Raw genomic sequence first — 276,648 nt, 5'->3', positions numbered from 1 at the left:
CACACACACAGCCCCCCTCACACACCTGCTCGCGCACAGAGCATACATACACATAATTAAACGGCGGTTAGTGGGAGACATGAGCGTTGCTGACCTTCATTAAGATTCCAAACTTTCCGTTTGACTTACACCGAGCAGGTGGGCGGGGCCATGCTGACTGTTGTTGTGTTCTTTTCTCTTTGTGCAGAATTACGGCGGGGGAATGAGACCCCCGCCCAACTCCATGGGGCCAGGAATGCCCGGGATGAACATGTTAGTACATTACGTTTATACCATTTATTTATTGTCGCTGTGGGACGGAAAACTTGTATGTCCGAAAACGTTACTTTTCAGGAAATGGAAAAAGAAACTGAACCTGTGTTCCAATCCATCCATAGTTATTATTTAGTCGCAAGCTCTTTAATAATTTTCATTTGTTAAATATTTATAAAAGATCATAGACATACTTGACTTAACCATTTTCACTGTCACTTAAAGAACAAACATCAAAAATAGCAAAAAAATAGCAGATCTACAAGCTCACAACGCGCTGCATCGCGCCGCGCTGTGAGCTTGTAGACCGGTTATTTTTGCTATTTTTGTGTGACACTCTTATACGATATACAAGGTTTCTGTCCGACAGCAACATTATGTTCTTGAATGTGTCTTTACTCTTTATACATGCATGTTTTAATGGGATTAGGCTTCGCCTTGGATTTGAAGTATTCTCCTCTCTTCACTGACTTGCTCCCAGTGCGTTATCCTGCTTATATGACAGCAGAAATGTTATGTCCCTTTCCAGTCTTCTGTGGTTCTGATTCATTCATAATTATGAACCAGTCTACTTCAAATAATTAGAAGTACATTGTACAGTATGGTGTGCAAATTGGTATTTCTTTAAACTGTCAGTTAATTCATTGATTTATTATTGTACCCCCCCACATGACACGTCATGGCCAATCAAAATTCAGTATCTGCCCTAGGGGTGGTCTGTTATTTTACGGTGCTACAGCATAAATATAAATAAAGCAAATTGTGTGTTCCTGTTGTTGAATTGGGATTTGATTTCTTGTGTGGACCCCAGGAAGAATAGCTGCTGCTTGTGCATTAGCTATTGTGGATCATAAAACAATAAAAATGTAAAATGATCTCAATCAGGAACAAGAGTAACACAAAGTATTCACGAGGTAAATCAGTTTGTCACCTGCATACATCCAAGCACACTAGCACAGTGTTGAATGCTGCCTCATCATCGATGGAGACGTTCAAAACAACTTTCTGTTAATTCCAAATTGATACCAATCTCAATCCCCGCGTCTCCTTGGCTATGAAAGGTAGAGATAACAGACAGAGCAGAGTTACTTTTGTTTTTACGATTGGACTGAACTGGGGGGGGAAAAAGCACTAAGGGATTAATCTTGTATAAGTGACGGATACAAAGTCACTAATGGAATGCCAAGGATGGCTCTGGCAGTGACGACTGCCTGCGGTGATGCATGCACTCCTGCTGCATATTAAACAAAATGTCCTATTGAGTGGTGCAATGTACAGTGAGCTTTCCCGCTCGTAATGTCTGCGTTTGTCGTCCTTTAGGGGTCCTGGTGGAAGAGGTCCTTGGCCTAACCCTAACGCCAACTCAGTAAGTGACATTGGTTTATGACAGCGGTTGCTGCTGTAGTTACATGATGTACAGTAGGATGTTTATGATGGCAAATGTCTCATCTTCAATGTTTCCTCTCCTGTCGATTGCCTTCACAGATAGCTTATTCGTCTTCATCTCCGGGCAACTATGTGGTACGTTTCAGCCGTTCTTTACGATGGGCTCAAAACCATGATAGGCCATTAAATATCATATATATATCGATAGTTAAAACACATAGTAGAGCTCTCACATTCTCACTGTCTTTCTCGTTCCCTTCCTCTCTTTTTCCTCGTTTTCCCCCATCTCCCCTCAGGGGCCTCCGGGGGGAGGCGGGCCACCAGGAACACCCATCATGCCTAGCCCTGGAGGTGAGTTCTATGTTTCAGTTTCCCTGCTGATTGTCACTGTTAAGCACTGTTCACTGGCTGAGAAACATCAGCGCTCATCTTAGTCAGACACATCTCTCTGTGTGACAGACTGACAGTGCACTGAAAGCAGTGCTCTAAAAAAAATGTCTGTATCTATAAAGCGTTGACAAAAGCTGACACGTGCATGTTTAAGTGGCAGTATTTATATGCACAGGTATCGTTTTCTTGTAGCCCTTTTCAACTTAAGGGCATAAAACACTGCAGTTCTGGGTGTGTTTAATGCTTTAATGTTTTTTTTTAGTGTAGTAAAGTGCGTGACGCCATGTCTGTTTCGTAGTAAGCTACTCAATCCCCACATGTGGCCCATATGACAGCTTGATGTACAAGTACACCCCCTAGTATGTCGCAGGGACTTACCCCCAATCCAACTCTTCATACTGAGTGCCAATCAGGGAGGCATTGGGTCCCATTTTCATAGTCTTTGGTATGACCCGGCCGGGGATCAAACGCCGACTTCACAATGTCAGGGTGGACACTCTAACCACGACCACGGCCACTGAGCTGGTCATATCTGTTTAGTCCAAATTGTTAAACATGTTGCAAAAAATCATATCTTGCTTTCATTGACACTGTCTGCCTGAATGTTCTCAGTGGGATATCAGTCAAAAAGAATAAAAAAAACGAGTGAAAATAGCAGATCTACAAGCTTGCCACGCTGCAACCCTGTTGTGAGCATGTAGATTTGCAATATTCACTATTCATTATAGGAAAAGTACACAAGTAGGTGCGTGCGTGTGTGTGTGCATGCGTGTGTGCGTGTGCGTGTGTGTGTGGGTGGGTGGGGGGCGGGGTCGCTGTTTTCGTCAGATGTATGAAGCGTGGGCTCCAAGGTAAAAAAGGTTGGGAACCACTGGTCTAGTTATGGCTATATAAAGGAAAGCAGATGCCTGTCACTATCAGTCTGCAATCAACTGAGTGATTCAGTTGGGCTTTGACCCATCAATCTAATGTCTCTGTGGCGGATTAGCAGAGAACAAAACACTGTGGGCCGACATCCTGTAGATGTTGTGTTTCTGTGGGCCTGTGGAGAGCTTCTTTTTGTGTCCACTATTTATTATTTATATACCTTCCTCTATTGTGATACGTTGCCCGGGCAACGTGGTGCACAAAATGCTGCTGCTCACACGTACAATAGGAGGGAATGCATTTTTCCACAGCACTTGCCAAGACTGCACACAAAGACACACATGTGTGCACGGGCGCGCTCTCGCTCGCTCGCTTGCTCTCACACGCACGCACGCACGCACACGCACACACACACACACACACACACACACACGCACACGCACACGCACGCACACACACACACACACACACACACACACACACACACACACACACACACACACACACACACACACACACACACACACAAGCACATGCACACACAAGCACGCACCACCCACTCAGCAGTGCCCCCCCAACTCCCACCCTCTTGGTCACACACAGCATAAGATAGATTCAGGGCCACTAACACACACCGATCTCTCTACCACTTCACTCTCTTTCTCTCTCTCTCACACACTCACACTCTCTCACACACGCACACGCACACAGACACACACAGCACTCTCTTGTCCTATGATTTTAGGCTGTTAATCTAATTTGTTCTCTATCTACACCTCACAACTTGCATGCCTGCAATGTCATGTCAAGGTCACCTCATCTTTTTGTAGTGTTTTTGGGGGACAGAGATGCCTGACACAGGACACACAGTGTCTTCAGGTCCGTGTGGAGTGCCTCCATTATAGTGTGGCTGGATTGTAACAATAAATGATACGAATGGATTGTTCAGTCAGTGTTAAGGTGGATTGGACCGATATCGTCATCTCCACTGGAGATGAGAATGACAACATGTTTGGATACCTTCTGTGGTTGCTAAGAGAAATTAGTTATAGGTATAGTGTGATTATGAGCTAGAATTATGTTGATTATACTAAAGGGCAACATCTTTCAAGTTCCTCCTGTGAAGTTCAGTTCATTAGTGTGTGTGTTCTTGTTCAGGGGTCTAGGCAGGTCTGTAATACACTACCACCTTAAATGATTACTTTTGAAGTTTTGATAGGATGGAAATACTTGACAGGACAGTGGACAAACATTGGGCCCTGATGTTCCAGCTTATAGATTATGCAGAATCAGGTTTCTTATGCATCTTTGACTGTTGTTGTCTCCTCAGACTCAACGAATTCAAGTGAAAACATCTACACGATGATGAACCCCATCGGCCCTGGCGGTAACAGACCTAATGTAAGTCATGTAAAACTGGTGAATCACTTCAGTGTTTGACCTATTCTGTGTATTCATCTGCTTCTATGGCAGTGTTGATTTCGTCGACTAAAACTATGACGAAGAATGTTCGTCGACTACCTTTTTTCACTGAAGAAAACCGAATAAAAACAAAATAAAAACTAAGTTATGATGACTAAAACTAAGACTAAATATACAGTATTGACAATTTCGTCAACAAATAAAAACTAGACTAAAATGTTAGAGAGAGACTAGTGAGAAGGAGATACAGTAGAACTAAGACAAGTCATTTAGCATTCATCCGAGTGTAAAATCAGCCATTACGGCGCCATCAAGGCACCGCCAAAATACATTTTAGTCGACTAAATCAACTGTAGATTTAGTCGACTATAATCTTATGATATTTAGTCGACTGAAACTAGACAAAAACTAAAACATTTCAGATGACTAAAATATGACTAAAACTAAATGGAATTGTATTCAAAAGACTATGACTAAAACTAAATCAAAACGTGCTGTCAAAATCAACACTATTCTATGGTTTCTTATGGTCTACTTATCAAATGTGACGTTACGTGACACAGAATGGAAAACGAATGAAGAAAAGGTGTTTCAAGCTTTCTCAGATGAATGACGTTTGTAACGTGTTTTTATTTCAGTTCCCGATGGGGCCGGGGCCTGACGGGCCAATGGGTGGAATGGGCTCTATGGAGCAGCACCATATGAACGGATCACTAGGTGAGTTACCAACGACTCATCCTGACCTTATGGCAGATAATGACATTAGTACTGTATGACACAGTGTGACCAGCTGCTGTGTCACATTTTAAGTCTATTCACTGTTGCCTGATATCGTCAGAATGATGGGGTTCTTTAGTTGTGTGACTCTGCCCCCTTGTGGATAACGAGGGGAACGTTCTCTTCCCACCCTCTTATTGATCGGAGCAAAAGCAGATTATGTGGGCAGTGAGCAGTCCCATTGATTCCCTAGACAGGTGAGACATGATCAATGAAGCCAATAGAGTTTGGGCTCATCTGTATCTGAAACAAATAGCTTAATTAACAGCTATTGCCTGTGAGAGGGCAGCCCCCCCCCCCCCCCTCGGTGGGGATACCTTGCTTGGGGTGGGGCAACCCTAATGTCAATAGGTAGTTAGATGCTGGAAGGCTGGTTAATGGTTACCTCATGATAATTATGTTTATGTCAATTTCTCTGTTCACAGGCTCCGGTGACATGGATGGGTTGCCAAAGGTGAGACTCTTGAGTACTTTCTACTGTACATTATACGCATTGGAATTGATGTTTTATTTTTATAAAATCACAGTGATGGAATGTATGAATATTTGAAGTATATTGAATACATAATCTAAATAAATCTCCCAATAGAAAAACACACACACACACACACACACACACACACACACACACACACACACACACACACACACACACACACACACACACACACACACACACACACACAATGGCGCTTTAATTTTGGCATTCGTTGCGAAAATGGATTATGTTATTTGTCTTTATTGATCTCCCAATAACAACGTGAATGGAGGGAGACATTTTGCATTCTTCCTGACGTCGTCTGTCCTCCTGTGTTTCAGAATTCTCCTAACAACATGGCAGGCATGAACAATCCCCCTGGGACTCCGCGTGATGACGGGGAGATGGCAGGCAACTTTTTAAACCCATTCCAAAGTGAAAGTGTGAGTATCACATGGGACGTTGTCCAAACACGGCACGTGGCATGCAACCGTAAGCATGGACGAGAACCACATAGTATGCGTTCTCTGATGCATGGAGAGAATGTCATATAGTGCGCTTCTCCTGATTTTAATTACTTGTTTCTGAATTTCCTTAACATTTTCCCTTTGGCTGGACTATGTGCTCTTGCTTGCCGCTTGTTATCCGACAGAACGCAGAAAGAGAATACTTTCATCCTGATAGTTAGTGACACCACACAGTTGTTCTGGTATGTGGTATGCGCCTCACAAAAGCTGGTATCCCGTACATGGGAAGTTAGCGTAGTCAGTTGTATTGCTTTAATCTGGAACTGTGTAGCATAAGATATATAATATAGTATTGGCTTATCTTTTCTCCCCTCCCTCTTTTTTTTCTCTCTCTTTACAGTATTCACCCAACATGACGATGAGTGTGTGATTTTTTTTATTTTATTTTTATCTTTTATTTTATTTTATTTCCTTTTCATCTTCCCTCACCCTACTCTACCGTTACCCCTCCCTCCCGGTGTGTCTTGCATTACCCCCCAACCCTCCCACTCCCTTCTTCCTAACCCGCCTCCCACCCCCTCCTGGATTGGTGTGCTGCGCACCCCCGCAGCCCCTGGGGATGCCCATGGACAGCAGGACCCCCCTCAAGGCCCCTCATCCCAGTGCCTGCAAAATGGGAGTGAGAGCATGAAACCCAGCTCCCGGGCCACAGGAAGGGTCTCTCCACCCGTTCTCCGTAGCCCTGCCGGGTGTTCCTCCCCAGCCCAGGACAGTAAAGAGATCCTAGCCTGCACCCTGGCCCGTCTCTCTCAACCCCTACAACCTGCCTGTCCAGGAGGCATTCATACCCAACTGAGATGCTGTTCTGCAGCCAGCTACACACCACCACCACCAACAACAACATCAACAACGACGACAACAACAACACTCCACTATATTGTGCTGATCATAGCTTACTATGAGGGTATGCAGGAGGTGACTGATTGGGGTTGAAATCTAGAAACCCTTATTAAAAAAAAAACTCTGCCCCTTTTGTGGGAGAAAAAAAAAAGAAAAAAAGAACCGATTATTTTATTTTAGGGCAAGAATGGCTTTCATTAAATGTCTGTATTTTTTTTGTGTTCATCATGATGCTAATATTATTATAATTGTCATTATGTTATTGTTCTAATAATGTAGTTATGATTTCCTGTAAAGGGCACATCTTATCTCAGCAACAGCATCAACAATGACAGAATAAGCACACAGTTGAAAAAAGAAAATGCACAATGATACTTCTGTTTACATGATTTTAGGTATTTGATGTTTTTTTTTTGTTGTCACAGTCATGCTCCCATCACTTACCTCTGTTCATTTCTCTGAGGAACTTGTAGCTAACGTCTGACAGGTCATGGCTTCAAACGCACAAACTTTCAAACTTGAGGGTGTGGTAGGAATAATTTGTCGCAGTCGTGCAGAAACCTCTTATCTCCATATTCTAACTTTTTGTGTTTTTTCGTAAATGAACGCCCTACTTGATCACACTACAGCGTCACACAGAAGCATCAAAAGTAGCAGATCTACAAGCTCGAATTTGAGCTTGTAGATCTGCTACTGATGCTGTTTTTTTATTCGAATCCTGAAAAGTAACCGTTTTGGACATAATGAGGTTTCCACCCGACAGAGACGAATTGATAGGCCTCACTCAGCGTGATGGTTTGTGCTCAGGTTTTAGCTTGGCTAAAGCTACTCATACAGTTGAAACAATGGATTTCCCTGAGCCTTGCTGTTTGCGGGCACAGTGTCTATTGGTACACAGACATAATCCGTTTCTTAGGTGTATTGTCTTAAAAAGCCCCCCCCCCCCCCCCCCACACACACACACACACACACACACATACACGCACTACTTTTATTGTGTAGGAATGGACTGTTCTAATGGAATTCAGCATTAAGTTCCATTAGGTTTTTAACTTTTCTTTCTTCTGATTGACTTGTTTTTCTTTTGATTTACTCACGATTGCCCTTCTGTTACGCCATTTCTCAGTCAGTATGAATGGAGAGAGAGGGAGAGATTTGTAAATCATCTTTTCTCTTTCAAGGATTTGGTCTTGCCTGTAAATACAACATATTTAGCTTCTATTGTGGTTATTTTGTTATTTGTTATTTACAACTTGTCTGTGAATCTCCCCCGAAAAACTGTCTCCTTCTCCATCACTTCTCCACGATTTCGACCTCACTAAGGACTGGAGGCGGCACAATGTACCCTCCCAGGATGCTGTCTAGTCCCATGCCCGTGTCTCCGAACTGTGAACGTGGAGAGATTCCGGGACCTCTGTTACTCGCATACAGTAACGCCTGCCCTCTCACGTTCAGTTTGGGTCGAACTCACAGATCGTTGTGATCCAGTGTCTTTGCCCTCATGAGACAGGCTACATAATGTTCTCCTTGGAGCTCCCACCACCAGGTCCCACTGAGTCAATGACTGTATGTGCGGGAAATTGGATACAGGGTTTGGGTTGTGGCAGCTCTAGTGATGGGAGAACTGTGACTAAGGGTAAACGGATGATGTCGCCACAAGGGTCTAAAGAAGAGGAACACTTGTTTAGGCTGCATTTGTAATGTATGTATTTCTCTTTGGTTGGACTGAAATGTAAGTCAGACCTTTTTCTTGATTCTTTTTTTTTTTATTATTGTTTTTATTTGAATTTCTACAAATTATATTCACGAGAAACATAATAAAGAAAAGCCCACAGAATCTGCACACAAAGGGGAGAAATAAAAGATACATTTTTGTTTTATATTATTTCATTTGTTCTTTTGGGTATATCATGTATACCCTTGGCCTGAGCAACCCTCTTATCACTGTTTCAAAGCTATGCATTACAGTGTGTCTCAAAAGGTCACTCCAGAGTGCATATTTAACAGTTGTAGCTATTCTAAACAACAATAACAGAAGAATCGTAGAGCCTGATGTGATTGATGTTCTTGTCGGTCGTCTGCTATCAATGTGAACCAGGTTGTGTTCAGAGTTCAGCAGGGACATCTCCAGGGTAGTTCATGGGCTTTAACCACTTTCAACCCTGCATGGCGTCCCTATTTTGGGCAAGTCGATACATTTTCATAAACTTGCTGATCCACAACCTCACAACGTGTCGTGATGCGATTTATTATGAGCTTGTAGATCGGCTACTGGAAAATCTTAAGTGGTGAAGTGGCCTGAAAAGCACCGTCTCCAGTTTTTCCTTCCATGTACTGACACACACCTCCCCTGATTTGTGCCTCGTCCCGCGACCACGTCGCTCACATTGCATCGCTTTTTCTTTTCCCCTTAAAATCAGTTATTTTCAGTGAGCGACTCGTCGTGCGATGAAGTATAAATGATCCACTATTACTCCTCCTCCCGATCTTTCTGCAGCACCCCTCCCTCACTCCTCAGCCCCCCCTATCCTTTTCTTTAATTTCCTTTTTTTTTGTAAATACTGTATAATGCATTTTGATATCATTGACATGTTTTGATATGTCAGTCACTACCAATGAATACAGCTTAAAGTAAATTATAAATAAACTGTCCGTGTTTTTTCATAATGGAGAGACGATGCGCTTACGATTTGGTCCATGTTGGTGAATGCCAAACTTGCATTTAAAATGTATAGAATGCAGTTACTTAATCAGTAGAAACTGTATGCGAAAGATGTATATGGTGGGGGGTGGGGTATAATGCTTGAAACGGGCTAAACTGCCAGCAAATATCTTCTAAGGACAGGAGGAGGTGAATGAGGCTGATGAAATGCTGCTTCATCCTCCTTTTGTCCTTACCTGCTGTGTTATTAGTGAACTATTGGTTCTTGAATAATCATGTGACCGATTGTTCCGAATGCCATCGTCTCCTTAAAAAAAACATGCGACCACATATTACAGTTTTTAATATGAAGGATTTTTATCAATTAAAAAATAAAAACACTTTTAAAAAGGAAAAAATACTTAGAGAACCTCATTTTAAATTAATAATAGATCAAAAAGTAATACTTAAGGGGAAAAACTGTGTCCTTTGCTATTCACTCCTGTAATAGCGTTGTATAGATTGATGCTCTCTCACTGATCCTCGCTCAGTCCTCTGTGTATATCGATTGTTGGCCATCTCTGTACTTCTATTGTGATGTATAATACTGTACCATTAGGGAGATTTGCTGGGTGGGTGGGGAGGTGATGCTGGGGCTGGGGGGATTCAAGGGAAGGGGATGACATTGATTCTCCTGTACTGTTCATGGTCCTTTCTAATGACACGGCAGTATTCAATATGAAGCAGTCTGTCTCTTGGGTTTGCTTTGTATTTTCATGGTAGGATAGTTCAGAATCTTGTCTTAGGGACTTAGGTGTCTTGTGTAGGTAATAAAAATGTCCTTTGTATGTTTCTTTATATTGTAAAGTTTCTTTAGACTGAAAGAAAAAAACAGATAATTTGCTTATCAAAAAAGAAACAATGCATCAATAATAAATGTCATTTGATTTTTCCCTGTTGTTTGAATCTTTTCCTCTGAGCTCTTAATTTTCCAGACAGATACACATATATACATGATGGTAAGTTCAAACTAATTACAAGTATCACCTCTTGACTATAATAGTTCTGCTTATGAACAGTATGTTCTTTGTTCTGACTGGACTCTCACACTCCAACTAATAATACATAGTATATAACAATTTACTTATTTATTTTGTACATTTATGAAATGATCAAAGCTTAAATTACTAGTGTTCATTGAGAAGTTAAATTATTATACCTTCAAGTCAAGTGTTCCAAATAGAAAGACATGACATAAATCATGTTTATGTCATAACATTTTTATGTTAAATTTATAAAAATTACAAAACTGTTACTATCAATTGTTAAAGTTTATAAGAAGATTTTAATAACAAAGTGTGACCTTTCAAATCAAATGACTGACCTTAATAGCATCACATTTTTCATGGCTAGCTGTAGAGTAAAATACTCCAGTGTAAACCAACTCACTTAAACTTACCATGACAGATAAAAACTTGTCCGAGAAGTAAAACTTCAGTAATTCTAATGTGTATACAGTATGTACACACACACGCACGCACGCACGCTCACTCACACACATCACATACACTTGCCACATCACGTAGATATTATGTACTGCCTTATCTTTTTAAAAGTCACCTCTTCAACTCCCACTTCTCTCAGCTCCTCTATCATGCTCTCTCTTTCCCTTTTGGTACCTACTACAGTTAATACCTACTACAGTTAATAATAGTATGTTCCACAGTCTCCTCTTCCTGCCAGAGGTCACATAGACGTTTAGGGTGTTTCCCAGTGATTTAACACTATGTCCCAGTCTTAACCTTGTAATGATGACCTCGCTCTCTTCTTGCTTCCAGTAATGTATCAGAATCAGAATCATCTTTATTATCACATCACAGGTTTACAGGTGTAAAACAGTGGGTGAAATTAGTTTTAGTGCAAGCTCCATCGTTTTTGATTGTTTCCAGAAAGAGACAGAAAATACAAATAATGTTCCATCCGAACATTATGTACATGTAAACTTGTAGATCTGCTATTTGTGCGCAATACATTACATACATTTAATTAGGCTTTAAAAGAACTGAACAGGTATATATTTTTTTGCCAAATCTATGCCAAACTTCCTCTGCTGGCATTGTGGGCTAATAGTCCTGTATGGATTAGAGACACATGACTTCAAGATTTAATGATAGCTTCTGCTAAGGCAGTGCTTTTCAACCTTTAGAATTTCAAGATGCCTGCGTTCGATATGCATTAGAGGCCACAGACCCCCATTCTATAATGTTTTTAATTTCTGGCACCCCAATCTACACACAGTCAAATCCTGTGTTACTGTCACAGACCTGTAAGGTTCCATATGAGCTTGTAAGGTTCCATATGAGCTTGTAGAGCTGCTATTTTTTTTAAATCCTGGCACACAAATATTTTTTGAGACGGGGTCCGCAGCAATAACAAAAACATCATTTTGGGGTCCTTGACATGAAACAGTTTGAGAACCACTGGTGTACATGTTCAAACATACCTGCTGGCAACAGAAACAAAATAGATGTAAGTGCTGTTATTAAAATACAAACTATAAAAATACTAAAATTGCTAAAATGCAGAAAAGTAATGGTCATAAGTTCATGAAGCGTAATTCATAATAATTTCATGATAGCCTATACATAAATATTTGGGTCATAATTGATTTCATGTAAGGTAAAGCATGTTAAAACATGATGTGATTAAACTTTCTGGGGCGGAACAGTTCCCTGTCTGTCAGTATCACACACCGGACCATGATGGATGCATGATTGCATGTCATTACTGACAGGTGGTGCAAATAAACCTGTGGACTAAACTCTGTAAACTTGCAGTTTAATGTGTTATTGCGCTGCGAAAGTTATTAAAGACGTCTGAAACCAAGGACAGTCGGTCAAAAGGACATTCTAAGGACTTTAACAAACCAAAGAACCTCTTTTCCACAACAAGCGGCCAACGAGGTATTCTATTTTTTGATCTCGCTTTGATGTTGCCCTTGTTTGATTGATGGACACACTTAACCTGTGCAGTGCGAATGCCAATGCCCGTTTATAAAGAACCCGAGCTGTGTCATCAATGTTGTGAGAGGAGCTACACAGGAATCCTGCATTGATTCCCAATGCAGGACTGGATTTTTCTCATCTGCATCATTGTGTGGACAAACACAGTTAACACAACTTCAAAATCTATCTCTTCCTTTATGATAAACCCTCTTAACTGAATTCCTTCCATCAAAATGAGATGTCGGAATGGAAGGAGAACCCCGCCTGCATTAAGGCAGTATGGATAACAGTTGTTTTGTCATCAGTCAAACCTCAAGCCAGAAATAAAACTTTTCTAAATCTCAGACAGACATTTTTCTACACTTGATATTGCCAATGTTCAGTTACTGGAATGAAGAGCTTTACATAGCTTATATCTCACAGTAAAGCCAAAGAGAAGAAATTAAAGATGAAGCTTGATATATGATTATCATATAAAATACATTATTTATTACACAAGCTATATCAAACTAACTGTGTAAATCATATTTAATGTAGGCCTATAAAATAACAAGATTAAACATACTTTGTAAGAAATAAAAGTACTCAGTGTACAACATAACACTATTTACAGAACTGTTACAATTTTCACATTACCATTACCAAAGCATACTTTCTGTACAAAATACTGTAACATGACGATACTGTTGAAGTTCATTTAAAACAAAGGATGAAAACATTACTGTCAAATACTACTCCAAGGAAAGGGTGACTGGTTGTCTAAGACTTGGACCCATCTCGCAGTGGTGTCCGATAAGATCTTAACCTAAATATCTAACCCGTGTACTGAAGTAATAATGCATGGCTGTATTTACATATAGAACATCTCCCCCAAAAAAAATAACAAAACTACATTCAATGCGTTGGGAGCTTGTAGATGGGCTTTTTTCACTCAAATTGAAAAAGGGCATAAGTTGTTAATTCACAATATATTTTTGGATGATTGGGTCCCAAGAGTCCCTTCCTAGAAATGTAAATGAGTCAAAAGTACAACATTTCTATTTGAGATGTATTGGAGTGAAAGTAAAGTGCTTGCAAATAAAAACAAGAAACACTCCAAAAATGTACTTGAGTACACTACTCAAGTAAATGTCCATAGTTACTGTCCATCAATGCCAGTGTGGCTCTAAAGTCCTGAAGTTCTGGGATAATTGGAGATTCTGGACAGCGGTGATTGAATGAAGGCGCTTGGCGGACAACCTTCATCGTTTGGCTGGGTCCAGGTCTCTTGGTGGCGATGCAGGCCGAAGATGGTCTCTGTGCATGGAGAAGAAATGACAGCGTTAGTATGAATGTCCAGCCCGACTACAATACGTAAATATCTTGCTAATTACCTTTTCTGCCATACCAGAAAAGGGACACTAGGGTTCACGTTTAAGGGATTTAGCAGTGCAACTGTAGAATACACCTCAATTACTAGATCTGCTACATTACAAGTAACTAAAGGAGTACTAGACAACATTCAGCCAGATGTCACACTTTACAAAACCTCTGTTACATGCTATTTGTTATTTCCCCATCACTTCGATAAGGCAGTGTGATGGCCACATGTGATGGCCACACCAGCTGACACACAAAGTTGGTAAAACATGGTGGACACTTGTCTTTTTTTGGTTTATTAATTTAGTTAATATTTATTTTCAGCAAGCTACATACTACATTCATAAAGGACTACACACAACCGGTTAAAGGACATACTGTTTATTGCAAGTTTGATGATAAAGTTACTGACTGGAGGGTACATCCATTAAGTTCTTTTGTTTGGGTCAAGTTGTTTTATCAGGAGTAATTTAATTGGTATAAGTTTATTTTGTTTTGTTGAGTTATCAGTTCTGAGGAGTGTTGAAGTTTAGATTGCTGGCCATGGAAAGGCCTAGCTGCTTCACAGGTGGTTATAATGAGCTGATTAGTAATTGGACTGCACCATGTCCCCTGTGCATAAGGGGAGGGGCAGGGATTTATTATAAGTTTGAATGTATTACTACACATATGAAAATGTATTGGCATTTCAGTTATATGTAATTTCTTTATTTAATATGAGTTAGTGCTGCAGTGGATTATGTTGTAGCTATTTGTAGTCTGTTTAAATGTTATTATTTGTCTTCCCCTTTGTGTCAAGAGTGGTCTGATCACCCACTATATATTTTCCCCTCATCATGACTCATTTGGTTAGTTCAGTCTTGATGTGAAGTTCAGTCCTGTGTATTGTTTTCATTTGTTTTGGGCCAGAATTAATGTCTTGTCTTATATTTATTGGAAAAAGAAAAGATAAAAAAGACATTTTAAAGAAACTACACACTTGTCCTGGTGTCTCTCTTGCCGACCAACTCTGGTCCCTTACAGGCAGAAAAGGCCTGCAGTCATGTTGTGGGCAATATTGTAACAGGATGGCTGCCTTACAAGAATATATTTAGGGTAAAGTACGTTATCCAATGAAAAGCTTTGTGTTTATTCTTATTTTTATATTGAATATACTCATTTCCATGTCGGTTTACTGTTTCAGGAAGTCAATAACAAGCCAGTGTTTCTGGTAACTGAAGAAGATCTGAAGCGAACTGTGGTGACAGAAATCACAGCTCCTTCTAGAAAGGAAAAGAAAAAAAGAGGCAGAGCGCAGGAAGAAGGCAACAGGTTAGCTAAAACCTGAAGTACAGAAACCCACACACATTGTCACATAGCACAGTATTTCATTAAAAGCAAATTTTAAGTTTATTCTCTTATTTTTCTGTTTTATTTTAATCCATCGGAACCAAATGGACCTATGTGGTTCCATTGGTACACGAGTTACAGACCTGTAAGGGTCCATTTGGAACCCTCTCAAGGAACCCTGAGGGTCCCTGGTACCCCACTTTGAGAACCACATGGTCTTTGTCATATGACAGTGTCATGCCACGTTAAAATAGCTGATGTACAAGCGTACAACATGTTGCTTGTAAGATGTGTGCGTTGTGAGGCTTGTAGATCAGCTATTTCCGGTGTGAGACGCCATCATATAACAGAGCACTGGTGAATTAGGCATTAGTTAATGTGCGTGTCTGTGCGCTGTTGATCCTGTTGGCCAGTGGGACCACTTTGAGGGGGTTCCAGGGGGTCCCCAGCTGAATTATTGTTAGTTAAGACCAAATGGATCCACAGGTCTGTAACTCTGAGTGTACAAATGGAACCAAATGTTCATATCCCATATATGGTTCCATTTGTACACTCACAGTTACAGTCTTAAGAGTCATGGTGGTCCGTGGCCTGATACATACCAAACTGGGGGTCCTTGAAATTAAAAAGTTTGAGCTCTCTTTCACAACTATTTTTTATTGTATTTAAATGTCCTTTCATAATGTGTTTCTATTTCTGTGGCTTGTTATTCCCTGTGGTCCACCTGTGCTGCACCACCAGGGTTCAGAGGACCAACTGGACACGGTCGGACTCCACTGCACTGTGAGTATTCTCTTATCTTTATAACATTTTATTCAAATGTCCTTTTTATAATTGGTTCTTTTTAATGCTCGTAATGTTTTGGGGTAAATCTATTTTTCTTCTAATAGTGACAGAAGATGTGGTGAAGTGGAGGATGGTGAGGAGGAGGAATCCGCTTGCGTCTTCAAGCGCAGAAAGCTGCTGGAGCCGGAGACGGACAACCAACCCTACAGCTCATTTCCTCATGTTTTTTGAAGGTTTCAGAAGGTGTCAGTTTCCAAAGGAATTTATCCCTGAAAAACATGAGGATGAGGAGGGCCAGGTGAATACATTGTAAATATATTCTTGTATTGTTGCCAGGGACACCCACAAGAGAAGATTTGTGTTTGGGCCCTTTGGCCCAACAGGCCCGCTCAGGGTTCCAGCTCTGGTTTTGCACCTACAAGGTTTCCACCCAGCAGTGATGATATGGTGCTCTCTCGTACACAGAGAAACACATCAATGTGGTGTGACCCCTCTCATATACTGATACCAGCAGTCACAGGGCTAACATAATTTCTGTTATGTCACACATTATATTGTTGTTGTTGTTTACCCTGCACATGAACCAATTTGGGTTGGATATACACATCACTTCATCTTTTTTCCAACTCTGTGTCTGTACCAATGAAGATTGAACATACATGCTCTGTGTCTCAGTGGCCAAACAAAGAGAAACCTTATCATGTTATTTGCCTCAATGTTCACCGTTTCTGATGCTGTCAATGCTCTGAATGGGACATTATCACGTTTAGTCAGATGAATGAATGGTCTAGGTGAGATACTGACCTACCCACGTTTAATCAGACTATTGATTGGATCAAGAGATACTGACCTACCGACGGAGGTGTTTTGTATAAAGTATAGTTTTGGACCGTGTCTGAGGCACGCCGTCTCAAGCGAACTGGAGCCATGAGAGGCACCACTGAGCGAGCCAAAGCGAGCGAGTTGCTGTGCCGAACGTTGCGACGTTCGCTTGAGCCGACTCAGCGCCGTCCGAGTTAAGTACCGATAGGCACAGAATCGTAAATCATGTTGTGGGGACAGCTCTGCCCCCGGTTAAGTCAGTATCTCACCAATCAATAGTCTGATTACACGTGGTATAGGTCAGTATCTCACCTACTCAGACCATTCAATCCTCTGATTACACAGGATAATGTCCCATTCAGTGCATTGATAGCATCAGAAGAGACAAAAATAAATAAAAGGGGAGTGGTTTTCTTGTCTGATCAGAAAAGGCTTTATAAAGACAGTGCAGAGAACAGCCTATGCATCTCTCCTTCTGTTACAGAGCAAACAGAGAACAAGGTAAGTCACTAAATATTCTTATAATCTCTCAGTAGGGTGAGAAAATACTTTGACAATACTGCCATCCAAATTAGAGTCATAGCAGTAGCAAATTCACTCTGCATGTATTGATAACGTAAGCATCAGTTTGGTGTAATCTGTGTTGTGTGTGAGATGTGCCAAAATCTTGAGCATTACTTTATTTGATTTAAACAAAGATATCCTGGACTATCATGCTGAAAATTAAATATTAATATTGCAGGTTTGATAAGCAGCTGAGAGATAATAGTTCTGATAATTTATTAGGTGGCACATTGTATTATGGTCTAAAGAACTTAATAACAGTACAATTGTTTATTGCAACACTATATCACAGAGTATGGGGCTCCTAGAATTCACGTTGACTTTTATGTTAGATAATGATATGAGCATACAGGAGACACATAGGCTGTATAGAGCAGTGGTTCTCAACCTTTTCAGGCCGCGACCCCCCAAAATAATCATATCTGAACTGGGGACCCCCCCACCCTTACAAGCACTTGCAATGTAGGAGTTGAGGCATTACATTTTGTTTGACTCGCTTCCACAGATACATATTGTGAAAATAGCAGATCTACAAGCTCACAAGTTTGTGAGCTTGTAGATCTGCTATTTTGTAGATCAAACTTGTCCCGGGTTCAAATACTGCACACAAATAGATACCTCCATAGTAGTTGTGCCCCAGATCTATTTAACGGTCTGGCTGTAAGCCTATATAGGTCAGTGGTTCTCAAAATCATTTCAAGGACCCCCACATTTGTATGTATTTGGTCACGGACCCCATCTAAAAATATGTTGTGCCAGGAATCCCCATACAAGATTTGTGTTGTTTGGAAAACAGCAGATCTACAAGTGTGTAGATCGGCTATTTTCAAATGTAAAGGGTACATGCTATATATACACATTTAGCTGGGGACCGGCTGCAGCCCTCTCAAGGACCCATGGGGGTCCCCGGACCCCACTTTGAAAACCACTGGACTAGATGATGTAATGTCACTAATGCAAAATGTGAGACTGTCCAGACATTTCATATTATTTGTTGACATGGTTTTGTCAAGTCATGTTTGGTCTCTTTTCACAGTCACATCCTCCTCACAGCAACCGCTTAGTTGTAACTTAATGGATACAAAACCTACCGTTTCTGGCAGGGAATATTGAATCTTCCAAAAACATAATAACAGTGATTGCTTGATGACGGCTTGTATCCATTGTTATAACACTTGATGAGACAGTTGTGCATGCAGCCCCACTCCCCAGGTCAGATGCTTATGTTTTACCCATGTAATGAAACAGAGGCTGGCTAGTGATGCTATGTTTTACCCAACCTGGTCTACCTCTGCATTTAAGAAGCAGCTGTGTCTGGTGATCACCGCCTGCTGATCTCAATATGATAGCTTTATTAGTACTACTTTATCTAACACAACAGGATTACTACTATCTTACTGTAATTATTCTACAATAGTAACAATTTTGGATATATGAGGTTTCCACCCGACAGCAATGATATGTTGTGCCCATTGTTTTTTAGGAGATTTGAAGACCTCAGTGCTGATGTCCTGATCTGCCTCTGCAGTTACAACGATTGACTCCACAGGTATGATGTCATTCAACTGTCCTCTAATAGTGTAAACCATTGGTTCGCAAAGTGGGGTCCGGGGACCCCAAGGGGTCCTTGAGGGGGTTCCAGGGGGTCCCCAGCAAAATGTGTGAATATAGCATCACAATAATTTTATAACTTTTATACTTTGGCTATTCAAAAATAGCAGATCTACAAGCTCATGAGCTTGTAGATCTTCTATTTTTGAAAAATCTTGAAGATTGGTGCAAATCTAAATAAATGTATTTATTATTTATTATTATTCTGGGGGTCCCTGGCACAAAGTATTTTCAGATGGGGGTCCGCAGCCAAATATATATCAATGTGGGGGTCCCTGGCATGAAAAAGTTTGAGAAGCACTGGTGTAAACAGACAAAGTGAGAACATTTGAGAAATGTCACCACATTTGATCATTTATCCACTGAAGTGGGCAGGAATAGGATGCCCTCCTGATCACACTATGTGGTCATGTCATTGTAATTGTCAATCGTATGGTCTCAATACTATAGCGAGAATGCTAATTACCGGTAGCCATTACTATGTCTATAATGTAATGCCCGAGGGGAATACATATTAGAGGCATCCCAGGAGTTGAACTTGGGGTTCCCACACACCAAGCAGCTGCACTATCCTTGACTAAAAGACCAGGCCTTCTAGGGAGCAGACCTGCAACTGCACTGTAGTGCTGTCTGCTGCATTGATAATTATTATGTTAGAGACCGATAATCATAACAATGCTTAGATATCTCAGATTGCATGAAATTCACCATAACATTTAATAATATTTATTTTGATTTGTTTATTTATAATTAAAAAGGGGCCATGCACAACATAACTGTTGGGCCAGTGTTAGATATGTACAGTAGCTAATTTGGATATACGGCCCATGGGCAGGGAAGGCATTAAAAACTGTACAAAAATATACAATACTTACGGATGCATTGTTATGCTTATCCAATTATGCACTTATGCACTGCATTGTTATTAACTCTTGCACCACTGCAAAACACATTCTCATCCCATCTTGACAAATATGTTCAAGTGCCGCAGGCATCATTTCCAACGGCACGAGAGTACCCTCTAGCGTTACGAGGAAATAAAGCGTAATATAAAATTCAACATTTTCAACTAAATTATAGTTTAGCTGTGATTAATTATGATAAGTCAAACATGCCTAAAGTCATTTATGATGCGATGTGAGAGTGCGAACTAGCCAACACAAACTCGGTACATCTGGATTGCTGTCCAGCATAAGGTCTGCACCTCTTTAGTGTTTTTAGCCCCACTGTCGTGCCATAGTGTGTCTGCGTAGCTTGGGACTAGGTCATATACAGTAGTATGCCAGGTGTATTTGTGACAGAGTATTCCCCTATGTTATTTTGAAAATGTAAGGTCATTTACAGGGTGGTAAAATTATATTCTGCTGTGAAACAATAGTTTAAATTGGTTATTTTGACAGCCTTTTGACACCGTCCAGTTGGGCTGAACTGGAAGTTCTGTTTTAGCGCTACAGCCACATTTAATCCACTGCCCAAGTGGCTAGAGAGGCTAAAATTAAAATTAGAATTAAAATTAGAATTAAAATTAAAATTAATAATAATAATATGCTGCTGCTGATGATGATGATGATGATGATGATGATGATGATGATGATGATGATGTGCCGATGGATGCTGATTGGGAAATGTTGTTGATGATGTTGTTGAAGTAAGAGACAAATTGATTGTTTGACAGACTGATTGAGATTGAATAGATGTTTTGTGTGTTGTAGACTGGACCAGAGACAACTCCAGGGAGCCACACACAGAAGACTCAACAGCAACATCATCTTGTAGTATTGACGGCACCACTTGACAATAATTTGTCACTAAATCAATCTAAATTCTAATTGACTACGCGGCAGAAAACTGTAAAATGAATGTGCTTGTGTCCATCAAAGATTTTATCTGGGGCCCCAAAACATTGCAAGAATACATGACAGAGATTAGAGAAAAAGTAATAGATCATAAAGGAGCCCCCATCATTTACAACGTTCCTATGAAAGAGGAACAAATACAAATTGATGGCTGTAAGCGTTTTAGTGTTGGTAAAGAGTCTGAAGACTCAGCTAAACCTAATCGCACCATATTGGTTCTTGGAGCAACTGGGGCAGGAAAGACCACCCTCATCAATGGGATGATCAACTACATCCTCGGTGTCAAATGGGAGGATTCATTTCGGTTTGCGTTAATCGATGAGGGTCAAACAAAGTCTCAAGCTGAAAGTCAGACATCTTTAGTCACTGCATACAAAATTAACCACCAAGAGGGATTTCGAATTGATTATTCACTAACAATCGTTGACACACCAGGTTTTGGTGACACTCGGGGAATTGATAGAGACAGGCAGATCTCAGAGCAGCTGACCAAACTTTTCACAGCCAAACACGGTGTCTCTGACGTTGATGCTGTTTGTTTTGTTACCCAGGCTGCTCTTGCACGGCTAACACCGACACAGAAATATGTGTTTGATTCTGTGCTCTCAATCTTTGGCAAAGACATAGCAGAGAACATCAGGGTTTTGGTGACATTTGCAGATGGTCAGGCACCACCAGTCCTGGAGGCAATCAAAGCCTCAGGGGTCCCATGTCCTAAAACAAAGAGAGGAATGCCACTTCATTTCAAATTCAACAATTCTGCATTGTTTGCAGCCAACAAATCCGGTGGTGCAAACAATGTAGGTGCATGCAGTGATGACGATGATGACGAAGATGATGCAGATGGTTCCTTTGATAAAATGTTTTGGGACATGGGTTTCAAAAGCATGAAGAACTTCTTCAAAGCTTTGAACCTAATTAGTACAAAAAGTTTGACTTTAACAAAGGAGGTCCTCGGGGAACGAAAGAAGCTTGAAAACTCGGTCGAAAACATGCAGAAGCAGGTCACACTTGGGTTAGCCAAGCTCGATGAGATAAAACAAACAGCTCAAATACTTGAAACTCACAAAACAGAGATTTCTGCCAATAAGAACTTTGAGTTTGAGGTCACAATCAAAAAGCCAAACCAAATTCAAAAAGATGGATTCAACACCAACTGTCAGCAGTGCAACACAACATGCCACTATCCCTGCGCCTTTCCCAATGATGCAGATAAGATGAACTGTTGTGCAATGGGATCAAAGGGGTACTGCACTGAGTGCCCAAATAAATGCCACTGGACTGTACATTTTAATCAGATGTACGTTTGGGAATACAAAGATGTCAAAGAAAAGCGAACGGTGAAAGAGTTACAAGAAAAGTATCAAACAGCTGCAAAGAAAAAGATGTCTGTTGAGGACATGATCCCTAAATTAAGATCAGAACTTGATGATCTGCAGCTGCAGGTGGTAAATCTTATGGAGAGGTCAGTCAAGTGTTTAAACAGACTGAAAGATATCGCACTGAAGCCCAATCCACTTTCCACTCCAGGGTATATTGACCTGCTCATTGAGGGAGAGAAGGCTGAATGCAAAGAGGGCTACATGGTTCGCATTAAGTCCCTGAAGCAAATGAGAGGAAAGGCAGTGTACATGGCTATGGCAGAAAATGGAGAAACTATTTTTCTAAGTTAGAAAAAGGAGAAACTCTCCTTTTTCAAACAGTTGGTCAAAATTTGACCAACTGTTCAGGACCAGTACATCACTGACTTTGAGGTTGGACTGTCTATATTAATAATAATAAAGAAAACAGACAAAAGTAATTTGTTCGATATTTATATCAAAAAGAATAAAGTGATCAGTGGGTTCTTTAATTCTAACACTCTTGTTTACTACTTAGAAAGTCCCTGTCGTTGTTTTTATGTTGGCAGGACAAAATGAAAAGGAAAACAGATTAGTCCTTACTTGTTCAACTCTAAAACCTATTGCATTTACAGGGCTTTATGAATCTATTACTTTTACGCCTTTGTTTTTAATCATAAACTGTATTCAAAATGTTTAACATGAAAACATGTTTTTTTTTGTTGTTTGTTTTCTTTTTATAGTGATACAGTGTGTACAATATGGTAGTTGTTTGCTTTGCATTTTAACCCAGCATACCAAAGGTTCCTGTTGCTACTCATACGGTTGTCAGACATGATTGAATAAAGTCCTTTTCACCAGAGTTTTCGATTGGTTTTGATGAGCTGAAACTTTCAGTTTGCAGATGAGAGTTATTAAACCAATCCAGATCATAATGAGTAAAATTAGTAAAGACTATGGTGACTATGGTGACCATAATCCTTTGTGTACTGGACTTGGATCATGCTCTGTGCAGTAGAAGTAAATGGCTGCTCAAGTATGTGATGCCATGGGCACTAGATTAAGATTATATTAAGTGATGATTATAATCAGTACAGCACAAATCAGAGGTGTAAATAATTACCATGTTGTGTGATGCCTTATCTGTTCAGAAAAATCTATGTCAACAATCAAATACCTGTTATAACTGTTCTAAAGCTATAATATGATGTGCAAAATGTGTTTACATAATATGAGATTAACAATAAATTGTATTCACAAACAGTTAAAGGTAAATTCAGTGGTTTTCTTTTGTGAATAGTTTGATAGTAATCATTGCCTTTTCACTAACAGGTGTCTCCAGCTCTTTAATGAACATAAAATGCATTTTTCAGGCCAGGATACCAAATATGTCCAATCAGGAGAGAGAACTCATACAGGATACAGAAGAAACAAGTGAAATGAGTAGACACAATTGTAATTAGAACAATATAGCTGCAAGCAGCGATAATACGGGGCCAGTGAGAGAGAGATAGACAGACAGACATGGAAACTGGAGAGAGAGAGAGAGAGTAATGGAAACTGGAGAGAGAGAGAGGGAGAGAGACATGGAAACTGGAGAGAGAGAGAGAGAGAGAGAGAGATGGAAACTGGAGAGAGAGAGAGAGACATGGAAACTGGAGAGAGAGAGAAAGAGAGAGAGGGAGAGAGAGAGAGAGAGAGAGACAGACATGGATACTGGAGAGAGAGAGAAACGGAATAGATTGGAGAGAGAGAGAGAGAGAGAGAGATGGAAACGGAATAGATTGGAGAGAGAGAGAGAGAGAGCCATGGAAACGGAATAGATTGAAGAGAGACATGGAAACGGAATAGATTGATGAGAGAGAGAGAGATGGAAACAGAATGGATTGATTGGACATCTCAACCTATTGCCATTAACAGGAATCGAACTCTCAACCTTCGGACTAATAGGCTGCAACACTACCTATAGTGCTACAGCTTTGTCCAGGCTGAAGTTGTCTGCTGAAGATCATAAACTCTTGCCTTCTGTCATGAACTAAGCCAACACTAAGATCACTCGTTCACAAACCATTTACCAATAGAGAAATTGTATGTCTCCTCGCAACCGAAAACAGTGAAAGCAGCCGATCTACAAGCTCAGAAACACGTTGCTATCTGAAAAGTTTTGAGACCGGCTATTTTCAGAATGAAGTATGTCATAGGCCTACATTGAAAAAACGTACTCTCAAATAAGCATTTCAGCCAGGTTATCTTTACCATATCAAGGTTTGGTACAAAATCCATAATACACAAAAAATATTTACTGGTTTTATGTTTGCAGGGGAGGCATCAGTGCTACATACAGTAGCAGTAGGCCTATATATGTGTGTGTGGTGTCTGAACATAGCGGATCGGTAGAAATGAGAATCCATATCCGGCGGCGGAGAATAAGCCAACGCTCAGAGTCCGAGTTTACATTCTCAACAATTCACTTTTTATTGTCAAAATGGCGAACAAATACAAGGGTCAATGTTGTATTGCGCCCCGTTCTCTGTCTAATGTCAGTGCCTATATACTATACTCAGGGTTCCAGCTCTGGTTTTGCACCTACAAGGTTTCCACCCAGCAGTGATGATATGGTGCTCTCTCGTACACAGAGAAACACATCAATGTGGTGTGACCCCTCTCATATACTGATACTAGCAGTCACAGGGCTAACATAATTTCTGTTATGTCACACATTATATTGTTGTTGTTGTTGTTTACCCTGCACATGAACCAATTTGGGTTAGATATACACATCACTTCATCTTTTTTCCAACTCTGTGTCTGTACCAATGAAGATTGACCATACATGCTCTGTGTCTCAGTGGCCAAACAAAGAGAAACCTTATCATGTTATTTGCCTCAATGTTCAACGTTTCTGATGCTGTCAATGCTCTGAATGGGACATTATCACGTTTAGTCAGATGAATGAATGGTCTAGGTGCGATACTGACCTACCCACGTTTAATCAGACTATTGATTGGATCAAGAGATACTGACCTACCGACGGAGGTGTTTTGTATAAAGTATAGTTTTGGACCGTGTCTGAGGCACGCCGTCTCAAGCGAACTGGAGCCACGAGAGACACCACTGAGCGAGCCAAAGCGAGCGAGTTGCTGTGCCGAACGTTGCGACGTTCGCTTGAGCCGACTCAGCGCCGTCCGAGTTAAGTACCGATAGGCACAGAATCGTAAATCATGTTGTGGGGACAGCTCTGCCCCCGGTTAAGTCAGTATCTCACCAATCAATAGTCTGATTACACGTGGTATAGGTCAGTATCTCACCTACTCAGACCATTCAATCCTCTGATTACACAGGATAATGTCCCATTCAGTGCATTGATAGCATCAGAAGAGACAAAAATAAATAAAAGGGGAGTGGTTTTCTTGTCTGATCAGAAAAGGCTTTATAAAGACAGTGCAGAGAACAGCCTATGCATCTCTCCTTCTGTTACAGAGCAAACAGAGAACAAGGTAAGTCACTAAATATTCTTATAATCTCTCAGTAGGGTGAGAAAATACTTTGACAATACTGCCATCCAAATTAGAGTCATAGCAGTAGCAAATTCACTCTGCATGTATTGATAACGTAAGCATCAGTTTGGTGTAATCTGTGTTGTGTGTGAGATGTGCCAAAATCTTGAGCATTACTTTATTTGATTTAAACAAAGATATCCTGGACTATCATGCTGAAAATTAAATATTAATATTGCAGGTTTGATAAGCAGCTGAGAGATAATAGTTCTGATAATTTATTAGGTGGCACATTGTATTATGGTCTAAAGAACTTAATAACAGTACAATTGTTTATTGCAACACTATATCACAGAGTATGGGGCTCCTAGAATTCACGTTGACTTTTATGTTAGATAATGATATGAGCATACAGGAGACACATAGGCTGTATAGAGCAGTGGTTCTCAACCTTTTCAGGCCGCGACCCCCCAAATAATCATATCTGAACTGGGGACCCCCCACCCTTACAAGCACTTGGAATGTAGGAGTTGAGGCATTACATTTTGTTTGACTCGCTTCCACAGATACATATTGTGAAAATAGCAGATCTACAAGCTCACAAGTTTGTGAGCTTGTAGATCTGCTATTTTGTAGATCAAACTTGTCCCAGGTTCAAATACTGCATACAAATAGATACCTCCATAGTAGTTGTGCCCCAGATCTATTTAACGGTCTGGCTGTAAGCCTATATAGGTCAGTGGTTCTCAAAATCATTTCAAGGACCCCCACATTTGTATGTATTTGGTCACGGACCCCATCTAAAAATATGTTGTGCCAGGAATCCCCATACAAGATTTGTGTTGTTTGGAAAACAGCAGATCTACAAGCGTGTAGATCGGCTATTTTCAAATGTAAAGGGTACATGCTATATATACACATTTAGCTGGGGACCGGCTGCAGCCCTCTCAAGGACCCATGGGGGTCCCCGGACCCCACTTTGAAAACCACTGGACTAGATGATGTAATGTCACTAATGCAAAATGTGAGACTGTCCAGACATTTCATATTATTTGTTGACATGGTTTTGTCAAGTCATGTTTGGTCTCTTTTCACAGTCACATCCTCCTCACAGCAACCGCTTAGTTGTAACTTAATGGATACAAAACCTATCGTTTCTGGCAGGGAATATTGAATCTTCCAAAAACATAATAACAGTGATTGCTTGATGACTGCTTGTATCCATTGTTATAACACTTGATGAGACAGTTGTGCATGCAGCCCCACTCCCCAGGTCAGATGCTTATGTTTTACCCATGTAATGAAACAGTGATGCTATGTTTTACCCAACCTGGTCTACCTCTGCATTTAAGAAGCAGCTGTGTCTGGTGATCACCGCCTGCTGATCTCAATATGATAGCTTTATTAGAACTACTTTATTTAACACAACAGGATTACCACTATCTTACTGTAATTATTCTACAATAGTAACAATTTTGGATATATGAGGTTTCCACCCGACAGCAATGATATGTTGTGCCCATTGTTTTTTAGGAGATTTGAAGACCTCAGTGCTGATGTCCTGATCTGCCTCTGCAGTTACAACGATTGACTCCACAGGTATGATGTCATTCAACTGTCCTCTAATAGTGTAAACAGACAAAGTGAGAACATTTGAGAAATGTCACCACATTTGATCATTTATCCACTGAAGTGGGCAGGAATAGGATGCCCTCCTGATCACACTATGTGGTCATGTCATTGTAATTGTCAATCGTATGGTCTCAATACTATAGCGAGAATGCTAATTACCGGTAGCCATTACTATGTCTATAATGTAATGCCCGAGGGGAATACATATTAGAGGCATCCCAGGAGTTGAACTTGGGGTTCCCACACACCAAGCAGCTGCACTATCCTTGACTAAAAGGCCAGGCCTTCTAGGGAGTAGACCTGCAACTGCACTGTTGCAGTGCTGTAGTGCTGTCTGCTGCATTGATAATTATTATGTTAGAGACCGATAATCATAACAATGCTTAGATATCTCGGATTGCATGAAATTCACCATAACATTTAATAATATTTATTTTGATTGATAGTTTATTTATAATTAAAAAGGGGCCATGCACAACATAACTGTTGGGCCAGTGTTAGATATGTACAGTAGCTAATTTGGATATACGGCCCATGGGCAGGAAGGCATTAAAGTAATTTATGATGCGATGTGAGAGTGCGAACTAGCCAACACAAACTCGGTACATCTGGATTGCTGTCCTCCACTCCTTCCTATCCAGCATAAGGTCTGCACCTCTTTAGTGTTTTTAGCCCCACTGTCGTGCCACAGTGTGTCTGCGTAGCTTGGGACTCGGTCACATACAGTAGTATGCCAGGTGTATTTGTGACAGAGTATTCCCCTATGTTATTTTGCAAGGTAATTTACAGGGTGGTAAAATTATATTCTGCTGTGAAACAATAGTTTAAATTGGTTATTTTGACAGCCTTTTGACACCCTCCAGTTGGGCTGAACTGGAAGTTCTGTTTTAGCGCTACAGCCACATTTAATCCACTGCCCAAGAGGCTTGACACTTCACACTAGAAAAATTAAAATTAAAATTAAAATTAATTATAACAATGGTAATAATAATAACAATAATAATATGCTGCTGCTGATGATGATGATGATGTGCCGATGGATGCTGACTGGGAAATGTTGTTGATGTTGTTGAAGTAAGAGACAAATTGATTGTTTGACAGACTGATTGAGATTGAATAGATGTTTTGTGTGTTGTAGACTGGACCAGAGACAACTCCAGAGAGGCACACACAGAAGACTCAACAGCAACATCATCTTGTAGTATTGACGGCAAGACTTGACAATAATTTGTCACTAAATCAATCTAAATTCTAATTGACTACGCGGCAGAAAACTGTAAAATGAATGTGCTTGTGTCCATCAAAGATTTTATCTGGGGCCCCAAAACATTGCAAGAATACATGACACAGATTAGAGAAAAAGTAATAGATCATAAAGGAGCCCCCATCATTTACAACGTTCCTATGAAAGAGGAACAAATACAAATTGATGGCTGTAAGCGTTTTAGTGTTGGTAAAGAGTCTGAAGACTCAGCTAAACCTAATCGCACCATATTGGTTCTTGGAGCAACTGGGGCAGGAAAGACCACCCTCATCAATGGGATGATCAACTACATCCTCGGTGTCAAATGGGAGGATTCATTTCGGTTTGCGTTAAGCGATGAGGGTCAAACAAAGTCTCAAGCTGAAAGTCAGACATCTTTAGTCACTGCATACAAAATTAACCACCAAGAGGGATTTCAAATTGATTATTCACTAACAATCGTTGACACACCAGGTTTTGGTGACACTCGGGGAATTGATAGAGACAGGCAGATCTCAGAGCAGCTGACCAAACTTTTCACAGCCAAACACGGTGTCTCTGACGTTGATGCTGTTTGTTTTGTTACCCAGGCCGCTCTTGCACGGCTAACACCGACACAGAAATATGTGTTTGATTCTGTGCTTTCAATCTTTGGCAAAGACATAGCAGAGAACATCAGGGTTTTGGTGACATTTGCAGATGGTCAGGCACCACCAGTCCTGGAGGCAATCAAAGCCTCAGGGGTCCCATGTCCTAAAACAAAGAAAGGAATGCCACTTCATTTCAAATTCAACAATTCTGCATTGTTTGCAGCCAACAAATCCGGTGGTGCAAACAATGTAGGTGCATGCAGTGATGACGATGATAGCGAAGATGATGCAGATGGTTCCTTTGATAAAATGTTTTGGGACATGGGTTTCAAAAGCATGAAGAACTTCTTCAAAGCTTTGAACCTAATTAGTACAAAAAGTTTGACTTTAACAAAGGAGGTCCTCGGGGAACGAAAGAAGCTTGAAAACTCGGTTGAAAACATGCAGAAGCAGGTCACACTTGGGTTAGCCAAGGTCGATGAGATAAAACAAACAGCTCAAATACTTGAAACTCACAAAACAGAGATTTCTGCCAATAAGAACTTTGAGTTTGAGGTCACAATCAAAAAGCCAAACCAAATTAAAAAAGATGGATTCAACACCAACTGTCAGCAGTGCAACACAACATGCCACTATCCCTGCGTCTTTCCCAATGATGCAGATAAGATGAACTGTTGTGCAATGGGATCAAATGGGTACTGCACTGAGTGCCCAAATAAATGCCACTGGACTGTACATTTTAATCAGATGTACGTTTGGGAATACAAAGATGTCAAAGAAAAGCGAACGGTGAAAGAGTTACAAGAAAAGTATCAAACAGCTGCAAAGAAAAAGATGTCTGTTGAGGACATGATCCCTAAATTAAGATCAGAACTTGATGATCTGCAGCTGCAGGTGGTAAATCTTATGGAGAGCTCAGTCAAGTGTTTAAACAGACTGAAAGATATCGCACTGAAGCCCAATCCACTTTCCACTCCAGGGTATATTGACCTGCTCATTGAGGGAGAGAAGGCTGAATGCAAAGAGGGCTACATGGTTCGCATTAAGTCCCTGAAGCAAATGAGAGGAAAGGCAGTGTACATGGCTATGGCAGAAAATGGAGAAACTATTTTTCTAAGGTAGAAAAAGGAGAAACTCTCCTTTTTCAAACAGTTGGTCAAAATTTGACCAACTGTTCAGGACCAGTACATCACTGACTTTGAGGTTGGACTGTCTATATTAATAATAATAAAGAAAACAGACAAAAGTAATTTGTTCGATATTTATATCAAAAAGAATAAAGTGATCAGTGGGTTCTTTAATTCTAACACTCTTGTTTACTACTTAGAAAGTCCCTGTCGTTGTTTTTTATGTTGGCAGGACAAAATGAAAAGGAAAACAGATTAGTCCTTACTTGTTCAACTCTAAAACCTATTGCATTTACAGGGCTTTATGAATCTATTACTTTTACGCCTTTGTTTTTAATCATAAACTGTATTCAAAATGTTTAACATGAAAACATGTTTTTTGTTGTTGTTTGTTTTCTTTTTATAGTGATACAGTGTGTACAATATGGTAGTTGTTTGCTTTGCATTGTAACACAGCATACCAAAGGTTCCTGTTGCAACTCATACGGTTGTCAGACATGATTGAATAAAGTCCTTTTCACCAGAGTTTTCGATTGGTTTTGATGAGCTGAAACTTTCAGTTTGCAGATGAGAGTTATTAAACCAATCCAGATCATAATGAGTAAAATTAGTAAAGACTATGGTGACCATAATCCTTTGTGTACTGGACTTGGATCATGCTCTGTGCAGTAGAAGTAAAGGGCTGCTCAAGTATGTGATGCCATGGGCACTAGATTAAGATTATATTAAGTGATGATTAAATCACAAATCAGAGGTGTAAATAATTACCATGTTGTGTGATGCTTTATCTGTTCAGAAAAATCTATGTCAACAATCAAATACCTGTTATAACTGTTCTAAAGCTATAGTATGATGTGCAAACTGTATTTACATAATATGAGATTAACAATAAATTGTATTCACAAACAGTTAAAGGTAAATTCAGTGGTTTTCTTTTGTGAATAGTTTGATAGTAATCATTGCCTTTTCACTAACAGGGTTCTCCCTGTGTCTCCAGCTCTTTAATGAACATAAAATGCATTTTTCAGGCCAGGATACCAAATATGTCCAATCAGCTTAATGTTAGATCCACTGATCCAAGAAAGAAAAAAAAGAACAGCTCTATGGAGATCACTTAAAACTAGAAAGGGAATATATATAATATATATATATAAATATATATATATATACACACACACGATCAAGTTTTTTTTTTCTTTTCTTTTTTCTTATTTGGCTGTTTATTAAGCTTATTGACAGCAGGAGCAGGGATTTTATTTCATTTAAATATAATGTACATTTATCTGAAATCAGCTAGAAGTTAATGTGCTGTATTCTTTTTTTTTTTCAAACACCATTTTTTTTTTTCAAATGGTACAAGTAAAATGTCTGTCATCTAACCCAGATTCAGAGAGAGAGAGAGAGAGAGAGAGAGAGAGAGAGAGAGAGAGAGAGAGAGAGAGAGAGAGATAGAACCACTGGGTTAAAGGTAGGGTAAGTGATTTTCTTTGGTTAAAATAAGTGTTAAATAGCTCTATATTCTGATAGTATTCATTGATAGAGTGTCTGATCAGTAAAAGGAGTCTCCATGTCTCTCCAGCTCTTTATAAAACAGAAAATGCATTTTCGTTTCAGTTTCATTTCCAATGTTATCCAATAAGGATGGAGAACTCAGTCAGGATACAGATTAAACAAGTGAAATTGGAAGTGATGACACTAAGAAATTAGCTGACAAAATGGGAACTGGAACACTATAACAATTAAGCTGATAAATGGGTACTCTCTTCTGATTGGCTGAAATATTGTCACCTACAAAAAAAAATATTTTATGTTTATTAAGGTAAGAAAATCTAGTCTAAAATGAGTCTAAAACCCATCAGCTTGCGTTAAAATAAATTATTTCTGACACCCGCAGGGGTAAAACGGCGAAACTACAGGCCTTTCATATGAACTGTCTCTTCCGTATTGGCGTCACTGTAAAAATCTCAGGCTGGACCCTTGGGCCCTTCATTGACAATTATATCAAGGTTTGGTACAAAATCCATAATACACAAAAAATATTTACTCATAGGTTTTATGTTTGCAGGGGAGGCATCAGTGCTACATACAGTAGCAGTAGGCCTATATATGTGTGATTTCTATTTATGTTGCAACAATGGATGACAGGTATCTGTAAACCTATGAAGCACACGTTTAGATTAATTCTCATTTTAACCACCAGGCGGCAGTGTTCGTTAAGCCACTTTCTTCCACAAGCTGTCTTTGCTTGATATTTATCATCCTTCGTACGACGGTGTCGTGTCCCACGCTGTAAAATAGCAGATCTAAAAGCTCACAACGCGTCGCATAGCAACGTACCGTGAGCTTGCAGATCTGTAATTTGAGAAGACGGACGTCCAGCAACGCGAGATCAAGTGAAGGTCCAATAGAAAACCAGAAGCCTGAAGGTTACCAGGAAGAGAGCTTGTTTGCTGTGTTGCCATGTCCGCTTATTATAAGCGACTTTGGGCTTCCTTTTCTCTAAAGTTGCTTGTGAAGATTGGTAGTTTGCGGGTTGCGTTTTTTTGGACTTGTGTCTAAAGTGTAGTTGTTTATTTAGGCTTGTTTCCAATTTTCTTCTTTATTATTTAAACCAGTAAGTTCTCAAATATTTTCATGAAAATGGTTTGTGCATATAGCAGATCTACAAGCTCACAACGCGTCGCATTGTGACGATCTGTGAGCTTGTAGATCGGCTATTTTAAAAGCGCTCATGTGGCCTGAATTGCTTCTTTTGGGCTTGTTTTCATACATGCAGTTGCTTGTGTCTCTCTCTAAACCTGGCAACACTGCTTGTTTGTAAGCAGAGTAGCAGGTAGTGCTGGAGTGGAACCTTGGAGTTCTTGTCACTTTCTGACCCAAAGCAGCTTCAGCAGATATTTGAATGGTAATTTAGACTCGTTATACAATGTGGGGCGACCTCTTAGTAACGTTATATTGTTGGTCTCATGCTTTAATTGCCAGTAAAATAAATAAGTACAATTAAGTGTGGCTACTGTCTGTTAGCCAGCTAACTCCCCATGGCTAACGTTAGATAGCATTAGCTTTGTTAGCTGTTCGTTGAGACACTGCAATTAAACTTCTTAGTAAAGTTCTAGATAAACCGCAGTAAGCCTGGTTGATAATGAACACGTGTTGTTGAAGTCTAATAGGTTTATGAGGCATTTGACATAATGGTGTTGGTAAAAGGTTGCAGCGAACGTCTGAAGTTGGCTAAGTGGTTGTTTGTGTTTCTTTCTGAATGAATTGGGCTGCTTTAACTTGTACATGAGTCTAGCCTTGGATCAAGACTATCACAGATGTATTTGATCGACTTTTACTTTCGATCATAGATATGCAAATGTCAAAATCGATAAAATACATCTATGATAGTCTTGATCCAAGGCTAGAATCGGGCTGTTTAAACACTTATAGCTAACGGTTTTATATTAGTCCTTTGACTTCATAACAACCTAATAGACTTGCACCTTTGATTCAATATAACCTACTACCTATTTCTATTTCATTTTGTTGCAACCTTATTCTTTTTTTTATATATATAATATGGGGATAACAATCCAGTTTTTTCTACTCTGTACACAATGTTCTATATTTCTTTGTTCTTTCTATGTTCTTTATGTTGTTGATGAATTGAATACATAGCACCTCAATGGCAACAAGTCCACAGGACCTTTTTGGGTTATCCTTTTAGACCAAGTGTATGAATGTACTCGTGCTGTTTGCATTTCTGTTTAATAAAGTATTCAATCAATCCCCATTTAAATCTCCAAACCTCCCATCCCACCCATCACCCACCAAGGCACAGCACAGGAGCAAACGCAGAATCCTCACACAAAACAGAATTAAATCAATGGGGAAAATTTGAATAAAAATAACAAAAAGTGGCACAATATACATTACATAATAACAGTAGTAATCTGTGATGTTGACCATAGTCATATATGTAGACGGGACAGTCCCAGCCTCTCAAAACTACTGCCTACTTATTACGTACATTTTGTCTTCAGATGACGGACAAAGAGGAGGCAGTCGAAGCTGGTGATGATAGCCATGACACTCTAATGTCAGACAAAGAGGAGGCAGTCGAAGCTGGTGATGATAGCCACGACACTCTAATGTCAACCAAGAAGGCCGAAGCAATCTCACTGCTGGACAGCGGGGAGGACTTTGAGATCCTAGATGAAGAAGATATTGACGACGAACCTCCTCCTCTTGAAGATGCTGGCGGTGGGGAAATGAACAAGACAGACGAGTTTGATAAGACAGAAGAAGACCAAGATTCTGAGAGTTCACCCGCAGTGGGCGAGTGGCTTGAAGTACTAGGTATGTGGGTCAAAGGAAGAGACGGTGCTAATGTTAAGCCATCATCTGTTGCCACAAAGTGACTTCTTATATGACGATGTAGTAGGTGGCATGTCTTTTATATTTGAAGTGTTTAATAATTGTTAGTTAACATTGTTTGAATTGTAACGTTACTGCATGTCTGCAGGTAATGACCAGCTGAAGAAGAAGGTCTTGGAGGCTGGCAAAGGCCGTGACAGCCGGCCTCTGAAAGGACAGAATGTCAAGGTGCATCTTAAGTCTTCTCTGACTGATGGGACACTTGTAGAGGAGCAACCCGAGCTCTCTTTCACTCTGGGAGATGGTGATGTAATCCAGGTAAAAAAAAACGAATTTAAATGTCTATGATATCACCATTTATTTTGTTTTTAATCTTTACAGAGAGCACAGATAATGAATAGGAGAGTCTACAACTTCAGATGACTGATGTTAGAAACTAACGCTGTATCGTTGTGATATCAATGTCCCATTACAGTCAGTTGTTTCTTCTTTCAGGCCCTGGATCTCACTGTGCAGCTCATGGAATTGGGAGAGAAGGCCCTCATCCAGGCTGACGCAAAATATTCATATGGCACTTTGGGGAGGTAGGCGGTTTGTTTCAATGTAGCTGTTACTTAGTGGTATATTTTAGTCTGTAATATTATCTGTCACAGTAGTTGACACAGGCAAGTATTTCAGTCAATGTCACTGTCCGCCTAAGTTTGACTAGTGGACACCCCTCATATGCCTTTCGGTAGTAGGCTACTAGCTACTAATGCTGGGAACCCACCAAAAAAAGCGCAGCACACAATATATTGTGCGCGGAGGTGTGTGCATGACTGTCGTCGCCAAACCTGGCCACAGCGGGACGTCTGGTCAATGCGTTTCAATGAACTTTTTTCCGCCCCAAAAACATTGTCCACTGCACGAATGGAGCGTCTGGTGGGTTTCAAGCGCAAGTGGAATGCCAGCTTTATCCCCAACACCTACTGTAGTCTGGTGGACTGTGTGTTCTGCCTCTCCGGTCACTTACTGAGGATGAATCATGTCATTGAGAGAATCAGTTGGTCTGTTGACTTGATAGTTAATCATTTAGGTGACAATATCTTGTTCTTATCATCGCTGTCGGCAGATCAAAGTCCTTGTATCTCCATATTTCAACTTTTTATGTTTATTCATAAAGGAACACTTCATCATACCCCAGTGTCACACAAAAGCATCAAAAATAGCCGACTACAAGCTCACAACGGGTTGCGATGCGACACATTGTGAGCCTGTAGATCTGCTATTTTGGACCAAAACAATTAATTGAAAGGATGTCTGTGTGTTTTATAAATATTGAACCAATGAAAAGTATTAACCCAAGACCTGGAACGCATTGGCTATTCAAAAATAGCAGATCTACAAGATCATAGCGCGGCACCGAGTGCCACGCTATGAGCTTGTAGATCTGCTATTTTTGATTTGATTTTTTTTGTTTTAATTCTTTTTTTAAACTTTTTTAGAAAACAAATTTAACAATCGCCTCAGGTCTTAATGGGTTAACAAGAGCTTGTGACTAAATAACTCTATTGGAAAGCAGATTATTTTTTCCTTACAAGTACGTTTTCGACAGTGACCGTTATATTATAAATATTTAGTTGAATAATGATAAGTCAAGGGCTGTTTTGGTATTTGAATGCTCCAAATCTGAACTGAGGCTTATTTTCAGTATTGATCCTGAGGTTCCCCCCAACGCTGAGCTGTCCATGGAGGTAGAGCTGCTGGAGGCCACGGAGGCTCCAGACTGGGAGCTCCTGACTCCTGCAGAGAGGATCGCCCTCGCCAGCCAGAAGCGGGAACGGGGCAACTACTACTATCAGCGTGCTGATTACGCCTTTGCGGTCAACTCCTATAGCATCGCTCTGCAGATTACGGAATCTAGTTCTAAAGGTGAGCCATTGTGCATGGGGCAGGGGTGTTCCAAGCACAGGGCAATAGGAGAAGCAACTAAAATGGAAGTCCATTGTAAGACCGCCGGATGTTTGGTCACGTTCAGACCTGCACACTCGTCGCCTTTATCTTTTGAATACAAAATATGCCATGATGTTTTTGTTTCTGGTAATACATTTTCAGAGGTTAACATTTTTGGATTTCTATGGTTAGGTTATACCTGTACTTGTTTCTTTTCCCTCCTAAATTTAGAGTAGCCAATTATTTTTCTCCCAGTTTAGTCAGTATGCCAATTTCCACCCCTTTCCACTTCTGTTGTACCCTACTGGCTCACCTGTCAGTGAGGAGCCCCCACGGGGATAACATAGCACCTCCGTCCTACTCCTACCGTTCAATATTTCCCCACGGCCCCAGCCTGTAGGAGTACCTCTCCTACAGGAATAACCTCTGCCACAAAGATCGCCCTCGCCACCTGGCTTCAAGTTCCCTCCCACGAACACAATTGTGTTCCCATACATAGACACTTGGCATGCCGGATATACCGTGGTGTAGTTGAATCCCTAGACTCGGCATTGTTGGTGGGCAGGTACTTAACCTGCTCCCACGAGCGCCCCGTTTAGGATGTACTTATTGCTGTTTGTTCTGTTATGTAGACCTTTATAAAAAAATGTTTTTTATAAAGGTCTACATAACAGAGTTTTGAAAAACAGCTGATAGTGTCATGGCAGCGCAAACATAAAAACTGATAAATAAATCTAGTTGTAATTTACAAAATAAGCACTTTCATATTATTTTCACGTCGGGGCAGCTAACAGTGTTTCAGGATGATTCTCAGAAATCTCAGAAAAAAACTAGTTGAGGTGTGTGTAGATTAAATAGGCTAATTGTAGTTTGCCGCCACGTCAATAAATGGGATATGTTTTACAGAATGTGTCGCTTTTTCCACCCCTTATGAGTGTGCGGGCCTGAATGTTATGTTGTTGTGATCTTTCTTTTAAATTCTGTAATGCTGTTGATGCTGTCTTGTGATCACTAGTTTTTGTGTGTTGTTTCCTGTGTTTTGCAGTGGACATCAGTCCTGAGGAGGAGACAGAGCTAATAGACGTTAAGGTGAAATGTTTAAACAACATGGCTGCCTCTCAGCTGAAGCTGGACCACTATGAAGCAGCACTCAAGTCTTGTGTATCAGCATTAGCTCACCAGCCAGAAAACATAAAAGCACTTTTCCGCATGGGCAAGGTAGCACATTTGTGAATTTATTCTCTCTCTCTTTCTCTCTGTGTGTGTGTGTGTGTGTGTGTGTGTGTGTGTGTGTGTGTGTGTGTGTGTATATATAACTATTGTTAAGGTGTGTGTGTGTGTGTGTGTGTGTGTGTGTGTGTGTGTGTGTGTGTGTGTGTGTGTGTGTGTGTGTGTGTGTGTGTGTGTGTGTGTGTGTGTGTGTGTGTGTATATATATATATATATATATATATATATATATATATATATATATATATATATATGCACACACACACACACACACACACACACACACACACACACACACACACACACACACACACACACACACACACACACACACACACACACACACACACACACACACACACACATCCATCTCTATCTCTTCTCTCTCATACTTTAATTGTGTAATGCAGGGGTCTTCAACAGGGGGTCCGGGACCCCTTGGGGGTCCTCGGAGTTACTACAGGGGGTCCGCCAAATCTTTGTGTGATATGATTTTTTTTTTTTTACCTCAACCACCCTAGCATCGCTTTTTTGAGGAGAACGTAAGCCAAAAATAGCTCACAACGCCTCGCCCTGCGAGGCGTTGTGAGCTTGTAGATCTGCTATTTTTGGCAAAGAGGTGTTTGGTGTAGAGGGAAAAAAGAGCGGACCAAGTAAACAAAAAAAAGTTTCTGAAACACAATTTTATACAATATAGAGGGGGTCCCTACTTCATCTCTCTCTCTCTAAGCTAGGGGTCCTTGGCCTGAAAACGTTGAAGACCCCTGGTGTAATGGGTCATTGTATTAAGAAACGTTATGGTCTCCTCTTTTAGGTATTGGCCTTGCAAGGTGAATGTGCAGAAGCCATTAGGATTCTGCGGAAGGCACTGAAGTTGGAACCAAGTAACAAGGTAAAGCTGCCCTCTTCCACCTCCCACTTCTTTTAGGTAAGCAAAGCAAAGCAAACAGCAATGTGTTGTAGTGCTCGCCCATGTCCAACAGATGGCGCCACATATTGCTGTAAGTCTCAGTGGAGAGTCAGGTGGGATGCCGACTCATCATTTCAGTGGATCTGTTTTCACGTTGCTGCTGTAAATAGGTTTATCTCTTGGTGCCCCACTGTACACACCAGGTCTAATGCCTGGCTCCTGCTCCTACGCTGCTTACATAGGCTGATACAGGAGGTTCTTTGGCTACACAAGGCCATCTGACAGAGCTTCAGTGCGTGGGCTTTTTGGATCAGCTGAATGCCTGAACAGCTTGGTACTCGTGCCCAAAATCCCCCACTTCATTCCTACACCAATCTGTCAAATAGTGTATCGCCATGTGCCTTTTTATACAGTACTCAAAAGTGACTTTGCACTACATGTTGTGTACTACTAATTGATTAGATTGTTTATGTTGATTTGGCTTGAATAGCACAATGTACAATGTTTTTTATTTGTAGGTCTACAAGTTCTCCAAGGATGCATTCTACACTAGTGCAGTCATAGTCACCATTAGAGCTCTCTTTCTCCCCCCTTCTCAAATCATGATCATTGAATGCTGTTCTTTTAACCCATTAAGGCCTGAGGTTCAGATTCTACGAAATGTCTTCTAAAACAGTTTTTTGAAAAAACGTAGTGAGTGGTTCTCAAACATTTTCATGTCAAGGACCCCCAAAATGTACATATATTTGGCCGCGGACCCCCATCTCAAAATATGTTGTTCCAGGGACCCCCAGAAGCAAAGATTTGAGTTACAAATGTTCGCTTTAGAACATAGATTTGCACAAATGTTCTCGATTTTTCAAAAATAGCAGATCTACAAGCTCGTAGCGCGGCACTCGGTGCAGCGCTATGAGCTTGTATATCTGCTATTTTTTAATAGCCAAAAGTGTAAAATAATGCTTTTATCTCAAATCAAAAAATGACACAGATGCAGGTCTTAATGGGTTAATGCGCATCACAGGACAAAAAAAGATACATTTTCAGGACTACCCGACCACGGTTGTCTACTGACGTCTGTTTTCAACTATAGTATTGAGCAGAGGGAGATCAGCTTGAGAGAAGGGCCACATAATAAAATAAAATAAAATGATACTTTCTCCCTGGAGTGGGCCTCCAGTGAATGGTCCCCCACAGGTTGGGGTTCGCTGCTTTAGGGCATGCTTAGACCATATGCTTCTCTGTAATGGACAGTGGCTTGAAATATTTCTGAGCATAATTGTTGGCATTTGTTATTTGCTTCTGGAGTAACTTGCTTTTAGTTTATCCTCTACTGCCTGCCATAGCATGCTACTGATGTGCCTCTTGAATCTCCATAGCCTATTAATATGTGAGCATTTTCCTGTTGGCACTTCTATTTATTATGTTTAATAAAACTATAAAAAGTAGTGTATATGATCACTGATGTGTCTGTTCTCTCTGTGTCTTGCATGTATGTGCATGTGGAACTGAGAGAACAGGGCAGTAGAGCCCTGCACTGATGCACGCTCACTCGCTGACCAGTCTTAACCACTGGCAAAGCACTCTTGAACGTGGACCTGTTGGTAATGGGTAGTCATTGTGTTTTGGTGCTCTGTGCCACACATCGATGCCTCGAAATTAGAACCGCGCTCTGAGGAGACGCATCAACAGCTTTTGACACGTGCACAACACATGACGCCTCCAGTGTGGCTGCACCCATTGTAAACACCCATTGAATTTGCGGGCGACTAACACTTTTAATGTGTCAGGGCCTTAAGAAGAGTTAAGTGACTCGCAGACCTGAACAACATTTTGAAATAATAACATAATTTCCTGAAATAAATAATCGGTCAGCTAAATGTCACGTTCATCCTGTAATTCCATACAGTATCAAACTTTTTTAATTAACAATATTTTGTGAATTATCATGAAGAAAGTATTTGAGATTTGAATTAGAGGAAATGTAGAAAATGTTTTATTGTGCGTTGCCGTTTCATTGTTAAAACTAGAAAAGTGCGCCGCTCACAGATCTCTGCCAGGTTATCTGCCCAGGGCCCGCAAACTTTGGAAGTCAAATGTAGCCGGTCAGAATGGAGTTTGAAAAATCTGAGTCTGACTGATACGTCTTGACCACATGACTCCACAGATAACGTGTATCGATTTGTGTGTGTTTTGGACAAAATCTGTAGGAATAGTAGAAATAGTGCGCTCCTCACGCTCAAGAGTTATAGGCCAAAACGTGAAGTGGCCTGTTATAGCGCCACCATGAAGCCAATTTGTCTCCTTTGGCCTACTGGGAGTGTGCATGCAAAGTTTGATGCTGATTGGTCCAGCAGTGCCGGAGATTTGCTGATCACAGATGGACAAACAAACAGACGATGACAGACTAGTGTAGTGTGGACCTAGATCAAATATCCCAGTGTGATGATGGCTCTCCAATGATGTCAGGTGTTTTTGTAGCATGGATTTTGTCCTGGAGGAAAAATATGAATCACTCACAACAATACTTCTGGATGACTATTCGGTCCTACTAAATATAAAACTATTGTTAAGGTGATAAATTCGTTGTTAGATTTCCTTCCTAAAACTTGATATATGCTTAAGTAGTCATCATTGTCATTATCTCATCACATCTTGTCGTTAAAAGAGACATTAACATCCTGAAACATCAGTTTCAGGACGTTAGTGTATTAGGAAAGACATCCACTGTGAAACCGGGTTAGTCCATATAAGGATGATTGTGCTCGTTCTGTATCAGAATATTCACCAGTATGCTGTCAGTACCTCAATCTTCACCAGAATGGCAGACCCGACCTGTACAGTATTTACCCATATCTTAGTCGTGCAGCATATCACAGCTAGCAAAGCTTTTTTGTCTGTGGTGATGGGTATACATTATATGAAGTCGAACAGAGATATCCACACACCAACTGGCTCTCGATGAAAGCATTTGTATTTGTTGCCATCGACATTACAAGCAAACAGCTCTTCCTCAGACTTCTGATGCATACTGTACAGAGGATTGCCATCTTAAATACCCACTACAAAACCAGAGGACATAAAACCTGTTGCACATTGCCATCAAGTCTGATATGCCATCAATTTTATATTTTACATATACACAGATTCCTATTGTATATGTGGGCTACATACTTTATATACCAACGTAATGTAATAGATATATATATCAATATATATATACTGTAATGGAAATCACAGTACCGGTATATATGCCATGTACCCCTGAAGTTTATACTGAAAATGGACTTAGGCTGAATAGCCATAGGTAGCTGTCTATTTTTAATAAATGTTATTTTCACGCAGGGATAATGCAACACCATATGCAAAAAAGAAAACCAAAATAAAGAACACAAATAAAATATAAAGTTAACGACTGAACCGAGACAATTCATTCATTCACACGTATAGTCTAAAATATAAAATAGCTCATTAAGGGGCCACAGTTACCATTTAAATGCATCCAGAAGAGTTCACATTTTAGGAGCATAGAGTAGAGTTTATATCTTCCCTTCTGTGTGAATGTTTAATTGCATCAATTCCCACACATCTGCGAGTGGAGGTATTGCTTCACCTTGGTGAAGTGTTGTCCAGGTACATGACTAGATATTACGTTTTTAAAGGTCTTGTGGTCTTACCGATGTAAGCCAGTCCACATGGGCATTTAAGGGTGTATACTACATTAACAGTAGAACATGAAATCACACCTTAAATGTTATAATTTTCTTCCCGTGTGGGGGAGATTGAATCAGTTAGTTTTGTATATCAAATGGCATTGTGGGCAATGACCACATGGGTAGAGCTAAGGAAACGTGAAGGTGAAGGAGTAGGGAAGGTCTGCTCTCAAGCTATGTTCAGACCATGGCGTCAGATGCATTGTGATCAGTGCATCTGAAACGTAAGCCGATCCGTCAGATGCGTCCATTTCCCATGTTATCTTTTGAGGCTGTGGCCAGTGCCGACAAAGTACAGTTTTCTTAGACGGGAGGACAGTGGAATTTACGAAAGCAATATGAACACATATGCACATTCCATTTAAAAGCATAATTAAGTAGTAAGAAAATATTGTGATAGCACCTTCACAAATATGAAAACATTGCATTACATGACATTATGAATCGTGTGAATTACATCACTTACTGTATGAATGACAAATTCATATGGTAGAAGGGTGGGATTTGTGACAAAGCACAGAGGTGTTTTGTTTTTTTGGAGCCACATTTGTATATGTGAAACTAGGACGAATAAAACCTGCTTCTTTATTTGGGATACTTTATTAGACTGATTTTCTTTATTGCTGCTCACAATAACAAGGAAAGCTCCTCAGATGGGGGAGGGGGGGGGGGGTATTCCTACCAGTAAAATGTGTAAAGCATTCAGGCCATTCATCAACTGACTTTTTAAATAAAGATGTTTACATTAATTGAAATGCAAGCGCACGTGCCTGCTCGTTTAGTTTATGATCGTCTGCCTTGCGTCCCCCCTCCACTACACCCCTGCGTTTGGACTGTTAGCTCACTGAAAGAAAACTACAAGTGAAATGGCTGCCAAGAGGGGTCAACGCATGGCGCATTTGTCCCATTGGTTGGTCATGGGTCATCATGTTGAACCCGACGTGTTGGACTTCACACTCCGCCTTGTTTTCCCCCATAGAATAGAAGGGGGGAACAGGGAAGCTGTGACGTGGCTGTCTGAGCGGCACGTTACGTATTATACTGTAGGTTAGGGGGGTCTCTTGTACACCACACGAGGGGGCTCAGAAAAACTGTTCATAAATTAGGGTTATTCTCTGTTATTGGATACAGGTGACTACTGAATGGCACAAACCACTCTGTATTATGTTTTCTTTTCTTTCTTTCTTTAAGCATCTAGTAACAAGGCATTCAGTTTATATTTATATTGTCTATGTATGAACATTTTGAGCTCTTTTGTTTGGGTGTTAGAAGTCTTCATTAGAGCTGAAGATCCGTCTTTTTTCATAGCTAATGGATTATTATATTCAGAGTTTCTATCCATAGGCATTTGGTACAGCAAGTCAGTTTTTAGGCTGTTGTTTGTCTGAAAAGTTCATTTGCATCAGACGACAGTTAACTGAAGGTGTTTGTTGTTTGAGTTTATGCGGTTGTGAAACTCATATCAAATATCCACAAGTTGGACTTAGGCGTGCATCTCTTGCTCACGTTCTTATTGTTTCTTATCCATGTAGACTATCCATGCAGAACTATCCAAGCTGGTGAAGAAGCACTCAGAACAGAAGGGAGCGGAGCAGGCCATGTACAAGAAGATGCTGGGTAACCCTACCAGTACCATGAGCGGCACACAGAAACACCAGGCCAAGTCCTCGTGGGTAAGTCAACTATTTCTAATGATAACAGCAGAGAAATGTTTGTAAGCCCACCTTGTAAGGATGCTGTAGTAAATTCTGTGGGACTTTCCTGTCATCAAATCATGCTTTGTTATTTGAATTGTCTGTGTAAAATGGAATAGGTAAACATAGGGTTTGTGAGGTGTAAGAATGAAACACAGAGGGAAGTTCAGGACTTATTAATGATCATCCAACTTATGCATTGTTTTCTATTCCTTTTGTCTCTTTCAATATTTCCCCAGGGTCTCAGCTGGAAGTGGCTATTTGGTGCCACTGCCGTAGCCATCGGTGGTGTTGCATTATCTGTTGTGATTGCTGCCAGAAACTGAAGCAAACCTGTAGCAATTGCCAGCCAACGTCCTTCCAAAAGGAGAGCCTAAACAATGAAATAATTAAAATGTCTGGCAGTGCCTTTGGAACCTGGTTAGAAGGGGAAAACCAATGTTTATTGGTCAGTTGCCTCTTCACTTTGACTGTCCCTAGGTTTCTCTGCTATGTTTGAGAAATATATACAACAACAAATAATAAAGAGGGGGGACTGGGGTAGCGGCAGTTTTATATAATTATTTAGCACTATCAGTACTCTTTCACATTGCCAGACACTAAAGGCTGATTTATACTAGATCGAAAATAGTCGATCTACAAGCTTTTCAATATTTGAGCTTGTAGATCTGCTATTTTCTGCACGTGAAACCGGCACGCAACTAAGTATAAATTAAGCATAATTGTTTGTTTTGCTGTCTTTGGTAGTGATTGTATGATATTGGCTAATTTGAGCACTGGAATGAAAATTAAATAATTGTACATTTATTTACTAATCTCTACATTAGACATATTTTACCCAAAAAGTAACGACTGTGATATTGTCCTATAAGTTATTTTCAAAGCTTGAGGTCATGGAGTTCAATTGAAGATCAGTTGTGACCTGATTTCTTAGAGAATGTGATTTTAGTTTTTAGTAGGGGAGATGAGATATTGATTGGCGTAACCTAGATGCTGTATTGTTTTGAGGTTCTCACACCCTGGTAAGCCACTTGCCCTGTGTCCTAATTCTCTCACCCTCTTTTCATGCACACAGAAGAATTAGGTTTAAGTCTGTGGCTGTATGGTGTAGGTAGAGTGGCCGTTTGGGAGCCGGAGGGGTTCCCGGTTCAATCCCTTACGTATCCTTGAGCAAATGGACTGGAGGTTGCTTCAACACGTACTGGGCAAGCCATACTGTTGGGAACCTGAACAGGTTCTTCTGAGGAACCGGTTCCAACATTGTGGAACTGGTAGCGGTTCCATCACATTTGCATTTGCAGCTAACCATTCCCAGATTTCCGCTGCTCTTTAAAAGTCTGTATGTTCCCTTCATTTGCATCTGTTGGGTGTGTGCAAGTAACTGAGGCAGTGACGTCACCTACAGTGAGTGAGCGGAGAGCAGAGCAGTGTGTGAAACACATGCAGATCTTAGAGCTAGTGTTGAACGAGTATGAAAAGACTAAATAAATCAAAAGTGTTGTTGCACTACAGTAAGGCGAAGACAAGTGCATGAAATGCTAGCCTGCCAGTGCAAAAAAAAAAAAAAAAGTCCTCGGCAGATTATTCTGGCCCCTCTGGGTTATGATTGGATTTCCCTGCCCCCGATGTTGTGGGGCACCAATCAGGGTCCAGTATGCAAATATGGGGCGGGTTTATCACCAGAGGCATTTTTTTTATCTTGGAAATGCAGGTTCCACACAGAGATTCTAGACTAATATCTACGCAGGGATATTAGTCTGGCCCTGCCAGGCTAATGAAATGCAGCGCTAGACAGGCAAAAACATTATCTATGCCTCCTGACCTTCCGGCCTGGCAGAGATAAGGGTAGAGAATCATTCAGGACACAGATTATAATTTTTAATGGAGAGTTTGTTTTCATTCTTCACTTTCAATCTTGTATACCTCACTTTTCATCGATTAAGACCAAATATAGGATAAGCCTTCAACCGCAATCTTTGGTTTATTTATAGATTTTCCATACCTTATATGATTTATCTAATGTTTTGTCTTTTATGTTGTTGCTAATTTATTTCGTTTTTTTATTTTTAATACCCTTTTTATGAGACAAAAGTGAATCGATATGTAGAGATAAAAATGGTACAAGAGTGTAAAGTCACAGACATACTGAATAGTTAGCATACAGAAGATTACGTGGGTTACTCTTGAGTTTCTGACATTCCCTGCCTTTGTTAATTTTGTATTTATCTCAATAAAAGTTTGTCTATTCTGTTATTACCCAAATGTATTCTCTCTCTCTCTCTCTCAACATAAGACCTCTCTTGGCAAACTTTGTGGTGTCCAGACTTAATAATACATTTTTGCAAATCGCAAAGTGCTACAGGGTTTAAAAACGGATAGACATGGTATAAAGTAGATTGAAAAAGAATTAAGGCATAGAGTAAAAGACCTAAGAAAAAAAGGCTAAGCAAAAGGCTTTGTTAAAAAGGTATGTTTTGAGTCCATTTTTAAAAGCATTTTCTCAGGTGCGGTGCCCACTCTACCTGTATAGAACCTGTCATTATGGCATGCCATAAACAATAAGTGGAAGGGTAAATGTAGGTCTGATAATGATGTGTACTTTATATTATTTCAGACCATTTTCCAAAGCATACTTTTATTCTTTACTTTTTCAGGTTTTGGGAACAAATAGCCAATTTCACATTGAGGTGCCCAGACACTCGGGTGACCACTCTTCACTTATATGCCAGTATTGCATTTCACCCATAGACTGGATTTCACCATAATCTTCAAGTACCAGATGTTTTGTTTCTATTGATTTAAATATAGTATATTGCCATTGCAATGTACTGTTGTCAGGTACCTTCTCCACCCTTTGGGATCAACAAGCCATACATTTAAACTCCTGGACTGATGTCATCTAATCCCCTTGGTCCTTGCCACATGGCAATGCAAAATGGGCATGAATTAAATTCCTGCATGTTCTATATGAATGTGTGCTAGTTGACTTTTTTACAGGTATGGAAAAAAACTGACACGTTTGTGTAGGCTACTGACATAAGTGTGTGTGTGTGTGTGTGTGTGTGTGTGTGTGTGTGTGTGTGTGTGTGTGTGTCTCTCTCTCTCTCTCTCTCTCTCTCTCTCTCTCTCTCTCTCTCTCTCTCTCTCTCTCTCTCTCTCTCTCTCTCTCTCTCACACACACACACACACACACACCAACAAACTCCATAAAATGTTCTTTCTTATACATCTCGTTATCTACTCTGGAACATGTTCAAGTGACAATTTGTTTAATAGATTCCCCTCCGTTTTATTTGTTTACAGTTGACATTCCCAAATTACTCTGGGGTTTTGTGTCAGACAGTGACGTTTCGCTGACGTATCGTCCAGTGACCTAATGTTTCCCTCTACGCACCGCTAATGATTCCCCAATGTGTTTTCCTCTGTGAGAGAAAAGTTGATTTTGTGTCATCCAAGTCTAGCCATTCACGAGTCATGTAAATATTGATATGTATAGCCGTCTACTTTGCACGTAATTATACACGGTAAAAAAAAAAGTGTGTAGGCCTACTAGCCTACATTAATATGAACATTAGACCTGGGTGTAAAGTAACTAAGCACATTTACTCAAGTACAATGTTGAGGAATTTAAACTTTACTGGAGTATTTCCAAATTTCAATACTTACTTACTTCTACTCCACCACATCTAAGAGACCAATATTGTGCTTGTTCCACTACAATTATTTGAAAACTTTAGTTACTGTAGATCTTGATTATTAAAACATACAAACCATTTCAGCCATTTGAAAATAGCCGATCTACTAGCTCACATCTGCTGTTTTCAGAAGATTTTTATACATTTGAAAAGTTGTGAAATGGGACATTCTATAGTACATTACACACATACAATACCAATACTTTTGTACTTTTACTCCAGTACATTTTTCATTCCGGACTTTTACAGAGTATTTCTATGCAGTATTGATACTTTTACTTTTTTTTTTACTTTACATTGTTATCCCACGATTTTGTAACCCCATTTTTTACACCCAGTGCGAATGTTTGATACTTTTATTTAAGTAAAAAATGTGAGTACTTTTTCCACCACTGTCAATTAGGCTATACACAGTAAAATAAAATAAAATAAAAACATAAATATATGATTCATGAATCATATGAATGATATGAACACAAATAATTATCAATAAGAAAATGTACAAATCATAATATTGGCTTGTGGAACAGATACTAAAATGTGTCATTAAATGTGGTTTTGTCACACACATGTGGGGCATTTAATGTCGCATGTATCCTTGGTGACTTCACCACGCATTGGCCGTTAATTGAATATTCATTGAAAAGCTCCGGGAGTCCTGCTGCGTTTACAACAGGAGAGACTAGAGTGCGTGCGCTGCGCGTGGTCGGTGGGGAAATGGTAGCAAGATGGCGGCGTTGAAGGAGGAGCAGTGCTATGGACTGTCCTGTGGCAGAGTGAGCAACGGCAACAATGTCTCCGTCTTTCACGTCAAACTCACTGACAGCGCGCTGAAAGCGTTCGAGGGCTACCAGAGCAGCAAGGTAAAATAAAACGGTTGTTTGAATGTAAAAACTGACATGTTTCATCTGTGCGTGTGTGTGTATGTGTGTGTATGGGCTGTCTGTGTGAGATCCGTTCAGGCAGCTGTGTGACAGGCAGAGAGAGTGAGGAGGTCCCCACCAACCAACCAGCCAGCCAGACTGGCTGGCTGCCTTTAGAACCCTTACTCCGTCGCGCGACATAAAATAGCGCATTTTCGACAGAAAAGAGTGTCGACGTGTGTCGCCTCGACACCTTTTCAATGTGTTCGTGTGTAATTTTTTTGTGTCGCGCAGCCCCTTTCAGCAAGCGTCACGACCAAGTAACAGTAATAAATGAAGCCTGAGCAGCTGGCTAGTTTTGGTGGTAGCAGCAGTCTTTGCCATCCACATTTAATAGAGCCAGAGCTTCATAATATATGTGGACTGTTATTATCGTTAAATCACAGCCAGGATCACCCAGACATGACATAATATTCTGGGAATTGTGTAAATAATGTGCTCGTTGAGCAGTAATCTCCCTGCCAGGCGGTTGTAACTGAATAAAATTACCCCTAACGCACTTATAATTGCGTTGAGGTGCGTCCCTTTCAGCTCAACAGTTAGTTTACCACGAAGTTAAGCCAAATGAGTTAACTGAAATTACTAACGATAGAGGGACTAGCGTGTACAAAGTTTACATTTAGCGTTGGTTAACTTCAGTTAGACTATGTACAGATGTTTTCCAGCAAGTTTGCTGAGCTGTCAAAAAATCTTATTAGAGCTAGTTTGCCAATAACTGCCCAAACTAGGTATAACTGTTCATGTTTTCTGAGTCTAACCATCTTCCCGAGTCATACTTAAACATAATATTTGTCCTGCTGTCTTAAAGGAAAGCCTTTCCCAGAACCAGTTAATGAAAGCTTGGTGAAGAATGCTGAAAAGTACCTATTACTATGTTGAAAGATGGCCATCATCCCTGTTCCCAACCCCCTCACAGCGACTTAAAGCACCATAGCTTGGGGCTTAGAGACAGTGCAACTAAAGTGCATTTAACAACTTACAAGATAATCATGATATTTGGCATGTTAGTTGTTAGTCATCACTGGGTTTAAAAGCAAGAGCAAGAATATCCAGGTTTGATTTCTGACATGAATCTGCTGTTGCTGGCTATAAGCTCCTTGTGTTGCTAACTAGCTAGTCTGGTGGCCATCTAACGTTTCAAGTTCTATAAATATTTGACTGAGAAGAACTTGGCAGGCCAAGAGGACAGGGCGTTATCTCCAGCTTCAGTGGCCATGTACTACAGCTGATGAGAAGACAATAATATTGTTGTGAAAGACAAATGTTTGACTTGAAGTTCTTGGTAGAATATTGACAATCACGTATTGAGACACCCAGATGGCAAATTCAGCCAACCCTCCTCAACTCTTTGAAATGTTGTTTGTTATTGCCAAGCTTTTCTAGATTATTGTGACAATTTTCAAAACAATGTGAATTTCTCTAAGCTGCTGGCTCAAAGTGCCTTTTCTCTCTTGAGATACAGTCTTAACCAATGTAATTCAAGTTGTAGTATTCTCATACATCTTGTCCAAATTACAAGCTTGTTTACGATGGGCTAATTTTATTTAACAATTGGTGTTGTGCTTTAGAATCAATTGAAAGAAATCGATCAATTTCTTTGGATGGAGTACAAAGACTTGCACAGCCACATGGATTGGTACTGCAGTTTTGTATCTATAGCTGTAATGATGTATAATGTAATAATGTTATTTAATACTTTATTGTCCAGCCTTATTTTGAAGAATGCATTTATGAGTTGACATAGCCTCAGTGGTTGATGTTTTGTGTCCTTTGATGTGAATTTGTCCACTGTCCTGATGTGAATCTATTAATTTTAAGCAACAACAAAACAAAATATACAATAGGCCTACTTGACTCAGATCACTTGGGGATAGCATAGGCAAAAACTTTAATGTTTCTTATGGTTTATGTAAACGCAAGAGACAGAGGGAAAAAACGTTTTTTGTCTCGTCTATGGTTAAGAGTTGGATTTCTTTGGGATGGACCTCCTGTACAGACTTGCCTTGGTAAGAACTGAAGCTGTGTAACTCACTGTATTGTACTCTAGACCAAGTTTTGGCTGCATTTCTTTCTCTTGTGTGAAATACAAATCATTAGACGTACTTAAGCTCAGTCTTTTGTGTTTCGGGCGATCCATAGTTTCTATATACAGATGAGGGTAGGTTCCTCTTGTAGATGCACTGCGGCGCGACAGCGGAGCTAAACAACACAGCAGAGCTCAAGACCCTGATGCTAGACAGGATGGTTTGGAAGGCAGCGATTCAGGAGTTGGCTAGACCGCACTCTCGCATCGCAAGCTTAGTCTAGCGTATCCGTTATTTTGTGTTTTCAAGGTAGATAGAGACATGGTGAATTGTTTTATCATGATGTGGGTTCGAAATCATACTTAGCATGAACTACCGTAGTAACATTATGTTGGGGGGTCAAGGGTCGTGCCCCTCAGTTGACGCCAAGCAGACAGTAAGTGGGGAATTTAGTAATGCTGTCTTGGACGTATTCACACTTGCATCATTCCTCAGGGGGTAGAGTTTCCTACCTGCTGAGTATGACGTAAGAGCAAAATGGCCGCAACATGAATACGATTGATGGGTAAAGTTGAGACACGGAAAAGATTGAAGTGCAACAAAGTTGATATGCAGTGATTGGTGCTGTAGTTCTGCTACTATCTTTACCCGGGACAAAGGATTCATCAAGGCCTGGCAGAGTGCTGAGTTCACTGTCTAGGTAGCTGAGGTATAGGCTGTTTCCCAACACTATAGCAGTGAGTTATAGAACACTACCACTTTGATAAATGTACAACCTTGCATAGCCCTGCTTGGAAAAAAATGTACGGAGCACATACAGCTAAGTTCTATTCAGCAAGGTCCAGTGTCAAGTCAGATGGGACTTAATTGCTAACACATGGTGGCTTAACAATGTGGCGGAGATTGTTTTTCCCCTGTCCGTCCGTCCTGTCCGTCTGTGTGCGCGTCTTTGAGCAGCTAATCTCTGGCACCGCTGGACCAATCGGTGTTAAACTATAACAAGCCACTCCACGTTTTGCCTATAACTCTTGAACCATAGGTCGTACACAATCATGACGCAACTCCCCATATAGTACCGGCCATTTTTGCCTGACTTTTGCGTTTTCTGGCCTTTTGCGTTTAAAAAGAAAAAACGTTTTTTCTAATACTGTATCACACAAATAGTCTTGTGAGTCGTGTAACAATGACCGTCAGATACGATTTTGATACTTCATAGTACAGTTTCCTGCTTGTAATTGCCTTTGAAAACATCCAGTCAAAACCAAATTGGACTGTTCAGGGGCCTCTACAGAGCACACCTCCAAAACCGCTTTCTGCCCATAGGGGCACCACAAATGTGAGCAGTAAAACCATCTATAGTACAAACTAATTCCTCCCCGCAGCTTCCTCGTGTCCTGAATGGCTGCACCCCACCACTGAGAAAGCCTTGGGTACACGAGTAGGCCTGTGCTCAGAGGAGCGCACTTTTCCAGTTATTTTTATTTTTAAAGAGTATTAGAAAACCCTTTTCATTGTTCAGGCAGGCATTTACAGTCGTGTGTAGCCTGAAATGCTTCGGTGATAGTTGGTACATGAGCTTTTCTGTCTTACAAGCCAACAATGGAATCGAACACCTAATTTTAGTAACAGGATTCGGTCGAGGCGATATTGTTTGATATATCCAGAAATGCTTACAAGTTAAGGTGGTGCCTTTGTGTGTTTGGCATTGTGTTTTCTTCTAATTATATTTTGTAATCGTAGTCCTCCTCAGGTAGTCAGACCTCAGTGAGCCCACTGTTCCCTGTATCAGACTCGACTGCCAACGTCAGCCAGTTCTCTGTTTGCACATCTCAGAGGAAGGACAGAGTGAACTGGAGCCCTGTCCGGGGGATTGGCAGACCGGAGGCTCACTTACTTTTCTCTTTTTTTCCCTTTTTTTTTTACTTACTGGCTCTGACATAAGCAAGGAAATGAGCAAGGCTAGTTGAGCATCATCAGACTCAAGGTTATGTGGAGCGTGGGGAAAAAGGCCTATGATTATGTTTTTGGCTGAGTAAGGATGGATGAGTACATTTGGTCATTGTCCAGTAGTGGGGTTATACTGGCCAAAAGTGTATATCTTTAAGAGAGAGAGAGAGAGAGAGAGAGTGTATAGCATTAGTCTTTTATTGTCAATGTTCATGTTGAGTATAGTAGCTTCAGTAGTACTGTCTGGTTTATGAAAAACTCTCTGAAATGAATGTATTTCTCTATAATAAAATGTTCTTTTTTGTTGAAATACCATTTATTTCAGCTGTTTTTGGGCGGTGCAACCGCCCCTATATGTGAGGTTTGGACATCGACATTCGCTGCACTGTGATTGTCCACCATTGTAGCCCCCCCCCACCCATTGTACCCCCCCAACCCTGCGCTGTGATTGGCCACCATTGTACCCTCCTAACCCTGCACCGTGATTGGCCACCATTGTACACTGGTTGACTCTATTCAGGACTGTGATTGGCTAGTGAAACACATGACACATGTGCATAGCCCTATAAATAGGACTATGCACTTAAAAAAAACACATTTATGTTTTTTGTGAATAATAATTATAAATAGCACCACACACTTCAGAAATATTACCTTTCTTTAAGCCAACTTCCATCACTGTGATGACCACTGTGACCACACCGCACACTTCACACTGGGTGTGATTTTTGTTATTAAATTTGAAATTGTATATTCATATACTGCCCATGCACATGGCAGCCTTGTTTTTGAAGTGGTGTTGAATCTTGTACACTGTAATATACTGGTGGAGTGGTGACAGATTAGTTCTTAGTATCGCCACAGTTGAATAGTAGACACAGCTCTGGCCCTATGTCATGTTCTATCATAGGATGATGTAATGGTCATGTTATTATTGGATTGTGAGTATGGAGTGTGATTTTTACATTCTTGATACAGTATGTATCTCACTGTAGTGGTGGCGCCCATGATGTGCTCAGCCATGAGCTCAGCTCTGTGTAGACTTGTCATTTGAGTAGGCTTACTTTTTCCTAACCAGGTAGGCTTTCGTCTGTCACTGGAATTGTATATTTATATCATGTGCAGAACACTCAACGTTGTGTCGATCTCTCGATCTGCTAACTGAAATAGTCTTCTACTCTCTTCTAAACTGGCACTTTGGGAAAAGTAGGGTTCAATTAACAAAAAAAAGGTCCTGTGTACCATTGCAATCCAGTTATCATTTTCTCAGCTGACTACTAGGCGTTGCTCCATAGGCTGCCCAGAGGAGGTCAGGTTACATGAAGTCCGTTTTGTTGTTACGCTTTGCTGTCAACTCCCCTGCCTCTCTCGGCCCCTATGGGAATGGTATGGGAAGTAATGGAGACTGGTGGGGATTTTGTTGCTTGACGTTGGTCAGCCTGCGTCGGTGCCATGGTTATTTAAGGAATGCTGACTCCTCCGTTTCTCCAGATTGAATGGAGCACAGCAAAGAGATGACCATAACCACCAGCACCAAGTATGACTGCAAATGTCACGGTGCTCCCTCTGTCCTGTGCAGTAGATGTCACATTGGGCCCATGACGACCTGGCATCACTGAGTGCAGAGCAGCATTCCTGAACTGGATTTTCTTTTACCAGTGTCTCATGTTGCTGAACGTCATCGACTTTAGTCCAGAAACGTCGGGAAAATATGGCTTCCTAAAACAAAACTAATTCAAACATAGAATGTGTTATTTCAGTGGCAGAGACACAGGCCAAGCACACTCATCTACCCTACGCTTCAGCAGTACACTTTATGCATTGTGAGAAAGATAACCAACTCTATATAAGATGTTGGTGAGTCTCAAAAATCCTGCCCTTAAGCCTACTACAATATCCCCCAGTCCCAGCTCAGGACAAGGGACGTTTTTTTTGTATTGCTCTCCCTGTCCATCTGTCAAAGATGCCAGCCACCTTGGGAATGTGAATTACTCATCTTCTCAGCATCTGTTCCAGCGTTCTTCTGACAATGCTGTCTCATTTACATTGTCAGTGACACGTGCAGATTGTAAATGTTAAAGTTGGGCCATTACAATCTGGCAAGTGCTGCTTCGAAAGGTAACTAGAAGTTAGTGGCCACGGCAACTTTGTTTCATTGTTATAAGAAAGACAGTCACAGTACAATTCAAGAGCCTACAACTACAGCTGGTATCATTTTAGGTTAAAGCGCTATTATGTCATTTATTTTGTGAATTAAATGATATGTTGTCCAATCTGTATGGTAGAGTATGTTAATACAATATAACTTATACAATCGGGCTGATTGTATTTGGTCTCCCTGCTCTTCTATTGAGATATTTAGATCCTGTGTCCAGGTTGGACATGACCTCTGACACAATCCTGTTCCTGCTTTGACACAAAATTCAATTTCTCCCCAGAGCAAGCAAGCAGGCTCTATTAGGTCAGTGGTAAAAATGTCAGCACTTGCTCAGAGACCTGGGTTCAAATCCAGGCTGTAGGAAAGTTACATAGTGCAGCTTTAAGTTGTTATTTTTGCCTTGCTTTGCTTTATGGCTCCTTTATCTCTCCAGGGCTGCTACCAAGGCCCATCTAGTCATCATTTTCACATACTCATGCTGTGGGGCTCTGCAAGTGGACATTAGTGTGCAAATTATACAGCCTTTGATAACATCCTAGTTCTGATAGTATGGTAGTTAAAATAACAGAAAAGAAAAAAACTACCGGTGATATAATCTTCCCTTCAATAGGTGATAATAGTATTAACTCTCCAATCAGAACAAGCTTATTGCCGGCTTGTTCTGATTGTGGTGTAATTCTACACGGTTTTCCCCCACATATTTCAAATGCATAAGAAAATAACATTTCAAGGACTACTTATACATAGTAAATGCAGTAAAAGTTTGTGAAATGTAAAATGGGGTAAACAAAAACATGTCCGCCTATAATGAAAGGCGTGTGTGCCTTTTTAGGGTACAGAGTTCCCTAAATGAATTATGGATATTGGAATCATTGAGAGACGGAGAAAAAATGATCAGCCTATTGGCCTTCGTATTCTCCAAAATATTGCTTATTGGTATTGTTCCTGCAAAATCTTTTATCAGACACTGCGCTCAGCACCTACGTTTTACCTGATCTGACACCTACGTGTCAGATCAGGCTGGTGTAAAACACATGCACACACAGTCACACACCTGTTGTTGCAAATGTCGAAAGAGCACGGCCCCAGTATAAGTTCAGTCCTTGATAGGCCATGATCTGAAATGCTCTCTCCAACCCTGACATCCTAGACCTAGGTGGAACACCTCCTCACATGACAGTGATACAACAAAGCACCTGACAATTTCACTTCTATGGCCATAGCCATAGGGATTAGGCCCTAACTATTCCTGCTTCGTCTATTACAAGACGGGGTTATCCTACGAAACTGCAACATTTAGGTTATAGTGGAGCCCTTGGGGAGGGTGGCGCAAATAAAAGTGTGTATGCGTGCACAGCTACAATTTACATTCACATTTAGGTGAATGCATTGAGCAGAAGGTAACACTGTGAGTAAACCCCATCTTCTATCAACAAACTCCCACCATTTAACTAGATTGGCACACTTGTCACTGTTGCAATGTAGCATCCTGTCATCTGTGAATGCACATGTTGGTACTTGGTAGCCAATGACTTATGTCTCTCAGAGGTTGATTGTGGTGTAGATTCACTGGGTGGATTTTCCTGACTCTCCCAAACAAATACGTTTTAGCCCTCATACCCTGAGATTCTTAATAACTTATTTATTATGTATACTACTAAAACAAATTTAAGGAGTGTCAATTTACTAAATTATAAATTGTACAACTATGTTCTCGTACATACGCTTTGAAAATATCCTGTACACTAAAGGCCCCCCAGGCACATTGCAGTTTTTGATTCTAATAAAAGACATGAATTAAGTACAGGTTGCAATTTTACTTGATTACCTGGCTACTGTTGCACCATAACGCAGTGGCCCTGACCCTTGGTAGATTTTTCACACATAGTGCATGTAAACAAGTTGTCATGTCTACTCTGCTGTGTAGCAGTTAACTCTCATACTTACAGTATATGACATAATTTAAGTGTATATGTTATTCTTAAAATTGGGAAATGTTATTATAGGCCTAAATATTGCTTCAAGACTATAATCATCCGTACAGTTTTGCCAATTGGCTGCTTTGTCACATCTCTGCCACGTTCCAGCTGGTCCCCATTCTGTGGCTGTGTGTGTGTGTTTGAACGTCCATGGCCTTGTCACCGAGCCATGGTCAGGAGCCGCACTCTGTCCCTAAGGTTAGCAAGCTCTGTGGAACATTCTGGGCTCAGGTCCCAGAGAATAGTGACATGTCAGCAGCCCATTCAAATGAACAGGCTGAGTGTTGCACTATGTTAGCAGGACTGGGTGGGTTGGGGGAAGGGGAGGGCAGAGGGTGGGAGAGCTAAATTCGGTGCTGTGTTTAACATTGCAGCGGTAGACCAGAGAACAGTGCTCCATGAAAGGGCTGGTGTGGCTGGATAGGCTAGGAGAGTTCAGAGTTCATTTCTTAGTAAATCTAGCTGGCCTGACTTTGGTATTGTTTACACAAATTAAAGTATAGTTTGCTGTCTCAGCAATGTTTTTGGAAATGGGTTTGATACGGTGAAGAGAATCCTAAATTGTCTTGTCTCCTCTAATTCATGAACACCCAACATCACGTTAACCAGGGCATAGGGGCAGTGTCTTGATTAGGATCTCATCAGGTTGTGAGGAGCAACAAAGTTGATTTTCAGACAGCCTCAGCTGTAGTGGTTTAAACTGTGCTGTAGTGGTTAAAACTGTGATGTCGACCATGTTTTTATGAATGTTTGTCGTTTCCACATTCCTATGGAACTAGTCAGTCAAATGGGAAACTGCCAAGGTTAGTCTCATTCATTGAGCTTGCTCTATGTCACTCTTCATTTCCCATTACTGTATTCAACTCTGTCTGCCAGATGAAAAACTAGCTAGGTTTGGCTTCTTTCTGAATGTAACCCGCCCATCTCAAACCACCCAGCTTCACACACAGGCAATCTCATACTGTAAATGAGTTTAGTCACAAATACGTTACAAGTACATTTGTAATGATTCCTTTTGACAGAATTACACCAGAAATACCAACCATTAATTTCTTTTCTGTAGTCTGACTAATGACTGGACAGTTTAGAAGTACATGAGTAGCCTCGACAAGTAGTCGCACACATTTGTGTGTAGTGTCAATACTTTGCCTGGGGTCCCTGGGGGTCACAAGGAGATCCTGGCAAAATAAGTGAATACAAGAAATAATTGACTGTCTGTCTCTCAAGCACTAGTCAGTAAAAGAGAATAGGCTATCAACATTGACTGCTACTCTTTAAGATTGAAAATGATTAACATTATTTGGCCTGGCCTCTAGGCCTCCTGTAGTCATCAAGTCAATGTTGTGGTCTGAAAGGAGAATCATTGGTGGGTGTTAACCCATAAAGACCTGAGGCTATTCTTAAAAATGTTTTCTAAATCCTAACAGTTTTCAAGATTTTTCAAAAATAGCAGATCGACAAGCTCATAGCGCGGCACCAGTGCCGCGCTATGAGCTTGTCGATCTGCTATTTTTGAATAGCCAAAGAAATCTAAAGTGACACAGATGCGTTCCAGGTCTTAAGGTAACTCATTCAGTGCTTGTTGTGCAAATACAACTATTTATTTGGGGGCCTGTCTTGGTATTAAAGACCCACTCTTCCCAATATTGTGTTTTTTGTGTGGTTAATGTGTTTTTGAAGCTTACCCATGAAAACCCTGGTGGCTTCTTGCACTCTGCTTATCTATAAAGCATTCATATTAGATTGTTACCACCAAAATCAGGCTCTCAGATCAGCAGTCACTTAAAACTGGTTTCAGTGAGCACTCACTGCTCTCGGTCCGGAGTGCTCACTGAATGCACTCATTGAGTGCAGTGAGTGCAGCCTCTGATTGGCCAACAGGCCAACATGGCTGTCCCACATCGGTCTGTTGTCCAATCAGAGGCTGAGTAAAGACATGCATTTTTGTGCACACCAGGCTCTTATGCTCGTCTTTGATGAGTCTTTGATTGGCGTGTGGCGCATGACATCACACCCCATCTGTTTGTGTGCTCTGCGTCAAACCAGTTGTCAGTGAGTGGTGATGTGAAAACCAAATTTTGGGTTGTAAAAAAACGACAAATCCATATTAATGCTTTCGAGAAATGCAGAGTGCAAAAAAACACCCGGGTTTTCATGGGTAAGCTTTAACCACACAAAAATGTGACACACCACTTATGATCTCCATTTCCTAGCGTAATGGCTATGTGTTTATTTTATTTTATTTTTTTATACTATGTTTTTGCTCCTGTCCGTCCGCATGTGGTGCTATAACAGGCCACTTGTAACTGTAACCTGTAACTCTTGAACCATAGGTCGTACAATCAATGTGTTCTTTTCTCTGGATTCCTTGGATCATGATACAACTCCCGATATATGCACCGGCCATTTGTGCCATACTTGATTTTCAGCCATTTTGTGTGTTTTTCTTTTCAAAACTAACGCGTATCGGTACATTATTTCTGGAGTCATATGGTCATGATGTATCAGTCAGATTTTCCATATTCCATTCCAATTGGCTATGATTGAATTCTAAAGTTTCTGGGCCCTGGGTATGCAACCCGTCCTGGCGAGAGCTGCACTTTCCAAAAAAAAACAACTTTATTTTTCCCCATTTCTTTTTCTTAGCTTACTGCATTCTGCATGGCCCTACTATACAGTGGTTCAGGAGGTAGAGTGGCTGTATTGGAATCACTAGCTTTCTGGTTTGAAAAAGTGTCCTTAAGCAAGACAGTTAACCCCTGACTGATCCCCCATGAGCTGGTTGATGCCTTGCGTAGTTGCCACACAGTGTGTAAATGTGTGTCAATGGGTGAATGTGAAATACTTTACAGGGCTCCAGAGTCCAGAGTCACTTTTTTTAGTGTAACTTTCCTGTTCTACCCCCTAATTTGAACCCGGGTCTCCTACCAGAAATGGGATCGTGTCGAAGGTCATGTCCAACCTAGACAAACAGGATCTAAATGTCTCAATAGAAGAGCAGGGAGACCAAATTCAACCACCCCAATTGTATAAGTTATATTGATTGTATCAACATACTCTACCAAACAGATTGAACAAAATAATTGTATTCACACACACAAAAATACATTATGGAGCGGTTTCATATAGTTACCACCAGCATGTCATTTACTTGCACCCAGATACAATTTACAATTTAGGCATTTAGCGGACACTCTTAATCCAGAGCGATTTACCGCAAGCAAGAAAAACATGAGGTAATACATCAAATGCATAGCAATAGTAATCGAGTATCATAGGTAAACCAAGAACCTATCATCAGTCTGAAAAAAATCAATCTGTACATTGAAACTATATACACTATAGGATGCCAGGTCTACAAATGAACCTGGCATTCAAGACAGACCTGCTAACTGTAAGGTGCACTGGTGCGACTGAATATAATACTGCTATATAAATGCAGTCCATTTACTGTACCTTGTGTTTTATTTATGCTTGATCTACCCTGACCTTTATCATCAGTTTCTTGTTCACGCCTGACTTCCTGGCGCATCAATGAGGAAGAAAAGCTAACGTGACTTCCTCTTTAGCCTTTCACAGTAGTCTAGTATGATCTTTCCCAGCTGTATAGTGCCTAATAAAGCTGGTGCCTCACTGTTAAGTCACTCAGTGAAATATCATCAAAACCATAGCCTTTAGACACCACATCGTTTTGTTTTGACTTGACTTGTGGTGCATTTTGTGAAAGGCCACAGCCACACAGGCTTTTGCAATCACATTGGTTTATAGCAGCTGGCAGATTGTGCTTGGAACATACTGCAGACACATAAACCTTAAATCACTAATGCTAGATATTCATATTCATTTAGTTTAATTGAAAAAGTGACCTAGTTGCTTGGTTCAATATTTCATATTTTATCAGACACGCTCCCTTCCATTGTAACATCAAACTCCATGTTAACTTATTGAAGTTTTGGTGTCTCTGGTTCTGGTGACTGACATTGTCCTTCTAATGCGTGAGGGAGGCTGTGTTTTACTTTTCTCAATTACTTTTTTCCTGCACCAGCATATCATTTACTTACACACACACACACACACACACACACACACACACACACACACACACACACACACACACACACACACACACACACACACACACACACACACACACACACACACACACACACACACACACACACACACACACACACACACACACACACACACACACACACACACACACACACACACACACACACACACACACACACACACACACACACACACACACACACACACACACACACACACACACACACACACACACACACACACACACACACACACACACACACACACACACACACACACACACACACACACACACACACACACACACACACACACACACACACACACACACACACACACACACACACACACACACACACTCTCTATTTTGTTATTGAGAAGCACAGTGTTGTGTTGACTGGATGCATATGGTGATGAGGATGATGTGAATAATATTTAATATTTATCATTTTACTTGGATGATATCTTGTTTCGGTGGATATTTTGACCTATTTACCTGTTTACCACCTGCACAGTATGCAATATGTTAGTGCTGTAGCATCTGTTCTGTGTCAGAAAATGGAATTCCTGATCAAAAATAGAAAGATCCATGCTTTGAGGCCTTTGCTATTCCATGACTGTGTGCAGAGACCACAGAAAGTTGAACGTGTTACAATTGACCGTATTGGTCCGTGGTCCCTCACAAGTTGACCAGACTTGCAGTATGTGAGCCTCATCTGGGGGCTACTAACAGCTAAAAATATTTGAAAAATGTCAGCACTGCGAGTGCCACGTTTTGGGTTGGATGGCTGTGCACCAACACACGCATTTACTGCCCAGTAACTGGCATGCTACTGTGTTTTTATACAGATTCATACAGAGTCTGTGTTCTGTCTTGCTCTGTGTCAGCCTATACAGTAGGTAAATGTGATAACTGGGCTATGCTGGGAAGACAACTTATTGGTTTCTTTGCATTTCTGTCCCATAGCACTATGTAGGGATGATGGGTAAAAGGAAGGCAAGGGTCAGGGATCTGAATGGGGGACCAACCTATCTTAGTCGAGCGATGGAGCTTGGCAGTCTTGGCTTCTACAACCTTCAGGAAAAGAGGCCGCTCCAACAGTATCATGGGAGCTCTAAAATAAAGGAATCGATCTCTGCAGACCTTGAGTTACGCTAATGCGAATTTCAGATATTCTACGTTAGGCTTTCAATATTAAAGAGGTACATGCATGGCAAATTCATCTTGGAGAGTGTGAAGGTTTGCTATGTGACCAAATGTGCTATGATTTACCCTGTGATTTTCCTTCACAGGGGGCCTGCCTCTTGTCTGACTGTTCTTATTTTAACAATATTAAGCGCAGTAAAAGGAGCGTGTCTTCTTTCCCATGAGTAAAAGAGATGCTGGGTGGATTGATTTACCCCATTGTGAAGTCATAAAGTACAGTAATGCACACATAAGCTAAGATGTAAACCTAAAGAAATAATATGCTTTGGTTTTGGTCTCTGCACATATCATAACTGATGCTTGAGCAGGTAAAGTGCTGCTTTTAATGCGTATCTGTTATAGTAGTTTAGCTGAGGGCTAACCAAGGATCTTTTCCATGGCATTTATTCAATCCAAGCAAAGTGTTTAAACATTTTTGTGTAAATAAAATCGTAATGATCTTATTATTCTCTTTCAGGGCCTGTCGTCACAGCCGTTGATTCGATTTACTGGAAACCAAGGGGTAAGGTCATCGTTTTCTGTCTGTCGCCTTCTCTTTGTCACCATAGTGTCATTGATGCAAAGTAGATTAGAAATCATGAGAAATAGTGAGTGAGAAGAAATGCTTTCAATTTGAAAATGTTGTTTTGTAGAGCTATTTCAATTTGCAGTTTTATTCGTAGGGAATCAAAGATTATGGGGCGGATCTAAAATCGTCCAGCATTACCCTCACATCCTCCCCATTACTCATGGGTTAATAACAAGAACATTGTACAACCCACCAACACCAACATCAGGCTCACAGAAGCATAACATATTCGCAGAGGACACTACATAACATTTTTACAAAGATATGGCACCAATATGCCCAGTGAGCAAATTATCTTTTTCCATCAAAAAACATTGTCATTAAAGTTGCACTATATAGTTTTGAGTATCAGTGGACACTTTGGACACAAATAACATGGCAGCCAACGTCTTTGCCTTCATTGCCCAAGATTCTCTGCGTCCCTGCTCAGTCACGCAAATGACGTGACACTCCATCGTTGACTCTTTTGTCTGAATGGGCGTGGCTTTGCAGGTACTCGCAGTGAATGATGCTTTGGTGAGCTCCGTGCCTGTCTGCTCGAGCACTGCGCAGTGAGCGGTCATAAGTTTTGCACAGACACACATGGGTCATGTTTATACATGGTAGATGATAGAAGTTGAGGCAAGTTTGTTTGTTTGTTTCAATGGCGGAGTTGGAATTTCTGAGGACGGGGGGACGGGGGACGGGGGGGGCGAACTCAGACCCCCCCCCTGCCAAAAAACATAACTTGTTAGTGTTACACCCCCTTTAATTTAACTCTTGAGAGTTTACATATGTAACTAAATGGACCCATGTCTTGCGCCCGACGCAAGACACTGGTTACACTGACACATAAAAGTCTTACAATGTTTCAGCATGGCTGCTTACCCTCCATGATAGCACTTGTGTGGGCTTGAAATTGACCATGAAAGGCATTATATGGTAGATTGTTACCATTGAAGATTGTCTATGTAGGCTACTGTATCTTCATGATATGGACTGCACTGTTGAGTCTTTGTTTTCGATAGTTGCCTCCCAAAAACAAATTTAGTTTCACCTGACTGAAGCAAGCGTGTCCGGCTGTGATTGGCCAGTCGACGCTTTATTGTCAGTTCTGCCTTGGTGTGACCAGCGTGATTGAGTAGGAAGGGGCGGTCCCCGTCCTGAATTCAGCCAATCGCAAGCAGGTAGGGGCAGTGCTAGAATTATTAGCAGATCTACAAACTCGCAGCGCACACTGTATGTGTGTATACGACGATACACATTGTATTTGTGACTGACACGGTATGTAATGGGCGCGCGGTCCCCAGGTAAAACAATCGATAAATCTTCACTTGCGTGTTTGATGTTTCTACCTGTGCGACACTAGAGCTCGAATGCCCGGATGAAACTCATAGTCTCCCCTATACATATTAATAGTGTAAAGCCCCTAGTAGGCCTGTCACAATTATTACATAATTGTCTAATCGCAATCATTAGAGATAATCGCAATTATTTTGCATAATCGTCAAAATTTAAAAATGCAGAAATATATTATAGAAAAATATTTCTGCATTTTTAAATGTTTCTCAAAGTATAAAATTATTAAATATGTCATTTCTTTGTATATTTAAGTTATTTGTCAAATAAGTTTTTATCACAAAGCCTTAAAGCCAAACAGAAAGTATGTTTTTATTCATATGTTCCAATGTTCGATGCCAAAAACCGCAATTGTGTGACAATTAATAATTAATCGTCAACTTGAATCTGTAATCGTGACAGCCCTAGCCCCTAGTAGGAACCCCCCTGAGTCTATACCTTTATGGAAAGATGTTTGTTATTCCTTAAAAATTGTACTTTATAATTTTGTGGGACATAATATGCTATATCGTTGTTAAAAAGTTACATAGTGCTGCTTTAATAATTGGGATTACAGTACATTAAGCATAATAATAGTTCAGCCCTAGCATGTGGCTATCATGCACAGTTAATATTCTGGTCTAGGACTGTACCAATATCTCCTCTTACACACTTGATTTGGACCAAAGCTATTGGAGCCAGAGGTGTGATAATGCCACAAAATTAACTGAGCCATTGTGCTGTTGGCTTGATTCTGAGTTCATGGTGACATGAGATATATCTTAACTGTAACACAGCATGTAACTGATCTGTTTCATGGAAGATATTGACTAAATATGCTGCAGAAGTAGGCTTGAGTGTGGGGCAAAGAACTGCAAATCGTCATAATTTGACCTCTGTTCTATCAGGGGAAAGCATTTAAAACTGCTTTTATAGTATATAAATTGGATGTGTGTGTGTGTGTGTGTGTGTGTACTGTGTGTGTGTGTGTGTATGTGTGTGTGTGTATATATATATATATATATGTGTGTGTGTGTGTGTATATGTGTGTGTACACACACACACACACACACACACACACACTCAAGACGTTCTCGCATCTAAATTTAATATGCCCATATATGGAGATATATGTATCTGTCAGTCCTTGTCCCTTTTATGAAGATTGCTGATGTCATCAGTATATGCCCTTATATGACGCGCATATGTGTAGGGTACCTGCCTTAGGCCTGGCAGACCAAGGCTGCAACAGCCTTAGAAGCACTGACTCACAGCTAGTGAGTCCTACTAGTTTTTATCTGCTGCAGCGACCACTGACCGGATTAGATTTCCTCTCGTTCTGGCAGCCATGTCCGTGACTGCAATTACATCTGCACAGATCGGGAAGAGGACACACAGCTCTATTGGCCTGGAGTTCTCCCACCAGACAGAGTGAAGTGCTCACACACACACACACACACGCACACGCACTCAGTAGAGATTCCCTGCTTCTCATGTCCGCCCCCACCCAAACTGGGCACTGCTTTTACACTTCTGTAAGGAGCGCACATCTAAACAATTTATATTGTGTATAGTCTCAGTATACACTGCTGTACACTGGGTGATGCACTCCCAGACACAAGCGCTTTATAGGCAGCAGGTATTCAACCAGCTGGAAGAAAAAGCAAGGGGACGGGGTACAGTAGTTCTAGTTGGTATCTCTGCTTATATTTAAGTATGGCCATTGTTTGCATCAGACAAGCAGAATCGGCTATTTAAACTGCCAACCTAGTCATAAGCTTGATCTAAATATTTGATGGGGGGGGGGGGGGGTAACATTTTAATGAATAATGTATCTAAGATGTATCAAATGAAAAAGCCTCAGAATTAGCTATTTTGTTTGGTGTGGTGATATTTATAAACTTCACCAATGTGACTTAACATTACTCTACCACAAGTGTACAGTAACTAAGAAATTAGTTGGAAAATATATTTTTTACATGCACGCAGGGGCGGAGCTAGGTCTTGCCAGTGCGCATGCTGCAAATCTTTTGGGGTGGTCCCTGCTGTTCTGCCCCCAACAGTTTAATTTCAATTGTTATGAACTCACTCAGATTCAGTCAATTGCTTGTTGATGTCACTGTTCAGATTATGGTGCAGAAGCCATGAATCTCCAATGAAAAGTACAACGATTTCTGACGATAAATTCTCTTACACCTGCTCACCAATATTCTCCACAACTCTCCTCCTGGCCTCCTCAGTCCTCACACAGTTCTCTTCAGTCTCACCAGATAACTATGTACAGAAATACTGTATATCTGGGGTGCCTACTAGTGGCTTAGTCAGAGATTACCGGTCACTTAACTTTTTTGACAGCCAGATATAAATAAATAAATAAATCACCCAGTACCAGATATTTCTTGTTTGATCTTTTCAACTAGTCACAGAATATTTATCTCCAGTATAATCAATCCCCTGAACGTTGATAATCACGGCGGGTTTCACTGTGCTGCCGCAAAAAAAATGAGAGAAAAAGCAATCGCGACCCCCTCGTTCGCTTGTTATAGGCATTTGAAAATATAATGTCTCGCCAAAATGCAGGGGGAAAAAAGGAACTGAAGATATAGCCGTTTCCCCACATACGCTAACCAGGAAGTGGATGGAGCAGTAAATCTTGTGATCACGTGATCTCCTAGATCTCTCTGTCTGAGCCGAAATGGTGGCTCATAGGTTGCAGAACAGCGCCCTCTAGTGTAAAAACACTGAAAACGCCTCACTCGTCAAACTCGTGTTTGGTACTGTGGACCAAGTGCCAACTGACGAGTTTACTCGTCCTTGGCAGTGAAAGAATTAATTACATTTTCCAGCCACGTAGCTCCATCCCAAATATATTTAAATATATTGAATTGTTTGGCCTGCTTACAGCAGGAAATTAGATGCAGATTGGTATATGTATAAAAGTTAACGATGATAGCAGCAGACGGGCGCATATACACGGGTGAAAACTATCTCCGCCCTTGGCCTGGCAAATATTTTTTTTATATTCACATCCAGTTGTGTGTGTGTCAGCAGCTTTCTCTCCCCTTGATGCTGCCATTGTGTATCGAAAACAATGGAGGCAGCAGGTAACCACCTAGTGTGTGTAAACACCCACCGCGAGGTCCCCACTTATCGTCTCACCCCTGATTGCCTGTGCTGTACTGAAGGCCGCATGGGAGAGAAAATCTTCAGACCTTGCAGGAGATTTTTACGGGACCGTACCTATGTTCCCCGGGTCCTATGTTCCCCGCTGTCCTAGGGAGAGCGGGGAACATAGGACCTAACCTAACCCTAACCCTAACCTTAGTGGGGGAACATAGAACCCGGGGAACATAGGGATGACCCCATTTTTACAGTCAACTAAAAGAACAACTTATTTGTTTCATTTATTGCCTTCTCTATAAGAACAGACATGACTCATGAAGTTCAATTGGAATACTACTAATTAGGAACGATGCAAATTGGGAGTACATGCCCCACTCACACCCGGTTATGCAATACCCATTGTACCCGTTTAGCCTTTAATCTTAAAGTGTAGCCTACTTATTATTCTTAACACATTGTGTGCCAGAGGTTTATTAAAATAGGGTACATCTAGTGCCAGCATAGAAGCCCTGTCGAGGACGCGCATGTAAACAAAGCGTCCAGACCGTTTATGACACTCAAATCAATGTGTTAATAAAAATCATTTCCATGAATATAGTGGCATGAATCATTTATTTTATCATCTGAAATTATTCTTTGGTACGATTTAAAAACGTGTAAAGGTATTATGATGATATTTGGACTCCTATCCTATTCTTTATGCAAAATCGATGTGCCAAACCTCGAATGAACACATTGTTTCAGTACATTTGTAGACCATTAGGCTTCTGATTATAACAATATTAAAAGCACCACGCAAACGCTCACTGTCATTGAATGCATAGGTGCTCACCATAGAATTGCCCAAAGGCCCTGACCCAGGAGGCCACCGCTTGGGAAATAGATGGTTACCGGTTCAAACCCTGGTGCATGTCGAAGTGTACTTGACTGAACACTTATACCCTGTAAGCGTGTAGATCTTTTGATAATGTTTCAACATGGAAACAATTATGACGATTTTTTTTCTCACAGTTTTGTTTATTTCAGGATTCAGAAGAGTATACAAATACAAAAATATGCAGATTAAATATGCCAGTATCAAAACTAAACAATTATGACGATTATTCAAAAATAATTGCGACCATCTCAAATAATTGCGACTATATCAAATAATTGCGATTTATGTAATAATTGTGACAGGCCTACCCGCATACACAGACAAAAAGTAGCATTTTGACCAATGCAGTCCGCAACCTTAGTTTGACACCCCTGTCCTGCATGCTGCATGCAGAATCAGCATCTCTGAATGTTGGCAGACATTGTCCTGTGTAAGAAACACAGACATGGCAGAGATCTAAGATCTGTCATTTACTTTCCCTGCATTATCACTCAGCCTGTACAAGTCACTCATACTGCAGTGTAAAACACACACACTCTAAGCTTGGCATTAAAATGAAATTTCTTGTAAGGTTCACTTTTTATGTTGTGCAGGAGAACAACAGTGTATGCATTCCATGCTTTGTTGCACCCGTGTTTCTCCAGACACTCACAAATGCCCTCTTGGCAGCAGCATGCTAAAGCACTGGCAGAGCCAGGACTACGCCTGTTTACTAGTACTACTGTATGTTTACATGTTGTCTGGAGGCATTACTTGTTTGAAACCAGATGTATTGCATGGGAATAATCACATGTAACAAGGAACAGCTTGTTTCACAGGTTTGACTGACTATCCTAATACATTCTGAATACATTTTGAAAGCTAGGCATACTGCTTTTTAGGGACTTTTAGACTTGGAGAACATAATCTTTGGTGTGTGAGACAAGATTAAGGTTTTTGTAAATCCCATTATTAGTGATTCTTAACATATTTACAGTGTGGCCGTGTACAATATGTCCAATCCAAAATCGCTCGTTTCGGCTGGAGCGTCACCGTCACCCAGTTGGACTTGTTGGGAGTTAACGTAGTACCATGGAGGGTGTGTCCCATGGGTTGTGTCCTCCAGGCACACTGATGCATTTTCTGTTGCCATCCCACTGTCTGATAATTTATTTTTGGATAATATCAAGAAAGGTGCAGTGCAGTACACTGCAGTCTTATTTCTTCTGCATAGGGGCGGACTCCACCCATTATGCTTTTTCTTTTTGCACTTTATGTAGACTATATTTAGTACTTATTTTCCCGAAGGGCCCAGATATGACCTTGTGTGATCTGAGAACCGCTCCCAGGTTTATAAACCTGTGTGATTGGCTTGGTCTATAACCTCATAACGGGTTGATTGTTAAAGAAAATACACGCCTTTTAATTAAAAAATGTGTTTTGGCATTTACTGACTAGTTTATTTGATGTGCATCATAGTGGGAATGCACACTGTGTCCCATAAAAAGGGGGTTATCAGCTGTAGAGATCAGATGGTGGAAAAGCTGGTATTCTTACAGGCCGTTTGAAGCGTTGAATAATGCATTACGTTTTATTGACTGAAGCAAGCTGACAGTGGAGGCAAACCTGTTGCTTTTCAGTTCAGTGGAATGCTAAGGAGGGCTGAGGAACCTTCTGAATTACAGAGCTGGATAGCCTAGCGTCACACTCTCCAACATCATATGTTTTTGTCATTCATATTCAATTGTACTGGACAGCTTTCACCTTGCAGCTGAAGAGTGCACAGTGATTCGTGGCCATTATAAATCGCTGATACACAATTCTATCGCCTGGGGGTGAGCCTGGGGATATAAGAGGGGTATATGTCATATATGATAAAGATTTACCATGCACGAGAGTTAGTGAAATTATGGTAACAGGGTTTGTGGACAGGAATGCATGTGTTTTTTTTTAGACTAGAGTTGGACATGCGGCTTGCAGAGATGGAGAGATTCATTTGAGATTTAGAGCTGACCCGTTATTGAGAGAGTTTAATAAAGACCATTATTGGAGTAAATAATCCTCCATCTTTTACGGGGGAGTTACAGCACGGAGGTCAGTGAAATCAATGCCAGCATGGACTATCTTTAAGTGCCAAAGTAAAACGTAACCTCTTGTATTTGAGAATATTATGGGTTTTACACAGATGCCAAAGGTGAAACATTAAACCGATCGACTTAATAATAATGTCTCCTTTATTCAAACAACGGCTCCCTTTTAAAAGTCTGTATCTGACTGTGTTGTGTACTTCACGTCCTGTTTAACATCATCTTATCTTTAATGTCACAATCCACAACTTAACCACTTGTATGGAGCACAGCGCAATGTTCTGGTCAGCAGCAGGCATATGGAGAACCAAGATGTGGAAAAGAAAAAGATTCAATATATTTGTAACATCATCTTCAGTTCTGATAGCAGGTTAAAATTGGCTTTATATCTGCATAGGAAAAATCAATTGGTGCTCTTCCATTCGATGAGTGATATACAGTATGATTCAGTAATATACAGTACGATTCAGTGATATACAGTATGATTCCATTGCCAATCGGAACAAGTCTATACGTAGCATAATGGGACAGCATCCAACCACCACAAGGCAAGCAGCCTTACATCCGACAAACGCATATATATATATATACGTTTTCTTTGCATCCTGTCAAACACAAATATTGCTGTTGGAAGTCATTCAAAAGTTGCATTCAAAGAAAATGGAAAGAATCATGTAATTGTCCTAATGCGGCACACCTCAAAAAAATCTCCCTTTGGTGATCATAGCTAAGCTGCCAAAAATGTTGCATGGTGGGAAAACCCTTACTTAACAGGATAGGCCAACCTGATGATGAATGCTTCTTTCTTTTATATAGTGCTATACATCAGTGTTGATTTTGACAGCAAATTTGTATTGAGTTTTAGTCAGTCTTTTGAATAAAATTATAGTTTTAGTCATATTTTAGTCACCTGAAATGTTTTAATTTTTGTCTAGTTTTAGTCGACTAAATATGATAGGATTATAGTCGACTAAATCTACAGTTGATTTAGTCGACTAAAATGGCCGTGATGGCGTCGTAATGGCTGATTTTACACTTGGTTGCATGCTGAAAATAGCCGATCTACAAGCTCACGCTGCGACGCGTTGTGAGCTTGTAGATCTGCTATTTTCAGAGCGCAACATCCGAGCGCAACCAAACATAAAAAGACTTGTCTTTTAGTTCTACTGGATCTCTCCCCCACTTGACCCTCCCTAACATTTTAGTCTAGTTTTTATTTGTTGACGAAATTGTCAGTATATTTTATTTAGTTGAAGTGAAAAAAAAAGTGAAAAAAGGTAGTCGACGAACATTTTACGTCATAGTTTTAGTCGACGAAAACACTACACAACACTGCTATACATTTTTTCCACTGCATTTGTCTGGTACTGTTCAACCCAAACACTCCCCGCTCGTCAATTCTGTGGTTTTACTAATGAGCTGCTAGTGTTCAAATATTGAGTCTCTCACTCCTTTCTCTCTGTTCTTCTCCCTCTCTTCATGTTTCATTAACTATGGCGTTCACAGAGAGGACTAGAGGAGCTGTGGCGAGGGTCCTAGTCCTCTCCTCCTGGGCTTTGAAAAGAAGCATTGTTTGCAGGATGCCATGCAGAATGAGGGGATGAGGAGGGCTCCAGGCACAGCCAAGCAGGGCTGTGTGTTGGACAGCCTGTTAGAATCCACTTGGAGAATTTGTCGTAATGAGGGTTGTGGATAAGTGGAGCGGGGGCACTGCGGCCTGGCCTCCTTCTGTTTTTTGTTTTGTTTTTTGTCATCTGATTTAACTCTTTAAGACCGGGAACGCATCTGTGCGCTATGAGCTGGTAGATCTGCTATTTTTGAAAAATCATGAAAAGTTGTGCAAATATTTAAAAAAGATTATAATTTTTTTGGCGGACATTTGTAACTCAAATCTTTGCTTCTGGGGTTTCCGGGAACTAAATATTCTACAAATGTTCGCTTTAAAAATATATATAATCCAAGATTTTGACATTCATTTTCACGATTTTTCAAAAATCGTGAAAAAAAAATCACACTCGGTGCCGCGCTATGAGCTTGTATATCTGCTATTTTGGAATAGCCAAAGAAATCTAAAAAAATGACACACAGATGCGTTCCCGGTCTTAATGGGTTAACATCTCTGCTCATAGAAGACTCTTTTTTTTTGTTTGTTTTTTGCTGTGGTTCATTTAGCCTGTTTCTTCCATGTATTAACCTTCACAACAGCTGCAGGAAGGATAAATGTTGCCCTCAAAAAACTTGGATAAATACAGTACTTGTTCAGACAGAGTCAGACACTGTGCCAGTGTGCCACGCACCACGTCCCTGCATCTAACCAAGTGTCACACATTTTTATGTGGGTGTATTTTTGGCCTTTACATAGGGGAGACAGTGGTTTGGTTAACAGTAACACTTTGGCGTGACGTTTCAGCGCAGACAGCCTTGTGGAGTCACAGGACGGAACAGTCTGCTGCTTGGAGGTCCTTGCTCTTGCTCTCTTTGCATTTTCCCAGCAGGACCTTTAGTTGATTTGAAGCCTTGGAGTGTGATCCTGTCTGTTCTACCTTTCAGGATATTAACATGCTCCTAAACAAAATGCCTGCTTTTCTCTTGCTTGATATTCTGAGTTCTGACTGAGTAACTCATTGTTCGCTGTCCATTTTGTGCTGTTTCTATCATGCTACTTTTAGGGCTTTCACCAACTAGTCGACTAGTATAACCACACTAGTCGACCTTGTTGGTACTAGTCGAATAGTTGATTATTATTTTTTTCATTGTTTTAATGCTATGTTAATGGCCCATTATTATTATCTTCCTGCTTTTATTTTTTTTATCAAAATGGAAAAGTATGCCCAATAATAGGCTATTATTGGGCAATAACCCCCTTTTGAGGATCCTTGGAGACGCTGCTGTGCCAGAAGCGCCGCCCTTAAAACGGCATAAAAATAAAGGCAGGAGGATAATAATAATAATAGTAATGGCATAAAAAAATATAATAGGGAAATATCGACTAGTCGACTACCACTGAGTCAAATTAGTCGACCAGTAAAAATCTCTAGTCATGAAAGCCCTAGCTACGCTGCTCTCTGAGCTCAACATGAAAAATAGAAGTTAATGAATATAAAACCTCATCTCTCTCTGCTCATTGCTTGGTAGAACTGTGCTCCATCCGTCATGTTGTGCGAATGGATGAGCTGTCTTGTCACATCTTCCCGTCACATCTTCAAAGTCATACTTTTTCATCATAAAAAACAATGACAAAAATAGGATGGATCATTTTCAGTTGACGCTACATTTTATCCATTAAGCTCCCAGGACTTTTCCCACTGTATTTTTAGCTATAACCAGCTCAGCGCTTGCTGCAGATTGCAAGGAGCTGGCTATGGCAAGTTGATCAAAATCTACAGCAGCAATAATAATGATTCACCATCATGAAAACCGCTCACTAACTAGCAACGTTAGCTGGGTCGATTCAGCTAACATACATGTTCTCTTCAGACTGACTGCACTCTTGTCTATTTGTCTGAATAAGAACAAAGTGACACAGTGAGTGTAGTTGTGAATAAGAACAAGGTGACACGCCACGCTGAGTGATGTCAACAACACTCTAGTCTGGTAAACATGGGCCTGAGCCCACAGACCAGCCCCCCCTCTGACTCTCACCATCCTCTTCAAAGTGAGTCAGTAAAGTCGACTGAGTCACTGCCCTGTGCCTTTGCCTCCGTTGCTTCATCTTCCTGCGAATATATCTGGTTTCTCTCTCTCTCTCTCTCTCTCTCTCTCTCTCGAACAAACAAATGAATAAAACAGGAATACAATTGGCCAGCGTTATTGTGTGCACTTAAACAGCTCTGTAGTGCAACAGAAATGGCAGAGGATGTAGGAATTGCTGCTCGTACATTACAAATGGTCCAGCTGCTGTATCATGATTTGTATTGTCCTCATGTTGGTCTGTACAGTCACACCATCATTTTCCAGTGATGCCTTTTTTACACTACTGTGGCCACTACCATTACTGTTTGTTAACACATCTCAGGCAAGAAGCCTCACATGACCCTAAAGCAGCCTGTTTCCATGTGTGTGCTAGAGCCTGTCCGATGCTAAACACGGATTTGGTTAAAGTTCTTTTTTTAGAACATTTAACTTGTAAGCAAAGTTCTTTTTTTATAAACAACTTGTTATTGAAACACTTAAGCCCCATTCAAACCAAACAGTGAGCTCACAACATGTTTCTACGCCGCGTGTTGTTAGCTTGTAGATCGTCTGTTTTTAAACATTTCACGTACAGTACTAGAGGTTCGGTCCGCTACGCGGCCCTCACACCTACAGTACGTCGCACCGCTAATCCGATATGTCTGAGTCATAGTGACGGGGGGCCTTGTCAGAGTAGTACAAACATCGATGGTTGCGTTTTTTTGGGCTTGTTTCTAAAGTGTAGTTGCTTATTCAGGCTTGTTTCCAAATGTTTTAATTATTATTTAAACCAGTGGTTCTCAAATATTTTCATGAAAAGGTTTTGTGCATTTGTGTTCGGTTGAAAATAGCCGAGCTTGTAGAGCTTTTCAAATAGCCGATGCATATAGGTTTAAAGTGCTCATATGGCCTAAGTTGCTTCTTTTGGGCTTGTTTTCCTAGACCTGGTTGCTTATTTCTCTCACAAAATATGGCAACACTGCCTGTAAAAAATGAGTCCTCATTAACGTCGGCCGACAGTTTGTGCTGAACTGAATGCCAACCTTTACCAACAGACTGCCAGTCTGTTGTAGTCTGAAGTAGCCTGTTTGGTGGACTTAACACTTTTCTCATTGTCAAGCAATGATTTTTAAGCCTGATTTTGAAAATGTCTTTATTTTTTTTACTTTGTCCTTTTTGTGTACTTGCTCGGATGGTGGTGAATCCCCATATCCATTGGAATATAGCCCCTCTTATCTTGTATGTATTTGTAAGTCACGCTAGATGGGAACGCTAGGTCAACTGACTGAAATGTCATGTTGATTCTGAGCTGCATGTGTGTATGACTTCAGCTGAGGCATAGGGCATTATGTTCTACTGGAGCAGAGCGTCTCACATAACGTAGAGCGAGAGGGAGAGAGAGAGCACCAGGGTTTCCAGAAAGGCAGGGGACACTGTGTTTATTTATAGTTGGCCACCTGCAGGCTTCACACGTGTTGGTACCTTGGGTAAACAGAGCTGAGCTGCTAGCAGCCTCTCAGCGTGTCAGTCACTGTGGGCACTGGGCAGGAAAGAGTGGTGTGTCACACAAGGCCAGCCTCTCATCTGGGTTTAGGTTTTGCCTCGCAGGTCATGGTGGAATGAGATAGTCGAGGAGACCTGGGCTCAGGCTCCCAAAAGCATCTCGCCACCAGTAACTTTATCAACCCTTTGTAAACCCAGGTCAGAGTGCTCCACAAGTCTTTGGCTGAGAGAAACATTCTGAATTCAGGTCAGGGAAACCAGAGCAGACAGTAGCCGCCCCCCCTTTAACACTAACAGTCTTTATTCACTGTCGTCTTGAGCTTACTCAGGTCCTGCTTGCCTATTTAGTGATTTTATTTATTTAAGTTGTATTTGTATTCTAATTATCCAAGCTTTTCTGTTTGATGCAGTATCTCATGAGCTAAATATTACACGTGAAGAAGACACTGGCACAGTTTGTTTTCACTGCAGCAAAATGTTAACTCTTTCAGCACAACAGCTTGTCCCACAGTGTGACGGTAGTTTAATTCACAAAATTGACAGCCTATGGTGCTTAACCCATTAAGACCTGGAACTGTGTCATTTTTAGATTTGAGCTAAAAAGCATTATTTTACACTTTGGGCTATTCAAAAATAGCAGATATACAAGCTCATAGCGCGGCACCGAGTGCCGCGCTATGAGCTTGTAGATCTGCTATTTTTGAACATTTGTGTAAATGTGTGCAAATCTTTGAATATATATATATTTTTAAAGCGAACATTTTTAACTAAAATCTTTGCTTCTGGGGGTCCCTGGAACAAAATATTTAGATGGGGGTCTGCGGCCAAATACATATAATTTTGGGGGTCCTTGACATGAAAAAGATTGAGCACCACTGATATAGAAACATACGTTTTTCAGAAAACTGTTGAGATTTAGGAGACATGTAGAATCGGCTTCAGGTCTCAATGGGTTAATAGCACTGAATATGACAGTTGGTAGTTTCCACTCCCTTCATTTTCTTAAGCAACACCTGTAATGTGAGAGACCGGTAATTATGTGGGCTGAATGGGACGTGTATACGATTCTTCTGAATACTTACAGTTCTTCTTTAGCACTCCTGGCTCTCTATAAGGGTAGTGGTGGTGTCAGGGGAGGGCAATCAGAGATGAGCTAGAGCTAGGCTAAAGTAAATAAGATTCTAGCCTCGCTGTATTATGTGGAGTTTCCAGTACTGCTGATGATGCCAGGAAGGAGTGCCCTGGGATTTTTCTGAACTAAACAGTAAACGCTGATAAAAAAAGTTAGCTGTAACATAAATAACAAGGCCTTTACACAGGATGAAACGATAGAAAATGTGAAACACTCGCTGGCAAATCTTTCCCATCAAAACGATATAGTTGATGCCTCATGCATGCGTACAGGTTGATGCCTTCATTTGCATTGTGGAAACTCTGAACAATCAACCTTGTTCCAAATAAAAATGACATCACTTCATTTCGGCGTAATATTTGCATTCTGTGGGAATATACTGACACAAACAGTAATCCAGCCATTTTCTTGTTTGGGACAAATTGGGAGCAAAGTGTTGAACAGGTGTACTAAGTTGCCATCTGCTGCTAGCAGGTTTTAGATCTTAATATTGACATAAATATTGACAAATAAGCCAAAAAGGGAAGCTTAATCATTCAAATGAAAATAGGAGTGGTTGATCTGCTATGAATATCAAGTCAAACTAAAATATTTCAGTGCTTTCACTTGCTATGGGAATGAATGAGCCATGAGTTCTATTGGAGCAATCAGTCAAATTGTTCTTCCAAGCGAACCTCCTACGCAGGTCTAGAAGGTATGGAATGTGTGGAAACGGATTTTAAGAATGTCCAGGTCTTTGAAAAATACAGGAAACTCTGAAATGAATGCTTGGAAAGAATTTTGGAAAATAAATCCCACGTTGCAACTTGAGATTGTTTTCACAGGCCACTAATTATCATCATTATTATTATTTACAGTATTACTAATATCATCAGCCTGCAGTCAAAGGTACAAAAGAGTACAAAAACCTTGAGTTGGTGAGCAGAGCGATGTGTTGGCGACGTGTCTGAATCCCATCTTATACATCTTGTGCTAGGTGTTGTTAGATATAATTTTTTTGCTTATTATTTTCTAGTATGATATAATGTTTATCTCGAGTGGTACTTTTGCCGTTTCCCACAGTAATATGGATGACATTTCGTGAGACTTTTCTTTTTCCATTGGTGAATTCCCACTCTTTTATGTGTTTTGATGTCAGGATGTATCATATTTTTCTCATGTACTGCTTTACTGTTTCTGTGGAGTGCCAGTGCAACTGTATTGAAGTCTTTTCCATTTACTATGATCGTAGAATTTGAGGAGTTGGATAGCAGTGCGTCTAAAAGTTTATGAAAGAAAGCAGAAACGTCAGTATGGGGTCCATTTACCATGCTTCTAGTTTTGGAAGTCCTTGTTGTTAATAGTCAGTTGGCGTTGATGATGACATGTTTATTAAAATTCTACTTTTCCTATTTTCTTAGAATTGGAAGTTAATTAATGTTCTTGATTAAATTGTGGGGTTTCTCATTTCATATTTTCTGATTCTGTAAGTGAGTTTTTGTGTCGGGTATATGTCTGCTTGTAATTTGATTAGGTGGTTTATAATTTTAGTTCTCTTTGCCTGTCAGGCAGACCTTTAATGTTGCAAATGTGATTAAATGTGATTGTCAATATTAGTTGGCAATATTTGGATTACAGTTCAAGATTCGGTGATAGTGAAAACAATTCTCTTGCTAGTCTTAATAGATAGACATACCGTAGACAAACATACAGACAGAGTTTAATATTAAACATTAGGAGAATCTGACATAATGAATGAGAGAGGAAAAGATCAAGACATAGTGATTGTAGAGTCAGCAGTAAATGTAACATTTGTTTGGCAGTAGACAGCAGGGAGTCAATTTAAAGTTCTGTTTTTAATATGGCATATATAGTAATAAGGCATATTTAGCATATGGAGTAGGCTATTATTGTACGTTTTAGGTGTCTGAAGCCAGGTGGTAATATATGGCAGATTATTTGACAACAAGCACTATTATATTTCCTCCTTCCTTCTCATATTCCTCCTCTGTTTTTGTCTCCAACAGAAAATCTCAATACCACGGTCGGAAAGTCCCAATGAGCTGCGAACCTTTACGTTCTACCTGTCGAATGTGGGCAGAGATAACCCCCAGGGCAGCTTCGACTGCATCCAGCAGTACATAACCAGGTGAGGTCACATAAAAAGCATGTGAAGTTGTGAAAGCACATCTCTCGCACACGTGATTACTCGGAGTGAGTCTCCACCTATTTCTTAAGCACTTCTGCAGATGTACACAAACTCTGCACACTCTCCAGTTCCTGTTGATTGTGTCAAGGGTCATGACCTTACTGGCCTTTTGTTTTCTGCGAGTAATGTTGAGACATTGTAGCATATTAAATGTGCTTGCTTACAGAGGAATTGTTGGAATGTAGCCCTCATAGTTAGGGTTTGAGGAGAGACATTCCCGTTGAACAGTCTGGGGACTTTGGCTCCAGCTGTCAGCCAGTAAATGGAGAGGTAGAGCTCGGAAGCTAGAGCACTTTCTGCCCACTTTCTGCCCCACCGGATTCAGATTTTACCATGAGACAAAACGCTGACAAGGTTAAATGGATCAGGCCGCCATCTGTGCTGAAATGGAGGCCTAGGAAGAGAGAGATGTGAGGCAGAGGGGTTGACCTTTGCTTCTGCAAAGGTCAAGTCTCCTGACACACTTGTCCCCAAAATATGTCTAATAAAAGGGTCAGTTGGAGTTCATTCACATCACTGTCTGGACCCTAATCGGCCCCCTAATTCCAATGTAAACCCATGATGACTGCCAGCGCCGTCTCATTCAGTGCCAAACCCTCATCAAAGTGGAGGGGAATCAAAGGGGGTGGAGTGGGGGCAGGAAAGAATGTGATTTGATGCAGCAGTTGATTCGGGATGTGGGAATCCACAGTTGATAAAAAACAATAAAATAGTGGCGTTGCCCTTAGGGTGTTTTTGTCATGGATATCGGCAGGTAGTGGATTATGACAACTTTGAAGTTTGAATTTGCCCAATGCTCATTCCGGGGCTCATTGAGAAAGCAATATCTAAAAAATGAATAAATGAAGAGACAGATTTTGGACTTGGGTCACTCTAACCTTTCTCTAAAACAGTCTGCTATTATCGTTCGGTCTAGTCCACCGTTGCTTCCGTGTCACTCTTTTGCTGTCAACACTGTCCTCTGTATCCTCCCAGTGAGGGCGGCATTCAGCTGGACTGCCTGGCCGGGATCCAGGACAAGATCACAGTGTGTGCTACGGATGACTCCTACCAGAAGGCCAGGCAAAGCATGGCCCAGGCTGAGGAGGAGACACGCAGCAGGGGTGCCATCGTCATCAAACCTGGGGGAAGATATGTAGGTAAGAAGACACAGTGCTGGCGCGGACAGGACCACATAATCATGCGTCAGTCCCTCAGGAAAACCAGACTGCCTCGCACTCATTCACTCGCCCACATACAGTGAATATATGCATGGATGAAAACCAAAAGATGAATGTAATGTCATTCTATTCCATCTTCTACATAGCTGATGATTAGTTTGACTGTGTAAAATGGACGTTAAAAGAAGTTTAGAAACAAAGGGAGACAAGGACGTGGACGAGGACAAGAAGAGAAAAGGAATATCAATAAACGCTAGCTTGTGTGCCACAGCATGAGATTCCCATTCAGACCAGCTCCGATTATCCAACCAGCTTAGATTGTGAACCCAATCTAAACTTGTGCTTTTACACGTGTCTATTTAATGTCAACGGGCATGAAGGGAGATTGAGTGCGCTAATACCAGTTTGGCTGTCTGTACCCAGATGGTCTGTGTATTTCTCCTGGCCTGGCTCCCCCGGTGAGCAGACTCACTGTGGGCCAGACTACTGTAAGTGTTTGGGTTTGGGGCTGCAAAGCATGGGGCCTGCATGGCTCATCTGGAACCAGGACTTTATTAAATATGACTCAAGCATAATATGCTTGAGTCATGTTTATTATTGTCACTGTCGGGCAGAAACCTTGTATCTCCATTTATTTTTTGTGAAAGTGCTTACAGTAGGTTTGTCTGTGGGCGTTATACATTTTGCACCAATGAAAAGTATTTACAAGAGCTTGCGCCTAAATAATTACATTGGCTCCAATAGGAACACGGGTTCATTTGTCCATTTCCTGAGAAGTAACTGTTTTAGACAAGGTTTCCACCCGACAGTGACGATATCATTTGAATGCAGTCACACTGGGTTACACTTGCTCTCAATCCCTTACTCACATATATATATATATATATATATATATATATATACACACACGCACACGCACACACAGCCAACCTCACTGTGTGGTCTGGTCAAGTGGGACAGCTTTAGCCTCTTAAGCCTGATTTATACATAGTCGTATGACATGTACCACCACCGATTGTAGCAGATCTACAAGCTCACAACATCATGTTATAGTCATGACAGAGTATAAATTAGGCATTACTCTTGATTCCTTAAGTCCTTGGATGCCATCTAGAAAACACAAGCAAAACAAAGAACAAACTGACCCTCACCGAGTTAAATGAAAACTATGCATTTTACTTTGTAGTGAAAAATACATGGCTCAGTCCATTTCTCCTGTGGACCCAAAGTGTGTTTGAGTCTCAGTGGGAGGTAATGCACGATTCAGCTGAACGAGGGCTTCAATGCTGTGAGGAGGCGACTACAGTTATGTTTTGAGATCATGTCTGCACCTGTTTAGTCTTATAAGTGGTGTGTTGGCTCTACAAAAAAAAGACACAATCATAGAATAAAAAGAATATAGCAGAGTCCCACACTCATGATGGAGTTTAGGTTTGAACTGGAAGGTTGGTGAGTTGGATTTCATGGTTGTCGAGATCAATCATTGTGTAACAGGCCTATCTAACTCATCTGCAGATTCCACCAGCCCCTACTGGCAATGTTAACAAAACATTAAACATATAACATTACTTAATTTCTGAACACCAGGGAAGAAGGTTCAAATCCGGAAACCGGCCCCCGGCCTCTCAGACATCGCCCCATCGAGGAGGACGTCCCGGCCGGTCATCATCTCCAGCAGCACACTCAAAAAGAGCGGCACGCAACAGAGGCCACTCCGAGAGCGCCTCACACACCTGCTGGCCCTTAAACCATACAGGAAGCCTGAGCTTATCGTCAGACTGCAGAAAGAAGGCCTCCTCTCGCAGTCGGACAAGGACTCCTTGGACAGCCACCTGCAACAGGTGTCATACACACACTCACTCTCTACAGCCTAATTCATACAACCGCGTCACCCACCCCCCAAAAAACTGGTCATCTGTGAGCGAAATATGACATATGACAAAAAAGAAAACTGCCATAACCCCTAACACAGAAGTTCCCCCTTCATCCATCATCCTGAATTTCTTAAAAAGCATATGGGTTGTTTGGTTGGCGTAGGGGTAAAGTTTTTCCAACAACCGTGGAGACTTTTGTTCCAAACACAATTGGACGTGTTCACAGGTGGGAAGTTGGGTGGGAAAGGTAGCTCTGCCACTCTGAATAGGTGAGCCATGGCACGTATATCGGAGGAGACACATGGTTGTATACACCCTCTCCAAGACCGGCAGTAACGGGGACTACATGGAGGAATTGGTATAACGACTAAATTGGGAGAACTTTTTTTTTTTGTTCAAGGTTTTTTTATTTAATATTTTCACATACAGGTCAATAACAAAAGGCATTTTAAAGAAAAGCATTAGGGCTGTGAATCTTCTGCTATCTCACGATTCGATTCCGATTCTTGGGGTCACGATTCCGATTTTTTCAAAACAAACAAACGAACGAACTTTGTGAAAAATAAAATATTTTTTAAAAAAAGGGAAAAAAACTATTTTCTCCGATTCAAAATAGATTTTTTTCCCCGATTCAGCCCAGAACTTGCCACTTCTCAAAAATGTAATTTAAAAAAAATACTAAAAATAAATATATTTTTTTTTCTTTTTTTTTTTTATGATCTTCCAGGTGGCCATCCTGAGTGGGCGAGACAACACCTTCACATTGAAGGACTCTTTGTTTAAGGATATTCAGAAGGACTGGCCGGGCTACACCGAGGGAGACCAGCAGCTTCTCAAGAGAATCCTTGTTCGGTACGTGAGGAGATGGCCTGTGACGCAGACAGGGATGGCATTCCATTCATCACATGTTTTTGTTTATGAGAGATGTTGGTGCAGGGAGATGTTGGATAAGGGTTCTATGAAAAAGGACATGCACATCCAAACCCCCCAAAAAAACTGAAAACAGAAAAAAACACTCCATGCTTCAACACACTCATGATGACTCATGACTCTGATGAAGAGCACAAGGGAACGTGTGGGAACGTTTAGTTTTTTCTTTGGATACGAGTTGGCATTTTCTTGGATTCATTCCTAAATTATTCCCTGGTTTGTTGAGTAACCAATGTTCTTTTAGTTTTAGTTTTTGCTTTTAACATTTAAGTTGATGATACGCATACACAGCGTACCAGCTCAGTGGTCTTGTGGTTAAAGTTTCCGTGGTTGGAAGGTCGGGGGTTGAGTCCCCGGCCAAGTCATACCAAAAACTGTAAAAATTGTAATGCCGCCCTGCTTGGCATTCAGCGTCAAGGTTTGGACTGGGGGCAAGTCCCAGTGTGACATACTAGTGTCATGTCCAGGGGGTGTACTTGCCTCACGCTATGGGAACAGGAGACCTATGGGCCACATCGTTCCAAAGGCTACTTACTTGGCTATGTATACACATTACCAGGTCCACATGAAGCTGTATAGCTTCATGTGGTAAGCTGTATGCACCATAATAATCGATAGATGTTGTTTTGTGTCAAAGCTATTGTCACTGATGATAGTGTTGTATATTGCTGATCTTCTATTCGGGAGAGTGTGGAGTGCAGTGTTGGTTCTGGAATGTGAGTTGTGGCTCCGCCAGCCCGTAATGCTTTTGAAGCAAGATCTTTTTTTTTTTGTAAGGAATGACTTGCATGCACTGAGCAACTTACCCTTTGGAACATCCTATTAAAGGCTCTGTTTTAAGTGGTCATCTCAGGTTATGGTATGTATTTACATGACTGGAACACACCATCCCTGCCATCATGACTTATGTAATACTCGACCGTGGAAACGTAATACTTAGACAGATTTTCTTCCTCTAGTAAATGACTTGTTTCTATCTGGTAGAATGACAGGTGGCTCTGCAGTCCTCATGACGCGTTCTGTTTGCTCCACTGAATGTGGACTAAGTGTTCTCTTTGTTGACAGCATGCACTGCTGGCCTTCCTCCCAGTGGAAAAATCTGGTTTCTCAAGATCTGGGGCAGTAAGGAAACGCCAGCTCCCCTGCTAGCTATATATAGACCAGGCATCAATTCTCAGTGCTTAGTTTGGGTTTACCAAGACAGCTCATAATGTATTGGTTTCTGGAAAAGTTCACATTCTCCATAATAAGCCTAAATGTTTTGGTGTCAAATTACCACCACTTTGCTAACAAAGGGTTTTTGAATTTATCCAGGTGCACGTGTATGTGTGCATGCCAGTGCACTAATGATTGCACACATGCATGCTTCCCATTTGCGTGACTGTGCATTTGCACGTGCACGTTTATGCATGCATCCTATTTTTGATTCGGTTTGATTTCAGTCTCTCTTCTGCACTTTGAGCCTTGCGGTTAGTTGGTTAGTTCTATCAGCTGACTAACATCCATAGCCTCCCAACTACTGACCATCCCCCCCCTCCACCCCTGCCCCCTCCTCCTCTTTTTCTGAGTTTGAGCTGCAGCAGTCAGTCTGCTGCCTGTGATGCAACAGTGTTCTAGCACATGCTGATCCATGTGTGAGATGGCAGTGGTCCAAGGTCCAGCTGTATCTGTGTGCCTGCTGGCATGCCCATTGCTCCCGACTGACGAGCTGATTGGCTGCCTGTCTGTCTGACTGTCGAGCTGCCAGTCTGGTGTTCTTGGTGGCCGTCTTGTTGACTGAACTACTACCTCCCCAAGTCCTACTGCCTGCCAAGGCAAGCAGCCCATCTCTCTATTGAACAGCACACTTGTCTTGCTGTGCCCCAGCTCCTCAACCCCACTGAACGAGGGGTGGGGCATTAGCAAGTCTCACTGTATCCCACTGCCCCCTACTGACAATGCATTAGACATGAGGACCGTGGTGACTCTAAAGACGCCGTAGTCGTCATGTCTAGTTGCCATTTAAGCCATACCAAATAAGTGCGCAAAATGCCCGTGAGCCATGACTTCTCTGATCAAACCGTCCTATTGTCTGGTTATCTGCGGCTTCTTGTTGCAGTACTACAGTGTTTGGTGTACAGAGAGTCCTTTCAGGACTGTAACCTTAAAGACCCATTCCTACTGACGGATCAATTAAACTTGACATGGACTATTTAAACGTACTGAAGTCTTTGCCTTCATTTCTGTGCAGTTATGATGACTAATCCTAATTGTTGGTGATTATATAAAAAGAAATAGCCTACTGCAGCCCACAAGGCTATTTCCCAGTGGGCGGCTGTTGTATTGCAAATCATTTTGGCCTGCTTTCTGTAAGATTCCTTAATCTGTGTTGGCAGAGGTCATATGTGTTCTTTCTGAATGTTCAAAGATTTTATAAGTCGTGTTTATGTGTATCTATTGTATGACAGATTAGTCAGAGTACTCCAGTACATAATCGGTTAAGCTGTGTGCATCATAATGCATCAGAACAACATTTTGAACTGTGGAAAGAACAAAATGTGATGTAAGGTCATGAGCCATGACTAACATGTGCTGCTGATATTACCACGAAATTGTGTGGAGAGAATTCCTCTGATCTCAAAGTCTTGGATGTTCTAGAACAGACTGGTCTGTTGAAGCTGTTAGGGTTATAACTTCTTCGCAATTTGTCAAGCCTTTCCCTGGGAATTCAAGAAGGTTCGTGTTTTCAGGCGAGATGTTCAGTCAATTCCAATTTTACTTTTGTCACTCATGGCTGCTTCACCCTCTCACATTGTTCTTAGATGAAAGCATGATTTACTTGATTTAACAAATCATTTGCCCCGCACAGCCTGTTCAAGGTGGGAATATTATGCTCTTATTCTACCCGCTGTTCTGTAAAAGGTATGGGCATGGAATGGGGGGGCACTATTGTGCAAAGGATTTGACACTCCGTTTTCATCGGGTAACGATCACATGAACTTCATAGATGTATTTAAGATGGTGTCTCTCTGTCGATCTTGTTTAGTCTGATGATTAGAGTACGGGCTCGAAACGTCACTCTTTGTGTGGGACGCCTTAATAAACATCAATTGAGGTAGCTACAGTGTGCAGACCCCCATTTGTGCCTTTTTCGCCTTGTTCCGCCTTTGAGCTGGCAGTGGAGGTAGCCACAGTGCCAAATTGATGTTTACCCATCAGGTGTGACGTCTAAGGTCGAACCAATCCCTGCTTCTATTGAATTTCACCAACCCATTACTCGCACAAATCCACCATTGTAACAATACCACATGCGTTTGCGTGTGAAAGAAAGGGGGATGGAGGGAGAGATCAAGCGAACGAGAGAAAGGGAGAGAGAGCAGTTGTGTGGGTTATTCAACTTCAGCATTTTCTTACTTGGAACAAAACTGGTTCTAATAACATTGTGGATCTCAGACCTAGTGTCTAGTCTATGACGTCAGTCATCTATGATGTAACTATAACAACTTTGGACAAAGTTTCAGCCCAATCCAATGGCTTAGTGGTTTACGAGACCAGCCCCAGACAAACGCATACAGACCCTGTCTCACTTACTGTATATTTGTCCTTATGCCACTAGTAGTAGCTATTGACTTCAAATCGTGGTGTGCGTGTGTATTTTCTCTCTCAGGAAACTGTGTCATCCTCAGAGCACCCCTCCACCAGAGAACCCGGTGAGCCCACCCAAAGAGCTGGCCAGCAGTTCTCCATCTCAGGTGAGCATTGTGGCACCTCTTCTGCTGTACATCATCTGTTCTGTCCCCTGTAAGATCAACCTTGGTAACATGGTCAATGGCCCCGCTCCTCATTCCTATAACTCTCCTCTTCGTCCAACCTTCTTCATTCTTCTCACTCTTGTAATTGTAGTTTTCACCTCGCCCGGAGTGAAATGTGGAATATCCCTTTTCCCTAGACCCCCAGTAATGCCACATAGTGCTGTGTGTGAGTTGGACAACATCGTATTTCAGTTGAAATTGTCACTTTCATTGAGTAACACTTGTCGGCTAGGTTTGTGCAGCAAATTATAATTTAAGATTTTACTATTCCCTCTGCCCTCTTAACACATTCCCTGCCAATTCCCTGCCAAAAACGTAGATCTACGTGTTGCAAATCCAACTTCTGTGACTACTTAAAAAGGTTCGAAAAAACCCTGGCAGCAGCAACAGAAATCTGGTAAATATACCTTGGCAGTACCTGGCAGGGAATGTGTTAATCAACGCTTTCATTCTATATTATTGCTTCTGTGTCTCCTGTTCTCAGGCCAGTCCTAAAAAGAGTTCCCCAGTTTTCAGTCCCATTAGGAAGGAGTGAGTGAGTTGCTCATGTTTATTATTAGCTCCTTCCTCTAAGGGGGTTCTCACCTCAAGCCACCTAATGTCCCTTCCATTCCTTCCTTCCTTCCTTCCCTCAGTCTGTATTTGCAGACACAAACACTGCCCCAGGCTCTTTCCTATAGCTTCATTGGTGTAAAACAAGTGCCACAGATGGCTAGTCGTGCATGTGGACAGTTCATCAGCATAGGTGAATGTTGTCTCCTGGGAGCTCCGGTGCCAAAGCACACTGGTTAAGGAGCTGTACGGGTCACCGGAGCTCCCAAACCCTGGTCCCCTGGAGGAGTTTGAGAGTCTTAAATCATCCTGTTAAGACAGATGGCCAACCACAGTGATTGGTTAGCCGCACCCAAAGTCATTACAATAGGCCGGGTCAAACAGAGCCTGTCTGTAATAGAATCCCTGGTATTGTGCTGAAAGGGCATGTTCATCATAGACTCTGTGCTGAGACTACACATCCTTCTCTCTCTCCTCTCCTCTCCTCTCTCTGACCTGTCTAACTCTTTCCATCTGACAGCTTATACAGTAGTCCCCTGGACCTCTCTTTCCACACTTTAAGGGAGAATGTATACATTTACGTGTACCACACCGTGTCCTCCACATTCCTGCCCCCAAAGTTTGTTTGCTCTGTCTTTGATTTTCTTTCCCTGTCCCAAGACACCTTCAAGGTATAGTATTGAGACTTTTCAAGTTGGTTCCATGGTCGTATAAAAAGAAAATCTCTCTCACTCACTCTAAGCTGAAGCCAGTTCACACTGAACCTGTTTGAGGGTCAGCTTGTAAAACCGCTGTCATTATTTTCCCTCTGCCAGAAACGGCCTGCTGGGGAGTTCATCGACCCTCTTGCCAACAAAAAGCCCAGAATATCGCACCTCGCCAGCAAGGCAGCCGCAGCACCAGTCAATGGCAAGCTCAGCTCTTCCAACGGCAGAGAGGCAGGTGGCGTGCAGGCCGGGTCGACGGCGGCCGCAGCGGGCACGTCCATAGCGGACAGCAGCGCGGTGTCCGGCGCCCCGCAGCTCCCCTTGCCGCTCCCCTTGCAGCTCCCCTTGCAGCTCCCTTTGCTGGACATCCCTCGCCCCTTCGACCCGCTGTCGGACGTCAGCAACGACTCCAACCATAACGGCCGAGACTGCGAGAGCCAGGAGTCGGCCGTGTCCGAGAGACTCGGCCAGCCGCCCTCCGTCCTCTCGGGGCCTGCGCCGCTCGCCGTGCCCGGCCTCGCATCCTCATCCCCCGGACACGCGGGCCTGGATGGATCCCGGGACAAGAGTCTGCCGTCCCTGCACGGCAAGTCCAAGAAGAAATCGAAAAAACACAAAGACAAAGATAAGACCAAGGCGAGGGAGCGGGAGAGAGAGAAGGACAAAGAGAAGGAGAAAGAAAAGGACAGGAAGGGTAGCGAGGAACATGTGCCTGAGCCAAAGCGAACCTGTGAGATTAACTCTAGCCCCGAGGGTCTGAAGAGCAGCAGTATTCCACACAGAAGCACAGGTGAGACACACACACACACTCTACTTCACTTAATGTTATTATAAATCTAACCATGCATTGGACACCGGCTGTCATGACTCCCACTTTATATTGATGTCTGAAATCTTGTATCAGGCAGAGGAATGAATTACTAAAATAAGGACTGGTGTGACTGGACACCAGGTAGTCACCAGTTTGAGCAGTAATGAGTCATGATGATCAACAGTATGTGACTCATTTGTACACTGGAGACCCCTGCTGTTCAACAAAATGCCACCATTTACTCCACTGTTTGGCGTGTAACTCAAAAAGACTGACTCATGCACATCAAATTATTATCAGTGTTGTTATCAGTGTGGTTCAGAGAGTGCATAGAATGCCACTGTGCTACTGATTTTCCTGGTTCATCACTGTTTGCCTCTCTCCATCAAAAAAAAAGTATAAGTCTTTAAAAGAACATACTGGCCCAGCTGAAAATAGTCCTTGCATAAAATAATTATTTATGGCTGAAATCCAAACATACCATAGTATTAACCATGCAATGATGTTTTAGCCTACACTGATTCAAATATTCATGGGGTTCTTTAACGTTTTAATGACTTTGGGAAAGATTTAAACAAATTCAAAAGAGCCATTAATGGGAAAATGGTCTACGAAGGTGTGAAGAGACAATTGTATGTATTGACGCTGGACTATATTGGATAAAAATAAATAAATGCCCATTTCTTATTTCATGACCTTGCTCTTGGTTTCAGAGCTGAATGGATTGTTCAACAACACCAGTGTTCCTTCGTCATCGGCCGAGATGGCAGACTATTTCAAGTAAGCGCTACAACAAAATGTATGAAAAATCCAATGAAGGAAGAGTTTTCCCTCTAAAACAAAATCATTGCAATGACTGGTTCTTCTATCCTTGTCTCCTGCACAGGAAGTACACAGTGATTGGCTCCCCGGAGCAGCGTCAAAGCTACAAAAATGACTTCAACTCTGAGTACAGTGAGTACCGTGGCCTGCATGCACGGATAGAGGGCATCACCCGGCAGTTCACCGTACTGGACACCGAGCTCAAACAGCTCCCACAAGGCACAGACAAGTATAAGGTACGGTATATCCCATTAAATAGGTGCAGTGGGTATTGTATGTCATCCCTATTACAAGTATTGTTTTATAGCTGTTTTCTTGTCAAAGCTTATTGAGTATTACTCAACTACTCAGGCCTTATTGTGGCAGTTATTGTACTTGTATGTTGATATCCTTCACACTTTTATCTTATCTTTTTCAACAGACAATCCACAATCAGATACTCCAAGAGTATCATAAAATAAAAAAGGTAAGGTTCGGACACTTCTTGCTCATATGATCGTTTATAACATCTCTTGAGTCGTACGCAAGTCTGTCTGTTTCTAATGCTGTGTGTTCTTCCTCTCTACTTTGCAGACTAATCCAAACTATAGCCAAGAGAAGAATCGCTGTGAATATCTACACAACAAACTGGCACATATAAAGAAACTTATAGCTGAGTATGATCAACAGCAACTTCAAAACTGGCACTAGTTTAGACTGTTTCCCTGTTCTCTCTGGAAACCAGGCAGAGAAAGGAAAACTCTGGATTCCGCTTGCTCTAAAAAGTACTTATGAAAGATGCCATGAAGGGAGTATTTCCCCTCATTGGGGCCAAAAGCACTAGTGAGGACAAAGCAGACCATATGATCTTTTTTTCTCTCAATCTTTTTTTTTTGTCTTGTCCTTTTTTGGAAGACGAGACTGGCTGGTTTGGCCATGTCTCTCTGTGTAGCTACACTGCATCATGTCCCTCTGTGTAGCTACACTGCATCATGAAAAAGGTCCTGTGTGGCCAGTCCCTTTACCCACCCCTCATTCTTATAAACCCTCATATAGTGCACAGACATCTCACACTGAGTCAACACAGAAACATCCACATTCTTTTGGAGAGCTCCTAATAATCTCTGGCTTTAGTCTGAAAGGAAAGGGACATTGAGATGAGAGTCTGCAGACTGTATGCCAAATGCAAATAGCTTGTTTTGAGTACACAAGAAAAAGGAATTACATGGATGATATAACAATTTTTCCCCCATATATTGAAATGGAACGTTCTGATGCTGAACTTATTTGACTATGGGTTTTTCCTTTCCTTTTTTAATTTATTTTGACATTTGTTAGAGTAATGAGTCTGTTTAGAATTTTACACTCCTCAATATCAGTATGACACAAGCAGTGTCTTGTTTTTTGTCTCTGCGTCTTGTCTTGAACATCAGCCAGTATTTCATTCAAAAGCTGCCTTGGCCATCAAGTTCTACATCTGCTGCAGTTAGTTTGTTCATCGTTTTTTTTCTCCCCCTTTTAATGAGATAACAATATACCTATCGATTGAATGAAGACAACGCAACAAAATGTACACTGTCAGGCACAGGTGTGTGTTTGGCTGTCCTTAAATTATGTGCAGATGTCTTAACAAGGGGGAATGTGTAAGAGCTGCTCTTAGCTCATATGTTTTCATTCAAAATATAGCTTGACAGCAGCTGTGAAACACAGTCCCCTCATTAAGTCTTGACAAGTTGTGATGCTTGTCTATTAAATGGTTACAGCAAGGGTCCTTGGTTTTATCAATTAGGATGTAATGTAGGATTATACCTAGCTTTTGTTGGCCAGCATTACAATCCAGTTTATTTTTTATGTTTTAGTAGCGATAACAAGTATTTTTTTCTGAATATTTAATTGCTGACTCGACTCTTCAGCATCACAGTTAAGGAAATCCTTTAATTGTAAGATGATGCAGACATCATCCAAAAACCTCTTCTCCACTTAAGAATGTGCAAAAAATTGTTTGGGTTAAACCATACATCTGGCGCCTGACAAGTTATCATTGTAACCTTACTTATGTTTTTTATTTTGTTTACAGTGTATATAACGAAAAAAAAACAGATTAAATAATTTGTGTTTTATCTGCTCATCGCCCACATGATAGTCATTAAGACGACTGTTAAGATGAAGCCGCCCTCAATCATTCTCCAGTCTGGAGCGGATGACTCTACCAACAGTCTGTGCCTGCCTGGTGGTCCTACTGCAGGGCTCCCTTTTTTAAGGCCTCTCAGCGAAGGAAAGCTTATCCGTGATGATTTTTGCCTTTTTATCTGTAGAACATGATACCAGACGTTTCATAAGGATGAACAAATCCATTGACCTTGGATCAGCACCTCTCTCTGAGAAGCTTTCCGAAAATGCATTCAGTTTTTAAAAAACAAAGTGTGGGGGGGGAATAACATAGCTGTCACGGAATTTGCTTGAAAAATTACAGAGTTGAGTTTGGTTTAGTCGGCAAATGCATTTCTTACATTGACCTTTTTATGTGAATATGAAAAATCAGCACTTTTCCTGCTAATCTTGCTGTTACCTGGGTTTTTTGTCCAAATGAAACTTTTCTCTTTGTCCATCAGAGTGCATGCTTTATGAATGTGTTATAATGACCAGTATTTGTATCTTTACTTGAAACAACTGCCCAAGGACATACAAATCCAAGCAAAGGCCTAGTCCAACTGAAGTAACATCCATTAAAACATGGCTCTGGCCAGCATGTATACCAAAGTGCATACCAAGTTGGATGAAAGGAAATGCATCGACAAAATGCTCTGTTTAGGCGCTGGCAAAGAAACATAACCTGTTCTCACTGTATTCTCTACTTCTAATTGTTTTTATTTTTGAATGATCAATCCCACGTGAAGCTTCACTCAGACTTTGTTCTGAGAGGTTGAGAGATCATTCAGACTTTGTTCTGAGAGGTGACCGATTACCTTGATTAGACTGAGGTGAGAGATCTCTCACTATAAAATGGGATCTGCTTGACTGGGCCTAGACGTTTAAAATGTCGTCTTAAACCCAATTTGTGCTTCCTTGTATGACTGTGTCCTGTGCTGGAATTGGCCGATCAACAAGCTCGCAGCGTGTCGCGGATGTGATACTTGAGTTTGTAGATTGGCCATTTTCGCCTGCGACACCATATAAAGCAGCATAAATTTGGCATTCGTTTTCACCTTTGTCATCAACTTTCAAAATGCAAACACTACACATGGCCAATGCTCAGAGTTCCAACACCACAATGCTGAATACTACTGGGTCTCTAGACTGATGTTGGATCTGGAAACATGATGTCAAGGCTGGAGGGGAGGGGAGGGGAGGGGATGGGTGGGGAGAAGGGTGGGAGAGAATGTGAATGTTTTGCAACCTGAATCAACTTTCAGCATTGCCTGGTAGCCTGCTGCAACCCTTTAAAAATGAGCTAGTTTTCACTGTTCTTATTGTAAAGTTGTTTTCTATAGACATTCTGATACAATTACTGTATTACAGCTCTGTTGTGGTCAAATATCCATTTTGAATCAAATCTTCATCAGTAAAGGTGGTCAACATTTTGCCCGCATATGGAGCAAATTGTTGGAAAGTATTGATATGCCAGCACAGGAACACCATTGTATGAGTTGATTGTGCCAAATGACCTGTTGTATAGGTTTTCTCTCTGATTATAAACATGCTGCTGTATAAGCAAAGAGGGCTTTGGAGAAGAGTCATCCGTGATGTTGGCGCTAAAACCCAAAGCACGCTTTTTGAAACCATAAGGGACTGGGACTGAAATTGATCTTTATTTCAATAAACTTCTTTAAAATCCTCCTTTGTGAAATTCTGAACCAGTTGTTGCTCTTAATTATTGCATTGAAGTTGAAACGTGATGTTTGACTGTGGTCTCCTTTAATGCTTGGAAATGTTTTTCTGTATAGTACATTATTCATTTGTGGAAGAATTTAACATGTCTGTGTTGTGTATGGATGCTGCTGCCAAGAACACAATATCTACCAAAGCAAGAGTACAAGTCATTACTCAAACTGTTTAAAGTAGACCGTCTTGAATTCCTGTCCAGCAGTGTAGATATCCTGCAATGCTTCTAAATATAAGTCTTTCCCAAGGCAATGTAAAGGACACTATTTTTACCCCTGAGAGCAGAGGCATATTTTTGGGAACAATGTGAACATAATTCATGGACACTTCAATCTCTGAATAGTATACATGCTAATTGTTTCTTGTAGATTTGATTGTCTTGCATGCAGTAAGGTTGGTCTCCTGTAGATGGCAGCATTGCCTTACTGTGCGTAGTATACTTTATTTTGATTAAGTAGTGCAATAGCTTGAACTGAAATATCTTTCAATGCACCCTTGGGTCTTCTGCCTTGCATTGTTGTTTTGGGTAATCCATAATGTCCTCAGGAATCTGTTAAATAATGAGCAAAGGAGGAGGATGTGGGTTCATACTAGCTCTGGTCCATATAGCTAGGTTCAGTATGTAGGCTATACAATTCCTTATTTTGCTCATTTGTCTGGCCTTCCATTATCCAACAGGAATGTGCATTGTTTGTTTGCTGACAGGCCTGTGGCATGGACTGAATTGTGCATCCAAAAAGGGCCTTGGCATAGGAGAGCAGAAGTCCAGCAAGGCGACAGAGAGGACAAGCCTGCAGCAGTCTGACACACCGTGAAAGATCCCAGAATCCACATAGCAACCGTGTTCCAGTTGGCCTGGCCTAGTTGTACAGCCTTGCTATTCTCCTGTTGGCTGCAGTCCCGATGTTGGCCTCAGCTCCACTCAGGGAGCTGGGGGGTGTCAGTGAGTTCACTGTGGCAGCATGCCATCTCCTCCCTCTCCTCAGTCTCCTGGCCCTCCCCTAAACATACAGCAGCATACACACTCTGCTCTGGACATGTTTACTGTCACAGCAGAGATAGAAGGCTCCCCTCCCCTCTGTATTTCCATGGCACGTCTTTCATTTGTCTGGGTTTCTGCATATGGTGGTGGAGAAGGGAATGAAAGTAAATCTAGAATCTCAATAGGGCTGCAGCAGCTATCGATTATTTTCCTAGTGATTATTCGATTGATTACTTTATCGATTAATTGAATAATCGAGAAGGGAGTTTTAAGTATATCAATGAATCAACAAACCTAATGGATTTTTTCATAATCGACTGAATCGATTAGTCTGATTAACCACAACATGCATTATTTTATACTTTGTCATACAATGGTGTCGCTGGAAAATAGCCGGTCTACAAATTCACAATGTGTTATATGTATCACGAGGTATTGTGAGCTTGTAGATTGACTACTTATGCTATTGTTGAATATCGATTATCAATTATTTACAATTGAATTAATTGTTTTGTTTGATTAACTGTTGCACCCCTAAATCTCAATGAGCTTTGGAATTGCAAGGGTCAATAATGATCAGTTAATCTGTTTGTGTGGGTTCATTATATGTGTATTTAATTGGTAGGCTACAGTAAAATGATTAATATTGGAATTGCAACCATATTGCTAATCTCCATCTAGATACATCTCCATATAGTTTATATAACACATTGGAAGACTTGCAGCTTGGTCTCATGGGTTGATGGTGAGAGGGAAACCTCTCACAAGAAAGTTCATAACAGTAATAGTACAAAATTCAAATTCAAAGACATTTATTGTTTTCATATTTAACAAAGATTAGAAAGAACAATATTTTGAAATGACTAACAAGACAGTACAGAGCATATGCCTTTGCCTATGAAATATAACTGAACATCCATAGAGAGGGAAGAGACTGAGGCTTTTATACGCGTGTGTTCATCTTTTGATTTGAAACACAGGGCATCTTTACCTCATTGTTCCCAAACATATGCATTTGACTGTATGAAGGAAGTTATGTTTGTCTCAATCCTTATATTACCTTGTATATTCTGGGCCATTTGGAGCACAACATGGGTGTGCCTTGCACATCTGGGACAACCCATGTTTGTTTTTGCCAAATATGATACAATAACAGAATTATGCTAAATGGACTTAATAGCCAACCCATCCTACATGTACTATGTATAGCAGTTACAGCAAAACTATTTATTTCCTATTAAACTGATTTAAATCACTGACCAAAGTTACCACAAAACGTATAAACCTTGTAAGTAATCAGTTAATGTTATGTGTCTCTAGACATCTATTGGTCTAGACTTGTGTTACACAAGCAAATGAGCTGCAAGTTGCTCCCTTCAAGCTAGATTCCTGGCCTACTTTGTCTTTATAGGCTAAAGAAGTGAACTTCAGCTTTCTATACCTGAAAACAATGCTCTTGGGATCGTTGCTATGCGTGCAATGAGGGAATACTCGAGCGTTTCCTTTGTTTGGGTATCTTGTCTGCTATCTCCTTTGTTTGGGTATCTTGTCTGCTATCTTGTCTGCTATCTTTCTATAAATTTAATTTGTGCTGCTAAACTTTCTTTGTTGTTTTAGCTGACACCCTCTAGTGTCATCTTCAGTCTCCATTATTTCTGTGGGATGTCTTTGAAGTCAGTGATTCTTCAATGACAATGACTATCATGATTGTGTCAGATGATCCAACTGCAGATGCATACACCTCAGCATTCACATTGAAGCTTATTGTTGCAACGTATATAACAATTGCAACTATTTTGAATTTCTTTATTGTTATATCTAACCTGCGGCTTGCTTGACAGAATGTTGCAGGTCAGTTTAAAATTGTCTGCTACTGGTTTACACTTATAGGTTAGGTTACATGTGAAGGTTTGCATAGATTACATGTGAATGCTTTGGATGCATTCAATTTGAGCATAATAAGGAAACCACTTGACCCACTATGGTGACAATATTGTCACCATATCCTTCTCCTTTTAGTTGTTTATGTGTTTGTGTATATCTATATACATACATATGTAAATGTTCTTGTGTGTGTGTGTGTGTGTGTGTGTGTGTGTGTGTGTGTGTGTGTGTGTGTGTGTGTGTGTGTGTGTGTGTGTGTGTGTGTGTGAGAGAGAGAGAGAGAGAGATATATGTATGTGTCATTATGTATGTATATATAGATATACTATATGTGTATGTATGTCTTTCCATAATTAAATGTTGAAATTGTTTCCATTAAGGTTTTTTGTTTCTCATTGCACTTAATAGTTTTTTACACATCATTGGGTCATTTCCTAAATGTCTTCAGTTAAATATTCGAAGTAGGCTACATTATTTATTTAATTAAGAACTAGCAGAGATATGGTGTGTGGAAACGCATATAGAATTTAATTCAATCAAACTAGATTTAACAATGGAGTTATTGTAGATAGCCCGTTAATTGCTACCTCTACATGGCTTTTGATTGATTGATTGATTGATTGATGTACTTTATTTAGTAAGACATGAGAATAGTACATGACAGTACAAATTCGCAATACAAGGTCTACTAAACTGGATAGCTCAGCTAAGCACATAGCTTGTTTAAGATGAGATCCCCATGTACACAAATCATGATGACATATAAGAGACAGACAGATATACACACTACTATACAGAATGTCATACAATCAGTTTACAGGTTACTGGTATGAAGAGTGAAAAATATGTACAAAAGAAGAAAGAGAGAGGGGGTGGGGTAGGTTAGGTTAGGACATGGGGTAGGTTAGGACTTGGACAGGGGCCATTTTGCTCTCACATAAAACGAATAGAATATCTACTCTAAAAACAAAAATATAACTCTGTAATTGGGTGGTGCAATAGAATATTATATAATATTCGTTCAATGTTTCTCCTAAATCTAGTTTACGTATTCATCCACGTAATTATCAGTGGTGGAAAAAGTACGCACATGTTTTAGGCCTACTTAGGGACAGGTCGAATTTACATTTACATAGTAGATCGTCTATTTTCAAATGGCCAGAATGTATATAGGGCTGAAGTGGTTAGTGTATGTTTTGTAATATAATCTAAGTCTACAAAGCAACTAGAAACTTTTCAAATACATGTAGATGATGTAGTGGAGTAAAAGTACAATATTTGGATGCAAGATGTAGTGGAGTAGAAGTAAGTATTGGAAATTGGAAATACACTTTACTAGTAAAGTACAAATACCTCAAAATTGTGCTTAAGTACAGTACTTGAGTAAATGTACTGGTTACTTTCCACCACTGTACATATCTGAATAATAAAGTATTACTACTCCATGGCTCAACTCAGCACACCTGCCCTCCCTCACCAATCTCTGCACCTGTCTTGTCTTCCATTCCACAATCAACTGCTGCCACTATAAAAGCCCAGACACGTCACTCATCGCCAGAGCTTCATTCTGTTGGTAGTCATGCAATGGTTGCCAGTTCCCTGATGTTGTGTGGGAGTTCAGAGTCAGACTGCTTCAGATCATGCTGAATAATTGCTAGCAACGTCTTCAGACTAGGACTCAAGTCTAAGATGATCAGGTCATCAGAGGGTGTATAGTCGTCAGAGTTGTCTCCTCCAAAGAGAATGACACGATCTCCCACCATGCAACAGCACATGCTATTCAGTGTGGACCCAGTGCTTGGGCTCAACCTGCTTCCAGGAGAAGGTCTCTGGGTTGAATTTCCACAGATCATTTCTTTCACCACCATATATGTACAGCTCTCAATTGTAGGTAAAGGCTGAATAATGCCAGCATTCTTGTGGAAAAGTCTGTGTAGAAGGTGTGTTCAGCCAGCAGTTGGTCTCTGTGTCAAACACTCTGATGCCATCCGTCAGCAAATCACAGCCCCCAAATACAAACATCTTTGTTCCGATGATGGTGGCAGAGTGACCTGATGAAGCAGGTGGCGAGTGCCTCCGTCATTAATTAAAGCCTAGACCATTGTGGTGGTGTCCAACTTGTAGATGTCATTAGTGTCTCCATAAACCTCCATTCATCCTCCATGGATAAATATGATCTTCCCCAAGACACAGGCTGAGTGGAACATCCTCCCCTCTGGAACAGTCCCTGACACCTTGCGTTTGAACCATCTGTGGGTGTCCACATCAAATGCATAAAGCACGTTGCAAGGATGCCACCCATCCCAGATGTACATAATATATTCTATCAGCACAGCTGGGTGTCCCTGGCACTTGGAGATAACTCTTTCTCCTCGATGACGTTCTTCTCTTCCAGTTGTCACTGGGGACAACTTCCTCCAGCGTAAAGACACTGTGTTGAAAACATGCACATCCATTGAACATACAGTTCAGCAGAGTTGATAATGTATTCTCAAGGTCACAGACCCTTTCTTATTGGCCGCCAGTAAGGTTCCATTTTGTTTGTTTGTTTAGTTTTTTTTCAAAAAAAAATTTCAAAAGATTTTTCGGGACATAAATCAGAAAACAACTTTCCAGAAACATTCAAATGCTTTCTTTCACAAATAGTGAAAAAAGCCGATCTGCAAGCTCACAACGCATCACATTGGGGATGATTTCACTCCTGTGAGTGAGTCTGTGTGATTCCAGAACAGAGGGAGTTCCGGCACACATACAGGTCATGTACATTAATTAAGTGGTCAGATGGGTAATGTACTTTAAGTACATTTTTATGTCAATACTTTTGTACTTTTACTCAATTATATTTTGAATTCTGGACTTTTACTTGTAACAGAGTATTTCTACATTGCAGTATTGAATTTATTGCTACTTTTACTTAAGTAAAAATGTTGAGTACTTTTTTCCACCACACTGGCACTTAGTTACTTGTTTACGTTGTTTTGCGATAGAATATATATCATATAAAAACATACATATTCGTCCAGTGTTCTCCTGCCGTTCGGCCAATGCTGTCGGACACAGTTTCTGCGGTTGCTAGGCAACCAGCGAACCAATTGCAGTGCGAAAACGAAAACGTCCTTCGGGCCTATGGGATCCAGACTCTACTCCCTGCTAGTGGCCACCCTTGTCATATTTATTCACGCCGGGCAAGATGGCGGTGATATGGCCGAGTTGTTATTACCAGTCGACATGAGCAGGCATTTTTATCCATATATAACATTGAGTCGGACGTATATACTTGACTATATAGTGTACATATTTACTGCATGAACGAGTATCGACGTCGGCGTCGTTTGTTTTGGACGTTTCAAAGGGGTTTTTTGTCCTTTCTTACTAAAAATGTCAAGGTAGCTTCGGTCGCTAACCTCCTTAGTTGGCTAACGGAGACTTAGCTAGCGTAGCTAGGCTATCACCACAGCGAGCCTCCGGCAAAGTGGAGAATGGGAGAAAAGCTCGAGCTCAAGCTCAAGTCTCCGGTTGGAGCCGAACCCGCAGGCTACCCGTGGCCGCTGCCAGTATACGTAAGTGTTTGAAACATAGCAAGTTAAGTGGTGGAGTTTGTCTTGTGTTTTTACCTTTTTGTTACTGTTAGCTCATTGCTGCTAACAGTAGGCTAGCCTAAGACCCATGGCATGTCTGTCTGCCTGCATGGTCGGGCAGGTCATACGGGTCGGGGGATGGTGACAGACATTTGGGGGTCTGTGCGAACTGCGAAGGTGTCTAGATAATTGGTTCTCAAAGTGGATTCCAGCGACTCTCTGGGTTCCTTTTTAGAGGGGGGCTATATGGACCCTTGCAAGTCTGTAACTCTGACAGTATGCAAATAGAACCAAATGGACCCTAACGGGTCCATTTGGTTCCATTTGTACACTGTCAGAGTTAAGGGGAGAGACCTTGAAATGTAAAAGTTTGAGAACCATTGGTCGAGATGTCTTGTCACGATGACTGACTGACTGACCGGGACAATTCAACACAACAAACCCCGTAGCTGGTGCTGTTGCCTGACTGTGGTGGGCTGGACTTTGTAGCTATTGTTTACAGTCTGCAGTCTGTCTGCACGCTGATCGTCCACAAATGCTCGCTGTCATGCAGTCTGAAGGCTCTGTATGAAGATGAAACATCACCGATTGGTATTAACATGACATTTTGTCAACCGAGCATGTTTGTGTTAACTGGAAGAGGAGATCGGGGATGTCCTGTGAGTGTGACACATGGGGATATACCCAGACAGTTTCCCAACCAGGTGGTTGGGTGTTTTTTTTTTTTTCCACAACAGGGTTCTGTTAAGTTGCTGCTGCTGGCCAATGTCTAAATATGGTTTAGACATTTTGTTCTTAAAACAGGTTTAGATTATAACCATGTCATTTAAGTCTGAACCATCACAGGCTACCCACAAATATGCTTTGGAAAGGACCAGCTAGCTACTACGGGAGGATGTAAACAATGAGTGTCTGTTATAAAAATGAGTTTTTATCACTGCACTGGTTGAAAAAAATGTAAAAAGGGAAGTTCATTGAAGACTGTTCTTGTGGTCTTTGTATTTCATCATGAAGTTGGTTCACAGCATGCAAGTTGGATTCACTGAATGAAAACCGTGTTGAGTCCTTGCAATAGAGCATTCCTTGGATGCTTCCTTTTTCCCCCCATTCCCCAGTATCTTTATGATCACAGCAGGCCAGTTGTGTGTGTGGGTAGACTGAACTGTATGCATCCAGTGAGACCCTGCTTTGATGTGGGATTGAAATGCCTAATGCAATTGCAATCATGTACTGTATATTCTGAGGCAGATTGCTTGCTCCTCATTATGTATTGCGTACCATACCGAAGGGGGTAGACAATTTCTGTTACATGCTGTCAACACATGCCAGTGGGTGATTCTTTGTAGTAATATCATCTGAGCGTAACAAAAAGGGAAACAGTTGAAAGGTCTGCGGTTTCTTTGGTGGTACAGTATTTAGTGAGTTTCAGCTTAGACTCGCATTTTTTTGTGATTGTGCCGACACACAGCTGGTGCTGAGAAAATGCATGCAATGTATTTCTCAGAATGTTCAAGTGGGTCTCAACGTACTCTGTGCCTTCTCTAGCATTAGACTGCTGTTTGGCTCCCAATGGAAAACGAAACCTTTTTCTCAGCTAACAGTCAACATTACCGCAGTTGATGCAATCAGCCTCTCTGCTGCTTGTCCTTGGCTGACTGACTGACCCTCCCTTTACACCAGTAGGCTGGAGACAGATAAGAAGAATTGCATCGTGAATCTCCTCCCTCTAGGAAAAGAGGCCCATTACCCATGCAATCTAGAGACCAGACCACTTCCCAATGTTTGGACTGTAGGGAGAGCCATGTTTGGAATTTAATATACCACTGGCCTACATTCTATAGCTATACAGGGACTATACTTGTGCTCAATTAGAACCAGCTGACAGAACTTATTTTGGGAAAGGCATGCATTGGGAGCTCTGCAATATGGAACCTGTTCATGTGCAGTGCTTGCTCCTCCGGGTTTCAAAGGGAAAGACTGCCCAAGCGAAGTCTCCTCACGCTTCTCTCATCTCCTGTCCATATGGCTGGCTCTGCAGGGATTGAAGCCACAGAGGATGTGAGACGCAGTTAACCACATGAACCCTAGTGTCCCTATTCTGGGGGCGAACATTCAGCAAGATCTACAAGCTCCCTGCGCATTGTGACCTGCATTGTCATTGCATGTTGTGAGCTTGTAGATCAGCTATTTTTGGCAAATAGATTTGGTGTAGAGGGAAAACTTTAAAAAATAAATAAGTATAGTGTTCCCGGGGGGATCCCGGTCAACTAAGTATATAGGGTTTAAGTGGTTAAAATCTCTGTTGCTGCATGTTTAACAAATGATAATATGGATCAGTGCCCACATTTAGTATGTCTGGTGGTTTTGTACTATGTTGCGTTCTTGCTGTCATATCTCTGTGTTTTGTTGTTGTCTCCCACTGTTGAACTGCAATGCCCTGCTACAGATCCCACCATGTGCATTCTAGTATTTTCCAGTCCTACGGAGCAGGCAGAGTGCTTATCTCACCCACTGAGTAATAACACACTGTTGTCTGTATGTGGAGAACACACAACACCATGATTGTGTGCAGACTGTAGTGTATGCCTGCTCCGAGTCCTACTTCAAGTCAATATCCAGGACCAAGAACATGTTAAAACAAAGAATGCACACACACACACACACACAAACTTCTGCGCAGCTGCGAATCTAAATCATCTGTAAATGCTTCCATATGAAGAGTAGCTCTTCTGCTGTGCTGTTCTTTGTTCATCTGGTTCTGGGTGTGGGGCACTATCTACGCCTCCATGCTATGCCTTTAAAGACTGTGCTTGATTTAAGTATGGTGTGACACTGGTCTGTCTGTTTTATGTTACCTATTGATTGATATTTACACACCATCGCTGTAGTAAAACATTTCATATCAATCATGTCTTTTGAAGTGTCAGTGCTTTGCGATGGTGTGAAAAACAATTGTTGCATGCACAGGACCGGGTTTAGTACAGTCGTCTGGACTGTGTTTTTAATGTATGTATGTATGTATGTATGTATGTATGTATGTATGTATGTATGTATGTATGTATGTATGTATGTATGTATGTATGTATGTATGTATGTATGTATGTATGTATGTATGTATGTATGTATGTATGTATGTATGTATGTATGTATGTATGTATGTATGTATGTATGTATGTATGTATGTATGTATGTATGTATGTATGTATGTATGTATGTATGTATGTATGTATGTATGTATGTATGTATGTATGTATGTATGTATGTATGTATGTATGTATGTATGTATGTATGTATGTATGTATGTATGTATGTATGTATGTATGTATGTATGTATGTCTGTCTGTCTGTCTGTCTGTCTGTCTGTCTGTCTGTCTGTCTGTCTGTCTGTCTGTCTGTCTGTCTGTCTGTCTGTCTGTCTGTCTGTCTGTCTGTCTGTCTGTCTGTCTGTCTGTCTGTCTGTCTGTCTGTCTGTCTGTCTGTCTGTCTGTCTGTCTGTCTGTCTGTCTGTCTGTCTGTCTGTCTGTCTGTCTGTCTGTCTGTCTGTCTGTCTGTCTGTCTGTCTGTCTGTCTGTCTGTCTGTCTGTCTGTCTGTCTGTCTGTCTGTCTGTCTGTCTGTCTGTCTGTCTGTCTGTCTGTCTGTCTGTCTGTCTGTCTGTCTGTCTGTCTGTCTGTCTGTCTGTCTGTCTGTCTGTCTGTCTGTCTGTCTGTCTGTCTGTCTGTCTGTCTGTCTATTTATTAGCAGCAACAGCCAGTCAAAGCTGGCCAGCCGAGCTTCAGACACCCCGGCCTTAAATATCCAACCTGTGTCATTTATTAGGGATGAAAGAGGGTACACCGTTTAAAGTTTACATGAAATTATTAAATGAAAACATGTATTCTACATAGTATAAATTACAAAAATGTGAGTAATTGTAACTTATGCAATATTGAGCTACTCTATAAAAATGTGACTAATTGTAACATACAATACTTATTGAGCTACTCTAGCTGTGCAACATGCTCGATTTTGTTTTCCAAAGAATCTGCATTTTTCAGACTAGATTTAACACACAATCTTAAAGTGCTTGGTTCTAATATGGGATGCACACTGCTTTTTCTACCACAGCATGATGCAGACATCTGCCACTACTAGTAGTGTGGATTTATTATCCAACCAACCTATGTATCAATTATCCATCGTTGTTGGGCCGCCTTGTGATCTGTAAGATTTTGAACGTAAAAACACTCACTAGAAAAATATAACCTGATGAACTTGACAGCTTTTTTTCTTGCATTTGAAGACTGTGTGCACTGTGCAGGAGATTTTTCTTTCAGTACGTTGGAAAACCCTCGTATGGTTTTCTCCTACGCACCTGTCGCCTTTTGTAGGTGTGCAAAATCTGCTTTTTAAATCTGTAAGATTTAGCATCAAAACAAGTGGCACACTTTGTAACTCGGGTTAAGTTTCACTTTCATTTTTCATGGCTTGGCTTTAATTTATACAAATATGACAGCGCACTATGGTTAATCACTTATAACCGTGGCGCAAACACCCATCCCTAATGTCTTCTCTGTCATGGTGAAACAGATGGGCATGAAGTCAAGGTAGTTCTACATAACCTGTGTGCACTGTGCATGCACAGCACATCTCAACACCACACGTTTGACCGGGGACCTGACCTAAATCTCAACTAGTAAACAGCTGGGACAGTACATGCATTTATTGAACGGTTGTTGTCGCAGCATCTTAGACACACTGATGTAGGGATATAAACGTATACCGTTTTAAGATATGTCACGTTATCAAGCAAAAACTGTTCCGAACCATGAGCTTTTTTTTTATTATTATTGAATTAGGGTTGGGGGATATGGATGAAATCTTTTTTTTTTTATATTTACCAAATTTCTCAAGATCGGTCTATTTACTTTTTCATTTTTCAAAATATTTTGAAAATGACTAAAATTGCACATCTACAAGATTGTAGAACAACTCTTTTTTTTTAAGTCAAAATGTTAGTATAGATAGAATAAGGCTTACGTGATTAAAATAAGGAAAAGCAAGTAACCATAATACGATTGTCGTACCCGTCCCAGACGATATCTGGTCTCATATTATGACATCAATATAATAATATTTTGCCCAGCCCTAAGTTAAATACACACAGACACACACACACACACACACACACACACACACACATGCCAGTTTCCACCTTTTCACATTTAATTAAAAGGGGGGATGAATAGATACTGTCAAATAGCCCTAATGTAGGGCTGTCACAATTACACATTTAAGTTGACAATTAATTGTCATACAAATAATTGCGATTAATGATTTAATTGTTTGTTTTTGGTATTGAATATTGGAACATATGAAACAAAATACAATTTCTGTTTGCCTTTTAGGCTTCGTAATCAAAAATTGCACAGGGCAAATATGACAAGTAACTTAAATATACAAAGAAATGACTGACATATTTAATCATTTTATACTTTCCAAAATATTTAAAAATAGCTATATCTGCGTTGTAAGCTTGTAGATCTGCTATTTCTGCTTTAAAAATAAATAAATAATGACGATTGGTCGATTATGCAAAAATAATTGCGATTAGACAATTATGTAATAATTATGACAGGCCTAAGCATATGCCGTGGTATTTCAGATACCATACTGTGAACTGTCATACCATTACATCCCTTTTCTGACAGCAAAAGTACAAAAGAAACATGACTTTCGAGGAAGATGTTTTTCTATGCTGTCCGATGATGCAACTCAATGATACAAGTTAAGCATGTGCGGGGGTGGGAGGGGGGGGATTTAGTCATTTGTTCATGTGGGCTGGTGTGTGGAGTGCGTAGTGGAGAGGTGTATTAAGTCATTCTCCCAATCGCTGTGTGTCACAGCAGGGAGACGATGACGGCATCAGTCCTGCCCACAGTTCAGGGAGTGGAGAGAGTCTCCTACGCTTTCTGTTTCCGTCTCTCTCACTCACTCACACACTCAGACTGTGTTTATTTTTAGCAGCAGCGCGTCTTTGGTGTTGCTGTGTGGCGTCTCTGTGTGAGAGGCACGAACAAACTCTCCCCACCCCCTCTCAACATCCCGTAGTCTCACCATGAACTGTAACATTCTCACTCTCACACTCTTTAGCATACTCATGCACACACACTCCTACACACGCACCCTCTACTCACAAACACAGCATTTGTTTGCCAACAACTAGCTACTGTACACTACACACAGTCACACCTACCTGTACAGCATTAACCCTTCACACTGTAGTAACTCACTCACTCTGCCAAGAGTCAAACTACAGTTGGACCCGAGTCCTTGAGGTTATTGTAGTTTTTTAATGTATATTAGTATGAGGTTACTGTGTTTTCTATAATGAATTAAATATTAGTGTTATTCTGAAGCATGGTAAAAACCGGAAGAAAATGTGTGTGATATGAAGAGGAGGCTTTGAGCTATGCGCATGTGCGTGCCATGGTGGAGCGTACTGTAGTGGCGGGCGATATTGAGCGGGAAGATGTGAGCTCTTAGCTGTGGTTCCTGTGCCAGGCTTTCAAACAGCTGACAAATACCAGGCTGCTCGCTCGCTCTCTCTCTCTCTCTCTCTCTCTCTCTTCACTTCTCCGTTTCAATTTCTCGCTTTGCTTCTAACCAGTGGTGTAAAGTAACTAAGTACATTTACTCAAGTACTGCACTTAAGTACAATTGTGAGGTACTTTTACTTTATTGGAGTATTGCCGAATTGTCTATACTTTTACTTCTACTCCACTACATCTCAGATGCAAATATTGTACTTTTACTCCACTACAATTATTTGAAAACTTTAGTCTCTAGTTACTTTGCAGATATAAATTATAGGCTATTTGAAAAAAGCCGACAATCTAGACGCCATCGTGACGCGTTGTGAGCGAGTTGTAGATCGGCTATTTTCAAACATTTTAGTACTTTTACTTTTGTTACTTAAAGTACATTTAGATACCAATACTTTTGCACTTTTACTCAAGTACCGGTAATTTTTTTAATTCCAGACTTTTTAGTTGTAACAAACTACTTTACATTGTAGTATCGATACTTTTACTTAAGTAAAACATTTGAGTACTTTTCCCACCACTGCTTCTAACCCTGGTACTCTCTACACATTATTTATCTCTTCCTCATTATTGCTCAAACTTTTCTCGCTTTTCTCCTCGCCTTCTCTCTTGCTTTTCCTTCCCTCAGTGAGAGAGGCTGTCCTTGGCAGTGTGCTGAAGCAGGCGACGGAAAGTGGGTCAGTGGGTCAGCTCAGGCAACAGGCTCAGGCTGGCTCTGCTCTGGGTGTGACCGGAGCCCTGCTGTTTGTCCCAGGGAGTAGCCACCGTTTAGCATCTCCGGCTATAGATTGCTGTCTCTCTCGCATGTAAATGCGAGGGCGAGGCATCTAAAGATTAGCCTCAATAGCCTGACCGATAAAAGAGAAATCTGAGACATCTATGAAACTGTCTAGCTGTTCTAGGATAGTGCTGGTCCTTTGTAGCAGTGGTTCTCAAACCTTTTCATGTCAAGGACCCCCAAAATGTATATGTATTTGGCCGTGGAGTGGACCCCCATCTCAAAATATTTTGTTCCAGGGACCCCCAGAAGCAAAGAATTGAGTTGCAAATGTTCGCTTTAAAAATATATATGTTCAAAGATTTGCAGACATTTTCTCGATTTTTCAAAAATAGCAGATCTACAAGCTCATAGCTTGTATATCTGCTATTCTTGAATAGCGAAAGTGTAAAATAATGCTTTTTAGCTCAAATCTAAAAATGACAGATGCGTCCCAGGTCTTAATGGGTTAATAATAGCCTGACCGATAAAGAGAAATCTGAGACATCTATGAAACTGTCTAGCTGTTCTTCTAGGATAGTGCTGGTCCTTTGTAGCACAGATGGCTTTGCTAAGCAAAGTTCCAGTGACAGAATGTCACATCGTTCTCTCTGCCAGGCCAACAGACCTAACTTTACATCTTTGCCCATGTCCGTCTTCTGTGTACAGCTAATCTTTTCTGTGTAAAGCTAATCTTGGACACCGCTCGACCGATTTGCATGAAACTTGATATGCACACTCCCAGTAGACCAAGGAAGAACCTCCACCTCACATTTTGTTTAATTGGCGTCATAGTGGTGCTATAAAAGACCACTTCAAGATCATGGCTCACCCCATATAGCCTCCACCCATTTCCACTTAACTAACATTTAGCTTTTTTTTTCAAAACACACGTTTTGCTACTAGTACTTCTCCTACAATTCCGTGCAAAAAACATTCAAATTCCTGCTATGACCTTGGGGGGAGGGTTGGGGATTGGGGGAATAAGTTGTCATATATACAATCATATGCTTGTACCTTGTATGTAAAATGGAAAAATAGAAACAAAGTGTTTAGAAAAAAATAAATTCAAATTGGTACACATTAACATTTTTAATTTTCCATTCCGACCGGCCTATTTTACCAAAAAATGCCTCATGATCTATTCCACCTCAGCTTTGTGATGCTGAAGTATCCAACCATCCATTTAATAGTCCACTGCGGAGTCGCGTTGCATGATCTTGCATCATTGTGTTGATATTGGATTCAACAACTTTATTAGACAATCAATGTCTGTGCACCGGTGATTTGATTTAAATGACCTAACTCTTGACACAATGTCACGTTAAAGGGCACAGTTCATGAATGCATGCATTCAGGAAATCATTAACTGAATTAACTGACATGAGCAAGATTACATCAGTTTCAATACGTTTATGTAGTTGTCTCAGCATCTTAGACTCTGATGTAGGGATATAAAGGTATACCGTTTTAACATATGTCACGTTATCTTAAATTGCTCAGCCATATCAATGAACGGGCCTCTGTAGATCTCATACCTCCAAAAGCACTTTTCACATAGGGAGTGCCACAAACGTGAAACGTTGCATCGACTGTCAGCATCCTGCCTGCTGCATCCTGTGATTGACACAGCGCTGGGTAGTCCACCCAGCCTGGCGGAGTTCTGTGTTCCAAGGAGCCCCTTTTTTCTAGTTCATTATACAGTTACTATATAAATCTGGTCAGGTAGATGCTATGTCTACACTAATTGTTGTTATGCCAGAGAATGACAGCTCTTTGGAAATAGCCCCGGGCAGCTTACATAATGTAGGCCTAATAGCCCATTGAGCTTAATCCAGGCTCTCTTAGTGTTCCTGGATGGCCTATACAGCATTAATGTCATTGATAGTGACAGTGTTGTCGAGAAGGGTTGTTGTGTTTCACAGTGAGAAGTTGAATCGAACACAATGCTCAGTGCTGTTTTTGTTATTGCCTGTTACACAAGCCTTGTCAGCTTGCTGTTCTGGACAAATTAATTTAATGGTGACTGGGCGTTACTGGCCTCATCTGATCTTATTATAGATTGTCTGTCTGGATTGTTGGCCTGGCCTGTTGTCACAGGCAGGAGATTTGTATTTTTCTATAAAGATTGTCAGGCTGTTCACTCTTTTGTTAGTGTGCCACCCGGAGAATGTGAAAAAGAAAAATGCAACACTTAGAATGTCAGTTTTCTAATTTTCTGTGTTTGCTGCATATGTCAGATGTTTAAGACTGTGCTCTACAGGCATGAATTCAAGTTGCATATTGGAGAAAAGCTTTCATACATTCAAATGAAGCAAGTCCAAAGCATTGGGGATCTTTTCGCCCTGAAAACGTTATATTCCCATGTGCAAAAAACATGGGCAAAACTTGTGCCAACGTGAGTTACAAGGAATCATTCACAATACATTTTCTTCTGTGCCAATGCCGTAGTTCTAGTTCTTAAACGTCAAATCCCAGATTTGGGGTTTATCGGCTTTGTACACATAAAGTACATGGCAAAGCTGAGGTGCCCATTTTGGTTTGTTAAAATAAATTGTTTGTCTCTCTCTGTTTCTAGGATAAACACCATGATGCTGCTCATGAAATCATCGAGACCATCCGGTATGTGGCTTTCCTTCACTAATCCATGAATTAACTGATCACTCTGGTAGCTTTTGCTGATGCCATCTAGCAGAAATGGCACAGTATCATCATATTATAGACACACCTACAATAACATAGCAGGATGGTTAGACAGTATATTGTGTGTGTGTGTGTGTGTGTGTGTGTGTGTGTGTGTGTGTGTGTGTGTGTGTGTGTGTGTGTGTGTGTGTGTGTGTGTGTGTGTGTGTGTGTGTGTGTGTGTGTGTGTGTGTGTGTGTGAGAGAGTGAGTGAGATCAAGCGTTGCATCTGGATGCTTTTCTAACAGCAGCTTTTATGTTGTAGGTGGGTGTGTGAGGAGATCCCGGACCTCAAGCTGGCGATGGAAAATTACGTACTCATCGACTATGACACCAAGAGGTGAGCCAAGGGTCATCATAAAGTGCAAGTACTGTCCCTTCAGTGGTGGAAATTTCTACTGCAACTGTGGATGTTTGAGCTTGAACTAAAAGCATGCAAAACAGAAGGAATACAATTTTACACATGGGATACTATTGTGCTTTAAAATTAGCTGTCTCAAAATAAAGTACTACACAGCCTACAATGCTAAACAAAATCCACTTATCTGCGAAGATATTGAAGCCCAGAATACATTTTGTGTCAATAATACCATTGTGCTATGTGTTGAACTGTTGTTGCTCTTTTCAGTTCTGGGCCTTCTATAAACATTTGCTTATTATTTCACAGTCGCTTTGAAATAAGTATTGATAGATGTACTGTACAATGTAATACGTTGCCACAGGGATACATTTTGTTCCTACTTTGTGTGTGTTCTCACAGTTTTGAGAGTATGCAGAGACTCTGCGACAAATACAACAGAGCCATTGACAGTATCCACCAACTGGTGAGTCCATTTAACTAATTTTCTGCCAATAACGCATATATGCGTTCTATAGAATCCATCACTTGCCTGCCAATAACGCATATATGCGTTTTTAGAAAAACAAAACAAAAACCAAAGACCAACGAGATATGATTTAGACTCCTATCCACTTCCTTGTTAACTTAAAAATTCTGTATCTCGGCTCCTGAGTACTTTTTTAATTTCAATGAAAAATCTCTGGCAGACAACTGCAAAAAATCTGAAATAACTCTGGCAGGTTAAGTTTGAATGTATCAGTCTCCTTTTAAGGGAGTGCATTGCGAACTTGTGTGTGTCGAGCTAAGTGTGAACAGATTTACTGTACTGTTGGAGGAGGTCAAATCTGCATGTGTCCCAAATGTCTGTCCCATGTTCCAGTGGAAGGGGACCACCCAACCCATGAAGCTGAACAAACGTCCATCCAATGGACTGCTGAGGCACATCCTGCAGCAGGTGTACAACCACTCAGTGACTGACCCTGAAAAGCTCAACAACTATGAACCCTTCTCCCCGGAAGTGTACGGAGAGACCTCCTTCGACTTGGTGGCTCAGATCATTGACGAGATGGAGATGAAGGACGACGACACCTTTGTGGACCTCGGCAGTGGTTCGTTTTTTTGATCACCAGTTTCGCTATAAGTGAACAGTGAGCAGTGCTTTTTAAATTTGGAGCCATCACTTGTAAATGAGTACTGGTCTTCAATAACTAGACTCTCAAGAAGTGAATAACTTGGATGAATTCAGTGCCTTGATGTCTGTCTGTCTCTGTTAGTCCGTCTGTCTCTCTCTCTGTCTTTCTCTCTCTCTCTCCTTGTCCTACAAATCTTTTTTTTTCTTTCTTACAGGAGTGGGGCAGGTAGTGCTGCAGGTTGCTGCAGCAACCAACTGTAAACACTACTATGGTGTGGAGAAAGCAGACATTCCAGCTACCTATGCAGAGGTAAATAAACATCCCTGATAAAGTGAACACAAACGCACTCTAAAATGATCCTTCTTCATATGGGACTGATGTTGAGTATTGTCTCTCTTTCAGTCCATGGATAAAGAGTTTAAGAAGTGGATGAAATGGTATGGGAAGAAGCACGGAGAGTACACGGTAAGTTTGATCTCAGTGTTCGTCTGCTTTAGTAGCGCTTCTGATCTGATAGTCATGTGATGTCACAGCATTCATCAGTTGTCCCCCATTACTCTTACTTGCACTCAGGCAAAGGACATTAAATTAACCACTCAAACTCTTAGTTGACCGAGGTCCCCCATTGCTCTATTCTAGGTATGCTCCTTTTTTCCCTCAACACCACAATTCTTCACCAATCTGCAAGCTCGTTGTGAGCTTGTAGATCTGCTATTTTCGCCCCTGAATAGGGATACTAGGGTTCATGTGGATAAATATTATACTTGGATTTAAATTTAAATCGCTTCTTTTGTAAGACTTTCGAAAGGAAAGTAAGAACGTATTGCTGACTACAGGCCCCCAGAGCAACCATTTTGGTGCTTGACTAATGACCATTCATGAGCCCCTCTAGAGATGTGGGCTAAAATAAAGACATTGTTACACAAAGTGAAATATGGTTTGCTTTGTTTTATTTTCTTCCTTTTGCTTTTTGTTTCCCCATTTTGTCCCCAAGAATTTAGTCATTGTCAATTCCCTCCATGTATATAGTCCCTGTCACAGACAACAACCACATATGTGACTCCACATGTGTATCTGATACGCATGGAGTCGCCAGCTACTTAATTTATGTGCAGGAGTTGCTAGTGCAGTGACAGAGATTGCCCGGCCAAGCCGGGGGCACCATGGAGGGTCCCACAGAGCTCTATACTAGGTTCGCTAGCATTTCTCTCTACACAAAATCGCTTTGCGACACATTGTGAGTTTGTAGATCGGCAAACGTTCGCCCTCAGTATAGGGATGCTAGGGTTCATGTGGTTAATATAGTAGCTGTAGTCTCTCAGCACACAGGTGTTTGTGTACCAGTGTAGCTCACTTGCTCCTAATATTTTTTTCAGCTGGAACGGGGTGACTTTTTGTCTGAAGAATGGAAAGAACGGATAGCCAACACAAGGTAGAGTAACACAGCAAGTCCCACTTACACACTGAAAGACACAGTTGCTTCATGTACTGGAAAACATGGCTATGCAGTGGTGGAAAGCACCTGAGAAACAAAAAAAGGGGGGAATGCAGCTTTGTTGAAAACTTGCATCTTGGCGGTCTGTGTGACTTTCTAGTCACCAGAAACTATTACTAGAAACATTGAAATGTAGCATATCCTTCCCTCTGGACACCACAATGCTAATGATGTCTCTTAATGAAATCCATAGGCTTACAATGTAAGAGCATTTTATCTACATGTATAACTTTTTTTTCCTTCTTGATTTTCACTACCCCATACAAAGTTTGATTACAGTGATCGGATGGAAAGTTGGAAAGGATGGGATCTCAGAAAAACCTTTCTGTAATGAAGCCATCCCTATTTTTCACAGAGCCTATATTCCTTCTTAGAGCTTAAAACTAAGACGTTTTCCCCACAGATTTCTGTTTAAATGTCACCCCCACTTCCAACCTAATTTTTCCCCCTCTTCTCCCCTCTCTGTCCTCCAGTGTTATTTTTGTGAATAACTTTGCCTTCGGTCCAGAGGTGGATCACCAGCTGAAGGAGCGTTTTGCTAACATGAAGGAAGGTTGGTAACTTAACACCAACCAAAAGATTGCTCTTTGTGGGGGACTAGTAATTGATTCCAGTCATTGCCAGAGTGTTATCCTGTTGGTTAGGTTAGCTTGTTGTGGCTTGCACTAGATCCTGATGTTGCTTGCAGAGACCTACTACACCTCCATCTCCTGATTTGCACCTAAGCTGTACACTGTGTTTAATGCCAGTCTTACTGAAGAAACCCCAATTTGTGGGCCATTTAACTCTACTTTAGTGACACACTGATCAAAGTGTGGAACACAACAGTTTTTAACACCAGCAAGACCATTTGCTCTGTGTGTGGGAGACACCCACATGTTGTATTGCTGGTGTTGGGAGTGACGCCTGGACTTATATGAAAGGCTTATTTTTCCAGCTGTTCTTATTAGAGATAAAAACAGAGAGAGTGGCTGATGATAGCTAATACCAGCTGTGTCAACATGGGGCACTTGATCTTTGACCGCAGCAGCCTTGTGACCAACTCGAGTGACCTCGCTGCCCACCCCCCAGTTGCAAAGCCAAAACATGACAGGATGATTAATGGGTCTATTGAATATTGTATCTATAGGAGCATGTTATTGATCATTGTTTGCCTCAGGTATAGTGGCAATCTTCATATCCAGTATACAATGTACAAAATTGACTAAATTATTTTTCTGTCTCTTTTTCAGGAGGGAAAATTGTGTCCTCAAAACCATTTGCACCGCTAAATTTTAGAATAAACATTCGAAACTTGAGCGGTATGTACGCTGGGATAAGTGTTTTCTAAACATCATACCTCAAATCTCAAATCGGTTTACATTTCAGCGTTGTAAAACAATGCCTTTCTTTCTCTCTCTGTCTTTTAGACATTGGCACAATAATGCGTGTGGTGGAGCTGTCTCCACTGAGGGGCTCTGTGTCCTGGACAGGAAAGCCAGTCTCCTACTACCTGCATACCATAGACCGCACCATAGTGAGTACCAGGTCTTCCTCTTCCACAGTTACATTCTGTCTGTTGTCAGTTCTCTTCTCTTCCATTGATGACTCGGATGCTCCACTTGAAGTGGTGTTTCTTTTGATTTTTTTTGGTCAGACAGGGAGATCAAAGAGACTGTGCAACAAAGCAGACAAGTAGTCCGTTCTGTATTTACAATGTAGATTTAAAACCCTTCACATTGGCTTATGCCGTGGATAGACCAGGCAGCTCAGAGGGGCTGTCTGACTAGAACTACTTACACAACAAGATGGCTTATCCCTGGATTCCACCGGGCACGGTTCTAGGACAGTTTCTGACATGCACAAACAAAGCAAAAGGTTTATCAGAATATAATACTCCTGCAGTAGAAGGCAAGTCCAGGATGAACTGAAAAAACTAAACACATCACGGCCGATCTACACAACACTTTTCACAGCAACACGCGCATATACGCACACACACACTTTTAGATCCAGTCCTATTTTAAATCCTGCGTATGCAGGGCTCGCGTATCCTGGTGTAGCCGGTATTGATATCAATTGGTTCTTTCCAAACACGCTGTACATGCGCAGCAAATTCCATGCATACGCACGCTTTGAAAAGTCTGTTGTAGATCGGCCGTCACTGAAACTGTACCGAGACAGAGGCAGAGCTTGCTGTTCCATCATATGGGTGCGGCTATTGAATAGCCCTACCCAACCATGGTAGTATAGGTAAAATAGTAAGTATAAGCGTAGTGATATTACAGTAAAAAATCTTGACTATGTGCAATATTGCTGATAGACCTTCATGTAAAAACGGCAGTAGTATTCTATGAATCCAAAATGCACAGAGCCTAAAAAAAAATCTTTTCTACACTTATGGGCCTAACTTGGTCCAGATCAATATTTTCTGTTACTTCAAGCAGCTCCTCACTCATATTCGAGGCTGAAATACACTACCATTATTACAAAAAGAATAAGGTAAAATAGTAAGAATAATAGGGATTATAATCATCCAATAATTGCTTATTCAGTGTTGGGTAACTACTTCTCTGTTGCAGTAATGTCTTAATTTCAGATGAGTGATAAAAGAGCAACATGCACATGTTTTGAGCCTGTGTAACACTAGCTAGAATATTTAGTTTGAAAAGTTACTGAGAGCCACTGAACATTGAAAATGTAAAAGGAGGCTCTGCATAGCTCTGTTACTTATGACACGTTCCTATCAGAGCTTCTAATAAGCAAATGTTTCTTGTTTTGTGTCCTTTTTCAGCTTGAAAACTATTTTTCTAGTCTCAGAAATCCTAAACTCAGGGTAAGCCATGTTTTTCTTTGCTCACTGTGTTTACCTCATTATAACAGTTTTCACAAACATAATGCGCAACACCTCAAACAGCTAACATTTCACTGAAAAATAAAAGTTAATACAACTGATTTATTAATTTAATGAACTGCAGCTGTCCTTATTCTGTTATGACATGTCTGTGATACATCATACAGTATATGAATTATATATATATATATGAATCTGTGCTGTTTCAGGAGGAGCAAGAGGCAGCTAGACGGCGTATGCAGAAGGACAATAAAAGCAACAGCACCACCCCCACCAAGCCGAAGGAGCAAACCAAGGTGGTGTACACTGCATTACGCTTGTGCCGATTGGTGATCGTATCGTATACTGTATCACCGATTGAAGGGATGATCACTGATTGGATTTTCCTATGCTACTTACTATCTGAACTAGGAAGTAGAAAATCGTTCAACATTTGGAGAGGAGCGCCGCTTATCAGTGTCACTTTTTTTTTTAACCAACCAATAAAAATCATGGAAGAGGAAGGAAAAGATAATCAAACATGGCAGAGGAGAGGCAGATGTGCATCCACACTCTCCTACCCACACTCTCCTACCCTTTCCCATGACAGTGGGATATTCATCCAGTTCGGTTTCTGGCATGCATTTTTACAGCTATTTTATCTGTTATTCCGGTTACGCTATTTGTACTTAAAACGCAGATAATGCAACGATTGAACCAAGATTGGGCATAGAATGCGCAGAATGCTTTGGAAGCATTCTGCGCATTCATTTTTGTATCCCAAAACGTTTCACAGTGTTCCTGGTACTTGTTTTGACTATAGACTACCTGCTGTTAAAGCTGCACTATGTAACTTTCCTCTTCTACCTTGGATTTGAACCCGGTTTCCTGCGCAAGTGCTGACATTTTTGCCATTGAGCTAATAGAGCCTGCCTGCTTGCTCGGGGGATAGATTGAATCTTGACCATCAGGTCAAAATTTGTGTCAGATCCTGTGTCTAGCCCATTAAGACCTGAGGCGATTCTTAAAAAGTTTCCAAATCCTAACAGTTTTTTGGAAAAAAAAAAAAAAAAACACTCGGTGCCGCGCTATGAGCTTGTATATCTGCTATTTTTGAATAGCCAAAGAAATCTTAAGTGACACAGATGCGTTCCAGGTCTTAACGGGCTAGGTGAGACATGACCTTTGATCTAAATGTCTCAATAGAAGAGCAGGTGGACAAAATACAACTACCCCAATTGTATAAGTCATATTGTATTAACATACTCTACCATACAGACAAAATTACATTTTATTAATCTAAAAAAACGTTACATGGTGAGGCTTTAAGCCAGTCGTGTTTACCCGTGTTGCTGTGTACTCCCTTTGACACTTGGTTTCCGTGTGTCTGTGTGTGTGTAAATATGTCTTCACAGCACGAGTCCTGTGTCGAGGAGGTGCGTCCTAGCTTGTTGACAGTGGTGAAGGCCTCTCCTAAACCCCGGAGGGCCAGGCTCCTGTCCAAGGGCCGCAAGCTGAACAACAAGAAGCGCGGTCGGCCGAAGAAGGCTGTCGTGGCCGCCACCGAGAGAAAGAACAAGAAGAACCAGAGCGCTTTGGAGCTGCTGCATGCCAAGACACTGTCTGCAGCGCCCCCTCAGGGTCAGAGGCCGCAAACATGAAAATATACGCACATACATACATACACAAAGTCGTATGTCTGTTTCTCAGGCTACAGCAACAGACATGTTGTTTTTTTGCTGTTGTTTCATCATTCATGCTGTTTGTGTATTTGACTCAAATAGGAATATGTTTGTGTCCTAAAATAGATGCATACCGGTCACCTCAGAGTCCCTTCTACCAGCTACCTCCCAAGGTTCCGCACTATTCTTCTGGTCAGCTACTGATGAGCCCTACTCCCCCTGGCCTGCAACAACTGCTGGGTAAGTTGGACCATCCATCCATGATCCAACTTAATTCTATACTAGCCTACTCGGGCGACACACAAGTCGGGAACGATGAAAGTTGGGAATAGACACCCACTCGTTTGTGCAATACAATACATAACAGACTCATTGGTGCAGCGGCACCAAAGGTGATGCGAAGCTCCCCGAAGCCGGCAGGTTGGGTTAGCCAATCAGGGAAGCCGGTGCCCACACCCCTAAACACACCCAGGGTCAGTCACATGGGACACTGCAACTAAGTTTGAGGCTGTTCGGCTGCCCGAGTTATACCCAGGACAGACAGACAGGCACAGGTTTTGTGAATTAACCCATTAAGACCTGGAACGCATCGGTGTCATTTTTAGATTTGAGCTAAAAAGACATATTTTGCACTTTTGGCTATTCAAAAATAACAGATATACAAGCTCATAGCGAGGCACCGAGTGCCGCACTACGAGCTTGTAGATCTGCTATTTTTGAAAAATCGTGAAAATGTGTGCAAATCTTTGAATATATATTATTTTAAAGCGACCATTTGTAACTCAAAGCTTTGCTTCTGGGGGTCCCTGGAACAAGATATTTTGAGATGGGGGTCCGTGGCCAAATACATGTCATTTTGGGGGTCCTTGAAAAGTTTGAGCAACACTGATATAGAAACATACGTTTTTCCGAAAACTGTTAGGATTTAGAAGACATTTTTAGAATCGGTCTCAGGTCTTAATGGGTTGATGATAGATGGATCGATACATGCTCTCCCCATAAGATAAGGAGAGACTTGGTGGTCTGTGGGTCCATTGTCCTGTCCTTATTACTGGCACTATCATGGTACCTAGCCTATCACTTTCACTGAGCATATCAGCAAGTATGCCAGTCTGTCTGTCTGTCTGTCTAGAGTCTTTCTTTCATCATTCTACCTGGATAGTAATGAGCTGTCATGAAGTGGCAGAATGGAAGAACTGCCGTGGTGAAAGACAATTCTATTCACTCCTGACTCTCCCTCCTCTTCCCTCTGTGTGTTTCCCTTCTCCGTCTCCTTGTATTTCTCTGGCCACAGATAACATCAAGGTTCAGTATCTCCAATTCATGACCTACATGAAGACTCCTCAGTACCGCTCCAGCCTGCAGCAGCTCCTTGAGCAGGAGAAGGTAAATCAGACACATTGTATTCCAGATTCAAAGACTTCCTTTGTCACATGCTTTTACATGCATGTGCAGTGAAATGATGTTGCAGACTCAGTTGGACTGCGCTAACATGTAATGACCAGCATATATAATATAAGGAAGTACAAGTAGTAATAATACGTAATTAAGTGTTGGTGGCAATTAATGATCACGGCTTGCTCCTGTGAGCAGAGTCATTGAGTGTGTCTGCAAAAGAGGTGTCTGTGTGTGTCTTTATTCCTCTGTACACTTAAATGTTAGTTATCCAGTCCTTCTACAATGGCATTTCACCACTTGGTTAGGTGCCTTTGGCGTGCGATGCAAATGCATCAGTTTTTGTTGCACCGTCGAGACTGAATTGGTCACAATGGAGTCTAAACGTCACAGAAATGTACCACAACGGCATATGTAGTTGTGGCGGCAGTGGCTCAGGGGTAGAGTGGCCGGATGGGAACCGTGAGGTTCCCAGTTCGATCCCGGGCTCCCCCAGAGTTAGTGTCGAAGTGTCCTTGAGCTGAAGACACTGAACCCTTAATTGCTCCCGATGAGCAGGTTGGTGCCTTGCATGGTTTCCTCTGCCATCAGTGTATGAATGTGTGTGTGAATGGGTGAATGTAATGCACAATCTATGTAAAGTGCTTTGGATAAAAGCGCTATATAAATGCACCATTTACCACTTACCATTGTGTTGGCAAGCTGATTTTCTTCCTAGATTAAATAGGTTGGCAACCAAATTATATACACAGTGCAAATAGACATCATTATTATGTGGTGAACTATAATGATCCTGAGCTAGGCACACATTGTGCAAAGAGATGGTCCAAAAATACCTTATGTGCTCTGTTGGTGAGCGGGTATTTACAGCTTAAAGACAGTTGACCTGGCAGTTAGGTCACTGTTCAGAGCTCAGACAGCTTCTGTGGTGGCTTTTGGGCAGTGCAGCAAAATTGCATGACTGCAGCAGCACCCAAACAGTCCATTCCTGGGGTGATGGGTGTCCTTCCTTAATCCTTCAACCATAGCTCTTAGGGAGGGGAGAGGATTGTCTGTGTGTATTGTTCGTGACAAGTCCTCAGTGATGTGCAGGCCGAGGTACTTATAACTCCTCACCCTCTCAAATGGTGTCCCATTGAAGGGGGTGTCGGTATTCTGCCGTTGCATACAAAAATCCTCAACCATCTGCTTGTTTTTTACCGATGTTCAAGGAGATACTGTTGTCCTGGCACCACAGCGATGGGTTGCCACCTCCTGCAGAGAGGCTTTCTTTTCACTGCCCACCACCACTGTGTCAATGGCAAACGTGATGGAGATGTTGGGGGTGCCTTCCACACCAGGGGAAGGCACACCCACACTTTACCACCCACACTTTTCCACATGATATAGGTGGACATATATCATTTCTCATTGTGAGACTTAACAAAACCAAGTGCAGTTGAAGTAAACATACAATCATAAAGGTGCAGGCAAGACATGATTTGACAGCTTTGGCTTGAGTGTAATGTTGTGTATCTAACCTCCTCAAATTGTCCACCCACTCCAACCTTCCTGTCCTCTATTCCTGTTTTCCTTGGACCTCTATTCCTGTTTCCTTGGACCTCTCCAGCTGAAACACAGGGAGCTGTCAGGGCAGGCTGAGCAGCTCCACTCAGTGTGTCAGACTCACAAGGACAAGATCAAAGGGCTCTTCCAGACCAAACTGGATGAGGTGAGCACTATGACTTTTACAATCCCCTGCATATCACAACTGTAAAGATGTACAACCGTCAGAGTCATAGAGCATAGTGTTAGTTCTGTCAGGACACAATAGTCAAGCTTACCTATGAGCATCAGCTGATTCCTGGGGGGGGGGGGGGTTGCTGCTCTTCCTGTCATGCCACTAAACATAATAAATACTTGAGTATTGCAAAAAAATGCATGATTTAACATACAATTAACCCGTTTCATTTTAACAGAAGTGGCCCTGACAAAACTCGATTAATATCCAGCGGATTGTAAATTGTTTTGTGTTTCTTTCTGTGTGGCGGTCAGCTGGGAGTGAAGGCCCTGACCATGGAGGACCTGCTACAGGCTCAGACAGAGATCTCGGCCCACAACCGTCAGCTCAAAGAGCAGACCAAACAACTGGAGAGAGACATGGCTGAGCTGCGAGACCACAGCCTGCTGTTGGTGAGACCTCGCAACCCTTTTACTCTGTGATTATGGTTCCACACCCTGCTATTACAGCTCTGTCCCTGTGGTTCTCAGCTCCTTATCGCCATTTTGTACACCTCTGCAGTGTGGGTTGCAAGTACTAGTGAACCCTTCCAAAATGTGGATTCTCTAACTGAGCACACACTGCGGCGATGGGTCAGGTCCTCATTCCCATTCATTAGCACTCTATAGATTCACACGGCGTAGCGTCATCATCAGCCCCTCATAGCTGGGGGCGGAGTCGCAGCTATGAGGAGGTTGTTCTCTTGAAAACCTGTCATTATTAGCAAAAAAGATTTATGTAGACCTACGTGTACCCATGTTATAATGTCATTTTGGTCGTTCTTTTTTTCATTATATTTTTCCATTTTTCTCCCAATCCAGTCATTACGCGAATTCCCAATTCCCCAAAAAAAGAGACGCCTGTCTCCTCCCACATGACGTCGCCGGCGGTCACTTTTCTCCCGCTAGTGAGGAGTTTCACCGGGAGGACGTAAAGCATGCAGAGGAACAGGCTATTCTTCCCAACCTGACCAACCTGTAGGAGTTGCTAATGCAGTGACAAAAATTTGCCCGCCCCACCCGGCGTCTCACCCGCAAACATGGCCAATTGTGTTCGTTGGAACGCCCGGCCAAGCCGGAGGCACCGTGGAGGAATCGAACCCCAGTTTCTTTCTACGGTGGTGGGCCTGAACCATATCCCTGTGCCACCCGGATGCCCCTCCCATAACAGACTGGTGTCTATTAAACCAAAGCATATTGTTGGTATTCGTAATAATCATACGTAACGTTACATTATGCTGGAAGCTGTCATGACTGATAATCTAAGCTGCTAATAAATGAAAATGCCAAAACCGGAGAGACCTAGATTTATTTGCGACAAGCTATCAAAAGTACTGTTTTTGTGGATGTCTGTTTTTACCATCCAGCTAAACATTTGAACAATATTACTTTGTATTGTTTTAGGAAACTACTATACGAGGTAAAACTTTGACCATACTGTACCTTTGATAAAATAGGATATTGGTCTTCTGCTACAGAACCTGAGTTCTGGCATTCGTACCCCAAAAACATTGCCATAAGTGCCATAATGGTGAATGGCCACACAACTGCACTGTGGGCCAACGTATTCAGGCATGTCATTTAACATGTAGGCATGCTGCTCTGTAACAGAGGTCGCATTAGGCCAGCAATTGTCGCTTCTTTTGTGTCAAAAAATACCAAGGACCTCAATGGAAACAATGGAAACAAGACCGCAAGGACTTTTTTGAACTGACCTTTTAGACAAAGTATTTTAAATGTAACTGTGCTGTTTTACAGTTTTGCCTTATAAAATATTCAATCAATCAATCAAAAAAGGCTATAAAACGTAATTGATTCAGGCCAGTATAATTAAAAAAATGATTTGTACTCTGCAATAATATATTCCAATGACAGCTCTCCGGGGCTATGGAAGATTACGATTTCAAACAGCCTGTGAAGTTTTGATTTGAGAATTTTCTTACATTTATCCCAATGTGGCAACAGTGCTTCATTCCTGTGTCAAGTGTGCCAGCTGAGCGGAGATTGTCGTTCCAATACCGGACCGGAGAGTACACGACCCATGCGTATCTTAAGTTGTGCTAAAACTAAGAGACGTTTGATTTCAAGCCAGCAACTGCTCAGTTCCATGAAATGAAGCCTATTATGGGTTGCCTGTTCTTTACAGATATTAGTATGTATGCAGTCATGCACACCAAATGTGTGATTTTTCTTTTTTTAAAGATATTTTTTGGGGCTTTTTCTGCCTTTATTGATAGGATAGTGGGCTGACAGGAAATGGTGAGAGAGATCGGGGGGGGGGGGGGGGGGCAGCAAAGGTCGTCGGGATCGGGAGTCGAACCCGCGACACGCTGTCAAGCTGGATTACCAGCATATGTGATACATACTGTGTACATGATGTATGCGCCTGGACCGTTAGGCCAGCGGGCCTAGCGGTCAATGTGTGATTTTAATGTAATTCATTGGCTTGTGCAAGACAAAGCTGTTATTATAATGTCTTTATTCATTTATTTTCAAATACTATAAGTTAAAATCCAAATATACTATTCTCTAACATGTTAGGCTGTCAGGCTACATAATGAAATGCACCTGCCGGTCGTTTAAGCGTTAAAGATAGAATAATAAAATAAAATGTCCCAAAAAAGTTATCATTGTAGACATTCTGGCCAGTGGTTTAAAATCCTAGTCTGACTTCTGCTCTGTAACTCTCATGGATAATTAACTACGATAGCCTTTCATTGCATTTTGTGTACAAAATAAACAAAGAGCTACGGATGATTCTCTTGACAACTGTAATGCTACAATGCCGCCCTTGCTGTTCTGCTGCGGTCAGAATCCGCAATCCAGCTCTGACCGCCCGCCCGCACGCGAGTGCACAAACGAGCACGAGCGTGAAAATTTCACGGGACCGCACCCGCTCGCCTCACCACCCTTCAACTTCTCCACGTGTCCCAAATAATCGCCCGCCTCTCATTGAAAATGAATTACATAGACAGGCTATGGATTCATGACATTCTTACATGACAAGAGGTATTTGAACAAGGTGGGTGGACGTCACAAATGTAACATGCAGATGTTGCTCTGATCCACAACAAACTTGGCACAAACACTGGTCAGGGGTCTGCCATCGGAATTGCCACACCAGGGGTCACGTGGGGGATGCCACAGACACACCGTTGCTCCAATCTTAACCAAATCTTAACCAAATGCCACAAAAACTGTTTGTGGCAGTGTTATTCACACCAGGGGCCCCCGGCGGCCTCAGGCACACCATTAATCCAATCTGTCAACCTCAATGCTGAGTCTCTGAGAAAAGTCATGTAACTTGTTGAGAGTGTTGTGTTGAAATCGTATTGATTTTGTTTGCAATCAGTGTGCGCACACTGTAAACCCACCCACCCAATAATGTAAATGGGAAAAATCTGCACCGTCACCGGCACGGTGACGGTGCTGGACAACCTAGAGTTGGGACAGTCACTTTTTGACACTTCTCGCTGTGTGTAAGATAGCATTGCGCCATGGCCACACCTCATTTTAATACCAACACGCCCATAGGCAGTAGATGAGCACAAGTTAATCTGTTCTCTGAACAACAACAAAGTAGGCACTGGGTGTAAAAACCACAACTGCGTTGGTCAGAAAATAGCCATGATAATTGTGCTGCACTGTTGTGCCCCGGGCGGAAGATAGGGCCCAGAGTGTTAGCACTTAAACCCATAGTTGTTGCAATTTAAACCCAGCCATTGGAAACGGGAGTTCTAAGCACTAACCTGTTGAACAGATGATTCATCATCTCCCTGAACAGTGCAGTCAGTAACGCAGCCAGTCCTTTCTATAGATAAATCCCCTGAATGTGATAAAAGTGCAGTGATAAGCTATACTATGCTTTCTCATATCTGGACGTGATTGTAGATACACACTATGAGGCCAATTGGATAACAAAGGTGTTGTGTGTATGCGTGTGCTCGTGCGTGTGTGTGTGCGTGTGTGTGTGCTTCAGTTGAAGTCTAGATGTGAGGAGCTGAAACTAGACTGGGGCTCTCTGTGTCTGGAGAGTTTACTGAAGGAGAAACAAGCCCTGCGTAGACAGATCTCTGAGAAACAGAGACACTGCCTGGAGCTACAGGTACATAGTACAACACACACACACACACACACGTGTGTGCGCGCGCGCGCACACTCACACACACACACACACACACACACACACACACACACACACACACACACACACACACACACACACACACACACACACACACACACACACACACACACACACACACACTACATGTCCTTTCTTAAGTCATTTTCATCTGTCCTTGCTGTATTCTCTGTGTCTGGCTGTATACATGAACATCTATAGGAACCAAACCATCTTAACCGGCGCTGTGCTTTTTGAGCTAAACGTTGGTCGTGTGACATCCTCACAGTAAGAAGAACTGACATGGGGAAACATTGTCTCTAGCTTTGGGTCATGACCTCATTGTGATGGAAAAGCTACAGAGAAAAATCAATGAACAGTTAAAAAATCAATTAATCTAAAGCTTAGATCAACGGTCTAATCTAAACCATTTACAAACTATATGTTTCAGGGTCATTTCATGAAACGCCATCAAAATGATTTTGCCAAAGAGAAAGGTGTTGAAATGCCATCACTCAGCTTTGTGTTGTAGGCTCTCTGGTTCTGCTGGCTAACGGCGCCCCCTGGTTTCCATTTCATAGATCAGCATCGTTGAGCTGGAGAAGAGTCAGCGGCAGCAGGAGCTGCTTCAGCTCAAGTCGTATAGCCCGTGTGACGGCTCCCCCTACAGGAAGAACCTAGAGCCACGCCCTTCCATAGACACAGACCCCTCCAAGCTCGGCCTGCCCTCTGCGCCGTCACTCAACGGTCTCGGTGCCGACCTGTCCGTCAACGGCACCGGTTTGGCGTGTTTCGACCGGGCCGGCAGCAAGGGTGAACTCCTTTCCCGGTACCTGCCCATCTCCCCGGACCATGAGATCGTGGCTTCCGTGATCCCCGATGCCCGGCAGAGGCAGCTCGGCTTCGCCCACGCCCTCCCCGACTACACCCGATTCTCCCCGGCCAAGATCGCCTTGCGGCGGCACCTTAACCAGGACCCTGCTACCTGTGTTCCCTTCAGAGGTCTGGGGCTCACCACGCACAGGTCAGTAAAAGCGCTATGAGTCCAGCAAGGATACTGCAGGTCAGATGTCTTCGTTTAAACCATTAAGACCTGAAGCCGATTCTACAAATGTCTTCTAAATCCCAACAGTATTCTAAAAAAAACGTATGTTTCTATATCAGTGGTGCTCAAACTTTTTCATGCCAAGGACCCCCAAAATTATGTGTTTGGCCACCGACCCCCATCTCAAAATGTTTTGTTCCAGGGACCCCCAGAAGTAAAGATTCAAGTTAAAAATGTTCGCTTTAAACAATATGTATTCAAAGATTTGCACACATTTTCTCGATTTTTCAAAAATAGCCGATCTACAAGCTCATAGCGCGGCTATGAAAGTGTAAAATAATGCTTTTTAGCTCAAATGAAAAAGTGACACAGACGCGTTCCAGGTCTTAATGGGTTAAACACTTGAACCCTGTACCCTTGACCGGAGTCCGTCAGGGCTCTATACTAGTGTCTTTCTGTTTTTGCTCCACAATAAATATCTTCGCTGAATATAGCCGTTCTGAGCTTGCAGATCGGCTATTGTCTGCTGAATGCGGATGCTGAGGCTTAAGTGGTTAAATTCAGTCTAGGCTTATTTTGCATGATAAAGCAGGAAAGTACAAAATGTCAAGTGGAACACATTGTGCACGTAAGATAAAACGCCCTAACAGCTTATAATGAAATATCTTTAATTAACAAAACAGGCATAAATGTTTTTTGTTGTTGTGTTTGTTAGGGGGGATGTGGGAGGTGTGTCCTCTCCCCTCGGAGCCAAACAGAACTGTCCCTCTCCAAACTCCTCCGATGTCCAGAACTCCATTCCTAGGAGTTTTGACCGGGTACATATTGAGCGTCTCTACATTTACCTGTGCACTCTTGTACAACTACACACTTTTTTTTACATGCAGACTGACCATGAATTATGATGATTGTTAGAGCTGTTATTTTTCCTTATCAACCATTTATATAGATACTTTTGCATGGCAGAACATCACATCAGTATGTATATAAGTACCGGTAACTTTCATCAAAGGCGACAAGAAAAAACCAGACTCAGGACACAGGCAGCCATTGGATGTAATGAAAGTCTATTATTCAGAGAGAGAGAGTAATGGAAGGTTACAGTATCAGCAGGTTCACGCATCATCGGTCGTCGCCTCTCTCTGCCGTTAAACAGAGAAAGCACTGGACTTTAACAGCGTCCAGTAACATAAACATATGACATCATTGAAGATACATCAAGCGTCCAGCCGTTAGAGGTGTCCTCCTACTATTGGTGGATAGTGATGATTACGTCGTCGTCAGATGAGGATGATGATGGTAGATGATGAAGATGATGAAGATGGTGTGACAGTTTATCTTTGAACAACAGCGTCCACATGTCTCGGACAACATGTTGGCCTCGGGTCTGACCTGTCACTGGTCAGTGATGACTTCAGTGGCGCTGAAGGAATTGTTAGCGCAGAGAACATCGAGATACAGTGTTCTTAAAACAACTGATAGCCACAGAACAGGCCTGTAACTACTTTGACCTTGCATAGACAGAGAAATAGCAGAATAGTACATGACAGAGTTTAAGCCAATATGACAGCATTATATTAATTTGACATTTAAAGCAGGTTTAGGGCACTAGACAAATTATGATCAATCAAAATAACTCCATCAAGCCTACATCTTATCATGATTTGGATAGGGTCAAAGGGCAAGCTGATCAAGTCTTGTACCTTGTGACATTATTCAAACCAAATCAGACACAGACAGGCAAACTTAACATTGTGACAGAGATTTCAATGACTTAAGGGCAAAAATAAATGGTTAGTTATTCAGATAACATACACATTTGTACTTCTTCAAAAGGACTGTATAATTTATTCAGATATTAATTCAAAATTGTACTTCAAAAGGACTGTATATAATGGTTATTTTATTCAATTAGGAAGCAAAACATGGTTATATTTCATGACATTTTAAGACACCACACCAAAAAAGTTTTCCCCTTGCAACTTGCAAATAACTTTATTATAATTCAAAAAAATCTCAGCTAATGTACTGTCCCAACAAACCTTTTCAAAACATGTTTAGATTAATCAATTTTCAGCACCGTTAATGACATTGGCAGCTTAGAGATAGAGTGAGAGACAACTGGCCAGTCTGACAATTTCAAATTGAAATCTGACAAGACACCTACGTGTCCGATCCGATTCTGTGCATGTCCAGGAATAGAAAAGTTACCCTCCTCGTTTTGAAGCTGCGGTCCAGTGCTTTATTTAACAAGTTGACCTGTAGGTCCAAGTATTTGAAACATGGAACGGTACACTCCTGATACCTGTATTTATTACATCATTTTACACTTTATTTAGGGAAAAACTCACGTGGAATGGTCTTAAAACTCAAGAAATACTTCCCGCTTGCATCATGTAGGCATGGGGGCATCAAACATCTATCCAAGACATTGGTTGAAATCTGTAAGATAGATGGAAATCAAATTTACTGTTTGGCATGAGACCTACAGTTGACTATAGTATGAAACAGAGTTTAAAACAAAAAGTTTTAGCCCTGTATGTCACAATTAGCAGGTATTGTGACATTATTGTTGTCCAGGAATTGGATTAATGGAGTGGCTTACATTCTCGTTCTAAAATGAAACAAAGACAAACAAAGCATTAAACATTTAAATCGAATCATTCATCAAACTCCCCTCTATTTGACACCGATATATCTGTAATATAGTGTGTGTCAGAGGATGAATCTGTTGATGAGAAAGGAAAAAAATCAAACTGAAAATCAAAAGAAAAAAATGAAAAAAAAATCATTTTTTTTTTTTAAAGTTATAATTAAAATATTTAAAATTAAAATATAACAATGAAAAATAAGGAATAAACATCTTTGTTCTGAAGAGTATATTAGAGTTAGGTAAAGTTCACCAAAATAAATGGAAATTAAAACTTTCAAAAAGAGCAGATCTACCAGCTCAAAAAAATCTTAAGTTAAAATGATAAAATATTTTCAAAACTTTTTAAAATAATTCAAAATGACTTTATAATAAACTTAATATTATAGTTATTTTTTTCCAATATCGATATTAGAACATATTGAATCGTATTAGGGTTAATTTAACTGAGATGGGTTGAATGAAGTTGAACAATGGAGGCTGTAGGGGCAGTTAGGATTACGAGAACTAACACTTCCTGTAAGGAATTATGGGTAATGTAGTTTTAGAGACCAGAGTGGTAAACTAATTTTAACTGACTGGAGAAGGATTGAAATTTGGACTAAAATTGTTAGAGAACGAGCGAGACAGACACGCATTCAAACATTCGCATGCCTGCATAGCTGAATCGCTCACACACAGAAAAGAGAGAAAGATAAACAGAGAACTTTCACCTTACGCTCTCTCACTCCCTTGCACTCACACACTGGCGGATCCACACAGAGAGAGAGAGAGAGATAGAGAGAACAAAAAAACAATCGTTCATTAATACACACAGACATACCGAACATACATATTTCAGCGACAAACTAAATTTGGAATGAGAAATATTTTACTGACTGGGTTCAGTATTAGGCTACTTATTAGTTTAAATTATATTAAAAATATTTAAAACTTAGAATTTAAAACTTAGGATTTAAAGGCAAAATATATTCACTGGTTCAAAGGAATATAAAATGTATTATTAAGGCATTTAAAACTTATTGTTTAAAGCTCAACATATTAAATGGATGGATGATTTAACCTACAGTGGTCAAAATAAAACCGGTCTGTGTTCAATATATATAACTTTGACTGGTGACAGAAGAAATCAGAGAAAAAAAATATATATATTTAACAAACCATATAAGACAAAACAAACAAACAAAAAAATGTACTGACAAAGTAAGTAAAACACAAACTTCAAACGGACTCGGGCCGATGCAGAAGTTTCTGAATTACAAGGGAGGCAACCTGGCAATGCCGTACGGGAGTATGCAGCTGCCTATTAATGTTTTGTACTCGCGGACTGGGGCCGATGGGTGGTACTAACATAGAAATACAACTGCATACAAATGTGTTACCTGTAGCTAACAGGTAATATGAGGCCAGGGGAAGAGCAACACTGAAGTACCCTTGAACAGCTGATTTGAGACCCGATAAGGCGGACGTTTTATGCCTGTCTATCTAAGGCTAGAACAGTAGACTAGAACATTAACCCACATACAGCCGATAGGCAGTGTGTAAAGGGGTGGCAGGGGTTAATCTTAGGTCAAATATCAGTATAGAAGGAAAAATGAGTACATTATGACAAACCTGAAATATTATATATTCATGTAGGCACCACACAGACAACCCCCTCCCACCTAGTGTAAAACTATTATTAGATAAATCTAATCGAACCGAACACCAATGACGTGATAAAGTGGTAATTCGAGGTACAAAAAAATTAATCCATATGTTTATATATATGGTCACGAATACATCGAAACACCCAAGTTTGGATTGTGGGTTATTTCTAGATGCATTTACATAAATATATATATAAATAAAGACAAATAACTGTAAGTAACAGCTGATAGCCAAACATCAGTGTAAAAAAACGTTGAGGATGGATGTGTCTGGTGGTGATCAATATATACAATGGACAAGCCAGAAAATAAAACAACATAAATAAAGACCACTGTATTCTAAATAAGAGGATAATTTATGAGACATTCAGGGAATGTCCTCCCAGGTGATAAAACATTTTGACTTGACTGACTCCCTGGCGGAGCTGTGTTAAACAGTAATTTAAAAACAGGCTGATAATTTATGAGACAAATCGTTCGGTAAAGACAATAAAATAAAATAAAAGGTATACTCATCAGATCAAGGTTCACAGGGAGAAGTTACGTGGAGATCCCAATCACTGGACCATGGTAAAAAATAAAAAATAAAAAGATATACATACCAAATCAATGGTTCAGGGATCCTGACCCCGATGGCTGGACCGTGTGGAATTTGAGACATGTCGAGAGTCAAGGGGCAAGTCCAAAGGTCCAGCGATCGCGTCCAGGTCCAAGACAAAATAAATAAAATAAAATAAAATGTGATACTGTTCAAAGATAACCTTCATCTGAATAGAAGTGATAAATCGTTACACCCAGGGCTGGTTCGTTTGATACGTATTAAAACAGGGGAAGCCAGGGGAAGAGAGTCTGACCGTACAGTTCCGGTCAATAGCTCAGTTCCCCTCGTCCACCCTGTTTCAACCATATCCGGCATCGATTTGGACCAATTGTTAGAGCTGTTATTTTTCCTTATCAACCATTTATATAGATACTTTTGCATGGCAGAACATCACATCAGTATGTATATAAGTACCGGTAACTTTCATCAAAGGCGACAAGAAAAAAACCAGACTCAGGACACAGGCAGCCATTGGATGTAATGAAAGTCTATTATTCAGAGAGAGAGAGTAATGGAAGGTTACAGTATCAGCAGGTTCACGCATCATCGGTCGTCGCCTCTCTCTGCCGTTAAACAGAGAAAGCACTGGACTTTAACAGCGTCCAGTAACATAAACATATGACATCATTGAAGATACATCAAGCGTCCAGCCGTTAGAGGTGTCCTCCTACTATTGGTGGATAGTGATGATTACGTCGTCGTCAGATGAGGATGATGATGGTAGATGATGAAGATGATGAAGATGGTGTGACAGTTTATCTTTGAACAACAGCGTCCACATGTCTCGGACAACATGTTGGCCTCGGGTCTGACCTGTCACTGGTCAGTGATGACTTCAGTGGCGCTGAAGGAATTGTTAGCGCAGAGAACATCGAGATACAGTGTTCTTAAAACAACTGATAGCCACAGAACAGGCCTGTAACTACTTTGACCTTGCATAGACAGAGAAATAGCAGAATAGTACATGACAGAGTTTAAGCCAATATGACAGCATTATATTAATTTGACATTTAAAGCAGGTTTAGGGCACTAGACAAATTATGATCAATCAAAATAACTCCATCAATGATGATAAATGACATTGACACATAATTTCTCCCTCTCTCTCTCTATGCCTCTTGACACCATCATTTTAGCACTTTTTAACATTGTTTGGAAAAGCGCTATAAATGTTTTTATTGATTATCATTTATTATAGGGTGGTAAGGAGAAGAGTCCATCTGCCCAGGGTGACAACACCATTACAAGCCTACCTATCAGCATACCCCTGAGCACTGTCCACCCCAGTAAGCTACCAGTCAGCATCCCTCTGGCCAGCGTGGTGCTGCCCAGCCGCGCTGAGAGACTGGTGCGTATTCAGCACCTCAAATTACCCAAAGTTTGTATTCTAATAGTGCGTTCACACGGGCAGATTAAAAGATACAAAAATACACCGCATCTTTGTCGATGTGTTGCTTTGTATCTGTGTTGCTCAACGCCGTCGCTGACGTCATCAAACGTGTGGACATCGGAGCTACAGTTGTAGCGTTGTATCTTTGTATCTGGAAGTTGAACATTTGCAGCTTTGCGTCTTTGTCGCTACAGCTACAAATGTCGGATGTATCTTTGTATCTTCATGTCGCTGGTTTCCATTGAAAATGAATGGTAGCATGTATCTTTTAATCTGCCCGTGTGAACGCACCATCACACAGGGGTTCCCAGACATTTTAGCTCAAGACCCAAAAGAGGGGGGACCCAAACTAGTGAAAATAGCCGATCTTGTAGATCGCTTGTAGATCTTCTATTTTCACTACTTAAAAGTTTTTTTTCTTATTCATGTAATATATTAGGTTTTTGTATTTATTTATTATTTTAAATAATTTATAATTATTTTGTACATTTATGAAGTTTTAAATTTATGAAAAATTGTGAATTATTTTTTTTGTTTATTGTGATTACAGAGGAATACACCAAGTCCTGTGTCTCAGACAGGTCAGACCAATGGTAAGTCTTTCCCCAGAACAACCTCACATCACACAAGGATATGCTCAGAGATTTGCCACAGCCCAAGTAGCATTATGTAATTTAACTCTTGCTTATATGTTTTCTCTTTGTTTTATTCTATTCAAATGTTCTTTTATATTTATTTTGCTCTATGTCTTGATGTTTTAATGTTTTATGGAAAGCACATTGAATTGCTTTGTTATAATGTGCTATGCAAAAAAACTCACCTGCCTTGCGTAATAGTTACTGCCTTTTTGTCGGCTCTAGGCTACTCTTCCAGCTATGGGCTGATGAATGGAGGCTCCCACCCTGATGACCACGACGGTGCTTCTTCCTCCCCTCCCCCACACACCAACGGCCCTCTGACGGGACCAATGGGCCGGGGAGGGCCCATGCACAGCCCGCCACTCAGCACCGGCGGCGTGCTCCAGTACGCGGACGGACCCCCAAGGATTCTTCCAGAAGATGGGCAGGACCGGCAAGGATGCGAATCGGATGCCGAGCCACAGGACAGCGAGTCCCGACGGCGCATCTTCTTCTCCTCTTCCTCGTCGTCGTCTTCATCTTCCTCCTCGTCGGGTGGTGCGGCCGGAGCGTCGAGGCTCCACCATCACACCAGCAGCGCCAAACAGGGACACCACAGCAACCACGGAAGCCACCCTCCCCACCACCATCATCATTCGCCCGTCTCGCAGCACACGCACACTCCCACGCACGTGGCCGCAGCGCAGCATTCTTCTCACAACCTCAGCTCTCAGGAGGGACGGAAGCGAGGGAGAAGGAAGCGTGGCTCGGCAGGGAACCTCACAACCGGCGGATCCCCCAAAAGGAGATCTTTCTCTGGGCTGAGCTCCAACGGCCACTCCTCAGGGTCACCACTCAACATCAACTCCATGGTAAGTTGCTCGTTGATGGCATTTTGCTCCGGCAATTGATACATTGTTTTATTAGTGTTTTTACTCATTTTATTGGTGAATGGTGATATCGTTTCGTTGCTGTCGGGCAGAAACCTCTTATCTCCATATTATAACTGTTTTAGTTTTTCATAAATAAATGCCCTACTACTTGATCATACTACAGCGTCACACAAAAGCATCAAAAGTAGCAGATCCACAAGCTTGTAGATCTGCTACCTTTGGACATATGAGGTTTCCACTCGACAGCAATGATTTATAGATGGTGATGTAATTCACAAATTATTATCACAATATTACAATTATCAATAACTTGTTTAAAAAGTAAAGTAGTTTATTGGCAGTGCAGCTGATGGCTTCAGAGGTTTGGCACACAACTGGGAAAAAAGGTTAGATATGGCGGTCATTAATCAAACTTGCAAATCAGCACAATATTGCTGACACACACCCATCAGGATTACCAATTCCATAGCGATGGTTATGGTTCACAATACTTGGTGCTCACCGCTGAAGGGAGATTTTGCATGGTACATGGAGAAACTCTGTGCTACGTAGTCTGAGTGTGCCAGGGTCTTATTATCTTTTGATTGGCAGTTGTGCCTAACTAATCACCCCAAAACATGATTTACGAGACTGTGGCGGCTCGTGTGGGACAACCAAGGCATGGATGCGTGTGTAATGATGACTAATAACAGATTCATGAAAAAATATCACTTTTGACCGCAACAAATAGCTTAAGTAGCGATATGCTTATGGGCTCCACTCTATGCTATGGGGGCTGCAGGGGAAACTGGACGACAGGGGCAATTCTGCAAATAGACCTCATGGTCAGTCATTTGGGATCAATATAAGTAGGGGAAAAAGGCTATATGTTATTTTAGTCCAGACTTGTCCTTTAAGTCGCAGTTTAAGTAATACAAATACTCTGGATCTAACAACCAAGAGTGTCTTCTGGATTCAAATCTTCTAAGCTACACATGTCAGTAATAATACTCAAAGATTCTTCTTGGCATTGGCCCTGCTGAAAGCCCCTGTACTAATGATTACAGTGTGTTTTTCATCCTGCCAGGTGAACAACATCAACCAGCCTCTGGAGATCTCAGCCATCTCCTCCCCGGAGCAGTCAAGCCGCAGCCCCTTTGGGCCTGACTTGGATCAGCCTCCGGTCCTGAAGAGAGAGCGCCCCCTGGAGCTCAATGGCGGTGGACGTTACTCCTCGGCTCCTAGCTCAGACGATGAGGACTCGGGGTATCCTGCCGACAGCTCCAGCTCACGGTAAATACATGCGCGTCCCAGATAGGATGTTCGACCATTTGTATTTTGTCCTGTGGTTCTGCTATATGGTCATTTCACAGTTTATTAGTTGTATGATCGTTTGTTGCTAATAACCGTGGGTTTGTGGGTTTTCCCTTAGAATTGAAAGAAAAATTGCCACTATATCCTTGGAGAGCAGAGACGGACCTGGGAGAATAGGAGACGGTGAGAAACTAAAGTGATGCCTGGCCATTTTTTAAAATTCATTAATATTTTACAATTCGAGCGCAGTGTCTGCTACAGTATGTGACAACTTTCTCTCTCTCTCGCATCCCCCGCCCCCCCTCCCCCCTTTTGTCACCAGGTCGTAAATCAGGTACCAGCAGCGGTAACAGCACCGGCAGTGAGGCCTCCTCTTCGTCCTCTTTATCGTCGAACAGCAAGTGGAAGTCTACCTTTTCACCCATCTCTGACCTAAAGCAGCCCAACTCCGACATGAGACAGGGGGGCTCCCCCTTCGGCATGGGGGGGTCTGGCCGGAGCACCGACTCAGACTCTGACCACAAGCAGCAGCATCAGCAGGCCAAGCGAGGCACCGAAGCGGACAACACCGTCTACGTCACCACCACCAACCCCTTCCTCAGCCAGGAGATGGGGGTACGGGGAGGCGGCGTAGGCGGGGGGGGCCAGGGAACCAGCGGGCCAGACCAGCGGCAGGCTCTACAGAAACAGAAAGGCACTCGGGAGAGCCTGGCCAGCCAGAACCTCTTCATCTCCGCCGCTGTCAGCAGTGGAGGGGGCATCCTGAGTGGGAAGGTTGGGGGTAGTCCTGTAGCTGTGTCCTCGGCCACGGGGGCTACTGTGGGACAGTACCTGGGGGCTCAGTTTCCTCTTGGAGGGGCCTCCGTCTTACAGTCCCTGTTTGGGGCCCAGGCGGGTACACCCACGGTGAGTGGGACCTCACGGATGGTCAATGGACACTCGGCCATGGGGAGCTTTTCCAGCGCTGGGCTGGCAGGGGGAGCAGCTGGAGGTAAGACTCACTTGATGATGAATTGATGGTTGTCTCTCAAATGTTAACGGTAGAGTTACAGGGGGTTTCAGTAGTTAGAGTGGTTAGTGAGTGAGGTATTGGGAACTGGCTTGCTTTTCGACTCAGGTAAGTGGAAGTCCAATGCACCACCAACCCGGTCTGCATTCTGCTTGTCTACCTGACCCGACGGCTTGACTTGACTGACTGACCTTGACCCTCTCGCTGCTTTGCTTTGACCGTGACTGGCTGCCTGAGAGCTAAAGTTGGAAACACCCCTGGAAAATGTCACATAGAATAAATGCTTGCCACAAATATGGGAAAGAATCCAGAAATGACACAAGAGTACAGTCGAAGTTGTCTTGTTCATTATAATTGCTTAATTGATTTACGAAAAAACACATGCAGTATTCTGAATACTATTTTATGCAGGAGGCACTTGAATTGAACATTTTCTGTGGGTGTATCAGTTGGAGGTTATATATGTCACAGAGACATTTCACTGTGATGTCCCGAGCAAAATGGTCCAGTCCAAAAAATGTCTTAAGAAATGTCTTGGTCTATATGTAAAGCTCTACTAAACAGACCTTGCAGGCGTCACAGTGGAATGGCTTTGCCTGCTTTTGGTGTGCTTGTCTTGAGACTTGGCTTGCCCGCTATGCACAACCTGGCTCAGTTCCTGCCTCTGTCTTTCTCCCCCTCCCTCTTACTCTGTCTGCCATTTCCTCTCTCTCTCTCTCTCTGTCTCTCTCTCTCTACACCCCTCTATCCACCCCCACATGCTTCCATCTCTGCTGTGTGATTTTTTCAGGTATATTTCACCACGTGGTCCCCTCAGTGTCCTCTCATCAGTTTGGGGCAGGGCTGCCCGCCTCCGGAGGTCTCGGCGCGCTGCTCAGCCTCTCCTCCTCTCCCTCCACCTCCTCCCCAACCCAGCAGCACGCCACCTCCCAGTCAGCCTCCATGCGCTTGGTCTCCGTGTCCTCCTCGTCCCCCCTCCTCGCGCTCTCCCTGTCCCACGCCCAGCACGGCCGTACCCACACGGTGCTGCACAGCCCTTCTCCTCCCGCGCTCTCCTTGCCCGCCCCGCCTCCCTTACACAGCGTCCCCTCCTCCTTAGCGCAGCCCGCCGCGCACTCCGAGGCCCCGCCTTTGCCTTCCTCGCGTCCAGACTCCCTCCTCTCCTCGCGTCTGTCCCATGCCTCCCTCCACCACCAGAGGGCGCAGTCCTCCCGCGCTCTTTCCATCTCCTCCTCCTCCTCTTCCTCGTCTGTCTCATCTGCTTCTTTGTCTGCTGCCGCCGCCGCTGCTGCTACTGTCTCCCTGTCCTCCTCGTCCTCGTCTTTGTCCAGCTCCTCCTCCTCTCGCCCCCTCGCGGTGCACTACTCCCCTCGCCTGCCCCCCCCTCCCCCAATGCCGCCGGCTAGCAGCTCCGGAGGCGGCGGCGGCGGGGCGAGCCTGTGGAGGACTCAGGGCTTGCATGCTTGCACCACCACCCAGCTCCCTGGCCCCCGACCAAGATAGGACTCATGGAGGGGGGTGGTGGGGGTGGGCAGTGTGGTGGTAGGGGGGCGTTGGAGATGGAGAAGGGTGCAAGGCGAAAGGCAATGAAAGGGGGGGGATGGGAGGAGAGAGATTTAACAAGAGACGGGTAGGGAGTGAGAGAGACAGGATACCTGTTTTTCCCCCTGTGCTTCCAAAGCTGTTGTTCCTGTTTGAACAAGGTAAGTCAATATACTTGGACTGTGGCTGCGCATCACAGTGTAAACTCTTTTTTGAGTTTTGTCCACATGTGTGTGTGCTAGCACTGCTTTGAGGGGGTTTAAGCTTTTTAACCCATTAAGACCTGAAGCCGATTCTACAAATGTCTTCTAAATCCCAACAGTATTCTGAAAAACTTGTTTCTATATCAGTGGTTCTCAAACTTTTTCATGCCAAGGATCCCCAAAACGATTTGTATTTGGCCGCCGACCCCCATCTCAAAATATTTTGTTCCATGGGACCCCCCAGAAGAAAAGATTTTTGTTAAAATATTCGTAGCTTGTAGATCTGCTATTTTTTAATAGCCAAAGTGTAAAATAATGCTTTTTAGCTCAAATCAAAAAGTGACACAGATGCGTCCCAGGTCTTAATGGGTTAAGCTATTTTGAACCGTCTAGTCCAGAAGTTTGTGGTTCCCAACATTTTTCAGTTCAGGACATTTTGGGTCACTGTCTCCTCAGTCAGGACCTAAACTTACAAATAGGCTATGCATTATGAATTGCACATAGATCTATGTTTCTAAAGTACGGATAAAGAACACAACAAACCATGAATTGCAATGTATGTGAAATGTATTTATTTCATTACAAAGATACTACATCAACATTTTGACAACATTTTAAGTTTCTCACCACCTCATAAATGGTGTCCTGGGCAACATTCTCCTAATTTGTACACTATTAACTGGGGAAACGAGGCTTGGAATGATGCCTTCAGTGCTGCAATGTTCCCTTTGAATGCCTGGTAGATGAGAGACAGGGTAATGGGTGGGATTATTAAACATCCGTTCTCACTTGTTCCCGATGTAGATACAGTGTTTCTATGAGAAACAAAGCACATATAATAACACACTGTTATTTTATTCAGATCATCCTTAATCTTTCTCCCTCCATTACTCTGTCTCACTGTGTGTGACAGACGCACACACAGGCTCAGACATGTGTTTATAAAAGATTTCAAAAAAATGTTTTAAAAGGTTTTCAACACGTTGCAATGCATCTAGGCGGATATGGCTTTTCTTTTAGACTTGACTTGAAAGAAAGAAATGCTAAATGCTTTTTTTCCTCTGCCATCTGTTCGCAGGTAACTGATGAGATCTACCTCAATGTAATATAACCTATGCAAGTGGCCAGGTGTGGACCAAGTCGCTCTACTCACTGACTGGTGCTTCAAAAACGCCTGCACAACCCAACCATGTCCAAGACTGGCTTCTGTACTGGGATCACTCTCACACACACACACACACACAGACATACGTCATACCATACCACTATGGTACCCCTGAGCAGAATTCATAGGTGTCGGTCGTGCTTACGTGTGAAGTGAAAGGCATAAAGCTATAATAGTCACTGAACGCAGAGGCCTGGGCACAGCAGACAGAGTATCTTACCTGCCGCTGTCATACCTGTCATGAACTGTTATCAAGCTTCTTGGCTTGACTTTGTGGTGCTTTATATGATGCCAATTCATAATTTAATTTTGTACCAGTGGCCATTATAGCATCTAGTGCTTAAAAAAAATGAAAAGAAAATTGTGTTGAGTGTTGTAATTTAATATATAAGCACAGACGTTCCACCTATTTGAGCTGCACTGGTGCACCAAGTGCTGTTTATTTAAAATGTCTCCACACATGCCCATACGTACCTGCACATGCGCAAAGACCAGTCCACTGAACTCCGTTTGGATGTCATGCAGCCATTCGCCTCTGCATGTTCACGCGCCCTCTTGTTTGTGCTCTCGCCGTTCAGTGGAATTAAAAGAGCATTTGAATACCAAACAAGATCAGTAACGTAATGTCGTAGTGTAACTTTGCACTGGATAGTCTGTTGTTGGATAGCGTAAAATGCATAGCTAAACATGACAGGATTACAGATCCTGTTGTTACTAATTCAACTGAAGGCCAAATTAAATACCATTGCCCCATTGCCCCCTAATCAAAGATAGATTAATTGTTTATATGAACTTGAATACAATTTGGTTTTTCACGTTTCCTCTCAGAGAGTTGCTGTTAATTAATTTACAAAAAAACTAAATAATGGTGAATTTATGAGCAGAGCTGACAGCCAAGGATTTTTAGGGCAAGTGGCAGTATGGCAAGCCGAATGTTTGTCCTTTCAGTTAACCCAATAGAAAGACCCAATGCAATTCATTAGATAAGATAATGTTCTATGTGGCATACTGTTTGCATGAACCAGCACCACCCACAGTAAATAGATATTGCTATCCAAGTGCGATAGTGAACGATATGAGTTGAGTATGGTTGTCTCGGCTCCATAACAAAGCTTTTGTTGAGCAGACTACAGGTGTAGACGATTGGCTGCCTGGCAACTGAGTCTTAGTTCTCACTACGACATGGGACTCCTGCAGAGTTTCCTAACATTCTTAAACATGCAGAAGGTTCAAACCATTCTTAAGCTGAGCTCATTTGTTTTTGTTTGCTTTTAATCCCTGCTGTTTTGGAAAATTAAATTAATTAAAATATTGGACTTAAATATTGTACGCAGACTTGTGTGCAGCACATGCACATACTCACATGAACACGTGCGCACACATACACGCATATCACACTGGGAATACAAAAATCACAAGAACCACAGCAAACTACTGGACTGTTGTCGTACCTTTTATGGTTTGCTTTTTTTATTTTGTAATTCATTTTTGTATACAATGTTTGTACTGTGAATTGTCTGAGTGTATAATTGTGTATAATTTTAGATTATTATATTTATGCTGTCTCCTTTTTTTTGTCTTTGGTATTTCTTTCCTTTTAATTTTGAATCCTTAAATGTGTTGACAGTGTAGAATGCAATAGTGTGTGTACTTGACTCACAGTCTGAAAAACAATGGTGCTACAATCCGTCTGACTCGGGACTGTGCCTGAACTTATTTATTCTATATTGATTACATAGAAATAATCATGAAACCCAAATGGAATATATGGTGCTGCTTGTACACAGGGACAAGTTTTAATGCCATTTTGTTTTCTGGCAATTACTCATATTTAAGATGCTCTTGCCTGTTTGTGTACAACTGTAGACACCACATGTTTGAACAGAGCCGCGTCCTGCAGTCGATGCAATGCGCTCGGTGGATGTGTGTGCATTTCTCTCACAGTTGTTTAAACGTGCAGCCATGCACCTTCAGCTCTGAAAACCATGCTACTAGTACGGGATTTGTTTTTTAAGAACACGACACACTGTTATTGTACATATTTGGGTTTTTTTGTGTTTTTTTCCCATTGTATGACTTACGTTTTTAAAATAAGAAAAGGGTGTGTATATATATATATATATGATATACAGTATATGTGAATTGGAAACATCTAGATTGTGTTATTTTTTTCTTTTAGGGGCTGCAGGGGTCACGTTTTGGTGCTCGCATTGTGACCCTTGCACCCAACCTGTTAGACAGGATGGGCTTGAAGCCGTGGAGAAGGGGGTGGGGAGATTGTTTAGTCTAGTGTCCATACAAATAAGCCTGTATACTTGTGAAAACACACTTCACAGGGAAATGAACTCGGAACATATATATGTATTTACAACAAAAAAACATCTATCGGATGTTTTTAGTGTTTAGATTTCTCTACCACCTACAAACAGCAGAAGAAAATGGTGCTTCCCCCTCCCCCAAATTTCAGGAGTTCTATGTTTTACAGACTAATTTGTCTTGGTGCATGCAATAACACAATCCAACATGTCGTATACACTGCCTTTCATTGGATATGTTCTATTGAATCACCCTACCTTCTATGAGCATATTGTATAAACATAACAGCAAATGTTCTGACCATGTTTAACCAGTAGTTTAGTTTGAGTGCTACACGGTAAACTACTGAGTGTTAATTGAGGCTTACACACTAAATTAACGCTCAGAAATTTGCTGTGTAGTGAGCATTGCTTGATTGGGGTTGATTACCTCAGCTAAGCTTCTATCCCGTTGTCACTTTTGAGATTGTCATTACAGAACTTAAGTAGCCGGATTCCACATCAGCTTGTTTTGTCTGCGTTTGTTTCGTATGACTGTGTGTGCGCGTGTCTCAAATGAGACTAATTAAAGCTTTATAGTCACATTGCTGTCGTGTACACTCTAATAGCTCCGCAAACACTATGTGTTATTCATCTACAGCTTTGTTTTCTCTCTTTAAGTGAAGAAAGTTAATTTACTCATTTTAGAAATTAACCAGAGAGGCATTAGTCCTTTTTGTTACCAGCACTGATGGGGTCTTTTGTAATTGTTATTGTTAACACCGTTTTGATTTTCTTACTCTTGCTGTTTGATACAATTGCAGTTTCAATGGTGACTTAGATTCCGATCAAGTTTTAATACTACTAGTCAGACAGTACAGTGCTCTCCTTCACTTAAAACAAGGATAAATGCAGCTACATGTGTTGATAAAATATGCTTCCTCTCATCTTGTTATAAAGAGAGGCAAAGGTTCCATAATCTTAAAGACAAGCTGGCTCGTGGTTTTTCTGATGGCCTGTCAAATCGATCGAACTTCCTACAAACTGGAGGGGCAGCATGACGTTATGTACCTGTGAGAATTGGGGTTTGGCAACAGTGAATATTGATACCAGTGTTACATGTTATAACTTGATTGTTTCATTGAAGCCACTTGGAGTCAGTCAGAGCGATGAGGTACTGATATTCAATTTCTTTGGCATAAAAGCATGAATTGTATGAAAAGTCCTTATTGCACTTGCTCCAAAATGCACCATCATGGTATGCGAGGTGTGAGTTTTGCAGTCAAGGCGGTTTACTCTGAATCCTGCCAAAGGTCTTACTCAGGAACTTCAGTGTTAAAATGATTTAACACTCTTTTAACTACTGCATGTCACAAACGTATCTATCATCAAGTGGCATGGTAAAAGTCCCTCTTCTCTTCGCTTACCTAGCTCAGGACCAGGTCAGCCACGTAATCTATTTTAAGGTAGCCTCAAAAACTCTCCTTTGTGCTTTGAGTTAACTAATTGCCTTAGTGATGTTTCCATGTCTCCTTGCACCATTTCTCACTTGTCATACGCTGTACATGCGGCCTCTCCAGGCATCTAAATCTTGCTTTATAAAGCTTTATATGTCAGCCTGCTGGGGAATCTGTGGAGTGGTTACAACATCCAGCATCATCTTCCTCTCTCAAATGCCTCCGTCTGGGTCCCGGTCCCTCTGAAAAGGACGTTAAATGTCCTTTTGTTGTGATCCCCTTCAGTGGGGGGTGACTGTCAATGGAAGACAAATGTGATCTATGTACAGTATAGCGATCTCTGATCTGTTAAAGCCTGGGCAGGTTTGAGGTGCAATAACAGCAAACCTACTTTCCAAAAGGCCCTGGATTTTCATGGAAAAATTCTTGCTGTTTGGTGTTGGTGCTTTTATCTTAAGATGTTATAGTGATAAATGAATTGAGATGGGTTTTTTCTGCTTTTTAATTAATTAAAAAACAGTTTCATATAACATTTGTGAGACGTCTTTTCTTTCCGTTATGAATGTTGACCTGAGAAAAATGTGGCCCACCAAGTTGCGCATTTTTAAACGTCTAATCCAAAAATGGCCCTGACGTGTTCTCTGATTATTACCTTCTGTTGGAGGGAATGTTGGTCTTTCAGAGTCAGACAAGGCTAACAGCCACAATGGCCTAATGTCCACTCCAGGGGTTGTCCAAATATAGTCCAAACAACCAAACATAGCTGAAACATCTTGAATACAGGCGGCTCCTATTTGCTCAGTAACACAGAAGTCACATATCACTACAGAAGACACTTGTCGTGATGTATCAGGATGACATTTAAACTCGTTGATTAGACAACTGACAACCATTCTTGTAATTCTTCACGGATCTGTGATTCTGAGGAACCTTGACTTTATCTCTTGGCACCCTCTGCCATTGAGCTTAGCCTTGGTTGTCTGCAAAACAAGCTGTGCAGCTGTGAGATTTCCCAATTTCAACCATGGCTGAGAGGCATTTCAGGTGTCTGAGTACCATCAGCATTGGATGAAGTAAGGCTGTATAAAAGTTTATAAGGTATATCTGAGGAATGTAGGACGCCATTGATAAAGTGGAACTTTTATATTCATGGTGTCTGCAGGTCATTAAAAAGTATTCAGTTTTATTTAAATATACTTTGTTAAATCCTGATGCCATTTCCTGAGGTAGATCTATAAAAAGTATTTTTATTGGTACAAGTCTTTGAATTAACAGAGCAAGGAGACGATACAAACAGGCTAAATCACCCACCCCCAATGTTACCACTCAGACGGAGCTACAACTTTGTTGTATAATTGTACCATTTTAAACAGAAGTTCCACATATATGTACATAACCTACTACTGTATAAATCAATTCAATGAGTCATAAATAAATGTAAATTATATATATATGATATACTGTTTACAGTACTGTTTGTGTGTGTGTGTGCACGTGCGTGCGTGTGTGTGTGTGTGTGCATAGGAATGTAGGAACATTCGCTCTTTGGAGTTTCTCCTTAAGACATTTTTTGTCTCCATTTCTCCATTCAGTTTGCATCAAAGTCTTACAATATATTGAAAGAGTCTTAAAAATAAGCTCTCAATTCAAATGCATTGAATTGAGTTTGCTAATACCTGCAGATACCCTGAAAGTTAATTTGGGAGGATGGGTGTCTATTTTTGCATGCAGCACATGCAGCACAGAGTCCCCTGACAAGCACTACTCAGGTCGGCATGCAAACACCCATACTCGAGGAAGCACCTGTAGACATTTCATCATACAGGATTTACCTATATAACCTACAGTATGTACATGATATTTCCATGTAAAAAACTTTATCTTAAAAAATACTTCTCAGCCCTGTTAGTCAGACGGCTGTGTACGACTTGTAGTCTATAGGCTGAGGGGCCCCACATATCTGGTCGTTAACCTACATGTATATACATTTGTGTAAATTATCTACCAGGGCCCCCTGGTAGATAAGAGCCCCTGCCCTGGGCACTGGCCCCATTGGCCTGGTCCATAATCCATCCATCCACACACATGTACTGTACAGTGTGTTATGAGTTTGACCACTTAAACTCTATACTTAGTTGACCAGGGTCCCACAGGGCTCTATATTAGGTCTGCTCCTTTTTCCCCCTCTACAACTAAATCTCTTCCTCGAAAGTAGCCAATCCACAACGCCTTGTCAAGCACAGTGTACATCTGCTGCTATGCTCACGCACCTTTATATCTTATCTCAGGTACCATGTGTAAATATGTAGATAACTTGATTTTTTGTTTTTTTTTGTTCTCTTGTTTGATCTCCTTTCCCGCCTTGCCTCTCCCCCTCTTATTCCCTTCCTTTTTTTCTATGGAAACAAATAACAATACGATGGGAACTTCTGTAAACCTTTGATGTGACAATAAAGCTGATTCTGTATTCTGTGAAGCTTGTAGAGCGGCTATTTTCGCATAATCCCCCCCCCCCCCCCCCCCCCCAGAACAGGGATGCCATGCAGGGTTCATGTGGCTAACTGGAAATCCTTGTTAGCTGTAGACGCTGACACGTCTGAAGCCTGGTCTTCAACACTGGGAGTATAATGACTTAATTTTTACGGGAGACAGTGGGAGGTTTATCTTTATGAGAACCCAGACATATGTCCAATCTGTCATCTTCCAGAATTGCTTAATGAGACAACAATGAGAGGTTTTATGAGAATATGTCCAGGGAATCTGTCATCTTCAAGAATCCTCCCTTTTAGTAGACGCCTTTCTTTCACCATTAGTCTGCGCCTCAGCCTACTGATAGGTGAGGTGGGTGTCCAAAAAAATAACAAAAACAGGTATTGTTTGCCTGCATCCCTCTCGCTATCTCACAGACAGTTACACCCCAAGAAGACTGAGAGCATATGCTGTTCCAACGGTAGCATCACGCTCTGGCAGTTCAAGGACACACAATATTTCACTGCTATTTTGGCAAGCCTATTCTTGATGTGGTGAGAAGCGGTGGCGAGAGTTCCCTATAAAATCCCATCCTCACCGCTTGACCCATTCAATACAACTGAACTAATCAGCCAGGCAGACTAAACAGAAATACTGACAGCAGGAGAAATGCTACTTGTGTGTGTGTTCTACTTCTTGGGGGCATTGCTGTCTAGGAGCGTGGTGGGTGTGCCAGCAGACAGCAGGCATGAACTGACGCTGGTCCCAGACCAGCCAACGGCAGGTCAGACTTAAACAGCATTGCTTATTAGCCTATATCACACACATTATCCTCTGTGCATGTCATTGTGTGCATTGTTGGGTGCTATTTCTACTTTTGTGCAGTTTTCATAGTTTGTACATATTTTGTTGATAGGTTCCACTGATTGTCCTAACAACTTCAAGCCTCAAAGATGCTCCTGTGATTTCTGCTGGCTGATTATATTGACATTGCAGGCCTTAATATGTGCACAGAATATAAGAGAAAAGTGTGATGTGATTATTTCCAGAAATTCAAGATGGTTTGGGAATCAAGACTGCAGATATCTCATCAGACGCCTCAGTGTCTCCTCAACTCCCTGACAACACGCCATGCTTTGGAAGGTCATGGGGACGTGATGAGGCGCTGGAGGCTCTCTTTGCAGCGTTGCGTGAGAGCTGGAGGAAAGACGGTGAGCTGGGAGACGATCCTCTGACCCGGTTTGGACTCTGCTCAGTCTCAGATGGTTCACCGGCGGTGGCGATCTTATCAGAACTGGCGAATGAAGCAAAAAGAAAAGAGCCAAACAGACTGGACGTTCTGCACCCAACCAAAGGTACGTGTGCGTCAGTGTTACCTTATTTCTGTTCAGCTCTAGTGCATTTTTTATTTTATTTGTACAGTAATGCAGTGGTCCTCTCAACCCTTTTTCATTTCAAAGACCCAGAGTTTGGTATGTGTCAGGCGGCAGGCCACAGAGGTCCCCATAACTCTGAGATTTTTAACGGTCCATTTGGTTCCTCCTAACTATCAATCATTTAGCTGGGAATCTCCCCTCCAGAACCCCCTCGAGGACCCCTGAGGGTCCCGGGAAGCCCACTTTGAAAACCACTGCAGTAATAATGAACCTCAAAATGCTACGTGTCATCAATTAGATGTTTGTGTTTGTGTCATCTTCTCCATCAGAGCCGTTGGCAGACAGAGAGGAAGAAGGAGGAAGATTGGTGTTGACCCTTGACCTCCCACCATCGCCCCTACTCAGGCTGAAGCCCATATTGTTGTTGGTTTTGGAGCGCCCCGCCCCCACAGACCTGTCAGCCCTGGGAGTCACTTTCAGCAGCGAGTCTCTGGACCCCCCTACACAGGTACAGTAGTGATTATTGTACTCATAAAATGTATAGGTTTTACAACCAGTGGTGGAAGAAGTACTCAGATATATAACTTAAGTAAAAGTAGCAATACCCACTATGTAGAAATACTCTGTTATAAGTAAAAGGCCTGTGTTCAAAATGTAACTTGAGTAAAAGTAAAAGTATTGGCAAAGTAGAAAAGTATTGGCATCAAAATACATTTAAAGTACCAAAAGTAAAAGTACTAATATGTTTGAAAATAGCAGATCTACAAGCTCACAACGCGTCGCGATGCGACGCGTTGTGAGCTTGTAGATCTGCTATTTTCAAATAGGCTATGTATAAAATAGGGCTAAAGTGGTTAATGTATGTTTTATGATATAATCATTTATATCTGAAAAGTAGCTAGAGGCTAAAGTTTTCAAATAATTGTAGCGGAGTAAAAGTACAATGTTTGCATCTGAGATGTCGTGGAGTAGAAGTAAAAGTATAGACAATTGGAAATACTCCAGTAAAGTAAAAGTACCTCAAAATTGTACTTAAGTACATTACCTGAGTAAATGTACTTAGTTACTTTACACCACTAGCATATGGTCAAGCCACAACAACACAGGCCTTCATGCCGGCATTCCTGCTGGTGTGTTTCTGGTGTGTTTCGCAGACCGTGTGCCTCTCGGAGGGAACACGTTACATCGTTTTGACAGGAAAGCCGTCAGAGGGTGCTGGTCCTCAGAGGTGGAGGTTAACCGTTGAGGCCCAATCTCCTGATGCAAGTATGTGTCCATTTTTGTTCAAAACAGCCTGTATGGATTTTGTGCGCTCCTCTTTGCAAGTGTATGTTTCACTCAGGGCAGGGTCATCGCCAAGCTGGCTTGCGGTGGACATTTTGGTCAAAATTCTATTTTTGCCACAGTCAGACATACAAAATGAGTGGACAATAATATTACCAGAAACACATACAGAGCTAGGCCTGAATGGCCATAGCAGGTCTGTAACTCTGAGAGTGCGCTATAGTGTCATAGTAAATCAGTGTCATACATATTCTGGAGAAAACCTGGAGACTTGACATTCAGTAATGGGGTCTTATGATCAAAATAAGAACGCTATAATGCTAAAATTTTCCACGGACGAGACCAAGTCTTTGCCACGGACACATGTGTCCGTGTACGGACATATTGATGACCCCTGGTTTCACTCTTTGCAGGGCAGAAACTTCGAGAGGTCCTTACCAGTGGAGGATCAGAAAATGACTTCAGCATGGCTCCACTTCTGCTTTTCTCATCGGACAACGGAACCGACATCAGGTTTATATTCCCTTTAAACCTAAATACATTTCTGGGTTATAATTGCAGTAAATCTTTTTTGTATTTTTGTAAAGCCTGAGTCATACTTAGTTGTGTGCTGGTGTTGCGTACTAAAAGAATTGCTGACCTACAAGCTCACAATGTATCTCAGTGTGATGTGTAGCCTATAAATTACGCTTATAACCACTTCAACCTAGCCTGGAAGCCAGACAAATCTGCCACAGCTAAAGAAAATTGCCCTGGGCAGATTGGTCTCGCTCTCCTCTGTTTTTATTACTTTTCGCTCACCCCAGAGTTGTGTGTGACCAATCAGAACCCACTATTCAAAGTGGGACATGTTTTGCTGTGATGTTTGAATCTGTTTGTAACCGGCCTTTGGAAATGAATCTTCCACACAGAAGTTCCAGACTTCCGAAGTTACAAGCTTGTTGTGAGCTTGTAGATCGGCTATCTTTTGGCTAATGTTCCTCCCAGACTATGGATGCTATGGTTCAAGTGGTTAAAGCTAATTGTCTATTATTGCAGGTTTTCCCATCTCCCATGGTCCAGCCCGGCCTCGTCGGACACGTTCTCCTTCCTGTGTGAGCTGCAGAGGTTCCTGGCTGACGCCTTGCCTGCGAGACCCCCCCCACATGTCAGTGCAGTGAAGCTGGACACCTTACAGTCCCTGCCCCCCCTCAGACTGGGGCTGTCCTCCAGCGAGACCCTCCTCGTAGGTAGGGGCCATCTCGCCATCATCATGACATTCTTTTTTCACTTGACAATTCATTGTTGCGCAGAGAATTTCATCGTGTTTTGGGCATTGAACATTGGAACACGTGTGTCAAAATTACATTTCTGTTTGCCTTTTAGGCTTTGTACACCAAAATTGCACGGGGCAGATATGACAAATAACATACATATATAAATAAATAATATCATTTTGTACTGTACTTTCAAAATATTGTGTTTAGATAGTGTAAATTGCCGATCTGTGACCTTGTAGATTGTCTATTTCCGCTATTTTTGGAACATTTTTTTAAATAACATTTTTCAGCAAAGGAAACGATTATGACGATTATGCAAAAAGAATTGCGATTTTCTCAAATAATTGCGATTATCTCAAATAATTGTGATACTCCTTGCAGGGCTTCTCAACTCCTCGGGCCCCATGCTCTTCTCCTTCGCCTTGGGCTCTGACCTGCAGGCCGTGCCGCGCGTGGAGCTGGCCCTGTCTGATGCCTTGCTCGAGGTGCTCAGGCAGCGACTCTCAGAGGCCACAGACCAAATAACGCAGGTGACGAACAGTGGTGGGCAAAGTGCTCAACACCCCCCCACCCAGTACTCGTAGTCAAAGTGTAGATCAAAATACTGGTCAAAATATTACAAGTGAAAGTTGCTCAGTCAAATTTGTGCTCAAGTTAAAGTAATAGACCATATTCACACAGTGGCCATTTGGGAATTTTACATTGAAAGTGCCACCTCGTTGCCGTGGCAACCGGGGTGGCACTTTGATTGACTTAATAGCAACATGGCCGCCGTGTGAATATGGTCTATGGAGTACTTAAAACACGTTGTGAGCTTAGTAGTTTGTATTTTCTATTTTCACCACAGGTATATTTGAAATACTGTAGGGGCTTAACAGGTTAATTCATAATGTACTTTTTCCCTTCCTAGAAATGTAGTGGAGTTAGTCAAAAGTACAATATTTGTCTTTGAAATGTAGTGCGGCTAAAGTCATAAGTATTTGTAACGTCACAAAAAGTACAGATACTAAAAAAAAAATACTTAAGTACTAGCACTCAAGTAAATGATCTTATACTGTCCTCCACAGGTGATGAAGGAGGAGGAAGTGGGTCCCACGGTCATGCAGAAACTGCACAGGCTCAAAGCACTGAGTGGCTTTCCTGCAGAGGGACCAGCAACAGGTGAGCTATGGGGATTCTGTCACTATTGAAGAATAAGACTTTTTAAAGGAGCACTTTCAGCACCATTTTCTTCATATAATTGGTCCTCAGACTCCTCACTAATGCTCATTATAAGATGGTGTTTCTGTCTACTAGCTCTGTGTCTCAGAGGAGGGCTGTGTACAATTCAGAAAGCCGCCTATCAGTGACATCATCAGTTAGGCAGGTTTAGTCATTTCAAACAAGATTTTTCAACCTTTTATTTTAATATAATATATTAATGCAAGAGCATAATTTAAATCTTGTTTGAAATGTCCAGACCTGCCTACCGATGGTGTCACTGGTAGGCAGGTTTCTGAACTGTCCACTGCACTCCTTTGAGACACAAAGTGAATAGACAGAAATGGTACCATATTATAGCTAATGAGCACTAGTGAGGACCAATTGTATGGAGATAGGTTGAAAATGGGTGAAGTGGTCCTTTACTGTACTTACTGTAGGTACAGTTTTGGCTTACCTTTACTGTACTTGAGTATTTTTCAATACTTTATACTTCTACTCCGCTACATTTCAGAGGCAAATACTGTACTTTTTACTCCACTGCAATTATTTGACAGCTTTAGTCGGCCCTATTCGTATATTCGTAGATCAGCAAAACTTTTAAGTATATTTTGATGACAATACTTTTATACTTTTACCCAAACAAACCTTGAGTTTCAAAGTTTGAATACAGTTACTTGAAATGGAGTATCTTTTGTGTTATTGATATTTTTCTTTTCCTTTAAGGGATAGTTCACCCCCAAAATGACTTTTTTTATCGATTAGTCACCCCATGGAGACTTGAATTCATGGATATCTTTTGTATTTTGTCGCATTCCTAAGCCAATAATTTGATGACAGGCAGCGGTTTCCAGTAGGAGACACAAAGAGTCTCCTCTGTGTCTCCTACCGGAACCACTGCCTACCGGTCCGCTGGTCATCAAATTATTGGCTTAGGAATGCGACAAAAATAAATAAATATCCATGAATTCAAGTGTCCATGGGGTGACTAATCGATAGAAAAAAATAGTTTTTGGGTGAACTATCCCTTTAAGTAAAAAATGTGCATGAGTGCGAGTGTGCGTGCGAGTGTGCGTGCGTGAGTGCGTGTGCGTGCACGTGTGTGAGTGTACGTGCGTGTGTGTGAGTGTGTGAGTGTGCGTGCGTGCATGTAGTCAATGTCATTTAATTTGCACTGTAACCTTTAATTGTACTCTTTGACCACAGGAAGAATGGGGGATCTGAAATAAAACGATTCATGATTGTATAATTAACAATGAACTGTGTTAACTCTTCCAGGAGAGAGCCAGTACCATGCTTTCCTTCTGCTGAAGGCTGTGCAGACAGCCGTCCGCTTGTGTGAGGTGGAGAGAGGGCTGCGGGCCGCAAGGTCAGGCCAAGATGACCCAGGGAGATCCAACCTGTGCAGGCTGCACAGCCTGACCGTGTCCCTTGAGAAGTTCGTCCTTTCCCCCGACACCTACGACATCAAGAACTGCCACGGGGTCTGTTCCACCCCCCTGCCCAACACCAACAACCATGCCGTCATCCTCAACTCCCAGATCGGCGCCGGCAGAGAGGTGGGCCGCTCGCTGTGCTGTGTCCCTGTGGCGTATGAGGCACTCCCTGTGGTGGAAATCGACCCGCAACACCAGGGGGTTTCTGAAATCCTCATTCAGAATCACATGGTGGCAACAGCGTGTGGATGTCGCTAATGGGTAGTGGTGGACAGTAACAAAGAGCATTTACTTGAGTAGGCTACTGTACTTAGGTCGATTTTTTTTGAGTATCTGCGCTTTTGTTTGTGTTTTTTGGATACTTTGACTCCTCTGCATTTCTGGGAAGGGAAAAGAACATTATGAATTAACCACTTAAGCCCTATTTCAAATATAGTGACAATAGTAGATCGGCTATATTCAGAGAAAATTGACTTTGTAATTTGTACTTTTGAATACTATTATTAAAAGCTGTACTTTTAATAATCGGCGGCCTTGTACTTTTGAATTCTTAAATTCAAGTCTAATTTGACTGAACAACTTTCACTTATAATTGAGTAATATTTGACCAGGAGTATCTATACTTTGACTCAAGTACTGGGGTTGAGTAATTTGTCCACCACTGCTAATGGATTTTTGATTATTTTACTTCACTTACTTTTTTTGTTTTTCACCTTGCCGTGTGCCTCTCAGCAACAGATACATTTTAACCACTTAAAACCCATATACTGTTGGGTATATGGGTACACTGATTTCACAAGGTGCTTGTACGTTGGTGTGAGCTTGTAGATGTGAGTTTGAAGACGTGAGCTTATAGATTTTTGCAGAACGTTTGCCTATTTCTTGCCAAATGTTTGCCTATTATGACATGCCCAGAGTAAGGGGCATGTGGTTAAATCATTTATATAATGTTTTAATTATGACATGTTTAGTGGCAGAAGTCTCTCTGCTGTATGATGATGGCTTGTGAAACACAGGCACTGATAGAAAATGCATGTTTTAACTCAAAGAGGCTAATTTATTTTCTTACAAATACGTAAACAATGTGAAACAATTATGTGCTCAGCACAAAATTGAGCTTTTAGAAATAATTCACCTTAGTGTTAAAAAAAAACATTTATATCCTGGGCCTATTATACCTTTTTACATTTCTGGAAAATAGTTCTATGCTATGGCTTCTGTGATAAGTATGTCATTGTACTATTTTCCCATACCTAACTCTTCTTGGGAAAAAATTACCATAAAGAAATAGTGCTTTAATAAAAATAAATCTAGACATAGGTGAAACCAGATACTTTGATTGAATTTGTGTAATGTAATAATGGGATACAAAGTACTTATCATTCAGATAATTATATATTTTTTTAAATAAACAAGTTTGATTTGATACAATGTCAGCATGTTTAAATATTAGCCTGTATTACTTCTGTATTAGACATTTCCTTTAGGATCAGTCAAGTCAATTTAAACAGACATTCTTCATTCTCTACACATGATTGCTACATCTATTATTTCATTTGTTGACGTTATTAGACACAAAGCACAATGACAACCAATTGTTTGTACTGTACGATCACTGTTGTTACTGTTGTTAATTCCATCTGCCAAATGTTCACTTTTGTCTTACAAGCGCTATTAAAAAAAATCAAGCTTTGCTTTTGGGTCTCAAGATTCCTTTTGCTCCAATAGGTCTTTTCCTTCTTCTTATGGCTCCAACTTCTTCAGATCCCCACCAACCCATAAAACTATCCCACACAGAGCCTGGTTTCTGTTGGCAGATAAGAACAAAAAACAAAACAAAACACAGGCTCTGGTTTACAAAAACATTTGCAGTGGTACTTAATTTATACTCAATCGCACAACGGTGTTGCCTGCCGACTGCAGGAAATGATTTTCAAGCTGCTTGAAAATCGTCTCTAACCTGCAAGCGACAACGTTGTACAGCGGAATATAAAGTAGGCATTACTTTAGAATGATGTAGAATTTTAGAGAATGTAAAAGATGTATTTATCTTCATAAATAAATTGATTGGATAAACGTGGCTCTCTTGTTTACATTTGGTGCTCAAAACATTTTATACACAGTAAAGTCCTCAGTGTGCATTTATCCATATGTAACTCTCAGACTGTACAAATATAACCATTTGGTTACATTTATACACCCTAAGGGTTATATTAACACAGAGGATTTTTACAGTGTACTGTGTATGGCTCCATTGACAGAGCATGAGACCATCCTGAGACTATAGCCTATTTCAGTTGTGATGTATGCTGTCAGACACAGTACCTGTGTTATAGAACCATCTTGTATACTTCCAAAGAAGGACATTACACCCAAGTCTGTCTCCTCGTAGAAAGAATCCAGGGCAGCTAACATACAAATTGAAAATGAACGAAGGGAGGCTTGTTAGGTGAGTGGGGTATAAATAAAGTATAGCTATTGCTATGATGGTTAAAATTAGCAAAATGTTAAAAATTACACAGAACTTTTGTTGCTTAAATAGGAAGTAAACACACCACTATTGTATCTATAGTGGTGAATGCAACAATGTGTGTGTATCAACCTTACATACAGATTATAAAGTGTAGGCTGTTTTCTCTGTCCGGTTGATGGTTTCAATACTCACAGTGACAATCATTGATGCTAGAGCTCACAAGCACTATGACCATGGCCAGTACTATGCAACGGTTCAATGTAAACCCCTTCCATGGGTTTGGGACTTCACTCAAACTTTCGATGGACAAAATCCGCTCGTAAGACACTGAGAATGGGACAGAGAATCCTTAGCTGCATGGCAAATGAAACAACATGTAATTATGATTGAATTCAATATAGGATATCCAGACTTACTTGTGTTGGTTTGAGAAGGTTTTGTGTAGACTTTCCTTTTCTTAGCTCCTATAGGGTATGGTGTACATTTAAAGAATAATCCGAAATCAGGCTGTACTGTACATTAAGACAAAGTATATTTTACTTTATTACATTTTTCTGTATGAACACAGTTGAATGCTTTGAAGTATGTAAACAAGTACTGAACAACACGCCAGCGAAACTTGCTTGATCGGTCTTTCAAAATGTATGTCACAGACCAATATAACTTAGCCTAAAATAGGAATCTACACCCCCTCCAGAGCTAGAAAACACATCAATGCTCTCACAATGAATTCTAAAGTACAATACATACGTACCCCTCTGTGTGAAGTCAAGACTCTTATCTCTGTGTTTCTCTTCTGCACTGTATTTGAACTTCCACAGTTGTGTTTTCCGGTAGAGCTGAGGGTGGGTGCTGCTGTGCTAGCGGTGTCTCTGTTCTGGGGAAAGGGAGAGACTCATACACACCCTGCCTCATATTCCCTTGCTTCTTGACTGACAGGGACAGATGGTTCAGGGGTAGAGTGGCCTGTAGAGCGGCCGGATGGAAGCCGTGAGGTTCCCAGTTCGATCCCGGGCTCTAGAAGAGTTAGTGTCGGAGTGTCCTTGAGCAAGACACTGAACCCCTAATTGCTCCCTATGAGCAGGTTGGTGCCTTGCATGGTTTCCTCCGCCATCGGTGTATGAATGTGTGTGTGAATGGGTGAATGTAATGCACAATCTAAAGCGCTTTAGATAAAAGCGCATTATAAATGCACCATTTACCATGACGAGTGCTGTTGGGAAGAAACAAGAAAGAAAAAACGATTCACAGTGAACACAAGGGCAGATAGATTAGTATACAGGAAATACAACGATCAGAACATTCATAGACTGCATGGCAGGGCGCTTTTTAACGTGAAAGTTGTTGTAACGACATTGTAATTATTATTAGAAACGAGCACACGGGTTCCTTGTGGGGGATCCCTGCTAAATGACAGTTAGGATAGGTCTGTAACTCACAGAGTTAAGAAGATTAGAGGGGTCTGTCTGGGGGTCTGTGGCCTAATGCAATGGTTCTCAAAGTGGGTACCAGGGACCCTCAGGGTTCCTTACTTTGTTTATCTATGGGACAGCGCACGTTAATGAACATTCAGTACTGTGTACAAGAATTCAATCAATTGGACGTGCTCTCAATTAGCTAGAAGAAGTTACGTTTTTCCAGTGGCACATATAAAAACTTGAGGGGGTTCCAAATGGACCCGGTCCCTTACATGTTTGTAACTCTCAGAGTTATTATGGGGTGAGGGGGTCTTTGAAAATAAAAAGCTTGAGAACCAGTGGCCAAAATGCATATCATACTGGGTAGTTGAAAGTAAAAGGGTTGAGAACTGCTTTTGATTGATTGAATGAATACTTTATTAGTCAGAAATGTAAACAGCAAGTGGTACAGTAAGACATTAAAGCCAAAAAAGTCCTGGGGACTTGGGTACTTTGCTTTACACAAAACATTAGCCTAAGCATTCAAAAGAAACACATAAAAGGGACATTTAAAATATATACAATTAGAAAATAGACATTGCCACCTCATAGTTTAAATGTTCAGTGGTGTAAAGTAACTAAGTACAGTAAAGTATACATTTGAAAACTTGTGAAATGGGACATTCTGCATAATGAGTACTTTCTACTTTTGGTACTTTACTTTACTTTAAGTACATTATGATGCCAATACTTTTGTACTCTTACTCAAATACATTTTGAACACCAGACTTTTACTTAAGTTGTTACAGATCTACATTGCAGTATTGATACTTTTACTTAAGTAAAAAATGTGAGTACTTCTTCGATCACCGATAATTAGATTAGATAATAATAATAGCGACAATAGTAAATTGATTAATTGATTGATCGATGACGTCACGTTTGTCATCACACGTCATCGCCATTAGGACACGCCCCTCTGTCAAAACCTCAGTGCTCCGCTCCACAATACATCACTTGACGAGAGGCAAGAAGAGAAGGTCTGCGGGCGTTGGACGTTGGCCGGATGGTTAAATCCAACCTTCAAACAATATTGAATAGCCATTGTTTTGTAAGAGAAAAAGAGAGACACTTATCATCCAAGATGCCAGTAATCAGTAATAACCCCGAAAGTGAGAGGTATGTGGTCATATATAAATTGCCCGTAATATAAGCGACGTCTTTGCTAAAGCAGCGGCCTAGTTGTTTGTGTTAGGCTGATATACGCGATGCGGAATATTTCCTGGATTTGGCAACAATTTTCCATATTACATTGTTTACAGTTTGTCTTACATAACGGTACACCAATGTAAACGTACACGATCCGAGTGTATTTATGACTACTTTTGCCACAATGTGTTGAGATTACATATTTTTTAAAGACCAACGTAATTGACATAATCAATTATATAATGTCTTATGATTTTTTTAGTATCCAGTATCCAGCAATTAGACGGCAGCGCTTCATCTTGAGGCAACTGCTGTTGTGAAGGATGTAGCTGATAGCCACATAGCTAATGCTAACGCTTTAGCACAACACTATAAAGCCAAGGTGGAGCTACACGAGATTTTAAGATTTAATTTTATACTTCGTTGCAAGAAAAAACATGCTTTTTATATTTTTCAACTGAAAATGGTCGCGTTGATTTTTTTTTTCTCCTTCCGTATTTTATATTTTGGTCGTAAGAATAACTATACATTAGCTATTAACGCACACAACACAACCTGGTTATGTGATGTTTAGACGGAGTAGTCAGTGTGCAAGCAAGGCCCTTTAAGCCGTTGTTTTTCAGTGTACCTAATATCTAGGACAAAGATGCCAAGGATAGACTATTACGTCATGCATCAGAAGCGTAATAGCCTGTGGTGTCATGTGCAGTGTTGCCATATTCTGTGAGAGAAATAAGCAACCAGAAAACAAGCCCAAAGAAGCAACTAGGCCACATGAGCACTTATAACCTGCTATAAGCATTGGCTGTTGGCTATTTGAAAATAGCAGATCTACAAGCTCACAAGGCGTCGCACGTGAGCTTGCAGATCTGCTATTTTCAAAACTTCTTGAAATAAAAATGTGAATATTGAACATTCTAACAACACAAATGCTCCCTGTCACAAAACATTTATGAAAATATTTGAGAACCACTGGTTTAAAACATAATTTCAAAAATTTGGAAACAAGCCTAAACAATCAAGTACACTTTAGAAGCAAGCCCAAACAACCGCAACTACCATTTTTTTACAAGCAACTTTACAGAAAAAGAAGCCCAAAGTCGCTTAATAAGCCGACTTGGCAACACTGGTAATAGCCTGGTGTCATGTGGCGCTTGTTTTGCAGTTCAAGGTCTCCACTGCAGCTCTTCCACATTAACGGTGACATCAGTGACGTATCCTATGCCTTAGTATCTTATTTATGGCCTAAAAACCTTTCGTAGATGGATTTGCCGGAAAGTAAACCATAGCATCAAAACTATTCTGACATTTTTGCTGAGCTCTTAAACGACCCTATTGATTCATTGATTGAATTCTGTGTTAACAGTTTGCAAAAAGGTACAGTTATACAATGATGCTAAAGAGGACAACACAAAGAGCCCTGAGGGCATTCAATTTCCTATGTATTCAATTCATCAAGACACAATAAAGACATACAATACTTACAAGAAATCATCAATACTAGGAGCAGTAAAATCATATTTACAGAAGAACTGTGGGGGGTAATTTTGTTTGGTAAGCTAAAAGGTCCACCCTGACAACTGGGCAAATCATTTCTTTTGATCAATAACACAAGTTCAATATAATTCTCTTGATGCTTTTAATTAATACAGTGTGGCTCCTTTACTTATTTCATTGTGCCAGCTAGCTCCGGTGCCAAGTTACAGTGTAGGCCTACCCTTGTAAAATAGATAAAGTTACAATACATACTGGGATTGTAACACGGAAATGAAGCTCTGTGGGGTGAAAAAAATAATCTGGATTGTGCTGATCCATGATTTAACTTAGTGTTATATTAACTATTATGAGTCCATTTGTCAGCCAGTGGACCTACATTGCTTGGTTAAAATATGACAAGGCAGTTAAGCCTGTTGGCCCAGGTCCTACTGTGTACGTGCTGCTCAGCTTCTAATGAGAACAGCAACGTTTACAGCCTAGGAAATGTAGGTCAAATGACAAACATCTTCGGGCCGGTGGCCCAGGTCTGTCGTTATTGTAATCATTTGACATGGTTATGTCTAGACAATACTGTATATTGATTGAGATTGTGTAGTTTCACAACCATGTACATAGGTTTTTGTAAATTTCCATTCCGATTGCAATAGGGGAAGTGGCATGAAGAATTTCGATTGCAGCGCAGACATTTTGATTAACAGCAACAACAACAAGTTCCTGTTTTATCACCCCAGTTAGGATTTCTTTCAGTGAGTTGTTGCTTTTGATTTTTATTGGCTATGAAGTGTGCCCCAAAAGGTGCCCAGTCTTCTGGGGGAAACAAAAAACAATGCACAGATGTCTCAGGTGCCCACTCTGCTTTTTACCGTGTATCATAATTGACATCAGATGTGAGATGGTATAGTATAACTATTTTATCTGTAGTGGCAGGCTGGCAGCCCATACATTGGTGTGTGTAAAATGGGCTAATGTTTAAGGATCATTGGCTGCTGCAGTTGTTTATTGATACTCAATGAAGCCCAAGCGCTCCTTTTCATCTCTGTAAAACTGGTACAATTACTGTATTTGTACTGAACCGAACTTGTCAACTACATTGAGATCAGAATAGCATAATATAACACATAGTCCACCCGAAGCACTTCACTAATGTACCATTTGGCTTAGAATATAGCCTAGTCTTTTTATATCAGTTGTATTTCGACCATTTTCTTCACATTATATTTTATTTACGGAAAATCCGCTGTTACGCAAGCAGGAGCTTTAGACTCGGGCCCCATGTGACTAGAGCAGCTGTCTCAGCCAAGATCACACTCGCTCGCTCATGAATGTGCATCACTGCCTACTGTCGTTTATGGGGGTTTTGAAGAATGCTCTGATCAGCATAAAGACATGTATTGAAAGCTGTGTAATTTGGAATGCAGTGCAGGTGAAATGGGAAGAGGAAGAGCAGTTTTTTTTTAAATAAAGAGTGGCAGTTGTTTTAAATGATCTGATAATGGGATTTCAGAAGAACATGCTCACTGTAGTGCTAGTGTTGAATTCCAATCTTTATATAATGGAATATGACACCTATGATGACTTGACACCCTTGGGCCATAGCTTGGATATTGCATACAGGTTGAGTTTCACTATAAGGTATAAGACAATGGTCGTCCTCTAGTTTTCACATGTTTGTTCCTCATATAGCACAGCAGTGGATTTGCCTAAGTCTGCATCTGTGAACAGAGTGTTCCGGTGCTGTGTTTTAATGGGATTTGTTCCCAACAGGAGCTCTGAGTGAGAATAGGGCTGTTCTTGTGCAGGTAACACATGAAAGCCAGGCAAATTCTCTAGAATTCAATACACAGAGTGGGCTCTGAATCAAAATGGCTGGGCAGGCTTGGTGAATTGTGTTGCGTAAGCTGGTGTTTGTGTCTGTGTGGTTATTAGCTAATGTTAGACGGTCACTGTGGAGCTGTCCCAATAGGCTAATGGCAAGACAAATGGAACAAACGTGTTTTTCTTATAATCTAGCTTTGAGGGAGTTTGCAGTCATATCTTCGTACACCAAGAAACAGGAACATGTCCTATCATGTAGACGTGTACCCTGCCCCACATTTATGTACATTCTTGTTACCTACTCTAGATGGATGAATAGGTTATGTCAAAACAAATTGACGTTATGTGTTCTATTATCTGTAAACGGTTGTGCTGAATTATGAAGGTCATCTTTTTTTCTTCTTCTAGTGAGTTGTTGCCATCATCGCTTAGTGTTCTCTTGTTGTGTAACACAAAAGCACCCCAGCAGCCCTGTCTGTTACTCATTGTGCCCAAGCCAAGCATTCCTTTTGATCATTAATCTAGATGTTGCGCACAGTTTTATGAGCAAGTCCGATCACTGTAAATTATTGAACTTCAACCTTGAGCCTCTGTTTGGCTTTAGCGAATATTCTCACTCAATATTTTACTATATATTTCAGGTACGAGTCAATCAACATCTTAAGTGTGACGTGAAAGTGCAAACGTTGTACTCGTCTGTAACTTACCCTATCCAGTGCTCTGGGGTTGAGTTGAATCATTCGCTGACAATGGCTCCATTTGCGTGTGTGTTTGTTTCACCCTCCAGTACCTCCAGTCTCATGAGGTCCTCACTCCGCTGCAGTAACCCGGGTTCGGGGCCTCTGTGGTGTTCCTGATGCCCCTCTCCCACCCCTGAAGATCCCAGGTGGGCGAGGGAATGATCAGCGGGATCGCAATCTTTCAGCTAAGCTATTCTACTCTGTAAGTTCTATACTACGCTTCTTCACCTGGTCTTGCATTGGACTGTATGTTTATATGATGTTGTAGAGCTGTGCATCTCAGTACTGAAGATTCTATGCTTAGCCTGCTTTCATTATTTGATCAGGTAAAATATTTTCAATGTCTGAATGACACTTTTCTGTTCGTTTGCTCTCGCGTCCTGTAGGATGCTCATTTACTGGTTCTAGAAGAACCTCTGCCTGCCAACGGCCGAGTGCGTTTCCTGCTCTTTGAGCCTCGTCGATCGGAGGGCAAGCATTGTGTCTGGAGGGCAGCTCTGAAGGGTGGGAACCTTTATGTTGAAATCCCTCCCGGGGCTTTGCCTGAGGGCAGCAAAGACAGGTTGGTAGTGATAACTGACTGCTTCTCTTTTGTCAGTTTTGTAAACCAGCATGCATGTCTTGAACCTCCGTTTGTTGGTGTGGTTTGTTATGTGCCAGCCCAGGACTACAAACATCGACGGATGTAGATATTTATAATTTTGTCCTGTGTCAACCCTTAATGATTACTGATCCTCTATTATTTCTTTGTCTTCAGTTTTGCTCTCCTATTGGAGTTTGCCGAAGAGCAGCTGCAAGTAGATCATGTGTTCATCTGTTTCCACAAGAACCGTGACGATAGAGGTGAGGTTTGCTCTTTTGTTTTGGTCTTCAAAACCATTCCCTACACAAAATCAAAGCGTCAACCAGTTTTGACCTTGTTAACAACACTTTTGATGGAGTATGATGATACAGTACATGATGTCACATACAGAATAGAGCTGCTTTGAATAGAGCAGAGAATGTTTTCAGTAGAACATTCCTGAAAGGGTGCAGCATTTAGTGCTGGAGTGAGATTAAAATACCCATTTTGTTTCAGACAATTAGAAAAAGTTATGAAATAAACCTTTTGATATCAGAATGATATTTCGAAATGCTATTTTCAAAGTTGCCTAGTGAAGAGACACTAGTTGAATTATCTACCAGTTAAATTGGTAATTTCTTTACATGGACACCGCTAACTTATCTAAAAGCGAGTGATTATTAATAACTACTGTTAACTAATGTCAACAATGATTGAGCTTTCAACCTGAAATGTTTCTTCAGCATGCAACTCAAATCAATCTCCTCAGTGGTAGGGCTGTCAATATTTGCTAAAAATGGCGTTTAAATGTTTAATTGTCAGAATTTGACCTACTTGGGCTGTAGACAGGACCTTCGTGCAAGCCTCTTCCTGAAGATGGCAAGCTTTTTAGTTTGCTTAGAGTTTTTATCACTCTCTCTGTGGTCGAGCGGGGTTCTGATCTCTTGAGTTATTGCAACATGAAAGAATAGGCCTGCCCTGCAATTCCTTTTATTTTCAATCCGCTATGAATTGAAATGCAGTGTCAACCCAGTAAAAGTATATTGATATGGAAACCTATGTTTTCAACAGTGGAGGTGCTAAAGTGCAAGATTCACTCAAGTTTGAAGGAACGCATTTAACAGTCAAATGTACATTTTCACAATTGAATATGATTAATCCTTTACGATTCAATTAGTGTGCAAATATCGAACCATAGTTTGACAGCTGCACTCAGTGGCAGGGTGCCTCCTGGAACATCTGCCACAATGCACAATAGGGGTGTCAAACTAGCAGTAAAGGATAATCCTTAAATAGGGATGAAGGCTAATGGACAGCCACATTGGTCAGCAAGAATCAAATTGAACACAGATGAAGGTGTATATGTAGGCAGTTAATATTTAATGTGTTTCCATATATTTTCCATCCTCAGCATCCCTACTGCGTACGTTCAGTTTCCTGGGCTTTGAGATTGTGAGACCGGGACATCCCCTTGTCCCTACCCGCCCCGACGCTTTCTTCATGGCTTACAGCATCGAGCGAGACTCCTCTGATGATGATTAAATTACCCTGAGCAATTACACGAGCATTGTTGCTTTTTCTTGTGCTTAATTTTGCATACCATGTTATGTGTTGCAATGATATTTGCACTGGTGTCAGATGTTTTAGGCCAGGAATGTTATGTAAGCACCCACATAAAATCTGGGCAAATGCATCCTCACCAACGTATTCCTTTCCATGCGTAGTGCTGATTTCCTATTCACCCTTCCCAGAAACCACAATGATCATCTCTATGATGTAATATTTATGATTAAAATAAATTGACATTCATCTTATTCATGTAATTTGATATGTTTCCATCGTCATTTTCAGTTGATTCATGTTCATATTGATTCCCTTTTTTTTTTTTATGTGTGCATGGAGTTTGATTTGTTGCTTTGATTCACTTGACAGAAATCTGCATGTTGTAACTGTGCTAAATAAAGTGCTCACCTTAAAAAAAGTGTATCAGTGTGTTCTTGTAGAGACAAGTGGACAAATGATGAATTGGATAGTTAACTGAAAAGTACAAAAGATAAGGAAATCTTAAGGGAGGCTTTTTTTAATTCAATTTGGGCACTGCTGACAATACAATAACAGGCTAGAGGCATTATAAACAAGCACAATGAAGTATTTACAATGGTTCATTCTTGTATTGTTTCCAAGGTATGCTTAACGTATACAAACATACTTAACCTACAATGTAACATTACTTTGATGGGATGAACTAAAGCATACTCAAAATCTAGACAATAATTTGGAACCTTTGGAACCTAAAGCGCTTTGAGTAAGTTTGAGTACTTAGCCATAAAAATGCAATTCATTATTAACCATCTCACCCCAGCATAACATGCTTATGGGTGGAAAGCCAGCAAAGGGGTGCTTGACACCTGACTTGACTACTAATTTATAAAGATATGTGTACTCTAGCCTAGGTGAGAGTTTTCCTATCAAATGCCTCTTATGAAGGAAGAAGAAATCCTCTGGTTGATTGACAGGGTAGGTTGAAAAGGGATGACACCTGCTGAAATGTATAGATCCTAAACAAAAAGGGCAATGGAAAATGACTCCCTATCATCCTGCTTCGTTGAACTTAATCTCACACTTGTATTAATCATTTATTTGATCATTAATGATTTTTGCTTGTGTTGCAACTGTGGGGGAAAGAAACTCATAATAGGAGTAGCCTACTTAAATTTGAAGTCCATCTTGAGATTGAACCCCATCCATCTAATTGCCTTCAATAGTGTTTCTGAGTCAGAAAATGTTAGGTATTGCAGGCAGAGGCTGTCCTCCCAATGAAGAGGTGACTGATCCTGGACTAGCCCCCTCTCTGCCAGTTTCATCACCAGTAAGGCCTGTTTAATCAACAGCCAGTTGTGCACAGTGGTGGTTGTGGAGCTGTTTAACTTGAAGAGCTCAGTGCGGGGGCCCCAGAGAAGGGCCTGAAGGATAACTGCAGTATCTGCTATATGGAGCCCGCTGGTCTCATCCTTGAGCTGAGAGGCTAGATCAAGCAATCCTGTTTTATACAGAGAGTTGGAAAAGGTTACGGCTGAGCCAGACTGTGTGAGAGAAGAAGTAAAGCTGTCTTGGGGCTGTAGACAGTGCTGAAGTAAGGCTCCGATCTGGGTGTTTATGGAAGACGGCAGGTGAGATTGAAAAAGATCAGAAGGCTTATGGTCAAAGACTACACGAGGGCAACCCCATGTTCTCCATAACATCTGAACCCCTTCTTTTTCCCATTTTCTTTTCTCCCATTCTATTTCTTCTTGTGCTCTGTTGCTCTTTTCTGCTTGACTTGTCTTACCCATCTCTGAATGTTCTACGTTCTCTCCCTTCACTTCTCTTTCTGTTTTTTCCCTGCTCTCCCTTTTTGGCCACACTAGAAAAATATCTTGGGGCCTGAGCTCAATACAAGTGACTGCATGGCTGCACAGGTGCTGTAACGCCATCACGAGCTGTAACAACAAAAGACACAGCTGCCTTTCATAGAGCAAAGGTTCGGCTCTTTGCAGCATCCAGCTCTCCAGAATAAAGTCTTCCAGAGTGACTTGTGGCAAGTCTCTTTCAATGCTCACCGAGTAACCCTGCTGGAGTGAAGACATAACTGTGGACAAACTGAAATCACACTGGTTTTCGCTACCCTCAATGCTGCCTCCAGATGGTGGATTTGCAGCAATGCAGTCTGACTGAGAAGTAACGGAGGTCGCCACTGGGTCATGATTTTGTATTGTGTTTGATTTGTTCTTCAGGGTACTATCAGGTGGGAATTGAACAATGACCTCCTGGAGATTGACATGTGACGGCAGACTGCTGTGGGCTGTGAGAGCCGAGTTAGTCCATCGGTGCACCTGGAAAAAGAGATTAAATTGATGCTTCAAACATGAAACAAAAATAATTAAATTACGATCCTGTAAACGTTGTTACTATGCCATATTCAACGATTTACAAAATGGTCATTTATATCAGCTTAATTTGTTTTTGTCTGCCCCTGTTGCAGTATGATTGCAACACCTGATGGCAGTTTGGGGGGGAAGTTGTGTGGTTTGAGGTAAACTGAGAGCTTCTAAGAGATGATAAAGATAGTCTCTTATCAGATTATGTTGCATATGTGTGCATGAGCTGCTGCTTGCTAGTAGCTGCGGGCTTTATACGACAACAGAATACATTATCCCACATTACAAATGCATACTGTAGCTATATTCAGGCCAGGGCTGTGCACTGCACACAGACTTGATGGCAGCTGGCCATATGTAGGCTATGTTGCACACTGGTTGGCTTCTATGTGTGCAGTCTGTGCACATGGCTGATTATGTTTGTATTTGCCTGTGTAAAATACTTAGAAATTAATGGGTAATAATATGAAGATGATCTGTAACCTTACCTTTCCACTAAGCACCCTCTTTGGAAACTTGGGGCTCCACAGCCTATAGTAAAGTGAATCTCCTATCTGCTTGGGCTTGTAACCTTGACACAGTAGGAAGTCCTGGGGTTGATATGTGCCATCACCCATATTCTTTGCCTCTCCCTGCAAGAGAATCTCTGCCTCCAATCTCTGTGCCACACTCCTAAGAAAGAGTAGGTGGCATTGCTGAATTCCCTGAGCGACCACCCCTTGATCACCAAAACCGCTGAAGAGGTATGGAAGATGTTCATCGGGTGTTTCAAAGGACACTTTGGAGAGAGACAGTAACGGTACCGGACTGCTTATGCCTGGTTTTAATTGGTCTCTCTCGTCATGGGCATGAGGGCCAGGGATGGCTGCAAGCATGTAGACGGGGTTGTCAAAGTTGTGAGGGTGACCGTGGAATATGGGAGACAGGGGAGACATAGGAAGCAGGGGAGATGGTGGAGGTATGCCGGCACAGGGGAGGGAAAGGGTGCGAGCCATCCTCTTCCTAGGGACAGGCGGTGGGGTGTCGTCGGAGAAGAATCTCTCCTGGTGGCTGTGAGGTGGGTCTGGATAATACAGCAGGGGAATTTCAGTGTCAAACAATAGCCAGATTCACACCATTAACTCAAACACTGAACAGGATTGTTTAGAATAAGGAAGAGAGAATGCATCTACATTCACACTTCCACACAATCACTGCAGTAGAATGTCATACTGTAGGTCAAACTCCTCATGTCACATTAAATAGCAGAGCCACTGCTGTTCATATTGGAACAGGTTGAATTTGTGTCCACTGAGGTAGTAAACATTTGGTTTCAGGTGTTACTTCCTCACTTGCAGTTCTCATGTGAAAGGGGAATCTATTAAATGGACATCCAATGACAGTTACATAACACTGAACTGAACATTAAATATCAGTTCATATTTTGTATTTTTAGAACTATAAAGCATTAGGTAGTTTGAAATGAGTGAAATTCTTATCTATGAAGCCACTTGTCACGCGTTTATATGCTGTATCTCTTGTGCAGATAATTCCTCAGTCCGTTGTTTTGGCATATCGTTGCTAGGTTGCATGTGCAACAAAGCCATGGTCAGAAACTCAGAATATGGTTTAGTTTGCTTCATTTTGGTTGATCACCCCAGTCAGTGTTGAAAACAAGTGTAACTTACCATAGCGCTTGTGTATGGGGCACTGCGTTGCATGGCAGTCAGTGGTCTCAGGGAACACATCACCACTGTACGTATAGTTCTGGTGCTGGGGACCAAAAGGGCTCAACACACCACTATCAGACCCCAGGTCTACACTGGAGCTTCGGGAGCTCCTAGACCTAGAGTGTAGACAAATACTCATATTCACCACGGCCACATATAAATATTCATCAATTCATCAAAACCGTTTATCTTTCAAATCTTTATCTTTCCACTGTATGCCTACTACCTATTGCAGTATGAATGGCTTTCTGGTCTGAGATAAACATCCATTGTGAGAATTAGAAAAACAATTTCCCATAGTACAGTGATTATGTGCTTTATTTTTAACTGTAAAAGAAGCAATATGTTTTTCTATGGTCTGTGATTTCTTTATCATGTAAGTAACTAAAGTTTGTCCATTGAAATTATGTTTCCAATATAAAACTATCGAAGTGATCTAAATAGTGTACAGTAAAAAGAGTACTATTATGTTTTATGAACTTGAGAAGTAATACATACATACTGTACACACATACTGTACAACAAATCTGTGAGTATGATAAAACAGAATAAAAAGAAACACATTCTTCCGTAGGAATAACAGGTTAAGCATACTGAATGTGTTTAGTCTATGTTGATTTTCTTATACTGAGTGGGATCTTACCTGCGCTGTTTGACAGGCAGTGCCGGTGGGCCAGTCTGTGCCTCCGCTCTGCTTGAAGCACCGGGCTCCATCAGACCACTACAAGTCCACAGTGCACCACCGTCCACTTTCTTCACAGTGTCACACTGCCTCTCTGTATCAGTCAAGCTGGCAGGTAGCCTGGTGTCTTTGCAGGATACCACCAAAGAAACAGCCCTGTTTCCCCTTTTCTTAATTTCTCAACTCTGTCTGTGTTTCTTTATGCCTCCCTGTCCGTCTGTGTCTTGTTCTATCAAGATTTGAAATGCAGAGTTTGAGAGCATGAGCCCCGTACCGGAAAAGTAGTGTATGGTTGTCTGAGGGCAGAGATGTTCTCTCTGCTCTAACCTCAGCTTGACAAAATGAGGAAATGCAGTTTTGCGTAAAAACTGTTTTTTCTTCCTTTTTTTCTTTGGTTACAATAGACCTACAGTATATTCTCAATATGCCACCCTAGCACCCAATTTGTTGCTCTATTTGCTTGGGTGAAGAAGTTTTATTCTTTTCATGTGATAGTGGTTGAGGGCTTGATACCATACATTTAGGAAAATGTACAAATGATTTATATATAATATACTATTTTAAAATAACTTCTTCTTCATAATTTTAATGAGCTTCTCTTAATTTTTTAGATCTCTTAAATTCCCATTTATGATATCACAAATGTAGCGATAGTTCATCATTTACTGCTGTTAAAAAATGTATACTGTACATATTGTAGTAGTAGAGTGTTTCAAGTGTTATTCTTTTACATGATATGAATATATTTAGCAATAATAAATAATAGCAGCCTCTCACGCATTGATTCAATTATCTATTCTTTGCAGTAACACAGTACCATTGTTTGTATAAATTGGTCATCGTGAGAGTGAGCAATTTCCTGCTTTGACCAAGTTTGGACACTCTAAGGGCATAATGAAAATGTCTGAGTTTTGCATTCAGTGAAGCTCATTGGGCTCCTACGCAGGTCTGAGGTCTGTTTCCATGTAAACATAGCCTCTGAATGCTGACGTGTTGCCTAGACTCTAGGCAACACAGCACTCTAGGCCCTAGAGAGCGTACTCTTGAGTAAGTGCCCCTTACTGTAAGTACCATCTCAGAATGAGTCACAGCCCCTAAGCAAAGGGCTACTGTCTCTCTGCTTTTCAGTAGGCCTATCAGTTATATTTCTATTATAGCCGTCACTATCTCATTGAAAGACATGGTGAAAATGCAAACATTCTCAGGAGGTTTCCATGTGTAAGGTGCCCACACAACTAGTCTACTTCATTAAACAATACTGTATATTTACACAAATACGTCACACAACGTGGCCACTTCTTATGTGGAAAGTACACCACCCATGCTTCCTGTGTTTCCTCTTCACTGGAAACAGTCGCAGTTAAACGGGATCTCAGCAACTGAAAATGCCACAATACTGCAGTCCAACACAACATGACCTGTGTTTCCCCTCTGTCTTTTCTTACTGTAATTATCATAAACCTGGGTAGCCAATAGCTATTAGGGTATTTTTCTGCTTTGCATTTGTATTTCATAGTATAGGAATCATGCAGAATAAATTGCAAATGTCAAAATCACAATATTGGCTATAATAACCATATCACAAAAGGCTGCAATTTGGTGTTGTTACTGAGGGAAACATGTTTAAGACTGCATATTGTTGTGCTGTGCAATAAAATCTTAGGCTTACAAATCTATACAAAATTATTATCTTTCATTTTATAAAAATTGAGCAATTATTATTATTAATCACTGACATTCACTCCCTGTCCTCACATGTAGGCATACATGTCAGAACAGTTTTCCAAATACTTGGAAAGCTGTGCTAAAAGCAAAGTTTGTTGTTTACCCAGGGTGTCGGACTAAGCACGAAGCTTGTTTCCAGCCGGACCCTGCATGGAAGCCTTGCTCAAGGGCTATTCAGCGGTGATTCATGATTGATGTGATGAATTGGGGAATCGAACTAGGGACCTTCCGGTATCAAGGCCGCCCCTCTAACCACTAGGCCACCGCTGCCACTCACTGCTGACACGTAGCCTTGGCCTCTAGCTGAACATGCTACATTGTGTGATCTATTTTAGATTCGGGGATGATGACTCACTGTTTTTGTTACACTCCACATAAGCACAATAATGATGGTAATCTACACAGGAGCGAAGGGAGATGAAGGGTGCAGGGTGGCAGTGGGCGAATATCATTAAAGAGGCCCTTTCCGTGCATAGCCACTTAATTATGCTAAGGACCCAGGAAAACTGCAAGGTCTCCCTGCTTCTCAGATAGCCTGGTGGCTGCATCAATGCACATACCATATGTAGAAGTGCACATACAAATGTAGCTTGCTATTGAATCCATAGTGAAGTTTGAAAGGGGCCATTTTTAGATGGTGAAAACAACAGAATTGATTAACCTTTTACATGTAGCCAAGAGAATAGGATTCAGCATATTATTGTGAATGCCTGCTGCAGGCATTCACAATAGCATCAGCCAATGAATTCATATTTTAGTGTGGTTAAAATCATCCATTATGATAGATAACTCAACACTGGGTTAATTCGCATCAGAGCTTAAACACACACCCACAGACTCGGCTTTGAAGATCTTAATGGTTTGAATGGGGTTATGCATTGTGTTTGTAGTGCTTACTTATGTTTTCTTTGGAGATGTATATTGCCACACAACAATAAGCTAAATATAACATTAAATGAATGTGGTACATGACAGAAAAAGTAATGAACACTGTTTTCTCTCTTCTTTTTAAGCCATTTTATTTGTTTAGACATTGCATGTCAACACATCACATTGAAATATGAAGACACTATATTGGTAGGCCTTCTGTATATACAGATATTGTATCCTTTGACAATTAGGCCTCTTATAATTAGAAGTGCATAATCAAAACCATGGCGAGCTGTAGCAGTGAGTGGCTGATCTCAGCATTGCTGCCTGTATCACTTTCACACACACTTCCTCATTGACAGATCAGTCACAGGGGAACCAATCCTAATGAAGCGTTTTCTTATAATCCCCCAAAGCCGCCGTTTAGCCTTGCCATCAGTGGCTAGTTTGGGTGTAGAAGAAGATGAGGAGGATAAAGTTGTGCCTTTGGATGTCTGTATGTCGTCCTCGGATGCTTTTATTACAGTCTTAGATTCAGTATCATCTTTAGACAGCCTCGGTCTTGCTGTTGGCTGATGGGACAGGTTATCTTTGATGTTGATGGCTGCTTTCCTTGTCACTGGGGGTTTGTTGTAAACGCGGGGATTCTCCTCATTCTTGTTTGAGCGCCGTAGCCGCTCTGCTTGGCAGAGCAGAGTTTCCTCACTGGCCATTTGAGGGCTCTGGCTCAGTGTGACAAAGCCATATGGGGTGGTGACTTTGGCCATGTGTGGCAGGGAGAGGGCAGCTCTGCTGGCCGGATCCAAGCAGTGCTGGGCCTCTGTGTAGGGGCATGGGAAGGAATGGTCTCTGTCAAGACGAGACCGCTGTGTTAAGGGGTCAGAGATGGTCCGCTGAGCTCTGCGATCTAGGAGAACTGAGTTGAAAGCTGAGCTGGCTGGTGATGATGATGATGATGACGATGATGATGATAGCCCAGGGCAGGATGATGCAGAAGAAGACAAAGTCGAGTTCATCCCTGAACTCCCTAGCTGTTCATTTTCTGCATTATCCTCTCCTCTCTGTCTGTTTCTGATAATGTCAGAGGATTTCAAGCCAGTCTGAATTGACAGATTTGGTATAGTGAACTGTGGTATGCTGTCCGGTGTCAGAATATTTGTGAAAATGGTGTCCCGACCACTTTGAGACTCTGATCCGAGAGAACTCCCAAAAGACCTTGCACTATTGGCTGCCCTTAACAATGCACGGATCCCCGTGCAACTGTGCCTGCGTGCTGTTGAGAAATCATCTGAACGGATGGTTTTGGTGCTGTTACAAATGGCTCCAGTGCTGAATGTTCGTGTGACTGCCATGTTGATGTCCATTCTGTCTTCCTCTCTCTGTGCATCAGGGGTTAGATTAGACTTGTCATACGAGTGAAAACACAGGCCTTTTTATACCTCTTTAGTGTCCTTAACCCCTCCTTTTCTGCCCCACTCAGTACACAGAGACGTGCGTAAATATGACGAGGCTAAATGTGGCGGAAGTGCTTACCAATTTTGGCTCCTGCAGTGAAGCATGTAGGCTTGAGTATCATTAGGGCTTCTCTCTTGAGCCTCTTCATATGCTAAGGAGCAGAGAGATGTGCTGAGTCCATGCGCCTCTCAGTTACCCTGGTACTGTAGTTGCATCACTAAAATTATTCCAAAAATGCATCCCTTGATTTGGCTCGGTCAATTTTGACACCCTCAGAGTTAAATAAACACAAAGCATTTTACTATGTAGAAAACACTTTATGTATTTAGAAAAACACAGTGGTGGTGGACAAGCCCTCTTATAAAGCCTGATCTATACTTGGTTGCGCATGGTGTCTCGCCCCATGTACAGTATTACACTTAGGCTATTTTCCTGATAGTCAGTGTGCCATATTAACATCAAGTTTAATTATGACACCACATCAAAATAAAACATTTTGATTGTCCATATACAGTGTACATAACAACCTTTATATGTTCCTTCTTCATTGGAAATATTTTCTTTCACATCACCAGGACATTGTAATGATCATAAGACTCTCCCAGACTCTGTCAGAGTTCAGAGTTTGAATGAATGTAGAATTATGTGCAGAAGGTAATTTGCTTACAGATCTGAGGGGACTTCTTTCTTTTAATATTTTCTTTTAAGAGAAGAGTCCTCTCTCTCATACTTATGGCAGTGCAGTGTGCCAGTGCTTACATTACCCTCCTCTGTGCCAATGTTGGCACTCATGCCTAAGGTTGCCTACCCCTGCTGTAGCCTGTCGAGTTAATTGGCAGAGCTCGTTTATTGGGCAGTACTGATGACGTGTTTGCTTCTAAACTGCTTTAATTAGCTCCACGACCACCTGGCTGTACAGTACCCTCATCAGTCCAGTGCTCCATCAACCTGTGTGCGTCTTGTTGCCTCCATTCCTACCAACTCCCTCAGTGCAGCAGCATGGCCTCCTCTGAGAGCAGCAGTCACACCATCGTACAGGAGCAGGACCAGGTCGAGGTTGAACATGTCGAGGTATTGTTCATACTATGTCTATCTGTACCTTCAGTTAACGTTTAATAAGTTGGAAGTAGCTCTGGTCCATGGCGTTAGAAGGAGTCCTCCTTCCAACGCCATGGACCAGAGCTATGTTGGAAGTTGGCAGCTCCCAAGCCACAACAAGCTAGCTAGCAGTGGTGGAAAGTAACTATTTATGTTTACTCAAGTGTTGTAGTTAAGTACAATTTTGAGGTATTTTTGACTTTGCTGGAGTGTTTCCAATTTGCCAATACTTTTGTACTTTTACTCGAGTAACATTTTGAACACAGGCCTCGAGGCCTGTTACTTGTAATGGAGTATTTTTATATTGTGGTGGTATTGCTACTTTTACTTTAAGTAAACTATCGAGTACTTTTCCCACCACTGCCTAATATGTTGGAACTTGGCAGCTAAGCCACAATTAACAATAACAAGCTATGTTGCATGGTATGCAATTAACAAATACAAGGTGTGGGTTTTGGCTAAATGGCAAGCTATCCATGTGCACAAAAAGTTTGCTCTGTAGAGCCTATGTGGCGAATTAACGCGCGTTTTTAACCTGTGTTAAATTAAGCACAACAGTCGGAACGTTTAGGTACTTTGTGGTGTGTGTTTGATGATCTGATTCACAGTGGCCTCAGTTTAACCGTAAAACGTCTTTATTTGTCTTCTCTGTCCACAGGGAGAAGTTGTGGATGAGGACAATGAAGTTTCTAACGGTGTGTTTTATCGCCTCTCACAATACTGGCCTTTCAGTCTCGTGGTAAGTTTATTTATTTAAAAAAAAACTCCATCTTGTCCGGTTTCAAAATGTACTTGAGTAAAAGTATTTGCATTAAATTATACTTAAGTACTGAAAGTAAAGGTACTCATTTTGTAGACTGTCCCATTTCACAAGTTTCCAAATGTATACAAATTCTTTGAAAATGGCAGATCTACAAGTTCACGCCACATGTTGTGAGCACGTAATCTATTTTCAAATAGCCTAAGTATATACTGTACATAGGGCAGAAGTGGTTAACGCATGTTTTGTAGTAATATCCAAATCTACAAGTAAGTAAAGTTTCAAATTGTAACTTGAAATTATTGAATCGGAAACACTACGGTAAAATAAAAATTCCTGAAGTGTATTTAAGTACAGTACTAGGGGTAAATGTGCTTAGTTACTTTACACCACTGCAAACGAACAAAAGTTATTTTTCTAAATGACTCAACAGGTGCGCGGTATCCGTGGGGTCTGGTGGCTGTTTGGATTCTCTGCGAGGAAACCCAGCTCTGTGACTCCCGGACGCCACAGTCTCCCCGGCCGCAAGCGTCTGAACCCCTTCACCCGCATGCTGCTGTCCATTCTGCCCCGCCGGCTGCAGAGCGCCCTGGGGTACCCTGTGTCCAGCAGCATCGGCTGCTCCCTTTCTCCAGGTATGGATGTTGTAGTAATGTCCATGATGATGGCACACTGGAGTTTCTGGTAATAGTTTAGGACTGGAAATTAGTTGTCACATTAACCCATTAAGACCAGAGTCTAATTCAACAAATGACTTTTATTTTCTTCAAAAATAGCAGATGTACAAGCTATTGTAAATCTCCTAATTTTTTTTTAATGGCCAATGCTAAAAACTAAAATGACAGATGCTGTACTGGTTAGGCAGTCAAGAGGGGCTAAAGCTATCTAATGAATGCGCTCTAGATCATCTCAATAGTAGGTAGGCCTATGCTACAACAGCTTTTAATTAAATGCAAAAAGTCAAACTAAGACCATATTTGGCCTGCTGTGTGTAGTTATCACAGCTTGAGCGTACTTTAATTTAATTTGTATGCTCCAAGAAGGTTTTATTACTTGTTGGTTTGCAAACACTAGATGGGATAATCATTCTATGTTAGCTGCTCAGGGATTCACTTCAGTCAGGCATTTGGCTTGTGCAGTCATTTGCTAAATTACTAAAGAATCCTAGTCTGAGGTCATGTGTTTTACCCCAACCTGCCTAAACTCTTGTGAAAACTGGACATTATTACTCCAGGATTATTATGGAAGAGTGTACAGTCTTTCTACCACTCTTGGTTGTGTAGTCAAGCATATTTAAAACACTTGTGAGGCAGCTTATGCCATTTATTTTGAATTGTGTATAGTTTCCTCCAGGAAAACTTGATTTCGGTGGCATTAAAGACCTCACATGTCCTAGTAATATTAAATAGGAGGTGTGAGTGAGCTGTTGTGGTTCATGCGCACGCCCGTACCAAGCCTGTAAGTTAAATGGTAAAAAAAAGTCTACGCAGGGTTTGGATGAGCTATTAAACGCATGCATGAAGGGATTGCTGTACATGCAGGGCAAGTGGGGGGTCCTCCGTTCTCTTTTGCGATGTTGATATCTTGCACACTCAGATGTAGATGTCCATATGATGACCTTTCACCACTAGCACTAATGCACGCTCTTCTTGAGGGTGTGACGGGTTGGAAAACGACTACATTATGGTATGTTTTCTGAGCTGTCTAGTTGGTCTCAGCTTCGGCACAGCTGAGACCACAGAAGAAGAAGACAGAATTGCTCTTGGGGAAACCCTGATATATGCTGAAGTGGGCTGAAAATGAGTTTGTTTTCAGAAATTGGAGTGTCTCCTACCAAACCTTATGGAAAGGGCAATAAGAGGAAGCAGGATGATCTGGAGGATGAGGACGAAGAGGAGGACCCGGAGCAGCACACATGGGTGGAGTTCCTCTCTCAGAAGATGGCTGACGATGTAGGGATTGATGAAGACCCAAACTATGAGGTTGGTGCTTAAAAAAGTAAAAAAAAAATGCTTTATTTTGTTGAGATGCTAAAACAAATGTCTTATCTACCTACTACCTCCTAGCCTTCCACCATGGAGTCTGAGGAGTCTGAAGAGTATAACACGAAAAACACCACTGGCAACACCACTGACAGCGACATTGAGGCTAGTCAAGTAAACGGGTTGATTGAAGACCTCAAAACGGTAATGACCATAATCATGGCATGGTGGAAGTAAACTATGGGTACTGTATACAAATGCTTTTACTCCAAATGACATGGATTTCTTGTTTGTATTTTACAGGAGGTCAAGCCTATCCAATGAAACAGATGTCTTGTTACAGTTTTGTTCATCTGCCATGTCTTATATTGATGTAACTTAGTATTTTTCAATAATATTAAAAATTAAAGTTTTCTACATTATTTTGCCTTGATATGTACTTCCTTCCCACTAGATGGCAGTAACGGATGGTTCAGTCAGTGCTGTCCCATGTTGGCAATGATCATAACACAAGAATTATCCATCTAATCTTTTAAATGTGTTGAGGTCATGATGCTATTGATTATTGAATTTACTTTATGGCTCAAGCATGTTGGCTACTCTTTCCCAGGCTAATGTTTCCAATACACAAGACCAGAAATGGTGTAGACTAGATTTCCATTTAGCTTCATTACTGACATTACATGTCTTTTGACCTCAAGGAGAAACAAAGTTGGCAACATGCTGGGTAATAAGGTGGCAAACTTATTTCTTAATCTCTATAATTAACTGAGAAGTCGCCGTAGAGTGGCACAATGGTATAATGCATTATGTATAACCTGTTTTATAGTACAGTGACTTAAAACATTCTATTATGATAGCCTTATATAAATCATAATCTCATCTTTCAAAGGAGGTTGCTGAGCAATGTGGGTTGCATATTGCAACTGATTTGCAGTCTTGCAAGGTCTCAGTCACTCTAGCCCATGAATTGGCTTATGGCATTGTAATCTGACGCCGCAATAAACAAATTCATCAGCGTTCAAGCAGAACACTCAAGAGGAGGCATATTTGAAGTCAACGAGAGCCGGGTGGACAAGCTTATAAACGCTTAATGATTGCCACCTTTACCAGATAATTCGCTTCAGGACACTTGTCTCGGTTTGCAATGTGCAGTACATTTATTGAATGGCAAGTCTTTACCTACTGGGCTATCTAGCCAGGAAACGAGATGAATCTGCCGAGTGCATTGTACTGGCCCGTCAGATACCTGCTCTTTAGATGCCTCAATATAATGAGTGAAAACAATGATAAGTATTTTCCTGAACAGATTATGACAGGTTGCAGTTTTTGAAAAATATTGTTATTCCTAGGCTAGTCCAGCATATCTAATTTACTAAAATGCAATCTATTAACTACTTAAATCCCTTATGGGTAACAAGAGTCCCTCAGGAATTCCAATGTCTTCTGATGTGGGGAAGCTTTGGCTGACGATAGCCGATCGACAAGCTTGCGTTGTGTTGCAAGCTTGTCGATCAGCTAATATCAGACAACACTACCCCACAATACTGATGCTGGGGTTTAAGTGGTTAAAACACTGACCTAGTTTGCCTCTTGGTGTATCTGTATCTATGGTGCATGCTTTGCTTTTTTTTTACCGCTCCTTTACATATCTTTGAATTAGGAAGCGGCTTTGGACTGGATCATCAAATTGTAAAATCGACAGCAAATGTCGTTTTATTTCATGAATACATAAGGATGCATGTTGGTTTACAGTATAAAAGTGATCTTGAGAGTTGACTTTCATAAGTCATTTGGGAAGCTATTTGTATTATCATTTTAATCAATGCAACGACTACAGATCTGAGCAATTTTTGGGGTTAAATCATGGCAAGGTAACAAACCGAAAACTACAGTGTCATTTTGCGACGTCATCTGCACCCACACATTGTCCCACATCACAGTACAAGCTACTGTACTAGCTGTGTCATGTAGGTAGATGTTGAGAACCCTCCATCCCTGTCAAAAAGCTCAACCACCCGTTCCCTAGCCATCAGCAGCACTCAATCTAGTGGCTGACAACCACTTTCTTGTCAACAGTGTTGGAATAGTGCAGATAACTGAGATGGAGAGGCTAGGGCGGATTGCATCCAAATCCATACACAGTGAGTGACGAGAGATATCAAGCTTTCCTCCGTTCCGTTACTGATGTGAATTCAATATATTTGATAGTAAATTTAATATTTAGGTATATAGACATATCTTAACTTGGGTCCAAACCGGAAGTGAGAAACCATTTTCCCACCTTTTTTCCTTCCTTTTCATTTGATACTCGATGGAGAGAGGCAGGGGTGGGGTTTCCCTAGAAGCCTTATATTCTGATATAGGTGATCACCTGTTTCTCTCCCATACTAACCATTTAAAAACATAGTAAGCACTTTTAGTCATCAAGCAGAGGCTTGGGTGATGGAGGAATTGCTGTCACAAAACACAAATGTTTGTTACAGCATTGCCAACTACAGGTGTATCTGAACCAAATTTGGTGCAGCCGATCAGTGTCACAGGAAGTTAGGAAGGTTCAACTTCACAAGTCAGTCAAATGACTTGCAGATATCTAAGCAGCAGCCATGATACTAGCTGGTAGAATTCACAAAATAGCAGGGTCTTTACTTTATTCTTTAGCGTAGGATACACTAGGGATGTGTCAGCAGATTAATCGTTCCTGAGGTCAAGATCAAATTTTGATTAAAATTTGCTTTTTTTTAATGAGCTATACTGCCATCCAAAGGCTGACCACAGTAACTACTGTACATTTTTAGGTATGTCATTTATGGCTGTATTCATTATTTACAGAATAATTTATTTCGGTCAGTCATGCACGTCTTTAAAATACACTATTGAAAGAAAATGAGATTAGTCATCCAACAATTTCTTGCTCCAGCAATTTAAAGGACAACACTCGTATTGTGTATGGCATTTCTGAAATTAAACAATCACTTAAAGTCACTGCTTAGAAGCACAATCAAGTCACAACATTTCAAGGTGTTATCTGAGTAGATTTCTATCATGATATAGAGTCTTAATACTGATGGGGGAGATCAGACATTTTTAACTCAATGTTTTTATTTCAACATGTTTGAAACATGAATGATAGAGTAATGCATATCTTGAATAGATTTATGATTTTAATGCAATCATTAAATTTGAAGTGTAACTTATAATAAATAAGCATTCAGAACTAATATCTGCATATTCCAAGGAACAATGAACATGATGCACTTCAATGACATCTTTCGAAGTTATACAGAATAAAAGTTGGGGTTGGGACCATGCATCATTCGTATTTTATTATGGTTGCCATTATGTGAATGTATCGTTGAAGGTCATTTCTTGATGCACATATTTCAGGAGTCATTATTTCGTCGGTGTCCAGCCGGGACCAGCTAACTCCATTTTCATTTTTTTTTTTTTTTTTCATAAATCGACGCTATTGAACACCCTTCACATCTGTGTAAAAAATCTAAACATTTGAACCAGAGCCTTCTATTAGAGAGTTGCGCCAATGAGGGGTCAGAATCAGCGTCGGTCACGTGGTTCATGTAGCTGGAAATAGTGACAAGGAGCCGTCGACTTCAATGCATTCCATGAACTTCCGGTTTAGGGATTTGTCACTATTCGCCAATGTATGTGTATGTAGAAGACCTGGCCCGGAGAAGTAAACGGAGTTGGCGTAACTCTCTAATAGATGGCACTGATTTGAACCAATGAAAAGTATTAAAAAGCGCCTCAGACGAAAACTCCCAACTCCATTGGATCCTCAAACTGTCCGTCAAAAACAAACAACTCCATTGGATCCTCAAACTGTCCGTCAAAAACAAACAACTCCCCCCTCTCCTCTACACAGTGCTACAGCACAGCATTAGCAGTGCGCGGTGCGCAGTGAACGAGGAGGAACAACACGTAAACAGACTCCCCGTAGTATGTTAAAACTATGCAGTGTACCTGTTTATCAAACAGCACTGACGCTAATGTTATGAAAACAAGTAATTATATTTCTAAAATCTATTAAGTGTTTAATGAGGAGAGCATTGTGATAAGAAGAAAGACGTTCATACTGTAGCATTTCTGTCGCGCTAGTGTTCTACTACCTCTTAGCAGAAGTTATTGTAATATTTAAAGTCCTGTTTATTGTTGTAGGCCTAAATAATAAGTGTCATGAAGCATCAGGGCATTAATTCACACGTTGTTGTGATGCATTGTGAGCTTGGAGATCCATTGTTAGCTTTTGGGAATCTGTACCCTTTTGAAACCTCTCTCAGCAGCGAGTGGAGCTACTGTTGTTTGGACACCTAACTCCATTTCAGCTTGATTTCTGCTCGTCTGAAACTCCACTCGCGCTGGGTAAAGTGTTGATTTACCCGCGATTTGGGTAAAGTGTTGATAATATAATGACACAATGCAAGTATCTCACAATATATACAGTCACTATACCAACTTTGATGAGGTAGTATTGCTTTGTTTTAAAAATATAAGGTTTAATTCATTTTCTGAAAAACGTATATCTTGTTTTTTCGTTTCCTGAACAATGAGCGTTTTGGAGTTAGCAGGTTCGGGCTGGACAGCAGAGATTTCCTATGTATTTGAATCCTGGGAAGGAATATGTTTGTACTTTATGTTATGGCCTCTGTGTGTGTGTGGGGCAAGTGAGAAAAACAAACTCCAATTCAAGGTATCATGGGGTGAGTAATGGATAAATTGAAATATTGATTTAATCGTCTGTTTACACTGCTCTTCCAGGTGGTGTGTTGGAAGTGTTCACACAACTATTAAGAATGCTCTGTCCTGACGGGCCAAACGAGGACAAACAGGAGAGGGTCGATGGCAAGAAGAAGCAGTCACTGGAGGTGAGCTACTGGTACATGTTCTTGTGGGTAACTTTTTTTTTTACGCTGACAAAGTGAAGGTGTTGTACAGAAACTCCCAGCAGTCTCCAGTGGATCTATTGCACAGCCTCTGCTGTAGATGCCAGTGAAGTGTATAAAATGTTGATTCAGTTGACATTTAAGATTGTTTTACCTACTGTATGCATGTTCAATCTGTACAGATTTTGTGATCTCCCTTCAGTGGATTAGCACACTGGTCTGATATTCACATTGGGAACCAAATTTCTGTATTGGCTTATTCATAAACCCAAGGATGATCAGAAACAATGAACAACTAACAGACAAATGAACAAACAAAACAACAAACACCTATGTGCCATAAGCCTGAGAGAATAGGTGTCTTTTCAAGGCAGCTTTAAAAGAGTCCAGTGTTGGAGCATGGCGAATCCCTATTGGCAGGGAATTCCACAGGGTCGGGGCTGCCACACTGAAGGCTCTGTCCCCGAAGGTTCGCTTGTTTGCCTTGGGGACAGATGAGAGGAGATCCAAGTCTGTGACCGCAGGGTCCGTGACAGTCTGTTTATGGAGTAGGCTTGAGAGGTACTGTGGAGCGAGGGCGTTTTGACATTTGTAGGTGAGAAGGATGAGTTTGTAATGGATGCGGAATTGAACAGGAAGCCAGTGCAGTTGTTTACGGGTAGGGGTGATATTTGGCTTCAGGTTCAAGCTTCATGTGTTCAGGTCCATATGTATCAAATGAGCAGGTATCGTAAATAAGATGTTTGTTGCCATCTCCCACTCATCTAGATTTTCTCCCCAAGCCTTCAGTGCCTTCTCCTCTTCCATCTTTTTTTCAAATATTGTGTGTCCCTCTCCACCTTGGCCACCAGCTATGTCCACTCGAGTGGAGCTGCATCCACAGTCGGATTGCTCTGGCAGGGGCAGGCGGGGTGGGCAGCCAAGCGATGGCTTCCTGGGGCCGGTCTTTTGTGGCAGCCTTAATGTCTTAAAGTCTTGTTGTTAGACAGAGAGAAATGACTGCAAAGCAGAAGGCCTGCAACACTCCAGATTAAATACAAGTCTTAAGGCGCAGCCCTAAAGTCCTAATTGCTCCCGATGAGCAGGTTGGTGCCTTGCATGGTTTCCTTCGCCATCAGTGTATGAATGTGTGTGTGAATGGGTGAATGAAATGCACACGGCTCAATAATGTCATGAATGTGAGGAAATAGCTAGCACACAATGAATGTCCTTCAAAGGACATTCAACGTGCTTGGCTATTTCCTCACTTTATTGTTGTTGGACAACCTTCCTTCTTTGGTAATAAAGCAAAGCTTTCAAAGTGTAATTTAGAGAAGGAAGCGCCTAAGTAACATTTGGCCACTTTGAACTTCATCCTTGCTGAGTGCAAAAGTTTCATGGCAATCCACCCTTTAGACTTTGAGATATCATGTGTGAAAGTAGAAAGTTTGACCTAATGGTGGTGCGAGAGGAAATGCCACTAGGTCAACAATATCAGTAGGGTAGACCATTGTCTTTGGAGCAGGGAGGTTGGTGCAACCGTTTTGTGCACACTGCTGTTAAGCCAATGAAGACACTCCCTGAATATGTTTCCAATCTGTCAATGACTGTCATTTAATATTTATGTCAGTGGTTCTCAACCAGTGGTATGGGGACCACCAGTGGTTCCAGGTGATCCCCAGCTAAATGATGGACAGTTGGTAACCAAATGTGCCCTTATAAATCTGTAACTCTTGAGAGTGTAAAATGAAACCGGTCCATTTGGTTTCATTTTGGGGCGGCAGTGGCTCAGGGGTAGAGTGGCCGGATGGGAAACCGCAAGGTTCCCAGTTCAATCCCGGGCTCCCCCGGAGTTAGTGTCGAAGTGTCCTTGAGCAAGACACTGAACCCCTAATTGCTCCCGATGAGCAGGTTGGTGCCTTGCATGGTTTCCTTCGCCATCAGTGTATGAATGTGTGTGTGAATGGATGAATGAAATGCACAATCTATGTAAAGCGCTTTGGATACCATTTTACTCTCTCAAGATTTAGATTATTGTTAAACAATTGGAGAATGTAGAATTGTTATTTTGATCAGCGTGTGCCTGTTATCTCTCCTATGGTACCAACATCAATACAGCATGGAATTGTGGACACAATCTTATCCAACGATAACAAAATATTCTAAGTCTTGGGTCTGAGAGTCTAAATCTCATCAAATGGTGGTCCGTCGCTCAGATGCCGAATAAATAATGGACCTTGATATGAAAAGGGTTGAAAACCACTGATTTATGTGAATGCAGTATTATTATTATTAGCCTGGTTCGAACTGGACGAATCTGCCATTGCAAAATTGCATTGCACTTTAGCGCTATCCACGTAGTGTGTCGTGTGATATTGTCTGGCCACGCGAGGCTATTATCACATACTGTACCTACCGTCCCTCCAGAGTACGATATGAAGGAGTGGCCCATGAGGTCTGTTCATCCCGATTGGCTTTTATTAGCTACACATCCATGTATGCGAGTGGTGACATAATTGACTATATCATGAGTTTAGCTTGAGTAACAAGCTCCACACTTTTTTCTTTTTACAGCAGTTTTACAATAACTAAGACACACACACACACACACACACACACACACACACACACACACACACACACACACACACACACACACACACACACACAGAGTGTCCAACACAACACACACATTGCGGTTAACTATGACATGCGTACATGTGTATGCGCATCTCCCTATACATTGTGACATACACTACACATGCTTGGATGTGACCTGCAACACTGCATGGGACAGACACGTCTTCAGTTAGTAGATAACTGGTGTACCGTAATCTCAACAAAAGCGACATTTATGTGAAGGTGAACTACAGCTGCAAGGTCTAGAAAAGTTCTGTTAGTCAGAAGGATTGCCAGCACACAGTTTTAACGTTGTAACATAATGGTATAACACTGAAGAAGGCATTGTTCTGAAATGCGTACATTGTTCGGTAATGCCTGTGGCCATGCCAACTAAATAAAAGTGTCTGAAGGACATTTCCGTGAGTGCTGGTAATCCCTCTGACTGAAAAACAAATCAATACAAGCTGCACGTTCTCCGATAACTCATCTTGTCTTTGCCTGGTGGAAAAGTCAAGAAAACAATCTGCATTTTTCTCATTCCGACAGCAGCACACAGGCCACACACACACACACACACACACACACACACACACACACACACACACACACACACACACACACACACACCCCCCGTTGCCCACTTGGAACAGCTCCATCTCTCTCATTCACAGTGCTAGTGTCTCAGCTCTCCTCGCTCACTCGACTCACCTTGTTTGCTCCACTTATATGAGGCGGCATTCTGGCCTAAAGTAAAATTTAAGTAATATTGTGCTTCCTCTTTCCATTGCACCATAGTATGATCTGGCGTGACATTTTTCCAGAATGCCCAGAAAACAGAACAATTGCTGTTTGGAAATGTGCCGTATTTTAGGAGAATGAACAGGGAAAGGCAAGAGATACCTACAAGTCCATATGAAAGCAATACTAGTGCCAAGTTCCAACCAAAGTGCTGCTAACATAACAAATGTAGTACATTTGTTGCTGTATTGTTGTTGTATACATTATTAAAACACAGGGAAGCTTATTTAGTCTGTTATTTTAATAACCCTGGATGTGTCTGTGCTGGTGTGAATACCCCTTTGGGACGTAGATAATCACCATACTGTACCTCAAGACGGCTATAAAATACAGTTTTCAATCATGAGAGACTACTTTATCATGTTAAGTTGATCTTTTATTCAAAATCCCATTTTCATATGCCCTCAAATTATGTTGCTTTTCTCAGTGGTATCAACATAGTATTGAATATTTAATTTATACATTTATTTTGTAGATTACACAAGGCATAACACATACTGTATATGTGGCATAGGTTATTGCATGTGCATGAATGCTAATGTTCCATTAAAAACAGCCAATACAATAATTATGATTATGTGAACAGTGACCAAACTACTTCTGCTTGGTTGGTTATTCAGAATGATATATATATATATTGTTTTTAATTATTTATATATTCACATAAGTGTGTGTGTGTGTGTGTGTGTGTGTGTGTGTGTGTGTGTGTGTGTGTGTGTGTGTATATATATATGTATATATATATATATATATATATATATATATATATATATATATATATATATATATATATATATATATATATATATATATAATGACAAAATATAAAAAAAAAATCCCTCTGTCCCTACAGTATGGGACTATTATGAAGCAAAGATTGCTGTAACTGCATTTTTCAGTGAAGTATCACCTTAAGTTGGCCTGCCAATATGAGATAGTTAGAAATATTTATTGGCAGCTGTTCCTTTACGGTCATGGTCCACCTTGAAATATGTTGGCAAAATTAGAGTATATACCCACATCTCCAGACAGGTGATTAGAGAGCCAAGGCACACCTGGACTCAGAAAGCTGCAGGAAAAAAAATAAGATTCTGCTCTTTATTCAGCAGTGAGCACAGAAATAAATTCATACCTACCACACTGTATGCTTTTGGGGTGGTCTCTGACAGGCCATTATGAGTTGCATTGGTTATTGCTATGTTGCATGTTTGTCCAATACCCTTTATGTTGGGGACAGGTAATCATTTTTGAATATTATTTCTAGTAAACAGACGAGATGTGGGTGGGACTGTGGGACATTCCTGCTAAGCAAATGCTAGGGGAAGATGCTGATACCCAGTGCTGTTGTGTGCTGTTGTAAAATAGCATACATTTGCTGCCTTTTGTGGATTGGTAGGGAGAGGAGGTTCAGGACCCTGGACAGTGCCAGAGAAGACTGTGGCTAGGGCTAGGCATGGTGTGGAAAGGGAGAGAACGTGCACACCCCTGCCACCTACTGGTTGCTTTAAAATATTTGAATCACTGGAATCCTGAAATTGTCATTTTGTGACAGTGTAAACACATAAGCTATAAATAAGGTATAATAGTATGTTGCAGACAGTTTAGGTTAAATACAATTAAACAGGTTTGAATCTCAGATAAATCTCGAGTGAAAGGGAAAACATGAAAATGGCTCGGTAGCAAAATACTACAGGTATATTTCCTCCTCCTAAATCTACCTCTGATGCTCCCTCCCCACATCAGCCTCTGTGCTCAGCCTACCAAGAGCACACAGAGCAAGAGCTGCTATTTCCGGGTGTGCGACACCAAGTATAAATCAGGAATTCCTCTTCATTCATTGCCTGTATATAATACTGTACCTCTGCCTCTACCTCTGTTATATTTTCTGCTTTATCTACCTCTGATGTTCTAGATAATAGGTTTGTGTCGATGGATGATGTCATTGATCATTGATGATAGCCATCGACGATGGTTGAGATAATTGTGATTGTTTACACAATGAGTGGCCTGTTTTAAAAAAAGGTCTGCTCCGGTGAGATTCATACTACATGTTTGAGCGTGCCCTAGCTGGTCCACAATGGACAGGAAGGGCATGTTGTCTTTCTTATCTTATTGGTTTATATTTTTATTGTCTCCGCCAGGCCGACGGCGTTGCCGAGACTATGTTTTGCACCCTGTCCGCCCGTCCGTCCGTCCGTCTGTGTGTGTGTGTCCGTCTGTCTGTGAACAGCTAATCTCAGGCACCGTTGGCCCGATCGATGTGAAACTGTGCACACACACTCCTTGGATGCCAGAGCAGAACCTCTGCCCCAAATTTCAGATAGCGCCACCAGGAGGCCGATTTTTGCAAAACATTATTCTAGTTCTCTTTGTTCTTTGTGAGGATCTCCTGTGTGTTACCAGGTTGTGTTAGAACTCGGTGACTAGGTTTAGTTTGTTTGCTGTAGGATGAACTGATAAGCTTTTTTTTTTGCATTGTCCTCCGTTCTGTAAATACAGGAGAAAAAAAAGTTACTATCAAACACCATTTTTGTACTGAAATGCGTGCATTTGGCAAAGTCATATAGGCTATGGTTACAGGTTTATAGTGGCTATATGACTATCATAGAAGGCTGGTGTACAGAAGCCGTTTCCAATTATGCATAGAGCGCCTGGCGTTTGCACGTTTATGTTGACCCATCCCTACTAAGAACAAGACAGAATCTAATCATGGCATGGCTTCCATGTGGATGTTGGACTTCATGTAGCCAGTCTATGACTGCAGTCACCTATGACCTCAGTACTATGATGTCAGTCATCTCCATATTAGGGCAACGTTTCAGATCAATCTGACCTCCATTGATTTGCAGCTTAAAACTAAAGTACTTGTAACACTCAGCCATTGCGGGAAGGATGGAGCTGGCACCGTTCAGACCGTGGCATGATTTCTTCCAGGGATCGGGACGATTCGCCAAACCAGACTTTGGGGATCTAACAAAATGGAACAACAGAGTGATCAACAATCTGCTTTATTATCAGACCAATTATTTTGCCCTGGCCATCGTGGTTTTCCTCATCGTCGGGTTCCTCAACCCTCTGGGCATGTTTCTGGGAGGATCTGTGGTGACCCTTGTCTTCATGGGCCCCGTGTGGGCAGGAGAGAAAAAGGCCATGATTAAGAACTTCATAAAGAAGAACCCAACTCTGTTCATCATCGGGGTCATGGGAGCCAGCTACTTTCTTTTGTCCTTGTGTGGTGGGGTCATGATCTTCATCTTTGGACTCACCTTACCTTTGTTGTTGATCCTCGTCCATGCCTCTCTGAGACTGCGCAACATGAAGAACAGACTGGAGAACAAGATCAAGGGTGTGGGACTGAAGAGGTCCCCCATGGGCATCGTCCTGGACCTCCTGGACCAGCAGGAGGAGAAGATCCAGGATTTCATAGACAGCTAAAAGGACGTGAGGAAGGTTCAGGGTCAACGGCCAGATGCAATATGGTTTGCTTTTACTGTAACATCATCCAGTGTAAATTTCTATCGTATTGTTAGCATTCTCTGTATTTATCATCCAGATCTGATGAATACAGAATTTATACTGAATATAAATTGTGCTGTAAGATGTTCCTTTTTCGTCTCGAATGACAGTATCTTGAGCATTCATACTGTCTGCAACTTGCCGACAGCGGTGCCACAAAATGTGAACAAGGAAGTGAATGTAGTCTGGTGCGTCTCCATGGTAACGGAGCTTACTTCATCATCCCAACCAACCAGAGTATGTGACATTTTATGATGGGTGTGTGACGATGTGATGTAACTTTTACGTCATATCCGTCGGGCAACACGTCGTTCAACACCTGTCGCGCAAAGCATAAATTGACCTTCACTGACGAGATGTTAGGAGGCGCTCCATCGGTTTGAGGATTCCTGTGTTCTCTGTTTCCATATATATTCATTGCCAAGCTGCATTTACTCACTGAGTGTGTAAATTGTTCAGCAGTAAATCATCGCTTAGAAAGACAGTGTGTAATTCAGTATAATTACAGTTATATAAAGTAAAAGAATATTTACTTACTCGGCCTACTGGTGGTGTGCACAATACATTTGGCGCTGATCAGTCCAGTTGTTTGCAAAATTATCCGGACACGCACTCGCACACACACACACACACACACACACACACACACACACACACACACACACACACACACACACACACACACACACACACACCTATAGTGCCACGCCTTAAAAAAAACAGCGAGCCCGGTGGCACTCAAAGCAAGAGAAAGCGACCCAATAAGGCTTTTCATTGACTTACAAAGTACAATTTTAATGAATGGTTTGGACAGGACATGGCATCGTTCATTACAGAAGTGCTGACTAGCTCTGGGGAACTAGAGAAAGAGGACCTATCCACTAAAATAACCAAATTGTCACGTAAGGTGGTGGATACAAAGGAAGACATATGTGACATGATAAACAAGAGATATAATGAATTCCTTCCTAGTCTACAAGGGGCTGAGGAGCTCATGGGGCAAGTCGATCATGTTTCCAAAGAAATTGATGTTCTTAAAAATTGCATTGAGACTGAGGTGCTGCAGAACGTCCATGTGAACGTGGCCGAGTATGAGAAGCTCAAGCATCAGCTGCAGAGAAACACTGTCATTATCACAATGCTGGGAGATCTAAAAGAGTTTCACCATGCTATGGAAGATTTTGGCAAAGCCCTACTGGAGAAGAACCATGTGAAAGCAGCCAAACGGTTAGAAAGGGCAGGAGCCAGTGTTGATTCTCTGAAGACGTGGGAGTGTTCAGAGCTGCCCCTGCTGCGATCACTTAGCTCTGAGTTAATTGTCCAGAGAGAGAATTTCATCTACCAGCTGGGGGACGAGTGGAAGAGATTAGCCATGTGGAAACTGCCCTCTTCCAAGGAGTCGATGGAAATGAAGTCCTTTGTGAAGACAGAGCTACATCTGACTCTGGGATGCAATAAGGATGAAGAGCAGAGACCTCCTGCTCTGCTCTGCTCTCTTATACAAGCTCTTGCAATCCAGGGAGTCCTTCATCACAAGATGAAACCTTTCACTCAGGTTCTGTTGGAGAACATGCTGAAGCCACTGATAATGTACCCCACCATATTTGTGAATGTATTGGAGCAACAGGGTGAAGGTACTATCTTGGCCCTACAAAGTTTGGAGGAAAGCCATATGGAGCACCCAAGTCCTTCGCAAGTTTACACCAAGCTCCTGATAGTGCTCAGAACACTGTACTCACACCTGCTAAATGTATCAGTTGGTGAGAGGAAGCTGTCAGGAATCTTGGGTGATCTGATTTGGGAGGAAATGTCCCACTGCATCATCCACAAGTGTCTCCTTTACTCCATCCCAACCAACAGCAGCCAGCTGGAGAAATACAATACAGTGATCAAGGAGACGGAGGAGTTTGAGAAGTCCCTTAAGGAGATGCAGTACCTGCAAGGTGATTCCACAGAACTGCTTAAGTATACAAGAGATGTCAACTCTCACTTTGCCAGCAAGAAGTGCAAGGACGTCATTGTGGCCGCACGCAAACTCATGATCTCCAACATGCACAACACTGTCAGAATCACACCGGATTCCAAGCCTGCCCTTCCCGAGCTACCGAATCCAGGTTCAGGCAACAAAACCAAGCAGGAGAAGACCCCTCCCGGGGATGAGATGAGCCTGGACTATGACAAGCAACTGGCAGCCAGAACCATGTGTCTGCCAGCTTGTTACATCAGCGAGTGTGTCCAGCAACTAATGGAGTTGGCCCTGAATACTCTGTGTGAAGCTGTAGAAAGCTCTCCACCTTGTGCCACACAACTCTTTTTCACCGTGAGAAACATATTCCAGCTGTTCTACGACGTCGTTCCAGCGTATCATAAAGAAAACCTGCTCAGGTTCCCCCACCTGGCAGCCATCCAGCACAACAACTGCATGTACCTAGCCCACCACTTGCTCACACTGGGCCATCAGTTCAGGCCCCATCTGCATGCTCTCAGCGAAGGAGTTGTCACTTTTGTCGACATGGTACCCAGTTTCAGGAAACTGGGCGCCCAGTGCTTCCTAGCCCAGATCAATGTCCAAAAGGCTGAGATCCTAGAGAGACTATCCACTGCTCGTAACTTCTCCAATCTGGATGACGAGGGCAATTACACAGCAGCCAGCAAGGCAGTCAGACAGGTTCTTCATCAGTTGAAACAACTGGGCACAGTGTGGCAGGATGTGCTACCTACCAACATCTACTGTAAAGCTATGGGTAGTCTCCTCAACACCACCATCTCAGAAGTCATCGCTAAAATTACGATGCTAGAGGATATCTCATTCGAAGATGGAGAGCACCTCCATACACTGTGTCAAACCATCATTGAGGAAGGTCCCCTGGTCTTCATCCCACTGGCTGAGGAGATCAGGAACAAGAAATACCAGGAGGAAGTGCTCATCTACGTCAAGAAGTGGATTACCTTCAAGGAGCTCGTTATCGTGCTGAGGGCCAGCCTCCAGGAGATTGTCGACAGGTGGGCAGAGGGCAAAGGGCCTTTGGCTTTGGAGTTCTCCAGTTCAGAGATGAAGAGCCTGATCCGAGCCTTGTTTCAGAACACAGAGAGACGAGCTGTTGCTCTAACCAAAATCAAATAGCCCTTTTTCTTAAAAACAATAGAATATACTGTCTCTTCATTTTGATGAGAAAAATAATTGATTACGCCTATCCCACATCCTTTTTTTCTGTACAGTTGCTCCTTGCTGGTTCGTCAATAGATTCTCACAAATGTGCTTATACCCATGTTAATGTTATGAACTGTAAGGACCCGTTTGCATCAAGATTTGCCATACGGCAAAACCACGTCTGCTTTTTTATGGCTCTGTGTTCTGTTATTTTACAGGTTGTAAAATAATGTTACAGTACAATCTGGCAAAATCCTAACTGGTCTTAACCGTGTTGCTATGAAACAAGCTTTCCGCTCTTGCAAAGGACAAAGGCTAATTGAAACGCAGTACATTGTTTTCCGCATAGCAAATCTCACTGGACACTAGGCCCTTATAATGACTATAGTGATTTCCCTTGATCCAAGCTGCAATTTCTTCTACAGCTTCTATTCTGACAAATAATATCCTCGGCGGCCAAACTCATGGAGGGTACACAAGTGTATGGAGGCAGTCTCCAAGCACACACATGGCCCAACTAACTCCACATTTTCCCCCAAAATTCCTAAAAATTCTGCCTGTAACACCAGCTGCTTCCCATACCGTTACTCTACTTGCATGATGTACAATTAATATGAAAACGCATTATGCCCCAATACTCATGAAAATCACTTCGCCAGCTCGCAATTTACTTCCGGCTGGTTCTTTTAACAGCCAATCATCATCATCTGTGACCAAAACTGAGCACCTTCGTTGCCACATCCGTGAAACGGGCAAGAAACAAGCGCTGCCGTGGTCTATGCAAACGAGCCCCAAGCAGCTCCCTGCCGACAACACAGACGCAGTAACGGCAGGGCTCCATGATAGTTGGGCGAGCTGAGTTGGACAGCGCAATCACCGTCATTTCTCTAATAAATCGCCCTGTCATTCCTATTGTCAAGACTTTTAGGTCACTGCAGCCTGCTACTAATGTAACGAATGTATATGTCCACTACTGTGATAGCGTTCGTTGTATTTGAATGATTAGTGGCCAGGGGTGCTTAACATGAGCCGTTAGCATGCGGCTAACGCTAAAGCACTTTTACCGTAGCATGTAGCTAACGCTAACGTGGTTGTCGTGGCTGACGCAGCTGTGAAATCACGTTGTCAACAATGACAGTTAGTGTGGTGAATGTTACTATTCCTGCTCAGTTAGTCCATTGTAGATGGTGCGCCCACATAAGCCCAAAATCGCTTATACGACAAACCGACCTGCCAACCCTCATCGTACAGTACACACACAGCATTAGCTGCTAACGTGGCCTGCTACTTGGATTCTGTTGCTGCTGGTTGTTAATGCAGCCTACTAATAGTGTCTAAAGCATGTATGTCAATGTTTATGTCCATTATTAGCCAAGAGCTGCCTATAATGAGCCGTTAGCGTGTAGCTAAGCTAATGAACGGGTAGCGTTAGCGTGCGGCTAATGCTAACGCTGTTGTCGTGACTGAAACGGCTATGTTACGCATCTTACCAACAACCTGTATGAACGTTAGTCTGGTAAATGTCATCAATGCTACCTAATTAGCCCGTTGAAGAGTTTCATTTTAGTGTATTTTGTGGGTTTTTGTCACACAATGTAACGTAATGGCAGCGACGCGGTGCTGACCATCAGAGAGCATCATGGGAAATGTAGTAATTTCTGCTAATTTCGGTTCTACTGTGTTAAGCTTGTGTTACATTACTGCTGCTTAAGGCCCCTGCATGCTACCAAATGAGGTGGTCACCCTAGCACGAGGTGGGCCCGAGGTGGGCCCCACTTAGGCAATTCTATGTGGGGCCGAGGTGGTTCTTAACTGGGATGCCCATGTGGGCTATAAGTGGGTTCTACCTGGGCCCTAGGTGTATTCCAACCAACCAGAGTGCAGTGGCCATCACTCCATGTTGTAACGTCCCCCAATGTGCAGTATTGAGAGCTCTCAATACTGCACATTGGGGGAGGAGGAGGGGTGCAGGGCGGGCGCACAGATCGCTGAACCAATGGTAGCCCACGGATGTTTTCTCTGGAGATTTAAAATCCACCCTGCCTCAATGCCACATATCAGACGCGCTACAGGGTCTTTACTCACCGAGCCATGGCCCCTCTGGCTACGCCACTGATATGCGCTGCCAAGTGGGCGCGGGCACTAGAGCTGAGGCCGCGCACAGCGCGGCCGAAGTTCTAGTTAATAGAATTCACAGAGCTTTTAGAATATTCATAATAAAAATATCACTTCTCCCCCCAAAATAATTATGATATTGAATTAATAATTTAAAAACAATTATGAACCAGAGGGAAGTCCTATTTATCTAAGTAAGATCAGATGTCTGTTTGGTTCTTGTGAACCAAAAGCATAACTGGACGGTATTTTATTCAATTTTACTTGTACAAGCACGTAGTAAAATTATTAACATTGTTTCTTGTGGACAACAGGAAGGTGCAGTATAAATGAAGATTAAACAACAAACAGTGAGCCTACTAAAATCTCCATCTATCTATCTATCTATCTACAGTATTTATCTATCTGTCTGTCAAAAAATGTCATGACCCAGGGGGCGTGGTTTTGACTTGGTGTCCATTTGTGAGGACTGGAAGAAAGAATATCGAATCATCTTAGGATCCACATGGGAACTACACGGCTCCAATGTGGATCTCGGACTTCATGTGCCCAGCCTGTGATGTCAGTCGTCTATGATGTATTTTGTCGTGTGACTCCAAATTTGGACAATGTTACAGCCATATCCGAGAACCTTTGACTTCTGTTATACTTTAAATTTCCTGCATCCTCTGAGCCATGAGCAGTGGATGGGCATTGTGGAAGAGATATTTGTAACGGAGAAACTAACTCAATGCTTTGAGATTACAAGAGAATATTCATTGAAAAATGGGACAAGTGGACTGAATATAGAACCCAACAAGACAACATCCCCAGCAACAATGGACACATTTAAATGGACAGTTGACAACGTTTTTTATGTGTCATATGACCCCTGGCACTGTAACTGTAAAAGGAAAATGTGCACACAAAAAAAGAAAGAAAGAAAACATGATTCACCAATCTTCAATTTATTTCTGGGGACGTTTCTAGGTGATGGCTTTTTTTTACTTCCATTTTTCTTGCTTCACAGGTGCTTTTCACCTTCTAGCTACAGTGGCAGGTGTCACCGTATTGAAGCCTTAGAGCACACTGGAAGGAATTAAAAGCTGGCTATATTTTGGATGTATGTGTGTGTGTCTGCAGGGAAAGAGTGAGAGCTCCATATAAAAGGGATTGATGGACTCCTGAGGTTCTATGGGCTGTGCCTTGGCGTTTGAAGGGTAGACTATTTGGTTTCGGGAACAATAAAGAGCCTCACTCTCACCCAGTCTTTGTAGCCAGCTTTTCTCTGCCTTTAGACTGTAGAGTGAGAACAGGAAGGGGCATAACATTCACATACAGCTCTTGCTGTGCAATGGAACAAAGACTACCTGACTCATGCAGTAAATATTTTCCTTTTGTTGTGGGCTTATTGTTCTGTAAGGGGGTGGGCAGAGTGATTAGTCGAGGTAATCAACTTACATTCTGTGCGGTTATGTTACAGACATCCGGATCCGGGTAGCTTAGTCGGTACTACCCGCCTCTTGACCAGTGTTGATTTTGGCAGCAAATCTTGATTTAGTTTTAGTCATATTTTAGTCATCTGAAATGTTTTAGTTTTTGTCTAGTTTCAGTCGTCTAAATATCATAAGATTGTAGTCGACTAAATCTACAGTTGATTTAGTCGACTAAAATGTATTTTGGCGGTGCCTTGATCGAGTTGTAATGGCTGATTTTACACTCGGTTGTATGCTGAAAATAGCCGATCTACAAGCTGCGACGTGTTGTGAGCTTGTAGATCTGCTATTTTCAGCATGCACACCCTAGCGCAACCAAACATAAAATGACTTGTCTTAGTTCTACTGTATCTCTTCTCACTAGTCTCTCTCTAATATTTTAGTCTAGTTTATATTTGTTGACGAAATTGTCAATATATTTAGTCTTAGTCGTCATAGCTTAATTTTTATTTAGTTTTCGTCAGTGAAAAAAGGTAGTCGACGAACATTTTTCGTCATAGTTTTAGTCGACGAAATCAACACTGCTCTTGACCACAAGGTAATGGGTTCGATCCCGGGCACTGCCAACTCAGCGTATGAGTAGCACGGCTTGGGTGTGTCAAGTTGTGCGGTAAGCAGTGGGAGCTGATGGTAGGTGTTGTGCTCCACCTCAGCAATCCATCTCCCAGGGTTCTAGCGCACTGCGAAACGGGGATAGACACCCGTGCTCTGACTGATACCGACAATAAGTCTCTCCAGCCTACTTAGGTTACAGACAGCAGTGGGTTTTATGAGTTTTATAATCTGCCTACAGTACACAAACTAGTACTTCCACATTTTAAGGCAGACTGATACTTATTGTTCACAAATACTGCCACTGTTGGGGCATATTGTTTAGTGATCTTGAGTGAATGACAGCAGGTGCTAGTGCTCCCTAGGCCTGTCTGACCTGCGGGCTATTATCTGCTGCATTACAATGTCACTCTGTAATGTCAACCTACAAAGGTCCTCACAAGCTCACTCTCTCTGCACCCTTGTTTCTCATATTTCTTTTGTTCTTCCCTCCTCTCGGCTGTGAGGTACATATGGTATATGCCTCAAATATACTCTGTCATGCGGCGGTGTCGCAGGTAAAAAATAACTGATCTACAAGTTTTGATTTTTTTTGCATGCGACACCATCGCACGGCAATGTACAAATCTGGCTTTACAAAGACAGAAAGACAGACAGTCAGACAGACTCATACACATACACATACTGAACACATACAGTACACACAAACACACCCTCTAGGCTAATGACCAGCTGTCCTAGTGGATTTCAACACCATCCATCACCTTGAGAGGAATGGGAGGCAGGAGGAATATGAAGTACACAGAGAGAGCCCAGAGTTGAGGCTAATGTGTACATTTATTTTTCAGTTTAAATTATATCATTTTTGTTGTTGATGTGTCATGTCCTGACCGATAAATCAAGCTGCGTTACAGCCATTTAAACATCTGGCAGGGGGTAGTGTGCGCGCTCCAGACACATTGAGAGGAAAAGAACAAACTAGAGTTTAAAGTTTGCCTTAAGACAGAAGTAAAAAGATAAGCCAGAACTATGACAGAATATTAAGACAGAAGTAAAAAGATAAGCCAGAATTATGACAGAATATTAAGACAGAGTTGTAGATAATATGGCATAGATTTAGTAAGCCATTTTGTTTTCCTTACTGACAATCCACCTCTCCTATCCATACAGTACAGTACCTGGTGGACCAGGTTCCAATCCATCTGATGAATCTATTTGTTTCTTTTTATTGCAGTGAACTTGTCAAGCTGAGAAATGTGCCACCATTTTCTCAACTGTGACATTTTCCCTGTGTCGGTGTCTCACCATGACTCGGCAGCTAAATTAATAGGCTTTGGTTCTGTTTTTGCCATGATGGCTGTCATCTGGTCTGAGGTTAGCAACACCACCGCTTCACTGAAATGATTTGCCAGAGCACTGTACAGGGACCAATGTTGGAAGAAGTACTCAGATGTTTTACTTAAAGGAGTAGTTCACCCAAAAAATGACTTATTTTCTATCAATTACACATCCCATGAAGCATTGAATTATTGGAGTCAATATATTTAGTCTTCGTTTTAGTCGTCATAGCTTAACACATCGGGTGCCAGAGGTTTATTAAAATATTATACGTTCAGTGCCTGCATTTCTTCCATCCACTTACGTTGATACGTTTTGTGCTGTAGAAGCCCTGACGCGGAAGTGCATGTAAACAGAGCGTGCGTGCGAGCCGGCGGAGGGACAGAAGTAAAAAGATAAGCCAGAATTATGACAGAATATTAGGACAGAGTTGTAGATAATATGGCATATATATAGAAAGCCATTTTGTTTTCCTTAATGACAATCCACCTCTCCTATCCATACAGTACAGTACCTGGTGGACCAGGTTCCAATCCATCTGATGAATCTAGTCGTTTCTTTTTTATTGCAGTGAACTTGTCAAGCTGAGAAATGTGCCACCATTTTCTCAACTGTGACATTTTCCCTGTGTCGGTGTCTCACCATGACTCGGCAGCTAAATTAATAGGCTTTGGTTCTGTTTTTGCCATGATGGCTGTCATCTGGTCTGAGGTTAGCAACACCACCGCTTCACTGAAATGATTTGCCAGAGCACTGTACAGGGACCAATGTTGGAAGAAGTACTCAGATGTTTTACTTAAAGGAGTAGTTCACCCAAAAAATGACTTATTTTCTATCAATTACACATCCCATGAAGCATTGAATTATTGGAGTTTTTTTTTGGTCACATTTCTGAGGCAATAATTTGATGATGATAATAAAGATACTAATGTATCTGGTAGGAGACACAAAGGAGACTCTTTGTGTCTCCTACCGGAGAGACCACTGGTCAAAAAAAAATCTCCATGAATTCAATGCTTCATGGGGTGTGTAATCGATAGAAAATAAGTAATTTTTGGGGTGAACTACTCCTTTAAGTTAAAGTACAGTAGCAACAATTTAAAAATACATTGTAAAAAAAGCCTGTATTCAAAGTGTTACTTGAGTAAAACAAAAAAGAGTTTTGATTAAAACATATAAGTACTGGCTGTAATAATACTGTCAGTAAGTATAAAATGAGTAAACTTCCCCCCCCCCCCCCCCCCCCCCCCCACCTATGCAAACTATTAACTAATGGACTTCACTGACATTATCAATCAGTCAGTGTCCTACCTGACTCCAGTGTCCCAGTTACTCAATGGAGCAGTAAGGAGACCATCTCCAAACACTGTAGATGTGCTAGTGATACTGTATTTACATACAGTACCCTACCATACAGATTGGTTAAACATTTTTTATTCATTGAAATAAGTCCCAGATTGTAGCTGTATTTTCCAACCACAGCCATATCCAGGACCACATAGCTAACAGTGTCTTGCCGTTGGAATTTAAATGTTGTGAAACTAAAATACCACACTAGTGGACTTCATTGTCAACTAACAGGACTAGTTCCAAGAAGGGTTCATACTGTATATATATTTTGATTATATTTTAGGACTCTAGGAACATGCAGCTAGTGGTGGATGATAGAGCTGGAGCAGAGCAGGGCTCATTAGTGGCATGGATATGCCACAAAAGTTTCCTTCTCTTTTATCAAAGTTGAGAGAAAAGCAGGGAAAGAAGTTGCAGAGTATATTATGGTGGCTTTCAGTTTTTAGAGCCTAGACAGCTGCAAGTCATTAATCATAATTTGGATGTTAAAAGCACACATGGCTTCCACTTTTATTTATTTTTCTAATTTTATAGTTTTCTATTTAGAAAACCGTAAAGTAAAGGACAACACCTTTATTACATTTCAATAGCATTTCAAACCTTTAAGTTAATCGTTATATTCTAGGTAATCTCTCAAGACAGATTCAGAGCTCCGCGACTGTTTTCTGAAAAACGTACAGTATGTTGCTATATATGACACAGATGCTTTCCTGGATTGAATGGATTGAAAGGACCCATTGATTACAACTTGAGCTCCTGATGAGCCGGTTGGGTGTGTGAATGGGTTAATCTGTAAAGCATTTAGGATGAAACGCACTATAGAGATTCAGACCATTTACCATTTAAAACGCTGTTTATTTTGAAGTCCAAGAATCTTCCCTGGAGAAATGATTTACTACTGTACTGTATATACAAATGAAATTTAAACATCCATGACTTCTTAACCAGGCAATGATAGCCAGCAATGCCTCAATTATTTATGTAAGTTTGATGACATTTTAATGGTTTAGGAGAAAACGTAAACCTGGAATCTAAAACTAAAGCCATTAATATGAAAATGGTCTTTGTTTATGTTCAATATACAGTCGTGAATAGACAGTGACATGTATTGACATGGTCCTTTTAAGTAAGGGATAATCAATGAAGAACCTTGCTGTTATCAAAACATAGTGCACAATGCAGATGCCTATACTGTACCTTGTCTTGCCTCCATAGAGTGCATCAATTTTCATTAACCGCACAGCTCATCATTGATTGTGTGTATTCACCAGGTGGAAGAATCATGGAGTACAGCGGGTAAAAAAAACTATTGCATAAATGTATTAGATAGATTAATATTACATAATTAAAAATGCTGTTTATATGCATTAAGGCAATATTTTTTTAAATCCGATCCGATGTTATGTGTCAGGATAACAGTGGTTTTCTTGACTTGGCTCGCTGCCTAATAATCTGAAATTGAGTACAAGCAAGATGCATGCAGTCAAGACAGGTAGACAATGGCAACAATAACAAGAATGAAATCATTCCAGACACAATAAAACCCTCCGTGAATAATGGCTTTAACTGCCATAGTTTATTTATAAACCAATGCAACTAAGGCTGCGTGTTTTTGACAGCCTTATTCACACAGCACAGCTCCCTGGATGTGGTATTTGCTAATATAGCGTCTGTAAAAGGAGAAAACTAAGAAAATTATCACAGTCTTCTGTATGCAACAGCAGAGAACCTACACCCCCACTCATGATCAACGGGACCCCAGTGGAGTGGGTGAGCAGTTTCCATCACCGAGGACTTGTCATGGACAATGCACGACACACAGACACCCTGGCATTGTGGCAAAGAAGGCTAGATACAATGCCTGTATCACCTCAAGACAGCTGAGAAAATTCAAGGTCTCAGAAAGGTCCTTAAATCCTTATACTCTGCTACCACTCAGAGCAATCCTGACAGTGGCCTGGTATGGGAATAGCTTCTCCCAGAAACGGCGAGCCTTGTGGAAAGGTGACACGGTCGTCCGAGTGCACAGCAGGGACTGTGAATTGAATTCCTGCCCATGGGATTCATACAATAACAGTTGTTTAAGCGGACAGAAAAGGATTTTAAAAGACAAATATCACCCGTCAGTCAGACTGCTCCGATGCAGACAGCCCAAGTGCCTCTGGTTGTCACAGGGTGGTGATGAAGAGATTCAGGCAAGAGCTTTTTCTCCCCTCAAGCTATCATGGGGCGGCTGTTTGCTTAGTGGGTAGAGAGGCCCAGAAGGTCACCAGCCTATGTGTCGAAGTGTCCCTGATCAAGACACTTAACCCTCAACTGCTACCCCTGAGCCCTCATCATAACCATCCAAGTAGCCATCAGCTGAATGAAGAGAAGCTGAATTTCCCCCATGGGATTCTAAGTGCGATGATCAACAAAAAAAAAAGATCTGAGCCCTGACCCCTGCACCTATTGTACTTACACTATGTATATACAGTAGTTATACTATTTTTACTGCATATTCTGTATATCCCAGCTGCTAATGTATTCTAAAGGCCTTAGAATACGGAAAAAACGGACAGTATCATTTTTTAAATGAACACATGGTTCTCAATGACCTCATGCACACCGGCTCCGAATTTACCGTGCGGCGATGCGATGTGGCGATGCGTTTTTTTCCCAATCGAACCCAGTTCGATTCGTGCGTCTTTTCGCATGCGGTAAAAACTGATTGACTAAACGCACCCTGTCTGCAAAGGCCTTTACTCCATGTTCTAAAAGCTTTTACCAATTGTCTTTTCTTAAAATGTATAATATTTTGTACTCAGTATTAAAAAAAGATATATATCTTGTTGTTATATCTTGTATTGCTATTGTTAGCACAGTCTGCGGAGCATGTCACACCAACATTTCAAAGTTTGTACCTGTATGTGTGAGTGACAAATAAACCCCTTTGAATCTTGAATATAATAATGCCACCTGGAACTTCAAACGATAGGCATCAAAATAATGAGTTATTCTTTTTCAAAAGTGCCAAATTAAATGATTCTTAACATTCTTACTTATTGCGCATATGTAGGGCTTCTGTGACTGTCATGTTTTCTTGTTGGGATTAAAAATAGAAGGGGAAGTATACTATCCTTTACACTGGGAAATGAGTAACACAAAAAGTGCACTGTGGGTGGGGAAAAGTGAAGATTCTAGAGCACATTTAAAAGTTGAAAATGTATAATTATTTGTCCGTTTAACCATTGATAGTTGCAAGCAGCATCCACGCTAAGCCAAGTGAGTAGTGTTGATTTTGACAGCAAATTTTGATTCAGTTTTAGTCATAGTCTTTTGAATCAAATTCCATTTAGTTTTAGTCATATTTTAGTCATCTGAAATGTTTCACTGTTAGTCTAGTTTTAGTCGACTAAATATCATAAGATTTTAGTCGGCTAAATCTACATTTGATTTAGTCGACTAAAATATATGTTGGCGGTGCCTTGATGGCATCGTAATGCCTGATTTTACACTTGGTTGCATGCTGAAAATAGCAGATCTACAAGCTCACAACGCGCCGCAGCGCGACGCGTTGTGAGCTTGTAGATCTGCTATTTTCAGAGCACAACATCCGAGCACAACCAAACATCCAATGACTTGTCTTTTAGTCCTACTGGATCTCTTCTCCACTAGTCCCTCCCTAACATTTTAATCTATTTTTTATTTGTTGACGAAATTGTCAATACATTTAGTCTCAGTTTTAGTCATCATAGCTTAGTTTTTATTTCGTTTTTATTTATTTTTGGTCAGTGAAAAATGGTAGTCGACAAACATTTTTTGTCATAGTTTTAGTCGACGAAATCAACACTGCAAGTGAGGACTAGGCCATGTGGCCTCTGTCCAGTTGCAAAAGGGCCTCCTGTACATGACCAGTTCAGTATGGGACCCTTGGGTTACCTGGAAAGAACATACTTAATCATGCTGGAGTCAGTTCAGTGCTGCCAATTACATTTTTCTTGTTTAATGGCTTCTAGACTCATTAACAAAATTACTCTTGTTTGTGATTCTCCCATTATTAAAGCAAATTTTAATATTTGACATATTATGAATCCCACCACATTATTTTCATTCCACTTCCTGTGCATTGTGCTTTATCTTACTCTTCATTGCACCAGAAGATTTTCAGGCCATCAACAGCTTTAGAAGACAGCAAAACCTTTTGTTCCTGCCAAGTTAATGGCATCAAAGAGAATAATACACTCCATTTGCCAACTGTCCAATTAGCTTGTCGTTTTACTTGCTTTCTGTTCTCATACTGTAGTAGAGAGAATGTGTCTGTAGCAAGGGTATTATAGTTTTGAATATTTCATTAGTTTTTCATTTATTTATTTTTGTCTTTGTGTTTTCAACTTTATTTAGTTTTTAAAGCGGGTCTGCTAGTTTTGTAAAATGTCTATTTTGTGAGAAGGTTTAGTTTTAGTTTAGTTTATTAGTTTTAGTGCTAGTTTCAGTTTTTTATCTAAAGACCTCTCAGAATATGGGATCTAAAGACGACCCACAATACTGTGTTCGACCACTGTATGTATCTCTATGGTCTGTTGACCATATGATCTGGCGTTGTTGCGTGAAAAAACAGTGTGGTCGTCGCCACCAAACAAACTATTGACTTGACTCATACACACACACAGAGCGCCGCCTCCAAAAGCGACCCAGAAAAAACAAGACAACGCACACAAGCCCTTACTGAGGCACACAAACTGATTTAGCTCTGTTCATAAACTATTTACTGCCATTTTGGCCGTTTTTGTTAGTCCGCGAGCGAAAGGGTACATGACCATGGGTCCATTTGGTTCCGTGCGGGGACGCTGGAGAGAGCAACCTGGTATAATATGACTGAGTCATATCTTGTTTTTTGAAACCTTGTTTTTATTTTTATTTCAGCTTAATTTTCAATTCTGGTTTTAATTATTTAGTTTTAGTTAACTATAATAACCCTGGTCTGTAGCTTTGGGAGAGTTTGGAAGGTGCTGATTGGAAGAATATAGGGCACAGAGGATGAGGGATTTGGTGTGTTACAGATGCTGGCTTCAGTAGAATGGGACTGTGCCACCCACACTACTGCTTCTTATTTTACCCGAGCTCTAGTATTTCTGTCTATTTACATGTGAAAAGAGTCTGTTTTGTGTTGTGGTATATAGCTGGGTGTACCGCACTCAAATTTGACAGATTTGTGCTCAACATCTCTCGGATCTGTGGCGAGGTTGTTTTTTCGAATGATTTGATAGATCTGTGGTTCTCTTTGTCTGCTGCAGTTTTATTCATCATTATGTTCTCCCTGCATCTCCATGTTGGCCAGCGCTTTCTTAGCATGTGCCAGGCCACTGCTGAGTGATGGCAGTGGTAATATACGGAGAACATGCTTACATTCCTTTGTGTCAAAAAGAGGACGGCACTTTATTATACAGTACACATACACACAAACACCCTGCCCCATACCTTTAGATGTACCCGCTGGCAATAATGATATTTGTCATCTATTCACAGAGAATCATTGCAGATTAAATGTGGATGCTCCCTGGCTGCAATTGTTTGCCTGAAGACATCCCGTGAATGTTTCAGTTCATTAGAAATATGAATTTCCACCGTGTCTCCAGAGTGCACAATGACATAGTACACATTCTTTGTCAGAGGAGAATGGCAATGATTTTGAGAAGAATGAGCAGATAGGGTGGTATATGTGCAAGCTGGTGTGTGTGTGTGTGTGTGTGTGTGTGTGTGTGTGTGTGCGCGACTGTGCGTGTTATCGACTGGAGTGCTATATTAATGTTTCAATAACCTTCTCCTCGAATGTTCATTCTGGCCGGTCCCGCCTGTCGATGGAATCTGTGATTGGTGTGCCGACAGGAAATTAAACCAGGATCTCTCTAAGAAGAAAGTAACAACAATGTCGCTTCACACCCAATTCTCTGAGCAGAAGAAAACTACAATGGCCCTCGGTTACAGAAAATCATATTTTCTCACAGCTTTGGCATCTTGATGACATATTTCTTTAGTTAATTTACTGTCTTGAGACCCCGGCGTTCAATAGGTTTTCATTTCTTCTCACCTCGTCTGGCCAGTTCCTGTTTATTGGACACGCTGCCTTTATACCTCCAGTCGTTCAAAGTAGAATTTATGGCCTTTCAGTCGACACAGTGATTGATGTGATTGATTTAAGCTGTGCGATTCCATGAAGAGCATTAGCCTGCGTTCTCCTGTGCGACCACATTGTGTGTGTATGTGTATTTGTGTGTGTGTTTGTGTGTGTGCGCGGGTGTGTGTGCACGCGCGCGCATGTTGTTGTACGGGTGTGAGTGTGTGTTTGGGAGGTCACTAGCGTCAGACTGGCTTTGCAGCATTAGAATGTAAGCACAGACAGACACATGAACTGTTGGGTATCAAACAGTCTTCTGGTACCTTGATGTGCCGAGGCCATTTGATAGCTCTAAAAATAAGAGATCTGGGAACAATGGCAATGCTGTAAGGGGTGGAAGGGTACAGTGGGAATACCTATTTTTGTGTCTGTCAATGATTTTGTTTCCCCCTCCTTCTCGGAAATATATTATGAGACCAAGAGTCACCCTTGATATTGTGCTGTAGTTGCCAAAAATAGTTTACAACCAAACCAAAGTCATACATATCACTGACACCTTCTGTCAATGTTCTTTCTCACTGGCCCGCGTAGCGTAGCGGTCGTTGCGATCATCCATTCCATAGTTATTGGCAGTTGAATGTAGGTTGTTTTCGCCAAAAAGCAACAGAAAGCAGAGAAAAAACTATTTTTCCAAATCCATTAACATGCAAGTGAATGTGCATTTTTTTTTTGCGATCACGTGATTTGCTGCTTCTTTGCTTCACTGGGAGTTAAATGGTGACTCATAGGTTAATTTGCGAACAACGGCATCTGACATAAAACCACTGAAAACACAAAATCTCGTCATCGGCAGTCAAAGGGTTAACTCAAACAACCAAGTTCAATTGGGCAAATAAATCATAAGCAATAAAGAAACCTAAATGAAGAAAAATAATGATCAATTATCATAAAATGATGGCAGCCAAAGTACATGCGGATCAATTTGTTATAATGCACAGCCTCTTTAATACCTTTGGTGATTGCATAACCACTCAACTCAACTTTGTTTTTGATTTTTCCCTTCTTTGGCCCCTCTGTAATCTCTTTCGCTCCCTTGTGTTACCACCTGCCCTCACCCTCTCTGATATTTGTAGAGATATTTTGAGTAAACTGCGAGCATTGGCAGTCCTCAGCTTACCTCTAGCCATCCTAATCGGCTCTCTGGGATAGAGCTTTAACAAGCTTAAGGCAAAAGGGAGCAGTGGTCAGCACACTCTCTCCTAAATGTGACAAAATCACCCAGTCAGGGTTATTCAACCCTCCATTCTTTAGTTATTGGCTGTTGAACATAGCTTGTTCTCGCCAAAAACGCAGAAAAAAACAAGAAAGCGGAGAACTAAATACTTTAAAATTAGATCGAACGGGGCTGGGTTTGTTGTGATCACGTTATTTCCGAGTATACTCTTCTCCGGAAGTCATAGGATCACTCATAGAGGTTGGCGAGGAGCGCCATCTAGCGCAAACACTGAAAACACTGTTTTGGCGTGTTAAAAACACACTTGGTCAATAATCGGTCATTATTTCTGGATAATGACCGATGAGCTCTATAACGGACCGCTGTCTAATCAGAGACTCAGAACACCTGCTCATGTCAACCTGCGCTGCTTGGTTTATACCAGAATATCAAAACGCTCGCCCCAAAACACAGTCGCCCCGGGGGAAATCCGGCGGTTTTACAGGCAAATCGGCGGTATATAGAATGGGGCGAGTGTGTTTTGGGCCGAGTCTTTCGGTTACCTTATGGAATACTGTCATTTCCGAGGCAAACTTGTCCGCCCAGCCCAATACTTATGGAATACTTTCATTTCCGTAAGCAAGGAAATACTTCGTTTTGTTGTTACTTTTGGGTCAATTTATTTATTAAGTAGCCGTGTAATAAGCGGGATAATGTATGAGGAGGTGGTCATTATTGAAATTTAAAGCCCTTCAGGGTGATAATGCACCTCTGTTATCACGTCGGTGCATAATCACCCTGTCGGGCTTTAAATTTCAATAATGACCACCTCCTCATACATTATCCCTTGCATAGTGCAACCTCTACGTTAGTGATATTATTGATGTCCCCCCCCCCAGAAAGAATCTTGTTTGTTTTTCCCCCTCTAAGTTGTAATGAGGTCCGTGCCCTTGTACAAGGTGTGTGCAATGTGCTTGTTGCCAAACACATGCAAGAAAATAAACTGTCTACTCTACAGTATAAAGATGTCTTCTTCAGGATGCCCTCCAGTTACTGTATACGACATATCTCATCTACTGTAAAACCACACACATGGGATGTCTGGGTTGTTATCAGCAAAGCGGCAGAGACCAATGGGAGGACATGATCGTTCTCCACACTGGCAGTCTCATCTATATAACTTTGCCTTAAAGCAATTTAAAAAAAAACAATTGCTGAAATATATACACCCAATGATAACACTCTTCATTCAGTAAAGGCGTATCATGGGAAGTGTCTTCTTTTGTGTCCATCTAATTGGTTTGTCATTGTGTCTCCCTCTGGTTCTGCTGGCAGTATCATACACAATAATTTAGATTTTCCCCTCTCATTTTAAGCCGTTAAATCCTGGTGGAAACCACAGTGGAGAGAAAAGATAAAGATAACTCCAGCATTGTCTAATCCGCCCACTGCCCTCTCCTCTGCCTCCATCTGCATATGGCGTAGGCGGCTATTGTGTTGGAGTGGACTCACTGATCTGATCTTGTGAATAGCCACGATAAACATGGGCATACAGTAGATAGGCCTACAGGGTGCTGTCATTTTTCTTTTTAAATCACTGTTCTATTTATGGTTTTCCTAGTTGCAACATGAATGGCTTTTATTGACACCAACCTAAAACATATATTTTGATACACTCTGAGAGCTGTTTGTCTGTTATCAGAATCAGGTTTATTGTCACATCACAGGTTTACAAGGTAAAAAAGTGGGTGAAATTCGTTTTTGTACATCATTCCCATCGCAACGTTAGTTCCATAGAAAGAAGAGTGGGGAGAGAGAAGAAGAAGAGGGGAGGGGGGCAAGTGGGAAGGAGATCGAACAAGAGAACAATAGAAGGCCAAACAAGTTATCTTAACACCAACCTAACCTAAGTTAACACCAACCTAAAACATATATTTTGATACACTCTGAGAGCTGTTTGTCTGTTATCCATTTTGACAACTTTGGAGTGGCATTGGGATTCCATAAACATGTTGTTTCTTTGCTATTTTTAGTACTAGTACACTGGAAATGATATGAATGTATTATCATGTATGTATAAATAGAGTTTTAGTTTTTTATGTCTCTGCTATTCCCCCCACCCCCCTGCAATCACATGGCACTCACTTTACACACAGATTTACACTCAATGGAAATAAGTTATCTGGCTTGTTTGTGTACAGATATGTACAAATATATATTCATAAATGCATTTTTGCCAATATATTACAATACATCAATACATCAATAAATAAGTCAATCAAATTGACCACTCAGAGGTGCATTCAAATTCAGCTGACTATAAAATAGTCTTTAAACCGTAGAAGTTCTTTAGCCACTTAGTGACCATTGCAAACAGCCGCCAGCACAGGAGTTAGGAGTTCTATAGATAGATAGAAAGATATACCTGTATTGATCCCACAGGGGAAATTCAGGCACCAGAGTTGGAGTCAAGTTTAAAGACCAGAGGTGACCGAGCCTTTTCAGTCGTAGCTCCCATATTATGGAATGCGCTCCCCTCCCATATCAAACTGGCCCCCACCATCGAGACTTTTAAATCTCGCCTTAAGTCCCACCTTTACACCGTGGCTTTCGTTAGCGTTTGAGAGTTGCTATGGTCTGTTTTGTTTCACTGTCTGCTGACTCTGCTGCGTCTTGTATTTTTCAGTGATGTTTCTCCTTTTGTTGTTTATTTTGTTTCTTATTTTGCTGTAGGTTTTTGGTGTTGTTTTTTCTGTGTTTTATCTTACCCAGTGTATTTGGTTTTTGATTTTCTGTACAGCACTTTGGAAACCAGTTGTAAAATGTGCTATATACTGTAGATAAAGTGGATTGGAGAGAAGTACTGTGAGATACAGTCATAGAAATGTGTAAACATAACAAATGACAGAATCCCTCCCTAGGCAATCAAATCAAATGTTGTTGCAACATAATAGAAATACAGCGATATCGCTGCAGATTCCGCTGTATAAAGAGTATAGCAATCGCACCCTACAGTGTTACTGCGGAATAGCATACACTACAGCCTCCGTGCAGACAGTCAGAGTCAGTGTATGTGTGGTATTGTGCTGGAGTTACTCCAGCGCAGTCAGAAATGTGTCTATTGACCAAGCAGAGCCGCCATTGTGTGCCTTGTTGTAAATCTTCATGTCTACCGGCAGTGACGGCTCGTCCTTTATGTGCGATGGGGCGACAGGTGGTCTCATTGACTTCAATGTTAATATCGTCGCCCCCTCGTTCCCAGCCATTTCATGTGCTAGCCCACAGCATAGTATGACTGGTTCTCACTGATAACTACCCCCCCCCCCACCCTGGAGCTCTATTCTGATAGTAACCATTGCTATAGAGTGTTTGTTCAGTAACAGGGGTCCTTCCAGCTCTCTATTAAGGCCAGTCCACACCAGGGCCAGACTAGGACAGTAATTCAGGCCGAGAGTCATAAACCCTTCCAGGCCACACACACACACACACACACACACACACACACAGAGACACACACACACACACACACACACACACACACACACACACAACACACAACACACACAGCAGCCTTAACCATGGACCGTGTGACCATATAAATAGTCAATTTTGTCTGAGGTATTTAATTTCCTGTAAAAAAAAAAAAAACTCATACTGTAGGACTAATAGTCACTTCAACACACACTTCTTCGTCACAGGAAGACTCCATATCAATCCAATCACAGCATTATTCTATTCCACATGGGCTAAGTAACTAATGATCATTCATATATAAGGCACGTAACAGCACTCTATTATACACGAGCATAACAGCAGCCCTCCAGATATTCATCCAGTCCTGTGCTTTTCTCTTCCCTACATACTGTATACCGTTAAATATTTTCACCAAAATGTGCTCAAAACAGTCACAACAGGACCTAAAATAATGCTATACTGTGGTATTATGCAAAAATAAACATTATTGTATTGTTTTATCCGCAAGGATAGAACAATATACAGTATGTCATCAGCAACTTCAACTTATGTGATCTTATTTCAGTAACATTAAACGTTAACAAAGTCAACTTAACTAGGTTGTTTGTGCTGGTAGACATAACCAATAGAAAACACAACACATTAACACGTAGCACTTAATAGAATAAAGCTTTGACGGTAACAACAAGTAGGCTATTGCCAACTGGTCATTTTTACTGTTACAGCTGTAAATACAGCCATGTAGAATATAAGCTAAAAGGTTGCTGCTTGTTGTTGTCCGTGATTCTATACATTTTTAAGGACCCCAGCTGCAGTGCATAATGCACTGATTAGACCACTGACCTGATCATTGCTAAATTATGACCTAACAATTATTTAGCTGGTCTCGAGCACCCCTGGGGATCCCCCAGACCCCATGTTGACAAGAACCAGTGTTTGTGTAACTTCCTTGGGACAGCAGCAGCATCATGTTTGACTGGGGACTTTATACTAACATTTTGACCAATCACTATTCATTTTCAACTGGCTAGCACCGATCTTTGTCGCTACCAGTGCCTATAGAGGATATGCGCATGCTTAAAGTGAATGGCACATCGAGTGGCAAATCGAGTGGCAAAGAAACATGCAAAATGAGTTTAACATTGTTTAATGTTGTTTAATGCAATCAGATATGACTTTTCTGTTTGGATGCATGGGCTGTCAAGGCCAGAAAGATTTTTTTTGACACTCAGTAGGCATTCCTGCATAACTTCCGGGTTTGATGATGATCACACGCATATCCTCCATTGGCCAGCTGCTGCGCCATGAAAAAACAAACAAACAGGCCAATCAGACGGCAGGCCACAGGAGATTGTCCCGCCCCTCCCACATTAGAAAATTCAATTATGCACGCACGCACGCACGCACGCACGCACGCACGCACGCACGCACGCACGCACGCACGCACGCACGCACGCACACACACACACACACACACACACACACACACACACACACACACACACACACACACACACACACACACACACACACACAGGGTATGTCACAAGGGTATCGGAACACTCATCAACAATGATAGTTCAACGCTGAGGGATAAAATGTACACAAACATGAGACAGTAATGAGATGTGGTGAATAGTTTCTAGTGTGTATTTTCTTACTAAAATGAATGAATGGCTGGTTTGCTGCCATCCTGCCTCTTCCCTGCAGGCATGGCCTGCAGTCCATTGTTCCAGTGTGAATCGAGTTGGATAACACATGGATACAAAATGCTTGTGTTCTGCTTTGTGAAGAAAACCTTGCCGAGGGGTCGATACTGATTTAAATACGAGTAGTTTGATGTCGTTTTTTTTCTTCCTTTAGAGTGGGCGGAGGGTTGTCTTGTTCTGCTATAGCTTTTGATACAGCATGCTTATCCTCCGAAAGCCTTCAGAGCACGCTAGGAGACTGTATGAGCAATGGTCTCCCTCCCTCCAGCTGTGTGTGTGTGTGTGTGTGTGTGTGTGTGTGTGTGTGTGTGTGTGTGTGTGTGTGTGTGTGAGACACGTCACATACGCTTGACCTGCAGTGACGTTTTGAAAAGTAAAAAAAAAACAAATTAAATAGAAATACAGGCCCATGTTATCCAGTTGCTACGGCTTCACCACCAAGAAATCCGGATCCCTTCTGCTTTCCATACTTTCTCTTTAACCTCCACTCGTCACTAAGCTCCGGTATGATTTCCTACCTTCCTGCAGTGCTTCCTAATCACTGTAACCAGGCTCTTCATATAATCCTCAGTGACACATACCAGAGGCCTATTTTTCAGGACTTCTTAGCCGAGAAAGCTCAGGGGAGTGACATTACTCAGAAGCCGGTGCTGTACGCGATGCTTTATTAATCCATTAAGACCGGGAATACAAGCTCATAGCGCGGCACAGAGTGCCGTGCTATGAGCTTGTATATCTGCATTTTTTTTTTATCCACTTTTTTTTTTTTTTCAAATCTTTGACTATATATATTCTTTAATCGAATATGAACTCAAATCTGTGCTTCTGGGGGGTCCGTGGAACAAAATATTTTGAGATGAGGGGTCCGTGGCCAAATACATATACATTTGGGGGTCCTTGACATGAAAAAGTTTGAGAACCACTGATATAGAAAACATAATTTTTTCAGAAATGGGATTTAGAAGATATTTGTAGAATCCCCAGAAGCAAAAGATTTGCGTTACAAATGTTGGCACAAATTTTCATAATTTTTCAAAAAATAAAAAATAACACACAGGTGCGTTCCCGGTCTTAATGGGTTAATCAGCGAGCTCCTCTGTAGTTGTGAGAGCTGAGGAAGAGGAAGAGGAGGTTCACAGAGCCCTCACTAGACACCGTGTTCTCGCCATATAATCCGGTCACAGCTCATGAGTTTTTAATCACTCTGCATACTGTATTTGCCTCGAAAAAATGTTTTTGTACGCATTTGCTTTTCGTGGGGCTCATCGTCCCCCTCTAACCCTTTCAGCAGTTTAAAGCCGTTTTGCTCTCATTCTATCTCTCTCTCTATCTCTCTTTCTGTACCTCCTTTGATGGTGGCAACGAGCTGCCTGGTGGTGGAAAGTGGGGTTCACTAATCCGGCCCTCTATCTCCCTCCAGCCACATACTGCTTATTTACTTCTGACAGCTTAAAATTGAAACTGTGATCACATTTTCCACCTACCCCTCCTCACACACACACGCACACACGCACGCACGCACGCACGCACGCACGCACGCACGCACGCACGCACGCACGCACAAGCACACGCACACGCACACGCACACGCACACGCACACGCACGCACACACACACACACACACACACACACACACACACACATACACATTACACACACACACACACACACACACACACACACACACACACACACACACACACACACACACACACACACACACATACACACACATACACACACACACACACACACACACACACAAAGGTTTAAATTCATCTTCTCTCTCTCCCTCTCTCCGAGCCTTGCCAGCTGCCTGCTGGAGGGCTTTATCAATAGTTGACCCGACATCTCCTTGTTTTCTGAGAGCTTTTCGCCTGCCCTCTCTCTCTCTCTCTCTCTCTCTCTCTCTCTCTCTCTCTCTCTCTCTCTCTCTCTCTCTCTCTCTCTCTCTCTCTCCCTGTATCTCTCTGTATCTCTCTGTGTATGGAGCAGTCCATTTGTTAAGATTGAAGACTACAGAGTTGGTGGACTTGAGATTGGATTAGATGAACGCAGTGGACTGGAGGGGAGGTGGATTAATCACCTCCAGTGTATTTCTCTGGGTGACGGCTACAGGCACTTCTGTCATTACAGACAGATAAGGAGAGGGCCAGCCACTCCTGTCTGTCTGCCTGGTGATTGAATATGTGCTGTTTGTTTGGACACTCTCTCTCTCTCTCTCTCTGTCCCTCATTCTTTTTTTCTGTCTCCTCTCTTTGTTCAGGTTTGAATGAATGTTAGCACACAGCAAATAAAGGTGTAGATATTCTGCAGGAGCAGGAAACTAAGGAAGGAAATGTGCTGATTTAAGTACATGAAGTGATGCACAGAATTTATGCAAATGTTTTTTTTTGCGATCCTTTGCACATTTTGAAACATTCCTGCTCCTTTCCTCCCCTCTTGACACGCACGCACACACGGTACGCGCGCACGCACGCACGCACGCACGCACGCACGCACGCACACACGCACACACACATAGTCTTCCTTGCTCCTACATGGACATAAGGATATCCAGGTCTGTTCTACCATGATGTTGTGGGCAGCAGAGCCCTTGGCTAGGCTTCACACTCCTCATTAGTGTGTCAAGAAGGGAAAACTCAGCCACCCAGAGGGATATCTCCTTTTCCCTGCCCATGTCGAGCGGAAGCAGCACGGCAACAGTGGTAGGAATGGAGAGTTGAGCTTAACCTATTAAGACCTCAGGCCGTTTCTACATAATGTCTTATAAAACAGTTTTTTGAAAAGAAAAAAAACGGATGTTACTATGTCAGTGGTTTTCAAACTTTTTCCTGTCAAGGAACCCAAAATGATATGTATTTGGCCACGGACCCCCCATCTCAAAATATTTTGTTCCAGGGACCCCCCCAGAAGCAAAGATTTGAGTTAGAAAGGTTCGCTTTAAAAGTAAACATATTCAAAGATTTGCAAAAATGTTCAAGATTTTTCAAAAATAGCAGATCTACAAGCTCATAGAGCGGCACTCGGTGCCGCGCTATGAGCTTGTATATCTGCTATTTTTTAATAGCCAAAGTGTAAAATAATACTTTTCAGCTCAAATCTAAAAATGACACAGACGCTTCTCCCGGTCTTAATCGGTTAAATAATTCTCTATTGCATATTTTATTTAATTTTGCTTCCCCAAAAACAACAGATCTACAAGCGAACAAGTTTGTAGATTGAACAAGCGACTACACACAGAATACATTTGTCTTCATACTGTGTCAGAGAGAGCGCAGGTGTTCGTTCCTGTATAATGATTGTTAAAGCTCTGTGACTGGACCGTTCACGCTGTTTGGTCGCATGCAGAGCAGATGGAGGAAAACGACACGGCCGAGATTCTCAAAAGTCGCACACACGAAGATGAATGGATCGGACAAGTTTTCTCAATTGTTATGCATCGAATGCATCAAGTCGGATTTACTATATGTTGGTGAAAAAGAAACGCAGCCAAGTAGGGGGCGATAAATCTGCAGCCCTTGATTAAATCATGTCATGTCAACACGGCTCTGACCGTTCTCACACACTAGCCCCACTTGCCAACTTTTAATGGAACAATTTGTGTCGATTGGCACGCCTGGTTTCCGCTGCCAGCTGCTGTAGGTGCATGTACGCACACGCCCATATGCACGCACACACACACACACACACACACACACACACACACACACACACACACACACACACACACACACACACACACACACGCATTCCTATCAGGCCTCCATAGAAGTGTTAATGAACTATTGTTGTGGAACTGGTGGGTGGTGAGAGACAGAGACTGAGGCTGAATTGCAGCCAGTCTCATTGACTTGAATGTCAAGCTTGTTTGCTTTAATAACGGCTGGGATTTTGTACTGCTGCGGGCCAAATAATCATTCTGTCATACATTTGTTGCCTAATTTGCATATCAAATGGAGAAACGAGCAATTATAGGTGATTCCTGGAGACTGTTGCTCATTTTAAACTAATCTCCATTTTGTGTTCTTTCTGCTCCTGTGTTTCGCACCGAGCAGCCATAGAACTTTGTGATTAAAAGTATCTGTCTCTTTCATTGAATGGAGATGTGTGTTTCAAATTGCGCCCACCTTTTGTTAATTGCTGGCAAAAATGTGTCTACTGTGCATATTAATTATTTAACCGCTCGCAACCTGGCGTCCCTATTCAAAATTCAGTTATTGTTTTATTTTCTAACAGATCTACAAGCTCACAAGCTATTCAACATACGACAAAGTTTATAGGGCTTAAAGCCTTTCATAATGTAGCATCATGCAGACGTTATGCAGACAGACAGCCATGTTGCCATCCCTGGCACGTAAATGCCATCACTGACAGTCACTACCACGTGTGTGTGTGTGTGTGTGTGTGTGTGTGTGTGTGTGTGTGTGTGTGTGTGTGTGTGTGTGTGTGTGTGTGTGTGTGTGTGTGTGTGTGTGTGTGTGTGTGTGTGTGTGTGTGTGTGTGTGTGTGTGTGTGTGTGTGTGTGTGTGTGTGTGTGTGGTGTGTGTGCGTGCGTGCGTGCGTAATGGGAATTTGAGGAACAGAGTGGAGAATCCCTCTTGGGGTTCTGTCCCTATTAATAGAGGCTTTACTGGTTGGCTGGTCTAGCCAAGTTCATGTGTGGTTAAGCCTCGAGATGAAAGGATGACAGTAGCAGAGGGACGACGATGATGATGACAACTCACTAACGAGGCTATAGTCTGTATCTGTGTTGAACGACGTGTTATTGCACTTCATTAACACTGCGGCTGCATCATCAAGCCAATCCAGGCTACACACGTGATTCGTCCACAGAGCTGCAGCAAGGCTGTTTGTAGTTGAGCATCCATGGTCTTAACCTTTCCGTGTCTTCATTTGTTTCATCACACGCGGCCTACAACAACCCCCCCCCTCCGGCTCTGTCCTTTCTGCCAACCTCAGCTTTATTGGCGGCGCATGTCCATGACTGATTTTCAGCCGCACCTTCATTTGCTGCCTCAGCTAGTTCACAGCTACACGCTTTCATTTGATGGATTACCTCAACGCCGCAGTCATGTCTTAATGTGTTGTTTTGTTTCAGCTATGTTCCTCCTGTCTTAGAGAGAGCCAGACGATGGCTGAGGCTCACATGATTTTATTTTTTTGTTCTCCCAATATATGAAAGCGAATATTCAATACAATCTCACGTCTCTCCCTTCCTCTGGTATCTCTCTCTCTCTCTCTCTCTCTCTCTCTCTCTCTCTCTCTCTCTCTCTCTCTCTCTCTCTCTCTCTCTCTCTCCCTCCCTCCCCCATGTTCTTACTTCATACACATTATCCTCACATTATACTCAGACACACGCTCTTTCTTTGGTACTGATTTAAACATAAACCAACAATTATCAGTATGGTTTTAAATAATTGCTGTGACATAATACACGCCCCTCCTGATCACCGGGGAACCAGTGCAGAGGGAGGACAGCTTCAGAGACTGTGGCAAAGAAGAAGAGGCAAACGCCTGCACCGCCTCGGGCAGCTGCGGAAATTCAAGGTCTCAGAGAGAAGGTCCTGAAAGCTTTCTACTCTGCAACAACATACCAGCTCTTATACCAGGACCTACGAGACGTGCAGAAGGTGGCAGTGTTGATTTCGTCGACTAAAATTATGGCGAAAAATGTTTGTCGACTACATTTTTTCACTGACGAAAACTAAATAAAAAGTCAATACAAACTAGGTTACGATGACTAAAACTAAGACTAAATATATTGACAATTTCGTCAACAAATAAAAACTAGACTAAAATGTTAGTGAGGGACTAGTGGAGAAGAGATCCAGTAGAACTTAAAGACAAGTCATTTTATGTTTGGTTGCGCTCGGTGTTGTGCTCTGAAAATAGCAGATTGGCTATTTTCATCATGCAACCAACTGTAAAATCAGCCATTATGACGCCATCAAGGCACCGCCAAAATACATTTTAGTCGACTAAATCAACTGTAGATTTAGTGGACTATTATCTTATGATATTTAGTCGACTAAAACTAGACTAACAGTAAAACATTTCAGATGACTAAAATATGACTAAAACTAAATTGAATTTGATTCAAAAGACTATGACTAAAACTAAATCAATATTTGCTGTCAAAATCAACATTGGAGGTTGGTGAGTTTGGCTGAGCGCACCACAGGGAGCTCTCTCCCATCCCTGCAGGATATTATGTCCTAACTCTGGATAACTCTGGTGGTCGTATATTATACGACAGCAGGCGCTTGAGAACGGCAAAGGGAATCATGAAGGACAAATGTCATAGTAATGGATTGTTTGTGGTGATGCGAAATGCGAAGCGCTGGAAACGTCTCACTGCGGCTGTAAGAGCTCTAGATGAGGACATGGACATAAAACCAAAACAAAATAACAAAAAATAACAAAAGCCTAAATAAAACACGCGTTTTGAGCTTGTAGGTTGGCTACTTTTGCTACTGTCATGTGACACTGTAGTATGGCGATGTACACATAACTGCTTACAGATATCGTACTCTCCAGAGGTTTATCGTACTGCCGTTCCACCTGTACTTCTCATTATTACTTTTTAAATTTAAATTATTGTTTATTATCTTGTACTATTCTATTCTTGTGTTTACAGTCTCTGCAAAACATGTCCCACCAAGATGTTGCTGCTTGTACGCAATGTATGAGTGAGTGACAAATAAACAAAAAAAAGCCTAATTTATAATCCGTTGTACAGGGGTGGTGCTTGCCAAGAAGAACAACGACACGTTGTTAGCTTGAAAATCAAAATTCTTGTCGGCAAGCCTTGGGGCCTCATGGCCTGGACTCCTTCAACAGAACAGGACCTGAAGGTCCGGAGGGCACTTGCCTGGAATGCCTTGCATGGGATGAGGAGACATGGAAATCAGACATGGGAGAAGACCTCAAGAGGTGGCTGTTCGTAGCTACAGTGGAGTCAGTACTGCTGTATGGGGCTGAGACATGGACCGGCCCTCACAGCACAACAGGAAAGGGTCCTGGATCCAGAGTCTACACAAGAATGCTATGAATGGCACTATTGGTGTCACATGGATGGACCACATCAGAAATGTGGTCCTCTACAGGGACCTACCACGGGTCACAGACAAAGTCAGAGAGAGAAGGATGAGGCTGGCAGGGCACTGTGTTCGGCACCCGGAATTAGTGGCAAGCAAACTGACACTATGGGAGCCAACCCAGGGCAAAGCCAGGAAAGGCAAGTAGCCCACCACCTACGTAGATGCACTGCAGCGCGACAGCTTAGCTAACAACACTGTAGAGCTTAAGACCCTGATGCTAGATAGGAGAGTGTGGAGGGCAGCGATTCAGAAGTCCCCGAGTCGGTGTTGGCGAGACCGCACTCTCGCGTTGCATGTCGGCAACAAGCAACACCGTTGTGTGTGTGTGATGGAGTATATAAATAAGCTTTAGCCATCCTGGCAAGAGAATCGGCTCTCTTCTAAAGATCTCGGTTTCACAAGATCAGTCTGTAACGGGTCCATATGGAGCCAAAACCATTTCTAATCCCCAGACAATATTCAATCATTTGTAATTTAACGTTTCATTTGAGCTCCTTGCTTGTTATGGTGGCATAAATCTTCTCTCAGTACACAGCTCTGGATCTGTCCGCTTCAGCTCACAGTTCTGTTGTCAACTAATACACGTACAGTATACAGTGAAAAGAATGTCGCCGCTGTAGCGCAGACAACTTGTATCTCCATATTTCAGATTTTTCATACATCTCCCCAATATGGACACCAGGTAGAAAGTCTTTCTGTGGGTTTTATCTAAATTATAGTTCACCAATGAAAATTATTAACGAGCTTAACGAGCTAAGTAATGGCTACATTGGATCCATTGGAATAAAGGTTATTTTTTTCCATATCCTAAAAAGTAACTGTTTTGGACATACAAGTTTTCCGCCAACCGCTACGTTATACATTTTTTATATCAGGATTCAGCCCCAGTTTGCTCTTCCATTAACCCATTAACGCCCAGGAACGCATCTGTGTGTCATTTTTTGATTTCTTTGGGCTATTCAAAAATAGCAGATATACAAGCTCATAGCGCGGCACCGAGTGCCGCGCTATGCGCTTGTAGATCTGCTATTTTTGAAAAATCTTGAAAATGTGTGCAAATCTTAGAATATATATATTTTTAAAGCGAACATGTGTAAAATGTTTAGTTCCAGAGACACCCAGAAGCAAAGATTTGAGTTACAAATGTCTGCTTAAAAAGATAAATAATTCAAATATTTGCACAAATTTTCATGATTTAAAAAAAAAAATAGCAGATCTACAAGCTCATAGCACGGCACCCGGTGCCGCGCTATGAGCTTGAAGATGTGCTATTTTTGAATCACCCAAAGAAATCTAAAAATTACACACGGATGCGTTTCCCGGTCTCAAAGGGTTAATCTTGTGTCTGTTTCTCTCAATCCCTTCCTTCCCTTTCTCTGCTATGCCTGTACGTGTTTGCAGTGTGTGTGTGTGTGTGTGTGTGTGTGTGTGTGTGTGTGTGTGTGTGTGTGTGTTTGCAGTGTGTGCCCCCGAGTGTCCCTGACATTGGCAGCAGGCTGTTGAATTTATTCTGATGTGTGCACAGTGTCGAGATATATTCCATGTGACCTTTTGGGGCGGGGCAGTGACCCTGAACACCCGAGGCTTGGGACTTGTCTCTCAAATTCAGGACAAACGCCTCACAGCCACTAGACCAGATAAAAAGTTCAAAGAGAGAGAATCACAGAGGCACTGTGGTATTTGTAAAACAGATTGAAAGAGTCTGATTGGTTACTGATAGGTGGTCCTGCTTAGAATTGTGAATGAAAGGGTTTGACTGTGGGGGGGAAAGTGAAAGTGAAATCCCCAGAAAACTAGTTTCGAACATTTTGGAATATCTTCACTATGATATTATAGTGACTTCGTGCCGCGCTGCAAGCTTGTACATCTGCTATTTTTGAACAATTTAGAAAAATCTTGAAAGTGTGAGAGAAGTACTGAATTAGAAGGCATTTGTAGAATCAGCCTCAGGTCTTAACCCATTTAGACCGGGAACACATCTGTGTCATTTTAAGATTTCTTTGGGCTATTGAAAAAATAGCAGATATACAAGCTCATAGTGCGGTACCGAGTGCCGCACTATGTGCTTGTATATCTGCTACTTTTTGAAAAATCTTTGAATATATGTTTTAAGACGAACATTTTTTACTCCAATCTGTGCTTCTGGGGGGTCCCTGGAACAACATATTCTGAGATGGGGGTCCGCGGCCAAATACATATCATTTTGGGGGTCCTTGACATGGAAAAGTTTCATGGAACAATATCGTATATATGGAACAAGACATGGAACAATATCGTTATCAAGGTATTTGTATTTTGTCCATGTAGCCCAGCCCTAATGTAATTGCAAACGTAATTCTGCCAATTGACTGCTACTCGATGAAGCTTAGAGTTCAGTCAGTCTGTTGGGATGAGTTTCACACTGGACAATGTAGACGGGGAGGGAAGAAAAAAGGAAAAGCCCACTGCCAAAGAAGCACACCAGCTCACTCAGTGAATGTTCCCAGTTGAAACTACTTTGTTTGACAGCCTTCTAGCTTCCATTCTAAGCAGTGGTGGACGAAGTACTCAGATGTGTTACTTAAAAGTATCAATACCAACGTTTACATCAAAATATACTTAAAGTACCAAAGTAAAAGTACTCAAATTTGTTTGTAGATCTGCAATTTTCTATGTAAAAAATAGGGCTCACATGGTTAATGTTGGTTTTGTAGTAATAATTGTAGTGGAGTAAAGAGTACAATATTTTCCTCTTAGATGTAGTGGAGAAGAAGTATACATTATTGAAAAGAAAAGTACCTCAGAATTGTACAAAAGAACAGTACCTGAGTACAGATACTTGGTTAACTATCCACAACTGATTCTGAAGTAAATGCGATATGATCTTACAAATCCACACTGTGGAAATGTGTGAGAGCGAGGGCTCGTCATCAGCAGCTACTAGCTAGCCCAGCGCCTGCAGCAGTAATTTCTGTGTAATAATGTATTGAGTTGCCCGCTGTAAGTAAACCAAGTGTGTAATCATACACACACACACACACACACACACACACACACACACACACACACACACACACACACGCAGTGCATTACCCAACTCCCTGTGATATCTCTTCGTACAGTATTTGTGCCATTATACTCTCCAACCCAAATAGAAAGAGACAAATCTCTGCGCGAGTATATTGTGTGTTTGTGTGTGGGTGAGTTTGCGATTGTGTGCATAAGTGTGTGTGTGTGTGTGTGTGTGTGTGTGTGTGTGTGTGTTTGAGAGAGAGAGAGAGAGAGAGCGCGTGCCCCAGGGCTTTTCCAACTCTGTCTTCTAAAACTCTCCTCTTGTTCTCTCTCAGTCCCCATGGCAGTTTCTGGGACCTTCCCTCTTAATCCTGCTCTCTCTCTCCTACTCCCTGTACATCACTCTTCAGGGTTTTAGCAGACACCCTTCCACCAGCTCCTCTCCTCACTGTGTGTGCCCTAGCATTTCTTTTCTCTCCGTGGAACACTGAGAGTCTCCAAGCTCTCTGGACACCTCCTCATGCCTCAGGCGTTTCCCAACTGTGGTACCCAATAGAGTGACCGATATATATATATTGCTCGTTATTTAACTTTTTTGACAACCTCGGTATCGGCAGTTATGCAGCCGATTATTTGTCCCGGTTTTCAACGACTTTCAACCTTTCCGTCATATGTTTTTGGCATGTCATTCTTCAAAAGTAAAAAAAAAAAACGGTGTTTGTGAGTGTAAAATAAATTATAGTTAGGTGTTCTTAAATTGAAACTGATGGAGTTAAAACTATGTGTTTTGTGGACCAGATTGATATGATCCAGAGATATAGATCTAACCAGTCAAATTAATATAATTATATTATAATTACATATTGGCATAATTCAGTCATGAACTATATTCTCTCTCTCCCTATGCAAGGCCATGTAGCTGGCTCCATATTTGTCGTCTCACTCTCTCTCACTCTTCTTCATCCGTAAGGCCAGGGCCTTACTGCTATCTGGTGCCGGCTCCATATGTTTCCAATCAGTAAACATGCCTTGGTCAACGCTTTGATTAAATGTCAAATGATCTGTTAAGTGACCTGTAGCTCTGTATGACCGGGATATTGTCACTAATTTACTTTGTCAGCTGTCATCCTATCACAGATAAACCTGGCACATGTCCTATGATATCGAAGGAATAACTTGTTTATGGAACCGAGAATTGTACACAAGGACACAATAAGATGAACAACAACTTATGATAACACCATGACGCCTGACAGCTCATTTAACCCCATCTGACGTCTTACTGTTCTAAACCAATCATTAGGATACACCTTATGTCTGATGTTAGGACGTCCAACTTGTGTATAAATACTATTGCCTGTATTTGTATTATCAGTGTGTGTGATTTTTGTCTTGTCTGTAACTTGTACTGCCTCGTGTGCACACTCAGCAATATATTATAGACTGATCATTTTTGACATACCTTTGTCTGACTCTCATTTCTTTGGGTGCTGACTGGACAGGTGTTGGGGGGTCTTAGAACCAAACCATCTTTTTCATCTTTTCTTAAATAGACGTTATCTTCCTTATAGTTAACTCTATCAGAAACTTTAGTCAAATCTAGGTTTTCCAAATTGATTTGAAATTGTTACACTTAGACAAAGTATCGGTCGAAATCGTCTCTCTCCTCTATTCTCCTCTGGTCGTTGGTACTGCTCATTTTCTGTTTCCTGACTGTTTCATGACTGGCCTTTTGTTTCTTCTCCTTTCTGCAGATTGCACAAGCTCAAAAGTCCAGCTTCTGTACATCTCAGGGGTGAGTCACCACCTCACATCCCAGCCTGAGGGCAGGCGACTGTCCCACGCACACACACACACACACACACACACACACACACACACACACACACACACACACACACACACACACACCGTGTAACAACACAGTGGCATGTCATCCAATTGCAAAAGCTAGCACAATCGTATTATTCACCCTGCCTCCGTCTGACTGCGGCGTGGAAATCTTCACTTCTGGTTATCACATCATGTTATATGGACAGGCTAGAGAGAGCTGCGCACACAGCTCATCTACAGGGACCCGTATAATTGAGCCGACACCGCAGTGTCCCCGGTGTGTGCAGGATGACAGCGCTGTATCATAGATTGGAACTACAGTGCCGAGTCGGAGACACACAATATAAAAGATTGCACATGAACGTTATATTTGGATTCTGCCTTATTTAAACATTTGCGGAGGACGTGGATTTGATGGCCGGTGTCCAAATGTTGACTTGTGTGATTGGGAAATCCTGCACTCCGGCACAGGATGACGTTAGCAAATATATCTAGTGTGATACTTTACCTTTGGCCCTAGACTAATGTTTATTTACTTTAACCACTTATAAGCCTGATTTATACTTCGTCGTACGGCGGTGCCACACATCAAAAGTAGACATTCTTCAAGCTCACTACTTCTTCAGCTTCAGTGACTCACGATGTGACACATTGTGAGCTTGTAGATCGGCTACTTTTACCATACAGGCCTAGGCTATTTTTGAGAATTTACAACTGCACTGACATGCCCAAGATACGGTAGTACAGACGCCGTCACGCCAGGGTTGATGTGGATAATTCAGTGCTATTTCTTTTTAGCCATTGTTCATGTTTTGACAGTGATGCATTTACGATCCTGGAATCAAATGTAAAAGACATAAAAACACCAGCGGCATCCATTAATGTGTCTCTACATGATGCCACAAAGCCACTCTAACAGAGGACAGTTCACACGCTTAGAGCAGCCACCGTTACCAGAATCCATTGTTGAGTGTTTAATGGATGACCATGTGAATCATAATGCTTTTTGCTCTTGATACAAGATAGAGTGGATTTTTATGAGGAATACAATAAGAGCATATCACTGTCACATACCAACCCACACAGACCCACATAAAGGGGAAGAGTGAAGAATGGAATAAAGTAAATAAGTACATTAATTAAGGTTTTAACGATACGATTTGAATTCCAACAATTGAAGTCTCTTTACAGGCGTGAATTATCATCATTGCCATATACGTAGTTCAAAAATACAGTTTATGTCATTTTGATTGTTTTAAATATTTTGTAGAAGCTTGTCGCTACACAGATGTAGCGATGGCAACTTGATGGCAACCATATCAATTTGATAGGTCATGTATTATGGGGCTTGAGCCTTTTTGTGAATTATATCAAACATAATAATCATGTTTGATATAATTCACATAAAGGCTCATTATGATTACGTTGCTATTGTTTGACTCGATCTTCAACCAGTAATAATCCAACTTCCTTTATTTCTACCTGTCCTATATGTGTCCTGGGAGGAACATTGAATATGTATCTTATAACTGTTTTATTATACTACTGTATGTTACCTGCATTTTGTTTTAAAGCTTTTGAGAAAGTACACTATACCATGTGGAGCAGGCACAGTCTACTAGTTTCTTAATCTTAACATGACATTTTCTCGCTAGTTTTAGATTGTAGATCCCTAGAGACAGACAGATAGAGAGAGAAAAGGAATTGTGAGAGGAAATACGTGTGTGTGTGTGTGTGTGTGTGTGTGTGTGTGTGTGTGTGTGTGTGTGTGCGTGTGCATGTGAATGTGCGTGTGCATGCCCATGTGTACTGTATGTGGGTGAATCAGCTTGCTTTTGGCGTGATGACTGCATGCCAGTCATGACAGTTCACCTTCGCCCTGGGGGGTCCATAGGGACCAGGGACCAGGGGGAGTCAACTGCTGAGCAGCAAGATTATTCTCTGCCTTTTCACAGCTGTAGTCAAGAGCTGTCACTGTCACACACTGTACTGTACACATGCAAACAAACTAGCTGAGTAGTGGGATTGCTCTGTAGTGACTACCCTGTTCAGTTGCTTGATCTAAATACCCTATTGACTGTTGCAAATAGGTGTCATGGACGAACTTGCGAATTGTGGGCAGTGCCCTAGTGAAGGGTGCCACTGTACTACATAAGATATGTAATCCTATATTGTAGGTGTCAGCTGGGGTATGCCAGAGAAAGTCACGCATGGGGAGTCGTGCACCCGAGAAGCAACAGAGCAATGAGAGCACGAGTGAGACTGATGCATGGATCAAGAGAAGTGCAGAGACACGGAGGGCCACTCTCAGAACTGGTTATTAAAAGAACTAACGTAGAGAGTCGTTGCCTGGATGAATGGTACTGTATGGAAGAAACACATTGATAATGACAGTGGTTTTACAGAGGGATGGTTTTGGACTGTGACACTACACAGATGCGGAATAAACATTGGATTCCCGGTTCTCCTTTTTGCCATAATGTTTGTGTTAAGTCTTTGTCATGTATCTTCGCCTTCCTCCTATTTGAAAATTGGCTAATGGGAGGACAGGTCGGCAGACCACGTCATCACACTCATGTCACTATGACTCAGCCATAACCATATAAGGAGTTCCCAATGCAGCTACGCCCAAATATGGACTCTGTTGTCAAACTTCAATGTGTCGTCATGGCATCAGGCGCAAACAAATCAGTCCACAACATGGTGGCCTTGATTACGAACTACCTCACCCTTAGGCCACAATATGTTCGGCTACAAGGCTGCCAGTCCGACATGTTAACGGGAAGCACTGGAGTACCCCAGGGAACCGTGTTGTCACCTTTCTTGTTCACCATCTACACTTCTGACTAAAGTTTCAGATCTGGAACATGCCATCTCCAGAAGTTCTCTCAGATGACTCTTCTATTGTGGGTTGTATCATTGATACAATTATGAGGAGTACAGGTGTGGTAGAGAACGTCATCAGATGGGACCAAAGATCTGGTGATAGACACCAGACAGAGCAAGAAGAGGACCCATTACCATCCAGGGGTAGGAGGTAGAGATTGTGGACTCCTACAAGTTCTTGGGCATCCACGCATCCATGCATGAGAACTTTCTCCCTAAATGCAGATGGTTTTGTGTTGGCCCTGTTCTTGTGTGATTATGTCCATGTGTGTCGGATGTGTTTTTGTTTGTCTTGTAGATTATTTATTTGATCACATTATGCTAGTGTAACGCCTCAATTTCCCTTCGGGGATTAATAAAGTATATATCTCATCTCATCTAATCTCCATATGGACATAGAAGGGACAAAGACTGACAGATACAGAGATTTCTAAATATGGGCATATTAGTCGGATCGGCGGTGCGACGTAGGTGTGAGGTCCGCCTGATGCCATGATGACACATTGAGGTTAGAGAACACATATTTGGGTGTAGCTGCATTTGGAACTCCTTATATGGTTATGGCTGAGTCATGGTGACATGAGTTTGAGGTCAGAGGTCCGCCTGCGTAGCAGCCCGAACCTCTAGTGTGATAAAGGAACTGCTAAAGAAAGCATCAACGCGGAGGAGTGTTGGATGGAGAGAGCTGGCCCAGGAGTAGCCCTAGAATGGCTGATATGCCATACATTGCATGTATTCCAAATATTCAGCCATAGAACATGCAATGCATTTCCCTGGAGGTGTTCATCATGACGCATTCTAATTTGTGTGCAAGTCCAGTAATTAATTGCTGCGACTTCGGGTCAGGCAAAATTTATTATGAAGGACAACATCATCCTAGTAATGGACTGTTTGTGATAATGCAAAATGGGAAGCGCTGGAGTTGTCTCACAGCCTGGGGCTCAAGGCTCAGAAAGAGGTTTTTCCCTGCGGCTGACAGTGCCCTGAATGAGGACATGGTCAAACAACAAGAACAAAAGAACCAAAAAAATATAAAAAACAATAACTGAGATCCTGAGCAGCTGCTGAAGATATTACCTGCACATCTACATAGATTGTGGAAGTGGAATAGAGTGGAATAAGGGTTTTCTGATGTATATACAGTACAGTATGTGTGCCTTCTACTTCTTGTTTTATCTTCTTATATTTGGAACATGTCCCACCAACATTTCGCCGTTATACCCGTATGAGTAAGTGTCAAATAAAACCTTCATGTCTCTTGATCACTTGTCATCTAGCTTCATATACATTTAAACGTTATGTCAAACGTGCATTTAGTAAAATGTCCCCCCTTTTCCACAAGATTCACATTCTCTGTAAATGACAGGATGACATTCACAGCACGACACGCGTAAACTTCCTTCAGTGAGCACACACACAGCAGTGTTGATTTCGTCGACTAAAACTATGACGAAAAATGTTGGTTGACTACCTTTTTTCACTGACGAAAACTAACTAAAAAGTCAATACAAACTAGGCTATGATGACTAATACTAAGACTAAATATATTGACAATTTCGTCAACAAATAAAAACTAGACAAAAATGTTGGGGAGGGACGAGTGGAGAAGAGATCCAGTAGAACTAAAAGAGAAGTCATTTTATGCTTGGTTGTGCTCAGGTGTCGCGCTCTGAAAATAGCCGATCTACAAGCTCACAACACACACATTGACAGATGTGTTGCGGTTGGTGCAGTTAATTGTAATCACACTTGTCAATTTGTGTGCCCCATACATTTAGTGCTGCTTGAACATCATCCTGTCGTGTACAGAAAATGTGGTCCATTGTGGAAAAGTGGACATATTTGACTAAATACAGTTTCTGCCAGAACTTTAAAATACATGATATACTGCTGTAGATGACAAGAGCTGACTCCGTGTCGCAGCAATTAATTATTGGGTGAGTACACACGGTGTACTACAAATTAGAATGCTGTCAAGTTGAATCCCTCCACGAAAATGTACTGCCCATGGCTAAGTACATGGAATAAATGCAATGTATGGAATATCCGACATTCTAGGGCTAGTTGGTGAGCCGCTGCAGATGTTGACTGGAGAGAAGAATGTCTCTGACAAGTAAAATTCTACACTTAACACTGGCCATCACAACAAGCTAAGCTACAGGAAGTGAGTCTTGAATGCACACAGCCAAATTAAAATGCCAGGAAGTTAAAATGCCTGGGAATTAATGACCTTAAGGCCCAGTTAGGGCATGTGACAGTATTCATACAGAAGCAGACACACAACGAGAGTGTAAAATGGACACTTTTAAAATTAGCATTTAGCTGGCTGACTAATCTGTCACCACATTTCTTCATGTTTTCACTGAAAAGGTCACCCATCCTCACTGTGAAGAGTTTTTCTTCAAGTAGGAGTGTACACAGTAAAATCCTCAGTGTTCATTTAACTCTGACTGTGCACAAATGGAACCAAATGGACCATCGTGCCCAAGTTAAACTGACATTGTTACGTGGGCTGCCTCTGTGGATGTATCAGGTCTGTGATGGAGAAGTCCATGTTCTTTGATGGTAGAAATACTATAGATGACTGCCTCTTTTTTCACCTTCGCAATACTGCAAAGGAGGCAACGATGCAAAAAGACTTCACACATTTTTTTTTCTTCTAGGCTGGATTACTGCAACTCGCCCTAATAAGTTCCACTCCCTGGAGTTTTTGTGTCTCCCATTTGGCAGGTTTCCATGGACTGTTATTACGGACCCCGAGTGGGTTGCTTCCTACTATATTATACTATACCATTATACTGTATATAATCTTAGCATTATTATACATTACATTACATTACATTACAGTCATTTAGCAGACACTTTTATCCAAAGCGACTTACAATAAGTGCATTCAACATAGGTAGGGAACAAAACTACTAATCACCAGAAGTATTAAGTGCCTTCTCTTCTAAAACAAGCAACTAAGAGTATACCTACTGTAGTGCAATATATCAGCTACCTACTTTCATAAACAGATGAGACAAAATAGGAAAATCAAATGAGCAAGAGCTAAAACAAATAAGTGTATCGAATAAACAAGATCCAATAAGACGGCCGCCCACCCTAGAGTCTGGGTCTGCTTGACATTTCTTCCAGTTAATGGGGAGTTTTTCATTGCCACTGTCGCAAAATTGTCTTGCTCAGGGTGGGACAATGTCGGGTCTCTTCTCTACATGTAAAGTGTCTTGAGACAACTTGTTGTGATTTGACACTTTAATAAAAAATGAATTGAATTGAAATAGTTGACCCTATAGAGACATTTCCATCGTCATAACCATTTGTTATGCCTCGCTTCCAGCCAGCCCTATTGTGCAGTTAAAGTTTCTCGAGGCCATTAGTTCTTGTTTGTCTCAGTGCGTCGGCAATTGTTGGAGACAGAACTTTTTGAAAATGTTAGTTGGGATTTGTGGATATTTGTCATTGACCTTCATTAAAGGTGAACTGCAGTTGAACACACTGTAGATGTGTGTTCTACACGTGTTCTAATACACATATTGTATCAGAACAATATGTCCCCTTTAGTTGTTGTAGTGTATTTTATTTGTCAAGTACATTTGCACATACCTGAAATCTATCCTGAAATTCATCTTGAAATTCATCCTCTGTATTAACCCATCGTAACTATTTTTTAACCGCACCTGGGGAGCAGTTAGGGGTTAAGTGTCTTGCTAAGGGACACTTCAACACGTATGCACTGGGTGAGCCGAGGGTCGAACCGGCAACCTTCTGATTCGGCCCCTCTGCCCCTCTACCAACTCACCTCCAGTATTATGTTTTATGACTTGCATGGAAAATTAAGATATTACCTGCTTTTGCATGAACAAAGTACAGGTCACCATAGGTTATGCTGCCACAGGTAGCATTATAGTGCATTATGATACATTATTGGTATGCACGCTTTGCAGTTTCAAAGACACCTGTGTGTTGATGAGAACAGAATATCGTCACTGTCGGGCAGAAACTATCTCCATTTTGTTTTAATACATCAGTGCTATTGAACACCCTTTACGTCTGTGTGTAGGTTTTACAAATATTTAACCAATGAAAAGTATTAAGATAGTGTTTTTGACTATCAACATCAACAATGGGTTTTCTCAGTGGAGTGCTAGACCCAAAATCCAGTAAACACATCAAAAGTAGTAGCACATCCAAAATGTACAAAGTACTCACATTTCCACGCTTATGCGTTTCGGCTTTGAGCCTTCACCAGAGCATGTATCCACTTGAGCTGTATTTGGGTAAAGTGATGACAATATAAGGACACATTCAAGTATCTGACAATGTATAAAGTCACTATACCGACTTTGATGACACAGTATTGTGTTGTTCTAAAAACATTTCATTCAAGTTAATATTTTAGACGGCCGGTTTGTGCCCGACAGCAGAGATGTGCTCTAATGATACAATTCTGGCCTAGACTCTATATTTCTATTATTTCTCATGATTGTATCCTAACCCTTTCAGGCTAGTGCTGCATTATGAAAGATGCACTGTGGTACAGTACTAACAAGGGAGCGTGTTAGCCATTTGTTCCTGCTTTCTCTTCTGTTAGCTGTTGTACTGTATGAAAGCCCTAATAGCCCCTTGAGGATGTTCTTTATCGTGATGATGGATAAAGGTAGCAGGCCACATCGCTGTCATATAACCACAGTAAAGGGCACACTATAGGATAGTATTGTTATGTATGATTTCATGTTATTGCCCGTTTTAATGTCCCTGGGCTACACAGTCCTCCCGAGACTGTTTTGCTGGCCACTGCGATTCCCCCACACGGGATGGAAGTGTGTAAAGCAAATAAAAAGCATGTAAGGGTTCAGCTGACTCAGCAGTTCTATTTCATTCTTTCTGACCGCCAGAGACAGTGTTTTAACACCTGGATATTCATCACGTTCTTGCGCAGAGGTTGAGACATGCAGTAATAACAATTTCGGACCTGTGACCTGGGGGACTTAAGTACTGTATAAAATAGGCCTGGCACCCAGCAATTGTTTCCTTACCTCTTCTCGCCCTAAACGCACAGGTCGTTTTGCTGATTAGCATTAGTTTACCATAACTTTAGTTTGAATCTAAGTTTCCATCCTCCAGAGGCTGCAAAATAGGATTTTATCTCTGCCAGGGGTTTTACCCAACTCCAACACGATGGACTTTTTGACAGGGGTGCCCCAGGACTCTATACTTGGTCATCTCCTTTTACCCTCTATACAAATCTCTTTTTTTCTCTCGCCGAAAATAGCTGCTTGTACTGTAGATCAACTATTTTCTCTGAAAGTTCGCTCCCAGAATAGAGCACCGAAGTCTGACGTAATTTACACATCCTACCTGGGTCGAGGTTTTTTCCCCCCGTTCTGAATTCCTATAGACGTGTTTAATATCACGTCAAATAAGAATTGTGTTCCAAAAATAAACAAATGCTAGTTACATTTTCGCCAGAAACGGGCTGTATCAAATATGAGTGACTGACTATCATAAACGATACAGAGCCACCTCCCTGACAATATCGCAGAGACAGTTTGTTTATTTTTGGAACACAATTCTTATATGAGACGATTCTAAGTTGACCCATTGTTATTTTCCATAGAGAAATTACTTTACGACCCAGGGGATGAATGAGTGACGACAGGACTTCTGTATACTCTATAGGGATGCTATGTGTGTTTGAATCCTCCGTGGTGCCTCCGACTTGGCCGAGCATCCCAACAAACACTATTGTCCTTGTTCATGGAAGCGAAGTCGGGCAGTGAGGGCGATCTCTGTCACTGCACCAGTGACTCAGGCAGGTTGGGTGTCTGTTCAGTGGGTTGTAGAACTGGGCGGAATAGCTGCGTGCGTTGTTCCTCTGCATGCGTTACGTCCTGCTGGAGAGACTCCTCACTGTCAGGTGAAAAGAAGTAGACCTTGATGTCACGCGTATCGAAGGAGACACGTGATTGTCTGTGCTCTCCCTTGGGCCAACTGTACAAGTTAGCAGTGACAAGGGACTGGAATGGAATAATAGCATAATAATGACCTAATTGGGAGAAAATAGAAATAACGATCCTTGTACTGTTAAACAGGACAAGTAGCGTTAAGTGAATACGTGCTCCATGGAATAGAAATTGCATATTAGAGATAACAATGCAGACTGCAGGGTGAAAACCGCTTCATTTGGCTGTCCCGCTCCACCCCCAGCTCAGATTAATTATCTGTTTATGAAATATGAAGCTGTGTGAGCACGCCTAAAGGAATGGTTATACAGTAAGCTATATCACTTCATCTCTGTGTGTCTGTGTGCCCCTAAGTGGGCACAGCTTGTGCCCACTTAGGGACACACAGAGACTTTATTCTAGTCAGGAGTCAAGGGAATGGGTACAATTTGCTACTCTGCAAAATGTACATACCGGTAACAAAGTGTTAATTTAACAACAAAAATTAGCCCATGAAAATGGTCAATTCTTACACATTGAGAATTCAATAAATGCTCCAGATATAGATTTTGCAGTGTATCTCCTGGGGAATCTCTTAAAAATGTACTTTGACTACAACATTGCTGAGTTACTAATTGTTGAATTGATAATATCCTCAGTGTTAATTTATCCATATATAACCAAATGGACCTGTAAATTATCACTCATGATTTTACAGTGTAGTCGTCATAAACCTTCATTTCATTATTCATATTAATTTTTTTCAGTTCATATCTTTCTCCTGCACACTTTAGAAAGGATGTCTAGGTGGCATGCTGTCTAGCAGAGTGAGTTGTGAGGCTAAACAGGAGCAGAGAGCGGCAGCAACAGTGCAGATGAGCTCCACTGAACAGCAACAGCAGCAGCAGGGTGCTCACACACACACACACACACACACACACACACACACATTGACAGGCGAGTACGCACACGCACGCACACGCACGGACATCTTGTACCGATGCTACACTCTCTCTGGGGCACATGCAGATGCTGAACTCTCTCTCTCTCTCTCTCTCTCTCTTTCTCTCTCTCCCTCTCTGCCCCCCCCCCCCCCCCCCCCACACACACACACACACACACACACACACACACACACACACACACACACACACACACACACACATTCTCCCTGGACCCTGGCACAGATAATCACCCTCACACACATGCGATGCAATAATAACGCAGCACACTCCCTCGCTCCGTTCAGTCTGCCGCTTTCTGTGGTGGAGCTCACGCCTCTGTGAGACACAAAGCTGGTTGCCCGCTGGGGAGGAACAGCTTGCAGCCTTCACAACACAATAGAGAGAGCGGGAGAAAGGGAGAAGAAGGGGGAGACTTCAGTCGCTTTTTCATCTGCAGAGGCGCAGGGAGGTACAGCCGATAATCTTCAGCGGTTGCTGTAGAGGAGGGGAAAGAAGAGAGAGGTATAGAGAGAGGACAGGAGATCAGGATTGAATGTAGTCCAGCTGCTGCTGATGCTGGCTGCGAGAGTAACCGTATCCTGCACGCATGCACCCGCACATACTCATACAGAAGCGACGCGGCCAGGGGGACTGAGACGCGTAGACCACTGCTGCACTCTGCGCTGAAGAGCACCTGCAAGCTTGTGGATGTCGACGGACCGCCGCTAAAGTTCAAGTCCTGGGTAAGCCAACTTCCCACCTTTCACTGTGCATGCACAGCACACACATGCTCGCACTCAAGTGACACTCCTGTTCACTTGAGGTTTAGATTTTTATCACAAGGGCATGACTGTGTCACTACTTGCAGGTTTATATCACCGAGCCTGTATTCCTTCCCTCTCCACTGCACATTTATCTCTGGTGTCCTGTCAGTGTAAAGCCCGATCTATACTCCTTTGTACGACCGTGTCTGTTTCTGATGGGATCAGACACAAGAGGTGTTGTGAGCTTGTATACTCTTGTCGGCAAGCAACACCTTAACGATACCGCCGTACGACAGAGTATAAATTAAGCTTTAATCTCACCCCCATCTCGCTATGGCTGTCACAGCCTGTATCTTTGTTGCCAGTTATTCTGGCTTGGTCCAGTTTGCTGTGGTGATAAGACACACTGCTTCACAATGGGAGCTCGGCTGAAGTAGACGACCTGCCAAAAACAAGAGTTTTTTTCCCCCACGGGCGAAAGATTTTCATACAGCTGTTTTGACGTATTTGACCATAAAGGGTATACTCTATGGTCAATGTGGCTTTTTTTGGACTCTACTGTACTTTAGATCCCGCACAGGCTTGCTCAGTCAGTGCAACCTTGTTTGGGTTCCTTTCCAATCCAGCCAGACACCAGGTCTCATTATCTCACAACATGATTTTCCATCTCATTGTTGCCCTTGAAAAGGTGTTGCCTTGTCCCTGTGTGGGACCCTGCTGTCTTGCAGCCACAGCCACAGCCTGTGTGTGTGTGCATGTGCGTGTGCGTGTGTGTGTGTGTGTGTGTGTGTGTGTGTGTGTGTGTGTGTGTGTGTGTGTGTGTGTGTGTGTGCGCGCGCATGTGCGTGTGTGTGTGGCTTACGTGCACGCTTGCCCAGGGTTTGATTACTCTTAACCACTTAAGCCCTAAATAGGCTCATTTGTCGTACAACGTCGATAAAAATGGAAAATGCTATTAAATTGTGATATTTTCAAACATATGATATCAGACAGTCTACATTTACAAAAAGGAAATGCATGTTTTTGATTCAACCGGGCCGGGGTTGATCAAAAGCAAAGGCATGGTTCCCCCCTCCCCCTCCATTTCCCCTAGAAAATGTGTGTACAAAAGATGTGAAATCTTTCAAAATAATCTTTAATCTTTAAGCCATTTTCTACCTCTTCAGACTCAACCTCGCCCCTTAGCACTCTTCTCTCCTTGCATCCCTTCTGGTGACCTCTTTCTTTTTCCGATCGATGATTGTTGACTATGCAGATAAATCTTTGTAAATTGTTCTCATGTTTTTTGTTACTTAGATTAGTTTTTCTTCACCACAAATGTTAAGATGTCGTTATTTATATGGCATGTTGTTTGGACAGATGCTAGGTTCATCGTTTACTTGGTATCCTAGTTTCTTTGAGGCACTACATTGTTCTCTCTGCACTCTACAGTACTTGTCCTTGTTGTTCGTTGACTAAAATGTATGCTTTCTCTGGTTATTCTGATCTCTCACCTTGTAAGTTACTCTGGATGAGACCGTCTGCTAAATATCTTAAGTTGTCATTTGTAGAAAAAAAAGAGGGCATCGAGGAAAAGACAGCTTTTTGATTGACCCTCAGTCATGTCGTTGTGAGAGCCTCGGCGCTTGACGCGTCTGTCTGTGCCCGTACCAGGTCCTGTGCCTGTTTCTGTATTTTATCTACTGTAATCTTTTCTCAGCATCTCCGTTTGGGTATTTGTTTAGTTCCTGCATTAATGCAGGAAGTCCTGCATTAATGCAGGAAGGATCGTGTGCTGCTAACCCAGTGATTCTCAACCTTTTTTCAATTTCAGGGACCCCAGTTTGATATGCAGAAGACCCCGACCCTTAATTGATCACTTTTTATCTCTTGGACAGTGGGACCCCAATCTACACTGTGTTCATTTTTTAACTCTGAGGGTAAAGCAAAGCAAAGCAAAGTTTGTTGTTTACCCAGGGTGTCGGACTAAGCACGAAGCTTGTTTCCAGCCGGACCCTGCATGGAAGCCTTGCTCAAGGGCTATTCAGCGGTGATTCATGATTGATGTGATGAATTGGGGAATCAAACTAGGGACCTTCCGGTATCAAGGCCGCCCCTCTAACCACTAGGCCACCGCTGCCACACATGGAACCACATGAACCTGTGAGGGTTCATTTGTTTCCATTTGTACACACTCTCAGAGTTACAGACCCATACGTGTCCATTTGGTTCCTAACTAGCTATAAAATACCTGGGGACCCAGTGGAACGCCTTCAAAGACCCCATGTTGAGAACCACGGTGCTGAGCTGTTTGAGGACCTTGGTACAGTACACTACTGTTCCATGGATCCAGTCACACACAGATATACTATTTCTTACAGTATGTATCTATTGCAATTGGTGTATTATCCAGTAATTACCATTTATAATTTGCAGCATATGTAAGTGTCATTGTGAAAAGTAATATATTTTTTAAATTATTGATTTGTTGATTGGATAGGATTGCTTTTGCTGATGGGTAATAAAAATACCCAAGACATGGACTTAAAAGACATGTCTTAGTTGGCTAAAGGTTTTCTACTCTTTCACCGCTGTATGTATGACAAATACACAGTCTTGTCTCCCTGATTATTTCCCTTAATATAAAATGATTCCAGAAGACTTTATCCTTTACAGACAATTCAGAGCGTGTCGGTGATAGACCTAATGTAATTATTTAATAATCCATAACAGGACCCAAGGTGCTATTTAGCCTCTCTGCAGCCTTATCTCTACAGTAATGTGTAATGTCTTGGCGAGAACCTATTATGGCTCATAGAGTGCATGCATTGTACAACCAAGCCTGTAGGTCCTCTCCATTACTACGCCTAAAGCCCCCCATCTCTGCTCCACCCCAGCCGTTGTACATAAAGCCATCCACTTTGTTCAGTGGTGACATTCAAGTGTGGAATTTCCATTCGAATACAAACTGTTAACCCATTAAGACCGGGAACGCATCTGTGTAACCACTGTGGAACATTCTTTTATACTTTGGCTATTAAAAAATAGCAGATAGCACAAGCTCGCCGCGCTATGAGCTTGTAGAAAATTTGTGCAAATCTTTGAATATATATATTTTTAAACCGAACATTTTTACTCAGATCTTTGCTTCTGGGGGGTCCCTGGAACAACATATTTTGAGATGGGGGTCCGCGGCCAAATACATATCATTTTGGGGGTCCTTGACATGAAAAAGTTTGAGAACCACTGATATTATTGCAGCACCAAAAAATTGTAGAATCCACCAGAAGCAAAGATTTGAGTTACAAATGTTCACTTTTAAAAATATATATATTCAAAGATTTGCAAAAATGCAGATTGCCGGGCTATGAGCTTGTATATCTGCTATTTTTGAATAGCCCAAAGAAATCTAAAAATGACACACAGATGCGTTCCCGGTCTTAATAGGTTAAAGAGGGCAACTGAGTGAGAGTGAGGAAAGGAGGCAATGAGTTAGCAGAGACGGGGTGAGGGGGTGAGAGGGAGAGTGCCCCCGTGAGTGACTGTCAAATGCCTGCAAGGCACGACTGGCATGTCAGCTGTCGTGGTGAAAATGTGCAGCTGGACAGATCAGCAGAGAAATATGGCCCTCAGTAGGATCATCCTCCCACTCTTGGGCTCCTCTACTGTCATTATACGAATGTTCAGATGAGGCTGTAACCTTAATGTACAGCCAGGAGAGAGCATCTGTGCCTCCTGAGCTGGGCCAGGCGCCAGCCATATCACCGCAAGTGCATGACATGAGATATGTAATGGACCTTGAATCACTGTCTTAAAAGATGCTAAGAAAATTTGCCTCTGGAATTATGTTCGGAAATACATATCTGGTAATGGTACCGTGAAGTTAATCTTGTTCAAACACAACCAGGAGTTGCCATTTGACCACTGAGAAATCGACTCATGCACTCTTGGGTAATTTGTGCATGTACTGTGTGACTCACAGTTAATCACTGCAGAGTTTTATATTTAGATGGCTATTACAGGTAATAAGAAATAATATGGAGCCAGGGTCAGTCGGTTTTCAAACTGCAAGGGAATGAAAGTAGTCCTTCAACACTACAAAAAAAAAAAAAAGAAACAGAGAATGAAAAAACCTCTGTGGCTGAGGTTATTTCTTCTGCTTTCTTTGTGGACCCTGTCTTTAAGTGCTGGAATGTAACTGTAATGAAATGTAATTACTGTATGTCCTTCAACATTGCAAAAAAAAACGACATTGTGACAGAAAGAGGCCATTTGAATTAGAATTATATAGACCTACAGTGATTTCACTGGCAGAGCCTCTTGGTTACACAGCCAAAGGGTATGCAGCATTACACGCACTGTCCTAGTGGCTCTTAAATGTACAATATGATCAAAAGCAGGACCAACAAGATGCTATAGCACATACTGTAGCTCTGATATGGTCTCTCTGCTATTTAAATCCTAATGCCTTTCTTCTGTTCATCATGTCTCACACACCATAGTGGAGCCAGCCCCCGGTAAAGAATGCAGCCTCTCCGTTTGACATCTGAGCTGATGAGCTGTTCGGCGCTACCTCTTTTTGCCATCAACAATACTTGACAGGCTTACAATTGAAAGCAGGGCACAGAGGACACACAGAGAAAAGTGAAGCGAGCAGGAAAACGGATTTGTTTTGCTCAGGCATAGCATATTTGATGTCTTTCCGGGTCTCTTGATGAAAGTATATGTGATGGGCCATTACATGAGTGCTAAGCTGGAAGCTTTTAGGAATTAGTATACTGTAGGTAGTCTTTGTTTGTGGCTTGCTGCTGCAAAGGAGGTCAGATACTAGTATACCTAATCATGCATGTGTATGCATTGTCAGTGCATTTTCATCACATTATGGCCCATGCTTTTTAATCTGCCGTTGCTTATGCCTTGTTGAGCACTGTTAAGTCATTTGGTTCACTCATTACCTTGCAGGCTATGGGATTTGTGGACTGTTGACCGGATGGGAATCCCACGCAGATTTCTGTACACGCGGTCTAGTGTAAAACGGCAGAGATGTCCCTGTCTATAGTGTTACACTGTGTGTTGACTGAATCACACGCACAGAAAACCCTTTGGTGTGAGTAAGCTGATGTTCGAAGACATTCGTCTTCGGGTGTAACAGAGCGCAAAGTGCCTCTGACGTTAAATCACGTTGTGGGCTGAGGCAGGGGGCGAATACAGGGAGTTTATATAGTTGTCAAGCTCTCCAGCTCATTTCGTTTTATGTAATAACGTGGCTGCTGGCAGCCTGCAATGCCGTGTCTAGCTGCCCATAAAACAGTATTTCCCAGTAAGGAATGACCATTACATTATGAGTGGGTTGCAACTGCCACAGACCATGGAGTCAGACTCTCAAGGTCTGCTGAGATCAAGAGAGCATCATGTTCCATTTCTGTCTAGACAACAGTGTCTGGTCAAGATTATTGAAGTGTATCAGAGAAAATGAACTCTAGTCAACTAACAATAGTGTAAGCCAGGGGTCGGCAACCTTTTTGACATGAGTGCCATGTTTTCATTTTCTTGATAGTCAGTGTGCCATGTCAACCTTAAGTTTAATTACTTACTACTTATTACTTATTACTTATTACTTACTTGACACCACATCAAAATGTAATATTTGGGTGAAAAAATGGGTTACAAAGTTGTGGGATTAAAACATTTAGAAAAAAAATGTACATAACCTTTTTTTCTTCTTCTTTATCAGGATGTTATGATCATTACACTCATAGCAATAACCCACATATCTTCCAGAGTATCCACTTCCAGAGACTCCCTCCCCAGTCAGAGTTAGGAGTTTGAATGAATGTAGAATTATGTGCAGGATGTCATTTGTACATAGATGTGAGGGGACTTAGTTTAACTGACTAAACCCCCTTTTTGAATATTTAATTTTAAAAGAAAAAAACCTCTCTCACACTTATGCCAGGGTGCTAGTGATCACCCTCCCCTGTGCTAATGTTGGCATCCGTGCCTAAGGTTGCCTACCCCTAGTGTAAGCGGTCTAGTTATAGTGTCCTAGTTTTCAACTCAATAGTGTTATAGAATACTCCTATACGAAACCAAATTCTACCCTGCTAGTATTTCAAAATTGATTTGGAAATCTACACCCTGAACTTATCTTTCCGGTAATACAGGATGCATCCCTTACATCAAATGTTCCTTGATCCGTGCCAGCTCTGTTACGCAACATAGTCATAAACATATAGCCAGTCCACACGGCCCAGACATAGTGCTAGTATTTTGAAGCCCATAGTTAAGCTGGGGCCCGTGGGTTGACTCAGGTTACAAACATCCTTCACTCTGTTGCTTCATGGTCCCTCTGCTCAAGCCAGCTCTTTAATTATGTAATTAGATTAACAAGTCTTCTCATCAAATATTCCAGGCTTGTTGCACTAGTGCTATTTTGTATGTAGATTGATGCCTTGGGCTTGATATTTCATTACTTTCATTACTGTGCTCCCATGATATGCACAACACATAATAATAAACAAACATTATTCAATGGTCCTATAATGCATATGGTCTCTCTCTCTCTCTCTCTCTCTCTCTCTCTCTCTCTCTCTCTCTCTCTCTCTCTCTCTCTCTCTCTCTCTCTCTCTCTCTCTCTCTCTCTCTCTCTCTCTCTCTTTCTCTCTCTCTCAAACACACACACACATGCACACACAGACAGACAGACAGACAGACACACACACACACACACACACACACACACACACACACACACACACACACACACACACACGATTTTATTACCATACTTGTTAGGACATAAAAAATGTATGACGACATTGAAAATAGCTGAAAATAGCATCTGCAAGCAATAGCAACCTACAAGCTATTGTGAGCTTGTAGATGGGTAATGTTTCTGTGTGTGACATCGCCGCACAACTAAGTATAAAATAGGGAAAACACTAACCCCAACCCCTAAACCTAACCTCTAAATATCTAATACTAACCCTAAACTCGACATGAATATTTTCCTAATTGTAATCATCAAATCATTAACCATATCACAACAAATTTTCTTGTGAGGACCAAGAAAATTGTCCTCAAAATGTCTATTTCTCTTATTCCTGTGAGGACATCTGCCCCCCCCCCCCCACACACACACACACACACACACACACACACACACACACACACACACACACCAGCCTCTTGTAATTGATATTTAACTGCGATCAAAAATTGCTGTTTTTCTATCATGATGTCCCCTCAGTGCTGAACGGGCTAATGACTTTGACTCTATTGAGAGGCTTATGACTTGTGGTCTGATGTGTTTGATGCCATGCTGGGGCATTAACCATTAGATTAATTAATCATTCAACAAATGGATCCTTTCATGCATGACGGTTAACAGTATGTTGGACCTCGTCGGGCTCTGAACCCGATGCCATCCAATCAGCTGTTTGTGGGGTAAGGAGGGACACTAAATTGTAGTTATCCAGGGACACAAACATACATCTTGCACATAAGATTGTACTTATTTTCCATGTCGAGCTCCCTGAAATATTAACAGGCTTCCCCTATATCAGTGGTTCTCAAAAACATATATATATATTTGAAGGACCAACATAAGAGTAAGGGTCCATTTGGTCCCCAGACCCCACTTTGAGAACCACTGCACTATATCATGTTGACTCATCTTCATTATGGAACTGCGTGGCGTTTGAACCTGTGACCTTCCGCTGAGCTGTAGTCTGTAGAGGGTAAGGTTATACGGAGGAGATTCATGACTCCATGCCGCTTCCCAGCTGCTCCTCATACCCTCAGTCTCTTTCTCTCCCTCTGTTCAGTGGACCACTTCTTAATGGCAGCTTTTATCTTTCTTACTGCTGTTCAGCATTGACACACATACACACTCTGTTGATCAAGTCATTTTAATCAAATGGAAATCAGCAGAACCAAGGGAATAGATGAAACTGCTCATTAGTCTGTCTGTCTGTCTGTCTGTCTGTCTGTCTGTCTGTCTGTCTCGCTTTCTTGCTTGCTTTCTTGCTTGCTTCCTTGCTTCCTTGCTTCTTTCCGGCCACCTGGGCTCCTTTATCTCTTGCTTTTCTCCTAGACAAGGAGAGTGTTGCAACAGGAGTGACGCACAGTAAGGACACAGATGTGCACCATAACGGCAGCACTGTTTGCATGATCGCACGCCAGTGATGCAATCTCAGCACATCATGCAAAACCAAGTAATTTTTTTTTTTTTTTCCTTTTATTTCGGGTTTTTGTTACTTTAATTTGGTTAATTCGGTAGGGTTACTTTACAGTTTGATCATAAAAAACGGTAAGTCCGGCCCGGGGTGCCTGCATCGAGTACTGTAGATTATGTGTGGTTTTTTTTTGTGTGTTCTTTTTACCCCTTTTTCTCCCCAATTTAGTCGTTATGCCAATTGAATCCTCCCCGCACACATTTGTGTGTTGTCACTGCTGTTGCGTCCTACTGACTCACCTGCCAGTGAGGAGCCCCCAGCGGGAGGACGTAGGGCCTTCGTCCTGCTCCTCCTGCCCAACACTCCCCGCTGACAGGTGCCGCCCCAGCCCGTAGGAATACGTGCGATGACAATTATCACCCTCCACGTCCGGCCCCCCCCCCCCCCGGAACATGTGCCAATTGTGTTCGTATATAGACGCTCAACAAAGCCAGAATGCACCACAGTGGATTTGAACCCACAACCTCTGCGGTGGTTGGCAGGCACTTTACTACTGCGCCACCGGCGCCAGAATTATGCTTTTTTTATGAGATGGCTAAGTCACAATGCTAATGACGGAATTATGCACTGATGAGACGTTATTGTGTTCGTGATGCAGAGCTAAAATCATTACGTTGTTTTTGTTCGCCTGCATGCAAGTATGTTAATGTGCCATCACTGCCATGTGACTCCATGCCGCTTCACAGCTGCTCCTAATACCCAGTCTCTCTCTCCCTCTGTTCAATGGACCACTTCTAATGGCAGCTTTTATCTTTCTTGCTGCTGTCTGTTCAGTCTCTCAGTTGATCGTGCCATTTTAATCAAATGGAAATCAGCAGAACGAGGGGAATAAATGAGTCTGTCTGTATCTCTGTCTGTTTGCCTGTCTGTGTCTCTGGTTTCTTTCTTTCTTTCCTCCTAACTTCCTTCTCCCTCTTTCCCCGCCAATCCCCGGCCAGCTCGAGTTCTTTTCTTTGTTGTTTACCTTGCTTTGGTGGTGTTCTCCTAGACAAGGAGAGTGTTGCAACTGAAGCCCCACACAGTATGGGCACAGGTTTGCACGTAACCACAGCGCTGTTGCATGATCGCAAGTCGGTGATGCAATCTCAGACCCCAGCAGGGTGTTGTTGGCAGAGAGTAAACAACAATGTTTCGTCTGAGAGGGCTAAGTCATAATAATGCTAATGACAGAATACACTGATGGTATGTTATTGTGTTCATGATGCAGAGCTAAAGCAACTACTTAAAGAATTATCTTTTTCTTCGCCTGCATATGAGTGCACTAGTGTGCAATGTGAATAGAAGGATACTGTCCACCAGTGTTGCCAGATGTGCTTATTATAGTTTCCCCCCAAGATTCTATTTGAAAATAGCAGATCTACAAGCTCACAACGCGTCGCATCGCAACGCGTTGTGAGCTTGTAGAACGGCTATTTTCAAATAGCTGATGCATATGTTTAAAGCGCTCATGTGGCCCATAGTTGCTTCTTTTGGGTTGGTTTTCCTAGACTCAGTTGCTTGTTTCTCTCACAGAATCTGGCAACACTGCTGTCCACCCCTCCATCCCCGCACTGTATAAGAGCGATTTATTTATAATTTTGCAAAAGCTGTCTCAGGTCAATCTCAAATGGACGCCGATGCTGGAAGCAAAATTCTTAGCTTCTTCCCAACTTCTTCTGCTTCATTTAAGCTGCTACAGCCGACTGTATGTGAGTGGCTATACATCTCTGTGTGTAACAGTGACAGATGGATGTGATGAGATTGCACTTAGCAGTCTGTGGTTCCGCTTGTGCCTCCTGCCTTTCTCCTCTTCTCGCTTCTCCTTGGGGAGCATATGGAGTCGGCTCGCTTGTCAGGTCTGTTTGATCTGGAACTACTCTGCCCAGGATCTGGGCTTTGAATGCCCTGAAAGCCTGTAGCAAGCTACTCATCCTTTTGTTTTGGGCCAACTGTACTAGAAACGGAGATACATTTTCCACATAAATTAGCTGCCAACTGTACCAGCTCTGACTTTAATATAGCTACAGAGGTGTCACAGATTTTATTTTTTATTTTTTTTCAATGTTGCAACATTTAATTATCATTTAATATTTATCAGTATTGTTTTTGTAAGTGTGTGTGCTGGGGCTAATCAAGTGTATTTTTATGTCCCCCAGTATCGGTGTGACAGGTGTCTCTTCAATGTGCTGCTTTTGTACACTTCGGTCTCCAGGACACGCAGTGGCTACATCAGTTGCATTGCTCTTCTCCGACAGTAAAATCCCATGTGTCAATTTAAGTCTTTCAGAGTTCATATACCCTTGGATTTTTTACTGTGCAAACATGTCACCGGTTAGGCATGAATTATTCATTTTTTTTAACACTGTGATCACAGAATTGACGGTTCTCTGTTCATGTCTGAACTGTCAGAATATAATCCTCTACCTTGCGGAACGCAGATTTTCGTTTGACTCTCTCTCATGCTCTCTGTCTGTTCCGTCCGTATCATCAATTTCAATCTTTCAACAATGCCCCACCTCTCTCTCTCTCTCTCTCTCTCTCTCTCTCTCTCTCTCTCTCTCTCTCTCCCCCCTCTCTTTGGCTCAGCCTTTTTTTGTGTGTGACTTGGAATGCCTCATCAGAACCACTTTGGCAGGCTCTAGCCTGGCAGAGTAAACCGTGTCAGAATAGCCTTTTAATAATTTGTATGTCAGGCTTTAGTTGTGGAGTGGCAGTGTCTCAGGAGGTAGAGCGGCCGCTTGGGAAATGGAAGGTTAGTGTCGAGGTGTCCTTGAGCAAGACACTTAACCCCTCTGCTGTTTGTGTGCAAAATGTGTGTGTGTGTGTGTGTGTGTGTGTGTGTGTGTGTGTGTGTGTGTGTGTGTGTGTGTGTGTGTGTGTGTGTGTGTGTGTGTGAATGTGCTTTAATGCACATTGTAAAGCACTTTGGATAAAGGCGCTATAGAAATGCACCATTTACCATTTAGTTGTGGTCTGTTTGTGTGAAAGCATTTGTTGCTTGTATGTGTGTAAGTAACGGTTGTGTTGAAAGCAGCTCCATGATTCTGCTCTGAATGTTTCTAGGACAACTTATACTCCAGTGTGACTAAATCTACATGTTTCTTTACTGACTAGTAAGGCAATATCTAGACAGTTTAAAAAGATATATATATTGGAAACTTACATAACAAAACGCTTAACCAACATACAATAGAAACATGCTCCAGTATAATAATAATAATAATAAAAATCCACCTACAGTATATTTTCCCCAATTTGGTCATTAACCCAATTTCCCATTTTTCCAGACACTTGATTGGGAAACGAAAACAACCCAACATCACCTGATCCAAGCTCTATATATGCCCAACTAAAGACACTGAAGCAGAAATGATCCATTGTAGACTACGAATAAAAAAGTTTCCATCCTTTTTGGCCCTGACCATTCAGAGTTTAATATGCGGTAGCTATCTTAATTAAATGTTGACTGGACTGGACTTGATTTCTACTTCTAAATGAAGAAGCCAAAAAGCAAAGGATGGAATTACGAAATGAAATAGATACACTCCGAGCGAAAGTTGAATCACAAAATACCAATTAGGAAACAAAATTGAAGGAGGACATAGTGTACTTTTGGTCTCATAAACAACCACGCTCCCTGCACAGCAAGAAACAGCATGTGTGTTGTTTAATCTCCTTAACCCTGCCCATCAGCAGTGAGGATAGACAGTGATGGTTTGAATCAGTGTTGATTTTAACAGCAAATTTTGATTTAGCTTTAGTCATAGTCTTTTGAATAAAATTCAATTTAGTTTTAGTCATATTTTAGTCATCTGAAATGTTTTAGTTTTTGTCTAGTTTCGTCGACTAAATATCATAAGGTTATAGTCAACTAAATCTACAGTTGATTTAGTCGACTAAAATGTATGTTGGCGGTGCCTTGATGGCGTCGTAATGGCTGATTTTACACTCGGTTGCATGCAGAAAATAGCAGATCTACAAGCTCACAACGCATCGCAGCACGATGTGTTGATCTGCTATTTTCAGAGCGCAACACCCGAGCGCAACCAAACATAAAATGACTTGTCTTTTAGTTCTACTGGATCTCTTCTCCACTAGTCCCTCACTAACATTTTAGTCTAGTTTTTTTATTTGTTAACGAATTTGTCAGTATATTTAGTCTTAGTTTTAGTCATCATAGCTTAGTTTTTATTTCGTTTTCGTCAGTGAAAAAAGGTAGTCGACGAACATTTTTCATCATAGTTTTAGTCGATGAAATCAACACTGGTTTGAATTCAGAGACACAAACGAAAGACGTGTTGGGGGAGGAAGAAGAACATGCATGACTCCCAGTCAGAACCATCGAGTCACGAGCACAATGCTGTTTGCAATTGTTTTAGCACCCTTATCATAATGTGTTAGTGGTGGAATGCCACCCACAGCTGGTAAATAATTCATCCTGATTAGTTGTTTGTTATTCCCTGCTGAAGACTTAGGCATTGGTCTGTTTGATTGCCTGTGTGCTGAATATGTTTTCACCTGAATACAGAGTGCCTTAGTTTTCTTTTCTCCGTGGTTGTCTGCACCACCTGAGGCCTATTTATCAAGCAAGACTTCCAGGCTTGTCTCTTTTTTTTCTTTGCAAGTTAGTTTGTGACGTTGTGTAATCCCTTCCGTCTATGGTGTGTGTGTGTGTGTGTCTGTGTGCACGCCTACAGTATGTGTGTTAGTAAATGTATCTTGGCGTGTGTGTGTGTGTGTGTGTGTGTGTGTGTGTGTGTGTGTGTGTGTGTGTGTGTGTGTGTTTATGTGTGTGCGCGCATGTGTGCGCGTGCGTGCGCATCCAGCATGCTCTTTCATCCCAGCTCCAGTGCATCTAGTGCATCTATGGTTCCTGTGTGATGTCAGTGCAGATCTGTCTGATATGTAGGCCGGGCCCAATTACCCAGGGTCCTCAGTAGCACACATACACCCTAACCAGGCCCTTGGCATGTTGGATAAAAGACCATCACTTCTTGATAGGCCTCCAAACAGACCAAAGGGGGAAGGAAGGAGGGTCATTAAAATGTTTCCTTTTGAATGGATTAAAGTGGTCAATTCATGAATTCATTGAATGGATTAAAGGGATATTTCACTTTCAAAAAAACTTTCAGTCATTTTATAGTTTACTCAGGCTTTTGTGAGCACCCCAGACCGTTTTTATGTTGTGTGATTCATTATTTAGATATTTAACATTCATTTTATCAGACACGCCCCCTTCCTATACAAACCCATTATAACTTCAAACTCCATTTTTAACATGTTAGATTCATCAAAAACACCCGTCCTTTTTTCTGGTGACTCTCCCTGCCCTCCTAATACGCGAGGGGGCCGTGTTTTTTCGATTACCTTTTTCATTTATTTTATTTAATGTTTTTATTGTATTTACTTTTTTAAATTTTCAAAAAAATATATTAAAAAGAAATGAAAAAAAATATCGAAAAAACACGGCCCCCTCGCGTATTAGGAGGGCAGGGAGAGTCACCAGAAAAAAGGACGGGTGTTTTTGATGAATCTAACATGTTAAAAATGGAGTTTGAAGTTATAATGGGTTTGTATAGGAAGGGGGCGTGTCTGATAAAATGAATATCAAATATCTAAATAATGAATCAAGCAACTTAAAAACGGTCTGGGGGGCTCACAAAAGCCTGAGTAGACTATAAAATGACCCAAAGTTTTTTTGAAAGTGAAATATCCCTTTAAGTGGTCAATTCACATCCACAATATAACTGCCAGCATAGACACACGTCTTTGCTGGCAGATTACATGGAAATAATCTGAGAGTGAATGTCGTTATCTAAGGCTCTCTGTGGGGGGTATTTCATGGTCATTACATCCAGCACCTACGCCCGCAGATTGAACACGTTCCACCGGATGTAGAAGTGGAGCGTGAACGCATGAGAGACTAGATGAGTGCTTCTCCTTATTACGTCCTCCCCGGTGGCTCTCTCAGTCCCTCTCCTCTGTGTCCACTACCCTCGTCCTTCTTCTACGACCCGGAAACCCTCAGAGAGAGCAGACTGAGCAGTGTTGCCAAATTTTGAGAAAGAGAAATAAGCAACCAGGTCTATGAAAACAAGCCCAAAAAAGAAGCGACTAACAGATGAGCACTTTAAACCTACGGTATATATATTGGCTATTTTCAAAAACATCTTGGCAAAAGAGGGAAAAATATGAAAATATTTTTGAAACATTTTAACAACACAAATTTGGTACGGGGGTCCCTGGCACAAAATGTTTTCAGATGGGGATACGCAGACAATTACATATTCATTTGACATAAAAAATGTTTGAGAACCACTGGTTTAAACAACATTAGAAAGCAAGCCCAAATAAGCAACTACACTTTAGAAACAAGCCCCAAAGAACGGGACCCGCAACTACCAATATTTACAAGCGACTTTACAAAAAAACAAGCCCAAAGTGGGACATGGCAGCACTGCAGCTGAGTCATGCTCCCTCCCTCCCTTCATTCTGTCATGCTCCTCCCTCTAATCTAGTGACAGCTCCACCTGCACTCTGGTGTTTCCTCAGTAAGCTTTCATCTCATGGGGAGACCTGGAAACCATGGGACCTTTTTTTCTGCCTCTGTGTTTTTTTAACCACTTAAACCCTCTAGTCTAGTCTTTAGTGAAACGGACTTGAGTTACAACTGTACTCGGACCGCTTTTTTTTTAGATCTACACCAAATCTCTACGCCAAAAATAGCCGATCTACAAGCTCAAAACGCGTCACGGTGCGACAGGTTTCCAGCTTGTAGATCGACCAATTTCCCCCCCAGAATACGCATGCTGTGGTTCAAGTGTTTAAGGTTATGTCACTATGGAGCATAAGGCAAAGCGTGTGTGTGTGTGTGTGTGTGTGTGTGTGTGTGTGTGTGTGTGTGTGTGTGTGTGTGTGTGTGTGTGTGTGTGTGTGTGTGTGTGTGTGTGTGTGTGTGTGTGTGTGTGTGTGTGTGTGTGTGTGTGTGTGTGTGAAGGGTTAGGATTTAGAAGGCATTTCGTTGCTGTCAGGCAGAAACCTCTTATCTCAATATTTCTTTCGTAAATTAACGCCCTATCATACTACAGCGTCACACAAATGATCAAAAGTATCAGATCCACAAGCTGGAAACGCGGCGCGAAGCTTGTAGATCTGCTACTTTTGCAGTTTTTTTATTTGAATCCTGAACAGTTTTCGGTTTCCACCCAACAGAGATGATTTGTAGAACAGGGGTCTTCAACGTTTTCAGACCAAGGACCCCCTAGCTGAGAGAGAGATGAAGCAGGGACCCCCTCTATATTATATAAATTATATAAAATTGTGTTTCAGATAAACTTTTTCAGCTCTTTTTTCCCTCTACACCTATAACTCTTTGCCAAAAATAGCCGATCTACAAGCTCACAACGCCTCGCGATCTTGAGCTTGTAGATCTGCTATTTTTGGCTAAAGTTCTCCTCAGAAAGGGGATAATAGGGTGCAAGTGGTTAATGTAAAAAAAGAAAATCCTATCACACAAAGATTTGGCGGACCCCCTATAGTAACTGAGGACCCCCTAGGGGTCCCGGACCCCCTGTTGAAGACCCCTGTTGTAGAATCTGCCTCAGGTCTTAATGGGTTGAATTAACACTGAGGATTTTGCTGTGTAGGGTTTTAGCATTTATAGCAGCATTATATACTCTAAGCTGAGATTTACACCAGAGTGACAAAAGGGTGCATCTGTCAAATGTCCAAACCTGTCCAATGAATCTCTCTCACACACACACACACACACACACACACACACACACACACACACACACTATCTGAAGTTTCTCGCTTTTGATAAATCCATTTCTGGCGCTCTCCTGCGCTTCCATGTCTGTGTCAAAGTCTATAATCCCTCATCACCTTGCCTGAAGCATCTTAAAGTCTCCAACAACTTCTATTTTCATCTGTTGCACTATAAACAAAATGTATTTCTTTCTTCACCTTAATTAATCTTTTGTTTCTGCACATTTCCCATATTCCATTTATGTACAGTATGCTCTTGAGGGCATTACTGCCCCTTTTCATTCTGTCGTGTACTGTTCTTTTGTTATTTTCTTTCCTTCATGGTCAGCATCTTATCAGCATATTTTCACCCATATTTTTCCCACCGCAAAAAGTAAGACGGCAGTCTTCCTTCTTTAGTCTTCCTTCTTTTAACAAGAGGCTCAGTGTTGCAGTGGTGCATCTCTCTGAAGGCATGGCATAGATGCAGAGTCTGATGGTTTTTCCTTCAGCTCACAGCTATAAACATTTCATCCTCTCCGTTTCAGCTGAAAACCCTTCCCAGTACTTAATCAGGCACAAAAGTCGAAATGGGAATAAAGCATCAATTCATTGCTGAATATTGTGTCTTTTCAACCAAGTAAATGCTTACTTTATAGCTCCTGTGCAACCACTTCATTCAGTGCTGTGTAATTAATCAGATAGTGATTATGTTATTACATTAATGAAGAGTTAATTGTCAGTGATATTGTCTGAAATCCCCTCCTCCCTGTGCTGTGAGATGAGCAGTGCTTTTGCTGAGCATTCTAATTGCCTTCCCTCCCTCCCTGTAATTAATACTCTCGGCTAATTACCCCAGACTCCCAGATCTCACTATACTCTTATTATTTGCTGAGCTTGCCAGGATAATGAGGCTCATTGAATAAATGCTTGTACACGCATATATACAGTACAACCGATGTACTGTATACAGTATATGCACGATGAACACACAAATCTGCCTGCAATGCACACACATTTAGTCTAGTGCTCCATATATATATATCCTCATCATTGTCACGCAACGTGAAAGAAATACCACGATGAAAAATATTTTTCAACCCCATAAGTGTAAATGGAAGCCTTGTTTGGCTCCATGTCTTCTCTCTCTCTCTCTCTCTCTTCCCTCCCAGAGTCCTGCAGCCGATTAAACATCCTTAAACGGGTGATCGAGCGAGCTGCTAATGTCTGGCTAACATCGTTGGCGCAGGACAAACTGCACACAAATATGACGATTAAATCCTCGTAACCCTAACCCTGACCCTAACCCTCTGACTCAAAAGCCTGTGCACTTTCTTTTTTCTGTTTAGTGGAGTGAAGTGCCCTGGCTACAGAGTACAGACCGTCACTTGAGCGCCTCAAAACCTCTGGTCATAACAGAATATGTCATGCACTGTAGCTGCTGAAACCATAGGGAGGTGTTCATTCTCGAGGTTGGTTGTACTTTTGATTACAGCTTAGAGGAAGTCTTCCTAACCAAAGTGCTAAAATATCATCAGCTAGAGCAGACCATCTCTCAGATAGGCTACAGATGTAAACTTTTGGTTTTTATCTTTGGTAGTCTAGGCCACGTGCACAAGTTGGTTGTGAGGGGCCTTCAAATGTCCGGCCTCTCCAAAAGCAGGGCTAAACAATTAGCAAGGTACTGCTCAATATCAGCTATTATACTGTAGGAAGCCGCTCAATTTGGAGGAGGCGTTGTTTCCTTTACCCATGATTGTTGTCTGCTGTGTTTGACAAGTATGCCAACATTATTGTATGTAACAATGTTCTGCCTTATATGCACTTTGTAACTGTCTGTTCTCCCATTATCTGACTGCACTGGCAGGTTTATGTCCTTTGTACAAGGCATTCTTGTACTTCTGTTTATGTGGACATAAATACATAGTGTGTGTGTGTGTGTGTGTGTGTGTGTGTGTGTGTGTGTGTGCGTGCGCGCGGTCTTCAATTCTAAAATATATAGTGGAAATATCTACAGCACAAGCTCACTTCGCAATGCTTTATGAGCTATAGATAGAGATATTTTCGGTAAGCAGCACCAATGAAGTATAAAATAAGGCCTAGGTGGTTAACTGTGGTCTTCCTACATGAATTCTCACCAAAGGCATCAGCAATGATGTTGCAAGAGAGAGATTTAATTTCACTGTTTGCTTATTGCTTTAACCATTTGTACATTTGTAAATTGAGAGTCTGTTCCTATAGCAGCCAGCTGTCCCACCATTCTAGGCAGTGGTGAGATTAAAGCTGAATATAGGATAAAGATGGGGAGTGGGCCGGGCAGCGCTGCAATGCCCATCGGCTCAGGCTTATAGAGGGTGGGAGTGAATAGGACATCATAAACAAGCTCACTGAATTATGGACAGTGCAGCAGGATGTACAGTAGACGTATGACCCAGTACATTTCATCATTACGCTGAAATCCCTGAATGCTCAGACAGGGACAGTTATTGGTCCGGGCCCAGGGTTTGCCAGATCTGCTTATTATAATTTCCCCGCAAGATTTTATTTGAAAATAGCCGATCTACAAGCTTGTAGATCTGCTATTTTCGAATAGCTGATGTATATGTTAAAGTACTCATGTGGCCCATAGTCGCTTCTTTTGGGCTGGTATTCCTAGACTTGGTTGCTTGTTTCTCTCTCAGAATCTGACAACACTGTCCGGGACACTTGTCGATGTTGTGGTTTATCGATCAAATTTCAATCAAACTTTATTTGCATTTACGTTTCATACAGTAAAGTAAATGCAACTCAATGTGCTGCTCAGAAAGGAATTAATAGCATAGGAAGACAAGACAGTGATGTTTTATTTGTAGACCAGACAGGAGAACATTACAATAATCAAGCCTGCTTGCCATAAAAGCATTTACTTTTCAGTATCGGCATGAGAGAGAAATTATTGAACTCAAGCAATATCAATGTCACCAAGGACCTGGGCATTTAAGCACCGGGCCTATGCCCCAGTGACTGAAATCTCTGTTTTCTTTGTATTCTTAATAAAATACATATTACTATACTTATATTACAATAGTTATCTCATTGTCATAGTAACTACTTATCCTCTTCATTAAATGACCATCCTGGCAACCCACTCGATTCTATTCCCTCCCTGCCTTTCTTGAAGAACAGGTGGTGGAGGTGAACGGAACCCTTATTCAGTAAGTAATCAAAAAAGTCAACCAAAGAACAAGATTTTTGTACAGAATCTCCTCTCTTGTCAGTAAGAATACATTGAGGACTCTTAACAGGAGCACTCATCCAATGTAATTTCGACTACGCATGCACCTCATGGTACCATAGCACCACAAAGGCCTTAAAAACAAAGGCTCCAGACATCCCAAAACAAACTGGTCAGGCTACTGCTTGGCCTTGCATCTACAACTCATTTAACCCCTGCTCACTTTGCTAGGGTGGGATGGCTCAGGGTAGAGGACAGAGAACAGCAACTTGCAATGGGCCTGGTCTACAAGATCCACAAAGACACCCATGTACCTCAAACTACTTAAAAAGCACCAGAGGGAGCTCCACAAAACACTTTTTTCTTTCTTTCGATTTCTACTCGTTTATATAAGGTTTTTTGCATAGTAGTGTTCGTCGTATTGGTTTATTCAATAGCTCATGTTCTTTTTTTAATTCCGTCCTGACGTCTGTACAGTACTTTTCCCCTCCTCCCCTTCTCCAATGTCCTCATCTCTCCTCGCTGCCCTCCGCTGTGGTGTGTTTCCCACAAGTCATCTCCTTTGTCCCCCCGCCTGCTCCTCCCTGTGTGCCACAGCCTTCCTCTTTCCCTCTCGCTCCTCTCTCCCTTTCCTCGTCACCTTCAGGTCAGTGCCTTGGGCCAGAACTGCAGGCCGCCAGACTGCCGTAGAACATTTAACACCTCTGACAAACAAAGTCACCTCTGGAGTGTGTGTCGTCATTGACAAGCTGTACTTTTTAAGTTCAAATATAACAAGTGACTTTCATTGACTGTTTACTGTGTGGAAAATCTCCAACTTGTTTTAGTCACAGAAAAGTGCTTTTTAAAGTAAAGTCCTTTCATATACTGTCTCCACTTTGTTTTCATAACTTAAAAAGAAATATTCAGAAAAGAGCAATTAGAGTGTGGAGAGTTGAAATAGTGAATGAAAACTATTTATAAAGCACTTTTTGAAATAATTGTTACACAGTGCTCTACAAAATGGACATAAATGAAAGAAGAAAAAACATGTCTCCATGCGTTAGTGTTGATTTTGACAGCAAATTTTGATTCAGTTTTAGTCATAGTCTTTTGAATTTAGTTTTCCTCAGTGAAAAAACGAAATCAACACTGCCATGCGCTTCACCGTGTTTGTGGGCAGGGAGCTGATTGTGTCCTTGTCACTGCAACTCCTACTGGTTGGCCGCTGTGTCTGTTCAGTGGGAAGCTGAACTGGGGAATATGGAGTGCACCTCCGTACATGTTAACCCATTCAATCCAGGAACGCATCTGTGTCATTTTACATTTCTTTAGCTATTCAGAAATAGCAAGCTTGTAGATCTGCTATTTTTTGAAAAATCTTGAAAATTTGTGCTTCTGGGGGCCACCCGCTGGCCTAGCGGTCCAGGCGCATGCCATAGGCTCTGATGCTTGACAGCGCGTCGCGGGTTCCCGTTCCCGACGACCTTTGCTGCGTGTCTCTCCCCATCTCTCTCCCTGTTTCCTGTGTATCTCCTGTACTATCAATAAAGGCAGAAAAAGCACAAAAAAAAACTCCTTGTGTATCGGAGTAGACACATGGTTGTCTATACAGTACACCCTCCCCTGGCCAGTACATGTGTTTGTAATGTGCATTCTGCTTGCATCCCAAAATGTTGTGGTCCCAACCTTAGAGAACCACTTCATCCTCATCTTGCAGAGGAAGTGTCATAGTAAATATTTCACAAGAATTTAATTGCACACTCCATGTGCCAGCGAGTTCATGTTCGTGCCGCTGAATTCTTCTGTACAAAAAAACATAATTACAGCGACTGCTCGTTTATTCAGAAATCTTTTATCCGCCAGTGGCTCAGGAGGAGCGGCGGGACCCCTTAACTGCTCCCGATGAGCAGGTTGGTGGCTTTGCGTGGTTGCCTCCTCCGTTGGAGTGTGAATGTGTGTGTGTGAATGGCCAAATGTAATACACGTTGTAAAATGCAGTGCAGGAAATGTAGACCATTTACAAATCAATGAAATAAACGCTGTGCATTCTACCAGGGTCATATTGATGTGACCGGTGTGAGCAGAGAAGGAGCTTTGAGAGGTCACTGCTCATGCAGCTCTACTTGACATTCATGTGGGCGGACCGGCGGATTTAAGTCCCACATGGACTGCCTAGTGTAAGTGCTACTAGCTTAAATGGGCCCCATTGGACATGAACCTCTGTGCCATGTCTCCAAGAACCTTAGCTAGTATGGCTTAGAAGGTGTCTAATTGGGATTTTCACATTGATAGTTTTTGATTGACTGACAGTAGTTAATCTCTTTGTGAACATCATGGAGGGATTTGTCCAGGAACTAACTCGAGGTGAAACAGACCTGCACTTACGCAATAGTACTACACAGACAAGCCTCTTTCTGCCTCCAACACATGGCTTTCCCCTGAGACCTTCCGCAGCACCTGGATCTGTGTGATGTGAACAGGGCCTTGCAGAGACAACTCTGCCAGGTTTATTAAATGGAAAGAAACTTTCTCCACCTCACTGCTGTCGAGCGATGAATTATGAATAGTTTCGAATCCAGCAGCAGCACCGTCGGCCCGGCCCAGATGATTACTTTCATTTTACACATAGCTCCCGCGCTGGCTGGCTTGCAACTCTTGTCAGACTTTTTCTTTCTCAAGCGATCTCGAGGGATTGCAGCCGGAAACTGTTATCCCTGGCAAATCACGTTAAAAGTTTGGGGAAAATGAATCTCTATGGATCCTCACCGCACTGTATATATAGTTACACAATGTCTCCTCTAGTTGCTAGCTCTCTCTCTCTCTTTGACTCCTCTGTCAGTGGCGTTGTCCCGCACATGTGGATAGTAAGTGGATTCTCACGTTATTGCATGGAAGGAATAGATGCAAGATAAAGTAGCTGTGCGTGTGTGTGTGTGTGTGTGTGTGTGAGAGAGAGAGAGAGGGACAGATAGGGAGACCCCTCTTAGATGCTCCTTCACTCCAGATAACTGGTTGTAATTGGGCTGGTTGATTAGCAGGGGTCACGCAGTGAAAGCCAAGTCTAAAGGACAGGGATCCTTGTAATGAAACCATTGAGAAAGGACACAGGCAGCCTGGGGGCTCAAGCAGGATTAGAGCTACAGTGTGGCTCCTGCACAGATACATTGTGATACATCCTTATGAGTCACTGCACTCTGGGACCAATAAGGGCAAAGAGAAAGAGTTTGTTTGACCCGAGCAAGTATGGAATAAATGAGAGGCGTCTGTGAATGGAATATGTGTCCCTTTAACTCTGAAAGTGTAAAACAAAGAGGACATATTCCTGTGTAGATCATTCTCCCTCCATCCATCCTGATTGTTTGCTGGTAAACAAACAGAGTCCCTCGAGACTGATTGCACCACACTGACCTTTTGATTTACAGCTCGGGCTCTTTTCTGCATTTCTGTGCAGATGGAAGAACACACAGCGCCTGTGGTGGGTGGGTGGTCTACTCTGGACCTGGCACTATACGTACTGTATGTCTGTATATTTGCATAATATCTGTCTGTCCGAGTCTTTGTTCTCAGCGTGTTTGTGTGTAGATTTGCTTCTGTATTTCTGTAAGTAGTGGCACTGTACGTGTGTGTGTGTGTGTGTGTGTGTGTGTGTGTGTGTGTGTGTGTGTGTGTGTGTGTGTGTGTGTGTGTGTGTGTGTGTGTGTGTGTGTGTGCGTGCGTGCGTGCGTGCGTGCGTGTTCGTGTGTGGATGAAAGAGAAACAATGTCGTGTTAATAACAGTGTAAACAGCTGTGATGTAGGATTTTTGATGGCCTCACAACGCCCCATCTCTGGCAGTAATGTGATGGAAAGTGTAGAGGAGTGAAGCCAACAGGCATCTGATGGGGCCGGGTTGAAGTGATGGCTGGTGACAGGACAGAGAAGCCAGCCAAGCAAGTAATGAAAGCCAAGAGATACATGGCCAGAGTCACCTTCCACCAGACATTCTGTCTGTTTATCTCTGTGGACTATGAGCTATCCAATCAGAGGCACAATTAAAAGATCACATTATATTAACACCTGAGGGGTGTGTGTGTGCGTGTGTTGGGGAGCGGTTCAGCCACTGAATCACTGAAAGTATAGAAGAGGAATGATTGATGTATTCAGTATTATAATTTCCCCGATTCCTCATCTCATCCTATCCTAATGGAAAGAGTTGAGCGTGTTGTATACAGTAATAGGTTGAGCAGATGTCATGCATACCCAAGCAACCAGCAGGGCTCAGAACAGGTGACAAAGAGCCATTTGCCGTGGTATCTCATAAATGGCCACAGATTAATGAATGTTTCAAGTCATTACATTTGGTAATTGATCGTTGGGGTGCTTTCAAGGGCACAATCCTGTATGGTTGTGTGCTGTTGGCTCTCATCCAAACAATATTACCCCACAATGCAACACACGAAAGGACACGGACCTCCATATAACAAATCCAATTTTATGCTCCTCCACTGTTAAAGCAGCTTCCACAAGCTTTGAACAATAACAGGTGAATGACTTTTATGTACTCGCCAAGTACAGATTCCAATTCTCCCAGTTATGACCAGCTGGATCGGTCATGATTTTCTTCCATCTGGTATCCTTTGTGTATCCGGAGTGGGGTGCCGGGGTTGTGTCTGGTTTCATTTTGCCATTTTGCCTTTTGTGTCATTGTTTTTAATACTGCTGCTATTTGTTATTAGTACTTCCTTGTTGTTGTTTTTACTATACTAGATGTTCTGGTCTTCACATCTAGATAGGCAGTTTTGCGGTCTGAAAATCTAGTAGCGCTGATCTGAGCACGACGTCACGCGAAGCTTGGCCAATCAAATCCAGTTGTTACACTTATGGCGCCCATTACTGTCCAATCGAATCCGAATGATACGTTTATGGCGCCTACCATCCAATCCAATCTGTTTGTGATGCCCACCATCCACCCACAAGGCAAGTTTAATAATACTAGAGGTTCGGGCCGCTACGTGGCCCTCACACCTACGTCTCACCGCCGATCCGACCGATATGTCTGAGTCACAGTGTCTTTGTCAGAGTACCCGTTGTACCTGTCTGTCTGTGTCCCTTTTGTGCACATATATGGAGATCTCTGTGTCTGTCTACCTGTGTTCCTTTTATGGCCACGTATGGAGATCCCTGATGTCATCAGTATATGCCCATATATTGGCATGCCCATATATGCAGCATATCCAAACTATGCGTCGGCACGCACCACACTCCCTCGAGTCCTTGCCGATGCGCATGTCGAGTTTGAAGTCGGTCTGTCCCATATATGCACATGACCACCATATATGGGCATAGCGGTCGGATCTGTGGCTCTGGACAACCGGATCTCCATATGGGCGTATCGGGTTTGTTTATGGTTATGTCTGAGTCATAGTGACATGCCTATATATGGGTGTATCAGGTTTGTTTATTGTTATGTCTTAGTCAGAGTGGCGTGCAACCGTCCGCCCGCCCTCTCATTAGCCAATTTTAATGAAGAGGTTTGAGCCACTACGCAGCCCTCACATCTACAGTTCACACATATGTTGCACTGCCGATCCTTCTATCCGCAGGAGTTCTATGTTATGTCTGGCATCAGTGCATGTTGATCTGATGGCTTTGGGCACGTCTAAATGCTGTGTCACTTGCCTGCATGGTCTGTCTTGCCTGTTCTCAGCGGGTTTTCTGTCCCTTAAAGCTTGCATTCTATCTATGAGTTTTATGTTGTGTCTGACATCAGTTCATGTTGATCTCCATATATGTGCAATTCCCGGAGGTATATGTGCATTTGACTCAATATATGTGCATTTGATGGGGGCATTCAACTCCATATATGTGCATTTGACAGGGGCCCCTGGGGTTTCTGTTGTGTCTGACATCAGTGCATGTTGAAAATCAAATCTCCATTATGCATTTGGTTTCTGTTGTGTCTGACATCAGTGCATATTAATCTCCATATATGTGCATTTGACAGGTGCACACACCCCTCTCGGGGCCCCCAAGGGCCATTAGGTACTTTTAACATAGAATAGATCAGTGGTCCTCAACGTGGGGTCCGGGGACCCCCAGGGGTCCTTGAGGGTGTTCCAGAGGGTCCCCAACAAAATTATTGATAGTCAGGAGCCGAATGGGCGCTTATGGGTCTGTAACTCAGAGAATGTACAAATCCATCCGCTCAGAGTGAAATGATCACTGAGGATTTTACGGTGTAGATTGCGGTCCCAGGGATTTAAAACCTATTGGTCTTTGAAATGATTAAGGTTGAGAATCACTGGGATAAATGAATCAGACCGCTGTGTGGCCTTCACATCTAGATTTCCAGGCAGCTACTATGCAGCCTGGAAATTTAGTAGCGCTGATCAGAGCATTACATCACACAAAGCTTGGCCAATCAAATCCGGATATTACGTTTGTAACATGTTTTATTACCGTAGTAAACCTTTTCATAAAGACTTTTATGTATTCAATCGCTAGTTTCAAGTCTTCTGACACACAGCATGATGTGCGTTTTTGTAAATTATCGTCCCATTCATTTTAAAATTGATGATAAAGAACGGTATGCTTTCGGGGCGTGGCTACGTTGTGATTGACAAGACGAGTATGCCATTTGTCGCTGAACTAGAGACTCCATATTGTTTTTACAGTCTATGGAACATGTTCTTATGAAAATAAATTGATTGTCTCTGTCATATTGGAAGAAGATTTTTTTTGAGCTAATAGAAAACATAAATGTTGAATGTACTGTAGCAACATGAATTCTCAATAAATTAAGGAAACATAATGAGATATTCAATCTTTATCATTCTATTTAGCAGTGTTTTTTCAATATATAAATATAAGAACAGAATGAATAAGCCTGTCACTCACTTATGTAATTGACCCTAAAGTGATTGGGCACAACGATGAATTAACGTTACAGTCTGTTGATAATGAAAGATGTGTGAGGTTGTAGACTGGCAAGTTAACACAGCAAAGGGTGTTCTTATCAGCCTCGACTGGCTTCATTGAGTCAGTGTGTGTGACTGGGGGAGAATGTGCCACAGTGCATTACCCTGATGGACCGTGGCCCCCTCGCAAAGTGGCATCTAACTTAATGTTCTTTTGAGCCACAGCCCTTCTTTGTGTTAACTCAAACTGACTTTGCCTGGAGGGGCTTAGATTGTTTGGGAGTGTTTGTGTGGGATCTCCCCCACCCCAATCTTTGCAAGGACCTTTAAATCCTCAGTTGTACTTAGTTGCGTGTCAGTGTCGCTCGTCGAAAACAGACAATCTACAAGCTCAGAATGTGTCGCGGCGCGCTGCGTTCTGAGCTTGTAGATCTGCTGGGTTCGGTGCACAACACAGACGCACAACTAAGTATAAATCAGCCTTTAAATGTAGCTGCATGCAGGGTGTCAGCACAAACCGATAAAACAACAGTGTGTATGCTGTGGAGACAATGAGATAGTTAACACATGGCTGCTCCACCTATTCCCAGACACTGGCAGCAACGTAAATAACATAAATAAAAAGCTAGTAGAGCACTGTTTTAAATGTAGTGTCAGGATGCTTAATAGGAACTTAAACTAGCAGAGAGGATTTAGAACAGTGCACATTTTTTCTTTTGCGGTTGCAGCTTTTCTGCAAAGTCCATTACTGCAGTGGTTTTCAAAGTGGAGAGCTAATTGGAAAGGAGAGGAAAACTAGGAAAAAGTACTCCTCGGAGCACAGATCTCCACCAGGCCAGGTACAGTAAGTTATTGTGGGCCAGCAATGTTTGGAATTCAGTGATTATAGAGGTGAGTGGAATCACTGCATTCATGATTCGAGGCATTTTGTTCAAAGTGAACCACTCCTGCAAACTTTAGATGACAATCTTAGCCAATCAGGATAGAACAGATCTGTGTTGATCACATGACTATAGAGATAATTTGTACAGATTTGCGTGATGTTTAGGCAAAAATCCGTAAGAGTAATATCACAAAATGTGTTTTGTAAAAACGGCATCCTGGTGGCGCTATAAAAGGCAGATGTGAAAAATGCATAGCAGAGGTTTTTCCTTGGCCTCTTGGGAGTGTGCGTGCAAAGTTTTCACACCGATCGGTCCAGTTATAGGTATTTGAAACGTTTAATTTCAATTCATAAGATTACTGTCAAAAATGTTTAAAAAAAATGTTTTAAACATTGTGAAAATAGCTATCACAATGTGTTTTTTTTTTATTCCATTTCGCAATATGGAGGACTGCAGCCTGAGGCCATGGCTATTTGAGGGTCCTCTTGGAATGGGAACGTTTAGGTACATTGCATTTGCCCCTCTAGCTATACAATGTTGTTTATAAGTTCTGAAAGTGCTTTCCATGCACATACAGTACGTACCGTCTGTTGTATGTCTATAGGTAGGGCTCTGTTGAAGTAAGGTCAACAGCTCTATGTCAGTGGGTCATAACCGTGGACCGTGACGTCGTCAATTATGCAGACCCCGCTCGTAGAGGCCTCCGTGTCCACAAGCCCTCGAACGGTTCTCTCTCGTGAAAAATTCATTGCACATGGCAAGTCACATTCTTCATCCTCACCCCTTTGTGTCCTTTGGTTTCATTGTACAACTTTGCATAGGACAGTTAGTGAGACAATACAGTAGGACATAGGATAGCTAGTGAGACATGAGGCAACTTGTGCAACGCAAGAGCCGTTGTTGTAATGGAAAGAGCCATCATCAGCACTTATAAAAGCAGTACATGAACAGTCATACAGTACAGTACAGTACAGTAATATCATGGATCTTCCAGGGGTGACTCATTAGTTAATAGAAGTGCTTTGTTGCAGTGCATGAGGGCAAAACCACACTAAACAAGTGGGCTGTTTGTGCACACCGCCCCTAGTCCATCTTCTGCTGACCTCCCCTGTCAACGCAATGTCCACAGCAGACACACACACACAAACACACACACACACACACACACACACACACTATACCCATAGCTGTTTACGCCGCTCATCTTCCATACACAGTCAGACAGACAGATGGGTGTGTGCGCACAGTCACAAACACATGCCACACACACACACACATTCCACCTCTGCCACTTTGCTGTCTTCTATCCACTGCCTGGGTGTCCTTGCTGTGGTGGGTGGCGTGGCCTTGGCACTGTAGTGGTGATCCATCACCTGGCTACAAGGCGGGCAGGTACACAGGGGCACCGATGGGAACAGGACCTATCTAGCAAATCAATCTTCCTTCTCTCATTCGCTCTCTCTCTCTTTCTGTGTGTGTGTGTGTGTGTGTGTGTGTGTGTGTGTGTGTGTGTGTGTGTGTGTGTGTGTGTGTGTGTGTGTGTGTGTGTGTGTGTGTGTGTGTGTGTGTGTGTGTGTGTGTGTGTGTGTGTGTGTGTGTGTTCCCTGGGTACTGCTCAGGGCCTCCCTAAACAGACTAAAGGGCTTGCTGGTGAAGGTTCCCCTCAGTGTGAATTAGTGGCATGTTCCCAGCAGCGCGCGCACACACACACACACACACACACACACACACACACACACACACTAAGCATGCACTTTTAACACACACATTTACGGCTTATATAAGGCATGATGAGTGGGCACGGTGGAAAAGTGAAATCAATGTAAGTCCATCCATTTCAGGAGTGTGCTTCTGCCTGCATGGCATCCTGGAGAGTACTTAGCTACACCCACACACACACACACACACACACACATTCACACTCACTCACTCACTCTCTCTCTCTCTCTCTCTCTCTCTCTCTCTCTCTCTCTCTCTCTCTCTCTCTCTCTCTCTCTCTCTCTCTCTCTCTCTCTCTCTCTCTCTCTCTCTCTCTCTCTCTCTCTCTCTCTCACGCTCCCTGCTTAGCTCTCACCTGTGCCCTACACCTGCGTCATAGCACACTAGCAGCCTCACCTTCGTCATTTATGTGTACTTGATTTATACAAGGCCAGCATGGCAACGTCAGGGGGGGGGGCGTACAGTACATCATATGGGGATGGTTTCTTTGGGAAAATGATTTTCCACTTCCATTTGCTTTCACCTACTCAAGATGTGGGCTGATGCATAAAAACACACACACACACACACACGCACGCACGCACGCACGCACGCACGCACGCACGCACGCACGCACGCACGCACGCACGCACGCACGCACGCACGCACGCACGCACGCACGCACGCACGCACGCACGCACGCACACACACACACACACACAGCCTGTATGTATTCCTGCCCCTTGCTCCCTGTACAGTACACCCACACACAGGCAGACAGAGAGACAAATGTGTCTTGGATTATTAGGCAGACTTAACTGTTTGCATACATTAGCATGGTTTTGTGGAGGCCGGGGTATATAATGTGTTAGAATTGCCTGGGCCTCGGCCGTGGCCTCTGTCTGATCCCGCCTAAATGTCGGGCCGTGTTGCAACAGGACGGGGCTCCGTCAAACTTAAAATAGCAAAGAAAAGGACAAAATTTGCATAAACAGCTCATTAGCTTAATTTACTGCCTTCGACCCCCCGTTTGGTGGACAAGGAGAATGAGACAAGAGGAAGGTGGAGGAAGCGAGAAGAGGAGAGATGTGAGGGAAAGGAATGCAGAGGTGGTTGCGAGAGTAAATGATGCATTTGAGCGGAGGGGGGGGGGGGGTTGAACATTGAGCCCCTTACCCTTTACTACGCTCCACACAGCCCACTCCACAGTCTAAATCTGTCTCTGTTGCTAAGCTAACCTGCACTTCATGGTTGTTTTCGTCTGCATGAAAGAAAGAACATTTCTGTGACGCTATTTCTATAGCTCTCTCATGCTCATACTCATACTCACACACACACGGACAGACACACACACACGGGAAAAATCTACAACCCGACCCCTAAACCTAACCTCTAAATGTCTAATCCTCCTAACCCCAACCTGAATCTTTTTCTAATTGTAAACGTATCTCTAAAAAAAATTCAACCATAAAACAACCATTTTTCTTGCGAGGACCAGGAAAATGGTCCTCACAACGTCTATTCCTCAAATTATTCCTCAACTATACTTGTGAGAATGTTTGGTCCCCACGAGTATAGTAATACAAACACACACACACACACACACACACACACACACACACACACACACACACACACACACACACACACACACTTCCATTCTCATTTGGTGGCTGCAGTGGTTGACGGGTAATTGGGCTGCAGTCAGAGAACGCATGAATTCAGGGTCAGTCAGGCCGCCCACTCTACTGTCTGCATATTGCCTGATTTATACTTGGTTGGTCATCATGTCACGCAGCGGAAATAAAAGATCTACAAGCTCATAAGCCTGCGATGCAACACATTGTGAGCTTGTTGATCTATTTTGGCCGGTGTGCGATACCGCGAGCAACTAAGTATATATCGGACCTGTTTTTCAGGCTATGGGCTCACGGGGTGCCACGGGGTCCAATGCCGAATGGCAGTCGAGTAGAAATTTCAGGACTCTTGCTCCATCTAATTATACAGAAGGCGACAATACAACAAATCCTTTGCGAAATATGAGCCAAAATATGAGACATGCATTCCATGTGAGTAGATGGAATGGCAAGTGTCCTGTATGTTATGTTATATAATGTGCACTTAAAAGTAAATGCGTAAATTCTTAAGTTAATTTGTGTTACCATAACATGAAAACTCAACTGGTTAAAAAAAAAGAAGAACACATTCAATTGTACATACTTGTGCACATTTTTTGTTTTTAGATTATGCCTACTTTTATCAGTTTTGATGTTGGAATTTCAGGTCAACGAGGATGTACAGTATAGCACCATTTTGTATGTTGATGGAAGCGAAAGACATTCTACCCACTGACTGGCTCTGTCGATCAGTCTTTCAGCTCAGTGTGATGCACTCAGTTCCCTGCCTTGCAGCATGAATCTACACAATGTATTGTTTCATATAAGGCAACCCAGGAACATGCAGGTTAGCAGCGAACTGCTTGCAACGCTGTCTGTACCTCATCAGGCCTGCTGGTTTACAGTCTGTTGACAGCAGAGACGGCCAAGTATGTAACAGTAAACTTGGCTAAGTGCATGACAGGTGCATGAAAAACTGCCTAGTCTGCTAACAGCGTGGCCTCCCTGTCCAACATTTAACTATCAATATGAAGTTATTATGTATGCACTTTGTGAATTAAGGCAGTGCACTGTTCAATAGCGAAGCCGCATACATGAAAAAACCCAGATGGCGTCCGTCGTACCCACATTGATAAACGGACTGCTTGTGGGCATGAAATAGCTATATTTATCAATACATAGTCTCAATTTAACTTTCAATCCACATGGCATTTCTTGGTTCTGCAGAATGTTCATATTACTGCGTTCAGTTATGGTGGTTCAGTTTTGTTACGTCATGCACGTAGCAGTGCGATCTGTGATAGGTCTACTTTTCAGGGCATAGACAAACCCTGTTTTATACAGTGTGGGCCTGACATCACAAAACTGCTCAACTGAATGTTGGGAGTATGGCAGATTTAGCTGTTCAAACACATATAAGCATTATTCTCATATTATTCATGAGAATTATATTATTGAGAGGGTTTCATATTATTTGAATATCCAGACAAATAATTGGTTCCACTGCCGTTAACTGTCGCAGTGAGTGACCTCCCTGCAGAAACAGGTCTGCCATGGTTGCTGCGTTGATCAAATGCATCAGTCTTCGACTAATGGCTCAGACCGGTATTGGATCTGCCAGCAACAATGAATGTCCAGGTGATCATATATACTATATATTATATATTCCATATATTATTCATTGTTTTTTACATAGAGCCTGTCTTGGACAGCTGCCATGCAGACATTAGACACCGCCAGTATTGCCCTATCAATGGCTGTCAATGCATCGCTGCTGACAGTACATGACAATATTTGATCCTGTACTGAGGGCTACATTACGCTGCCACCTACTACTAAGGCAGATTACATAATTCTCTCTCTCTCTATACACACACACCTCTCTCTTTCTAAAAAGGGCAGGTGAAATAAACACGCTTTTTTTAAAGGGCAGTTGAGATATCTTGTGAGGACACGGGGCAAGTGGTCAACAATTAATCTTCCCACAGTGTCAGACGAGACAGCTCATCCCTCCACACCTGACCCTCCATCCACTCAGGCTGCACCTGTAACCTCCCACCCACCCACCCACCCACCCCTCTTCTCTGCTCCTCTGACACCTGCAGCAGCAGAATCTTAGATGTTGACGCACAGGAGAGCAGAGCAGCCCCATCCATCGGCTGAGGTTTAGTTGCTTGCGTGGTGTAATTATGTATCTGCACACGCTGCTATAGAGCAGCTATAGTGGGCCGACGTTGATGGTTATATTTGTGTGCTGCTTAAACCCTGGCACGTGCAATGGTTGCCTTCGTTTGGACAGGTCTATTTGGAACTATTTTGCGCCTCGAGTGAGTCCAATGACAGAGATCGTCTGTGAGGTATGTGTTTTGCAGGCAGCGCTGATAGCCACCTGCTGTTGACCTATGGCGCTCTGGGCTGGCCTGCCTGAAGGCTGGGGCTTGGGGGGCTTGTTAGAGACTGACTGCTACCAGATATGGGGACTAGAACTGACCACGTGACTGACAGGGAAATTGGAGATATTTTCTTTTTGTGTGTGCAAGGGGCTGGTGTGGGGGGGTGTCAGGCAATGGAGGTGTGTGGTTACTCAGCTCAAATCCTGCTGTTGCATAAAGTAACCGCCCCCACATGGTATTTGAGGAAAGAAATCTCAAACTTGTGAACCATCTGGTGAGTTTCTCTTAGGCTAAGTTTCTCTCTCTCTCTCTCTCTCTCTCTCTCTCTCTCTCTCTCTCTCTCTCTGAGATAGGCTGCATACTAGCGACATGCTGCCTGAATAATGTTGATGAGGAGGAAAGGTCACAGAGATGGGTAGCTGTACCAAATTGCTGCTGCATGCCAAGATGGAAGCTTTAAGTTTTTTAAAACATGCAGGGCTGTTATGCAAATTGGAACGTGCCTCACTCGTCCCGTAGTTGACTATTGTTTTAGAGACCCGATGAGTGTGCTTTTCCTTTTTACTGCCTCTTTTTCTTTTACTGGCATATTAGCTCAGTCGGTCAATTTCTATTGAGAATAGTATGCTGTAGTGGCCGTGGATCAGTTCTCTATGATATTCTTGGCTGGTTTTCTCAGAATGACAATTGCTAGCTCATAATAAATTAAATGGGGGGTCATTCTCTGGGACTTTTTAAGCCATATCCTTCACCTTTTTACTGCAGTTCAGCCAACCACTTGTTATAATTGCATTATTAGACAGTCAGATTTATGCAGTCGCTGTTAGTATGTATTATTAACTGATTGTATATTTGACCACTGAAGTTACGTAACAGTGGCAGATTGACTAATGGGAATTCTCACTCCCTAATCAGAGGATGGTGGTGGTAATCGGAGCAGGTGTAGAATACAGGGACATGAAAGGACTTATTAAGTCATCTGAGCCTGGAGCAGGTGGGGTTAGAAACCTCTCTGACACTATGTTTCCCTTCAACTCTCTCTCCCTTTGATCATCTCTAATATGTTTCTTCTCTACAGTTTTGGTGGCACAGTTTCTGTACAGTATCTGTGTACATTATGTCTGCATGGGAAAAGTTTTGCAGAAGTGGCCCCCCCCCCACACACACACACACACACACACACCACCCCTCCACCACTTGCTGTTTTTTGATAACTTTTGAACAAAGACTAGCATTCAGCAGTGTCAGTGACTGCTTTCCTCACTTGTTTTCCTCTTCCCCTTTTTCATGACAGCACAACCCATTGGAGTTTCGGGGGCGTTAGAAAAGGGATTTCCATAGAGTTTACGGATGTGCTGATTCTGTCCCCAACAAAGTGCAGCCGATGCCCTGGAGAGATGCAAATCGTTTGTGGTAATGCGTGGGCGGGCACATAAATCTTTCACTGTGTGTCAGGGTAAATGCATGTGAATGTGTGCTTGCGTGTGCCTGTGAATTTAATATCATCGCAACACATAGGGGGACCTCCTCATGCGTAAGCTAATGAGAGTGACGGAGTCTCATGGCTTTTTAATACTTTTCCACCATTCTGCCGGCTTCAGCATTCAATTATTATCATGTAATGGAACATGTTTTCATAAGGTTCTCCCAACACCCTGGTTGATAACTCATGGTATATTTATGAAGGGGATTATTGCACACATGGTGTGTGTGTGTGTGTGTGTGTGCGTGTGCGTGTGCGTGTGCGTGTGCGTGTGCATGCGCACGAGTGAGTGTGCATGCATGCGTGCGTATGTGAGTGCGTGCGTATGTGCATGCGAGCGTATGTGCACACTATCAGGCTATGCAGGTTTCTCCCATTACGAGCCCATTACCTGAAGGTACAATATGTACTATAGATGATGTGATGGATGGAGTAATGGTGATGCAGTCAGTTGCAGTCATGTGCTGCTGTATGGAGAGTGACCTTGCCAGACACCTATGCAAAGTCATCTGTCGCTCTGTCCTCCAGAAATACTAGCATCGGGATGCACTGAAGAGAATATATACTATGATGGTGGAAAGCTGAGTGTTGTTTTGCCTTTGAGATCTTGTCACATTTGGTTACATGCATAATGCATCATATATTCTGACAACGAACAAAAATGAGTTTTCATTGTGTCTGACAGTTTTCCATTTCCTTGACATCTGTGATTTGTACCATCGACTGTGTTTGACTGTTTCCCGTGATGTAACCAAGCCTGTAACTATAATACAGTACAGTATATCGTTGATATCAGCTGGGAACCTTGAATGTCCAAAACCGTTACTTTTCAAAAATGGAAAAACAGAACCTGTGTTACAATGGATCTAATGTAGTTATTATTTAGTCACATGCTCTTGTTAATACTTTTCATTGGTTAAATATGTATTAATAGAAAAAGGTGTTACACAGTGGCAAAAGGCACGCACATCCTATCCTGCTGGGCTGGGTGCTGGATCAAAAATTCAACATGAAAAAACAATCAAATCCGCACACCAGAATGCTGCTCCCATCGTGGGTTCATGTATTGGTAACGTTTCGAGCCGGGACGCTCTTTATTGTAAATATTTATAAAACCCACACATACTTTCTCTTTACATCAGATATTGTACAGTACAAATAGCAGATCTACAAGCCAAAACCCGTTGCATCGCAAGCTTATAGATCAGCTATTTTTGCTACTTTTGTGTAACACTGTAGTATGACGAAGTATACTATATTTGTTATCAAAGACTCAATCTAGATGTTAAAACTCACTGCAGTAAAGGTACTGTATGACTATATGCCAGGAAGTGTAATTCAATCTAAAACCCAGCCCAAGGTTTTAAGGCCAAGCCCTCTGAGGACTGTCTCAGAGCTCTGGCTTTAATTTCACTCCTGTGCCAGGTTAATTAGAGTCTGTAATTGTAATTCCACCCATTTAGCGTGTTTGATCACAGCTATTGAAGGGGAATTGAGTTGCATTAATTTGACCCTCTCTGTCTCTTCTTCCTTTGTGTCTCTCTCTCGCTCATTCTCTGTGACCCTCCTTTCCGTTCCTCTTTCTTGCTATACCCCTCCTCCTCCCCTCTTTCTCTCTGGCTCCCCTTTTGACTCTCACATTTTCGCTCATCTAACTCCCATCCTCTGCTTTTTGTATTCTCAGGTGTCTGGCCCAGAGATCCAGCCCCAGACAGGAGGACCAGGGGGAAAGGAAGGGCCATGGCACTGTGCCTGGGCCCGGATGCATTCTGGCTTTTTCCTGGCCTGTTCCTACTATTGGTGGTCTTGGTGTCCACCGTGCAGGGTCAGGGATGTCCCCAGCGTTGTGACTGCATGGCCAAGCTCAAGGCTGTGGTCTGTCGAGGCAATCGCCTGTCCACCCTCCCACAAGGCATCCCCTTGGACACCAAAGTCCTGGACCTGAGCGGGAATAAACTTCGCTGGGTAGAGCATAACGACCTTCTCCCATACACGCGTCTGGAAGAACTGGATTTGAGCGAGAACACGATCAGCGCCCTGGAGCCGAATGCCTTCTCCAGCCTGCGGAACCTGCGCGTGCTATCTCTGAGGGGTAATCAGCTGAAGCTGGTTCCCATGGGGGCCTTCGCACGCCTCTCCAACCTCACGTCACTGGATCTCAGTGGAAACAAAATTGTTATTCTTCTGGACTTTACTTTCCAGGACCTGAAAAGCCTGAGGAACTTGGAGGTTGGAGACAATGATCTGGTTTATGTCTCCAACAAGGCCTTTCTGGGTTTAGTTGGGTTGAGAGAGCTAACTATCGAGAGATGCAACCTGACGTCCATCTCCAGCCCGTCTTTGTCCTACCTCCGTAACCTGGTGACTCTACGGCTCCGCTACCTCAGTATCTCTGCCCTGGAGGACCAGAACTTCCGCAAGCTGGGGGCCCTGAGGGGCCTCGAGATCGATCACTGGCCCTTTTTAGAGTACATCTCCACTCACAGTCTGCAGGGCCTCAATCTCTCTTGGTTGTCCATCACTCATACGAACATCACCTCCGTGCCCACCTCTGCCCTGCGTAGCCTGGCCCATCTCACCAGCCTCGACCTCTCCTACAACCCCATCTCTGTCCTGGAGTCCTGGGCACTGCGTGACCTGGTGAGGCTGAAAGAGCTGCATCTGGTCAACACCAACCTTGCGACAGTGCAGCCGTATGCACTGGGGGGGTTGCGGCAAATCCGCTTGCTCAACCTCTCCACCAACGGCCTGGTCACACTGGAGGAGGGGGCCTTTCAGTCAGTCAACACCCTGGAGACCCTGCGTTTAGACGGGAACCCTCTGGCCTGTGACTGCCGTCTGCTCTGGATCCTTCAGCGCAGGAAGACGCTCAACTTTGACGGCGCGTCGCCAGTGTGCGCGGCACCTGTCGAGGTGCAAGGCCGGGCACTCAGCACCTTCTCCGACTCCGCCCTCTTTGACCACTTCACTTGTCAGAAGCCCAAGATCCGCAACAGGAAGCTGCAGCAGATCACGGCTCGTGAGGGGCAGGTGGTGTCGTTCGTGTGTCGCGCGGATGGCGAGCCGATGCCGGCGATATTCTGGATCTCGCCGCAGCGCCGCCGCATCACCACCAAGAGCAGTGGTCGCCTGACGGTGCTGGCAGAAGGCACCCTAGAGATCCGATATGCCCAGGTGGCAGACACTGGAACCTATATCTGCATTGCCAGCAATGCCGGTGGCAATGACACCTACTTCGCTACACTGACAGTTAGCGGGCTTCCGCTAGATGCTGCCCTCATGGCCAACCGTACTTACTACACTGGGGACCTTAATGACACTAATCTGAATGACACAAGGGTCTTACTGAAGTTCACACTGGACCTAAAGACCATCCTCATATCCACAGCCATGGGTTGTATCATGTTCCTGGGGGTAGTTCTCTTCTGTTTTATTTTGCTTTTTGTGTGGAGTCGAGGTAGAGGACAGCACAAGAACAACTTCTCAGTGGAATACTCGTTCAGGAAGGTAGATGGACCCGCTGCCGGTGGAGGGCAGGGCGGGGGACGCAAGTTCAACATGAAAATGATTTGAGGATCAGGGGACTGTTTAACAGCTGCCTCAAGCTGGGAAATATAGACTATGGAAGGAAGGGAAAACATTATATTGGGACATTGTTTTGGTATCTAAAATGTACTGTGTGTATCTGCAGAAGGCAGTGTGGGAATTTGATATGCACACGATTCTGCAGTATTTCTGTTCTGTGTTGTATTATACATGATTGTGCAGAAGAAATGTGGCTTATAGTGAAAGCTGTCTCAAGTAGACTGTTAACAAGACCCAGACCCATTCTCTCCACTCCCTGGCACTTGGCTCCGGGTGTCTCCACATCCCTATCCTTTACACAGGACTTCATCCCCTTCCCTCTATTAAGGACACCACTTCCCTGCTTCACCTTGAGGTGATTCTAGCACTCTATCTCCAAATTCATGAATACATAATAACAGGGTGCTGCACATAGAATGCCAAGGACTTGCCAATAATGATCTGAATAGTACAGCTATATTCACTGCACATTCTGACTTGCCCCGTGGTCAGGATTCTCAAATGCTATTAACTGGTAATTTGAAGCTAAACTCTGAACTCTTCTTTTTTGTGTGCGCTCACACGGCAGGGCTACACAGAGCAGAGCAGATCAGATACCTAGACTAGATAGCAGCAGCGGTATATGCACTCACTCTCTGCACAACACTGCCAAGTTGACTGTATAAAGCACCAGGTGTTAGTTGACGCTAAACGCGATCAAAAGCCGTTCCCCTGTAGCTGTTAGGTCAAGTTATTTCAAGGACAGGTGATAGGATTCTTTCCCTCCAGCAAAACATGATAGGATCCGATGCACAATTGTATGGTGACAAACACACATGCAGACTAGGGGTTTGCCGATACACTAATTTCACGACACGATACAAAATATTTGGCTCACGATATCGATATGATACGTTATATGGCACTTTTTTATTATGGAAATTTATGGGGGGGGGGGGGAAGCTTATGCAAATATATGTGGGGGGGGGGGACAAACAAATACTTTTGTTTTTGCATTATTATTGTTGCAAAAAAAAAGTAAAAAAAAAAAAAAGAAGCCAAAATGATACATATCGTCACAAAAACGTATCGCGATATATCGCGGGACGATATATCGGCACAACCCTAATGCAGACACACGATACAGATTAGATCTCCCTTTCATTCTGTTTTCTCAGTGAACAACACTATCACCCTCTGAACATACTGTATGATAATACATTTAAAAAAACGTGCATTTACACAGAGTCAGCATCGTACTTCACTAAAGTCACTAAACTGTAAACCGGGTATATGTTTGGGATGCCTTTATCCTAAAGTCAAAGCAGTCACGCTGTGTACTGTAGATAGGACATACATGAAATGTAATATATATTTTGTAATGCTTGACATTTCAATACTCGTGGTTGTTTATAATGATGTACTGTGATTCATCACGTGAGTAATTCTGCTGTTAAAAGTTTAACTTTTTAAATCAGTGATATAAATCTGTGACGTCCAGTGATAATTAGAGCCTTTCCCAACCCTATAACCTCCACACTCAAGTCAAGCCACATTATTGCTGGCGTTACAGCGCTTAAGCCCGATTTATACTCTGTAGTGGTGGCGTCCATTCCTGCCAAGATCAGTCCTTGTTGTTGACAAGTGACACCGTCACACGATGGAGCATAAATGAAAGCTTTATAGTGCTTAGTCCGTTATCTCTATACAAATACATTGTGAAGGGCGTTTGTGTCCACTTTCAGTTCACTTTCCTATTTTGGGCTTCAGTGGACCGTGGGGGAGGCCTTGGGACCAGCAGAGGGGAGGGATCATATCCCCAAACGTATCTGACATGACATTAGCAAAATGCTAATATGTCGGAGACCTTGGATACTGGAAGGAAAGGTCATGATAACACTAAGCCAGGGAGGAGAGGGAATTACATTGCATTAGGAAGCCATCAACTCCCTAATCACAAAGGGCTGGATACTGCCATAACTTGAAATTGTATATAGTTTTGAACTTTTAACATTTTGTCCTAAATGGATCATTTGGTGTGCAATAATGCATAAAACACAATACAGACAGAATACTCAAAAGTCTGTTGAGTTAAACAATACATTAACACAGCCTGTTCAGTGATTTTCTGCAAAATTGCTCAAATGAAATTAGATCTACACATTATTTGCATTAAAAGAAAAATTGCATCAAGATCAATTATCAAGATTAAAAGCTTTTCACACAGGACATATGACACAAAGCTAATAGAAAAGAAACAAAACAGCATCAGTCCATTGTCAGCAAAACCACAGAACTTCATATACAGTAACTGTAACAGTTCTTGGCCTTACACAACACCTTATTTGTACTTTGCAGTGCTATAAAACCACCATGTCTGAGCCAGAAATGAGTGGGATTAATGCCAATCCCTATAACTGAACTTCATTAAGCTGAAGGTGAGAAAGGACTAAGTGAACTAGGACAATTTATTTTCGTAGACATTTCTATGCCCCGGCTTGACATCATCTCTGCACTCATCAGTAGATAATTTATATGGTATATAGAGTTCTACTGCAAATGTACAGCTCTGCTGGCTGCTGCGCTCTGCTGGCCACAGGTGGTATTCAAATTCACAACAATATCACTAGAGCAGGTTTGGCCTCCCAAACCTTTAAAACAGGTTATTTACTCCATTGCTACAACTGACATTGGAAGGTTTTCTCCTAAGAAAGTTTAAACAATCACAGGAGTTATTTGAAAGTACATTTGATCTCCTTATCTGTTACTCACAAGACGATCAACTCAACTATCCTGATGCAGTAAGTCCCTTGCCTTGCATAGCCAGCCTAAATCTGGCAGATATAGTTGGCTGGCTAGGCAATTTGTGGTCTGGCTCATAAGACCCATCAATTTGGTACATTTGGTCAATGTTGTTTCACACCATCTAAAGACGCCAGTATTATTCTTACCTCAATCAGTCTAGAAATATATTTGGATTCAATCAAAATGTACCCCAAATATGCACAATATCCATGTATCAATTATCTAGTTTACGGACTATGATGCAGTATGTTCATGGACTAATCTGAATTGAAAAGCTTCCTATTAGCATTTTAAAGATGTAATCAGTTGATGTGACCTTTCATTGTCCTTTGCAGGTGTTGTTGTCATCCTGTTATGTATGGGAAACCATTGTGTTTGGACATTGTTCTAGACTGTTTTGTATTGTGTTGTTTTATAAAAATAAAGCACACTGTTTATAAAAGCATGTAACATCAAGAACCGAGTCTTTACTGTGTTCTACATTTCTCAGTGATCACCCATGACTGACCCAGAGGCTGTTTGAGAATCTACAGAGACAAGAACCCTTTAACTTATGGGTAGGAATACACAGTGAAACACCTACACACTACATTAGGCAGTGATGGAAGAGGTACTCACATTTTGGTGAGTACTTAAGTACAAGTAAGGTATAAAACATTTCCTTGAGTAAAAGTACAAAAGTATTGGCATCAAAATATACTTAAAGTACTAAAACTAAAAGTACTCATTACGCAGAAGGTCCCATTTCACAAGTTTTCAAATGTATAAATAGTATACAAATCTGTTGTGAGCTTGTAGATTGGCTATTTACTAACCCTAACCCAAAGAATATAGTTCTGAAGTGGTTTTGTAATAATCAAAATCTACAAAGTAACTAGTAACTAAAGTAAAAGTACAATATTTGTCTCTGAGATGTAATGGAGTAAAAGTATTGAATTGTAAATACTCCAGTAAAGTAAAAATACCGCAAAATGGTACTTTAGTACAGTAATTGAGTAAATGTACTTAGTTACTTTCCACCAGTGGTGACTCCTGAGCCAGCAGTATTGCACGTACAGCCAAAGACGAGCCTCTGTAACATTGTTAAAGTATAACGTTAACATGTTTGAGTGTTTAGAGATGGTTAAATTCAGGTTTATATTAAAAATCGCTTGGGATTAGAGATATGTAGGCATGGATTTGATGTGGTTAAGGTAAAGGAAAAGTTCTGGGAGGGTAATTACTAACGACTAATGAGACTCCATGACCTCAAACGCCCGGCATCAAGGTTACATACATAAACGCCACATACATAAAGGTTGCATGAACCCGAAGCCAATGTTGCAGTTTCTTTTCCTGCAAGAGGTACAAAGGAAATTCAGGTGGTTAAGGTGCAATACGGTTCACTACTTTCAAACTTGCGAGAGTAACCCCTCTGTACAAAAAAGGAAGCAAATTAGACCCCGGCAACTACCGGTTGACTGCCATTACACCGAGGTAAAACTGAATCACAGACCTTACGATCAGAGTGGGTGACAATGTTATCACAAGGAAAGAAGACATTACCTATCTCAGTTGTATTTTAGATAACAATCTTTCCGGTGATATAATGGCAACAAAAGAGTATGATTTTGGGCAGGATCTCCTCGTTGGTCAGTAGGAATGCACTGAGGACACTAGCTGGAGCACTCATCCAATGTCATTTTGACTATGCATGCATGCACCTCATGGGACTCTAATACCTTAAAGGCACTAAAGTCCAAACGGCAGACCTCTAAAAACAAACTTATCAGACTACTACTAGACCTCACACCTAGGACTCACCTAACCCATGTCCATTATGCTAGGGTGTGATGGTAGTGGTACAGCAACTTGCAATGAGCCTGGTTTTCAACACATTCAAGGGACCAGTGCCCATGTACCTGTGAAACTACTTCAAAAGACTGATAAACAGGCACAACACCAGAGAGAGCTCCACTGATCTCATTCCCCCCAGATTCGGCACAAACATGTGGATGAATTCATTGTATTATTATGCCACCAAAATGTAGAAAGCCCTACCACCAGTCATCAAAACGTGTGACTTCCTACCTCCTCCAAAACCGCCACAAAAGAGCACCTGTATGCTGTACCTAGACAGGTTTTCTAGCTTGCCAAAAAGGAATTGCCCCTAATGTTTTTATGTAAATATGCTTTTACTGCTCCTAAGAATTTGTGAAATCTTATGTTAATAGTAATGTGTACTGTACAATATGGGCGTAGCATTTTTGTTGTTTGTTCTTGTTTTGTGGTTTTCAATGATGCACTTCAGAAACCCCTCAAAGAGGAAGTGCAGGCCCAGAGGCTGATATAGAGCCCATGCAATACCATTCAGCGTATCAGGATGAGTTTCGGTTCTGTTATTTGAATGCTTTCTGGTTAAAAATGTTAGCAGAAGGACATGTAATTCTTACAGCTACTTTGGAGCCAGTAATGAGGCAGCTTCTTTTACTGTGATGAAAGCATCTGCTTTTTAATAATAGATTTTGTTTGCTGATCTTTAATAACTATACTCTAGCTGTGCCATGTAGTGGAGCTACTACTGTAGCTATCACCAGTGGTGGAAAAAGTACTCAAGTTTTACTTCAGTAAAAGTATCAATACTGCAATGTAGAAGTACTCTGTTACAAGTAAAAGTCCGGGATTCAAAATCTACTTGAGTAAAAGTACAAACGTATTGGTATCAAAAATGTACTTAAAGCACAAAAAGTACTACAAGCTCACAACGCGTCGCGATGCGACGCGTTGTGAGCTTGTAGATCGGCTATTTTCAAATAGCCGAGGTATAAAATAGGCCTAAAGTGGTTAATGTATGTTTTTTAATATCATATTTTATATCTGCAAAGTAACTAGTAACTAAAGTCTTCAAATAATTGTAGTGGAGTAAAAGTACAATATTTGGATCCGAGATGTAGTGGAGTAGAAGTGAAAGTATTGGAAATTGGAAATACTCAAGTCAAGTACAAATACCTCAACATTGTACGTAAGCACAGTACTTGAGTACATGGACTTAGTTACTTTCCACCACTGGCTATCAGCAGTTGCATTCAGAACATTTACCAACCACTTGAGGCTCTGGTGAAGTACTGTGAGATGAATGTGATAAATCAAGTCAGTGACCAGGCCTCAGTGCAGTGTACTGTGGAGCCTGAGGACAGAATGAAGTGGTGGCTTGTGCAGGGGTTTGAACATCCTCACAACCACAGAAGTAGGTTGTTAAGTCACATTATTTTACCAGCACTTAGTATGAAACACTGAGATTGATTGATTGATTGAATACTTTAATAGTTGATTATTAACAGTACAGGTAGTACAGTCAAAGGTTACGCTAAAAGGATAACACAAAAATGTTTCCATTGTGGTCCGTTGTACTCAATTAATCAGTAATACATAATACATACAATACAAAATGTACTACAAAACATACTGTAATAAAGCTCAGTAGAATAATATGGTATATTTACAGAGAAAGGAGGGGGGGGGGGCGTTATCGACCACACGCAATGGTTTCAAGGATGTGTGGGTGGTACAAATGGAGTAGATGCCGATGTAGTGGTTAACACAGGTAAGAACTTCAAAGCTACACACCTCACTTTCACTTATAATTCCACAGAAGAGACCTTATCGATAAATGAAAGGTGTGTGTGTGTGTGTGTGTGTGTGTGTGTGTGTGTGTGTGTGTGTGTGTGTGTGTGTGTGTGTGTGTGTGTGTGTGTGTGTGTGTGTGTGTGTGTGTGTGTGTGTGTGTGTGTGTGTGTGTGTGAGAGTGTGTGTGTGTGTGTGTGTGGGGGTGTGGGTGTGTGTGTGTGGGTGTGTGGGTGTCTTCAGGAACTGCTTCTAGACACTGATGGTTATATGTGCAGTACTGTTTTCAAGTTCAGGTTACAAACTGCAGAAGGGTATAAACATGGCAGGCTAGTAACCAACGCATCAGACAGCTGCAGCTAATAATGGGTAGATTTAGGTGTGCCCAGAGCCATGGGTGTACCACTGGCATTGGGCAGTATTTTCTTTTTTTACTTTGTCTTTTTCCAAAAATGGAAAACGAACAACAAAATCAGCCTATTGGTATGTTCCTGTGATATGAAAATCAGGTTCATGTAATTCTCTCGCTCCAATGGACATACATGTATGAACAACTCATAAGGTGTCTTCTTAAAACTGTCAAGAACTGGAAATATTGTACCTTTTGATTGTCTTATTCAAAACCAGCAGTCTACTCTGTGATGGTTGACAGAGTAGGCTATTACCAATAGATAGAATACTAGCCTACAATATCTGTAGAATAATAGCCATTTGTTAAGGGTTACTTTGTAATCAGTCAGCCTGTTAG

At 41.9% G+C, this 276,648-nt stretch overlaps 10 protein-coding genes across 15 annotated transcripts in view; 9 read left to right on the top strand and 1 right to left on the bottom strand.

Moving 5' to 3' along the window:
• ssbp4 (single stranded DNA binding protein 4) overlaps positions 1 to 6,880 on the top strand; it is a 140,566-nt gene extending 133,686 nt beyond the window's left edge. The window contains exons 9-17 of one of the 2 annotated variants that reach the window (XM_084067464.1): positions 188 to 252; positions 1,573 to 1,618; positions 1,738 to 1,773; positions 1,935 to 1,989; positions 4,226 to 4,296; positions 4,956 to 5,034; positions 5,520 to 5,548; positions 5,914 to 6,015; positions 6,650 to 6,880. In XM_084067464.1, the coding sequence (XP_083923590.1) occupies positions 188 to 252; positions 1,573 to 1,618; positions 1,738 to 1,773; positions 1,935 to 1,989; positions 4,226 to 4,296; positions 4,956 to 5,034; positions 5,520 to 5,548; positions 5,914 to 6,015; positions 6,650 to 6,730 (564 nt within the window). In that variant the 3' untranslated portion in view covers positions 6,731 to 6,880. Of the gene's footprint in view, positions 1 to 187; positions 253 to 1,572; positions 1,619 to 1,737; positions 1,774 to 1,934; positions 1,990 to 4,225; positions 4,297 to 4,955; positions 5,035 to 5,519; positions 5,549 to 5,913; positions 6,016 to 6,439 lie in introns of both variants that reach the window. The other variant, XM_084067465.1, reaches the window with a different exon arrangement.
• Positions 6,881 to 33,148: 26,268 nt separating this feature from the next.
• fkbp8 (FKBP prolyl isomerase 8) lies at positions 33,149 to 46,437 on the top strand. 3 transcript variants are annotated; one of them, XM_084066487.1, is made up of 10 exons: positions 33,149 to 33,246; positions 34,367 to 34,426; positions 34,481 to 34,682; positions 34,849 to 35,018; positions 35,196 to 35,284; positions 36,391 to 36,611; positions 37,678 to 37,850; positions 38,676 to 38,753; positions 44,014 to 44,154; positions 44,415 to 46,437. In XM_084066487.1, exons 1-10 carry the CDS (start codon positions 33,244 to 33,246, stop codon positions 44,499 to 44,501), a joined length of 1,224 nt encoding a protein of 407 aa, XP_083922613.1. In that variant the 5' UTR covers positions 33,149 to 33,243; the 3' UTR covers positions 44,502 to 46,437. The 3 variants fall into 3 exon arrangements, with proteins under 3 accessions (XP_083922613.1, XP_083922612.1, XP_083922614.1); XM_084066486.1 differs by having other exon boundaries at positions 34,367 to 34,682; XM_084066488.1 differs by lacking the exon at positions 34,367 to 34,426 and having other exon boundaries at positions 33,160 to 33,259; positions 34,434 to 34,682.
• Positions 46,438 to 48,587: 2,150 nt separating this feature from the next.
• Positions 48,588 to 93,108, top strand: ell (elongation factor RNA polymerase II). The gene is made up of 12 exons (XM_084067934.1): positions 48,588 to 48,733; positions 62,640 to 62,684; positions 78,447 to 78,568; positions 79,604 to 79,767; positions 81,376 to 81,629; positions 82,390 to 82,514; positions 86,239 to 86,323; positions 87,751 to 88,432; positions 89,167 to 89,233; positions 89,340 to 89,511; positions 89,697 to 89,741; positions 89,849 to 93,108. Exons 1-12 carry the CDS (start codon positions 48,599 to 48,601, stop codon positions 89,963 to 89,965), a joined length of 2,013 nt encoding a protein of 670 aa, XP_083924060.1. The 5' UTR covers positions 48,588 to 48,598; the 3' UTR covers positions 89,966 to 93,108.
• A 6,085-nt stretch (positions 93,109 to 99,193) lies between these two features.
• dot1l (DOT1-like histone H3K79 methyltransferase) lies at positions 99,194 to 142,677 on the top strand. The gene is made up of 28 exons (XM_084066474.1): positions 99,194 to 99,562; positions 109,498 to 109,541; positions 109,867 to 109,941; positions 110,362 to 110,425; positions 110,822 to 111,050; positions 111,289 to 111,383; positions 111,477 to 111,539; positions 112,451 to 112,506; positions 113,043 to 113,122; positions 113,802 to 113,870; positions 113,979 to 114,085; positions 115,343 to 115,384; positions 115,612 to 115,698; positions 116,797 to 117,022; positions 117,190 to 117,303; positions 118,358 to 118,449; positions 120,068 to 120,169; positions 120,493 to 120,630; positions 124,196 to 124,321; positions 124,921 to 125,363; positions 126,100 to 126,202; positions 131,483 to 131,632; positions 132,225 to 132,267; positions 132,535 to 133,163; positions 134,251 to 134,456; positions 134,596 to 134,660; positions 134,800 to 135,468; positions 138,310 to 142,677. Exons 1-28 carry the CDS (start codon positions 99,482 to 99,484, stop codon positions 138,315 to 138,317), a joined length of 4,206 nt encoding a protein of 1,401 aa, XP_083922600.1. The 5' UTR covers positions 99,194 to 99,481; the 3' UTR covers positions 138,318 to 142,677.
• A 2,608-nt stretch (positions 142,678 to 145,285) lies between these two features.
• On the top strand, positions 145,286 to 152,976 carry amh (anti-Mullerian hormone; the record flags this gene model as incomplete). Its single annotated transcript, XM_084067383.1, has 9 exons — positions 145,286 to 145,400; positions 145,666 to 145,971; positions 146,322 to 146,500; positions 147,147 to 147,258; positions 147,690 to 147,789; positions 148,315 to 148,505; positions 148,917 to 149,065; positions 149,603 to 149,696; positions 151,014 to 152,976. 9 exons carry the CDS (start codon positions 145,286 to 145,288, stop codon positions 151,427 to 151,429), a joined length of 1,662 nt encoding a protein of 553 aa, XP_083923509.1. The 3' UTR covers positions 151,430 to 152,976.
• Positions 152,977 to 156,042: 3,066 nt separating this feature from the next.
• oaz1a (ornithine decarboxylase antizyme 1a) lies at positions 156,043 to 162,845 on the top strand. The gene is given in 6 exon segments (XM_084066609.1): positions 156,043 to 156,220; positions 160,350 to 160,416; positions 160,418 to 160,504; positions 160,689 to 160,864; positions 161,060 to 161,145; positions 162,276 to 162,845. Coding segments are annotated over 6 exon segments (660 nt in total). The 5' UTR covers positions 156,043 to 156,107; the 3' UTR covers positions 162,407 to 162,845.
• A 260-nt stretch (positions 162,846 to 163,105) lies between these two features.
• Positions 163,106 to 167,388, bottom strand: LOC311052556 (inactive tyrosine-protein kinase PEAK1). Of its 3 annotated transcripts, XR_014601518.1 has the most exons (6): positions 167,134 to 167,388; positions 166,449 to 166,606; positions 165,270 to 165,844; positions 163,488 to 164,736; positions 163,214 to 163,453; positions 163,106 to 163,146 (listed from the first exon to the last, which is right to left on the bottom strand). XR_014601518.1 is itself a non-coding variant. In XM_084067558.1 (4 exons), exons 1-4 carry the CDS (start codon positions 167,202 to 167,204, stop codon positions 163,570 to 163,572), a joined length of 1,971 nt encoding a protein of 656 aa, XP_083923684.1. In that variant the 5' UTR covers positions 167,205 to 167,388; the 3' UTR covers positions 163,112 to 163,569. The 3 variants fall into 3 exon arrangements, 1 of the variants encoding a protein (XP_083923684.1); XR_014601517.1 differs by having other exon boundaries at positions 163,214 to 164,736; XM_084067558.1 differs by having other exon boundaries at positions 163,112 to 164,736.
• An 18,866-nt stretch (positions 167,389 to 186,254) lies between these two features.
• Positions 186,255 to 186,797, top strand: LOC311051401 (PRA1 family protein 3-like; the record flags this gene model as incomplete). The annotated part of the gene is made up of 1 exon (XM_084065963.1): positions 186,255 to 186,797. The coding sequence occupies one exon, from the start codon at positions 186,255 to 186,257 to the stop codon at positions 186,795 to 186,797; it is 543 nt and encodes a 180-aa protein (XP_083922089.1).
• An 898-nt stretch (positions 186,798 to 187,695) lies between these two features.
• On the top strand, positions 187,696 to 190,002 carry LOC311051920 (centromere/kinetochore protein zw10 homolog; the record flags this gene model as incomplete). The annotated part of the gene is made up of 1 exon (XM_084066646.1): positions 187,696 to 190,002. The coding sequence occupies one exon, from the start codon at positions 187,696 to 187,698 to the stop codon at positions 190,000 to 190,002; it is 2,307 nt and encodes a 768-aa protein (XP_083922772.1).
• A 41,427-nt stretch (positions 190,003 to 231,429) lies between these two features.
• lingo3a (leucine rich repeat and Ig domain containing 3a) lies at positions 231,430 to 270,368 on the top strand. The gene is made up of 2 exons (XM_084066885.1): positions 231,430 to 231,797; positions 267,613 to 270,368. Exon 2 carries the CDS (start codon positions 267,669 to 267,671, stop codon positions 269,499 to 269,501), a length of 1,833 nt encoding a protein of 610 aa, XP_083923011.1. The 5' UTR covers positions 231,430 to 231,797; positions 267,613 to 267,668; the 3' UTR covers positions 269,502 to 270,368.
• Positions 270,369 to 276,648: the final 6,280 nt, after the last annotated feature.

The sequence above is a fragment of the Gymnoscopelus microlampas genome (genome assembly GCF_963454915.1).
Source record: "Gymnoscopelus microlampas genome assembly, chromosome: 9".
Lineage (NCBI taxonomy): Eukaryota > Metazoa > Chordata > Actinopteri > Myctophiformes > Myctophidae > Gymnoscopelus > Gymnoscopelus microlampas.
Note: the sequence above shows the minus strand (reverse complement) of the source record. Positions and strands in the feature narration are given on the sequence as shown.

Excerpts from the sequence above, each read along its gene's own strand:
- ell (XM_084067934.1), top strand. The coding sequence starts at position 48,599 with ATGGCGGCGTTGAAGGAGGAGCAGTGCTATGGACTGTCCTGTGGCAGA. Across the intron at positions 79,768-81,375 it reads ACCTGGGGGAAGATATGTAG|GGAAGAAGGTTCAAATCCGG; the intron begins GTAAGAAGACAC and ends TCTGAACACCAG. Across the intron at positions 89,742-89,848 it reads AGTATCATAAAATAAAAAAG|ACTAATCCAAACTATAGCCA; the intron begins GTAAGGTTCGGA and ends TCTACTTTGCAG.
- LOC311052556 (XM_084067558.1), bottom strand. The coding sequence starts at position 167,204 with ATGGAGCCCGGTGCTTCAAGCAGAGCGGAGGCACAGACTGGCCCACCG. Across the intron at positions 166,607-167,133 it reads CTGCCTGTCAAACAGCGCAG|GTCTAGGAGCTCCCGAAGCT; the intron begins GTAAGATCCCAC and ends TCTACACTCTAG. Across the intron at positions 165,845-166,448 it reads CCCCATACACAAGCGCTATG|ACCCACCTCACAGCCACCAG; the intron begins GTAAGTTACACT and ends TGTATTATCCAG.
- fkbp8 (XM_084066486.1), top strand. Across the intron at positions 34,683-34,848 it reads CGAGTGGCTTGAAGTACTAG|GTAATGACCAGCTGAAGAAG; the intron begins GTATGTGGGTCA and ends GCATGTCTGCAG. Across the intron at positions 36,612-37,677 it reads TACGGAATCTAGTTCTAAAG|TGGACATCAGTCCTGAGGAG; the intron begins GTGAGCCATTGT and ends TGTGTTTTGCAG.
- dot1l (XM_084066474.1), top strand. The coding sequence starts at position 99,482 with ATGGGAGAAAAGCTCGAGCTCAAGCTCAAGTCTCCGGTTGGAGCCGAA. Across the intron at positions 112,507-113,042 it reads GAACGGATAGCCAACACAAG|TGTTATTTTTGTGAATAACT; the intron begins GTAGAGTAACAC and ends TCTGTCCTCCAG. Across the intron at positions 120,170-120,492 it reads TCCAGACCAAACTGGATGAG|CTGGGAGTGAAGGCCCTGAC; the intron begins GTGAGCACTATG and ends TGTGGCGGTCAG.
- lingo3a (XM_084066885.1), top strand. The coding sequence starts at position 267,669 with ATGGCACTGTGCCTGGGCCCGGATGCATTCTGGCTTTTTCCTGGCCTG.